This window comes from Pristis pectinata, chromosome 3 (assembly GCF_009764475.1).
Source record: "Pristis pectinata isolate sPriPec2 chromosome 3, sPriPec2.1.pri, whole genome shotgun sequence".
In the NCBI taxonomy this organism is placed as follows: Eukaryota; Metazoa; Chordata; class Chondrichthyes; order Rhinopristiformes; family Pristidae; genus Pristis; species Pristis pectinata.
In genome coordinates this window covers 9315277-9539939 of record NC_067407.1, presented here as the reverse complement: position 1 = coordinate 9539939, position 224663 = coordinate 9315277, and the positions used below count along the sequence as shown (strand labels likewise).

Genomic DNA, 224663 nt, shown 5'->3' with positions numbered 1-224663 from the left:
TTTTGGATCCATCATTCATATCAATCTGACCCTTGAATGTACTCAGTGACTGAGTGTCCACAGTTCCCTCCAAAGGATTTATAACAATTTGCATGAATAAATTCTCCTAATCTCGGACCTAGGTGACTGAATCCTTTTTTAATGCTGTCAGCCCAAGTGCTGGGATCTCCAGCCTGAGAAAATGGTCTCCTGCCATCTACTCTGCCAACTCCTCGCAAAACCGTGAATGTCTCAATAAGGGCACAGATGAAGCTCACTCAAAATCCACATATGTTTGAAATAGAAAGGTGAGGATTTAAAGGTGCTGGTGTTCAGATGGACCTGGGTGTCCTTGTACTCGATAAGATAAGATAAGATAAGATATCTTTATTAGTCACATGTACATGGAAACACACAGTGAAATGCATCTTTTGCGTAGAGTGTTCTGGGGGCAGCCCACAAGTGTTGCCACGCTTCTGGCACCAACATAGCATGCCCACAACTTCCTAACGAATCACTGACATGTAGCAAGCACTCAGAAAGGCAAACAACATGTTGGCCTTTATTGCAAGAGAAGTTGAGCTCAAGAACAGAGCCATCATTCTGGAATTTTACGTTCTCCCTGTGACCGCGTGGGTTTCCTCCGGGTGCTCTGGTTTCCTCCCACATTCCAAAGACGTACATGAGTGTAATTGGGCGGCGCAGCCTCATTGGACTGGAAGGACCTGTTACCCCTGTTACCGTGCTGTATAAATAAAGTTATAAAGTTAAAGTTATAGAGCCCTGGTGAGACTATACCGAGAATATTGCCGACAACCCTGGTTTCCTTATCTGAGGAAGGATATACTTACAATAAGAGCAGTACAGCAAAGGTTCACCAGATTAATTCCTGGGATGGCAGACTTAGAACATAGAACATTGCAGGATAGTACGATGTTGTGCCGACATTTTATCCTGCTCTAAGATCTATCTAAATCTTCCCTCCCACATAGCCCTCCATTTTTCCATCATTCATGTGCCTATCTAAGAGTGTCTTAAATGTTCCTAATGTATCTCCCTCCACCACCTCTGCCGGCAGTGCGTTCCACACACCCACCACTCTCTGTGTAAAAAATTTAACTCTGACATCCCCCCATACCTTCCTCCAATCACCTTAAAATTATGCCCCCTCATGTTAGCCATTTTTGCCCTGGGAAAAAGTCTCTGGCTGTCCACTCGATCTATGCCTCTCATCATCTTGTGCACCTCTATCGTTACCTCTCATCCTCCTTCGCTCAGTCGTCATATGAGGACATATTAGAAGGACCAGGCCTGTATTCACTGGAGTTTAGAAGAATAAGAGGCAATCTCATTGAAATGTGTGAAATTCATACAGGGCCTGACAGAATTGTTATTTTCCCCTGGCTGTAATGAATAAAACTCCAGGATGGTGTGTTGCCCCCCTGGTACCGGGGTCAACAATGTCTCAGACTGGGTACAGAACATTCTGAAAAGGGAGGGTGAGCAGCCAGAGGTCATGGTCCATATTGGTATGACATAGACAGGAGGAGAGATGAGGTCCTGGAAAGGGAATATAAGGAGAGAGTTAGAAAGTTGAAATGCAGGACCTCTAGGGTTGGAACCTTAGGACTACCCCCTGTGAAACGTGCTAGGGAGTATAGGAATAGGAAGTTAGGACAGACGAATGTGTGGCTCAAGAGCTGGTGCAGTAGGGAGGGCTGCAGGTTTTCACAGGGATCTCTTCTGGGGCAGGGATGACATGCATAAGAAGGACAGGTTGCACCTGAACTGGAGGGGGAGCAATATCCTTGCAGGGGTGTTTGCTTAGCGCTACTTGGGAGAGGGTGAACCCAGAGTGACAGTGCAGCAAGTGAAGAGGCTGACTCATTTCAAAAACAGAACAGACAAGTTTATAGTGGGTAAAGTAGGCAAAGACAGGAAGGGGAGCATGAGATTTACTCTAAGGCAAGGAGCCCTACGGGTAGGATGGAGCAGCACATGGGATCATGATATTGTGATAATCACGGAAACATAGTTGAGGGAAGGGCAAGGCTGGCATCTCAACGTTCCGGGATATAAAAGTTTCAGGCGTGACAGGGCGGGGTGCAAAAGAGGACGGGGGTGTTGCATTGTTGATCAGGAGAGCATTATGGCAGTACTTAGGGAGGATATCCTAGAGGGGTTGGCCAACGAATTTTAGTTTATTTAGTAAATAGTTAGAATTTAGGAATAAGGAAAAATTTTTAATTTTTTTTTTAATCGAAGAAATATCAGTCAGTTTTTTTTTTCTTTGAAGTTTTTGGTTTGCTTTTGTTTAATATTATATTGTTTTTGATTTGGGGGGTTTCTCTTCATATAATTAAATTTCTTTTCAATTTTTTCCCCATCATGTACACTTAGCAAGAGTGCGGGAGATCTAGATTATATATTTTACTCCTTGTGAGTATAAATATTAACAGTCATTATTGTTATCCCGATCTCTTTGTATCATATGTATAATTATTAATATTAACGGAGCTGATGACATAATATTGCTCTGTTTCTACTGAGAAATTTTAGTCCAGTTTTTTTTTGTTTGTTTTTATTTGAAATTTTTCTGTTTAGCTTAGTTTGGTTCGATATACTGTTCATAATTTTTCTTATTGATTTGAGGTTTTTTTTCTCTTTCTTTTTTTATTTATATAATAAATCTTTTTCTTTCCTTTCTTTTATATTATATTCATTTACTAAGAGATCGTTGGATCTTCAGATTTTTTATATTTTATTCTTTATGATTATCTATGCCATGATTGTTCTCCTGATCTCTTTGTATTACATGTACGAACATTGATGTTATATATTAATCTGTATTAATTTGAAAACTAATAAAATGATTGAAAAAAGAATTATTAATATTATGTACAATTTGAATTAATTTGAAATTCAATAAAAAGATTGAAAGAAAAGGAATAAGGAAGGGGCTATCACTTTGAATGGGTTATACTACAGGCCTCCCAATAGACAGTGGGAATTAGAAGATACGTGGACAGATTGCAGATGGATGTAAAAGCAATAGGGTTGCAGTAGTGGGGGATTTTAACTTTCCCGATATTGACTAGAATTGCCTTAGTGCAAACGACTTAGATGGGGAGGAATTCATTGAATGTATTCAAGAGGGTTTTCTGAAGCAGTGCACAGAGACTCCTATGAGAGAGGGGGCTATACTACACCTTATCTTCAGGAATAAGGACAGGCAAGTGATTTAAGTATCTGTGGAGGAACCCTTTGGGAACAGTGATCATAGCTCGGTGAGCTTCAAGGTAGTCATAGAAAAAAGTTGGTCCTCGAGTTAGAGCCTAAACTTGGGCAAGGTGGATTTTGATAGTGTAAGACAGGACTCAGGAAAGGTAGATTGGAAACAGAGGGGAAAACAGCACCTGATAAATGGAAGACAGTTAAAAACAAGATAATAAGAGTTCAGAGTCAGCACGTAGCTGCAAGGGTAAAGATGGTAAGTTTAGGGAACCCTCGTTAACAAAGGATATTGAAGATTTGATCAGGCAAAAGAAGGAAGCATATGTCAGGTATAGGAAATTGGGTATTCAAGAGCCACTTGAAGTTTCTTGGAGAAAACCTACGAAAGAAATGAGCAGGACATGAAGGGGACGTGAAATGAAGACGCAAGAGACTGAAGCAACAAACAATCAGCTGGAGGAACTCAGCGGGTCGAGCAGCATCTCTGGGGCGGAATGGAATTGTCGACATTTCAGGACAAAATCCTGCATCAGGACATGACATGACTTTGGGAAACAGGATTAAGGAGAACTGTTATGGACTCAGTGAAAGTCCCTTTAAGATAGAGAGTGTGTGTGTATGTGTGTGTGGGGCGTGCTTACGTCAATAGAAGATAAAGGACGTAATGACGTTGTTGAAGAAGTCAGAAGAAGAAGAAGGAGAGAGAGAGAGAGAGAGAAGGGAGAGAGACACCAGCCTGCTAGTTTTCTCTATCGATGGAAGAGAAACTATAACTGTGTCTGCCACTGAAATCCATGTATGGAAGTTGGAAGTAATCCAGTGGAGTTCACTTTGTTGTTGACCTGTAGAAGGAAACAGGTATTTGTGTGTGTGGACGACCACGATTCGGATGCTTTTCGGGGTGAGGAAGTCACTACCGAGTAAACATTGGAGTGTCGTTTGGGTTCCATCGTGGAACATTTGGATTTCGTATGTACTCTCTCTCTGTTTTTCTACATCTACGTCTTATCTTCTGACAACGGTGGTTGTTGAAGAAGCCCTTGCTCATGTTTCACCTTATGGCTTGCGGAACTGAACTTTAAGAACCATTCCTGAACTGGGAGTTTTGGACTTTGCCACACACACACACACACACACACGAAGAATTTAGTTTTGGGGGTTAACGTTCAAGGTTTAACATTTTTGAATTCTAACATACTAACATTTTTACTTTTATTTTGCGTATTATCATAAGTAGTGATTAATAAAATAGTTTTTAACACTGAATCATGCTCAGTGTGTTTCTTTTGTTGCTGGTTCGTGACAAGAACCCTAAAACTTTTTTGAAGTATATCATAAGCAAGAGGGTAGTTAAGGAAGGAACTACTCAGGGATCAGAGGGAGCCAGAGTACATGAGCAAGATCCTAAATGAATACTTCTCATTGGTATTAAACAGGGAGAAGGATGTGGACTCTGGAGAGTTAAGGGAGGGGTACACTAATATTCTGGACCACATCTGTATCAGAAAGGAGGAAGTACTAGAAATATTGCAGCACATGAAGGTAAATAAGTTCCCAGGGCCAGACAGCATCTATCCCAGGATACCTAGGGAGGACCATCTTTGTTAACCACTGGTGAGGTACCAGAAGACTGATGCTGTCCCTTTGTTCAAAAAGGGCAGTAGGGAGTAGGCCTGGAAACTGCAGGCCGGTGAGCCTTACATTAATTATAGGGAAGTTGGTGAAGAAAATTCTGACGGACGGGATTTATGTTCACGTGGAAATGCAGGGACTGATTAGGGGGAGTCAGCGCAGGTTTATGCAGGGGACAGCACATCTCACAAGTCCACCCAGCATCATCAAAGACCCCACCCACCCGGGTCATTCTCTCTCTTCCATCGGGTAGAAGATACAGGAGCCTGAGGGCACGTACCACCAGGCTCAAGGACAGCTTCTACCCCACTGTGATAAGGCTATTGAATGGTTCCTTTATACGATGAGATGGACTCTGACCTCACAATCTATCTTGTGACCTTGCACCTTATTGCACTGCACTTTCTCTGTAGCTGTGACGCTTTAATCTGTACTATTATTGTTTAAATCTGTACTACCTCAATGCACTCTGTACTAACTCACTGTGTAATGAATTGACCTGTACGATCAGTATGCAAGACAAGTTTTTCACTGTACCTTGGTACAAGTGACAATAATAAACCAATACCAATACCAGTACCAAGTGGCCTCACAGAGGATAAGAGTTGAGGTGTCATGTTGCAGCTGTACAAAACATTGGTTAGACTGCACTTGGAGTAATGTGTACAGTTCTGGTTGCTACACTTCAGGAAGGTGTGGCAGCAATAGCGAGAGATTGAAGCGATTCATCAGGATGTTGCCTGGAATGGAGGGGTGTATTTATAAGGACAGATTGGAGAGGCTGGCTTTATTCTCACTGGAACAAAGGAGTGACCTTTCAGAGGTTTATAAAATTATGAGGGGCAAAGATAGGATAGATAGTCTGAGTCTTTTCCCAGAGTAGGGGAGTCTAGAACTAGAAGGCACAAGTTTAAGGTGAGAGAGGAAAAACTTAAAGGAGATCTGAGGGGTGCGGTTTTCACACAGAGGGTGGTGAATATTTGGAATGAACTGCCAGAGGAAGAAGTGGAGGCAGATACTGTTACAACATTTAAAAAGCATTTGTACAAGTACTTAGATAAGAAAAGAGTAGAGAGATATGGGCCTAATGTGGGCAAGTGGGATTAGCACAGATAGGCATGATGGCTGACGTGGATGAGGCAGGGCAAAGTGCTTTTATGAGAACCAAGGATCACAGTCACAAAACATGGGGCTAGCCAGTCAGGGCAGAGGTGAGGAAAATTTATTTGTCGAGAGGGTGGTGAAGCTTTGCATTTCTCTATCCATTAAGGTTGCAGAGGCTCAGTCATTGGGTGCATTCATTGAAGAGGTTTACAAGCTAAGGGAATCAAGGAATGTGGGGTTAGTGCCCGAATGTGGCACAGAGGTCAAAGACCAGCTGATATTGAATGGCAGAGCAGGCATAACAGTCCTGGTGACCCTCTGCTGCTTCTGGTTGTCATGTTCTCGTGCTCTTATATTAGATATGTTAAAGGCCAGTCAGAAATCCTTCAGAAACACAACATCCTTTAAAAGTTAACAAGCATGAACAAGGCAGCATTTAATATTATGCTGTAGAACTGTTGAATAAAAATAAGTCTCTTATTAGTCAGTGTCTCCTAAGAATTGTAATTTAAAACCACTTTGACCTGAATCATGGACTGGTTATTACTGCAGAATTAACAACCCTCTGTTACAACTGCTCACCATCAACAGTGACCTGAGTGGTAGGAGGAAGGTGCAGCTCCTCCGTGTAAAAAAAAACTTCAATTTCTTTCAATCTTCTTAAAGATTACTGTGGGGCTGATCATGTCCAGAAATTCTGGTTCCTCTTTACGATTTCCAGCATCCATACTGTTCAGTTTTTGTTTTAGTGTTGAATGGCACCTTTGGCATGTGGGACATTGGCAGAGGAGTGCGGAGCTGATGGAAGTGAAGGTAGTTGGTGCAGAGTAATGCAGCAGGAAGTGGGGAGACACAAGAGACTGCAGATGCTGGAATCTGGAGCAGCATACAAAAAGCTGGAGGAACTCAGCGGGTCAGGCAGCATCTGTGGAGGGAAATGGACAGTCAATGTTTCAGGTCGAGACCCTTCGTCTGGACTGAAAGATCGAGGGGAGATGGTCAGTGTAAAAAGGTGAGGGGAAGGGGTGGAGCAAGAGCTGGTAGGTGATAGTTGGATCCAAGTGAGGGTGGTGGATAGGCAGACGGGGAGAGGGGAGAGTGGGAGAGTAGGGAGTGGGGTGAGGTGTATTTATTACCTGTGACTGGAGGGAAGTGTTGGCAGCCGAGGATTTTTTTATTATCATTTACTTGTCACAGGATGGGGATATCATGGGTGATGCCAGCATTTATTGTCCTTCTCCAAGTGCCTCAGAAATGAGAAGTTAGTTAAAAATCAACGAGGTAAGTGGTCTGCAGTCACAAATAGGCCAAACGGGTTAAGAATGGCAAATTTCCTTCCCTGGAGTACATGAATGACCCAGGCTGGTTTTTACAATTATCCAGGTTTCATGATTATGGTTACAGTGATTAGCTCTTTATTCAATTCTTATTAATCAGAATCAGGTTTATTATCTTGACATATGTCGTGAAATTTGTTGTTTTGCTGCAGCAGTACAGTTCAAGACAGAAAAGTTGCTATAAGTTGCAAAAATAAATAGATGGTGCAAAAGAGGAATAATGAGGTAGTGTTCATGGTTTCATGGACCGTTCAGAAATCTGATGGCAGAGGACAAGAAGCTGTTCCTGAAACATTGAGTGTGGGTCTTCAGAATCCTGTACCTCCTCCCCAGAGGTAGTAACCTGAAGAGGGCATGTCCCGGATGGTGAAGGTCCTTAATGATGGATGCCACCTTCTTGAGGCGCCGCCTCTTGAAGATGTCCTCGATGGTGGGGGGGGGGGTTGTGCCCATGACGGAGCTGGCTGAGTCTACACCCCTCTGCAGCCTCTTGCAATCCTGCACATTGGAGCCTCCATACCAGGCAGTGATGCAACCAGTCAGAATGCTCTCCACTGCACATCTGTAGAAATTTGCAAGAGTCTTTGATGACATACCAAATCTCCTCAAACTCCTAATGAAGTAGAGCTGCTGGCGTGCCTTCCTCGTGATTGCATCAGTGTGTTGGGTCCAGTATAGATTCTCTAAGATGTTGACACTCAGGAACTTGAAGCTGCTCACCCTTTCCACCACTGACCTCTCAATGAGGACTGGGGTGTGTTCTCCTGACTTCCCCTTCCTGAAGTCCACAATCAATTCCTTGGCCTTGCTGACATTGAGTTCGAGGTTGTTGTTGCAACACCACTCAACCAGCCGATCCACTTCACTCCTGTACGCCTCCTCATCGCCATCTGAGATTCTGCAAAGAACAGAGGTGTCATTGGTGAATTTATAGATGGAGTTTGAGTTGTGGACAACCACACAGTCATGAGTGTAGAGAGAGTAGAACAGTGGGCTAAGCCCGCATCCTTGAGCTGCGTCTGTGGTGATTGTCACTGAGGAGGAGATGTTATTACCAGTCACTTCTGGTCATTTTTGCTGTAGGTTTTCCACCTGTAATATTAGCTCAATTTCTTTCTCCCTGCACTGACACGGTTTGATCTATTGTGAATTTTCTACAGCTCCAATCTGCAGTTCACAGCTTTTACAAGTTAATTTTTGGTTTTCTCTCTCTCTGTAACTGGCTTCATTTGCCTATTCATCTGCAGCTTATCCCCACAGCAATCCTAGCCTCACCCTAACAGAGATATTCCCTTTGTCCTGTCCATTCCCCCTTCCACTCTTTCTGCAACTAAAATCTAACATTTTTTTTCTCTTTCTCAGTTCTCTCAAAGGGTCTTTGAAGTGATATGTTAATCTGTTTCTCTTTCTCCAGCTGTTGCCTCTCCCATTGAGTGTTTCCAATATGTTTTGATTTTATTTCAGATTTCAAGCATTGATTTTCAAGAGTTAATGTTTCTGGTCAATGATCTATCATTGGAGCAGACCAATAACTCATGTCTATTGTTTTTCTCTGAGCTTTGAATAGTTTGCTTCTCCTACCCTCACAACCTATCACATGGTAACATACTGGTTACATTATAGGACATTATTGTACAGGTCCTCCCCAAGTTACAACGGGGTTCTGTCACTGAGAACTGTTCGTAACCCGGACAATTCACAAGTTGGAAATGCAGCCGTGAACTGAATTCCCACCTAGTAGAAGATGCCTGCAGCCCTGCAGCAGCTGGGAAATCCATCCCACCGATCTCCCAAACACTTGATCACATGTACAAGCTGTATATAAGTCGGGCATTTGTAAGCTGGGGAGGAACTGTATACAAAATTATGAGAAGCATAGATCAGATAGACAGTAAGAAACCTTTCCCCATGGCAGAGCTGTCTATAACCAGAGGGCAGAGGTTTAAGATGAGGAGTAAGAGGTTTAGAGGGGATCTAAGGAAGAATCTTTTCACCCAGAGGGTGGTTGCAATTTGGAACGCACTGCCTGAGAAAGTGGTGGAGGCGGAGATTCTCACAACATTTTATAATCGATTTGATGACCACTTGAATTGCCAAGGCATAATTGACTCTGGACCAAGTGCTAGCAAATGGGGTTAGTATAGAGAGGTGGTTGGCATGGACACGATGGGCCAAAGGGCCTGTTTCTGTCCTGTACCAATATATGACTCTAAGTGTCTGCAGGACTGAGTCAGAGTTTGAATCCTACCACAGCAATCTAGGAATTTCAATTCAAGGATTTAACGCCATCTATAAAAGGAGTGATCTTATTTCTATCAGTGCTTACCTCTGACACCAGTATCTATCTTACACTAACAGATAAGCATCAGATTGAGAAAAGTCCTGCTGCTGAGTTAGAAAGGGGCAACTTCATCAATTTCCCACCCCCTCTCCTTCCAAAAGAGCAAGAAATTTTAAGGCAATTGGAGGAAAATATAAGGGGGATGTCAGGGTAAGCTTTTTACACAGAGAGTGGTGGGTGTGTGGAACGCACTGCCGGCAGAAGTTGTAGAGGCAGATACATTAGGGACATTTAAGAGACTCTTGGATAGACATATGAAAGATAGAGAAATGGAGGGCTATGTGGGAGGGAAGGGTTAGATAGATCTTAGAGCAGGATAAAATGTTGGCACAACATTGTGGGCTGAAGGGCCTGTACTGTGCTGTAATGTTCTATGTTCTAAAAGAGTTCTCCTGGTCCTCAGTTTCCACCCCAGTGATCATTACAGCCAAAGGATCAGTCTCAGAAAGCAGCAGCCAGTCTAAGCCATAAGGTTCAGTGTAGCGGTTAGCGCCAGTGACCCAGGTTCAATTCCAGCCACTGTCTGTAAGGAGTTTGTATGCTCTCCCTGTGACTGCGTGGGTTTCCTCCGGGTGCTCCATTTTCCTCCCACATTGCAAAGACGTACAGGTTAGGAAGTTGTGGGCATGCTATGTTGGTGCCGGAAGCGTGGCAACACTTGCGGGCTGCCCCTCAGAACACTCTACGCAAAAGATGTATTTCATTGTGTGTTTCAATGTACATGTGACTAATAAAGAAATCTTATCTTATCTTCTGCACTGCTGCAGGTGAATTCTGTTCAACTAAGGTCATGAAAAATGGATGTAACGTATCCCAAAGCATCTGGAAGATGAACAGGCATTGCCTGGTCTACTGTACTACCAACTACCTTATTATGTGATGTTTGTCTGATCTTAAAGACCACAAACTATCAGTTGTGTTTACTCTGTAGAGTAATAGCAACCACTGCAGATCATAGAACGCCTCAAGACATACCTTGGTGCAGGAAGGTACTACATCGAAGTGTTTTTGGATAGAGAGAGGGACTTACAACTTCTGGAGGACAAAGACAAAGAAATCTCCCCTCCGAGCATAAAACTGTTCTTTCTCATTTTATTCTCAGAATGTCAATGGTGCAGGCGAGGTTACCGTTGGGTGTCCACACCTACTCGCCCTACAAAAGTAGTGATGACCACTCTAGTCAGCAGGTAGGGATGGTACGTGTCTTCAAGAGAAGTTCATAACCAACAGTGTTCCCGCCACTGTGTAGTGGCAGTGTCGTGAATTCTTGTGTGCAAGCTGCAAATTATGCATGATTCTCTCTTCTCTCCTCCTCCATCGGGTAGAAGATACAGGAGCCTGAAGGCACATACCACCAGATTTAAGGACAGCTTCTACCCCACTGTGATAAGACTATTGAAAAGTTCCCTTATACAATGAGATGGACTCTGACCTCACGATCTACCTTGTTGTGACCTTGCACTTTCTCTGTAGCTGTGACACTTTATTCTATACTGTTATTGTTTTTACCTGTACTACATCAATGCACTCTGTACTAACTCAATGTAACTGCACTGTGTAATGAATTGACCTGTACGATCGGTTTGTAAGACAAGCTTTTCACTGTACCTCAGTACAAGTGACAGTAATAAACCAATACCAATACCAATTGATGTGGCTGTGGTTGTGGGGGTGAATAATTAAGTCAGAGGTGTAAATCAAGCTGGCTGCTCTGTTTCTGAAGCTGCCAAGCTCCCAGCAAGTTGTTGGTATTGGTTTATTATGGTCACTAGTACCGAGGTACAGTGAAAAACTTGTCTTACAAACCGATCGTACAGGTCAATTCATTACACCATGCAGTTACATTTACTGTTGCATTTATATTCATTCAGGTAAACTGGATGGCATGGGTTCAAGGTGAGAGGGAGAAACTTTAAAGGAGATTTACAAGGTAAGTTCCTTTCCCACAGAAGGTGGTAGGTGTCTGGAATGGACTGCCAGGGGAGGCGGTGCAAGCAGATGTGATAGCAATGCTTAGACGGGCATGCGCACAGGCAGGGAATGGAGGGAGATGGACCATGTGCAAGGCAGATGGGATTAGTATGGACTGGCATCATGGTTGGCGCAGACATTGTGGGCTGAAGGGCCCGTTCCTGTGCTGTACTGTGTTCTATGTTCCATTCACCCTTCAGAGTCAAGCCCCTTGGGTTCAAGCTGTTCGACGAGGATTTGAGAGGTAGATCTAGGTTAGGCAGTTCAGTGCAGTACAAAAGGAGTGCTCCACATCTGGAGATCCTGCCTTTACCGTGAGGTGTTAAACTGATTTCAACCACCAACTATCTCACGGACCAGAGGAGTTCTCAATACCCTGCCCAATGTTTATTCCCCCTATAAACTGATCAAGTGTCCAGGGCGAGGGTCGATGACGGGGAAGCTGATTAAAGACCAAATAACACTGTTAGTTTGGTTTTAATGTGGACACTTTGGGGAATTATTCAGAGGTGGGATCTCCAGTCGTTAAACGGGAGCAACGTTGCACTCGTTATCTGCGAGCCTGTAACGGGGGGGAGGGGGGAGAATAAAATGTAATGCAGAACGGTGACGAAGGTAGTTCCTCCTTCACACTGTTCTGCCGAAGGGGGTGTGCCCTGTATAAAGCGATGTGCAGACACACACGGCGGAGCAAATCAGTGGAGAGCGGGCTGCAGTTCCGAGAGAAGGGGCCGCCCTCAGGTTGGACACTGCCCGGCACCTGCGCCCGTCTCCTGCATCCAGCAGCCCAGGTAGAGAGAGCAACCGGCGCCCGGAGCCATGAACACAACCGAGGCGAAGGACTATCTCTCCAAGCGCCAGATCCCCCAGCTCTTTGAGGTGAGCCACCAACAATAACCCGTGCCTATTCCCATAGCTGAAGTTCGGATCTGGAACAAGCGTCCTGGTGACTCGCAGCTCCGGGAGCATGGGGTCCTGGTTCAAACCATTCTGTCTGAAATTGGTCTGGTTTGCCTATTGGGGTGGAGCAGGTTCCTCCAAACAACCGGTGCCATTGATGCTGCATCGGGTCATTGTAGCGTGGATGGTGGGACAGGGGTCAGAGAAATTCGGTGCACAGTGGACTGCAGGGTCCTGATTCGAAACATCGACTGTCTCCACGGATGCTGCTCGACCCGCTGAGTTCCTCCAGCAGTTTGGTTGCTTGCTGGGGATTTGGATGGTGTCCCCGCTCTTTTATGTGGGGGTGTGGCGGGGAAGGGTTGGCTGAAAGTGATATGGATGGGGACTGGTGTTGAACACCCATTCCTAGAGGAAAGCCAAATCCTGGACCTTCCTATCCAACAGCATCTTCACTAGTGGTTCAAGAGGAGAGACCACCATCAGCTTCTGAAGGGCAATTAGTGATAGGCGTGTCAGCTGATCTTGTGGGTGAGGCCCTCCTGTGAATGACTCTGCAAAGATGGGTTGGTTCTGTGTCTGGGTCTGCGGCCGGTGTTGGTGATTAGCAATGAAAGAAAGAACTAGCATTTATATAGCAACTTCTGTGTCCCCTGGGCATCACACTCTGCTGTCATTATAATGTATGAGACACAGATGGTGCGGTTGGTTGAGAGGTAAGTAAGAGGCCTTGGGGCAAAACACCACCTATTCACCCACCTTTGCCAGATGGTAAAATCTCCCATGACTATGCTTTGAAGAAGAACGGGGAACTTCTCCCCGATGAGTTGTCCCAAATACCAATCCCTACCTGTACTACCTTAATGCACTCTGTACTAACTCAATGTAACTGCACTGTGTAATGAATTGACCTGTATGATCGGTTCGTAAGACAAGCTTTTCACTGTACCTTGGTACAAGTGACAATAATAAACCAATACCAATATCAATACATCACTAAAACTAATCATTACCACATTGCTTGTTGGAACTTGCTGTCTGCAGATTGGCCACAGCATTTCCTACATTACAAATGTGGCTAAAGTACTGTCTTTACCTCTAGCTGCCTTGGTGTAGCAGCTAGCACAAATCAAAGACCCACCCAACCAGGTCATTCTCTCTTCTCCTCTTCCATCAGGCAGAAGATGCAGGAGCCTGAGGGCACATACCACCAGGCTCAAGGACAGCTTCTATCCCACTGTCATAAGACTATTGAACGGTTCCCTTATATGATGAGATGGACTATGACCTCGTGATCTACCTTGTTGTGACCTTGCACCTTATTGCACTGCACTTTCTCTGTAGCTGTGACACTTTACTCTGTACTGTTATTGTTTTTACCTGTACTACCTCAATGCACTCTGTACTAACTCAATGTAACTGCACTGTGTAATGAATTGACCTGTATGATCGGTTTGCAAGACAAGTTTTCACGGTACCTCAGTACAAGTGACAATAATAAACCAATACCAAAACCAATACCAACATTAACAGTAAAGAGCCTTGGGACACTCTAACCTTGTGAAAAGCTTTGTATTAATTTCTTTTCTTTTGCTGAAGAGTGATGGTTTCTTCAACATGACTCCTGGTGCCTAATTATAAATGAACAGAACATTGAACTGTCAGATCCAGGTTGGCCCACAGTGTACTCGCTGTGTTTCTAGTTATCCTTCACATCTTTATCATTCTTGACATTTACTGTAAAATGCTGTCAAGTCTCAGACTGAATCCTTTCATGTTTCTATTTCCCAAGAAGTACAATTATATATCCTGCTAGACATCTCTTTCTGAGTTCATTACAATGAGTGATGTTGGTACTGTGATTGGTACTGTGTAAAATATTTCTCCTCCTTTGCTTTCTTTAGTATTTCTGTGTTTCTCCCTCTTTGGTTTCAGTGGGAATTTGTAAGAGTTTGCAATGGGAGCCAAGAGTATTTTCAGGGGATTCTAGGAGTGCATCGATTTGTGAATGGGATCCTCAGGAGAGTGTTAGTATTTGCAAGTGGTCTCCAGTCTTGTTGGGGTCTCCGTGTGTGTGGCAATATTTGTGCATGGGGAGTACATCACTTTCCATTACTGGATATGTCCTGGAGTATCCAAGGGTGCATCGATCTACTCAGCTTCTGTCCAGGGGCATGTCGTCAATATATTCAGCTTGTGTCCAGGGGTATGTTAGTGTATGCAATTTATGCCCAGGGATATGTCAGTATATGCAGCGTGTGTGTAGGGTTCTATCAGTATATACATATGGATTGAATCATGGAGTCATAGAGACATACAGCACAGAAACAGGACCTTTGGCCCAACTGGTCCATGCAGACCAAGATTCCCATCTGAGTCAGTTCCATTTGCCTGCATTTAGCCCATATCCCTCTAAAACTTTCCTATCCGTGTACCTGTCCGAGTACCTTCTAAATGTTGTTAGTGTACCTGCCTCAAGCACTTCCTCTGGCCGCTCATTCCATGTACTGACCACTCTGGGTGAAAAAGTTGCCCCTCGGGTTTCTACTAAATCTCTCCCCTCTCACCTTAAACCTATTCCAGGAATCCTGGAATTTCTCAATATATTCAGGGATGTGTTGCCAGAGAACAAAGTTCAAGAACCTCTACAGTACCACGGTTTTTGTTTTATTTCAGTTCATGCTCAGAATGTGGGCAACACTGGCAAAACCTGCGTTTATTGCTATGCTCAGGAAGGTGGCAGCCAACTCCCTTCGTGAACCGTTGCTCTCTTTCCAGTGAGACTACCCCCACAGTGCTGCTGGGCGCTGAGCTTTAGAGGTTAACCATGCCAGGAGGAAGGAACATCAGTACATTTGCAGATCACCATGGTGTGTGACACAGATGAAACTTGCAGGCTGTGAGCTCCTGTTAGCCTCCTGTCTCATCTCTCTTGCGCGGGAGGTGCTGGGCACGTTATTGGTGACTTGTTGTAGAACGTTTCACGTATGTTAACATTGCAACCATGTGTCTCAATGTTGGAAGGAGTAATTGGTTTGGACAGTGGATTGGAGTGTCAATCAACGTTGCTTTTTAAGCAATTTGACTTTTATAATTGGGTTTAAATGATCTGGGTGATGTTGCACCTCTCAAATACTGTGGCAACTGTACTTATCCAGGAAAGGAGAGGTTTCCACCAATTCCACCAAGAATCCACCACAAGACACATATTTCCCTCCCCTTTCGGCATTTCAAAGGGATCAATCCATTCGCAATTCCCTAGTCCGCTCTTCCATCCCCACCAACTACACCCATCTGATGGCACTTTCCCGTGCAATCTCAGCATTTGCAACATCTGTCCTTTTCACCTCTTCCCTTCCAAGTATCCAAGGACCCAACAGTACATCCAGGTGAAGTGATGATTCACTTGTTCTTTATGCAATCTAGTGTGCTACATTCAGTGTTCACGTTGTTTGGAGAAACCAAATGCAGATTGAGTGATTGCACTGTGAAACGCCTGTGTTCAGCCTGCAGGAGTGACCCTGAGCTTCTTGTTGTCTGCTACTTAAATTCAGCATCCCATTCCCACTCCGACCTTTCTGTCTGTGGCCTCCTGGACTGTTAAAACCAGGCTACACAAAAGCTTCACGAACAACACGTCATCTTCTGTTGGAGTACGTTGTAGCCTTCCCAAGCCAGTATGGAATTTTAGGTAAGTTTAGGTAACTTGCTCTTTCTGTCTGTACCAGAGCTGCCCACTTCTGCCAGTCATCTGTGCGGGTTCAGTTTTTCTCTCTCTATTAGTATAGCCTGGCCATAAAAGAGACAAAGGAGCTTCAAACAAGATGCTGGAGGAACTCAGCGGGTCCGGCAGCATCTGTGGAGGGAGATGGACAGTCGATGTTTTTGGTCGAGACCCTTCATCTGGACGGAAAGGTAGAGTGGAGGTAGTCAGTATAGAGGTGGAGGGAAAGAGTGGAGCAAGTGATAGGTGGATCCAGGTGAGGAGGAGTGATAGGCAAAGGAGCTTGGTTTGCTTCTAACTGCCATGTTAAACCATGTGGTCTCTCCCATCAGAGATATTTCCCTTCTTTCTACCCGTCCCTCCTTCCCCGCCTTCTTTGCAACTGAAAACTGACTTATTTTCTTTCTTTCCCAGTTCTGATGAAGGGTCTCAGACCTACAGTGTTAACTCTGTTTCTTTCTCCACAGATGCTGCCTGACCTGCTGTGTGTTTCCTGCTTTTTCTGCTTTACTTTACATAGAGGTGGTTTTCTAAGGCAGTTACTAGTGTTACTGGCATGAATTCAGCTCTCTCTTCTGATTCCTTCCGCACAGAGCATGCTCACTGGGCTGATGTATCACAGGCCTGAAGACCCTGTTGACTACTTGGAAAGTTGCTTGAAGAAGGTGAAGGAACTTGGTGGACCAGACCGAGTGCGATGGGACACCTTCGTTGCCCAGGAGAAGAGGACCTTGCCCCCTCTCAATGGTTGTCAGACCAGGAAATCGCTATTCAGGAATGGTAAATGATTTGGTTTAAAGCGCACTCTAACTGCATGAAACTGTCCAAAATTCTCTGGATTTACTGAGAGGGGAAGAAGCAGGTAATTGTCCAAGATCAGAAATACAGATCGAGTCCTGTTTCCCACTCTGTGAATGAGTCACACTCTAGTAGGCCAGCTCGGCTGTCTAAGGCTGCCACTCTAGTGCGATATTGTGGGTGGGCTGTTCTGTGTGAGGACCCTTCATATGCATGTTATTAAAACATGTCATCCTCCTCCTACTCCAGTGAACTGCAATCCCATTCAGTCCAGATGAAGGGCATTGACCTGAAATGTCGACTGTCCATTTCCCTCCACAGATGCTGCCTGACCCACTGTTCCTTCAGCAGCTTGTTTTTTGCTCTAGGTTCCAGCATCTGCAGTCTCTTGTGTCTTGCATTCTTCTCTCCTGGATTCTGAGTAAGTGCTCGCAGTGTGAGCCCAGATTATGTAACTCTTGACCCATCCAAGCCCAGCCCAAGCCAGCATCGGATGTTCTTGGCCAAGCCAAGCTGGTGCTTCACATTTGCAACTTCATCACAAAAAATTCAGTAATGTAACAGTTAGCGTAACACTATTACAGCGCTAGCGACCCGGGTTCAATTCCAGCCACTGTCTGGAAGGAGTTTGTACGTTCTCCCTGTGTCTGCATGGGTTTCCTCCGGGTGCTCCGGTTTCCTCCCACATTCCAAAGGCATACAGGTTAGGGAAGTTGTGGGCGTGCTATTGTTGGCACCAGAAGTGCAGTGACATTTGCGGGCTGCCCCCCAGAACACTCTACGCAAAAGATGCATTTCACTGTGTGTTTTGATGTACACGTGACTAATAAATTTATCTTAAACAAAATAACAGGAGAGCGTCCTGAATGTGAGATTATTTTTCTTCTAGCGGGAAACTGTTTGAAAGGGGGAGGAAAGAAAGGTCAGAGAGTTGAAAGAGTTGTTAAATGTCAAGCACTTTTGGCAAAGCAATTGGCCGTCAGTGATGCACACAGTGTTCCCGCTCACGCGTCCTTTCCTGTTCTGCCTGTAGTTCTGCCTGACAGCCCCAATTTTGCGTATCAGCGCTACGATCGACTGCCGCCCATTCACCAGTTCTCCATCGAGAGCGACACAGATCTCTCCGAAACTGCAGAGCTTATCGAGGAATACACAGTGTTCGACCCAGCCAAAGCTCGCCCATGGATTATACTGCTCATAGGTAACATTTCAGCTCCACCCTTTCACCAGGATCATTCCTTATGTGGATCAATATCATACGCCAGACGTTTCTCTTATGTCAGTCTTAATTGCCTTCTCCTTTAGTTTACACTAAGAACTTTGCTATGTCCCACTTAACCCTCACCAATTTTTATCGATGCACCATGGAAAGCGTCCTATCCAGATGCACCATGGCTTGGTTCGATAACTGCTCTGCCCGTGACTGCAAGAAACTGCAGAGAGTTGTGGACACAGCTCAGCACATTATGGAAACCAGCCTTCCCTCCATGGACTCTGTCTACATTTCTCGCTGCCTCGGTAAAGCAGCCAGCATAATCAAAGACCCCTCCCACCCGGGACATTCTCTCTTCTCCCCCCTCCCATCGGGAAAGAGATACAGAAGCCTGAAAGCACGTACCACCAGGCTCAAGGACAGCTTCTATCCCACTGTTATAAGACTATTGAACATTCCCTAGTACGATAAGTTGGTCTCTTGACCTCACAATCTACCTTGTTATGACCTTGCACCTTATTGTCTACCTGCACTGCACTTTCTCTGTAACTGTAACACTTTATTCTGCATTCTGTTATTGTTTTCCCTCCTACTATCTCAACACACTGTGTAATGAATTGATCCATATGGATGGTATGCAAGACAAGTTTTTCACTGTACCTCGGTACAAGTGACAATAATAAACCAATTTACCAACTTAATTGCATTCACAAAAATAAAAGTCCTCTGGGAGTCTGGAACTCAGAAATCAAAACAGGTATTTACAGAAGGACGTGAACAGGCAGGGAATGGAGGGATATAGAGCACATGCAGGCAGATGGGATTAGTTTAAGTTGGCATCATGGTCAGCACTGACATCGTGGGCTGAAGGGCCTGTTCTTGTGCTGTACTGTTCTATGTTCTAAGGGCATGGAATTCTCCCTGTTTCTCCCAGTGTTTATCCCTCAACCAACATTTCTAAGGTAGATCATCTGGTCATTACCAGCTTGCAGTTTGTATGAACTTGCTATGCACAAAGACTCTGCCATATTTCCTATATCATTACACCTCTATAAAGTGCACTGGGACATCCTAAAGTCAGGAAAGCTGCTCCAGGATGCATGTTTTCCTTTCTGACACCATATCATGTTGTTCTCACAGGTGGTCCCGGCAGTGGGAAGGGCACACAGAGCCTAAAAATCGCCCAGCGATATGGATTTGAGTACATTTCAGTGGGAGAGCTCCTCAGAAAGAAAATGATCCACAATGCAACCTGTAACAGGAAGTGGAGACTGATAGCTAAAATTATCACCAATGGGGAATTGGCACCTCAGGTACAAACCTAAATCTGAACAACGTTTATAATTGCATTCTGGCTTTTGTGTCAAAGTACCAATTATACTTGAGTGCAGAGATTGTTAAATATAAGCATTGTCCTCCTTATGGTTTCAGAAAATGTAGACGACACTGGCAAGGCTGGTATTTATTATCCATCCCTAATTGCCTCCTGACGTGACTGCCTTGATAAGCAATTTCAAAGGCCAGTTAAGAGTCAGCCGCATTGTAGGGTCTGAGTCACATACAGGCCAGGGCAGGGAAGATATGGAAGGCTTCCTTCTCCGAAGGACGTGAGTGAGCCGAACACACTTTTTACAACAATTAAGCAGTGTCACATCACCGCTAGCTTTCTAATTCCGGCTTTGTTCAATGACTTGAACTTATCGTGTGCAGTTCTGGTCGCCCCTTTACAGGAAGGATGTAGAGGCTTTGGAAAGGGTGCAGAGAAGGTTTATCAACATGTTGCTTGAATTAGAGGGTATCAGCTATAAGGAGAGGTTGGAAAAACTTGGCTTGTATTCTCTGGAGCATTGGAGGCTGAGGGGAGACCTGATAGAAGTTTGTAAAATTATGAGAGGCGCAGACAGAGTGGACAGTCAGAATCTTTTTTCCAGGGTAGGCATGTCAAATACTAGAGGACATGCATTTAAGGCGAGAGGGGGGGAAAGTTTAAAGGAGATGCCCGGGGCAAGTGTTTTACATAGAGAATGGTAGGTTGCCAGCGCTAGTGGTGGGAGCAGATATGATAGTGGTGTTTTAGATAGACACATGAATATGCAGGAAATGGGAAGAAATGAATCATCTACAGGCAGAAGGAATTTAGTTTAATTCAGCATCATGTTTAGCACAAACATTATGGGCCGAAGAGTCTGTTCCTGTGCTGTTCTGTACTTTGTTCTATGTTAAACTCCCCAGCTTCCATTCTGGGATTTGAACCACTGTCCCTGGACATCCAGAGTTAAGGTCTCTGGATATGCTCTGCACCAGCAACAACCCACCAAGCAAACCAATGCATTTAAAGAAAGAAATTGCATTTATATAGTGCTTCCCCTAATCATAGGGAGATCAAAAGCAGCTTACAGCTATTAAAGTACTTCTGAAGAGTAGTTACTGTTGTAGAGCAATTGGCAGAAATTTGTACTCAGCAATGCTATTAATGAAGAAATGTGTCTTGTTATTGTGCTGGCTTTGAACATTTCATTGTCCAGATGAGCACATTAGTGGGCTGTACTCTCATGTATCTATCTCCTTATTGCAGGAGACCACGATCACTGAGATAAAGCAGCGTTTAATGCAGCTCCCAGATGCCCGAGGTATTGTCATTGATGGGTTCCCAAGAGATGTGGCCCAGGCGTTATCCTTTGAGGATCAGGTATGGAGACGTGAGCGGATCTCCTTTCTGGAGTCGGGCTTGGGATTGTCGAGCACAGAGCACCGACATTGACTTGTGTGAAATATTTAATGTGACACTGCTTACCTCTCCTTCAAATCTGATTCAAATCCCTTGTGATGAACTGTATAGATTTACAAACTGAGAGGCTGAATTCTTCCACTGAAATCTAGAATCCATTTAAATAGATTCTCCAACTCTTCAACTACCCGGCAATAAGCACTATGGATCAGGGCACAAGTTAATCATTTCTCATCACAGTTTTGAGAGTTAGGCAAACTCTAGTGTATTTAATTATTCCTTGCTCCGTGTATTAATCATTCAGAATTAAAGAGTACAGGAAGAAGATAGAGAGCCTAGTGGCATGGTGTCAAGACAACATCCTTCCCCTCAATGTGAGTGAAACAAAAGAGCTGGTCATTGACTTCGGGAAGCGGGGCAGAGTACACGCCCCTGTCTGGATCAATGGTGCTGAGGCGCAAATGTTTGAGAGCTTCAAGCTCCTGGGTGTAACTACCACCAACAATCTGTCCTGGCCTAGCCTTGTGGACGTTATGGCCAAGAAAGCACCTCTACTTCCTCAGAAGGCTGAAATTTGGCATGTCCCCAATGACTCTCACCAAGTTTTTACAGATGCACTATAGAAAGCGTCCCCTCCAGATGCATCACAGCTTGGTATGGCAATGGCTGTGCCTAAGACCACAAGAAATTGCAGAGAGTTGTGAACATGCTCAGTCTATCACCTTACCAGTCTCTGTTCCATTCACTATCTACACTTCCTGCTGCCTCGGGAAAGCAGCCAACATAATCAAAGACCCCTCCCACCCCAGACATTCTCTCTTCTCCCCCTCACCCCACCCCCCCCATCAGGCAGAAGATACAAAAGCTTGAGAGCACGTACCACCAGGCTCAAGGACAGCTTCTATCCTGCTGTTACCAGACTCTTGAATGGACCTCTCATATGTTAAAAATGAACTCAATCTCTCAATCCACCTGTCACAAATGTTACGGACTCAGTGAAAGTCCCTTTAAGATAGAGAGTGTGTGTGTATGTGTGTGTGGGGCGTGCTTACGTCAATAGAAGATAAAGGACGTAATGACGTTGAAGAAGTCAGAAGAAGAAGAAGGAGAGAGAGAGAAGGGAGAGAGACACCAGCCTGCTTGTTTTCTCTATCGATGGATGAGAAACAATAACTGTGTTTGCCACTGAAATCCATGTATGGAAGTTGGAAGTAATCCGGTGGAGTTCACTTTGTTGCTGACCTGTAGAAGGAAACAGGTATTTGTGTGTGGACGACCACGGTTCGGATGCTTTTCGGGGTGAGGAAGTCACTACCGAGTAAACACTGAAGTGTCGTTTGGGTTCCATCGTGGAACATTTGGATTTCGTATGTACTCTCTCTCTATGTTTTTCTACATCTACATCTTATCTTCAGACAACGGTGGTTGTTGAAGAAGCCCTTGCCCATGTTTCACCTTATGGCTTGCGGAACTGAACTTTAAGAACCATTCAGGAACTGGGAGTTTTGGACTTTGTCACACACACACACACGAAGAGTTTAGTTTTGGGGTTAACGTTCGAGGTTTAACATTCTTGAATTCTAACATACTAACATTTTTACTTTTATTTTACGTATTATCATAAGTAGTGATTAATAAAATAGTTTTTAAACACTAAATCATGCTCAGTGTGTTTCTTTTGTTGCTGGTTCGTGACAAAATTGGGGGCTCGTCCGGGATAGTTCCCAAGGTTAACGAGTGTCGTCTGGGATTGTACCCCAGATTGACGAGATTTGTTCGGGATTCAATCCAAAGATTTTTGAGGGAGGTCTGATAAATTCTTTTTAATTGGCTTGTGTGTGTGGAAACCAGCAGCAATGGATATTAAGGCATTTTTGGAGTCACCAACCCAAAAGGGATTGGAGGTGGCGAAAAAGGATGATTTGATAAAGATTGCTACAAGGCTAAACCTTACAGAAGTAAAGCAGTCTATGAGAAAGGCAGATATTCAGAGACTGATAGCTGGCCATTATGTGGAAAAGAAGGTGTTTGAGAAGGAAGTGTTAAAACAGTTTCCTGGCAGTGAAATAGCAATTTCTGAGGCACAGGTGCAGCTGGCAAAGATAGAGGCTGAACGAGAACAAAATAAATTAGAAGCTGAACGAGAGCAAAAGAGATTAGAGGCCGAACGAGAGCAAACCCAGTTAAAGATAGAAGCTGAACGAGAGCAAACCCAGTTAAAGATAGAAGCTGAACGAGAGGAAAAGAGATTAGAGGCTGAACAAAAGCTAACTCAGATGAAGATAGAGGCTGATCTAGCAATGAAGCAGATGGAATTGAAGAGGATGGAGCTGGATAACGAGGAAAAACAGAGGCAGCATGAGTTACAAATGAAGCGTAGGAGTTCGGAATCTGATTCTGATGATGGTTTTTCAGCCAGCAGGGAGGTTCGATTAGTCCCTCCGTTTGAAGAAGATCAGGTTGATCAGTATTTCCAACATTTTGAAAAGGTTGCTGTGAGTTCAAACTGGCCAAGGAAAGGATGGGCTCTTATGGTACAGAGTGTGATTAAAGGTAAAGCTCAAAAAGCTTATTCTGCTTTGTCTGTTGAGGATGCAGCTGATTATACCAAGGTAAAACAAGCTATATTGAAGGCCTATGAATTGGTCCCTGAGGCTTATAGACAAAAATTCAGAGACTTGAGGAAATCTGCAGATCAGACTTATATGGAATTTGCCAATGGAAAGAGAATATGTTTTGAACGATGGTACATGGCTAAAAATGTAGATGGGGATTTTGATAAATTGAAAGAATTGATACTAGTGGAAGACTTTAAAAGATGTGTTCCAGCTGAATTAACAACATATTTAAATGAAAAGGCAGTGGAAACTTTACAAGAAACTGCTAGGTTGGCAGATGATTATGCTTTAACCCATAAATCCAAATGGGGACAACCTAAAACCTTTCAAAAGAGTTACAAAGACAATCCAGGTAAACCGGAGATTAAATTGGGAGGTAATCAAAAAGGAAAAGATGAAAAGAAGCCAGGGCTGGAGAAACCTGTTGAGCGTACTTGTTATTACTGTAGGAAACCTGGCCACGTGATATCTAATTGTGCCCTTTTGAAGAAAAAGAAGGAAGCTGGGCCCAATGCTTGCTTTCAGGCAATTAAAAATCAAGAAGGTTTAGGACATGCTGTTAAAGATCAGTCCTTGCAAGAGGGAAAAGCGGAAAAGTTGGAGGAGGTGAGAAAAGAATTCCGTTCGTATGTATCAGAGGGTTTTGTTTCACTGAATGATGAGTCACCCCAGGTGCCAGTGAAAATTCTTAGAGATACTGGGGCTAGTCAATCTCTCTTGCTGGACAGTGTTTTAAATTTTGGTGAAGAAAGTGACACTGGTGAAGTAAATCTAGTACGAGGTGTTACAGGTGAGACCATGTCTGTCCCTTTTCACAGGGTGATTTTAAAGTCAAAGTTCGTAGAAGGACCAGTCGAGATAGGGATAAGACCTAGTTTGCCAGTGGAAGGAGTTTCTTTGTTATTGGGAAATGACCTTGCAAATGGAGAAAGTGATCCTGTGGTACGGTTAACAACCAAACCAAGGATTGATGAGTCTGAGGATGATTCAGATGTTTACCCATCATGTGCGGTGACTCGAGCTAGAGCTAAAGAATTAGCCAAGACAGACAGTCCGGTGCAGTCTGATGTAGTTCCTTGTGACAGGCCTAAACAGGAAGAAAATTTTGATGCCTTATCTGAGACTTTTCTGTCTTCACTGGAGGATCAACATCCTTACAGTGAGCCTGAATTTAAAGATTTGTCTTTGTCGAGGAAGGATTTTATGGTGGAACAGACAAAGGACCCTGAGTTGACAGAATTGAAAGAAAAAGCTCTCTCATGTGAGGAGATTGAAAAGGTGCCAACTGGATACTATGTCAAAAATGGAGTGTTAATGAGGAAATGGAGACCTCCTCATGTCTCTGTTACTGAGGAATGGGAAGTTATTCATCAGGTTGTTGTTCCAAAAGTTTATAGGGATGAGATTTTAAACCTGGCCCATAGTATGCCTTTGGGTGGTCATTTTGGTGTGAATAAAACTGTAGGGAAGATCTTGAAACAATTCTATTGGCCTGGTTTGAGAAAAGATGTGGTGATGTTTTGTCGAACCTGCCACACATGTCAGATGGTAGGTAAACCAAATCAAAAACCCCCTGTGGCTCCTTTGAAACCAATTCCTGCTTTGGTGAACCCTTTTCGAAGGTGATTGTGGACTGTGTTGGCCCCTTACCAAAGTCTAAGACTGGAAATCAGTATTTGTTAACCATCATGTGTGCCACTTCTAGATTTCCAGAGGCAATACCCCTTAGAAATATTAAGGCCAAGACGGTGTCAAAGGCTCTTGTAAAATTTTTTACCTTGTTTGGTTTGCCAAAAGAAATCCAATCTGATCAAGGTAGTAATTTTATGTCAAAAATTTTTTCAACAAATAGTCTATGAGCTGGGAGCAAAGCAGATTGTATCATCTGCATATCACCCAGAATCTCAAGGAGCTCTGGAGAGATTTCATTCTACTCTCAAAAATATGCTGAAGACTTATTGCTTTGAAAACACCAAGGATTGGGACGAAGGTATCCATTTACTTTTGTTTGCCGTTAGAGAATCGATCCAGGAGTCAATCGGATTTAGTCCGTTTGAGCTTGTGTTTGGACATAGGGTGAGAGGACCTTGGAGTTGTTGAGAGAGCAATGGGTTAATGAGGAAGTTCACTTGAGTCTGTTGGACTATGTCCAAAAATTTAAAACTCGGTTGGAGAGAGTCTGCCAGCTAGCGAGAGAGAATTTGAAAACAAGCCAGATAAGAATGAAGACATATTTTGATAGACGTGCTCGGCCTAGGACATTCGCAGTGGGGCAAAAGGTGTTGGTATTTTTCCCTAGCCAAAATAATCCCTTGCAAGCTCGTTTTTCTGGACCCTATGTTATTGAATCTCGAGTGACTGATCTAACATATATAATCAAAACACCAGATAGACGCAAGAAAAACACAACTCTGTCACGTAAACATGCTAAAACCTTATTATGAGAGGGATTCAGTTGTGGCCTTGGTGGATGGTGTAAAGGTTGTTTCTAGAATGCCTGATGTTGATGTTGAGGAAGGCCAATTTAGACCAAATATTGTTCCATCGAAACTAAAAAACCAAAATATCCTGGAGAACCTTGAAACGAAGTTGGACCATTTACAAGTTTCACAAAAACAACAGATGAGAGAATTAATTTTAAAATTTAAAAATCTGTTCCCAGATGTTCCAAACAGAACATCGATAATTACCCATGATGTTGATGTTGGGGATGCAAAACCAATCAAACAACACCCATATCGAATGAATGTGGAAAAAAGTAAACTTGTTGATCAGGAAATAAAATACATGTTGGAAAATGATATTATTAGACATTCTAGTTCAAATTGGAGTTCGCCCTGTGTTATTGTACCTAAACCTGATGGAACTGTTAGATTTTGCACAGATTACAGGAAAGTGAATGCTGTAACAAAGTCAGATGCTTACCCTATTCCTAGGGTGGATGATTGCATAGACAGAGTGGGAAAGGCAAAATTTCTTACAAAGATTGACCTGTTAAAAGGGTACTGGTGTGTTCCATTAACAGATAGAGGAAGGGAGATTTCAGCCTTTGTAACCCCTTCTGGATTGTATGAATACAATGTTTTGCCATTTGGAATGAAAAATGCTCCGGCAACATTTCAAAGAATGATTAATTCAGTGATTCATGGGTTAAAACATACAGATGCCTACATTGACGACTTAGTGACTGGGAATGATACATGGGAGGATCACATCTCTGCGTTAGAAAGGTTGTTTGAAAGACTTTCCAAGGCTAACCTTACAGTTAACTTGGCTAAAAGTGAATTTGGCCATGCCACTGTGACGTATCTTGGTTATGTTGTAGGTCAAGGCAAGCAAGCTCCTGTTCAGGCAAAAGTTCAAGCAATATCTGAGTTCCCTATTCCCACAGGTACGAGGACTGTTAGAAGATTTTGGGAATGGTTGGATATTACCGAAAATTTTGTAAAAATTTTGCTGATATTGCTCTTCCCCTAACTAATCTTCAGAAGAAGGGAGTAAAGTTTGTTTGGACAGATTCTTGTCAAGAAGCATTTGAGAAGCTGAAAGCCATTTTATGCTACCATCCTGTGCTCAGAACACCTGACTTTGAAAAGCCATTTTCATTAGCAGTAGATGCCAGTGATGAAGCTGCAGGAGCTGTGTTGTTGCAGAAGGGTGACCTTGATGATATTGACCATCCTGTAGCTTACTTTTCAAAGAAATTTAATGAGCATCAAAAGAATTATTCCACCATAGAGAAAGAATTACTGTCGCTTGTTTTAGCCTTGCAACATTTCAGTGTATATGTTTGCACCGCTCAGAAACCATTGACTGTGTATACAGATCATAACCCATTGGTGTTTCTGAGCCGAGTCAAAAACAAGAACAGAAGGCTGTTAAACTGGAGTTTAATTTTGCAAGAGTTTGATCTCATGATAACTCACATTAAAGGCAAAGATAATGTGATTGCTGATTGTCTTTCCCGATGTTAAATGGGAAACATGTATCTGTACTAATCTGATAGTCTGTAGTTGTGTAGCATGATAATTATTAACATTATTAACTATGCGCGGTTAAAATTTTCTTGGGAAATTTTTTTTTTAGGTGGGAGGTGTTACGGACTCAGTGAAAGTCCCTTTAAGATAGAGAGTGTGTGTGTATGTGTGTGTGGGGCGTGCTTACGTCAATAGAAGATAAAGGACGTAATGACGTTGAAGAAGTCAGAAGAAGAAGAAGGAGAGAGAGAGAAGGGAGAGAGACACCAGCCTGCTTGTTTTCTCTATCGATGGATGAGAAACAATAACTGTGTTTGCCACTGAAATCCATGTATGGAAGTTGGAAGTAATCCGGTGGAGTTCACTTTGTTGCTGACCTGTAGAAGGAAACAGGTATTTGTGTGTGGACGACCACGGTTCGGATGCTTTTCGGGGTGAGGAAGTCACTACCGAGTAAACACTGAAGTGTCGTTTGGGTTCCATCCTGGAACATTTGGATTTCGTATGTACTCTCTCTCTATGTTTTTCTACATCTACATCTTATCTTCAGACAACGGTGGTTGTTGAAGAAGCCCTTGCCCATGTTTCACCTTATGGCTTGCGGAACTGAACTTTAAGAACCATTCAGGAACTGGGAGTTTTGGACTTTGTCACACACACACACACGAAGAGTTTAGTTTTGGGGTTAACGTTCGAGGTTTAACATTCTTGAATTCTAACATACTAACATTTTTACTTTTATTTTACGTATTATCATAAGTAGTGATTAATAAAATAGTTTTTAACACTAAATCATGCTCAGTGTGTTTCTTTTGTCACGAACCAGCAACAAAAGAAACACACTGAGCATGATTCAGTGTTAAAACTATTTTATTAATCACTACTATTGATAATACGTAAAATAAAAGTAAAAATGTTAGTATGTTAGAATTCAAGAATGTTAAACCTCGAACGTTAACCCCAAAACTAAACTCTTCGTGTGTGTGTGTGACAAAGTCCAAAACTCCCAGTTCCGGAATGGTTCTTAAAGTTCAGTTCCGCAAGCCATAAGGTGAAATATGAGCAAGGGCTTCTTCAACAACCACCGTTGTCTGAAGATAAGATGTAGATGTAGAAAAACATAGAGAGAGTACATACGAAATCCAAATGTTCCAGGATGGAACCCAAACGACACTTCAGTGTTTACTCGGTAGTGACTTCCTCACCCCGAAAAGCATCCGAACCGTGGTCGTCCACACACAAATACCTGTTTCCTTCTACAGGTCAGCAACAAAGTGAACTCCACCGGATTACTTCCAACTTCCATACATGGATTTCAGTGGCAAACACAGTTATTGTTTCTCATCCATCGATAGAGAAAACAAGCAGGCTGGTGTCTCTCTCCCTTCTCTCTCTCTCCTTCTTCTTCTTCTGACTTCTTCAACGTCATTACGTCCTTTATCTTCTATTGACGTAAGCACGCCCCACACACACATACACACACACTCTCTATCTTAAAGGGACTTTCACTGAGTCCATAACACCTCCCACCTAAAAAAAAATTTTCCCAAGAAAATTTTAACCGCGCATACAGTTAGGAATGTTAATAATTATCATGCTACACAACTACAGACTATCAGATTAGTACAGATACATGTTTCCCATTTAACATCGGGAAAGACAATCAGCAATTACATTATCTTTGCCTTTAATGTGAGTTATCATGAGATCAAACTCTTGCAAAATTAAACTCCAGTTTAACAGCCTTCTGTTCTTGTTTTTGACTCGGCTCAGAAACACCAATGGGTTATGATCTGTATACACAGTCAATGGTTTCTGAGCGGTGCAAACATATACACTGAAATGTTGCAAGGCTAAAACAAGCGACAGTAATTCTTTCTCTATGGTGGAATAATTCTTTTGATGCTCATTAAATTTCTTTGAAAAGTAAGCTACAGGATGGTCAATATCATCAAGGTCACCCTTCTGCAACAACACAGCTCCTGCAGCTTCATCACTGGCATCTACTGCTAATGAAAATGGCTTTTCAAAGTCAGGTGTTTTGAGCACAGGATGGTAGCATAAAATGGCTTTCAGCTTATCAAATGCTTCTTGACAAGAATCTGTCCAGACAAACTTTACTCCCTTCTTCAGAAGATTAGTTAGGGGAAGAGCAATATCAGCAAAATTTTTACAAAATTTTCGGTAATATCCAACCATTCCCAAAAATCTTCTAACAGTCCTCATACCTGTGGGAATAGGGAACTCAGATATTGATTGAACTTTTGCCTGAACAGGAGCTTGCTTGCCTTGACCTACAACATAACCAAGATACGTCACAGTGGCATGGCCAAATTCACTTTTAGCCAAGTTAACTGTAAAGTTAGCCTTGGAAAGTCTTTCAAACAACCTTTCTAATGCAGAGATGTGATCCTTCCATGTATCATTCCCAGTCACTAAGTCGTCAATGTAGGCATCTGTATGTTTTAACCCATGAATCACTGAATTAATCATTCTTTGAAATGTTGCCGGAGCATTTTTCATTCCAAATGGCAAAACATTGTATTCATACAATCCAGAAGGGGTTACAAAGGCTGAAATTTCCCTTCCTCTATCTGTTAATGGAACACCCTTTTAATAGGTCAATCTTTGTAAGAAATTTTGCCTTTCCCACTCTGTCTATGCAATCATCCACCCTAGGAATAGGGTAAGCATCTGACTTTGTTACAGCATTCACTTTCCTGTAATCTGTGCAAAATCTAACAGTTCCATCAGGTTTAGGTACAATATAACAGGGCGAACTCCAATTTGAAGTAGAATGTCTAATAATATCATTTTCCAACATGTACTTTATTTCCTGATCAACAAGTTTACTTTTTTCTACATTCATTCAATATGGGTGTTGTTTGATTGGTTTTGCATCCCCAACATCAACATCATGGGTAATTATCGATGTTCTGTTTGGAACATCTGGGAACAGATTTTTAAATTTTAAAATTAATTCTCTCATCTGTTGTTTTTGTGAAACTTGTAAATGGTCCAACTTCGTTTCAAGGTTCTCCAGGATATTTTGGTTTTTTAGTTTCGATGGAACAATATTTGGTCTAAATTGGCCTTCCTCAACATCAACATCAGGCATTCTAGAAACAACCTTTACATCATCCACCAAGGCCACAACTGAATCCCTCTCATAATAAGGTTTTAGCATGTTTACATGACAGAGTTGTGTTTTCTTGCGTCTATCTGGTGTTTTGATTATATATGTTAGATCAGTCACTCGAGATTCAATAACATAGGGTCCAGAAAAACGAGCTTGCAAGGGATTATTTTGGCTAGGGAAAAATACCAATACCTTTTGCCCCACTGCGAATGTCCTAGGCCGAGCACGTCTATCAAAATATGTCTTCATTCTTATCTGGCTTGTTTTCAAATTCTCTCTCGCTAGCTGGCAGACTCTCTCCAACCGAGTTTTAAATTTTTGGACATGGGGAGGTCTCCATTTCCTCCTTAACACTCCATTTTTGACATAATATCCAGTTGGCACTTTTTCAATCTCCTCACATGAGAGAGCTTTTTCTTTCAATTCTGTCAACTCAGGGTCCTTTGTCTGTTCCACCATAAAATCCTTCCTTGACAAAGACAAATCTTTAAATTCAGGCTCACTACAAGGATGTTGATCCTCCAGTGAAGACAGAAAAGTCTCAGATAAGGCATCATAATTTTCTTCCTGTTTAGGACTGTCACAAGGAACTACATCAGACTGCACCGGACTGTCTGTCTTGGCTAATTCTCTAGCTCTAGCTCGAGTCACCGCACATGATGGGTAAACATCTGGATCATCCTCAGACTCATCAATCCTTGGTTTGGTTGTTAACCGTACCACAGGATCACTTTCTCCATTTGCAAGGTCATTTCCCAATAACAAAGAAACTCCTTCCACTGGCAAACTAGGTCTTATCCCTATCTCGACTGGTCCTTCTACGAACTTTGACTTTAAAATCACCCTGTGAAAAGGGACAGACATGGTCTCACCTGTAACACCTCGTACTAGATTTACTTCACCAGTGTCACTTTCTTCACCAAAATTTAAAACACTGTCCAGCAAGAGAGATTGACTAGCCCCAGTATCTCTAAGAATTTTCACTGGCACCTGGGGTGACTCATCATTCAGTGAAACAAAACCCTCTGATACATAAGAACGGAATTCCTTTCTCTCCTCCTCCAACTTTTCCGCTTTTCCCTCTTGCAAGGACTGATCTTTAACAGCATCACCTAAACCTTTTCGATTTTTAATTGCCTGAAAGCAAGCATTGGGCCCAGCTTCCTTCTTTTTCTTCAAAAGGGCACAATTAGATATCACGTGGCCAGGTTTCCTACAGTAATAACAAGTACGCTCAACAGGTTTCTCCAGCCCTGGCTTCTTTTCATCTTTTCCTTTTTGATTACCTCCCAATTTAATCTCCGGTTTACCTGGATTGTCTTTGTAACTCTTTTGAAAGGTTTTAGGTTGTCCCCATTTGGATTTATGGGTTAAAGCATAATCATCTGCCAACCTAGCAGTTTCTTGTAAAGTTTCCACTGCCTTTTCATTTAAATATGTTGTTAATTCAGCTGGAACACATCTTTTAAAGTCTTCCACTAGTATCAATTCTGTCAATTTATCGTAATCCCCATCTACATTTTTAGCCAGGCACCATCGTTCAAAACATATTCTCTTTCCATTGGCAAATTCCATATAAGTCTGATCTGCAGATTTCCTCAAGTCTCTGAATTTTTGTCTATAAGCCTCAGGGACCAATTCATAGGCCTTCAAAATAGCTTGTTTTACCTTGGTATAATCAGCTGCATCCTCAACAGACAAAGCAGAATAAGCTTTTTGAGCTTTACCTTTAATCACACTCTGTACCATAAGAGCCCATCCTTTCCTTGGCCAGTTTGAACTCACAGCAACCTTTTCAAAATGTTGGAAATACTGATCAACCTGATCTTCTTCAAAAGGAGGGACTAATCAAACCTCCCTGCTGGCTGAAAAACCATCATCAGAATCAGATTCCAAACTCTCTCTTGCTTCATTTGTAACTCATGCTGCCTCTGTTTCTCCTTCTCCTCACTATCCAGCTCCATCCTCTTCAATTCCATCTGCTTCATTGCTAGATCAGCCTCTATCTTCATCTGAGTTAGCTTTTGTTCGGCCTCTATCTTTAACTGGGTCTGTTCTTGTTCGGCCTCTAATCTCTTTTGTTCTCGTTCAGCTTCTAATCTCTTTTGCTCTCGTTCAGCTTCTATCTTTAACTGGGTTTGTTCTCGTTCAGCTTCTATCTTTGCCAGCTGCACCTGTGCCTCAGAAATTGCTATTTCACTGCCAGGAAACTGTTTTAACACTTCCTTCTCAAACACCTTCTTTTCCACATAATGGCCAGCTATCAATCTCTGAATATCTGCCTTTCTCATAGACTGCTTTACTTCTGTAAGGTTTAGCCTTGTAGCAATCTTTATCAAATCATCCTTTTTCGCCACCTCCAATCCCTTTTGGGTTGGTGACTCCAAAAATGCCTTAATATCCATTGCTGCTGGTTTCCACACACACAAGCCAATTAAAAAGAATTTATCAGACCTCCCTCAAAAATCTTTGGATTGAATCTCGAACAAATCTCGTCAATCTGGGGAACAATCCCAGACGAATCTCGTTAACCTTGGGAACTATCCCGGACGAGCCCCCAATTTTGTCACAAACCAGCAACAAAAGAAACACACTGAGCATGATTCAGTGTTAAAAACTATTTTATTAATCACTACTATTGATAATACGTAAAATAAAAGTTAAAAAAAAAATGTTAGTATGTTAGAATTCAAGAATGTTAAACCTCGAACGTTAATCCCAAAACTAAACTCTTCGTGTGTGTGTGTGTGTGTGTGACAAAGTCCAAAACTCCCAGTTCCGGAATGGTTCTTAAAGTTCAGTTCCGCAAGCCATAAGGTGAAATATGAGCAAGGGCTTCTTCAACAACCACCGTTGTCTGAAGATAAGATGTAGATGTAGAAAAACATAGAGAGAGTACATACGAAATCCAAATGTTCCAGGATGGAACCCAAACGACACTTCAGTGTTTACTCGGTAGTGACTTCCTCACCCCGAAAAGCATCCGAACCGTGGTCGTCCACACACAAATACCTGTTTCCTTCTACAGGTCAGCAACAAAGTGAACTCCACCGGATTACTTCCAACTTCCATACATGGATTTCAGTGGCAAACACAGTTATTGTTTCTCATCCATCGATAGAGAAAACAAGCAGGCTGGTGTCTCTCTCCCTTCTCTCTCTCTCTTTCTTCTTCTAACTTCTTCAACAACGTCATTACGTCCTTTATCTTCTATTGACGTAAGCACGCCCCACACACACATACACACACACTCTCTATCTTAAAGGGACTTTCACTGAGTCCATAACACACCTCATCATGGCCCCTGCACTTTATTTGTCCACCTGCACTGCACCTCCTCTATAATTGTAACATGATATTCTGCATTCTGTTTTCCTTTTGTACTACCTTGATGTATACTTAGGTATGGACTGATCTGTCTGGATGTCATGCAAACAAAAGCTTTTCACTGTACCTCAGCATGTGTGACAATAATAAACCAATTAGCACATTTCAGTCTGTCCCAACGCTTTTACAGCCAATTGGTGCACAGCCAGATCCCACTATCCCACTATCATCCGGTATCACTATACCGGATTATCTGTTTTAGGTATTGATTGGGGTTTAATGTCAATACACATGTTCACATTCGGCTGTTTAACCTACGCTTGAGACCTTGGTCTTGCAGACTCTCGCTTCTCTGTATGCATCTGGTCCATTTCCTGCCAATTTCTTCAACAAATCCTTGTTCCTCATGCAAAGAAGAAGTCTCGAAAATTAATTCTCGTGTTTGAACAGGATCCATCGTTATACTCTGTGTGACACTGGGCAAGCAGATGCAGATCTCATTCCATACCAGGTCTTGCAGGTTGAGCCAATAGTAAAGAAGGCAAATGCAATGTTAGCATTCGTTTTGAGAGAACTACAACATAAAAGCAAGGAGGTACTGCTGAGGCTTTATAAGGCTTTGGTCAGACCGCATTTGGAATATTGTGAGCAATTTTGGGCCCCATATCTGAGGAAAGATGTGCTGGCCCTGGAGAGGGTCCAGAGAAGGTTCACAAGAATGATTCCAGGAATGAAAGGCTTAATGTATGAGGAGCGTTTGATATCTCTGGGCCTGTACTCGATGGAGTTCAGAAGGATGAGGGGGGATCTCATTGAAACCCATTGGATACTGAAAGGCCTGGATAGAGTGGACGTGGAGAGGATGTTTCCATTAGTAGGAGAGTCCAGGATCTGAGGGCACAGCCTCAGAATAAAGGGACGTCCCTTTAAAACTGAGATGCGGAGGAATTTCTTCAGCCAGAGGGTGATGAATCTGTGGAATTCATTGCCACAGAGGGTTGTGGAGGCCAAGTCATTGGGTGTATTTAAGGCAGAGGTTGATAGGTTCTTGATTGGTAAGGGGGTTAAGGTTACAGGGAGAAAGCGGGAGAATGGGATCGAAAACATCAGCCATGATTGAATGATGGAGCAGACTCGATGGGCCGAATGGCCTAATTCTGCTCCTATATCTTATGGTCATGAGGAATGTGCTGGGCTACCAGTTACAGGAGCACAATTTCTCAGTTGAGAAACCAGTCTCTTTAAAACCTCACCCATTAACCAACATAAAACCATCCAGTGGTTATAATGGGGCCTTGTTGATAATTAACCAGCAAAAGAACCAGTGGAGAGATGAGGGAATTCTTTTTAATCAGTAAGTTGTTATGATCTGTATTGTGCTGCATGAAAGAGCAGTAGAAGCAGAGTGAATAATAACTGAAAGAAAATTGGGAAAAGACTTGAAAAGGTAAAATGTTTACAGTGCAGGAGGGTGAAGAGTGAGGATAATTTTCTAGGGGCACCCCAATGGTCCCTGTTCTTGTTTCCACACATAGATGGTCTTTCAAAGAGACGACATAGGCCTGGTGAGGGAAATGGGCCCTTTCTGTGCAGTATGACAGTGAATGGAAATCAGAGATAGAGGTATGACCTGATCAATTCTTGAAAGGATTTGCTAGTGTGGACCAAGAGGAACTACTTCCTCAGCAGGGAATTGGGAAAGGTTTGTAGTCTTGAAATGAAAGTCGGATCCACTTCTCCAGAGAAATGGTGGTAGAACTAGCAATATCTTTTTCCCATTATTAAGCGATCCAATACCAGAGGGCATGCATTTAAGGTGAGAGGGGGTAGGTTCAGAACAGACGTGAGGGGTACGTTTTTCACTGAGGGGGTGTTGGATGCCTGGAATGCGTTGCCTGATAGGGTGGTGGAGGCAAATTCATTGGGGGCTTTTAAGAGGGGCTTGGATGGGCACGTGAATGAGAGGAAGATAGAGGGATATGGGCATTCTGTAGGTAGGAGGGATTAGCTATGTCAGCACAACATTGTGGGCCGAAGGGCCTGTTCTGTGCTGTACTGTTCTATGTTCTAGCTGTGAAATTGATGGTTGGAACTGCTAGGATAGTTGCTGTTGTGGTAATCAGTTTACCCAAAACGTTGACTGTTCACTTCACTCCATAGATGTTGCCTGACCTGCTGAATTCCTCCAGCACTTTGTGTGCGTTGCAAACAGCTTAAACAGACTTTTTTTTGACAAAGGCAGGTAGATGAAGTTGACATCCAGGTCAATAATGCTTGAGGAAGATACAAAAGCTTGAGAACAGGCTCAAGGACAGCTTCTATCCCGCTGTTATAAGACTCTTGAATGGACCTCCTATACAATAATGATAAACTCTTGAGCTCTCAATCTACCTCATCATGGCCCTTGCACTTTATTCGTCTCCCTGCACTGCACTTTCTCCGTAACTGTAACACTATATTCTGCATTCTGTTTATTTTTTCCATTTGTACTCCCTCGATGCACTTATGTATGGAATGATCTGTCTAGAAAGCTTTTCACTGTAAGAGACACTTTAGGAGACTCTTAGATCAGAGGTTTTCAAACTGGGTCCGCGGCGGGTTGCCAAGGGGGTCCGCGAGCAAGCCAAGAAAAAAATGGAAAAGCGAGCTGTTACAAAGACGTAGCTTACTTGCTTGCTCCAGTTTTCCACTATTCAGAAAATCGGCCATATCTATTCTATCTGTTATAGGTGACAATCTTAGAGACTTAGACTGTGTTCCCTTCTGGTAAGCTGCTGCTTAATATTTGATTTGTGTAGTCAGAGTAGTCAGTAGCGTTCACTACTCACTACTATTCTGTTGTGCACTGTAGTGTTAGCGAGACTGAGTGACGTTGTTGGTGTGCCTTAACAATATTGCTTACTTACCGTGTATTTACGCCACAGTGACATCACTGTTAAGCAAAAAGTGTGCAAGCGTGTAAATTTTAGATTAGTTTTGATAATTTTGTTTATCAATAATAGTAATTAAACTGTCCAGTGTGTATTGCTGAGTATGGAGAAATCTCTGAAGAGAAAAGCTGACCAGAAACCAGAAGATTCTGATGACGAAGGGGATAAGGGCGACCGAAAGAGAAAACAGTGCAAGTATGATCCAGAATACATTTCATATGGCTTCATCACAGTGGGGACAAATGTGGACCAACCTCTCTGTGTTGTGTGTTTGCAAACACTGTCCAATGATGCAATGAAACCAGCAAAGTTGAAGCGCCATTTAACAATGGTGCATCCAGATATTGCCAGTAAGCCGAAGGAATATTTTGTGCAGCAAAAGGAGCTGTACCTCAAGCAGAAAGGCAAGATAACAGCCTGCGGCACTGTAAGTGAGAAGGCTCTTCGCTCATCATATTTGGTAGCATTACGAATAGCATTACGCCTCACACAATTGGAGAAGAGCTTATACTGCCTGCAGCAGTAGATATGTGCAAAGTTGTACTGGGAAAAGAATCCAGTCAAAAACTGAAAGCCATTCCACTGTCTGATAACACAGTAAACAGAAGAATTGGCAATATGGCGGAAGATATACAGAGCCAACTGATAGCACGTCTTCAGCAAGTCAGCTTGATGAAAGTACTGATGTTTCCAGTGCTGCGCAGTTGTTGGTTTATGTTCAATTTTGCTGGGAAGGAGAGGTTTTGGAAGACTTTTTGTTTTGCAAAGCGCTCCCAGGGCGTACAACCGGTGAAGAACTCTTCTGTGTGCTTGACACTTTTTTTGTACAATCGGCATTGGCGTGGACACAGTGTATTTGTTCTTTTTCAATCTTTTTATTAATTTTCAAATTAATACAGATTGATATATAGCATCAATATTTATACATGTAATACAAAGAGATCAGGATAACAATCATAGCATAGATAATCATAAAGAACAACAAAATATTAAAAAAATCTGTAGATCCAACTATCTCTTAGTAAATGAATATAATATAAAAGAAAGGAAAGAAAAAGATTTATTATATAAATTTTAAAAAAACCAAATCAATAAAAAAAATTGTAAACAATATAAACTAAACTAAACAAAAAAAAATTTCAAAAAAAAAACAAACAACAAAAAAAAGAAAAAAAAGCTGGGCTAAAATTTCTCAGTAGAAACAGAGCAATATGTCGTCAACTCCGTTCCTCCAAGTTGGAAAGTTATTGAAAGGGTCGTTCTACATCATGTGAAAATACTGAATAAATGGACTTCAAATATCTTCAAATTTAAGCAAAGGATCGACAGTACCACTCCTAATTTTTTCCAAATTTAAACATGATATAGTTTGAGAGGACACAGTGTTTTGGAGTATGCACAGATGGTGCTGCCATAACGACAGGACGGAAGTTGGGTCTAGTTGCACGAGTGAAAGAAGTAGCTCCACATGTAGCAGCAACCCACTGCATGATTCACCATGAGGCTTTGGCTGCAAAGGATATGGATGAAAATCTTGCGGATGTGTTTTGCACGTGCATTAAAATCGTTAACTTTATCAAAGCCAGGCCGCTCAATCATCGTTTGTTTGAAAACATATGCCGTGAAATGGAAGCCGAGCATAAGCATTTGTTGCTACATACAAAAGTCAGATGGCTGTCACGAGGCCACGTTGTGCAGCGTGTATATGAATTGCGAGATGAACTGCTCATTTTTCTGAATGAGCATAACGGATCATTGGCACAGTTCTTGACAGATGAGATGTGGGTTGCCAGATTAGCTTATCTTGAAGATACTTTCAACATTTTGAACAGCTTAAGTCTATCATTGCAAGGACCTGGCACAAATGTTCTGAAAACACATGACAAAATCAATGCCTTCCAGAAAAAACTCCGTATCTGGAAGGAAAGATGCAAGCAAGGCATCTATGATATGTTTCTGTTGCTGGCTGACTTTCTGACAGTGAACGAGATAAGAGAGGCCATTGCGAGCACCGTTTTGAACCATATTCAACAGCTGTCACATTATTTCCATGAGTATTTCGGCGACAATGACACGAGCATGTTTGATTGGATTGGAAATCCGTTTGAATGCATGCTTACTGATTTAACTGGACGTGAACAAGAAGAATTGGCTGAATTGTCATCTGACAGGACTTTGCGCTTGCAGTTCAACAGAATGTCACTGTTGTCGTTCTGGATAGCATGTTCCCAGGAGTATCCACTGCTGTCTGGCAAAGCCGTCAATGTTCTTTTACCATTTGCAACCACTTACTTGTGCGAAATAGCATTTTCTTCAGTCACTGCCATGAAAACCAAATACAGATCAAGACTGAATATTGAGGATGACATAGGCGTATGTTTGTCGCACATACCACCACATTTGGACAAACTCTGCAGTGCAAAACAGGCACAACCTTCACATTGAACTGAACACTGAAAGACACCGCTGGTAATTATCGGTGATTGAAATAGTCACTATTTCAATAGGGCCTATGTGCAGTAATTTAAGTGTTGTATGCATGAATTATCAATTGTTTGATTTTGTGGGCTTTGGGGGTCCGCCATCTAACAAGGACATACTCTAGGGGGCCGCAGCATGAAAAAGGTTGAAGACCACTGTCTTAGATAGCCACGTGAATGATAGAAAAATGGAGGGCTATGTGGGAGGGAAGGGTTAGATAGATATTAGAGCAGGATAAAATGTTGGCACAACATCGTGGGCCAAAGGGCCTGTACTGTGCTGTAATGTTCTATGTATCTCAGTACATGTGACAATAATAAACCAATTACCGGTCGGTTTAAGGGGCTGAATAACCCAATGCTGGTCCTATTTCCATGATTCTTTATGCAAGCCCTTCATTCAGCACTATTGACCTCTTTGCTCTGAAATAAAAACAGAAAATGTTTGAAACACTGCTCACTCTCTCTTTCTATTTTTTTTCATCAGATCTGCACCCCAGATTTAGTAGTGTTCCTCGCATGCACCAATCACCAATTAAAGAAGAGGCTGGAAACGAGGGCAGCACAGCAAGGTCGCCCTGATGACAACCCGAAAGCCATTCAGAGGCGATTGACCACCTTCAAGCAAAACACCATTCCATTGGTCAAGTACTTTCAGGAAAGGGGTCTGATTGTTACAGTAAGTGAGACCATTTTTAATAGTTCTCTACCTTTTGTACAGAATAAGAAGTTTGAATTTCTGTGCCTAACCTAACATGATCTTGAGTTTTTGCATAAGTATACGGCCTCATTTTCTAGAGCACTCATGAAACTCCAGACACAGACTACAAAACTTTTATTCACTGAGCTTCTGGCCTTTCCTCTCTTCTAGCTTCTAAGCACCAATGATTCCCACCCTTCCCCTCATTGACTTGAATTTGTAACCCGTAGAATGTTAAAAGCCAAAAGTGGAAGTTCTTTCCTCCACAGTCTGTAGGCCTAAAACACAGCCTCGCACCTTGGCCTCGAAACTCAATCACATTGTTCAACACTTGCGTTTCTGTGAAAGTTTGAATCACAGAACCACATTGGGGGCTTCTAGCTTCACAGATCATTGATTCTGTGAGTTTCCTTCGTGGTTCTCTGACATGTTAACACACAGAGGTGCCTGGACAGTTGCAAAGGGGTCCAAAACTCATGTCTAGCTGATGATTCTATCATGTGTGGCCCATGTGAGAGAGCAGGGTCTTCACAGCATAGGTGAGGTCTCCACCAATTAGCTCTTTAATTGGCCACCACCATTCATTCCTAGATATGGCAGGACTGATGAGGTTTCATCTGATCCACTGGTATGAGGTTGTTTAGCTCTGTCTACGGCCAGGCTGATTTGATAGTCCTGCATGCAGTTTCACCAGTGGTGCCTCAGGGTACACCTGGTGCCATTCGCGATGCCCTCAGCCACCCTCGTCAAACTAGAGCTGATCCCGCAGCTTGGTGGTAACGATGGAGCGAGGGATATGCTGCATCACTTGGCAGAGATCAACACTGCTGCTTCTGATAACCTATGGAGGCCCAGTTTTGAGTTGCCAGATTGGTTCTAAATCTATCCCATTTGGACTATTGGGGTAATGCCTCATAACACAATGGAGGGCATCCTCATGTATGGTTTTTAAGTAACCAGAAAGAGTGTGTGTTGGTTACACCCCATCAATATTGTCATGGATGGGATGCATCTGCACAAGGTTAATTGGTGAGGATCCGGTCAAGTAAATTTGTCCCTCATGTTGGTGTCTTATTGCATGCTGCAGATTATTTTGGCACTGGTGTCCTTGGAAACAGTGGCAATGCTACCAAGATACATTGAGGTATCCCAACAGGAGTACATTCTGGGCCATTGCTACTTCCAGTGCTTCTTCCAAGTGCTGGCAAAATCAAAGTCAAGTTTATCGTCATCTGCACAAGTACATGTGTGCACAGGCACAATGAAAAACTTACTTGCAGCAGCATCACAGGCACTTGGCATTAGGGACACAACATTCACAAGAAAAAGATAAATAAAGCATAAATTATACACAGTTTTTACAAGAAAGAACAAAAAATTGTTCTAATTGTCATGCATTGTAGTGCAAAGTGGTCATAGTGTTGCTGTACTGAGGTAGTGAATAGGGTTGTGTAGGTTGGTTCAAGAACCGAATGGTTGAAGGGAAGTAGCTGTTCCTGAACCTGGTGGTGTGGGACTTCAGGCTTCTGTACCTCCTGCCTGATGGTAGCTGTGAGAAGATGGCATGGCCCGGATGGTGGGGATCTTTGTTGATAGATGTTGCCTTCTTGAGGCAGCGCCTCCTGTAGATACTTTCAATGGTGGGGAGGGATGTGCCCGTGATGTATCAGGCTGAGTCCACTACTCTCTACAGCTTCTTATGTTCTTGCGCATTTGCATTGCCGTACCAGACCGTGATCCAACCAGTCCGGATACATTCAACAGTACATCTGTAGAAGTTTGTTAGAGTGTTCAGAGACAAGCCGAACCTCCTTACCTTCTAAGAAAGCAAAGACTAGTGTGCCTTCCTTGTAATCGCATCTATGCGCTGGGCCCACGACAGGTCGTCCGATATGTTGACATGGAGGAGCACTGACTCATCAGCCGAGGGATGACAACAGATGGTAATCAGGAGGAGGTTTCCTTGCCCATCTTGATCTGATGCCACAAGACTTCATGGGGTCTGAAATCATTGTTGGGAGTACCAAGGGCTGCTTCCTCCCATCTGCATACTGTTGTCCTGCTGGTGGGACACAGTGGTACAGCACAGTGACATAGTTACTAGAGCTGCTGCCTCATGCTTCCGTGACCCAAGTTCAATCCCAACCTCGGATGCTGTCTGTGTGGAGTTCACATGTTCTCCCTGTGACCATGTGGGTTTCCCCTGGATGTTCTGGTTTCCTCCCACATCCCAAAGACATGCAGTTTAGTTGGTTAATTGACTGCTGTAAATTGTCCCCAGTGTGTATGTGCGTGGTAGAATCACAGGTTGATGGAACGGTAGGGTGAATAAAATGGGATTAGTGTAAATGGCTGGTTGATCATTAGCATGGACTCAGTGGGCTGAAGGGTCTTTTTCTGTGCTGTATGACTCTACGATGACTCTATAACATATTGAAGGATTGTTATGACTCTATGACTTTATGACTCTATAACATGTTCAAGGATTGTGCTGAAGGAGTCTGGCATAACGTCTGTAAGGTGTGATTCTGTAAGTATAACTACATCTGGCTAGTACTTGGCTTAAGTCATGGAGCAGGTCATAAACACACAGTTGAAGGGAGAGACATGGTGACAAACCATGAATTGCCCTGATATGGGAAAAAGGAGCAGGGAAGGGAACTGGGAAGGGAAAAGTAATATGAAGAAGATATTCAGAGCTCTTGCCAGAATTAGACACGTGGATTAGAGAAAGCAATAAGTTCCAATGATGGGCCCTTTAAGTAACTTTGCAATATTCTGCGGACTTTGGTGGCTCCTAGTAATAAAGTTTTGTTGAAGGTCATTAAATATTCATTTAGTAATCAGTAGGAGAGAGTAATTAAACTAGAAAGAAGTCATCAAGAACGAGACAGCTGACCTTTTGAGAGAGACAGCACTATCTGATGCCAATCCCTGACTAATGAGACTTTAAGGGAATAGGAAACAAAGATTGTGGGTTACAATGGGGAAGTTAAATAAATGCCTCGACATTCATCATTGTTGGTGTTACCAGAAAAAGGTGTCTTGTATGAATTCATTAAACCCTTGCAGCATCTGATCAAGGCAGTCAGGACGATGCTAGTTTTGCCGTGCATTCGGATGGATGCTGAAGGTTTATTCAAAGGTCATCAGAATCCTGACTGACTTGCCCCCCTCAATCAGTGAAGCAAAACCGACCTTGTTTCCTGTTTAGAATAGAACAGAGTGTCACATGGTGCAGCTGAGAGAGCGGCTGCCACACAGTACCAGAGAACCTGGGTTCAATCCTGACCCCGGGCACTGTCTGTGCACCTGTTCTCGTTATGACCGTGTGCGTTTCCCCCGGGTGCTCCGGTTTCCTCCCACATCCGAAAGGTGGGTCGGTTAATTAGCCACTGTAAATTGTGTAGGTGGGTGGTGGAATCTGGGGGAAGTTGATGGGAATGTGGGGAAAATAGCAGCAGAAAATAGTGGGGAATGGAATTGTCCTGTGATGGCCTAGACTCAATGGGCCGAATGGAAGAGAATGAAAGAGAGGATTAGTGTAAATGGATGATGGATGGTTGATGGTTGGCATGGACTCAATGGGCCAAAGAACCTCCTTCCATTCTGTATCTCTCTCTGACTCTGTGATTAAATCTGGCAAATACAGTCACCTTAATGTTGGGTAAATGTTAGACACGATATCTGGAACAGAATGATTTGGCATTTGGAAACGTATGGGTTAACTGATGAAAGACAACATGGATTTGTTGAAGGGATCTTGTGTTTGATGAGCTTGACTGAGCTCTTTGATAAAGAAGCTGAGAGATTTAATGAGGGCAATCCAGCCCTAATGTTGTATTCGGACTTTCAAGACACGTTTGGTAAAGAACTATGTGACAGAATTTGTTAACAAAATTAAAGTCTGTAAGATTAAAGGGACAATGTTAAACTGGATACAAAACTGGCTGATGGAAGATAAATGATAGCAGTTAACGTTTTCAGACTTGACTAGGTGCACACTGTAGTGTTTCACCAAGGATGGGTTTGGGGTCACTGATGTCTGATATAGATCAGTCATCTGGAGTTGGTTCCAGAAGACATCATTTCAGAATATGCAGGTGTATGAAGTTCAGCTCATGATGGTGAATAGGTCTGCAATAGACTGCAGAAAGTCATAGATGAACTGGTGAACTGGACAGTCATGTGAGATTTAATGCAGAGATATATTTTCATTAGAAGAAGAGGACCAACCATAAACTAAACAGGACACACAAGAGACTGCAGACGCTGGAATTTGGAGCAACACACAATCTGCTGGAGGAACTCAGCTGGTCAAGCAGCATCTGTGGGGGAAAGGAATTATCGACATGTCGGGTCAAAACCCTGCATCAGGACTGAATGACTGACTAAATTAAACAGCACAATTTTACAGGCTGCCCCCTGGTTACGACCTGGACACCCATACATATGATCGCGCTCCCTTAATATTAAATTCAAAAGTCCAATGTATGCACATACGTTTGTTCCTACGAACAACAGAACTAGTTTCCTCTCTTTCTCCACTGTATGTAATTGTTCTTTCTTATCAGTCTTATGTGCTTTTGATGCCATTCAATACAATACTGTGGAGGGATGGTTACCAGAGCAGGTGTACTTTCCAACTTGCAGATAAAATCAACTTATGGACATAGGTAAAAACTGAACCCATTCGTAACCCGGAGATGGCCTGTATTAAAGTGGATTTTTTAGGACTATTTCTATTTTTGGGACCATGCAATTAGTGTGCCAATTGATTGCCACACTTCCCACACTGCAGTAGTATCTAACTTCAAAAGTACTTTGAAAGTGCATCAGAAATGACCTGCTGAGTGTGTTCCAGCATTTTCTGCCTTTTCTTTCAGATTTCCAGCATCTGCAGTATTTTGCTTTCCAGTCAGTGGCCTTTTATCTCTTTGATTTCCGTGAAGAAATGCATCCCATCCTGAAATGCACACCTTTGAAGGTGGTAAGGCAAGCTGAGAAGGGTGTTAGGAAGCTTAAGATCCTTGGCTTTATAAACACAGGCACGCAGCACAAAGGCGAGAAATTTAAGCTGAACCTTTACAAATCCTGGGCGCAGAATGAATTGATTGGAATGATCGCTGGACTGAGGGAATCCAGTTACATGGTGAGACTTGAGAATCTGAGGTTGTTGTCAGAGAAAGCTGAGGAGGTTTGAAAGTCATGAACGGTTTTTATAGAGTAAGGAAAAAAGCTATTCCTAGTGTGGATGTATCAGCATCAGATTTATTGTCACTGACTTATATGATGTGAAATTTGTTGTTTTGCAGCAGCAGTACAGTGCAAAGACATAAAATTACTATAAATTGAAAAATAACTAAATAGTGCAAAAAAAGGGAATAATGAGGTAGTGTTCATGGGTTCATGGACCGTTCAGAAATCTGATGGTGGAGGGGAAGAAGCTGTTCCTAAATCGCTGAGTGTGGGTCTTCAGGCTCCTGTACCTCCTCCCCGTCAGTAACAAAATTTAAAGTCTTCAATAGAAGCAGAGGCAAATTGAGACAAATTATTTTCAGAGACACAGGAGACTCTGCGGATGCTGGAATCTGGAGCAACACACAAGGTGCTGGAGGAACTCAGCGGGTCGGGCAGCATCTGTGGAGGGAAATGGACAGTTGACGTTTCAAGTTGAGACCCTTCATCTGGACTGGAAGGTAGATGGGAGGGAGCCAGTATAAAAAGTTGGAGGGAATTTTTCTTTAGGGAGCTTGCTGTTGTGTATGGGATCACTCAGTTTGAAAGGTGCCGGAAGCCAGTTTGTAAACAGGAATCAATTCCAGGGCTATGGTTGGGAATGAGTGGTGCACTGGTAATAATGGAGATCCAGCACTCTCTTGCTCTATCACCTTTTCTCCCCACATTCCATCCCACCTACACTTGGGGCAGTGTACAGTGGTCCATTAACCCACCAAACTACATGTCTTTGGGATGTAGGAGGAAACCGGAGCACCCGGAGGAAACCCACAAGGAGAACGTGCAGACTCCACACAGACAGCACCCAAGGTTGGGATCGAACCTGGGTCTCTGAAGCTGAGGCAGCGACTCTGCCGGTTGCGCCACTGTGTCACCATGGCTGGTGGCAGGTCAATGGCACAATGAAGGGGGTGGGTGGGGGAAAAGGCAGGGCACTGGAAAACTCTCATACACCACAGAACAACACAAGCAGGAAAGGAGTGTCTAATAGTGTGGGCAGGAGGTGGGGGCAGAGAGAGCGTCAGGACATCAGAGGGGATTTAATCAAGATCTCGGGGCTCTGGAAGATGAGGCAAGTGCAAGTGTCGGCTACTGATGGGGAAGGCATCAGGTTTACGATCAGGTGTGAGGGTCCAGGGTAGGTGAGGGGTAGGATTGGGAGACTGAGGGAGAGCTGCCATGAGGGATGAATATGTAACTCTAAAGAGGTTTACCAAAAATGGGTTCCCATGTCATGGCTCTGGGCCTGTACTCGATGGAGTTCAGAAGGATGAGGGGGGATCTCATTGAAAGCCACCGGATACAGGAAGGCCTGGATAGAGTGGACGTGGAGTGGATGTTTCCATTAGTAGGAGAGTCCAGGATGCGAGGGCACAGCCTCAGAATAAAGGGACATCCCTTTAGAGGATGAGGGAGAGGCAGAGGAATTTCTTCAATCAGAAGGTGGTGAATCTGTGGAATTTGTTGCCACTGGGAGTTGTGGAGGCCAAGTCATTGGGAGCATTTAAGGCAGAGGTTCTTGATCGGTAAGGGGGTTAAGGGTTATGGGGAGAAGGTGGGAGAGTAGGGTTGACAAGAAAATCAACCATGATTGAATGGCGGAGCAGACTCGATGGTCCGAATGGCCTAATTCTGCTCCTATATCTTATGGTCTTATGGAGTAATACAGCATGGAAACAGGCCCTTCTGCCCAACTTGTCTATCCCAACCATGGCACCCACCAAGCTAGTCCCATTTGCCCACATTTGGCCCATATCCCTCTATACCTCTCCTATCCACGTACTTACCGTTGTTATTGTACCTGCCTCAACTACTTCCTCTGGTAGCTCGTTCCACATACGCACCACACTCTGCGTGAAGAAGTTGCCCCTCAGGTCCCTTTTAAATCTTTCCCCTCTCACCTTAAACCGATGCCCTCACCTAAACCTGAAAGCTATTTAGTTCCCCTTTCCCGGGAAAACGACTGCATTCAAAGGACTGTGTGTGTTCATAGTCTTACAGGTCTGCCTATAAAGGCAAGTATCCCATATGACTTACTGATGACTATATCTACCCTTCAGGGGTTTGTGGACATACACTCCAAGATGCCTCTGTGACTCTGCACTCTATCAAACCCTACCATTTATAATGATTTCCCTTGACTTGCTGGCAATACCTCACCTTTCTCCAGACTGATATCCATTCACCACTTCTGTGCCCACCACCCAATCCAGTCATACTTTCTGGTAGATTGCAGCTTTCTTCTTCCCTAACAACCAAACCACCAATTTTGGTGTCATTGGCTAATTGGTGGCCCCTGTATTCACATCCAAATCACTTAGATAAGCCAGTAATAGGTGGGTCCCAGTACAGAGTATGTGGAACCCACAGTCCATCTTGTTGCTCAACTCCCCATCGACCATTACCCTTTACATTCTGCCACTGAGCCAACTCTTACTCCCACTTGCCACTTTCCCTTGGATGTCATGAAGTTTTGCTTTCTTGATCAATCTGCCATAAAGACTCTGTTAAAAGCCATGCTCAATTCCATGTAAACTACCTCAAATACTCTAACCCACAGACACTTTGTTACCTCCTGTCTGACACAACCTTCCCTTAAAAACATCCACACTGACAGACTTCGATTAGCCTGTGCGTCTCTACATTGCTGATTTACGTCACTCCTTAGAACTTTTTCCAACTCTCTGGCCAGTACCAACATCAATCTATCAAACCGATCTTTCTCCTTTTTCGAACACTGGTTCCACATCAGTAACGTTCAGTTCTCCAGCACCACACCTAGAGCCAAAGAACACTGGACAACTATAGCCTTGTGGTATTTCTACCCTCGTCACTTTCATCAGCCCGGGATACATTGTATCTGGGCCTGGTGATTTATCCACCTTTCAAGATGCTAAACCTCTGAATATATTCTCTCTGTCTGTCTCATTTCCACTATTTCTCATTCTTACCCCTTAGTGTCAATGCCTTTATCAACTCCTCTTCCAAGAAAACAAATGCAAAGTATTCAGTAAGACCTTTACGTGCCTTCCACCTCCACACTCAAGCTGCTGTTTTGATCTCTAATAGGTCCTACTCTTTGTAATCCTCTTTTTCTTCACACAAAATATCTTAGGGTTTTCCTTGACTTTATCTACCAATATTTTGTTTTCACTCCCTTTCCCTTCCTAACCGTTTTTAATTTCAGCCCTACACCTTTTATCCCGTCAATCTCTCGGCTGTGATGAGTTCTTGGTATCAGAAGCAAGCTTCCCCTTTTTGCTCTATCCCTGCTCTGTGTGTTCCTCAACATCCATGGAGAAGGAGAGGATGGAGCAGGGTTAGAATTGGGAGGAGTTCTTTCATTTCCTTTAATGAACACACATGTGCTTTAAACCTCTCCTATCAGCCCTTGAACGCCTCCCTTTGCTCTGACATTAACTTACCTTCAAGCAGTTCAGTCAGCTTTTGCTCAATTGTAGCTCAAATCATAGTAGGTCTGGAATATTTCTGCAGAGTATCTAAGGGAAGAGAAGGGTTAACTGCTTTGACGTGGGACTGGAGTTACATATAGGTCATAAAGACAGAAAATGTAAGCACTCAGCAGGTCAGGCAGCATCTGTGAAGAGAGAAACAGAGTTAATCTTTCAGGACCTGAAGGGAAGCTCTGTTTCTCTCTCCACAGACCCAATGAGTGCTGCCTGACCCAATGAGTGTTCCCAGCATTTTCTGATTTAATTTTGATTCACAGCATCTGCATTTTTAAAATTTTCATTCATATACAGGCCCTACTAGGTTATACCAGCACTTTTCCTTCCCAGAAGCACATCAATGAACCACTTAGGTTTAAGCAACAATCTAGGCCCTGATTACTTCTACAGTTTCTTTTTTTAAAATCTCAGTTCAAATTGCCATGGGTACAGGAGTTGGGATGTCAAGTTATAACTGTACAAGTCGTTGGTGAGATCACACTTGGAGTACTATGTGCAGATATGATTGCCTGCTTTAGGAAGGATGTTATTAAGCTGGAAAGGCCGTAGAAACGATTCACGGGGATGTTACCAGGACTGGAGGCCTTGAGTTATAGGGAGAAGCAACACAAAAAATTCTGCAGGTGCTGGAATCTGGAGCAATACACACAAAGTGCTGGAGGAACTCGGCAGGTCAGGCAGCATCCATGGAGGGAAATAAACAGTCGATGTTTTGGGCCAAGACCCTTCACCAGGATTGGAAAGGAAGAGGGCAGAAGCCAGAATAAGAAGGTGGGGGGAGGCAGAGGAGCACACGCAGGCAGGGGATAGGTGAAGGTGATAGGTGAGTCCAGGTGAGAGGGGGAAGGTAGGTGGGTGGGGGAGGGGGGAGAAGTAAGAAGCTGAGAGGTGAGAGGTAGAAGAGGCAAAGGGCTGAAGAAGGAGGAATCCGGTAGGAGAGGGCCGTGGACCATGGAATCGATGGGGGAGGGGAGGAGAGGAGATGGACAGGTCATCAGGGTGGGGGAAGGGAGCCACAGGAATAAGGGAAGACAAAGGAGTGGGGTGCGGCGGGGGGGAGAAAAAGATGGGGTGGGGTTACCAGAAGTCAGAGAAATCGATGCTGAGGCCTTGGGGTTGGAGATGCTCAATGGGCTGGGACTTTTTTCCCTGGAGCATAGGAGACTGAGGGGTGACTTTATAGAGGTTATAAAGTCATGAGGGGTCTAGATAAGGTGGATGATCACAGTCTTTTTCCCAGGGTAGGGGAGTCTAAAACCAGAGGGCATTGGTTTAAGGTGAGAGGGGAAAAATTTAAAAAGGACCCGAGGAACAGCTTTTTCCTGAGGCATGGTGGGTATATAGAACCAGCTACCAGAGGAAGCCGTAGGGGCGGCTACAACCACAATGTTTAACAGACATTTGGACAGGTATATAGATAGGAAAGGTTTAGAGGGATATGGGTGAAACTCAGGCAAATGGGACTAGCTCAGATAGACATCTTGGTTGGCATGGACGAGTTGGAACAAAGGGCCTGTTTCTGTGCTGTGTAACTACAAATCAATGATTCCATGGTGCTATCTGAAGTCATTTTCCCTGTGACATAACCCTTATACACAGGCACTACACACAAACTGCTGGAGGAACTCAGCAGGTCAGGTAGCATCCGTGGAGGGAAATAAACAGTCAACGGTTCGGGCCGAGACCCTTCATCAGGACTGGAATGGAAGAGGGCAGAGGCCAGAATAAGAATATCACCCCTCACCCCTCAGCTTCTTACATCTCCCCCCCCCACCCACTACCTTCCCTCTCTCACCTGGACTCACCTATCACCTGAACTCACCTCTCCCCTGCCTACGTGTGCTCCTCCCCCTCCCCCTCCCCCTACCTTCTTATTCTGTCTTCTGCCCTCTTCCTTTCCAGTCCTGATGAAGGGTCTCAGCCCGAAACGTCGACTGTTTATTTCCCTCCATGGATGCTGCCTGACCTGCTGAGTTCCTCCAGCACTTTTTGTGTATTGCTCCAGATTCCAGCATCCACAGAATTTCTTGTGTCTCCCTTACACAAAGGCAATGTGCTGGAGCTAAACCAAGAGACCTTTGCTATTGTTTAACTGTAATTTGTAACAATAGAAAAGTTAGTTGGGAAGGATTAATCCCTGATTTATCAATGATTAATGCTGAACAATAGTTGTTTTGTCTCCCAGAACTGATTCTTAATGAGCCATGAAATCCATTCTCATTTTATTGCACTTAAAATAGCATAAAATATCCTGTTGGTGGTTCCAGTTAGTTTCCCATTGATAAGAGATGTATTGTTCAGCTGACCTCATTACTAATCACCAGAACACCAAGCCTGCCCACTCAATTGTGCCAGCATCTCCCAACATCCGGTCTACAACTGATCCTTGGAGGCCTGTGGGAGATCCAGGGGTCCCGGAACACTTGAAGCTGCCTGCTCTGCATTGAGACACAAGAGACTACAGATGCTGGAAATCTGGAGCAACACACAAAGCACTGGAGGAACTCAACGGGTCAGGCAGCATCTATGGAGGGAAATGGACAGTCAACATCTTGGGTTGTTGAGATAGACCCAGTCAGTATTGTTGGGCAGGCCATGTTGTTTGCAAGGTTTTTTGACCTGAAACTTTGACAGTTCCTTTCCCACCACAAATGCTGCTCGACCTGCTGAGTTTCTCCAGCTCTAGTTTCCAGCATCTGCAGTTTCTTGTGCCTCTGTGTTGCTTGATGCCAGACTCCTGAAATAGACTCTCTATTCTGAGCTCTGTCATGGAAAGAGGTTACCATTGGACACAGGAAAAGATGTTCTCAAAGCCTCTTCGGAAAAGGTGCAACATCCTCATTGACTCCTGGGGGTATGTGGCCCAGGACCACTCGAAGTGGAGATGGAGCATTCTGGGTGACACCAAGTGCTTCGAGTCCATGTCCGGGACCACACAGAGACCCAGTGTAAACAACAGAAGGACTGCACCACCTCCCAGACTATCAACCCACCTGCCCTGCCAAACACTCCTGGCTACACCCTTGTCAGAGTCTCCATGTCCTACATTGGCTTCATAACCACCTCCAAACCCACAGAAGTGGACAGGATGCAAGTCATCCTCAATCCTGAGGGCTGGCCTGAGAAGAAGAAGACTCCAATTAGAAAATAGAACATTACGGCACAGGAACAGGCCCTTCGGCCCACAATGTTGTGCCAAACCAATTACATTAGTAATAAAGTGTCCAACTAAACTAATCCCTTCTGCCTACCCTTCTGTCCATATCCTACCATTTCGCTCACATTCATGTGCCTGTCTAAGAGCTTCTTGATTGCCCCATCGTATCTGCCTCCACCACCACCCCTGGCAGTGCATTCCAGGCACCCACCACTCTCTGTGTCAAAAAAACTTGCCCCACACATCTTCTTTGAAATTACCCCCATCACCTTAAATGCATGCCCTCTGGTATTAGACATTTCAACCCTGGGGAGAAGATACTGGCTGTCTATCTGTGCCTCTCATCATTTTACGTGTCTATCAGATCTCCCCTCAGCCTCCAGCACTCCAGAGAGAACAACCCAAGTTTGTCCAATCTCTCCTCATATCACGTGTCCTCTAATCCAGGCAGCATCCTGGTAAACCTCTTCTGCACCTCTCCAAAGCCTCCACATCCTTCCTATAATGGGGCGACCAGAACTGAATGCAATACTCCAGATGTGGCCTAACTAAAGCTTTATAAAGCTGAAACATATCTTCCTGACCCTTGAACTCAGTGCCTCAACTAATGAAGGCAAGCATGCTGTACGCCTTCTTTACTGCCCTATCAACCTGTGTAGCCACTTTCGGGGAGCTATGAACTTGGACCCCAAGATCCCTCTGCTCATCAGCACTGTTAAGGGTCCTGCCATTAACAGTGTACTGTCTCTTTACATTTGATCTGCCAAGGTGCAACACTTCACATTTGACTGGGTTAAACTCCATCTGCCATTTCTCTGCCCACATCTGCAACTGATCTACATCCCGCTGTATCCGTCGCCAGTCTTCTACACTATCCACAACATCACCAACCTTCGTATTGTCTGCAAATTTATTAACCCACCCATGTATATTTTCATCCAGGTCATTTATACACATCACAAACAGCAGATCCCTGAGGAACACCACTAGTCACAGACCTCCAGACCTCACAGACCTCAACCACTATCCTCTGTCTTCTACAGGCAAGCCAGTTCTGAATCAAAACAGCCAATTCACCATGAATCCCGTGCATCTTAATCTTCTGGATGAGCCTCCCATGAGGGACCTTGTCAAACGCCTTACTAAAATATGCTCAGAGCCCATGGGCTGTGAAGGTGAAAGGAGGACACGTGTGGATACAGATTCAGACAGGTCTTTGATACCTTAAATGGCCAACTGGTCATAAGACCATAAAATATAAGAGCAGAATTAGGCCATTCAGCCCATTGAGTCTGCTCCACTATTCAATCATGGCTGATTTTTTTTAACTTCATTCTCCTGCCTTCTCCTCATAACCCTTAACACCCTTACCAATCAAGAACCTATCAACCTCTGTCTTAAATACACCCTCTGTAGCAATAAATTCCACAGATTCACCACCCCCTCTGGCTGAAGAGATTTCTCCTCATCTCAGTTTTAAAGGGACGTCCCTTTATTCTGAGGCTGTGTCCTCGGATCCTGGACTCTCCTACTAATGGAAACATCCTCTCCACATCCACTCTATCCAGGCCTTTCAGTATCCAGTAGGTTTCAATGAGATCCACCCTCATCCCTCTGAACTCCGCTGAGTACAGGCCCAGAGACATCAAATGCTCCTCACATGTTAAGCCTTTCATTCCCGGGATCATTCTAGTGAACCTCCTAAGGACCCTCTCTGGGGCCAGCACATCTTTTCTTAGATATGGGCCCCAAAATTGCTCACAGTACTCCAAATGTGGTCTGACCAACACCTTATAAAGCCTCAGCTGTACATCCTTGCTTTAAATTCTAGTCCTCTCAAAATAAATGCTAACATCGCATTTGCCTTCCTTACTACTGACTCAACCAGCAAGTTAACCTTAAGGAAATCCTGCACTAGGACTCCCAAGTCACTTTGCACCTCCAATTTCTGAATTCTCTCCCCATTTAGAAAATAGTCTACACCTTTATTCTTCCTGTCGAAGTGCATAACCTTGCACTTCCCTATGCTGTATTCCATCTGCCTCTTCTTTGCCCACTGCCCTAACCTGTCAAGTCCTTCTGCAGACTCCCTGCCTCCGCAACACTACCTGTCCCTCCACCATCTGCAGACTTGGCCACAATGCCATCAGTTCCTTCATCCAGGTCATGAACGTATAAAATAAAAAGTTGTGGTCCTCGGTGTTTCAGGGAATTGGTGATACTGACAACAATAAGAACATTGCGTCCAAAGGAACTTTGGACAGTTACAGCTACTTTCTCTGTAGCTGTGACACTTTACTCTGCATTCTGTATTGTTTTACCCTGTACTACCTCAATGCACTGTGTAATGAATTGATCTGTACGAACAGTACGCAAGACAAGTTTTTCACTGTACCTCAGTACAACTGACAATATTAAACCAATTCCATTTCCAATTTTACTAGCCAAGGAACTAGATGGATAATAGAACATAGAACAATTACAGCACAATTCAGGCCCTTTGGCCCACAAAGCTGTGCCGAACATGTCCCTACCCTAGAAATTACTAGGCTTACCCATAGCCCTCTATTTTACTCAGCTCCATATACTGATCTAACAGTCTCTTGAAAGACCCTATCGTATCCGCCTCCACCACCGTTTCCAGCAGCCCATTCCACACACTCACCACTCTCTGAGTAAAGAACTTACCCCTGACATCTCCTCTATATCTACTGCCCAGCACCTTAAACCTATGTCCTCTTGTGGCCACCAATCCAGCCCTGGGGAAAAGCCTCTGACTATCTACCCTATCAATACCTCTCATCATCTTATACACCTCTATCAGGTCCCCCCTCATCCTCCGTCTCTCCAAGGAGAAAAGGCCGAGTTCCCTCAACCTGCTTTCATAAGGCATGCTCTGCATCCCAGGCAGCATCCTTGTAAATCTCCTCTGCACCCTCTCTATGGCTTCTACATCTTTCCTGTAGCAAGGTGACCAGAACTGAGCACAGTACTCCAAGTGGGGTCTGACCAGGGACCTATATAGCTGCAACAATACCTCCCGGCTCCTAAATTCAATTCCCCGATTGATGAAGGACAATACACCATATGCCTTCTTAACCACAGAGTCAACCTGCGCCGCCAGCTAAAACACATGCTCAGCTAAAACACATGGACGGAGTTGAGAACAGTCATGAAATCGAGTAGACTCATTGAGACCAAATGGCCCATTCCTGTCCCTGAGCTCATGTTATCGTTGTACAAATACTTCAGACACTTTTGTGAGTTTCCTCAGGGAGTGAATCCATTTATAGCTTGCAGTATCTGATCCAATGTCAGTATAGCATTAGCAAGGACTTATCCCACCCCTCTACACAGCTCAATAACAGATGCTACTCCTATTAGTTGGGGTATTGAGTTCGAGAGCTGCGAGGTAATGTTGCAGCTCTGTAGAACTCTGGTTAGACCACACGTGGAGTATTGTGTTCAGTTCTGGTCGCCTCATTACAGGAAGGATGTGAAAGCTTTAGATAGGGTGCAGAGGAGATTTACCAGGATGTTGCCTGGATTGGAGAGCATGTCTTATGAGGTTAGGTTGAGTGAGCTAGGGCTTTTCTCTTTGGAGAGGAGGAGGATGAGGGGTGACTGATGAAGGGTCTTGACCTGAGACGTCGACTGTCCATTTCCCTCCACGGATGTTGCCTGACCCGCTGAATTCCTCCAGCATCTGGTGCGTTGCTCCAGATTCCAGCATCTGCAGTCGCTAGATAGGGAGAAACTGTTTTCAGTGGCAAAAGGATATGGTTAAGTGATTCTTTTTCTCCAGCTTCTGATAATTTACGTCCTGCACAGACTGACCTTCTGTTTTGCAGCAGTGTTTTACCAGCTCCCTTCAGCCAGCACCCTCACCCCACCCTTCAATATCTCCTGTTCTCCACCCTAGCATAGACCTTCGCCTTCTCTTCACTTCTCCCCATTTCGCTGCCTCTTAAAACTTGTATTATCTCTCCCCCCACTCTGATGAAAGGTCACCTGCCTGTTGCATTAATTCCGTTTCTCTCTGCACAGATGCCACCCACCCTGCTGAATGTTTCCAGCATTTTCCCTCGCATTTCAGACTCTCTGCCTCCGTAGATTTTTGTTAACTTTAGGATCACATTTGTTTATTTGCAAAAGAATAACAGGGAGGAGATGATGAGAAATTATTATAGGGACTTAATATGATCCTGAATGCACTTGAATGGAGATGGATTCAATAGTGGCTTTCAAGTGGGAAGTGGATAGATATTTAACAAGAATAGGGGAGTGGGACATTATGTGACAGCATAGGCATGATGGTTCAAATGGCCTCCTTCTGTGTTGTGTCATTCTATGAGTTGGGAGTGTGTAATGGGAGAGTATATCGGGAGCTTTTTTCTGTGTAGAACCCTCGCTGTTCCTGCCTTGGCAGTGCTTCACAGAATCACAGCATGGTTACAGCATGGAAGGAGGCTGTTCAGCCCATCGAGTCCCACGATGGCTCTATGAAAGAGCAATACAGCTAATTCAACTCCCCCCACCTTTGCCCCGTAGCACTGTAGATCTTTCACTTACCTCCGAATGCAACAGTTGAATGTGCCCCCAAGTGCTACTCCTGACAGTGCAATCCATATTCTAAACACCTGCGATGTGAAAACATCCCCGAGGCCAGTTATGGATAAACAAGATAGAGAAAGTTTTATTCCATCCCTAACCCATGCTGTGCCTGACCTAGAAATATTTGGGAATACTTGGGACTCGATGGGAGAGGGATCTTTACTCAGTACATGATCTGCCCAGTCCCTGAATTAGTAAGGCCACTACTGGGAATACTGCAAACAATTTTGGAACGTCCATTATGACATAGAAAATGAGACCAAGGAGACAAATAACATAGATTCACTCAAATGTAACTGTAGAGGATGTGGAGACCATGAGAATGTTGAAAACCATCCCTCTAATCATTGAGGTGAGCAGGTTAATGGAAGTATTCAAAGTTACTGGAAGGAATTGGGAAGGAGCTTTGGTCTATTTCTATATGTTGGTGATTCGGACATTTACTGCACATTAATGCATCTGGAAAAAGATTAGAAGGAACTGTTTGATGTGGTTGGTAATTATAATTCTGTGCTGAGCCTGTCACAGGATCAAGGAAATGAGACCACACTTAGAAAAAGAAAACACCAGAGGGTATGGATAAAGACCAGGGAAACAGGATGGAGAGTGGAGAGTGGAGAGCTCCAGTGGGGATCACACACCAACAGAGACATAATGAGGCAAATGGCCCCCTTCCTTGCTAATATTTCGATGATTTGATGTGTGTTATTCAGGATTGTGTCAGTGAATTAAGCTTATGTTAACAGGACACTGCTCACCAACCTGATATTAATTTATCCATTAAGCTGGATAACTCCTACACACAAGAGCAAGACTGTGACTACAACATCATTACTACAATTAGTCTCCCCTTGTCTGGAATCCTTCAGAGATGGATGCAGGTGCAGCGCAGTCACTCCTGGCTGATTCATTTAAACATCTGCACTTGGTTCAATAGTGCTGAGTGCTGTTTATGTTTCTATGGGATGGGGATGTAAGACCATAAGATATAGGAGCAGAATTAGGCCATTTGGTATTGGTGTTGGTTTACTATTGTCACTTGTACCGAGGTACAGTGAAAAACTTGCCTTGCATACCATTCATACAGGTCAATTCATTACACAGTGCAGTTACACTGAGTCAGTACAGAGTGCATTGATGTAGTACAGGTAAAAACAATAACAGTACAGAGTAAAGTGTCACAGCTACAGAGACAGTGCAGTGCAGGTAGACAATAAGGTGCATTTGGTCCATCGAGTCCACTCCGCCATTCAATCATGGCTGATATTTTTTCAACCCCATTCTCCTGCCTTCTCCCTATAACCCTTAACCCCCTTACCAATCAAGAACCTATCAACCTCCATCTTAAATACACCCAATGACTTGGCCTCCACAGCCTTCGGTGGCAATGAATTCCACAGATTCACCACCCTCTGACTGAAGAAATTCCTCCGCATCTCAGATTTAAAGGGACGTCCCTTTATTCTGAGGCTGTGCCCTCGGATCCCGGGCTCTCCTACTACTGGAAACATCCTCTCCACGTCCACTCTGTCCAGGCCTTTCAATGAGATACCCCCTCATCCTTCTGAACTCCATCATGTACAGACCCAGAGACATCAAACGCTCCTCACACGTAAAGCTTTTCATTCCCGGGATCATTCTTGTGAACCTCCTCTAGACCCTCTCCAGAGCCAGCACATCTTTAACAGCCAGATTGTATACCTGTGCTTCAAGGACTGCAACAGTTCAACAAGGCAAATATACTGGCATTTATTGTCCATCCCTTAACTGCTCCTGCACTTAAATAGCTGTTAAGTGTCATTGCAGTAGGTCTGCAGTTAAATATAGGACATCAGTGAACCAAATGGATTTTTTTATTCATTTGAGGGATGTGGACCGCGCAGGCTGAGCCAGCATTTGGTTGCCCATCCCTAGTTGTCCTTAAGAAAGTGGTGGTGAGCTGCCTTCTTGAACCACTACAGTCGTTAAGGTATAGGTATACGATCTGGCTGTTTCATGGTCACCATTGCTGTAACAATGCCACCCGGGATTGCTTTTCAAATCCCAGATGTGTTTAGTTACTTGAATTTAAATTCCCCAATTACCACAATGGAATTTTCCTCATATCACCAGATTAATGGTCTGAACCTCTGGATGCCAAGAAGTAACTTAATCGCTATGTTACTGTACCCACTGTCTAACTTTCCATCTTTTCTTATAGAGTCATTGAGTAATACAGCACGGACAACTTTTTCACACCGAGGGCGGTGGGTATGTGGAACGAACTGCCAGGGGAAATGGTAGAGGCGGGTACAATTACAATGCTTAAAAGACATTTGGACAGATTAATGGACAGAAAAGGCCTAGAGGGATATGGGCCAAATGCAGGCCAATGGGACTAGCTCAGAAAAACATCTTGGTCGGCATGGACGAGTTGGGCTGAAGGGCCTGATTCTGTGCTGTGTACTCAATGACTCTAACTTAACTCACAATATAAGATCACTGCTTATTTTAGACATGGAATTGAACTCTGAGCACAAGATAACTGATATCAGACATGGAAAGCTGCTGATAACATAACTTCCTTCCAATTTCTATCCAGCTAGATGCAGGCAGAGATGAAGAGGAGGTGTTCTATGATTTATCTGTAGCAGTGGATAACAAGCTGTTCCCTACCAAGGACCCAGTAGCAGGTAGGATTGAAGAGCTGGGAATCTATTAGTGTTCACCTTGGTTAATGGTGGGGGGAGGAGGAGGAGGAGGAGGAGGAAGGGGCAGCTGTTGAGAGACATACGGTGCTGTTTGACAATACTTAAGTGCGATAAGTTGACCCTGAGTCTAAAACAACACTTCCCACTACTCAGTTACAAGGTAAGACTTAACCATTCAGAAAAGGCTGCACAGTTTTCAATGGCTTACCTCTCAGGAATGTGGAGTCCTCCAGCTCTGAGAAGGGAGCTCTTGTTGGCTGAACTTTAAAGTTATGGAAGAGATAGACTCGTCCAGTGGCGCCTAGGTATCAGAGGGGGATCACAGATGGAAACCAGCAAGAACAGATGTAACAGTAAGGTGTTGACACATCAGCTGAAGCAGGGAATGGAAGTAATGGATGTGTCTCAGTGAGTGGACTATGAGGTAGGGTGGATGGGTGGATGTTGAGTGCTGTTTGGTTGGTGGAGCTGTGAGGTGTTGCTGGATGAGTGAACCTAAAATGGGCCTAATGACTTCCTGGTCTCTACTGACCTACTGATCTTCAGATGGTTCTCATGGGTTCCCTCTGCAGGGTCCCATTGCACAGGCTAAACACCATTATCTCTGGATGAGGCTACAATATAGTTAATGCATAATCAGCTTAACACATTTTGGACAATTATAGCATCTCAATTACTCTAGTGTCTCAACAACCCTATTATAACCATCAAGGAGAGCCCACTCAACTTCCATTGACACACTTCTAGGGGTTCAGAAGGAGAGCCCCAACCCCAGCCACATCCTCTCTGCAACTTTTTCCTCTTTCCCAGTTCTGATGAAGAGTCTTCCACCTGAAACCATAACTCTGTTTCTCTTTCCACAGATTCTGCCTGATCTGCTAAGCATTTCTGACATTTTTCATTTTAATTTCATAAACCTATTCTCATCCTCCGATTCTGTATGAGATCTCCCTGACCTTCTCTATAACAATGAGATAAGTCCAGTTTTTTTTCCAAGCACCATCTTATCTCTGGTGAAACATCTATTTCTATGATTTTTAACATCTCTATTGAATCTCATCTTAGTCTTTTCACCTTTGAACTGCCCATTTTCTCCATCTTTCCATGTGACCACCTCATCCTCATAAAGATCTAGTAAATCTTCTCTGCACACGCTCCATAACCTTGCCTTCCCAGAATTGGACTCTATATTCCAGCTGACACCAGGAGAATCCCTCTGTTCTTCTTCAGCTAGCACTGTGTCTCATTACGTCTACTCGAGAAGAAGGAATGTTTAGCCATTTATCCCCTTGAGCCTATTTTAGTGAGAACATGGATGACCTGTGATCTAACTACATGGTAACTTTCTCAACTTCCCTGAATTCCTCTGATTATCAATGATCTGACAAATTCCGTTTTAAAATTATTCATTGACTTTGCATCAATTGCCATTTGCAGAAAAGAGTTCCAAATTTCTGCCTGCGGAGGGCTGGTGACTTGAAGCACCAGGGTCTAACTTTCAAACTTGTCCTAAGCCCCCAGACCAGAGGAAATAGTTCCTCCTTATCTACCCCACCCCTTAATGGCTTGAACATTTCAGTCAAATCACCTCTTCAAGTTCCAGGGAAGACAACACACATTTCTATAACCTCTGCTTAGAACGTAGTGGAGCCTGAAGACCCACCCTCAACGTTTCAGGAACAGCTTCTTCCTCTCCGCCATCAGATTTCTGAACGGTCCATGAACCCATGAACACTACCTCGTTATTTCTCTTTTGCACTATATATTTTTGTAATTATAGTAATTTTTATGTCTTTATGCCTTGCACTGTACTGCTGCCGCAAAACAACACATTTCACGTCATAAACCTGATTCTGATTCTGACTACATTCCCAACAAGGTCAATATCTCCTTCCTAAAGCATTCCCAGCACGCCGGCTGCATCTAACCAAGGCTTGATAGCTGTAGTATAACTTCCATCCTCACATATTCCTATCCTTAGGATATAACAACACCATTCCTTGGTCTTTGATTTTTTTATAGCTGTCTATGACATTTTAATGATCTGTATACTTGAACCATATATTGGTTTATTATTGTCACGGGTACTGAGATACAGTGAAAAGCTTTGTTTTGCATGCCATCCAGACAGATCATGCCACATGTAATTACATCGAGGTAGAAAAAAGAAAACAGAATGCAGAATATAGTGTTACAGTCACAGATAAAGTGCAGTTCAGGTAGACAAATAAAGTGCAAGGGCCACGACAAGGTAGATTGGGAGATCAAGAGTTCAGCTTTTAGCGTATTGTATCTAGAACTCCACTGCTTGTAGATTTTTACCATTTAGCTCTGTCCTCTCTAGTCAGAAGTGGATGTCCTCACCTTAGGCTGCATTGAAATCCATTTGCCACAGATTTGCCCATTTTTTGTAATCTAACCACACTGCTTGCATTGTTGATGATTCTTGACATCACCTGAATCATTTATAAATATTTGTGACCCTCAACATAGATCTTTGTGTAATCACATCCTGCCCATTCTCTTGTCCCTCAGCTAATTTCCAACCACGTCAGTTTCATCAGCTTCAACACAAACTCACCATCTCCTTTGACATTCTTTTCAAGTCAGTTGTATTCTGGAAGTTCATTAAAATAACATTTGTCCCTGGAACTACTACTTTAATCAAAAGGAGGGCAGATGGTTAAGACCCCATCTGAGATGTCACCTCCAATAATTCCCGACACTTTTTGTGCCCAGTACCCAGAATGGGTCTTGAACCAACGTTTCTTGTTTAGAAGCAATAGCACTACCGAGCCCACGTGACCAGTTTGCGCTAAGGTCAATTGAGTTGGATCGCAGCGAGAAGCAGCTGTTCCTTTGGTTTTACATCTTCTCCTTATTTTCTTTCCTCTAATGTACCAGGCCCCAGTGAACTTGATCTCAGTTTATTGGTGGATTCCAGTGAATCTGTTGGTGATGAGTCAGAGTTTGAAGATCAGGTAATAACATTCAGTTATGTCTCTATTTCCTCCCCCATTTGTCCCCTCCCCCTGCTTCCCTATTTATTAATTATTACTGTATCTTATTCCTGGGAGGGAGCATAATAATGTTTGGAATTGGAATTGGTTTATTATTGTCACGTACAGTACACTGAGTTACAGTGAAAAACTTGTCTTGCATACCATTCACGCAGATCAATTCATTAAAACATTGCATTGAGGTAGAACAAGGTAAAGCAATACAGAATGCAGAATAAAGTGCAGTGCAGGTAGACAATAAGGTGCAAGGTCATAACAAGATAGATTGTGAGGTCAGGAATCCATCTTATCGTACTAGGAAACTTCAATAGTCTTATAACAGTGGGATAGAAGCTGTCCTTGAGCCAGGGGGTATGTGCTTTCAGGCTTTTATATCTTTCTCCCAATGGGAGAGGGGAGAAGATAGAATGTCTGGGGTGGGTGGGGTCTTTGATTATTTTGGCTGCTTTACCAAGGCAGCAAGAAGTATAGACCATGGAGGGGAGGCTGGTTTCCATGATGCGCTGGGCTGTGTCCACAATGCTCTGCAGTTTCTTGCAGTCATGGGCAGAGCAGTTGCCATACCAAGCCATGATGCATCCAGATAGGATGCCTTCAATGTGGTATTGATAAAAAGGAAGTAGAGGCTCTGGTGAGCTTTCTTGACCCTGGCATCCACATGGTTGCTTCAAAACAGGATATTCACTCCTCGGAACTTGAAGCTCTTAACCCTCTCGACATCAGCGCTGTTGATGCAGAAAGGAGCATGTGCACCACCCCCTTTCCTGAAGTCATTCTTGAAGAATGACCAGCTCTTCAAAATCTCATTCCTCCTATTGGTGAGATATGGGACTAAATTTCAGGATTATTGTCCAGAAGCATAGACTAAAGGTTAGCATCAGTACTGGTAACCGTGAAACCACAGGATTGTAATAAAATCCAGTTCATTATAACCCTTTCTGGGAGAAAATATGCAGTCCAGATTCAACAGGACCCAGGAGGTGGTTGAGGCAGGTACAATTACAACATTTAAAAGACATTTGACCACGTACATGGATAGGAAAGGTTTAGAGGGATATGGGCCAAACGCAGGCAAATGCATCCAGACAAACCAAGATGTAGAGGGCTACTGATCAAATGTGGGTAAATGGGACTAGCAAAAATGGTTGGCATGGACATGGTGGGGCAAGAACCTGTTTCAGTGCTGTGTGACTCTGTGGCTCAATGCCATAGCTAAAGAGGGAGCAGAAAAGATTCACAAGGATGTTACTGGGACTGGAGGGCGTGAGCTATAAGGACAGGCTGGATGGGCTGAGATTGTTTTCCCTGGAGCGAAGGAGGCTGAGGGGTGACATTAACTCTGGTTAGGCCACACTTGGAGTACTGTGTCCAGTTCTGGTCACCTCATTATAGGAAGGCTGTGGAAGCATTGGAGAGGGTGCAGAGGAGATTTACCAGGATGCTGCCTGGATTGGAGATTATGGATTATGAGGAGAGACTAAGGGAGCTAGGGCTTTACTCTTTGGAGAGGAGGAGGATGAGAGGAGACATGATAGAGGTGTACAAGATATTAAGAGGAATAGATAGAGTGGACACCCTGCGCCTCTTTCCCAGGGCACCACTGCTCAATACAAGAGGGCATGGCTTTAAAGTAATGGGTGGGAAGTTCAAGGGAGACGTCAGAGGAAGGTTTTTCACCCAGAGGGTGGTTGGGGCATGGAATGCGCTGCCTGGGGTGGCGGTGGAGGCAGGTACATTGGTCAAATTCAAGAGATTACTAGATAAGCATATGGAGGAATTTAAAATAGAGGGATATGTGGGAGGAAGAGGTTAGATAGTCTTAGGTGAGGTTTAAAGGTCAGCACAGCATTGTGGGTCGAAGGGCCTGTATTGTGCTGTACTGTTCTAATTACATTATAATGTAATATTATGCCAGTGTATTATGCCTAAACAAGGGAGACTACAACAGGATGAGGGAGGAGTTGGCTAGTGTAGACTGGAAACACAGGCTATAGGGTGGGACAGTGGAAGATTTTCAAAGAGATTTTTCATGGTGCTCAACAAAAGTCAAAAGCAAGGACAGTAAGGGTGGGGAGAGCCAGCCTTGGATAACTAAGGAAGTAAAAGAAGGCATCAAGCTAAAAGCGCGTGCATACAAAGTCGCCAAGTAGTGGGAAACTGGAAGATTGGGAGAACAACAAAGAACCACTAAGCAAGCAATAAGGAAAGGGAAGATAAGGTCATGAAAGAAAATTAGCACAACATATATAAAAACAGGTAGTAAAAGCTTTTATAATTATATATAGCGGAAAAGGGTGACTAAAGTGAACGTGGGTCCCTTGGAAGATATGAAGGGGGAATTATTATTGGGTAATGTGGAAATGGCCGAAGCCTTGAACGAATATTTTGTGTCGGTCTTCACGGTGGAGGACACGTCTAATGTGCCAAAGAGAGATGTTATGGATGCGATGGGAGGTGAGGACATCAATACAATCGCTGTCACTAAAGAGGTAGTGATGAGCAAACTAGTGGGCCTAAAGGTAGACAAATCCCCTGGTCCTGATGGAATGCATCCCAGGGTACTGAAAGAAATGGCGGAAGTTATAGTAGAGGCATTAGTAATAATTTACCAAAATTCTCTGGAGTCTGGGCAGGTCCCAGCAGATTAGAAGACAGCAAATGTCACGCCACTGTTTAAAAAAGGATGTAGGCCAGTCAGCTTAACGCCTGTAAATGCTTGAAGCTGTCATTAAGGAAGAAATAGCGAGACATCTGGATAGAAGTGGTTCCATCAGGCAGACACAGCATGGATTCAGGAAGGGCAGGTCCTGTTTGACAAACTTTTTGGAGTTTTTTGAGGATATAATGAACACAGTGGATAGAGGGGAACAGGTGGATGTTGTAAACTTGGATTTTCAGAAGGCATTCGATAAGGTGTCACATAAAAGACTTATCCATAAGATAAGGATGCATGGAGTTGGGGGTAATGTATTAGCAATGCATAGAGGATTGGTTAACCAGAGAGTTGGGATAAATGGGTGTTTCTTTGGTTGGCAGTCAGTGGTGAGTGGGGTGCTACAGGGGTTGGTGCTGGGCCTGCAACTGTTCACGATATACATTAACGACTTGAAAGTGGGGACAGAGTGTAGCGTATCTAGGTTTACTGATGACACTAAATATAGTGGAAAGGCAAATTGTGCAGAGGATTCAGTGAGTCTGCAGAGAGATATAGATAGGTTAAGTGAGTGGGCAAGGGTCTGGCAGATGGAGTACAATGTTGGTAAACGTGCCGTCATCCACATTGAAAGGAAAAATAGAAGATCAGATGATTATTTAAATGGGGAAAGATTGCAGCATGGTGTTGTGCAGAGGGACTTGGGAGTGCGTGTGCATGAATCACAAGAGGTTGGTTTGCAGGTGCAACAGGTTATCAAGAAGGCAAATGGAACGTTGGCCTTTATCGTTAGAGGGATTGAATTTAAGAGCAGGGAGGTTATGCTGCAACTGTACAGGCTACTGGTGAGGCCGCACCTGGAGTACTGCGTGCAGTTCTGGTCTCCTTACTTGAGGAAAGATATACTGGCTTTGGAAGCAGTGCAGAGGAGGGTCACCAGGTTGATTCCGGAGATGAGGGGGTTAGCCTATGAGGAGAGGTTGAGTCATCTGGGACTATACTTGCTGGAATTCAGAAGAATGTGAGGGGACCTTGAGGATCTCCTGAAAACATATAAAATTATGAAAAGGATAGATAAGATCGAGGCAGGAAGGTTGTTTCCACTGGTAGGTGAGACTTGAACTAGGGGACATGGCCTCAAGATTCAGGGGAGCAGATTTAAGACGGAGATGAGGAGAAACTCCTTTTCCCAGAGGGTAGTGAATCGGTGGAATTCCCTGCCCAGGGAAGCAGTGGAGGCTCCCTCATTAAATCTACTTAAGTCACAGTTAGACAGATTTTTGCGTAGTAGGGGAATTAAGCGTTATGGGGAAAAGGCAGGTAGGTGGATCTGAGTCCATGGCCAGATCAGCCATGATCTTATTGAATGGCAGAGCAGGCTCGACGGGCCAGATGGCCTCCTCCTGCTCCTATTTCTTATGTTCTTATTACAGAGGTTTATAAAATCATCAGGGGCACAGATAAGGTGAATGGTCACAGTCTTTTTCCCAGGGTAGGGGAGTCTAAAACTAGAGGGCATAGGTTTAAGGTGAGAGGGGAAAGGTTTAAAGGGGACCTGAGAGGCAAGTTTTTCCACACAGAGAGCAGTGGGTGTATGGAACGAGCTGCCAAAAGTACGGGCGGGGACAATTACGATGTTTGAAAGACATTGGAACAGGCCCATGGATAGGAATGTTTTGGAGGGATACGGGCCAAAAGCAGGCATTTGGGACTAACTTTGCTGGGCATCTTGGTCGGCATGGACCAGTTGGGCTGAAGGGCCTGTTTCCGTGCTATATAACTCTGTGACTCTTTGAGGTGTCACACCCCACTTTAAGCAGTTGGTGTTCAGCCTACCATCCTGTCATGGTTCCGAGTGCTGGTTCTCGATTCTGCCCCTTATCCCCGTTGATGGTGCCTTGTTGTGCAGTACATGGTTTCCATGCACTACTATTTGCCTAATGACACACACCTGAGTGCCATCAGGAGACTAGTATAAGAACCCTGGTTTCACAAACACTGGTGGCTAGATTATTGGTCTATCTCTGGGTATACTGTGTCTGCTGTCAACTCTAGAGCTGTCCTGGTTTTGCTGTTTCTCCTAGAAAACCCTGTCTCTGTGTTGGGGCTCTGCCTCAGAGTCCTGAGGCAAGACTCCTATTTGCTGTTCTGTGCTTGGTACTGAGGAAGCATCCTGACTCCAGTCTTGTTCTGGTGTTCTGCATTTGGGTTCTCCATGATCTTGCTCTTTGTGTGACATTGTGACACATCCCCTCTCCTCTTTAGTCCAAACAGAATGCTTCAACTTCTGCTGAATCACAATCTCTTAATGGATTTTGTGCCATTAGGAATAAATTGCTGTTATTGCCTTTTTTGCATGACAACAGTGTCTCCCTCTCCACCAAAGTGCCATGCAGTGACCCTATAAAAATTCACAGCATTGATTTTACTGCTCAATCTCAGGGCAAAGGGTATCTCATCTCAAGTTGCACATGTAACTATCAGCTTTCAGTAGCTCTGTGACCCAGACCTGTGCAATGCCTGAGTGCCTTTGATAAGATTTTTCCATTTACCTTTGTATTCACCAGATGAAGGAAGAGCCCACAGCATCAGAGGACAGCAAGACAGAAGGTTGGTATTGAAGCCTGCAATTCTGGGGGAAGGCTGGAGGGTATGTGGTGAGGGCACTGGTGGGTTGGAGGGAAGGGGACACACAGTTTGAGGAAGGCAGGGCAGAGGGAGGAGAGGAGCATCGCAGTCACTTGAATAGGATGAATGTGAGTTGTTACAGAGCAGAAACAGACCTTTCATGGTGAAATCTGCATTGATGTTCCCCTCATGAACTACAACAAACCCTGCTGTTCCTTACTTACGTAGAACAAGGCCATTCAGCCCAAAGTCTATGCTGGTTCCCAGCATAGCAATCCCATCAGTCCCATTCCTCTGCTCCTCTATAGCCCAACTCTCTCACATGCCCACCCACTCACTTCTGTTTTTAATTTAATATAAATTTAATTTGTCCAATTTATTCACCCCTTACGTGCCATCCGTTCCCTTTAGGATTTTGTTTTTGTCACTTATTTACAATGGCCCATTAACCAATCAGCACATCCTTTGGGATGTGGGAGGAAACCGGAGCACACGGGGAAACCCACGCAGTCACAGGGAGAACATACAAACCACACAGACAGTCCCCTGAGGTCAGGATCGAACTTGGGTCCCTGGAGCTTTGAGGCATGAATCACAAATTAATAGGTGCATGAATATGCAGAGAATGGAGGGAATATAGACTATGCCCAGGCAGAAGGGATTAATATAATTAGGTGTTATTAGCTTAATTAGTTCAACACAACATTGTTGGCTGAAGGCCCTGTTCCTGTGCTGTACTGTTCTATGTAATTGTTTCATTTTGAAAATATTTGGTGGATTCGTCCTCAGCAGTAGTTTGTGAGAGTGAACTTTGCCTAAAGGATGGACAAAACTTGCAGCTCTCCTCCCCCAAAAAGATTGTTGGTTGTTGGTCCATTAAGATTTTTAACTGGCAGATTTCCATGGGTTAGGGGTACCTAAGAACATGTTGCAATGGTGGCAAAATGGGAGTGAGTATCACATTAACCATTATCTGATTGAATGTTGAACTCAGGATGTCCAGACATGGTACCTGGTGCCCAGCAGCAGAATATTGTTAATGTGGGCCAACAAACATTAACATATGTTATGTGGTCTTCAGAACATTCATCTAACAAAAACATCTTCCACCTAGACTTTGAAACTTTCAGCTAACCCCCCTCTCTGTGTGGTGAGAGGGGCCCCTTGTGTGAAGAAGTGCTCCCCAGTATTACCCTGAATAGCCTCCCATTCATTTCAAAGGCTATTGTCACCTTGTTTTGGACTCCCAAACAGCCATCTGCTAAATCCCCATATCCATACTTATCAACCCTTAATCTTAAAGAAAACCCTTAAAGAAAACAAATGGCTTGTTGTCACCCCTTCAGAAGCTTGGCACTAAAATGGAACCTTGAACAGAGATGCAATGAATACAAAACTATTAAAATCAGGAAATTTAAGGTGAGAGGGGGAATGTTTAAAGGAGATGTGCAAGGCAGTTTTTTTTATGCAGTGAGTGGTGGGTGTCTGGAACAGTTTGCCAAGGCAGGAGGTGGAAGCAGATACAATAGCAATGTTTGAGAGGCATTTAGACAGGCACATGAACAGGCAGGGACTGAAGGCATATAGACCATGTGTAAGCAGATGGCATGGTTGACACAGACATAGTGGGCCGAAGGGCCTGTTCCTGTGCGGTACTGTTCTGTTCTATATTCTAACTCATCACTTGCTCTAATCTCAGTTTTTTTCAGTACAGCCACAAAGTTCATGAGAAATTATTTCCAGTCATTATGAATTGGCTTTTGTGGGATCATGCTATGCACAATTTGACTGCTACACTTACTTGCATTCCGGCAGCAACATAACAAATCAGTTTGGAAACGCAGCCTCTGTAACATGTTTGCCAGCCATCCCTTAAACGAGGTGTCTTTCTCTTGCAGAAGTCTTGAAGAACACATTGATCATCTTTGTTATAGGTAAGCAGCATTCAGAGCAGGGTGGTTGTTTGTCCCCTTCCGGTTCTTGTGTGACTCCTCACGTGCCAGTGTCCACCCACATAGTCTTAGAAATGGATGTTGTGCACTGCAGCTGGGGTCCAATCAACCATTACAACACCAGAAACACTTGCCTTTCTGATGCGCTTGGTCAAACCAAGGAAGGTTGGAGGGAACTCAGAAGAATTTCCCTTGCCCAGAATGTGGTGATAATATTGAACTCGTGGATTGGTTGTGATGTACAGTCTAGATCATATAAAGAGAAGCAAAGTACGTATATGAGGGGGAAAGGGAAAGAGTTATGCTGTTGAGTCGAATTGTCCTTATCTAGCCTGCCGCAGAAAAGATTTACAAGGATGCTGCCTTGACTTTGAGGGATTAAGTTATAGGGAGAGGTTGGACAGGCGAGGACTTTATTACTTGGAACATAGGAGACTGAGGGGTGACCTTATAGAGGTGTATAAAATCATGAGAGACGTAGATAGGGTGAATGCACAGTCCTTTTCCAAGTCAGGGAATCAAGAACTAGAGGGCAGAGGTTTAAGGTGAGAGGGGAAAGATTTAAGAGGAATTTGAGGGGCAACTTTTTTTTATACAAAGGGTGGTATGTATATGGAATGAGCTGCCAGAGGAAGTGGTTGAGGTAGGGACAATAACACTTGTATAAAAAAAACAATTGGACAGGCACATGGATAGGAAAGGTTTAGGTTATGGGCCAAGTGCTGGCAAATGGGACCAGCTTGGATGGGGCATCTTGGTCAGCATGGACCAGTTGGGCCAAAGGGCCTGTTTCCGTTCTGTGTGACTCGATGACTCTATGCTGCCTTGTCTCTATGACTGCAGTCCTTGATTTATTCATTTACTACTTTGTTCATATTTCAGGATTTGGCATCCCCTTCAAGGTCACCACTTATTGCCCTTCCCTAGTTGCGTCTGTCAAGGGTGGTGGTGAACTGAGTTGTTGAACTACTGCAGTCCTTCTGGTGGAGGTGCTCTCATGGTGTTGTTTGAGATGGCATTCCAGGATTTTCTGTGTATAAAATCATGTGGGGTATAGATAGGGTGAACGCACAGTCCTTCTCCCAGGGAAGGGGAACTTAAAAACTAGAGGGCATAGGTTTAAGCTGAGAGATGAAAGACTTAAAAGGGACGCTGAAGGTGATACGTATATGGAACGAGCTGGCAGAGGAAGTGGTTGAGGAAGATGGTGAGAAAATTTAAAAGACATTTGGACAGGTACATGGATAGGAGGGGTTTAGATATGGGCCAAATGTGGGCAAATGCGACTAGCTTGGTAGGCACCATGGTCAGCATGGATGAGTTGGGCAAAAGGGCCTGTTTCCGTGCTGTATTACTCTGACTCTATTCAGACCCAGCAATGATGAAGGAATATTTCCTTGTCATTGGTATTGGTTTATTATTGTCACTTGTACTGACGTACAGTGAAAAGCTTGTCTTACAAACCGATCGTACAGGTCAATTCATTACACAGTGCAGTTACATTGGGTTAGTACAGAGTGAATTGATGTAGTACAAGTAAAAACAATAACAGTACAGAGTAAAGTGTCACAGCTACAGAGAAAGTGCTGTGTAATAGGGTGCAAGGTCACAACAAGGTAGATCGTGAGGTCAGAGTCTATTTCATCATATAAGGGAACCAACTTCACTGCCCTTGTCCTTCTTGGTGACACGGGTTTGGGATGTGCTGCCAGAGTAGCCTGTGTGAGGAACTGAAGTAATTTTGTAGATGGTGCTCACTGCAGCTACAGTGCACTGGCTGTGAAGAGGACAAATGTTTTGAATGGTGGATGGGGTGCCAGTCTAGTGGACTACTTTGTCCTGGATTATGCTGAGTTGTCAGAGCTGCACTCATCCGGGCAAGTGTAGAATATCTCATTCACACTCTTGATTGTTTCTAGTCAGCAGGATTTAAAGGAGTAAATTTGTAGACAGATAGCAGACAGTTGCAGGAAATATAAAGTTGTGATAGTAGGTGATTTTAACTTTCCACATATTGACTGGGACTCCCATACTGTTAAAGGACTGGATGGGATAGAGTTTGTCAAATGTGTTCAGGAAAGTTTCCTTAATATGTAGAGGTCCCAACTAGAGAGAATGTGATATTGGATCTCCTTTTGGGGAATGAGACAGGGCGGGTGACAGAAGTGAGTGTAGGGGAACACTTTGGATCTAGTGATCATAATTCCATCAGTTTCAAGATAGTTATGGAGAAGGATAGCACTGGTCCTAAGGTTAAGATTCAAAACTGGAGGAAGACCAATTTTGAGGGCATCAGAAGGGATCTGGCAGGTGTGGATTGGGATAGGTTGTTTTCTGGCAAAGGAATGCTTGGTAAGTGGGAGGCCTTCAGAAGTGAAATATTGAGAGTACAGCATCAGTATGTTCCTGTTAGGATAAAAGGCAGGGCTAACAGGTTTAGGAAACCTTGGTTATCAAGGGATATTGAGGCCCTGGTAAAGAAAAAGGAAGTGCATAACAGGTATCGGCAGTTAGAATCAAATGAGATGCTTGAGTATTAGAAATGCAAGAGAAAACTTAAGAGAGAAATCAGGAGGGCTAAAAGAGGACATGAGGTTGCTCTGGCAGACAAGGTGAAAGAGAATCCAAAGGGTTTCTACAGCTATATTAAGAGCAAAAGGAAAGCAAGGGACACAATTGCTCCTCTTGAAGATCAGCATGGTCATCTATGCATGGAGCTGAAAGATGGGGGAGATTTTAAATGGATTTTTTGCATCTGTGTTTATTCAGGAGACAGACAGTCTATAGAACTGAGGAAAAAGCAGTGAGGTCATGAACCATATCCAGGTTACAGAAGAGGAGGTGCTTGCTGTCTTGAGGCAAATTAGGATGGATAAATCCACAGGGCCTGACGAGGTGTCCCCTCGGATCTTGTGGGAGGCTAGTGCAGAAATGGTAGGGGCCCTGGCAGAGATATTTAAAACATCCTTAGCCACGGGTGAGGTGCCAGAGGACTGGAGGATAGCTAATGTTGTTCCATTGTTTAAGAAAAGCTCTAAGAATAAGCCAGGAAATTATAGGCTGGTGAGCCTGACGACAGTTGTGGGTAAATTACTGGAAGGTATTCTGAGGGACAGAATGTATAAGTATTTGGATAGACAGGGCCTGATTAGGGATAGTCAACATGGCTTGGTGAGTGGCAGGTCACGTCTAACAATTTGATAGTTTGAGGAGGTTACCAGGAAGGTTGATGAAGGAAAGGCAGTGGACATTGTCTACATGGACTTTAGCAAGGCCTTTGACTAAGTCCTGCATGGGAGGCTGGTCCAGAAGGTTAAGTCACTTGGCATTCAAGATGAAGTAGTCAATTGGATTCAACATTGGCTTAGTGGGAGAAGCCAGAGAGTGGTAGCAGATGGTTGTCTCTCTGATTGGAGGCCTGTGACTAGTGGTGTACCACAGGGATTGGTGCTGGGTCCATTGTTTATCATCTACAGTATATTAATGATTTAGATGGTAATCTGGTAAACTGGATCAGCAAATTTGCAGATGACACCAAGATTGGGAGTGTAGTGGACAGTGAGGAAAGCTATCAAAGCTTGAAAAGTGATCTGGACAAACTGGAAAATGGGCTGAAAAATGGCAGATAGAATTTAATGCAGACAAGTGTGAGGTGATGCACTTTGGGAGTACAAACCAGGGTAAGACTTCCACAGTGAATGGTAGGGCACTGAGGTGTGCGGTAGAACAAAGGGAGCTGGGAATACAGATCCATAATTCCTTGAAAGTGGCATTGCAGGTAGATAAGGTTGTAAAGAGATCTTTTGGCACTTTGACCTTCAAAAAACAGGGCACTGAGTACAGGAGTTGGGATGTTATGTTGAAGTTATACAAGGTGTTGGAGAGGCCAAATTTAGAGTATTGTGTGCAGTTCTGGTCACCTACCTACAGGAAAGATATCAACAAGCTTGAAAGAGTACAGAGAAAATTTACACGGATGTTGCTGGGACTTGAGGGCCTGAGTTACAGGGAAAGGTTGAATAGGTTAGGACTTTATTCCTTGGAGCACAGAAAAATGAGGGGAGATCTTGTAGAGGTGTACAAAATTCTGAGGGGTATAGATAGGGTGAATGCATGCAAGTGTTTCCCCTCAGGTAGGGTGAGACTAGAACTAGAGGTCATAGGTTTAGGGTGAAATATTTAAGGGGAATCTGAGGGGGAACTACTTCACTCAGAGGGTGATGCGAGTGTGGAACGAGCTGCCAGCGGAAGTGGTGGATGTGGGTTCAATTCAAAAATTTAAGATAAGTTTGGATAGGTACACAAATGAGAGAGGTATGGAGGGCTATGGTCTGGGTGCAGGTAGATGGGACTTGGCAGAAAACCAGGCTGGCATGGACTAGATGGGCCGAAGAGCCTGTTTCTGTGCTGTAGTGCTCTATGACTCTAAGATAGATTCTCTGAGATGTTGATACCCAGGAACTTAAAGTTGCTCACCCTTTCCACCGCTGACCCCTCAAATGAAGACTGGTGTGTGTTCTCCTGACTCCCCTTCCTGAAGTCCACAATCAGTTCCTTGGTCTTGCTGATGTTGCTTTAAATGATGTTTAAGAGTTCATGACTTTTTCTGCCATTTTACATAAATTCCACAGGAATCATCCTCCACTTAACTCTACCACACCCCCCTCCTACCCCTTCAGTGAAAGTGTGAGGGCATTCATGAATACACATCTAGCACATCATCACTTGGATCCCAAGGCACTGATGTTTGTTACAGTTCCATCAGTAACACAGCAGGTTCTGCTTCAGACTACCTCAGTGGGAGCACAGACAGCAGGGAACATCCATCACTCTATCATTTTGTTCATGCAAAGAACAGCAACCATGCAGACCTTCAGTTAATAGTCCTGATGAACGAGATTATAGTACGTGCACCGACTGATTGCATTTTACTTTGATTTGTATTCCCTTCCTGAATTTCAAAAACAAATTGGCATTCCTTCAGGAAGAACTTCCACTTGTAGCAAGATACCAGGTAAATCCGAACAAGCAATGTTTACATAGAACCACTTATCTCCTGTGTGCTGTTGAGTGGCCGTTTCTACCTCTGTATTTGGAATACTCATACTCAAGGACATAAATAGGAAAGGTTGAGGTCCTTTTACTTCCACTCCCACCCATCCATTGTTCATATGTTAACACTGGAGTCAGAGAGAGATACAGCACAGATACAGACCCTTCAGCCCACTGAGTCCATGCTGACAATCAAGAACCCATTTTATACTAGCCCGAGCCTAATCCATTTTATTCTTCCCACATTCCCGTCAATTCCCCACTGATTCTACGACTCTCCTGCACTCTTGGGGAAATTTACAGTGTTCAGTTAACCTACCAACCTGCATGTCTCTGGGATGTGGGAGGAAACTGGAGCACCCGGAGGAAACCCATGCGGTCACAGGGAGAATGTGCAAACTCCATACAGCCAGCACCCAAGAATGGGATTGAACCCAGGTCACTGGAGCTGTGAGGCAGTGGCTCTGCAGCTATATCTCTCTCCCACCCTCCCAATTTGTTGACTATCCTGACAATCGACCTTGATACACAGAGAATTCTTTTGTTCATTTAGTTGTCATAGAACATAGAACACTACAGCACAGTACAGGCCCTTTGGCGCATAATGTTGTGCCGATATTTTATCCTGCTCTAAGATCTAACTAACCCTTCCCTCCCACATAGCCCCCTATTTTTCTATCATTCATGTGTCTAAGAGTCTCGTAAATGTCCCTAATGTATCTGCCCCCACAACCTCTGCCAGCAGTGCGTTCCACGCGCCCACCATTCTGTGTTTTTAAAAAAAAAACTTACCCCTGACATCCCCCTTGTACCTTCCTCCAATCACCTTAAAATTATGTCCCCTCGTGTTAGCCATTATCGCACTGGGAAAAAGTCTGACTGTCCACTCGATCTATGCCTCTTATCTTGTACACCTCTATCAAGTCACCTCTCATCCTCCTCCTCTCCAAAGAGAAAAGCCCTAGTTCACTCAACCTATCCTCATAAGACCTGCTCTCTAATCCAGGTAACATCCTGGTAAATCTCCTCGGCACCCTCTCTAAAGCTTCCACATCCTTCCTATAATGAGGCAACCAGAACTGAATACACTACTCCAAGTGTGGTCTGACCAGAGTTCTATAGAGCTGCAACATCACCTCGCGGCTCTAGAACTCAATACCCCGACTAATGAAGGCCAACACTCCATATGCCTTCTTAACAACCCTATTGACCTGCGTGGCAACCTTGAGGGATCTATATATGTGGACCCCAAGATCCCTCTGTTCCTCCACACTGCTAAGAGTCCTGCCATTAACCTTATGTATTCTGCCTTCAAAGTCGATTTCCAGAAGTGTACCACTTCACACTTATCTGGGTTGAACTCCATCTGTCCATTGCTGGCAAGACCAGCACTTTGTGCCTATTTATAAGCACAGCCTTAAACCACTGCACTCCTCCTTACAGGATTTGGACCAGCAATGATGAAGGAACAGCAGTTCTCAAGTCAGGTGTGTGACTTGGAGGGAACCTTCAGGTGGCGGTGTTCCCATTTACCTGAGGCCTTTGTCCTTCTCGGTGGTACAGGTCACAGCTTTGTATGTGTTGTTAGAGTGGCCTAGGTGTATCACTGCAGTGCATTTTGTAGAGGTCATGATTTCCCAGCGCTGGAGGGAATGATATTGGTATTGATTTATTCTTGATATAGTGGAAAAACCTAGTTTTGCAAGTCATCCAGACAGATTATTCCAAAATAAAAGTACTTTGAGATAGTACAAGGGAAAAGCAATAACAGAATGCAGAATATAGTGTTACAGTTACAGTTAGAGAAATTGCAGTGTAGGTAGACGATAAGGTGCAAGGGCCATGACGAGGTAGATTGATGAATGTTCAGGATGGTAGTTAGGGTGCCAATGAAGGGAGCTGCTTTGTCTTGGTCCTGTTCAAGTCAAGTTTGGGGAATGAGGTGAAGAAAGCTCAGACAGTAGATATCTTTGATAACTGGATGGTCAAAGCCTTCCAAACCTGGCTCACTTCATTGAATCAGGAAATTGTTGCTTTGAGTCTCACTTCAAACAGATATTTGATTTGAATAAAGGACGTTGATCCAAAACATTAACTTTGTTCTCCTCTCCACAGACGCTGCCTGACCTGCTGAGCATTCCAACACTTTATTTCAGATTTCCAGCATTGGCTATATTTTGATTTACCTTTTGCTGGGTGACATATCCATGCAGAACTGAGAACTGCACTGCATAGGTGTTGTCTTTTGATGGGACATTAGACCAGGTTCACATCTGGACTTGAGGATTCTCATGTCACTGTTCCCTATCATCCGAGATCAGTGATGAAATTACCTAGTAATTCATCATGTTGCTATTTTTGGGATTTTGCTGTGCAGAGTTTGTCTGCTTAACAAAGTTGTTGACACTTTGGAAGTAGTTAACCTGCTGTAAAATGCTTTAGCATATCCTGAGCTTATGAAAGACACTATACAAATGCAAGTTTTTTTTTGGTTTCTTCTTGTGACAACATCTCGTGGATTCTTGTCCTGGACCCTAAAATGTTCCGCCAAGGTGGTCCAGGGTCTGGGAAAGGAACTCTGTTTGAGAGAGTAGCAGCAGAATACGGCTTCACCCACCTGTCCGTGGAAGACCTCGTCCAGAGTGCGATGGGTTTTGGGGCAGAGAGAAGTGAAGAGATTGAGGAAAGCGGGGAGTGTGAGCAGCTAGTGCCTCAGGTAAGTACAACCTGACACTCCTGGGACGACAACACGGTACAAACCCAGACCTGAAGCCCTATATTTTGAATAATGGATGAACATCTGCCGTTAAATTACAGCATGACAATTCCTTTTGAAAATGTCATGGAGCATTCACGTTCTAACTTCAGTGATGCCTTGAAGCTGAGAAGATTAAATGGATTGTAAATTAGCTGTGAAGGTCGAATCGACTGAGAAACAAATTATGGTGAGGCTCTGCTTCAGGCTGTTTCATTCTAAATGGTTTCAAAATTACATTGCTGTGTCGCTTTGGATTCAAGCTGTGAGACCATTGAGCAATGGTGTTGAGAGAGATCCCCTGCAGAAAGTTGGCGTGCAGGTACATCAAGTAATTAGGAAGACCTCTGGCCTTTATTGGAAGAGGAATGCAGTACAAAAGCAGCGAGGTGGCAAATGGAGTTAAATTTGGATAAGTGCGAGGTGTTGCATTTTCGAAAGTCAAATCTAGGCAGGACTTTCACAGTGAACAGCAAGGCCCTGGGGAATGTTGTAGAACAGAAGGACCTTGGAGTACAAGTACATGGTCCCCTGAAAGTGGAGTCACAGGCAGACAGGATGGTGTAGAAGGCCTTTGGCACACTGGCCTTCATCAGCCAGGGCACTGAGTATAAAAGTTGGGAGGTCACGGTGCGGTTGTACAGGACGCGTGTGAGGCTGCATTTGGGAGTATTGTGTTCAGCTTTGGTCGCCCTGCTATAGGGAAGATGTAATTAAACTGGAAAAAGTGCAGAAAAGATTTGCAAGGATGTTGCCAGGACTTGAGGGACTGATTTATAGGGAAAGGTTCGACAGGCTAGGACTTTATTCCTTGGAACGTAGGAGACTGAGAGGTGGTTGTACAGAGGTGTATAAAATCATGAGGGGCATAGATTGGGTGAATGCACAGCCTTTATCTGAGTTGGGGAATCAAGAACTAGAGGGCACAGGTTTAGGGTGAGAAGGGAAAGATTTAATAGGAACTTGAGGGGCAACTTTTTCTTACACAAAGGGTGGTCCGTATGTGGAATGAGCTGCCAGAGGAAGTGGTTGAGGCAGGTACAATAACAGCTTTTAAGAGACAGTTGGACAGGTAGATGCATTGGAAAGGTTTAAGAACATAAGAAATAGGAGCAGGAGGAGGCCATTTGGCCCATCGAGCCTGCTCTGCCATTCAATATGATCTGGCCATGGACTCAGATCCACTGACCTGCTTTTTCCTCCATAATCCTTAATTCCCCTACTATGCAAAAATCTATCTGTGTCTTAAATATATTTAATGAGAGAGCCTCCACTGCTTCCCTGGCAGAGAATTCCACAGATTCACTACTCTCCGGGAAAAGCAGTTTCTCCTCATCTCCACCTATTCCCCTAAACCTTGAGGCTATGTCGCCTAGTTCTAGTCTCACCTACCAGCGGAAACAACCTTCCTGCCGCTATCTTATCTATCCCTTTCATAATTTTGTTTCTATAAGATCCCCTCGCATTCTTCTGAATTCCAGCGAGTCCCAGATGACTCAATCTCTCCTCACAGACTAACCTCCTCATCTCCGGAATCAACCTGGTGAACTCCTCTGCACCACCTCCAAAGCCAGTATATCTTTCCTCAAGTAAGGAGACCAGAACTGCACACAGTCCTCCAGGTGTGGCCTCACCAGTAGCCTGTACAGTTGCAGCATAACCTCCCTGCTCTTAAATTCAATCCCTCTTGCAATGAAGGCCAACATTCCATTTGCCTTCTTGATAACCTGTTGCACCTGCCAACCAACCTTTTACAATTCATGCACACGCACTCCCAAGTCCTTCTGCACAACAGCATGCTGCAATCTTTCACCATTTAAATAATAATCTGATCTTCTATTCTTCCTTCCAAGGTGGATGACCTCGCATTTACTGACGTCGTACTCCATCTACCAGACCCTTGCCCACTCACTTAACCTATCTATATCTCTCTGCAGACACTCCCCATCCTATGTACAATTTGCTTTTCCACTCAATTTAGTGTCATCAGTAAACTTGGATATGCTACACTCTGTCCCCTCTTCCAAATTGTTAATGTATATTGTGGACAGTTGTGGGCCCAGCACCGACCCCTGCGGCACCTGCTCACCACTGATTCCCAACCCATTTATCCCAACTCTCTGCCTTCTATTAGTTAACCAATCCTCTACCCATTGCTAATACATTACCCTCAACTCCTTGTATCCTTATCTTATGGAGTCTTCTGGAGATTGGAGATTGAATTTTGGAGATTTTGAGTCTTGGAGACTTTATATTTTGTGCTAGTTTACTTTCATAATCCATCTTCCCTTTCCTTATTGCTTGCTTAGTGGTTCTTTGTTGCTTTTTAGTTTTCACAATCTTCCAGATTCCCCTACTCTTGACGACTTTGTATGCATGAGCTTTTAGCCTGATGCCTTTTATTTCCTTGGGTATCCAAGGCTGGATCTCCCCACCCTTACTGTCCTTGCTTTTATACTTTTGAGCACCATGAAAAATCTCTTTGAAAGTCTTCCACTGTTCCACATATAGCCTGTGTTTCCGGTCTATGCTAGCCAACTCCTCATCCAGTTGTAGTCACCCCTGTTTAGGCATAATACACTGGTTTTAGATCAAACTATTGCACCCTCCATTTGTATGAGAAATTTAATCACACTATGATCACTCTTTCCAAGGGGATCGCTAACTACAAGATCGTTTGTTTTATTGTCTCATTGCACAGGACCAGATCAAAGATAGCATCTTCCCTTGTAGGTTCACTAACATGCTGTTCAAGAAAGCTATCACGGATACATTCTATGGTCTTCCTCAAGACTGCCTCGACCAGCTTGATTCTCCCAATCTATGCAGAAGTTAAAGTCCCCCATGACAACTGCCATTCCATTCTTACATGCATCAAACATTTCTCTGTTTATTGCCTGTGCCACTGTAATGTTATTATTCGGTGGCCTATAGACAACTGTCACCAGTGATTTTCTTCTTCCCCTTTTTACTATTCCTGATCTGTACCCAGATGGACTCAACAGGCTGCTCCCTAGATCTTATATTGTCTCTCACTATTGCCCTGATCTCATTCTTAATTAAGAGCACTGCCCTACCTCCCTTACCTTCCTGCCTATCCTTCTGTATTACCTGATACCCTTGGATATTTAATTCCCAATCATCACTACCCTGAAACCACATTTCTGTAATGGCCACTAAATATTACCCATTTGTGTTGATTTGTGCCACAAGTTCACTGACCTTGTTTCGAATACTACAGACATTCAGATAAAGTGCCCTTACACTCATCGTCCTTTTAGAATCTAACCTTTGTGTCCTTTGCGTTTGACTTTTCTGTACTCTACCCTCACTTTTCTAACTTTTGCTCTGGTCTCTGCTTCCCTCTTTCTTTTGCATGGATTCCCATCCCCCTGCCATATTAGTTTTAAACCCTCCCCAACAGCACCAGCAAACAATCCCCTGAGGACATTGATCCCTGTCCTGTGCAGGTGTGGACTGTCCAGTTTGTACTGGTCCCACCTCCCCCAGAACCGGTTCCAATACCCCAGGAATCTGAAACCCTCCCTCCTGCACCACTGCTGAAGCCACATATTCATCCTAACTGTGCTGCTATTCCTACTCTGACTGGCACGTGGCACAGGTAGTAATCCTGAGATTATTACCTCTTGAGGTCCTACTTTTTAATCTATCTCCTAGCTCTCTAAATTTGGCTTGTAGGACCTCATCCAGCTTTTTTCCTATATCGTTGGTACCTACATGCACCATGACAACTGGCTGTTCACCCTTCCCTTCCAGGATGCCCTGCAGCTGCTCTGAGATATCCCTGAACCTTGCACCTGGGAGACAACGCACCAACTGGGAGTCCCGTTTGCAGCTACAGAATCTCCTGTTTATTCCCCTTACCATGGAATCCCCTACCACTATAGCTCTGCCACTCTTTTTCCTGCCCTCCTGTGCGGCAGAGCCACTCATGGTTCCCTGATGTTGGTTACTGCTGCCTTCTCCTGATGAGTCATCTCCCCCAACAGTGTCCAAAGCAGTATATCTGTTTTGGAGGGAAAGACCACAGGGGACTCCTGCACTACCTTCCCGTTACTGCTCTGCCTTCTGGTCACCCATTTCCTAGCTTTCCTCTGGGCCCTTAAACTGCAGTGTGACCAACTCATGAAACATGCTGTCCACAACATTCTCAGCATCACAGGTGCTCCAAAGTGAATCCATGCACCGCTCTGGTGCCATCATGCGGTCTGTATGGTAAATACAGATGGTAAATCAGAAGTTTTTCCCCAGGGTAAGGGAGTCTAAAACTAGAGGACATAAGTTTTTCCCCTCTCACCTTAAACCTGACAGGGAACTGCGGGGCAAGTTTTTCAGAGGGTGGTGGCAGATGGAACGAGCTGCCAGAGGAGTTGGTAGAGGCAGGTAAAATTACAATGTTTAAAAAAACATTTGGATGGGTACCTGGATAGGAAAGGTTTTCAAGGTAAGATTTCTTCATTAGTCACATGTACATCAAAACACACAGTGAAATGCATCTTTTGCGTGGAGTGTTCTGGGGGCAGCCCGCAAGTGTCGCCACACTTCCGGCGCCAACATAGCATGCCCACAACTTCCTAACACGACTTCCTAACGGCTTTGGAAAGTGGGAGGAAACTTGAGCACCCGAAGGAAATCCACGCAGACACGGGGAGAACGTACAAACTCCTTACAGACAGCGGCTGGAATTGAACCTGGGTCGCTGGCGCTGTAATAGCGTTGTGCTAACTACCACACTACTGTGCCTGCCCATAGAGGGATATTGGCCAAATTTGGGCAAATGAGAAGGGCATATTGGTTGACATGTATAACTCTATGAATCTATGAATATCCCCTTGCACTTGAGGCCATCCTGTGAAATGCTTCAATTCTCTTGGACAACTCACAAGATCACTGTTTTATCGATACTCTAGGGAGTACAAGCGTTGTCTATGCAGTAAGCTACCATTTAACATTAAACTTTGAAAAGCCATCCACCTAATCATGTTGAACTGTTTGAAGAGGTCATGAATATGTTGGATGAAGGAATATCTATAGATTTCATCCATATTGACTTCTGGGAGATATCTATTGTTGCTTTGGTGCAACAAACAAGTAAATTTGGTCTTAACATTTCTAAACCATGGAGGGCATAAATCAAACTCCCTTGTGGATACTGGTTTAGAGCAAGGTCAGGCCTGGCCACCTGTGGCAATACATACATGCTGAGAAGGCAGCACCCTTGGAGCCAAGTCGAAGAGAAGCCAGAAACCACAGAGGACTGAAGAGGGTCAATGACGGGAATTACTTTACTCCAGAGAAAACATTCCATCAGATATTAAACTTTATACAGCACAGTAACACACCCTTCCAGCCCAACGAGCCCGCGCAGTCCAATTACACCCATGTTGACCTACTAACCTGTAAGTCTTTGGAATGTGGGAGGAAACCGGAGCACCTGGAGGAAACCCACGCAGTCATGGGGAGAACATACAAACTCCTTACAGACAGTGGCGGGAATTGAACCCGGGTCGCTGGCGCTGTAATAGCATTATGCTAACCACTACACTACTGTGCTGCCCTTGAATTGCTGTGACATTGTTGCTGCGACCATAATAACTGATTCTTTTCATTTATCTTTCTCTTGGCCTGGAGATGCTCAAAGATGCCATCATTTCTGGTACGGATACTAAAGGGTTCGTGATCGATGGCTATCCTTGGAAAGTGGAGCAGGCGGATGAATTTGAGAGGAAGGTGAGTTGGTATAACTGTCCCATTCTCACCAGAAGGGGATGGGTGGTGGAGACACTCAACAACAAGTTAGGGTCATAGAGAGTCATACAGCGCAGAAACAGGCTCTTTGGCCCAACCCGTCCATGCCGACGTTTGACATATCCCTCTGAACCTTTCCTATCCATGTACCTGTCCAAGTACCTTTTAAATGCTGTTAATATATCTGCCTGAACCACTTCCTCTGGCAGCTCATTCCATATACTGACCACCCTCTGGGTGAAAAAGTTGTCCTTTGGGTTCTTATTAAATCCCTCCCCTCTCACCTTAAACCTACGCCCTCTCGTTCTTGATTCCCCAACCCTGGGAAAAAGACTGTGCACGTTGACCCTATCTATGCCCCTCATGATTTTGTACATCTCCTGCCATTCTCCTTCACTCTGTTCCAACCTGCTCAACCTCTCTCCATAACTCAGTCCCTCGACTCCCGGCAACATCCTCATGTATCTCCTCTGCACTCTTTCCAGCTTAATGCCATCTTTCCAAGAGCAGGATGACCAAAACTGAACACAATATTCCAAATGTAGCCTCACCAACGTCTCGTACAACTGCAGCATAAGATATCTTTATTAGTCACATGTACATCGAAACACACAGTGAAATGCATCTTTTGTGTAGCGTGTTCTGGGGGCAGCCCGCAAGTGTTGCCAGGTTTCCGGCACCAACATAGCATGCCCACAACTTGCTAACCTGTGCATCTTTGGAATGTGGGAGGAAACCGGAGCACCCGGAGGAAACCCACACAAACACAGGGAGAACGTACAAACTCCTTACAGACAGTGGCGGGAATTGAACCCGGGTCGCTGGCGCTGTGATAGCGTTACACTAACTGCTACACTAATAACATCCCAACTTCAATACTCAGTGCCCTGACTAATGAAGGCCAGTGTGCCAAAAGCCTTCTTCACCACCCTGTCTACCTGCGTCACCACTTTCAGGGAACCATGTACCAGTACTCCAAGGTCCCTCTGAGCTACAACACTCCCCTCAGCCCTACTGTTCACTGTGAAAGTCCTCCCCTCATTTGTCTTCCTGAAATCAAACACCTCGCACTTCTCTGAATTAAATTCCAATATATGTACCTAGAGCTTTGCACAGAGGGATATATCTCAAGGCACTTACCTAGAATACACTCAAACAGAATTTGGCAGAGCAGGATAAGGAGATATCAGATGACTGAAAGCTTAGATAATGACATAGGATCCAGGCTACATCTCAAAGAGCCAGAGAAGCTCAGAGGGGGAAGTTGGTTGCTGAAGGTGGATTGTTGCATGATGCAGCTGTGCACAGTGCAAGTTCTCTTCAGGGAGACCACCCCCCCACCATCCCCATCCCCATCCCCATCCCCACCCCACTCTGGTTAGTGTTCATACCAAAATCACGCGAACTCTTGCTGTTCTTCAAGCAGTGGAAAAGCTGCAACTACTCTGCCTACAGTGGTCACAAGTTCAATGATAGTTGAGTGGGACCAGAGTCGCAATAGATTCCAGTCAATGAAAATTAGTTAAAATAGAAGGTAACTTTACCTGAATTAAAAGGCTACAGGTGTAAATTCCACTCCAGACATAATAAAACAGAAAATGCTGGAAATACATAGAACATAGAACAGTACAGCACAGGAACAGGCCCTTCGGCCCACAATGTTGTGCCAAAATAATTAAATTAATAATTGGAAAAACCTACTAACTAATCCCTTCTGCCTACACAAGGTCCGTATCCCTCCATTCTCTGCACATTCATGTGCCTATCTAAGAGCCTTTAAATTCCTCCATTGTATCTGCCTCCATCACTACCCCTGGCAGCACATTCCAGGCACCCATCACTCTGTGCTTTTCAAAAAAAAACTTGCCCCGCACATCTCCTTTAAACTTACCCCCTCTCGCCTTAAATGCATGACCTCTAATATTAGACATTTCGACCCTGGGAAAAAGCTACCGGCTCTCTATCTATGCCCCTCATAACCTTATAAACTTCTATCAGGTTTCCCCTCAGCCTCTGGCCCTCCAGAGAAACTGGATACTCAGCAGGTCAGGCAGCATCTGTGTAGAGAGTGAGAGAATTAATGTTTCAGGTACTGGATCGTTCGTGAGAATTAAAGAATTCTGATGGAGGGTCTAGTACCTGAAGCGTAAACTATCTCCCCTTTCCACAGGTGCTGCCTGACCTGCTGAGTGTTTTGAAGCATTTTGCTTTTATTTCAGATTCCCAGCATCTGCAGTTCATTTATGTTCAGTCAGATTGCAGTCAGACACTTTATATAGTACCGAGGGAGGTCCGCACAGTGGGATGTGTAGTCTTCTGCGTGAGATGTTAAAGCAAAGTCCTGTCTGCCCTCTCGGGACAGACAGCATTGATTGAAGTACTGCAGGGGAGGTCTGACCAGACTCCAGCCAACCTTTATACCTCAACCATCATTATGATTACATTTCTATCCTGAGGTGGCTACAAGATTGGCCACACTTCAAATGTGTTTCAGAAGCTGTAAAATGCTTTGAGATAGACTGTGGCTGTGAAGGATGCTTTGTTTGCCAAAATGTTCAGGCTTCTGCTTCCTCCTTGAAATAAGTTTACCATAATTCTTCTCAGTTAGGTCGGCCCGGTCTTGTGCTTCACATGAACTGCACCATGGACACAATGCATCAACAGCTACTCAAACCAACTCAAACAAGTGACCGCATCGAGGAGAATGAGCAGCGCAATGCCAAACACATTGAGACCTACCAGAAGGTGGCTCAGCCAGTTATTGAGAAATACCAAAGGGAAAACCTTATACACACGGTATGCTTAGAAAGACTTGTTTTTATATAACGTATGATGTCTTGTGCAAGCTCCAAGATTTTTCCAAACCTTATTTTGTACTGTTTTTGAAGTGTAGCCCCTGTTGTAATGACAGAAAAAGGCTGGCCAATGTGCACAGCAAGATCCCACTAACAGCGATGTGGTAATAACCAGAAAATCTTATCTTGGGTGTGAAACTGAAGCTTTAAAATTTGTGGCTGCAGAACAATGTGAGACGGACAATACAGGTGGTCCCCACTGTGGCTAGTTCTCCACTGCAGCCTCCCCACTGTCACTTTGCTCTCACCAGCACCACCTTAGGGTTCAATAAAGAATGGCAGTCTCACACACAAACATAGAGGAACATAGAACATTACAGAACAGTACAGGCCCTTCAGCCCACAATGTTGTGCCGACATTTTATCCTGCTCTAAGATCTATCTAACCCTTCCCTCCCACATAGCCTCCCATTTCTCTATCATTCATGTGTCTATCTAAGAGTCTCTTAAATGTCCCTAATGTATCTGCCCCCACAACCTCTGTTGGCAGTGCGTTCCACACACCCACCACTCTGTATTAAAAAAAAACTTACTCCTGACATCCCCCTTATACCTTCCTCCAATCACCTTAAAATGATGTCCTCTCGTGTTAGCCATTTTCACCCTGGGAAAAAGTCTCTGACTGTCCACTCGATCTATGCCTCTTATCATCTTGTACACCTCTATCAAGTCACCTCTCATCCTCCTCCTCTCCAAAGAGAAAAGCCCTAGTTCACTCAACCTATCCTCACAAGACATGCTCTCCAATCCAGGCAACATCCTGGTAAATCTCCTCTGCACCCTCTCTAAAGCTTCCACATGCTTTCTATAATGAGGCAACCAGAACTGAACACAATACTCCAAGTGTGGTCTAACCAGAGTTCTATAGAGCTGCAACATCACCTCGTGGCTCTTGAACTCAATACCCCGACTAACGAAGGCCAACACACATACGCCGCCTTAACAACCCTATCGACCTGTGCAGCAACCTTGAGGGATCTATGGACGTGGACCCTGAGATCCCTCTGTTCCTTCACACTGCTAAGAGTCCTGCTATTAACCTTGTATTCTGCCTTCAAATTCGATCTCTCGAAGTGTATCACTTCATACTTATCCAGGTTGAACTCCATCTGCCACTTCTCAGCCCAGGTCTGCATTCTGTCAATATCCTGTTGTAATCTACAGTAACAGGCATACAGAACATTCAAGTACATATCAGAAACAATCCAATTTTTTCTCCATTAATACCTAGCAAAGAATGATGATACTTTTCAGCACAGATGAACTAAGGCCTGCAAGTAGGAGTTGGCCACGGGATTCAGCACAAACTATAAATGCTAAATATAATGTGGCACATATAGCATTTAGCAAAAATTAGGAATAGATCCCTTCTCAGGAAACTTTCAATTCACTTCCTTGATAAAAGCATGAGAACACTGTTTTTAAGCAAATTACTTGCATCTTTATTTCTCCTCTGGATGTGTCTGAAGAAAGACAAATCAGTCATTAACTTGCGTCCAAGCAACGGCCTGGGTTTTTGTTCTGCGGAGAAGGAAGATCAGTGATAAATAGATGAAGTGAGACACAGGAGAATTTGGAATGATGCATGAACAGGAGCCATTAGACTTATTTCAGAAATTATGCTTCTTAAAAAAGATGCTTGCCAAGAATTGTGATTTAGAAACTCAGCCTTGAAAGGAAGATGATAGCAATGGTTGTTGGGAAGAGAGTCAGGACAGGACAGTAGCAATGATTGAAGCAATCAGAGGATGATTGAAACCAAGGTTATCAATGAGTGTCCAGGTGATGAAGTGGGAGAACATGTGGGCCATTTCCATTTATTGTGGGGCAAGGACAAACATTTCTGCTGCTCCTGGCTCCAATTCGGTTGAGTGTATTATGATATCTCACCTCAACAGTTCAAATCTTGAACAGTACACATACTGATCATAACCATATAAAACTGGTAATACTGAATCCATACTGCCAAACAAATCTTCATGGAAGCTTCAAATGGGAATTAAACTGCTTACTGTGTATGCAAAGGGTTCAAAGTCTACGTTTATTGGACTCTATAATGAGGGGCACAGATAGGCGTTTCTGTGGCCACGAGCAGGATTCCATTGTGGTGGTTTGCCTCCTGACCAGAGGTTGTGGTCCATCTTGGTATTAACAACACAGGCAAGAAGTGAGATGAGGACAAGGAAGGTTGTCAAAGGATACAGCAGGACATAGAAATGGCAGATGGAGTTTAATCTAGACAGGTGTGAGGTGATTCCTTTTTGGAGGTCAATTGCAAGAGGAAAGTATACAGTAAATGGCAGAACCCTTAGGGGCATTGATGTGCAGAGGAATCTTAGGGTGCAAATCCATAACTTCCTGAAAGTGGCAACACCATTGGACAGGGTGGTAAAGAAGATATATAAAGACAGAACGTATTATTTTAGCACCTAGTGACAACCTGAAGCCTTTGACAACCGATGAAGTATTTTCAAGAGTACTCACTGTTGTAGGAATCAAGGCTGCCAAACTGTTCTTGGTAAGATCCACAGACTACACAGGTAAAAAGCAAAATAATCCAAATCCTGGAACTCTGAAATAAAAATTAAAAAAAACAAAATGCTGCAAATACTCAGCTGGCCAGGCAGCATCTTGAGGTTCTGAAATGTCAGTGGCCTGAAATGTTAATGTTGTTTCTCTCTCCACAGGTGCTGCCTGTCCTGCTGAGTATTTTAAGGATTTTTTTTACATTTTAATAGCTGCATTTGAAGGTAAAACTTTGGCCAGGATGCTGGGGAGAACTATCTCTTAGGGGTTTCTACATCCACCCAATGGGTTTTGAATTCAATATAATAAAAGTATGGACCACACTCCCCATTCCCCCTCCCTCACTCTTAACACATCACTGCAATGGTATTTTGAATCATGCAAACTCTTTCTGTTTCAATAGATAAATGCAGAAGAAACACCTGACAAAATCTTTCATCAGATCTGCAAAGCCATCAACTCTGTTCAGGGGAGTAGCAGAATCAATGTGCCTTTGGATAGATCCCTGTGCAGAGAAAAGTAAGAGTTCCAGGACACCTTTGGGCATCAAGGATCTTAGAGTCATTGAATGTTACAGCAATTTAAGAGGCCATTCAGCCCACTGGTACTATGCACTCTCTGAAAAAAGCCATCTACTTACGATAGCAGCTTACATTCACGTTGTGGTGTTAATTCAGAAAAGTATCCTAATGTGCTTCATGATGGTGTTTTTCAATCGGCATGGATGTATTGAGAATTGGCCCAAATCTTAATCCAAAATACTATGGCACTGATTAAAATGAAAATCTGCAAAACAAGTTCACTGTAGTTCTGAATTTATTACATTTCTTTTTGTTTCAATCTATAGTGATCTATTAGAAGGTTATACATTTCTCCCCACAACCTTTTACTAGACTCTATCTGTATCCAACACTTGTACCAAAGTGGGCACCTGCTGAGATAGGTACAATTAAACATATCTCAGTAATGTATCCCTAGAACACTTCAAGTCTATTAGTTTCTTAAGGGCACTGTACACAACATCGACGCAATCCCTTGTTTATCACAATGCCCAACTGACAGTGTGCAATTTCCAGAGAGTGAAGATAATCGAGGGATAAGTGTCACGAACCAGCAACAAAAGAAACACACTGAGCATGATTCAGTGTTAAAAACTATTTTATTAATCACTACTTATGATAATACATAAAATAAAAGTAAAAATGTTAGTATGTTAGAATTCAAAAATGTTAAACCTCGAACGTTAACCCCAAAACTAAACTCTTCGTGTGTGTGTGGCAAAGTCCAAAACTCCAAGTTCCGGAATGGTTCTTAAAGTTCAGTTCCGCAAGCCATAAGGTGAAACATGAGCAAGGGCTTCTTCAACAACCACCGTCGTCTGAAGATAAGACGTAGATGTAGAAAAACAGAGAGAGAGTACATACGAAATCCAAATGTTCCATGATGGAACCCAAACAACACTCCAGTGTTTACACGGTAGTGACTTCCTCACCCCGAAAAGCCTCCGAATCGTGGTCGTCCACACAAATACCTGTTTCCTTCTACAGGTCAGCAACAAAGTGAACTCCACCGGATTACTTCCAACTTCCATACATGGATTTCAGTGGCAGACACAGTTATTGTTTCTCATCCATCGATAGAGAAAACTAGCAGGCTGGTGTCTCTCTCCCTTCTCTCTCCCTCTCCTTCTTCTTACTTCTTCAACAACGTCATTATGTCCTTTATCTTCTATTGACGTAAGCACGCCCCACACACACATACACACACACTCTCTATCTTAAAGGGACTTTCACTGAGTCCGTAACATAAGGGATCACTATGATTAATGTCAAAGCTCAACTGATGCTGGGGGAGTCTGCATGAATTCATTTTTATGGGAAAAACAAAAGGACATTTCAATACCTCTGAGGTTGCTTCCAAGGTATTTACAGCCAATGAAGTGCTACGTGAATTATAGTTGTAATGTAGGAAATGCAGCAATTTTCTTTATAGCAAGTTCTCACAAGTAACAATGACCAAATCAGTTTTAATATTAGCATTGAAGCATTTTTCAGGGCCTTAATACAGGACAAAACTAACTCAGGACCAGAATATTGCAAGTCCCATTTTCTGGAATTTCAATCCCAGTTAAATGTGCTTTGTGTATGAAACACCACAGGTGTCTTAAAGAGCAAAACACTTATCTATTGCTGGTTAAGGAACAAAAGATTATTGAATCTCAATAGGAGGTCTGATGGCAGCAGAAGTTTAATGGCTAAAGAATTACATATAATGTGCTAATATTGCATGACCAACACATTTATTTTATAAAGGGGAAGACTTGCATTTATAATATGCCATCACCATGTCAGGACGCCCTAGAGCATTTGACAGCCAATCAGGCTCTTCTGCAGCAGTCAGTACTATAATACAAAGGAGCACAGCGTTCAGTCTGCACACAGCAAGCTCTCACAAACAATAAATATTCAGATAATGTTCCACTTGTTGATTGAATGAAATAAAAATGGAAACATTGATCTAACTGCCCAAGAAGATCCAAAGTACTTTATAGCCAATTGGGGTACCTTTGAGGTGCAGTCACTATTATAATTTGGGCTCAGCAAGCTTTCACAGCAGCAATGACATAATGACCAAATAGTAATTATTTATTTAGCGGCCGAAAGCAGAGATTGGAATCTATCCCTTAATCATATGAAGAAGGATAAATCAAGCGGGTCCAATGGGCAGAGCAGACAGAGGCAGTTTAGGGATTATGAGAGGCTGGCAGGTTCATCTGCATTTACATTAATGCAAGAAGCCTCAAGTGCAAGTCAGATGAGCTTAGAGCATGGATCAGTACCAGGAATTACAATGTTATTGCGGTCACAGTAACACAGTTGAGGGAGGGGTGGAACTGGCAGGTTAATGTTCTGGAGTATGAAAGTTTCAGAAGCAATGCAGAGGGGCATAAAAGATGAGGGCGAGTTGCGCTACTGATTAGGGAGAATACCCTAGAGGTATCATCCAATGAGGCCATATAGATAGAATTTAGGAATAAGGGAGGGTTGATCATTTTGCTGGGGTTATACTATACGCCTCCCAATAGTCAATCGGAATTAGAGGAACAGACGTGAGCAAATCACAGAATGAAAAGTGCAAGAGCAATAGGGCTATAACAGTGAGGGATTTTAACTTTCCCAACATTGACGGGGATTGCCTTAGTGCAAGGAACTTGGATGTGGCGAAATTTGTTAAGTTGATCCAAGAAAGTTTTTTTTAAGATAATATCTAGACAGGGCAGTACTCGACCTTATCTTAGGAAATCAAACTGGGCAGATGGGGGAGCACTTTGGGAACAGTGATCATAATTCTGTAAGTTTCAAGGTTGTTATGGAAAGAGATAAGATTGGTCTTCAGGTTGAGGAACTGGGGGAAGGCTGATTTCAATAGTGCAAGAAAGGATCTGGCGAAAGTAGATATTACAATTGTACAAAACTTTGGTTAGGGTACACTAGGAACATTGTGTTCAGTTCTAGGAAAGATGTGGTTAAGCTAGAGAGGGTGCAGATGTTGCCTGGATTGGAAGGCTTGAGTTATAAGGAGATACAGGATAGGCTTGGTCTGTTTTCCCTGGAGTGAAGGAGGCTGAGAGATGACATTATAGAGGTATATAAAATTATGAGAGGCATAGATCTGGTAGATATCCCTGCCATGGGAAAGAGACACTGGCTATCTAAAACTAGTGGGCATAGGTTTAAGGTGATATAGGGAGGAGGTTTATAAGGGATCTGAGGGGTAAATCTTTCACAAAAAGAGCAGTTGGTATCTAGAACAAGCTTCCAGAGGTGGGAACAGTAACAATATTTATTAGGCACCTGGGCAGCTACTGAATAGAAGGATACGGAATTAATACAAGCAAGTGGGGTTAGCATAGATAGGCAATGATGGTCAGCATAGATGTGGTGGGCCAAAGGGCGTCTTCCCATGCTGTACAACTCTGACTCTAGATTGGGAGCAGACACTTGTGGGTAAAACAAGAGCTGACGAGAGGGAGTTAACAGTTGTTCAGCGCCAGTTATGTTCCTAAGGCAAAGGTGGCAATATTAGGGAACCTTTGATGACAAAGGTTACTGAAAGTTTGATTGGGGGCAAAAAGGAAACATATGTAAGGTATAGGCAACTGGGATTCTCTTGACAAATAAGAGCGTAGAAGTTACAAATTAGGAGGGCAAAAAGGGGCCTGAAATATCCTCGGCAAAGAAGTTTAAAGAGAATCCCAGGATATTCCATGAAGATATCAGAAGAGGGTAACCAGGGAGAGAGTGGGTCCCTTTAAGGACCAGAGGGGGTAATCTGTGTGTGGAGCCAGGCAATGTGGGCAAGGTTTGTATTCATCAAGGAGAAGGACATGGAAGATACTGAGTTCATTGAAGGGTATTGGATAATCTGGAACCGCTCTGTATTAAGGAAGAGGAGTTATTAAATGTCATGGGACACACAAGGGTTGCTAAATCCCCAGGGCTGGATGAGATCTATCCCTAGTTTCAATGGGAAGCAAGGGAAGAGAGAACTGGGCCCCGAGAGGTTTCTGCATCTCCGTTAGCCACAGGTGAGGTTTCAGAAGATGAAAGGATAGCTAATGTGGTTCCTTAAGGGCGGCAGGGATAAGCCAGGTAACCACAGGTCAGTGATCCTTATGTCAGTGGTCAGGAAATTATTGGAGAACATTCTAAGAGATAAGATTTAGGAACATTTAGCAAGGTAGGGGCTGATCAGGGATGGTCATCATGGCTTTGTCTGGAGGAAGTCCTGCCTCACCAACGTGACTGATCGTTTTTAAGGAGGTGACTAGGAAGATTGATGAGGGCAGGATGGTAGATATTGTCGATATAGACGTTAGTAAGGCATTTGATAAGGTGTCATTTGCTGGTTCAGAAGTTAAGGCACATTGGATCCAAGACAACCTGGCTAATTGGATCCAAATGGCTCAGTGACAGGAAGCAGAGGGTGGGGGTGGAGGGATGCTTTCCTGATTGGAAGTCTGTAACCAGTGGTCCTGCAGGGATCAGTGCTGAGATCCTTCTTGTTTGTGATGTATGTTCATGATTTGGATGTGAATGCAGGAGGTATGATTAAGTTTGCAGTGGACACGAAAGTCGGTGCTGATGTCAACAGCGAGAAAGGTTGCCTAAGACTACAGCAAGATATAGATCAGATGGGAAGTTGGGTGGAGCATTGGCAGATGGAACTTAATCCCAACAAGTAGGAGACAATGCATTTTTGGGAAGTTGAATAGGGGCAGGATAAATACCGTAAATGATACGGCACCAAGGAATGTTGGTGAACGGAGGGACCTTGGGGTTCAAGCCCACAGTTCCCTGAAAGTGGCAACATAGGTCAATAGAGTGGTGAAGAAGGCATTTGGCATGTTTGTCTTCGTAGGACAAGGTCCAGAATATAAAAGTAGGGGCGTTGTTACAACTTAACAAAACACTATTTAGACTGCATTTGGATTATTGTGTGCAGTTCTGGTTACCACACCATAGGAAGGATATAGTTGTACTGGAGAGAGTGCACAGATTCACCAGGATGGTGCTTGGATTAAAGGACTTTAGTTTTGGGGAGAGGTTGAATAGGTTGGGTTTGTTTTCCCTGAAAGGAGGCTGAAGGGTGACCTGATAGATGTACATAAAATTCTAAGAGGCATAGATGGGGTAGTCAATCTTTTTCCCCATGGTGGGGGGGGGGGGAGTATCAAAAACAGGAGGCTGTATGCTTAAGGTGAAAGGAAGGAGTTTTAAAGGGGATTTGAAGGAAAGTTTTTTTTTACACAGAGAGTGCTTGGTATCTGGAACTTGCTGACAGAGGAAGTGGTGGAATCAGATATAATCACTATATTTTAAGAGGTATTTAGACAGGTACCTAAATAGGTAAGGCTCAGAAGGATATGGTACAGACCTCAAGAGGGCAAATGGTAGTAGTACAGATGAGCAAAAACATCGGCATGGACATGGTGGACTGAAGGGCCCGTTTCTATGCTGATCTCTCACTCTATGAGACCACCCCAGTTTAACGCTTTATGAAAAATGACAGGATCTCCAAAGGTGCAGCACTCCCTCAGTACCAACACGAACATCAGCCTGGATTATGTGGTCAAGTCTCTGGAAAGCTACTTCTGACTCAGGTGAGAATGTGTTTTCCTTCAAACAGACAAAGGGGAACATTTTGTGGCCCCAAATGCCTGTCCCATTTACCCTCAGAGAAACAGCCCCTGCACTTGAGATGACATTGTGATATTATGTGATGTGCCACAATATTGGATGCTCTTTTCAAATTGGTCAAATAGAAATTTCCATTCAATTAAAACTACAAAAGAAACTTATGGTACCAGACACCCAGCCAATGTAAATCTGATGGTCCACAAAAGGAGAGCGGATTGTGTGTTAAGCTGTGAACTGAAGCAGGAACTGTAATGTAAGGAGACTAGTTCCACATGGCTTTTATTTCTCACAGTTCTCCTGACAGTTGTACAGATCTGTATAAGAACATGTTGCATACACACAGATGAGGCCAGAAACTGAAACCGTACAAAAATGTTCTATTCAATGCACAACTACTAGTAAAAACATTTGCAGCTGAAGCCCGTGCTCACTGCTGACTAGTTTCGATCAATCATTTAAATACATAGTAAAAATACAATCTTTCAGCAAACAGAGCTTTTGTGCAGACTACAAAAAAGGGAATTTATTATAATACTTGATTATCTTTTATAGGCAGTTTTGTTAATGAGTTGTGGGGCCAACTCTCATTTTACGGGATTCAGGGAGGGGCTCTATTGAAATTGAAGTGAGTGAATGTGTGTGAGAGAGTGTGCATATACACACAGGCGCACACACACGCACGTGGATATATATTGTATAAAGTGATGTACACTGTTGCTACCACTGTACTTTATTCACCATATTTTTGTACACATTACATAGTCGTTTTATATCACATTACATCTAAAAACACTTTCACTGACGACTGACTTGTATTCAAACTTCATCTGTGCAGCTTTGTTTGTGGGGAGGGAGCAGGTGGGGGGGGGGGGGGGGGGTTGCAAAGGAAAATACGGCCAGGTTTTATTGTTGTTGTCCCCGAGATTCTTTGCCTCACGTAGTGCTTTGCGCTGTTGCTCAGTGGAGGGACTGAGAGATGGAAGGTGAGAGACCTACTTGGGAGGAAGCAGCTGGTTAGGCAGACCCAGTGCACTGGGTCATAACCACATTCAGCACCTCTACCGTCAACTTTACTAGTTTATAAAACTCAGCACACTCTTTCTCTTATGTAAAACATAACAAAACTTCCTTTCCAACACCAAAAGGCAGCCCACTTTCGTGCAGATAGGACTATACACTACACGACATAATAGCAAATCTAATGTATCATGTGGTTCCATAAATACTCGTCTACATAGACATTTATCTACATCATATTATGGTTTAAGAGAACAGTCATTGTCACAGAAACCGATCTCGCCTTTGGAATTAAATGACTGGGCCTGTGCTTTTTGTACCCATCTCGCCTTCCCTTCCTCCTTCATCTCCATCGGCAGATAGCAACTGAACTTTGTGAGTGTGGGAGGGAGGGAGGGAGGGAGGGAGGGAGGGAGGGAGGGAGAGAGAGAGAGAGAGAGAGAGAGAGAGAGAGAGAGAGAGAGAGAGAGAGAGAGAGAGAGAGAGAGAGAGAGAGAGAGTGTGGAAGGCATCTCGAGGAAACCTGTTGTATGTTAGGAATGTTCAGCTGCCGTTGAATGATTTATAAAGGACCACAGGGAGCATAGGGCCACAGTTGAGGGTGCCCAGTGAAGCCATCAGTTGTGGGCACATATGAAACAGCAGCAGGACCCTTCTGATTTGTGCATGGAATCAACAAATGGAGCCTTTTTACTGTAATGCACTGAAGAGCATAAACCAATCCCCATTAGGAGTTTCTTTTTTTCCTCCCCAACCATGCCCTCTTTGTCATCTGTTTGCTGGGAAGTAATTTGGGTCAAGGTAATTGTAACTAGTGTCCTGAGACATGCAGTAATCTCTGTCCAGAAATGTCTCAACTCTGTAGATAGGGTCCAACTGATGGTCGACCTTGTGAATCTCTGTTTCATACAGGCTGCAGGAAAAGAGAATAAAGAGAAGCCAGTAACCAACTTAGTACAATTTGAAATTGTATTTTAAACACAAGGCACATCCAATTTCTCTGTAAATCTAACAGTATATTCTACATTCTGTTACTGCTTTTCCTTTGTAACTACCTTGATGTACTGGTGTGATGAAATGATCTGTATGGATGGCATGCAAAACAAAGCTTTTCACTGTACATGTGACAACAATAAACCAATTTACCAGTTTAACTTGTAGCATACATAAGAGACAAAAGCTGCTATTGTAAAGGATGAACTCAGGCTCTAAGACCAATTATTCTTTTGGGTTGAGTGTTCCAGATCCAATCTTCCATGTGAACAGAAATTCTGACTTTGTTTGCCAGAGGAAACATTCTGCCCTAGTTTATCATAAATCCCTCATAACTTGCTCAGCCACCATGGTAGCATCAAATGCTGGAATGTATGACGAAGGATTTATTAACAGAACAGCTTGAAAATAGTAGGACTGATTCCTTACTCTGTTCCTATTTACATGCCCATTATAGCTCTTACTGTTCATTTAAGGCTGCATGTGGAATACTTTGTAAATGGGGCATTGAATACAAAAACAAGGATATTGTGCTTGACCCTTATGAACATTTGTCTTCAGACTTCACTGGAATAAGATAAGACATCTTTATGTACATCAAAACACACAGTGAAATGCATCTTTTGCGTAGAGTGCTCTGGGGGCAGCCCGCAAGTGTCACCACGCTTCCGGCGCCAACATAGCATGCCCACAACTTCTGGAATGTGGGAGGAAACTGGAGCACCCGGAGGAAACCCACACAGTCACGGGGAGAACATACAAACTCCATACAGACAGTGGCCGGAATTGAACCCAGGTCACTGGCGCTGTAATAGCATTACGCTAACCACTACACTACTGAACCTACTGGATACTGAAAGGCCTGGATAGAGTGGAGAGGATTTTTCCATTAGTAGGAGAGTCCAGGATCCGAGGGCACAGCTTCAGAATAAAGGGACGTCCCTTTAAAACTGAGATGAAGAGGAATTTCTTCAGCCAGAGGGTGGTGAATCAGTGGAATTCGTTGTCACAGGGGCGATGGAGGCCAAGTCAGACAGAGATTGATAGGTTCTTGATTGGTAAGGAAGGGGTTTAAGGGTTACGGGGAGAAGGCATGAGAATGGGGTTGAAATAAAATCAGCCATAACTGAATAGTGGAGCAGACTTGATGGACCAAATGGCCTAATTCTGCTCCTATATCTTATGGTTGTTGTGTTCATTCACAACTGAGATTGATAGATTTATGGACATTCAGGGGACCAAGGGATATGGGGATAATGCTGGAAAAGGCACTGAGGTAGAAGAACAGCCATGATGAATGGTGGAGCAGATCTGAAGGGCTGGATTGCCCACACCTACTCTTCTTTCTCATGTTCCTATGCGACAACCAGCTCTTTTGCAAAGGTTTATAAATATGTACCCCACTACCAAAACCCATCACTCCCAAACCCCAGTCACTCTGCATTTGAAACCCCCTTAAAATGATACTGTGTAAAGTATTCTCTTTGATCACAAGGTTTCTGCCAAAGTGCATCACCTTGAACATACTAGCAATATGTTACAAGTGCCGAGTACCTGCCCATTTTATGGTCCAGGCTCAGATCAGTTTACTAGCAGAAATTGTTAACAGGACCCCTGGTAGCATGTGAAGGGATCATAAAAAGCACGTAGCAAAGGCAGATGGCTCCAATGGAGGATTTTAATCTTCGTGTAGACTTGGAAGTTATCAAGTCTAGCTTATGCGTGAAAACTAGTGACCTTTTGAAGAGTACTCAGAATAGTTTACTGCAACAGCGTGTCCCAGAAATAACAAGGGGACAGCCCTTGATAGACTTAGTGATGAATAAGGGACCAGGTTTAGTTAACGCCCTAACAATGCATGAACATTAAGTGAAAACCAAAAAGCTGTAGAAATCTCAAGTAAAAATAGAAAATCGTAGAAGTATTTAGCAGAGGATCTGTGGAGCGAGAAACAGCATTAACATTTCAGGCCAATGACCATCCACCAGAACTTGGAAAAGTTAGAAATCAAACATGTTTTAACTTGCAAAGAAAGGGGAGGATAGAGGGAACGTCTAGGTCAGGGGCCATTAAGGACAAAAGGAATAATGATATCAGCTGAGAGAGGGTGGATAAGGCTTGTTAATTACCTTAATTAAATCGAATTTCCTTACATAAACATTATCTAAAAGTGCGTGTAGCCAAGGGAGGCACATAAAGCAGGAGCTAGTATTCTAGAGACACAAGAGACTGTAGATGCTGGAATCTGGAGCAACACACAAGATGCTGGAGGAACCCAGTGGGTCAGGCAGCATCTGTGGAGGGAAATGGACAGTCGACGTTTCAGGTCGAGACTCTTCATGTGGAAGAGCCTGTAGTCATTTACACTGATGTTACACTAATCCCAATAGCAAGAATTCTAGGTCTGGGCAAGGCCAACCTCCAAACAATGGAAAAGAATAAATTAGGCAAATGTGTTGGCACAATACTTGGAGGGGCTGTCAAAATGAGTGTTCAGCTCACGGCCTCCTGTGTATGTCCAGCAACTTTCCATACAGATTGCAATGTGCCTTTCTGTGACAAGATATGTGCGAACACTCACTGGACTGAGTGGCAGTTTAGGTTACGCAATTGCAATGACTTACCAGTCAGAACAACTATCACAGAAATCTACCGAGCTGTCCTGTGGGCAGTCTTGGCAATGCCACCGTAATCCAAGAATTGGCTCCGTGCCACAGTTATCGCACTGACAATTAAAATCAGATTTAAAATTATGTGAGAAAAGGTAACCAGTTATTGCAGTACAACAGTTGCATGTGCTCACTGCAAGAACACTAACTATATAAAAAAAACAATTACCAGCAATCAAAACTGGAACAAAAAAATACCTGGAACAGACAAGTCAGCATTACGTAGAATCATACAGCACAGGAAAATGCTCTTTGGCCCACTGAGTCTGCACCAAAGAGCCTGTTACACTATTCCCATTTTATTTTCTGCATATTTCCATCAACTTCCCCAGGACTTTACCACTCACCTACACACCTGGTAATTTACACCGATCAATTAACCTACCAGCCTGCACACCTTTGGGATCTGGGAGGAAACTAGAGCACCAAAAGGAAACCCACCTGCTTCCAGAAAGAACATGCACTACAGACAGACAGCCCCTGAGGTCAGGATTGAACCCAGGTCACTGGAGCTGAGAGGTAGCAGCTTTACTAGCTGTGCCACTGTGCCTACTTTATCTCTGAAAAGGGAAAATATGTGCTCACATTCCATAAATTCAACAAAACTTTCACCAAAACGTAAATCTCTTTGCAAATACTTTCTAGTTGTCACAATACTTGGAGGGGTTGTCAAAAGAATAAATAGATTATACGTTTTAGGACTCTGAAAGACAGTAGATAGTCTTGTAATATCTATGGTGGCTTTTACAACCAAATACTTCAGAGTTAATAAAGTACTTTTGAAGAGTAGCCAGTATTGCTATGTCGGAAACATGGTAGTCAATTTGTGCACAACATTACCGCACTAACAGCAGTAGGCTGATAATCTAAAAATTAGCTTTTCTTCTGCAATGCTGTATACAGATAAATATTGCCTAGGACAGGGGAAGAATTCCACAGCCTGACTTCAAAATAATGTCACCTCAGAAAGCGTGCAGAGCCTCAGTTTAATGATTAATCTAAAGGACTGCACATCTAACAGAGCAACTGGAGTGCCAGCTTAGAATATGCACTCAGTTTTGAAATATATTTGGTGAGTGAATGTTTCTGTATTAACTTTTCAACATGACTCAAAATGGATAGGTGGCTCCCTGAAATTGCCAGCCATCACATAATCTTATGTGTGACATACCAGCAGATTATTTCTGTTCTTCTGTGATCGTTATAAACTTCTCTTTGTAATTGATCCTGTCTTTCAGAAGCTGGGATGCAGGTCATTGAGAGTGTGTCTATAACCTGTAGTGAATTGTTATATATGCAACATCTAAAGCAACGGCTATGACCTTGTATTCAGTGTTTCCTATTTTTACTGAATTCACTGATAATGATGCAGAAGACCATTTGGCCCATCAAGTCCATGCCAGCTACCAGCAGAGCAATTCCATTAGTCACATTCCCCCTATCCTTCTTTCTGTTTATCTCTGCAACTTAGTCTCTCTCAAACATGGCCATCAACTACTCCTTTGATTCTTTCTGTCATTACCTACACTAAAGAATAATTTACAGTAGGGAATTAATCTACCAGAACATCTTTTGGATATGGAAGAAACTGAAGCATCGGGAAGGAACCCACACAATCACAGAGAATACATCATCACATGGAAATCACTTGGACAGCACCCGAGCTCAGGACTGAACCTGTGTCCCTGGAGCCGTGAGGCAGCAGCATTAACCGCTGCCTCACCACTCTGCTCAAATGGTGGAGACATAAGAGCTTAGTCTGCATTTGGGATTCATCCAACAGCATAATTAAAACACCAGTATAAACTGAATTTGGCTTAAGTGGTCACCATACACCAACTGATTCAAAACTCACCAAGACCACTTACGTACCACCAGGCTCAAGGCAGCTTCTATCCCGCTGTTATAAGACTACTGAATGGTCCCCTAGTATGATAAGATGGACTCTTGACCTCACAATCTACCTCGTTATGGCCTTGCACCTTATTGTCTACTTGCACTACAGTGTCTCTGTAACTGTAACACTTTATTCTGCATGGTTATTGTTTTCCCTTGTACTACCTCAATGCACTGATGTGATGAAATGATCTGTATGGATGGCTTGCAAAACAAAGTTTTTCACTGTACCTCGGTACATGAGAATAATATAAAACCATTTCATCAGACAGGAGACACAAGAGACTGCAGATACTAGAAATCTGGAGTAACATACAAAATGCTGGAGGGAGGGAAATGGCCGATGTTTCGGAATGAGACCCTTCATCAGGATTGGGGACCTTCATCAGGACCAATATGTCAGGTTCATTATTCAAAATCAAAATTACCTTTTCACTTTACCAAATTATTTGAAGAGATTACCCTTAGAACTGTTTAAAGGCAGTTTTGTTGGAAAGGCAGGAGAACATACTGCTTAACAGGGAGTGCTTTCATGACACGAACGTGCGTTTGTTTTCTCAAGTCGGACAGTTAATAATGATATTATTAATATCTAAATATTAAGAATCTGTAACTGATAATGCATCAACTGGGCTACAGTGTGATGGTAAGTGCATACTTTTTTTAGTTCCTCCAGAGGATGCCACAGGTCTGTCTAGATATAATCGCCTGGAAATTCAATTGCATAGTTCTATTTGTTTCCAACATCCAGAATTGGCTTGCCTGTAGAAAGCAGAGGGTTGTGGTGGAGGGAGTGCATTCAGATTGGAGGGCTGTGACTAGCGGTGTCCCACAAGGATCGGTTCTGGGACATCTGCTTTTCATGATTTTTATTAATGACTTGGATGAAGGGGTAGAAGGGTGGGTTGGCAAGTTTGCAGATGACACAAAGGTTGGTGGTTTTGTGGATAGTGTGGAGGATTGTCGAAGATTGCAGAGGGAGATTGATAAGATGCAGAGCTGGGCTGAGAAGTGGCAGATGGAGTTCAATCTGGAGAAGTGTGAGGTGGTACACTTTGGAAGGACAAACTCCAAGGCAGAGTACAAAGTTAATGGCAGGATTCTTGGTAGTGTGGAGGAGCAGAGGGATCTGGGGGTCCATATCCACAGATCCCTGAAAGTTGCCTCACAGGTGGATAGGGCAGTTAAGAAAGTTTATGGGGTGTTAGCATTCATAAGTCAAGGGATCGAGTTTAAGAGCCGCGAGGTAATGAGGCAGCTCTATAAAACTCTGGTTAGACCACACTTAGTGTCCAGTTCTGGTCGCCTCATTATAGGAAGGATGTGGAAGCGTTGGAAAGGGTGCAGAGGAGATTTACCAGGATGCTGCCTGGTTTAGAGAGTATGCAATATGAGGAGAGACTAAGGGAGCTAGGGCTTTACTCTTTGGAGGGAAGGAGGATGAGAGGAGACATGCTAGAGGTGTACAAAATATTAAGAGGAATAGATAGAGTGGACAGCCAGCGCCTCTTTCCCAGGGCACCAATGCTCAATACAAGAGGGCATGGTTTTAAAGTAATGGGTGGGAAGTTCAAGGGAGATATCAGAGGAAGGTTTTTTACCTAGAGAGTGGTTGGGGCATGGAATGCGCTGCCTGGGGTGGTGGTGGAGGCAGGTACATTGGTCAAATTCAAGAAATTGTTAGATAGACATAAGGAGGAATTTAAAATAGAGGGATATGTGGGAGGAAGGGGTTAGATAGTCTTAGGCGAGGTTTAAAGGTCGGCACAACATTGTGGGCCAAAGGGCCTGTATTGTGCTGTACTGTTCTATGTTCTATAATGCAATTGTAAATCTATTTTTTCCCCAGAATGCAACATGATTTCTGGTCAATCAAAATTCAACAGGGCAATTCACGTTCACAGTCACCCTTGTGCAACCAGATTTTCACGTGATGATGTCACTTCCTCTGCAAAGTTCCTTTTGGAGTGGTGCAGGGAACTTGGGCCATGATGCCCTTGTGGCACTGGTCATTGGGCATGTCTGGGACAACATATAAGGAGGGCGTGATTGCACTGGATAGGACATGGAGGAGATTTACCAGGGTGTCACCTTGGATGGAGTGTTTCAGTTAGGAGAGAGACTGGATAGGCTGGGTTTGTTTTCCTTGGAGTTGAGAAGATTATGGGGAGACCCGATGGCGGTATACCAAGTCCTGAGATTGACAGATAGGGTACACAGCAGGAAACCTTTCCCCAAAGCAGAGATTTCTACAACTAAAGGGCATAGGTTTGGGGTAAGAGGTAACATGGGATCCGAGGGAGAATTTTTTCACCCAGAGAATGGTTGGAATCTGGAATGTAGTGTCTCAGGGAATTGGAGACAAGACTCTCACCACAACTAAGAAGCATCAGGATGAGCACTTGAATTGCCAAGACACAGAAGGCTACAGAACAAGTGCACAGATGGGTGCTTGACAGTCAGCATGGATACGGTGTGCCGAAGGTTCTACTTCTGTGCTGTATGACCCTACGACTCCAATAGCCTTAAAGCTGCAGTGCCAAACAGGGAGGTTACAAGGTAAGAAAATAATTACCTAATTTTAACCTTCAGAACCCATAATACAATAATTTCCACAACAAATCCCAAAGTGTAGTCGTGGGCCTTGGTAGCAACTGAAAATTGGCATAGTGAGGCATCAACCTAAACAGCCGTTGGTGCCTGTATCCAGCTATATATGACATTATTATTGCTTGCTCCAGAGGTGACACTATAACCTCTTTCATTGTGTCACAACAAAGCAAAGAAAAACAATAAACTCTCTATTAGCAAAGCCATTTGCCAGTATTATAAATGCAGCACATCTGATATTTGTATTTCATCAAAAGTGCTTCTGATCATGCTTTGTGGTTCTTTTTTTATCCATTCATGGGATATGGGTGTTGCTGGCAAGGCCAGGATTTATTACCCTAATTCTAACTGCCTTTGAATTGAGTGATTTGCTGGACATTTCAGAGAGAAGTCATCAACATTTCTACGAGTCTGCAGTGACAAATGTGCCGGACTGCATAAGGACAGTGGATTCCCTTCTCTGCAGGAAATAAGTGAACAGATGAATTTTTATAGTCACCATTACCGATTTTATTCAGTCTTTTATATAATATCTGAATAAATTGAGTGTTTTCTGTTGAATTCAGTGTTAATTTAACACAATTGGGCATTGCAGCCCCAAACAGATACTGTATGTCCACACTGCATTAGTTCCCATTCATACAATATAACGCACCTTCTGGCTTACAATGAACACCACTCAGTGTGGTTAGCCTTCAATATATTAAAAGCCTCAGCACTTCAGACTTCACTCTCAATTACAGATACAAAACAAAGAGATAAAGGCACTGGCTACAGCAGTTCCGTTCTAGCCTGCATTTGAAACTTCCTATCACTGTAATCAATAACTACAATTGTGATTATTTCACTGTCAATTTATTTAATGGCTTTAAATAAAACCATTATTTTTGTGGCTTTATACAGGAATTATCATTTTGGCAAATTTGCCTTGTGGTCATAAGGTGTCATTCACCTGGACAGCAATGGACTCCGATGTGCAGCACATCCTTCAGCACTGCAGCACCCACCAAGGAACACTCCTTCCAGCTTGTGGCCAACAGCTCTACCTCCATTCCTCATTTGTTGAGGACATTCAGAGGCTTCCTAACCTAGGCTTTAACCCAGTGGTCAAAGAGTGGGGGTCAACATATACAATATTTCAACCCACCTTGTACCCGATGTGCTGTACAAAACTGCTCTCCGCCTGTATTAGCTCAAGTTTCTGCTTTTTCAGTTTCTTCAAGCATAGTAACTCTTTGTATTCTGCCATGTGTCGACACGAAGGTGGAATGCTTTCATCATCCTGAAAAACAGAAATGCAAAATATGATGAAAATGAAAAAATAACTCAGTAGGTCGGGCAGCATCTGTGGAGAGGGAAACAGAGTTAACTTTTCAAGTGGATGACCTTTCATCAGAGTAGAAAGGGAAAGCACCTGCAGTTTGCCCTGGGTATCAAGAAAGGTCAAACTTGCTCTTTACTCTACAAGGAGGGTGGGGAAGAGCTGTGTTGCATATTGAGGTTCTGTACAGGCAGCTATAGGCAGCATTCAATTGTGTCAAATGTGACCTGTGAACAACTAACACTGGTCCACAACTAGAAGAGCATTCTACTGTCCAACATTGATTATATTCAGCTTCAGAAGCACACTTTTAATAAGAAGGTCCTAAACAAGAAATTCCAGCCTTTCCATTATCTATAAGTCTCACTTCAGATTGTGAACAACATCCAGACAGGTGCAACCAAAATAATATTTAAGAAGCGCAGTGCTATTCACGACACTTTACCTGATCTGCCTTACCACCTCGGACTCAATATCCACCCACTCTATCATTGGCAGAGCACAACTACACTTATGCAAGATCAACAGGTCACTCTGGAGTGTTTCATTAAGGTCACTTTGTCATCACCTCCTACCTTGGCAATTTTTAAGATACCCTTATATTTATATAATCCCTTTTCATGACTGCAACAGGTATCAGTGCAGTAGCCAATGTGGTAATAACAAACATCATGATAATATCCAGGTAACTGGCTGCCAGAGCATTAAGAGTCCCCTTTTAGTCTTTGAAATAATGCCAAGGGGCCAATGTCCATCTGAGAGCCAAAAATGGAACTTCTGATAATGGAGCACCTCCCCAATACTGCAGTACCGTGACAGGGAGTTATATGCTCTGGATTTGGACTTAAACCTACACTTTCTATCCCAGAGACTACTACCTAGTGTGCCATGACTACAGGGGCAACATGATGGGAATGTGGAATCACTAAGAATGTTCAGAATATATAGGAACATAGAACAGTACAGCAATGGAACTTGGTCCTTCGGGCCACGATGTTGTGCCGAAGTAATTGAACTAGTAATTAAATGCAAAACTATACTAATCCCTTCTGCCTACACAATGTCCATATCCCTTCATTCTCTGCACATTCAAGTGCTTATCTAAGAGCTCGTATCTGCCTTCACCACCACCCCTGGCAACACATTCCAGGCACCCACCACTCTCTGCGTAAAAAGCTTGCCTCGCCCATCTCCTTTGAACATACCCCCTCTCACCTTAAATGCATGCCCTTTGGTATTAGACATTTCAACCCTGGGAAAAAGGTACCTGCTGTCTACTCTATCTATGCCTCTCATAATCTTATAAACTTCTATAAGGTCTCCCCTCAGCCTCTGCCACTCTAGAGAAAACAATCCAAATTTGTCCAACCTCTCCTTATAGCACATGCCCTCTAATCCAGGCAGCATCTTGGTAAACCTCTTCTGCACCCTCTCCAAACCCTCCACATCCTTCCTATAATGGGGTGACCAGAATTGAATGCAATATATGTGTCAACATTTGCAGAAAAGTATATCAGCACTTTTCAGGGGAAGCAAGACTATGTCAATATTTGCATACCGTTTATAGTTACTGCTGCAAAACTTTGGACATTGCCAAAACATTCAAATATATCTCTGCAAGTATTTTATGTATTTCTAATTTGATTGCCAAAATGAAGAAACATAAAGAAACAGTAAAACAAAATCATTCACAGAGGACCAACATATGAAGTAGCAAGCTACGTGCAGCATTCAAAGCCTGGTTTGTCCAGAGGAGGCTCACCCCAGCTAGGGTAGCACATATGGCTGAGGAAGGAAAAGACAGACAGGGTGCAATAACCCCAAATTGAGAGTGCACAGGAATGGAACTCAGATGAGGTGAATAGCAGAGGTCAGTAGTGACATTTGAGCAGTTTAATAGCCTGCACTGTCCTGACACGTGCAGGAAGAATGTCATTTGGATGAGGTCATCGTTGGCCACAGATACAAATAGATCTTTATCTCAAATGGACAGACACCGTTCTCTGGGAGAAGACACAGAAAATCAGACAGAAAGGGAAGAAAAAAAATAGTTTTAAGTTCTTGGTGACAAGCTGCTAGGATATACGACTTGACTCTAGTGCCTGTCTAAATTTAAGGCTTTCATCCTTCAAAGGATAATATCAAAGTGCAGTGTGTTACTAAGTACAGTCAGTATGACTGTTTTGCAATAATATCTAACAATTTATCATTTCTCTTTTTTTTGTATAAAGGACTTGAGTGAAGAATTAAGGTTGTGGCAGTTCATATTCACTATACCCTGATGCACAGCAGGAGACATGTACTGGACTGCCAAAGAGATTGGACCTCAGAGAATGAAACAGTTTCCTACTTGGCACTGATGACAGTCTCAGGAAGTTCAATAAACAGAAGAAGCTTTGATATCAACATGTCACTTTAGTGTTGTGGAAGGTTTTCTGGAACATTTGTCCAAGAAGTGGAAGAAAAATATCAAAGAGAGATTGCATCTTCACTTGAAGAATTGAAGACTTTGTATATAGTACAAACATTCTATTTTCTCTTTAATAATTTTGGGCAGAAAAGGTTTGAAAAGGAAAAGACAGGATTTAATGAATAGGAACACAGTGTAAAAACAAAATATAAATGATAAAATTACAAAACACATCAGTTAGGTCACAGAGAGAACACTGTCTGACTACAGACAGGATAAACCATGAAGTATACATTATGCAGATTCAGGGTTGAAATACAGCAGCTTTGAAGAAAGGCTTCTGTTAAAGGGAATATTTCAACAGGAACTAACAAAAACTAAATTAAAAATTAATATTCTTTAAAACTGTGGGTTTCAGTCGGGTGTCTAAGGAAACGTTCACACCCACACCTCAAGGTTCAACAACAGCTTCTTCCCCAATGCCATCAGCTTCTTGAACCGACCTAAAACACCCTATCACAACCTCAGACTATCCTTCTTTTGCTCTCTCTCAACTTGCACTGGTGTTGTCGTGTTTATTTTGTTGTTCATTTTTGTACACGTGTAAGTTATGTATAACTTATAGAACCATAGAACCATACAGCACAAAACAGGCCCTTTGGCCCACTGTGTCGTGCCGTCCATCAGACCACCCTCACACTACCTAACCCCTTCCTCCCGCATATCCCTCTATCTCACGTTCCTCCATATGCCTATCCAACAAGCTCTTGAACCTGTTCAATGTATCTGCCTCCACCACCACCCCAGGCAGTGCATTCCATGCACCAACCACTCTTTGGGTGAAAAACCTCCCTCTGACATCTCCCCTGAACCTCCCACCCATAACCTTAAAGCCATGCCCTCTCGTCTTGAGCATTGGTGCCCTGGGAAGGAGGCGCTGACTGTCTACTCTATCTATTCCTCTCAATATTTTATATACCTCTATCATGTCTCCTCTCATCCTCCTCCTTTCCAGTGAATAAAGCCAGAGCACCTTAAGCCTCTCCTCATATTCAATACCCTCCAATCCAGGCAGCATCCTGGTAAATCTCCTCTGCACCCTCTCCAATGCCTCCACATCCTTCCTATAATGAGGCGACCAGAACTGAACACAGTACTCTAAATGTGGCCTAACTAGAGTTTTGTAAAGCTGCATCATAACCTCGCGGCTCTTAAACTCAATCTCACGACTTATGAAAGCCAACATCCCATTGGCCTTCTTAACTGCTCTTTCCACCTGTGAGGCAACTTTCAACGAACTGTGAATATGAACCCCCAGATCCCTCTGCTCCTCCACACTGCCAAGTACCTTGCCGTTTACCCTGTACTCTGCCCTGGAGTTTGTCCTTCCAAAGTGTACCACCTCACACTTCTCCGGATTGAACTCCATCTGCCACTTGTCAGCCCAGCTCTGCATCCTATCAATATCCCTCTGTAAGCTCCGACAGCCCTCCACACTATCCACAACACCGCCTATCTTAGTGTCGTCCGCAAACTTACTAACCCAGCCCTCCACCCCCTCATCTAAGTCATCTATAAATATCACAAAAAGTAGAGGTCCCAGAACCGATTCCTGCGGGACACCACTAGTCACTGCCTTCCAATCCGAGGGCACTCCTTCCACCACAACCCTCTGCTTTCTACATGCAAGCCAATTCCTAATCCACACAGTTAATTTAAGTTTATGTTAACTCATGTTTGTAATTTCCTGTGCTGCAAAAAGTTAATTTTCATGGCCTATGTATGTATGCCTATGACAATAAACGTGAGTTTGAAGACTTATTTCATTTATCAGCAAAAGGACTTACCAATGTATAAAATATTAAAATTAAGGATCAGGTTTAGATGAAAAACCTTATGCTGCAAGGATTGTCGAAGTATAATGTGCATTCTATTCGAACACACACACAAAATTCATCATATACAGTGGCATGCAAAAGTTTGGGCACCCCTTGTCAAAATTGCTGTTACTGTGAATAGTTAAGTGAGTAAAAGATGACCTGATTTCTAAAAGGCATGAAGTTAAAGATGACACATTTCTTTAATATTTTAAGCAAAATTACTTTTTTATTTCCATCTTTTACAGTTTCAAAATAACAATAAAGGAAAAGGGCCCGAAGCAAAAGTTTGAGCACCCTGCATGGTCAGTACTTAGTAACACCCCCTTTGGCAAGTATCACAGCTTGTAAGCGCTTTCTGTAGCTAGCTAAGAGTCTTTCAGTTCTTGTTTGGGGGATTTTCACCCATTCTTCCTTGCAGAAGGCTTCTAGTTCTGTGAGATTCTTGGGCTGTCTTGCATGCACTGCTCATTTGAGGTCAATCCACAGATTTTCGATGAAGTTTAGGTCGGGGGACAGTGAGGGCCATGGCAAAACCTTCAGCTTGTGCTTATTGAGGTAGTCCATTGTGGACTTTGAGGTGAGTTTAGGATTGTTATCCTGTTGTAGAAGCCATCCTCCTTTCAGCTTCAGCTTTTTTTTTCAGACGGTGTGATGTTTGCTTCCAGAATTTGCTGGTATTTAATTGAATTTATTCTTCCCTCTACCAGTGAAATGTTCCCCGTGCCAATGGCTGCAACACAAGCCCAAAGCATGATCGATCCACCCCCGTGTTTAACAGTTGGAGAGGTGTTCTTTTCATAAAATTCTGCACCCTTTTTTCTCCAAACCTGCCTTTGCTCATTGCGGCCGAAAAGTTCTATTTTAACTTCATCAGTCAACAGGACTTGTTTCCAAAATGCATCAGGCTTGTTTAGATGTTCCTTTGCAAACTTCTAACGCTGAATTTTGTGGTGAGGACACAGGAAAGTTTGGGATGGCTTCCCAACAGGATAATGATGCTAAACACACCTCAAGATCCACAATGGACTACCTCAAGAGACACAAGCTGAAGGTTTTGCCATGGCCCTCACAGTCCAGCGACCTAAACATCATTGAAAATCTGTAGATAGACCTCAAAAGAGCAGTGCATGCAAGACGACCCAAGAATCTCACAGAACTAGAAGCCTTTTGCAAGGAAGAATGGGCAAAAATCCCCCAAACAAGAACTGAAAGACTCTTGGCTAGCTACAGAAAGCGCTTACAAGCTGTGATACTTGCCAAAGGGGGTGTTACTAAGTACTGACCGTGCAGAGTGCCCAAACTTTTGCTTTGGGCTCTTTTCCTTTTTTGTTATTTTGAAACTGTAAAAGATGGAAATAAAAAAGTAATCTTGCTTAAAATATTAAAGAAATGTGTCATCTTTAACTTTATGCCTTTTGGAAGTCAGGTCGTCTTTTACTCACTTAGCTATTCACAGTAACAGAAATTTTGACCAGGGGTGCCCAAACCTTTGCATGCCACTGTACATAAACACAAGGATATGTATACACACAGCCATATATAGATACTAACACAAAACATGAGCACACAGGATCATACAAACATACTGAACAAAAAGGGGTAATTTGGTTCATTGTGCTTGTGCTGACTCTTTAAACCTCCCATCTGCTCAGTTCATATTCACATGTTAGACATCCCAACTGGTGTCAATATTTCAGTAGTTGTACAGTAGTCACCAATCTGAAATTTACTGTATTGCTAAACCTTCCTAACTCATTCATCACAAGCTCCAAGTACACTGTTCTATGTAAATCTCTTCCTTTATTCATTTTTGTTGACTGTACAAAATTCACCCTTTCAAGGGATTTCAAAACTGATTGATAATGATCAGATAATTTATCCAATTTATTTATGACAGGAGGAAGAAAGAAAGAGGAACCATCATATTTCTCACAAAGCATTTTGTTCAAGGTATACTATCATCAGAAACCTTGAAAAGGTCAAATATTTGCCTTTGAAGTTCACGCTCACAATTTAAATGTCAATCATTACGTAGAATTGAAAGGCAGGATATCTAAGGGACTTTGAATAGCTTCCTTTCTCAATATTAACTGAGTCTCAGAGAAATCTGTCAGTCAATGAGCCTAGATATTGAAAGTGAAACATGAAGCACCATGCCCTATATAATACAACCTTTAGTAATTTAAATTTGCGGGGTTGTTGAGAATCACTTTCTTAAAATATATACAGTATATGTAGAGGGTCCTACTTGGGAGGGTGCAATACAGGACCTCCTCTTAGGGAACGAGGCAGGGCAAGTCAGGGAACACTTTGGCTCTAGTGATCATAATTCTATTAGTTTTAAGATTGCGATGGAAAAGGATAGGACAGGTCCACAGATTAGGGTCCTAAACTGGAGCAGGGCTAGTTTTGGGGGAATTAGGCAGGATCTAGCAGAGGTAGATTGAATAAACCTGTTTGAAGGGAAAGGAACGAATGGCAAGTGGGAGGCTTTTAAGAGTGTGAAGTCAAGTGTCCAGGGGCAGCATGCTCCTGTTAGGGTGAAGGGTAAACCTGGCAAACTTTGGGAACCTTGGCTGACGAGAGATATTGAGGCTCTGGTCAGGAAAAAGAAGGAAGCATACATTGGATATCGGAGGTCGGGAACAAGTGAATCCCTTGATGACTATAAAAAGAATACACTGAGAGGTATAGATAAGCTGGAATGGTAGCAGTCTTTTTCCCAGCGTATGGGAGTCCAGTGGTGGGTATATGGAACGAGCTGCCAGAGGAAGTGGTTGAGACAGGTACAGTAGTATTATTTATGAAGCACTTGGATAGGTACATGGAGGGACGGGGTTTAGAGGGGTATGGGCCGAACACAGGACTAGTTGGGTGGGCACCGTGGTCAGTATGGACTCGGGCTGAAGAGCTAGTATCAGTGCTGCATTGCTCTATGACTAAATGAATTTGCCTATTGGAAATAAATCAAAGGCACTTGATGACCCTGCATCCCTGATCTGGTAAATCTATTTACAAACATGCAAATCATTCAGTAATTTACAATGTGGAAGAGATATGCCTGAACTACAATTCAGTCCAAGTTGCTGGATAATTTGCGCCTCTGTCTTTAGCCTGGTGAAAGCAGCTGCTTGCCCTCAACCTTCCGATGAGTTCCACAAAGTCACTGAATTAACTGAAAGATAATCTGCAGGAAGGATGAATCTCTCTCTATTGAGGAGATTCATGTCCTTGTAATACCAACCAACTTCTCCAGCCCATAAATAACAACCAAACCCGTGGACTCTTACTCCCACAATTTTAAAGTATAAAATTAAAAGAAAGAAAATCTCTTCTTGCACTCTCTCAGAATCCAATATTCCTTTATCTTGCAATGATGTCTCTTTTGAAATGGATTTGACTCTAATACACTCTTTCTTATCAATCACTGCTTCCTTCCCTTCCCTTAAATCGCTTTGGTTAAGGAGAGGCATGGTTAACCCTGACATTCACTCAGGTTTTTACCATTATTATTTCACTGTTTCTGCAATTTATAACTGCAGGTTGAAAGGAAAAGTGTAGTGAACAGGACAGACTGTGAGATGCCTTGCCCCAGTAGTTTCTGGGCCATTAACTCTGTATGGGGACTTACCGAAATCTCATCATCAGCGGCTGCATCAAGCTGACTGCTATAAAAGCTGCCCCGGTCATCTTCATCGTCCATGTAGACTGGAGGTTCATGCGATGTCATGAAGGTGGATGGCCGGAAGAGGTGCTTATTGAGAGGGTGTTGGCGCCTGTTTGAAGTCTGAAGTTTTGAAGGGAGGAAGAAAAGCCAACAAATTTAGACTCATTTATTCACATCTGCCATGTTGTTTCTACAGAATAACACAAGAGGCAAGGTACCACAAACATAGAACAGAAAATGTCGGAGGCTGACATGTTATTTTTCAGGTACAGGCCCTTTTGATCCTCCCAAAACAATATTCCACAAAATGCCAACTAACCTGCTCAGCATTTCCTGCACTTTCAGCTTGTTACTTTACATCACTCATCTCTAAATAGCAACCTCAGTAACTAATGTAGAACAGCATAGGAACAGGCCCTTTGGCCCACAACGTCTGTGCCGAGCATGATGCCAAATTAAACTAATCCCTTGCCTGCACATGATCCATATGCCACCATTCCCTGCATTTATGTGTACATCTAAAAGCCTCTTGAACGTCACTATTGTATCTGCTTCCACCATCACCCCAAGCAGCGTGTTCCTGGCACCAGCCACTCCCTGTAAAAATACTTGCCCCACACATCTCCTTTAAACTTCCCCCCCTCACCTTAAAGCTATGCCCTCTAGTATTTGACATCACTACTATGGGAAGAAGACTCCTGCACTCTACCCTATCTATGCCTCTCATAACTTTATATATTTCTATCAGGTCTTCTCTCAGCCTCTGATGCTCCAGAGAAAACAATTCAAGTTTGTCCAACCTCTCCCTATAGCTAGTGCCTTCTAATCCAGGCAGCATCCTGGATCATTTCTTCTGAACCCTCTTCAAAGCCTTCACATACTTCCTGTAATGGGGTGACGAGAATTGCATGCATAATGGATGCAAAGACAACAATGTTGTCTGCTTAAAAAGTACCATTAACGTAGCAACAACATCCCAAAGCACTTCACTGGAATGTTACGAAACAAAAAAAAGATTCCCAACTACAAACAAGGTAAAATGCCAGATAACAAATGGTTTGGTCAAGGAGCTAGGTAGGTTAAAAGAGGAAAGAATTTTAACGAGAGAATCCCTTAGCTGAGGGGTTGAGTAACTGAAGGAACATTGCCAATGATGCAAAAAACAAACTGCTGAAGGACTCCATGGGTCGAGCAGCACATGTAGAGGCAAAGCCTCCTCAAAACGTAATCTTGAATTTATATTTTTCTTTATCACTACCTCTAAGTATCTCAATGCACTGTACAACATTTGAAGTGCAGTCACTGTTGTCATAGTCTGCAATGAATTGGAACCTTCATAATCTTCTTATAGGCGGTTATATGTTGAGGGAGTTAACTAGGAGAATGCTCTGCTGTTCTTTGAATTGTGTCATGGTATTTCTTCAGATCTATCTATCTTAAAGGCAGGAAACATTAACTGAGACACAACCTCTCCAACATCCTATCACTCCCACAGTACAACTCTGGAGTATTAGATTAACATGTTCAATTCCTAACATGGTTCTTGCATTCTCAATCCCCTGACAAGGCAAGAGTGATGCACTTGAACTAAGGGAATAACAATGTGATTGTAGATGTGTTAGTAACGAGAAAGCATCCCTGAGGGGAAACACTGCTGTTATAATGCACTCTAGTGCAGCCAAAGCCAGAGTAAACCAATCAAAATGATTGCATGCAGACTGCCTTTGGATTGAAACAACCTTTAAGAATACATTAATCTTCATCATTTTAGTGATCCATATCACATTTTGCTCCTTAACAGCTCGAGCTATAATATGAAAACAGCAGGGCTGGCTACCACAGGCAGTGTGTGGGCCAAGTACATTAATGATGAGGAAAATACAAAGAGATTGACAGACTGTGTGAAGAGAGCAACAGAGGAGAGAAATGAATAAAAAAAACAAAGAAGAACAGATGTTGAATTAGGCAAAGGAAGGATGAGCAAGTGTTTTGAAAATGGGTGATGAAATCATAAAATGGTTTCACCTAATATGCAGATGGGCTCATACAGGTAATTTATTCTTAGATAGAGAAACCAGGGGGCTGGGTGAGGGTGGGCAAGGGGGGCAAATTGCACAAACCATAGCCAAATTCCCTCTTGTGTGTATGCAACCTTCTAGAAATGGGATACTGAAAGGCATCAGGAGCAGGATGCCTGGCTGATATGACCCTCTCTTACACAGAGGTGCTGTGCTCTGATGCAGGAACTAGCTAAGATTGAAATCAGCTCTGACCTTGTGTAATTCTCACATTAAACAACCTGTTTCAGAAGATAATCAAGACTATACCATGTATGACATCACTCCCTGAAACACCCTTCACATTTCTCAGGAGCACAATAATTAGAGTCATAGAGCACTACAGCACAGAAACAGGCCCTTTGGCCCATCTAGTCCATGCTGCCTGATCTTCTGCCTAATCCCATCTACCTGCACCCGAACCACAGCCCTCCAAACCCATCCCATTCATGTACTATCCAAACTTTTCTTATATGTTACAGTTTCCCCTTAAATATTTCACCTTTCACCCTAAACCTATGTCCTCTAGTCTCACCCAACCTTAGGGGAAAATACCTGCATGCATTCACCCTATCTATACCCCTCAGAATTTTGTATACCTCTATAAGATCTCCCCTCATTCTCCTGCGCTCCAGGGAATAAAGTCCTAACCTATTCAACCTTTCCTTCGAACTCAGCTCCTCAAGTCTCAGCAACATACTTGTAAATTTTCTCTGCACTCTTAAGGGTAGGCTGTACAGCTCCATTAAATGTAACTAATTTGGGGCAGTTTATTTCTATTTATGTTTTTGTTGAAACTTATCTGAAGTACACAATAAATAAATAACCAATATTATGCAAAACCCAGAATGATGCAGCTCTATAAAACTCTGGTTAGACCACACTTAGAGTACTGTGTCCAGTTCTGGTCGCCTTATTATAGGAAGGATGTGGAAACGTTGGAAAGGGTGCAGAGGAGATTTACCAGGATGCTGCCTGGTTTAGAAAGTATGCACTATGAGGAGAGACTAAGGGAGCTAGGGCTTTACTCATTGGAGAGATGGAGGATGAGAGGAGACATGATGGAGGTCTACAGGGCACCAATGCTCAATACAAGAGGGCATGGCTTTAAAGTAATGGGTGGAAAGTTCAAGGGAGATATCAGTGGAAGGTTTTTTACCCAGAGAGTGGTTGGGGCATGGAATGTGCTGCCTGGGGCGGTGGTGGAGGCAAGAACATTGGGCAAATTCAAGAGATTAGCAGATAGGCATATGGAGGAATTTAAAATAGAGGGATATGTGGGAGGAAGGGGTTAGATAGTCTTAGGTGAGGTTTAAAGGTCAGCACCTCATCGTGGGCTGAAGGGCCTGTATTGTGCTGTACTGTTCTATAAGTACGTAACATTCCCAAGTCAATAGTGGTCTGGAATAGTGAGGGAATTCTGCAGGAATTGATGTATACCGAATTTACACTGCAACATCAGTATATGGGATTTTCCTCAATCATTTACACTATTCTGGCACTGTACTTTGCACATTAACAAAGATCTGACACCACGTAAAAGATCAGCAAATCCTAGTTTCCTGTATTTACATCCATTCTGAATCGTGTCCAAAATTTTAGATGTATCAGTATTCCCTAGCAATTTCTAAACTTTTCTTCTTTGTGAGACCTGCACTTCATCTTTTATACATCTTCGGAGCCCGTCACATTAAAGATCACAACATTCCACAACAACTCTTATTGTCATAAATAAAGGTTTGATGACTTTATACTTTAAACTTCACAACATCCATAAAATTAAAATTGCAATACAATTATTAGTGTTGATTATATTTGCTTTACACCAGTTTTTACAGCACATCTGCAGGAAATACTCATGAAATTTGACCACAAACCATCAGCAATATCCCTGCATTGAGTATAGCTTGGGAGATTTCAGGTTATTGAGGCATCCGGCTCACCATGTCCAATGGCAAATTTTTCTAAGAGTTATCCATTAGTCTCACTCTCCTGATCTCTCCTACTGTACGTAAAACAGTACCAGCACAGGAAAAGGCTCTTCAGCCTATGATGCCAAATTAAACTAAACTTGCCTATCTGTCTGCACACAATCCATATCCCTCCATTCCTTGCACATTCATGCGTCTGTCTAAATGCCTCTTAAATGCCACTATTGTGTCTGCTTTCACCACTTACCCAGGCAGCGCGTTCCAGGCACCTACCACTCTCTGTGTAAAAGACATACCCTGCACAAATCCTTTCAACTTTCCCCCTCTCACCTTAAAGCTATGTCCTCTAGTATTTGACATTTCTACCCTGGGATAAAGACTCTGACTGTCTACTCTATCTGTGCCTCTCATAATTTTATAATTTTCTATCAGGTCTCCCCTCAGCCTCCGACGCTCCAGAGAAAACAATTCAAGTCTGTCCAACCTCTCCTTAGGCTGTGTATTTCCAAGCAACAATCCCTTTGAAAACTGCTATCAACTCTGCTTCCATCATCTTCTGGTTAGTGCTTGCCAGAACCACAAATAAGTCAATCATTAAAAAAAACAAAAAGATCTCATCTCATTTCCAGCTCTTTTTGTCAATTATAGTAAAGTTGTGTTACTTCCCTATGTTACCCTGAGTAGATGAACACTTAATCAAACTTTACATTGACAGGATAGTTCCAAGGTAATGAGTTTGCCACCATCAATCCTGGTGACTATAGCATTTTATTTGGTTCCCAGTACCCACAAAGTCAGCAGTACCCCCCCAGTTATGTTACAACAATCATAGTCAACATTGTAACATGAAGGACCCATTAAGTATCAAACAATACTTAAATAGAGAATTATCGGATTATTACATCAGCCAGAAACAGATCTTAAATCTTTTATCATCTAGAGTAAGGTTTCCATAAATAAAATGCCAAATCTTGAACAGCATCTCTGAGATTGAGCTGCTACATAAATCAGTTTCTACAGTTCAGTTTGGGACAATGTTACCATTCAGTTCATCTGTCACAGTAACCAGCTCTACCTAATCTGTTTTTATTTTCAAATACTTCCCAACAAAAGAAAAGTTTATACGGTTTTTATTTCCATTTGATTAAATTCTTCATTAAATATGTTAAGAGATTAATGCAAGTAGATTTATTTCAAAACACAAATGATTCCATATTCTGTTACAACATTATAGTTGGGCAGGCTAGGGCTTTATTCCTTGGAATGTAGGAGACTTTATAGAGGTGTATAAAATCATGAGGGGTATAGATAGAGTGAACTGTTACGGATTAGGTTACTATTTGGTGAATGTCCCATTAAGACATAGTACAGTTGTGTGTGTGTGTGTGTGTGTGTGTGTGTGTGTGTGTGTGTGTGTGTGTGTGTGTGTGTGTGTGTGTGTGTGTGTGTGTGTGTGGCATTATTACAACAACAACAGGAGATAACAATGTGCTGACATTTTGGTTCAGTCAGAGTCAGAGAGAAGGAGAGAGAGGAGAAAGAGAGACACTGTCTGCTGGTCTCTGTATCGATGGATGAAAAACAATAACTGTGTCTGTCACTACAATCCACGGATGGATTTTTGGAATAATCCAGTGGAGTCCACTTTGTCATTGACCTGTAGAAGGAAATAGGTATTTGTATGGATGGCCATGTCTCGAATGCCTTTCGGGGTGGCAGATACTTCGGAACAAAGCAGTGAAGATCATCAGTGACTGAGGTGTCGTATGGGTTCCATCGTGGAACATTTGGATTTCGTAATTTCTCTCTATTCTCTCTCTACATTTTCTCTTCAGTCAACGGTAGTTTTGCAAAAGCCTTTGCTCACGTTTCACCTCATGGCTTGCTGAACTGAACTTTGAGAACTATTGCTGGACTTGGATTTTGGGAATTTGCCACACACACACTTTGAGTTTAGTTTTTGGGGTTAATGGTTAACATCTAACATTTTTATTTTTCTTATTATCATAAGTAGTTATTAATAAATTAGTTTCTAACACTTTACATGACTCGGTGTGTTTCTTTTGTTGCTGGTACATAACAGAACCCACATAGTCTTTTTCCCAGGGAAGGGGAACCGAAAGCTCGAGGGCATAAGTTGAAAGTGAGAGGTGAAAGATTTAAAAGGGGCCTGAGGGGCAACTTCTTCATGCATAGGGTGGCGCGTATATGGAATGAGATACCGGGGAAGGTACAACAACAACGTTTGTATAAGTATATGGACAAGAGGGGTTTAAAGAGATATGGGCCAAATGGGACTAGGTTAGTGGGCACCATGGTCAGCATGGACGAGTTGTGCCGAAAGGCGTTTCCATGCTCTATGACTCTATAATATAAAAGGTGGCCAGTCTGGCCAATCGGGTCTATGCTGGCTCACAGAGCAACCCAACCCCCCCATGGACTTTCCCTGTAACCTGTTCTTCCTGCTTTCCCATCAACTCCCACCAGATTCTAATGTGAGAAGGGCAAAATTTAAAAGGGATCTGATGGGCAACTTCATATAGAGGGTGATACATGGAACAAGCTGCCAGAAGAGTGGTAGAGGCAGGTGGAGTAACAACATTTAAAAAGACATTTGGACAGGTACATGGATAGTAAAGGTTTTGAGGGATATGGGCCAAATGTGGGCAAATGGGAGTAGCTTAGATGGGCATCTTGGTCGGCATGGACCAGTTGGGCCAAAGGGCCTGTTTCCGTGCTGTAGTACTCTATGACTCCCTGTGATTGTATTCTACTGCTCACCTACACTAGGGGCTATTTGTAGAAGCCATATAGAACTCACAGTTTTGGGATGTGGGAGGAAACCAAAGCACCTGGTGGTTGGGGAGGTGGGGGGGGTGGGGGGTTAGGGTGGTGGAGGGGGGTTGGGGGGAAGGGGAACCCACCCGACTGCAGGGAGACTGTGCAGACTTCACACCAGCAGCGGAGGTCAGAATCGGACACAGGTTGCTGGAACTGTGAGGCACCAGCTCTACTAGTTGCTCCACAGTGAAATCTCATAACTACTGAAGTATCAGACATGAGAGAGAGGGGTTACTGGTTACTGGATATTCCACTTGGTTTGCTATTAGACAATTGTCAGTTCACCTACAGAATAGAACACCACCAAACAGTTCTTCAAATCAGAATTGCACATTTACCAGCCCACTCCCCCACCGAACGGATTAAACGAGAAATGACGACGACAGCATCTCTGGAGGCTCCTATTGCCCAGTCAACCTCAGGCACACGGAGCTAAGCTCATACAAGCTAGGAAAGGACAAATTAACCTTTTTCAAAAAGGAAAAAAGCATAAATGGGAAGAGAAAAATGTCTTTGTGCTTTATCTGTTTAATATTATGCACACAACCACAATACCTTTTTTGAATGCAGGTACACGTTTGGAGTTCTGCCTGGAATAGGGATCCCCGCTTTAGCCAACTTAATAAAATATTTCTGCACCCTGCTGGCAACCTGGATGATAAGAAAAACAGAGAGAATAGCTAGTTTGATATAGTGCAGAAAGCCTGGGATTGTTGGAAGTAAACATTAGGTCACTGTGTCAGGCATGGTTATTCATTAAACTCTGCATTCACACTTTTCTGTTTGCCCTTATATCACATAATGAAAAGCTCACACTCACTCCTCCACGTATAAAAATATCACCTTAATGCAAGATTCATAGGGAATGAATTACATTTTCATAGCACCTTTCACCACTTTTACAGCCAATTAAGTTCTTATGAAATAATCCGTGGAATGCGGAAGAATGAAATTTAAGCACAATAAAGTTGCACTACATAGATAATGAACAGATAATTCAGTTAGTGGTGATAGTTAAGGGATAGACATTGGCCAGGATATGGGGAGGATTCCCTAGCTCCTCCCTGAAACACAACTATCCATCCAAAGTATTTGTTGTCCAAAGATCTATAGTTATTACTTTAATAGAAAAGGATTCCTTTTGTATCAGTAACCAAGGTGGTCCCAGCAGGAATGGGCGGGGAGTGGAGACATAGAGGTGGAGAGGACTGTTTCACAAAGCACTGAAAAGCAATGTTATTGTGGAGTGAAATGAAAGCAGAGGGATGGCAGCCATTCCTTGAAGGACTGTGAGCCCACTAGGGTTCTCCAGAAATCCAGCATTTTCTCAGCCTTTTGTCTGTAGTTCTATATCCCACACATATCATTTACCAAATTCAATATCATGGTGGCATTTGAACTCACAATCTCCAGGCTATTAATCTAGTACTTTAACTATTATATTGATTCACTACATCTAGATTAGTTAGTAACTTGAAATAGAGGCTGCAGGACTGTATTGTCTATACCTCTGCAACCAGTGAAGGTAAAATAAAAAGCTGGACACTCTGTGATAAACTATTTAATGTATGTGATAATGAACATTTATAAACACATGTAATAAATCATTATGACATATTTAATAAATCATTGTGCACAATATACAACCATGCTGCAAGTTCAATTAAGCTTATACTGGAGACCCGTAACACTTGCAGTTACCTGCTTGGCAGTCCGGTTACCCAATTTGTCTGCTATCTTCTGCCAGCGTCGTGTTTCCACTTCTTCCGGGGGATATTTAAGAAGCAGTTCCTCTAACCTTTTCTATAAAAAATAAAAAGGTGCTTTACTGCATGAATACTCCCTTTTCTCTTGCACTGTCAGAGAGGGGAAATCACATCTAGACCTCCTAATAGTCTCAATGAGATAGAAGAGCAAATCTGTAAGCAAAAGATGCTGAGTAGATTTAAAAGGATATTGCTAGGGTTGGAAAACTGTAGCTACTGGGAAGGATTAGTTGAGCTGGGGAGGCTACTCTTTGGAACAGAGGCAACTTAGGGAAGACTTAATTGAGGTGTATAAAATTAAAAGTGGGGCAAGTTGGAAGGGCATATATCCTTTAGCAAACTGGGCTTAAAGTAATCGGTAGAAAGATAGTAGGAGAGAAGAGAAAACCTTTTACCCGGAGGGTGGTATGGATTTGGAATGCTCTGCGTGAAAGAATGATGATGGCAGAAATTCTTGTCACATTTAAATTGTACTTGGATGTGTACTTGAAGAACCATAACCTGATGGGCTCTAGTGATGAGACTGAGTTGCTCTTTCTAGATCAGCAAGGATAGGAGGACAAACTGCCTCCACCTCTCTCGTAAATTTTCTATAATTTTTTTTTATTCAGTTTTCAGAATCTGTTTTCACTGGCCAGCATTTATTGCCCATCCCTTATTGCCCTTGGGAAGTGGTGGTGTGCTGCCTTCTCAAACTGCAAGTCTTTGGGTGCAGGTACTCCCACGGTGCTGTAAAGTTGGGAATTGCAGGATTTAGATTCAACCTTGGCACTGGCAAGCAGATTGTTGGTGAGTAAGTTTGACAGCACTATCAATGACACCTTCCATCACTTTTCTGATGACTGAGGGTTGAGTGACTAAGCAGTGATTAGCTGGGTTGGATTTGTCATGATTTTTGTCAATAGTTCATTCCTGCGCAATTTACCAAAGTACAGGATAGATGCTGCTCTTGTAACTGATCTGGAGTTCAAGTCTTTAGTTCTCCAGCTGTGATGTTGTCTGGTCCCATAGCCTTTGGTCTATCCAGCGCTCTCAGCCATTTCTTGATAGCACAGGAGATGAATCAAACTGGCTGAAGACTAACTTCTATAATGAAGATGCTGAGGTGAATCATCTATTTGTCACTTCTGCTCGAACACAGCTGTGATTGCTTCAGCCTTGTCTCCAGTGTCTCTTTATCTCAAACATCCTGATGTAATTTACTCTCTCGTCTTCCACACCATCAGATTATCAGCTTCAAGCCCCCCTTCATACTAGCCTAATTTAAACATTGCCATATTGTCTTCATTGCTACACTGAAACACAGAATTCCCTACATAAATGAACAGTAGATTATCTTCACTACATTGCAATGCTTTAAGAAAATAACACATCACTTCTTCCATGGGGTTCCATGACTGCATCCCATGAAAGAATCGTTAAAAAATATTTTTAATTTCCCCTTCCTCTGTGTTTGTTTAAAATAATTTATATCTCTGAACTTTTCCCACTTGTGATGAAAGGGCATCAGGCTGAAATGTGGTTTCTCTCTCTCCAACAGATACTGTCTTGCCTGAATATTCTGCTGTTAGTTCAAAAGATGCTGGGCACATAACAGACTTAGTCAATAGCCATTAATGTAGTGGTTCAGAATCAGTTAACAAGTTGATCTGCTGAATCTCCTCAAACTTTTTGTGAAAACAGACAAAACAAGTAAGGTGAAGAAAAGTGTAGTGCTGGTGATGGATTAAATTCACATAGACAGAGAGGCACAAATATGGGCAGTTACATTAGCCTAAGCAACACTGGCCTAAGTTTGTCAAAGCCAGTGAAGAAAACAGAATCAATCTCACAGAGGAAGGTGGCAGGTAGGAGCTAAATCTTGAATGCATCTCACAAAAGTTGTCAAAAGAGATTGAAGTCTATTTTCTAAAAGCACAGAATAAAAGGAGATATTTGAATAAAACTGACTTTCCCAATGTCTTTTTGGGAATACCCTAATGCCAGAAAATTTAGGGAATAGGCCCACCATTGACTAGAGTACATCCACAATGGAACTGATTCAGAGAGTATAAGCTACTGGATGAGACAAAATCTAGATAAAGTCTTGAAACAAGATTTGGATGACACAGCCAATTCAGATGAGTTGATGGTTGGATCTTTTTCAACGCGCTTAGCTTCATGTGCATTCTGCTTCATAGCAATACAGTGCATCCTGTGAACAGGAAGTTTACCTGTTCTTCTACACTCCATAGCTGGTTAAATGTTTCTGACTTGGAGTCATCACAAATTCTTCCTCGTATTATCTAGAAATGATAACACCAGAAAAAAAACTTTAAATATTATCTTCCAAATAAAGTGTTCAAAATAATCAGTTCATTTTCTAGGTCTGCTTTATAAACTCACAATATTTCACTTGACATGCAGCATTGATCTCATGTAGCTCTGTACAAATTATTGTTAAGCACACGGGGCCATGTCCCAATGCTTCACCACCCACTCAACCCACTAACTTAATTGTTGCAAGATGCAACCTTTCACAAACAAATTACTTGAAGCTGGTTTAAACAATATTTTCCAAATTTTTAAACAAACCAATGTTGCTATTTTTCTGTCCAAAGTGGATGACTTCACACTGAGATCAATTTGGCAAAATTCTGTCGAATGCATACCCTTGTTTACAGAAAATTATTCCTATCTACCTTAACACTGCCCTTCACACTTCAGTTAGAAGCTTGCTTGTAAAGATCATCTTAGCTCCTAGCCCACCATATCAGCTTAAGGGAAAAAAGTGAAGAAAATGTATTACTTTCCTCACAATTTTGAGATTTTTTTTTGTAAAGGTATCATGTTGGCAGGAAGAAGCATTGTGAGGAGCCAAGAACTGTATCACTGTAGTGCTACTACATAGCAATATTGCTTTTCATTGGTATAATAGTATAAATAAGCTGAAATCCAAAGGCAAAATGGTCAACATGACCCCAATATGTTTGAGTCTTCCCATTTACGCTATGAGTTTATTGATGGTTCGAGGCCAAACTTTGTACCAGTGTTAAATTTGTATTTTCTTTCATGATAGCATTGAATTAAAACATTGCAAGTAATTGATTTTCACAACTGCTTTTGAAGTATGTTACTCACCTGCGCACGACTGTTTGATATCATTACTTCAGGAGCATCACTTGAAGGCAACACTGAAGAGTAAAAAGAAGAGGATGATGACTCTGCATCTTTCTTGGAATCCATGGGACTTTTTGGTCTCAGAGGCAATCCTAACCCAGATAAGAAGACATCGAGATGTTAAACAGAACTTGAGGAAAAAGACTAAACCAAACACAGTTTTCAAAAGACAATGGATAACTTAAATTAGAAAGGACATAATAATTTTTTATTAAGCTACAGGGAGAAGGCAAAGGAGTCGCACCAATTGGGTATCTCTTTGAAAGAGTCACACAAGCTTTATGAGCCAAATAACCTCCTTCTCTGTTGTAAGATTCTATGATCAAACATAAAATAATTCTACAAAGACAGATGACCTCCAGAAAGAAAAATTCAGAAATTTAGCAGGATTTGAATCTACATTTTAATAAGGGCTCACGATGAAGTGGATTATAAAGAAAAGTGAACGTGAACATACTGTACCTTTGTCAAAGATGAGTTTTAACCTCCGTGTGTTGTGTTTCTTATTTCTGTATTCTTTATCAAAATGTCCAATTCCAGATGTATAATGGTCCCACGGAATCTGAGGCAGCTGAACGACTCTTTGGGGACACGGGAGCCCCATGTCAACCTACGTTAATGGTAAGTTTTCATTAGTTAAAAATCTGTCCTCATCAGGTGCACATTCTCAGAAATACCCAAGGTAAATGTCAAGGATTCTGATAATTGGGGGAGATGTGAAGAAATATTTCGAGAAAATAGATATGATCCAAAACACCTGAAAGGCTGATGGAAGTACATTCAACAGTAGCTTATTACAAAGGAATTTGATGCACTTTACATATAAATTCCAGGATTATAACAAGAAAGCGGGTCTCACTAGAGGTGAACACAGAGTTAACCAGCCTCTTACTGTGCCAAAAGATTCTATGAAATTTAAACTTATACTTTATTTCAGTGTGCTTGTTACAGGTCTGTTAAACTTTTCTTAACACGCTGCAAGTTTCCCTGGCTCTCAGCCACTTATTTGACATTGCATTGTAGCTCGTACAATGGCACACTACAAAACGAAATTCAGTAAATCTGTACCAGAAAATGCCATATTGGTGCAAAAACTGAGGTTGCTCAATCACATCCTTCAAGTAGGGTCCGCATTATATGGTTAATTCTTAATGTCTTTATATTAACTAGATATGAAATACTGCCTGTGTTGTCGTCTATCTCAAAAACTCTCATTGGATCTCATCCTGTCAATCTATTACCATGCCATTACAGAGATACAAGAGACTGCAGACGTTGGAATCTGGAGTAAAAATCAAACTGGTTGAGCAGTATATTGAAAGGGGGGGGGGGGGGTGGGTGGGGGTGCGGGAGGCGGCATCCATAAGAATTGTCCTGAGGCAGGGTCTCAACCAGAAATGTAGACAATTTCCCCCACCCCCCCACCCCAGCAAATGCTGCTCGACCCACTGGGTTCCTCCAGCACTTCGTTTTTTGCACTTTCTTGTTACAGCTCTGACTTCTGGTATTTCTCAGCCACAATTCATTTGCACCCCAAAACTGCTACAATAGAGCTTTCCTTCAATTTATGCATTCAGTCTGGATCCATCATCCTCTGACAGATCACACCTTCCATTGCACCCCAAATCCCTTGTGTGCAATTAAACACCTATAAGGAACTTTTGCTTTCTTCTATGCTACTTATTTTCAAATAGCCTGTATACAATGGAATAAAACAAAAACAAGTTAGCGTTTGCTTTTTGTATATGTAGTTATCCAAGTAGTTGATCTGTCTTCCAAAATTGACAAGCTTAGTAAAAATGAAGAGAAAATTGTACAGACAAAAAAACATTGAGATAAGAAGATCCTCGCCACTTCTCCAATGAATATTAAAGCCTCTCTACATTTTTATTTAGGGCCTGGTAACGATCTACCTTCTTTTGCAGATTTTCTACAAATGTTATGGGTTCCTTCAGTCCTTCCTTCTGATATTTGCTTAAACATTCCAGATCTTGAATAGCTTGGGCCCGCTGGGCTTCTAATACAGCAATAGTCTGTAGCAGCCTCTGGTAACTGGATAAAGGATAACACAAAACAGAGTATTACAATATTATTCTGAATGAGACAACAGTTAAACATAGAGAAGCATGAGAAATATGACCAGAGCTTTAAATGAAGCTCTCCAGTACCCCTTTTTAAAAAAAAACAGTAACTTTTAATGTAATTTATTTAAAAAGTAGAAGTAACTTTTATTTTAAGTTATTTAAAAGGACAAGACAGGGAACTGCACGCCAGTGAACCTATCATCGGTGGTGGGAAAGTTACTGGAGGGGATCCTTAAGGACAGGATGTACCTGCATTTGGAAAGGCAAGGACTGATAGAGATAGTCAGCATGGCTTTGTGTGTGGGAAATTGTGCCTCATGAATTTAATTGAGATTTTTGAAGACATCACCACGACGACTGACGACAGGGCTTCATCAAGGCCTTTGACAAGGTCCTGCATGGCAGGCTGGTCCAGAAGGTTGGATCACACGGGATCCAGGGTGAGCCGGCCAATTGGATGCAAAATTGGCTTGGTGGGTGGTACTGGAGGGTTGTTTTTCAGATTGGAGGCCTGTGAACAGTGATGTGCCGTAGGGATTGGTGCTGGATCCACTGTTGTTTGTCATATATATTAACAATTTGATGAGAACATAGGTGGTATGGTTAGTAAGTATGCAGATGACACCAAAGTTGGTGGTACAGTGGACAGTGAAGAAGGTTGTCCAAGATTACAACAGGATCTTGATCAACTTGGAAAGTGGGCCAAGGAATGGCAGATAGAATTTAAGTGCAAAGTGATGCATTTTGGGAAGGACATACACAGTGAATGACAGGGCCAAGGGGAGTGTCGGAGAACAGAGAGATCTAGGGGTACAAGTACATAGTTCCCTGAAAGTGGCGACACAGGTAGACAAGGTGGCACGCAGCAAGCTTGTCTTCATCGGACGTGGCATTGAATACAAGAGTTGAGATGTCACGTTACAGCTTTACTAGACATTGGTGAGACCACATCTGGAATATTATGTGCAGTTTTGTTTGCCATACTATAGGAAGGATGTGATTAAGCTGGAAAGGATGCAGAATGGTTTCACAAGGACAATGCCAGGACTGCTTTTCATGGAGTGAAAGAAGTTGAGGGGTAACCTCACAGAAGTTTATAAAATCCTGAGGGGCATAGATAAGATAGATTGTCACAGTTTTTCTCCCAGGGCAGGAGAGTCTAAAAACCAGACCGGTACTATATTGCCGTTCCTTCATCGTTGCTGGGTCGAAATCCTGGATCTCTCTCCCTAACAGCATTGTGGGTATACATACACCTCAAGGACCACAGCAGTTCAAGGCAGCAGCTCATCACCACCTTCTCAAGGGAAACGAGGGATGGGCAATTAAATGCTGTTAAAGACAATTAAACACCAAAGCCCATATCCCTTGAATGAATATAGAGGGTATAGTTTGTTAGACAGGAAAGATTTAAAGGGGTCCTGAGAGACAATTTTTTCCACACAGTGAGTGGTGGGTATATGGAACAAGCTGTCAGAAGAAGTGGTAGAGGCTGGTACAATTATAACGTTTAAAAACTATTTGGACAGGATTAGAGGGATATGGGCCAAATGCAGGCAAATGGGACTGGTTCAGGAAGATACCTTGGTTGGCATGGACGAATTGGGCTGAGAGGCCTGTTTCTGTGCTGTATAACTCTATGACTCTATGTAGCAAACCTTGTTTTCAATTTATGGTACAGCATGAAAAATCACATTAAAATTTACACTGCTTAGAAGTCTTTAATTTGCCAATTACTCCAACATTGCAGGCAACATTCAGTTCCACTTGAAGAAAGAACAGAGGCCCAAGTTTACTGCTAGAAACAGATCACCAGAACAAACACCAAGTAGTTCAAGAGGATTGCTCACCACCACCACCACCACCATTACCTTCTTGTGGGCAATTAGTCCTGGCCTTGGCAGTGATGTCAGATTCCAATGAAAGGATTTAATTTACACTATTTGATTCACATTACACTTCCTCCAAGACTAATAAATCCTTCCTATTATGTTGAGAAGGATGATCTGTTGGATTGGCGAAATGAGAGGCTTGTCTTTCCTGGAGCTATAAATCACTGTATTCTAACCAAAATGCAAGATTTTAACATCATAAATTAAGACCTTGCATTCCTGGTAAGAGCTAAGGTATGTAAACTCTAATGGCAAAAACATTGGTTGGCTTTGGATTAATCTGCGGAGGTTACATCCCCAGGAGACTAGATTGGTGCACACAATTTTTCAAAACTCCTAATAACGATAAATAATACTTGGCACTTCCTTCTATGGCTTATTATCTGGAAAACGTCTCAACTTCATTACAGTTCCTGAATATCTGTCTAGATAACATACATGTAAAAGTCTTACCCAAATGCCAGCCCCAATCAATGATAATCTCCCATGCAAATTCCACTGCTTGAATAGAAAGAAGACTTTCCCCTGATCACATCTGTAGTCTAGAGGATTTGAAACCTCATGTCTCAATTAAATAATGCCCTCTAAATATTTTAAAGGCAGCCACGACAATTTCAGTTCATTTTGTCTTCAAGTTTCTCTGAACTCTAATGGCACAGCTCAAAGATGCTCTTCGGAAAGCATCCAAGTTAATAATTATAGTATTTTTGAAAAGAACCAAGAAAACATGAAGGATCAAGGCACACACTGCAGGACAGTACCAGGGTTTTAAATGAAAAGTAAATGTTGGCAAGGTTACAGTGAAGAGTTAGGGGTGAGACTAGTTAGATGGCTCTTTCAAAGAGCAAACATAAGCACATTGGGCTGACTGGCCTCCATCCATGCTGCACAATGTGTAATTCAAAAGATATATAAACCATTTAATTATGGTTAGGGACTGAACATGTTGTGCTTGAAATTTACAGTGGAAGATAGTCTAAAGACTGAAGGATAGAAGAAGTTCTATTGCTTTAAGGATCAGGGAGAAAATGAGCTAGGGACAAAAGATTAATGGGGATGTGGGAAAGAAGGTGGATGTATAAGGACTCTCTGGCGATCAGAAGGAATTAAGAGAGATGACTAGTTAATTTGGTATTACACAAGTAAAAACACGATTGAATTCAAGGAGTGGAAGGCAGCAGAGAAGTGCTTCCTCATTACAGTAATAAGGGGACACAAGAAAAATAGGTATATACTTATACAGAGTAAAGGTTGGGCTTTGTATACCTCGTCACATCAAACAGTGCTCTTGAAAGGATAATTATGGTGTTATACTGCCCAAGAATTTGTCTTTATTGGATAATAAGCGACTATACAATAACTAGAACTACAACGATCATCCCCAAAGATAAAACACAGTGGTAGAAGACAGCAATGAAAGCTTCCACTTTACTTTCTCTGGATGAAATAATGATTTGTTGACAAAAACATGATGTATAAAAATAACTATGATGATGCTTTTCAAGAATTTATTAGAGCTGCAAAAATACAATTTGTCTGTTGTTTTCGACTTGCGGAAGAGTCAGGAAGTCACCTTGCAGCTGTATAAAACTTGGGTTGGGCCACACTTGGAGTACCGTGTGCAGTTCTGGTTGCCCCAACATAGGAAGGATGTGGAGGCTTTGGAGAAGGTGCAGAAGAGGTTTACCAAGATGCTGCCTGGATTAGAGGGTGTTAACTATAAGGACAGATTGAACAAATTTAGATTGTTTTCTCTGGGGTGTTGGAAGCTGAGGGAAGACCTGATAGAAGTTTATAAAATGATGAGAGGCATAGATAGGGTAGACACTCAGTTTTTTTCCCCCAGGGTGGAACCGTCTAATACTAGAGGGCATAATTTTAAGGTGAGAGGGGGAAAGTTTACAGAGAAAGGTTTGTTTTTATATAGAAAGTGGTAGGTGCCTAGAATGTGCTGCTGGGAGTGGTGATGGAAGCAGATACAATAGTAGCATTTAATAAGCATGTAGATAGCCAAATGAACATGCAGGGATATGGATCATGTGAAAGTAGGTGGGATTAGTTTAATTTGGCATCATGGTTAGCACAGGCATCATCGGCCAAAGGGCACGTTCCTGTGCTGTGCTGTTCTATGTACTATGCTCTAGTTTCAGGGGTCTGTGCATTTTCAGGAGAATGTGGTCCATTGTTTTGGCTCCAAAGCCTAAAACATTTCCACAAAGAAAGTTGTCTTTCAACTTTAATGCTATCAGAAGTCCAGCAACGCCATTAACTCACCACCTAACAATCTTCCCATTGCATTTAGCAGAGTCTTGCAAACATATATAAACATAATGGCAAATGATGGGAGGGGAGAAGAACATTATTTATTTTAGAATAACACATCAGAGCCCAGGTACCAATCAAAGCCTGGTGTAACCAGAATATGTGCATCAGGTTGGGTCATGTAAAAATTAAGCTCGAGGCTTCAGGTTGAATTTGGTTCAAATCTCTGTTTTATATCCAAGCACGTCTCTGTTTTACCTTACACTGGCTGAAAGGGTGGTGGAAGTAGAGTGGTAACTAAATAGAAAAAGGGAATTGAATATATGCCTGGATATGGAATAATTTATGGGGCTATAAGGAAAGAGTAGGGTGCCATAGTTAATTGAATAAATTTTAACAAACCCAAGTCAGGGCCTCAAGCACCAGCATCCTGCAACTTGAGTACAAAAAAAAGAAAAAGACATTTGTGTCACTCTCCAAATAGTTCTGATTCATTGTTTGCCAGCAATAGCAAAACAAAAAGCATTACTTATAATCTCTCATTTTGGAATCTTCCCAATAACAGTTTTAACAGCATCAGCCCAGTTTCCAAATGGCATTCATCCGCAGCACACACAAAAAAAAATCCTGTGATTCAACACACTTGGCACCAATTCAGAAAACTCATTTGGACAGGGCATAAGAAGACAGTGTGGGAAATTGAAATCTCCATCTCAGCAAGAGGTATGGCAATCATTTACGAGGAGGCTGGATTAAGCAACTCAGGTCAGCTTTTGCATTCTGCCACTGAATGTTGGGCAGGAAAATATTCCACTCCCCTGCATTTTCAAAATACTAGGGGACTGGAAAATGGAGTATTAAGAGACTCAGCAGTTACTGCAATGGTTCTGGTTCTGGTTCTAGGTAACGAGGTAGGACAAATTAAACGAGTGTCAATGGGGGAAGATGGGGAACAATGATCCTAGTATCGTACATTTAAATTAGTGAAAAGACAAGAAGCATTCTTTCCTTTCACAGAACACAAGAGCAGGGATGTTGTGCTATAACTGTATACAACGCTAGTTAGTCCACAGCTTATGTACAGAATACAGTTCTGGTCACAATACAGAAAAAATGTGATTGCACTAGAGAGGAGATCTTTGAGGACATTGCCAGGACAGGAAAATTGCAGCAATGAGGCTGGGGTTGTTTTATATGGAAAAGAGACATACAGGATATTTAAGGTATGTAAGACCATAAGACATAGGAGCAGAATTAGGCCCATCGACACTGCTCCACCATTCAATCATGGCTGATTTACATTTCCCTCTCAACCCCATTCTCCGGCTTTCTCCCCGTAACCATTGACACTCTTACGAATTAAGAACCTATCAACCTCCGCTTTAAATATACCCAATGATTTGGCGTCTGTGGCAATGAATTCTACAGACTCACTACCCCTGACGAAAGAAATTCCTCCTCATCTCAGTTCTAAAGGGACGTCCTTTTATTCTGAAGCTGTGTCCTCTGGTCCTAAACTCTCCCACTACTGGAAACATCCTCTCCACGTCCACTCTATCCAGGCCTTTCAATATTCGGTAGTCATAATATATATGACTACCTGAGGTAAAATAAATAGCAAGAAGCTTGGCAAATGAGTTGAAGATTTATAGTAATTGCAGAAAAGTTGAAGGGAGATGAGGAAATAATTATGGGTGTTAGGACATGGAACTTGTTCCATGAGAGGAGTGGTAGAGGCAGAAACTCTCTTTTTCAATCTTTTTATTGAATTTCAAATTAATTCAAATTAATATACATAACATTAATAATTATACATATGGTGCAAAGAGATCGGGATAACAATAATGAGAGTTAATATTTATACTCACAAGGAGTAAAATATATAATCTGGACCTCCCGCTCTCTTGCTAAGTGAACATGATACCAAAAAAAAGAAATTGAAAAGAAATTTGATTATATGAAAAGAAAACCCCTAAATCAAAAAAAAAGTATAATAATAAATAAAAGCAAACCAAAAACTTCAAAAAAAAAACTGGACTGATATTTCTTGGGTTAAAAAAAACATTATTATGTCGTCAGCTCCACTCCTCTACATTCAAAGATTATTGAAAGGGATTCGAAAAAGGTCTGCTTATATCATATGGAAATACTGAATAAATGGACTCCAAACTTCCTCAAATTTAAGCGAAGGATCAACAGTACCACTCCTAATTTTTTCTAAGTTTAAACATGTTATAGTTTGAGAAGAGGCAGAAACTCTCATCACATTTTGAAGCCTTTTTATGATGGCTCAATATCTAATATTTATGGTAGGTTATCAGGAACAAGTAAGGTTCCCTTAGACAAAATTAAAAATGCTTGGAAACAAGATTTGCAGATTTCAATTTCTGAGGAAACTTGGAATGAAATTTTTAAATTGATTAATACTTTATCATTATGCATATGTCACTCCCTCCTTCAATTTAAAGTGGTTTATAAAGCTCACCTGTCCAAAGACAAACTATCTCATTTTTAGTTGGACATATCTCCTTATTGTGATAAATGTAATAATGGAGAGGCTTCTTTAATCCACATGTTTTGGACACGTCCAAGTCTTAAAAAATATTGGATAGAGGTATTTCAAACATTTTCTGTGCTTTTTAAAATAAATTTTAAGCCTAATCCTCTGACTGCATTATTTGGGATTGTAGGAGAAAAAGATATAATTTTGGAGACTTCTGATTTACACGTATTGGCCTTTATTTCTCTTATAGCCAGGAGGGCTGTGTTTCTTAAATGGAAGGAAGTTACTCCTCCTACTCATGTCCAATGGCTACGGGATGTTATGTCATACCTAAATTTAGAGAAGATCCGTTGTTCAATTTCTGAATCTAATTTAGACTTTCAAACATCGTGGGGACCTTTTTTGAACTATTTTTAAAACCTTTGATTTGGTGGTTAAAGTACAGATATTGGCTAATACTATTATCTGTTTAGGGTGTTTCTTTGTTCTTTTTTTTAAACCAAACAGCTTCGGTCTTGGTAGTGGGTTTAGATTTTTTTATAATAAAATTATTCCAATTTAATTGTTATTAATTAACTATCTTTTTTGTTTATCAATATGGGGTATTCTGATTTCAAGTATGATTTCACACAATGTATTTTGTAGTACTTTGTCTTTTTTCTGATTCATGTACTCTGTATTTTCTATGTGGAATTAATAAAATATTGTAAAAAGAAAAGAAACTCTCATCACATTTAAAATGTACTTGGATGTGCACTCAAAACCACATGACCTGAATAGTGCAAGGCCTACCAACCACCAGGAGCCACAGTGTCCACACTGTATGGATTGCTCTAAAATCCACTATACTTAGCACTTGTGATGAGACTCTTAGCCCCTCGGTAGGCCTTGCACTCAACATCCGTAAGAAAAAGGTCCCCTATCTACTTCTCCCTGCTATACAACACTGCCACCTGACAATAAAAGTTCAAAGCAAGATCTGGAAAACATAAACCACTCGTCACGTCAACGTCACCTTCTATACATTAGCACAGCTTTTACCAACTGAGATATAGGTGTTTAAAGATCAAGCCCTCAAACCCAGCACTAAACTCATGGTCTACTGCACACCAGTGATTCCTGCCTTGGACTATCTACAGCAGACACCTCTAAGCACTGGACCTAGAACAACCAATACTGGTTTGGTGAGAATGATCAAGAGATCCAGGAGCTAATTAGCCATAATACAAGGCATTCCTGGATTGGAATTTCCAGGGAATGGAAACAGTTGTACAGGGATGTAAAGTCCAAGTTTCCAGTGGCAAACCTCTGACGTCAAGAACAGATGAGAAAGAACTCAGGAGGCCCAGCAAGTCACTGACAGCCATGACATGAATGGGTTCTTCAGCATTGTCAAGATCACCAAAACCCCACCCCAATGAGAGCCAAGAATGTAGGTGAATTTATCAACAACAAACATACAATACACACCAGAAGGACTTTGAAGACATCCTCAAATACCACTCTGCCCTTGACAAGAGCACCTCAGATCCTATCTCACAGCAACCTATTCAGTCCAGGATGTCACCATTCCTGATCAGTAAGCAGAAAAGGTCATATGCCAAACAAAAAAAAAGCAGACAGCAGCCCTGTTTAAGTTCCGAAGCTCAGTGGTGAGGAACATCAGTCACAAATTCACATTCTCACTGGGAAGCGGAGGATATGCAAATCTCAGTAAGTGTATGAGGTACAACTTGAGAAGGTGGCAGTAAAAGAAAAGTTGGCTATGCCTAATGGAGGCTGGATGAAATGCACCCGAGATTGCTGAGGGAAATCAAGGCAAAGATTGCAAAAGGGTTTCCAATTCTCCCTAGATACAGGAGTGGTGCCAGAAAACTGGAAAATGGCAAATATGGCATGCTTCAAAATAATGGATTGTAAGAACAATCTCATCGACTACAGGACAATCAGTTTAACCTCAGTGATGGGAAAGTTTCAGAAATGAAAACAATGGGAAAAAATTATTGTTTGGCAACTGCACAAACTGTGCACAAAGGACCTGGCTGCATTCAGAGACAAGGGTTTAGATTGAATTCCACATGCCATACATTACAACTAATCTTCTAAATTACTCAGTTTACTGTGAAGTGCACTCCACCTTTGGGTTCAAGTCTAGGCCATATGTGGCTAAGTGAATAGCATTCTCATCTCTGAGTTAGAAGGTCCATTGCAGAGACTTGAGTACTGCTCACAATTTTGTGCTAAGGCAGAGAAGGAATGCAAGAGGTGACATCCTCTTGATAAGGTGTGAATCAGAGGATCCAGGTATCCTCTCAAGTGATGTGAGAGATTCTATGGCCTTATATGAGACGCAAGGGAGCTCGCACCTACATGATAATTATATTTATTCTTACAAAATCACAACATTAAATGATGATCATTAGTGTTATGGCATTGTACTGCACAGAAAGGGGCCTCTCAGCTCACCATGTCCATGCCAATCTTTTTGCCTACCTACACTAATCCTGCATGAGAAGCGTATCCCTCTATACCTTGCCTATTTATGTGTTTGTCTAAATCTCTCTCAAATATAGTAATTGTATCTGATTCCACCATCTCCTCTGGCAGCACATTCCAGATATAAACCACACTCTGGGTAAAAAAAACTTATCCCTGAAATCCCCTTTAAATCTCCTAGCTCTCTCTTTAAAACGACTCACTCTTGTTTTTTTTGTGGGAACTTGTAGTGTATAAACTGGTTGGTGCACTTCCCACACAAAAACACCATACTCCATAACTATTTATAAAAAAAAACTTTGAGACATCCATGAAAGTAACTCTTACTTTTGATTGGCATATTTTAGTTATTAACTCTTCTGAAGTGCCTTGGGATATTTTGAATGTTAAAGGTTGGACTGAAGTCGTCGCTAAACCGACAACTTCAGCCATCCAAATACAGGAGAAAGTCACCGGGTGACAACATGCAGGAAATCACACAGTCAAGAGAAAGGGTGGAGAGGCAGCTGACACCAGTCCTGACAATGACAACTGCAGGGACAGATGAGAGAAAGATAACGGAGGAGCTCTCTATCAAAGAGCATTCTAAACAGAACTACATAATTGAACTTTTCAGCAGGTATTACAACAACTTCATTAACCGAGTGTCTTTTATATGGTGAGACATCCCAAAAGGCTTCATGAAAGAATAATTTGATAAAATATTGGAAGCTTGTACTGATGCAGTTAAGCAGATAGCATGCAAAATGTAGTTTTGCTGCCGCCTAGTGGCAAGGTAGAACAATTTTAAGCCAGAAAGGAAAAGCTTTGAAAGTTATCAGAAATATACTTCTAAAACTGAATGTAAGCACCGCCAGGTTATGGATTTGCTTAATTTCTTCGCAGTGGTACCGGCTTGTAGATGCTTGCCATCATTTGTTCATAGTCTTGATGTGAAGCAAACGGTTTATTATGAGGTTCACCACAGCCAATCCCAATCTTATATTTTCTGGGATTTACTATTTCATTTATACAGCAGGTGGTAAGTGCAAGTGGGTTTGAAGAGGGGGGAGGAAATCAGGTGTCCTTAGACATATGTGCCTAAAAAATCAATTGCAAAATGTTATTTATTTTCACAATTTCTTGGTAATAGTTCCCAAAGTTCTCCTCTATAGTGAGTTACCTCAACTCTTGTACGGGCCTGCGATAAACCAACTTTGAGAAAAGAATGCTATGATTGCTGTGATTCTCACAGCATAACATGATTCTAGGATGGTAGATGATGATCAAGATCACATACACACACACGCAGGGTTTACCAGAGAGCATAAGGACTAGAAATTCTAGATAATTTCTTCTATTGTACCACCAACCCCAATGCCACCACCTTCTTCCCCCCCCCCCAAAGGTGAAGAGAAAAAATTGTCACTCTACCCATGCAAAGATCAATCCACTTCAACTCAGCAAAGACTGGAGATTGAATCTCAGATGTGACTGATGAGCATGGCTCAATTGCTTTGCAAGCATTTAAACTAAGCGCTTGTCTTCTCAAAAGAGAACACAAATAACTTCCAGAAATGTTAGGGTCAAGAGAGGGGGAGAAAGTGAAGGAAAACGGTATTAGGAGGGCAACAGTGTTAAGGACATTTAAAGGATTGAAGGCCCAGGGCCCTAGTACTTAAGAAAGAGACCCAAAAATAATGGATGCATTGATAGTAATTTTCCAACATTCTTTAGACACCGAATCAATCCCTGCAGATGGGAGGACAGCTGATATAATCCCCCTACTTAAAAAAAGAGGTAAAAAGAAAACAAAATTATAAATCAATTAGCCTGACATCCAGAGTATGGAAAATGCTGGAATCCATTATTGAAGCAGGAGAGCATCTGGAAAACAGTGACATGATCCTAGAAAGAAAGCAGCGTGGATTTACGAAAAGGAGATCATACTTGACAAACTTACTGGAAATTTTTGAGAATGTAGCCCATAAAGTGGAGAGGGTGAGAATAGTAGAGTCTCATTTGGATTTACAGAAGGCTTTCAATAAGGTCCAACGTCAAAGATTAGCATGCAAATTTAAAACATGTGGGATTGGGAGTGATATACTGTCAGAGGTAGAGCTGGTTGGGAGGCAGGAAACAAAAATTAAGAAATAATGGGCCCTTTCCCAAGTGCAGGCAGTGAATTGTGGTGTACTGCAGGGTTAATTCAGTGCTTGGACCACAGTTATTCACAATATATATTAAATGAGGGAATTAAATGCAATATCTCCAGGTTGCAGATGACAAAAAGCTGGGCAGGAGTGTGACCCATAGGGAGAATGCAGAGGCCCCAGAATGATTTGGAGAGATTGACTGAATAGGCAAATGCATAATAGATCATTATGCAATTTACCTCATTGAATATATTTAAGGCACCATTAGATAGATTTTTGCATAGTAGGGGAATTAAGGGTTATAGGGAAAAGGCAGGTAGGTGAAGCTGAGTCCACGGCCAGATCAGCCATGATCTTACGAAATGGCAGAGCAGGCTCGATGGGTCAGATGGCCTACTTCTGCTCCTATTTCTTATGTAGATACAGTACAATGTGAATAAATGTGAGGTTATTCACTTTAGTAGCATAAAAAAGGGAAGGCAGAGTATTATCTGAAAGGCAAAAGAAGTATGGACTTGCAGCAAGACTTGTGTGTCCTTGTGCACCAGTTGTTGAAAGCATTCAGATAGTTAAGATGACAACTGGTATGTTGTCCTTCACGGAGAAAAGTTGCGTACAAGGGCAGGGATGGATTACTGCAAGCGCCCAGGGCCTCAGTGAGACCACACCTCGGGTATAGTGTGCAGTTCTGATCACCTTGTCTGAGCAAAATGCTCTTGATATAGATGGATTGCATTAAAAGATCACCAGACTGATTCCTGGGATGGCAGGACTGATGTATAAAGAGAGATTGGGACAACTGGGACTGTATTTGCTAGAGTTTAAAAGAATGAGAGGGATACTCATTGAAACTTAGAAAATCCTGATGGAACTGTGCAGAGTAATGCAGGAAAATGTTCCCATTGATGGGGGAATCCAGAACCGAGAGTCAGAGCCCAATGATACAAAGTAGGCCATTTGAGACTGCAATGGGGAGAAATTTCTTCACCCAAAGAGTGATGAACCTGTGGAATTCTACACTACAGAAGTCAGTTGAGGTCAAATCATTAAATATATTTAAGAAGTTAGATATAGTACAAATGGATAACAGGATATGAGAAGAAAGCGGGGACAAGATATGAAATTGAATGATGAGCAATGATTATATTGAATGGACGTAAGGGAGGGGGAGGGGGAAGGCTTGATGTTTCTTTGAAGTTTATACGGGGATATTTGGGACTTTTGGAAAGCAATCAAAGATTGTTAGAAATACTTACATCAAAGGTGAGATAACAATAATGGATATTTATACTGTCCTCACTTCAGTTTTGACGTGGCTCCTTTTAACACTAGAATTTATTATTCTGATATCTAGTTTAGAATGTATTACCATTACAACTTTGCCAAATCAAACATCTGTTTGAAATATTAAACTCTGAAAATAACAAATGAATTCCAAGTAGGACAAGGCGCCCCTGAAAACTTGGGCCCCGAGACCTAAAGCGATTCAGAAATCTGCTATGTTTCAGTGCATTAAACAACTTATAGCTCCAATTCTGAATCGTATATATCAGGAAGAACCAGGTTAGTGGGTCTTCTGTCAACCCACCTTAACATGCAGTTAGGCTACAACCCTATGTGGAAATGTCAAACAAAAGTCTGCCCTGCATGCATATACAAAGAAATGCATTGGCATATACACAGTCCCAAAGGCATTGTTGCTTTTCTCATCTGGCAATCAAGTTTCCCTCACACAGCTGAAATAGGGAACATCTCTGTGAGAATGTAATTCAACAAGGGTAAGGGCAGGAGAGCAGTTAGGTGGAAGTGCCTGAGTTATCCAACCCAGCAGAACTATTACTTTCAAATTAAATAAGCTGATATTGAGATACAAGGGAAAAATTACTTAATAAAGTATGTTAACAGACTGTTTGGCACACCTTGTCCACACCAACCAGTGGGCACCCATCCATATTAATCCCATTTTCCAGCAGTTGGCCTGTAGCCTTCTACGCTTCGGCAATCCAAGTGCTCATTTGGACGCGTCTTAAATGCTGTCGGTGACTCTGCTTCCACCACTCTCTCCTGCAGTGCATTCCAGCTAGTCACCACTCGCTGGGTGAAAAAGGTCCCCCACAAAATCTGTTACCCTTACCCTAAATCTATGCCTTCTAGTTTTATTCACCTCTGATAAGGGGAATAGTTTCCTGCGGTCTATCAATACCCCTCATAAATTTATATACCTCCAGTCACGTCCTCTTTTAATCTCCTCCACTTGAGGGAAAACAGACCCACGCTTCTCCTCATAATTGAACTGCTCCATCCCAGGTAACATCCTGGTGAATCTCCTCTGCACCCTCTCCAACAGTATCTCACCCTTCCTATAGTGTGGTGGCCAAAACCGCAGCAGGCAGTACTCACAAGATCACAAGACAAGGGAGCAGAAGTAGGCCATTCGGCCCATCAAGTCTGCTCCAAAGAAAAGGGGAAAAAGAAATGAGAAATGAGGGGAGAAGAGAGTCTGCTCCATGAGCAAAAAAAACTATTCTAACCCCCAATTTCCGGCCTTATCCCCATATCCCTTGATACCTTGACTAATTAGATATCTATCTCTCTCCTCCTTAAACGCCTCCAATGATCTGGCCTCCACTGCTGTACGTGGCAAGGAACTCCAGCAGAGGTCTGACCAATGTTTTACAAAGTTGAAGCACAGTCTCCCTGCTCTTGTATTCAACTTCTTGCAGGGCTCCCTTCCCACTTCCCGACTCATCAGAAGAGACTTAAATGGAATTTCTCTGAGATTTTCCTGTTTTAAAGTGGAACTGCCACTTCCTGGCACACTCTAAAACCTCTCCAACTTCTCAAGCTTGACAGATAATGAAAAGAGGCCAATGGTCCTCATGCTGAGCAAATGGTACTGTGTGCAGTGCAATGGAAATATGCAGAACACAGAAAACAAAACAAACGTTTTATTCAGCTTTATGCATCAGGGAGTTATTGATGCAAAAAGCAGATACTTTAATATTGTTTATTGCCACCACAGTCCTACCAGTTCCAAATGTGCTGATCATGTAACTACATTGACAGAAACCAGCACAATGTGCTACAACCAACAACTAGGAAATCTGTTTCTTTTTAAACTGGATCTTCCATTCCTTAGTGAATCTGGCAAGTTGTAATAAAAACATAATGCAACAATAGGGCACAGAAGTGGACTATTTTACCTAGTGACCCCACACTGATTCTTTGATACAGCCAGCCATTTAAACCCATGCAATCCATATCATTTGAGTTCTCTTTTTAAAGTTACAATTGAATTTGCTTCTACCACCTTTACAGGCGTTGCATCCCAAACTGCAAATTCATCTTCTCGTGGTTCTCTGCCAGCATCTGCACAACACCCCCAATGTAGAAGGAGCTGGCAACCTGAACAATGGGGCACCAAGAGGTTTCCAAAAGTAATTTAACCCAAGCAGTGCATTAATATGCCTCACCTTCTGCTACTGTGACAGGTTTCTAATTTCATTTTATTTTCCCAAATCTTGCTGTCAAAGCTGCAAGCAAAACAATGCAATTTCACTTTGGTTGATTAGTTTCAATAATCACCCATTTTTTAGTTTCAGAGAACTTTACAGCACAGTACAGGCCCTTCAGCCCACAATGTTGTGCTGACATTTTATCTGACTCTAAGATCCTCTGTGCCTTTTCTGTTCTATTATATTAAGTTCTCTAATTACACCCTATAACCAGATTCCTGATTCCCTTTTGTTCCCATACACCTCTGCAATACTTCCTGCTTATTTTTAAGTACTGTAAATATTTGGAGAAGCTATAAAAAATTGGTCTAAATGCAAGATTACCCAGAGCTGATTTTATTTGAAAGGAGGTCTGGGTTCGCTCACTTTCTATATACAGAGTGGCTGAAATTGTCACTGTGCTGTTAGTAGGCTTGCTCTTAATATTGTTACCAACAAATTAAAGGAAGAATATGTTAACCCTTATTTTGTGCAAATTCTAAATTGGATTTGGCACCAGTAACAGTACAGTAACCAGTAGTAATTTGTCACATATAGTTCAAATGCACACACCAGATTCATGCCAACTCTATAAGGGTTAGATTTACAACCGTACTTTTGCATTGTTAAATGAAAAGAACTACTAAAATTTCACACTCCTGCATTATGTTGTAACCCCGGTGACAAAGTTACATTAGAATCTGATTCTCACGAGCTTCTAATATTTGAGACCTATCCTCTTGAGTTGCAGCAAACTGTGCTGATATTTAAGACCAAACTTTGTGCATGTTCCAGAATTTATGGCTGATATCTCAGATCCCATGACAAAACTTACAGCCATGTATACACACACACAGACACACAGTGAGCTACTGTTGACCCATTCCTGGAATTCATTACATGAAGTTAATAAATCAAGATTAAAGGACACCTGCTTAAGTGCTGAGTGGCAAAATTGAGAAACTAGATGGACTTCACTGGCATAAGCAGACCCCACACCTGTTGTATAAAGCAAATCAGCATTTACTTTATCCACAGAATCTTCAGCTTCTGTTAAACTGAAAAAGTTTTTAACCTCTAGTCCTTCCCAAATGGAGAGTCTGTTACAATGCTGGAAAGACAATCCTTCAGGTGAGATGTTAAAATGTCTATCCTAATTTATTAGGCTAATCTTAAAGATACTTGAAGAAAAACAATTTTTTTCAGATTAAGTCCAGCATTCCTTCCTCATCCGAAAGCAGCCTAAGTAAACAGTCATTTAGCTCACTGTAGTTTGAGGGATATTGGTTTGTACCGAGCATCAGTCATTGTTGCTTAGTGAACAGTCTGTGAACTGCAAAGCAATTCATGATACATGATCAACTGACAGATTGGTGTGCAGTTTATATCATGGAAAGTTTTCCTTTTCAGTTAACATCTTGATTTCTTTTATACCAATAAGCTAGCAGAGAGAATAAACAGCCAAGCCGATATTCTCTAATGCACAGATCTAATTCATCTGTTTAATGCAATGGATCTGTTGTTGTTAACTTCAGAAAGGGGAAGGAGCGAACATGCGCCAGTCTACATTGGGGGAAATCGGTGGTGGAGAGAGTCAGCAGCTTTAAGTTCCTGGGTGTTAATATATTGGATGACCTGTGTGGGCCCAACACATAGGTGCAATCGTAAGGAAGGCCTACCAGCGTCTTTACTTTCTTAGGAGGTTAAGGAGATTTGGCTTGTCACTGAACACTCTAACAAACTTCTAGAGATGTACTGTTGAAAGTATCCTGACTGGTTGCATCATGGTCTGGTATGGTAATTCGAATGCACAGGAACGTAAGAAGCTGCAGAGAGTAGTGGACTCAGCCCAATATATCACAGGCACATCCCTCCCCACCATCGGTAGTATCTGCAGGAGGTGCTACCTCATGAAGGCAACATCGATCATCAAAGATCCCCACCATCTGGGCTATGCCATCTTCTTGCAGCTACCATCCGGCAGGAGGTACAGAAGCCTGAAGTCCCCCGTCACTAAGTTCAAGAACAGCTACTTCCCTGGCACAACCCTACTCACTACAGTTACCCTACTCACTACAGTTACCCTACTCACTACAGTTAAGCAACACCATGACCACTTTGATTACTTTGTACTAAAATGGACTTTTTAAAATTCTAATTGTATTCTTTCTTGTAAAATTTGTGTATAATTTAAGTTTAATTTATGTTTTTCTTGTGAATGCTGATGTGCCTGAGATACTGGTGCAGATGACAATAAACTCAACTTTGACTTCTGTTTATGTTAAGTATTTAACATAAAGGTACTACTGGCTTTTCCATTGTGTTCCTTCCACCTCACAGTGCAAATTTCTGCATGGAATTTCCTTATTGATGAAGGGCAGGTCTAGTTTGTGAAGCACAAATAAATTCAGAAAATTTACATATTGTGCTCATCATCATTTCCAAGACCACTTACATTTTTGTCGTTTTTCACCTCTTATGCGACTCCCCTTCTGCTTTTGTGATATTGTTTTCGTAAATGTTTTGACAAGTTCATTGCCATGATTCTTTCCTGACCTCTCCCTCTCTAATTTCAGTGTCAGCCATACTTTAGGAGTGAGAAAGTTCAAGACCCTTCCAGAGATCTGAGCACATAATGCTTGGCTGCCATCTCAGTGCAGTTTTGAGGGACTGCTGCACTGTTGGAAGCATGGTCTTTCAGATGGGATGATAAAACAAAGTCTTGACTGCCCTTTCAATTGTAAAGATCACAAGGGTGCTATTTTAAAGAGATAAGTAGTCTTCTTCCAGTGCCCTGGCCAAAATTTTCAATTAAATCAATACATGAAACAAGTCACCAGAGCATCTGTTGCATTGGTGTTTCGATGAGCTTGAAGTATGCAAATTGGTTGCTGTTTCTTCTACACTACCACAGTGACAATACTTCAAAAGTACTTAATCGGGGCATTCATTTTTTCCCCCATTTGGAATGGGAGGTACTGCCAAGGCCAACATTATTGCCCATCCTTAACTGCCCTTGAGAATGTGGCACGAGTCACCCTGAAATGTGGAAAATAACCGAGTGGCTTGCAAGGTCACTTAGGAGTCAAACACTTGGGATGGGTCTGGAGTCACACACAGGCCAGACCAGGACAGGTCAACAGATTTCCTCCTCTACAGGACACTGGCGAGCCACATAGTAGTTTCAGAATCTAGTAGTCTTCGTGGTCATCATTACTTAAACTTCTTTTTCCAAATTCCAGATTATTAACTGAATTTAAATTCCACAGCTGCCATGGTAGGATTTGAATTCAGGACTCTGGATTGTTAGTCCAGACCTCTGGATTATTAATCCAATAATTTAACTATTACACCACTGCCAAGGTAATGAAAGGTGCTATACAGCCATGCCATTTCCTTAAATAACACATCTAGCAAGTTTCTTACAGTCTTTCTCAGGGAGCATTTTCTTCCAATTTCCTGTCAGACTGTTTTGATTACAGGCTATTTTTCTTCTTTATCCCACTTTTTGTATGATGCTGATCCATTTACGGTCATGCTTATTTAATCAAGGTCGTTACAGTTGCCAAAATTAATAAAAGTGTGAAAGCATTGGCCCTGTGGTGCATTGTTATCTGTGATAAACTCTTACAATTTACTTGCAATACATTTTTAATGTTCACATTATAATCATTATAGGCAATTAGAATGTTACAGGAAATAACCCCTTGATCAAGATCTTTAAGTATGATTTAATCAATTGCAATTACAGATGAAAAGGGTAATTCAACACTATCCAAGAGAAGCTAAAATTTTATTATGACATTATTAAAGAAGCTAGAATAATGACTCAAAAATAACTGTGATCTTCTAATCAAGTTTTTTCCCCAACACTTAAATAATATTCATCCAATAAAATACTGTAACACCTTTCTGTGATATTCTGTTAGCCAAGTTAAGCCACTCTTACGAGTGATGGCCCATAAATGTAAGTAAATAACATTCCTTTAAATCTGAGTTTACCTGAAAAATGTAGCAAAAATAGAAACATAAATTTTAGAATTGCAGAAGAGATCAGGTGGTTCAATCGTTCCTAATTTCGGAGTACATTTCCTTGATCTTTCTCTCACACCACCTTTTTTTTTAAAAGAAGGCATTTTAAAACTGTATTTCCAAATTTATAGCAGCACAATAAACACTAGGGTTAAACACACATTTAGGAAAAACACCCAGTCTCTTGCACGCAGTGATCAACTACCACATAATTAAATTCACCAGTCAAAAACACAGACATCAGTGTTGAAGCCCACAATTCAGCCGTCATTCACACTGGAAAAGACTTTTCACACAGAAGTTTCATTTAAATTGTTGTCTAAATCCTACACTAAGCAACCATTTTAAAAACAACCATGACTGAACCATCCATACATTCAAGCCAGGATAGGATTTTAAAAATATGTTTAAGTCAATACTTCTAAATCTATAGTTTGAGTCATACCAAGAAATTGACCACACTTAAGTGCTTGGTTCTGTTGCCAACCATTTGAGCTCCAATCTTCATTTTGAGGCAGAGAGAATTAGGGGAATAGTAAACATATTCCATACAATTAAAATATTTTTGTTTCTTGAAATACTTTGGTATGTAGAAAAAAAATACTTAAGGAGAAGAATATTTTCTGCACAGGTATGGCTATCCTGACTTGGTGGAAACAGTAGGTTAAGGCGAGTTGTAAAAGTGTAAATCTTCATCTTCTTGCAGCCGGTTTGCTTTTGTATGTCTTTAAAGGGCACAGGAAGAACCCAGGGAACATGAGACACCACCCTTCCTTATTATTCAAAAGCATCACAAGTGTTCCCATGATTGACTGATAAAGAGGGAAAGGACCCCCAAAATAATTACCATACACTGACTCCAATGAACTTGGAAGCAGGGGAGATAGGCTTCAACACACTGTCTTCATGGATTGGCTATGGTCAATACTTGCAAGTCTATAGTTTGGGGTATACTAAGAAATTGATCATACTTAGTGCTCAGTTATAACAGGATAACTACCTTCGCAAGGAAAGAGCCTGAAAAGTATTAGCACCTGTTAAGGCAGGCATGGTAGTGTAGTAGTTAGCATAACACTATTACAGTGCCAGTGACCTGGGTTCAATTCCGGCCACTGTCTTTAAGGACAGTGTACGTTCTCCCGGTGTCTGCGCGGGTTTCCTCTGGGTGCTCCAGTTTCCTCCCACATTCCAAAGGCGTATGGGTTAGGAAGTTGTGGGCATGCTATGTTGGCGCTGGAAGCGTGGTGACACTTGCGGGCTGCCCCCAGAACACTCTACGCAAAAGATGTATTTCACTGTGTGTTTCAATGTACATGTGACTAATAGAGATATCTTATCTTACCAGTAAATACTTGTACAGGTGTTACCCCAGTGTTACCGCTGTTTGGGTAACGGAAATTCGTCCTAACAGAATTCACAAAATCACTACCCAAGAATTTGCAATACCGATAAAATTCATTCTCACAGAATTCATATGAGAAAAAAATTATTTTTTTTTGCATTACAGACTGTTTTCTAGAAATGCAACGCCCACCCCCCGCCATAACACAGGGGTCAGCTGTATTTATGTAGTGCCATCAGAGTGGTAAAATGTCCCAACCCATAAAAAGATACAGTTGGCACCAAACTACACAAGGAGCCAACGTCCACCTCCTAAAGCATTAAATTTGTGCCCTTCCCCCCTCCCCAATCCCCCACCCAAATGCTGCCGAAGATGTGAAGTGTTTCCAGCATTTTATATTTTTAGTGCTATCAAAGAATGTACCATTATAGGAGACCAGTGGTTGGTAAAGTAGTTTGGTTTAAAGGGATGCCTTGAATGAAGAGAGAGAGGAGAGAGGTAGAGAGGTTGAGAATTCCACAGCTCTGGGCAAAACAGCTTAAAGAAAAAGGTAGCTAAGAAGCACCGAAGGGCAAGAGTCTGGAATTAGAGAAATCTAAAGATTTAGAAGGTGTGGAGGTTACAAGGATGATGCCAGGACTAGAAATCTGTAGCTATGAGAAAAGATGAGCTATGTAGCTATGAGGAGGCTGAGGGGGAAACGTATATAAATTTATGAGAGACCTAGATAAATTAGGAAGAACCAGTTTCTCTTAAAGAAGGGTTATAGATCTAAAGTAAATGGAAGGATAAGAGGGAAGATGGGGGGGAAAAAAATCACCCAGAGGATGGTACAGATCTGGAACCCTGCCTAAAATTGTTAAAGAGGCAGATACCCCCACATTTAAAAGGACTTGGAAATATAATTGAACAGCCATGGCCTGGAGGGCTGTGGATTACAAACTAGAAAGTGGGATTAGGTTGGTTAGCTCTTTTGCGACTGGCATAGATTCAATGGGCCAAAAGGCCACCTTGTATAGCATGGATTTTCTATGATCCTTGGATAGTGGTAGACCCGGAGGATATAGTAATCAGGAGTGGTGGTGCCATGGAGGAATGCAAAAACAAGGAATAGGATAATGAAATTGAAGTTGTGGTGGACTGGGAGCCAACGTAAGTCGGTAGTGCGTGAACAGAACTTAAGTTAGGAAACTGGCAGCAGGGATTGGGATGAAATCAAGTCTATAGAGAGTGGAAGATGGAAGGTCAGCCAAAACAAGATTAGAACAGTGGAGACTAGAGGCAAGAATGGCATGGTCGAGGATTTCAATAGACGAGCTGTGACAGGTTGGGACGTTACAATGGTGGAATTAAGCAGCTGTGGTGAAAAAGAATACAGGGCAGGAAGTTCAATTCACGGCTGCAAACAGTTTAGTTCAGAGAGCAATGGAATCTGCAGTTGGGGAATGGAATTTGTTTGAGGTTCCAAGGAAAAAGGATTAGGCCTTGCCAGGAAAATTCTTCTTATCCAATACACTGCACAAAAATGTAGTAGTTGTGGATTAACAAACCAGAATTTGGAAGATGAAGTCACACCATGGAAGATAGTAAAATGAATTGAATAAATTGTTAATTTGTTCTCTGGCACTAGGAAAATGACAGTGAAAAAGTTGTTGAATTACAGTGAACACATAGCTGATTGTACTTTAGGGAGGAAATGGCTTCAGTGGAAGGAACAGATAAATTACAAAAGAATTCCATCTGAAGCTTTATCTTAGTGCACCAGGACAAAGCCAAGTTATATTAAATGTTTTTTTTGGGGGGGATGTGGGTCCCACTGGGAAAGTCACTATCTATTGTTCATCCCTAAATACCCTCAAGAAGATAATAGAACATAGAACAGTACAGCACAGGACAGGGCCTTCGGCCCATGATGCTGTGCTGAACTAATTAAACCAATGACTCCTAATTAATCTAATCCCTCTTCCCCACACATTGACCATATCCCTCCATCCTCTGTGTATTCATGTATCTTAAATGCTCCTATGGCATCTGCCTCTACTAACACCCCTGGCAGTGCATTCCATGCCCCCACCATTCTCTGTGTAAAAAAACTTGCCTCACATATCTCCTTTGTACTTTCCCTCTCTCACCTTAAATACATGCCCTCTAGTACTAATACATTTCAATCCTGGAAAAAAGATACTGGCTCTATACCTTGCATAAATTTATAAACTTCTATCAAATCTCTCCTCAGCCTCCACCACTCTACAGAAAACAGTCCCAGCTTGTCCAACCTCTCCTCATAGCACCTGTCCTCCAAACCAAGCAGCATCCTGGTAAACCTCCTCTGCACTCTCTCCAAAGCCTCCACATGCTTCCTATAATGAGGCGACCAGAATTGAACGCAATGCACTTAATGTGGCCTAACCTGAGTTTTATAAAGGTAATGGTGAACTACCTTGACCTGCTGCAATCCTACAGTGAAATTACTCCCACAGTGCTGCTGAGGATGGAGGCCCAAGACGATGAAGAAAGGATGATATATTTCATTGCAAGAATATTCTGCAACTTGGAGATCATGCAGGTGGTGGTGTTTCCTTACACCTGCTGCCCTTACCATCGGGAGCTGTTGCCAGTGCAGCCTAAGTATATAACTGCAGCACATTTCATAGATGGTACACATTACAACCACAGTGCACACTAGCAGAAAGAGTAAATGTTTATGGTAGTGAATGGTTGCTATTCAAGCAGGTCGCTTTGTCCTGCAACTTTTAAACTTCCTAAGCATCACTGGTGCTGTTCTCAGCCAGGCAACTGAACGTTATTCCATCATGGTCCTGACTTGTGACTTATATAGTGGAAAGATTTTGGGATATCAGAACCACAGGATATCTAACCTCTGACCTACTCTTATGGTCATAGTATTTATAGGGCTGGCTCATTTGAGTTTCCAGTGAATAATGATCCCCATGATGTTATTGGCAGGGATTTTGCAATGGTAAAACTATTAAATATCAAGGGTGAGTAGTCAGACTCTCTCCCTCTTTGGAGATGGTTAATACCTGGGCCTTCTGTGGTATAAGTGCTACTTGCCACATATCAGCCCATGCTCTAAATGTTGTCCAGGTCTTGCTGCTTCATGCACAGAGTGCTTCATTTGCTGAGGAAATGCTAAATATTGTGCTACATCAGTGACTATCACCACCTCTGACCTTAATATGGAGGGAAGGTCACTAAGACACTGATCCATCTGTAGTGATGTTGTGGAGTTGGGATGATTGAGTCTGAACAACCTTTATCATGCGTTTTTATTTACATGCCCATCAACTTCACTTTTACAGCGGTTCCTTGATGTCCCATTTGGTCAAATATTGCCTTGACAGTAAATGTAGTCACGCTCACTTCTGTAATTCTGCTTTTTATTCTGCGTTTGCACTAAGGTTATGATGATGTCTGGAGCTGAATGGTCATGGCAAAATCCAAAGTGGCCAATTATGATCAGGGAGGGGAAGTGCCTCTTGATAGTAATATTAACAATACCTTCAGCGGGTCAGGCATCATCTGTGGAAAGAGAAAGAGTCAATAATCAGATGATGAATGGTCCGAGACCTTAAACATTGACTGGCTCTCCTTCCAAAGATGCTGCTCGATCTGCTGAGTATCTCCAGCATTTTCTGCTTTCATTTCATATTTCCCGCATTCTGCAGTTTTTTGATTTTCATTGACAATATGTTCCATCACTTTGCTGAGATTAAAAGTAAACTTACTGGACAGAGAATCCTGCCTTTTGTGAACAGGACATACCTGGTCAACTTTCCAAGTTATTGGATATTTGTCTTTGTTGCAACTGTACAAGAATATGTTGGCTAGAAGTGTAGCTAGTACTGGAGTGATCTTCAATGCCTACCATTGGGATGTTGTCTTGTCCCATTGATCTACGGGATCTAGAGACCTTAACTGTTTCTTGATATCACGTGGAATGAATCAAATTGAATGAATCACCTGACTTTTGTGATGGTGGGAATATCAGGAGGAAGCCAAAATGGATTGTCCACTTGGCCCTTCTGTATGAATGGGTTTACAAGTGTTTGGCCTTTTTCTTCAGCAATCACATGCAGGTTGCAGCAGTGCAGAGGGGGAAGTTGTGGGCTCAAAGGTTACAGATGATGGTGGGTTACACTTCTGCTGCTCCTAAAGGATGCCCAGTTATGAATTGCCAGATCCATCTGAGGATAACCCTTTGAGCAGGTCTGTAGAGCCATACAACAGGATGGAAAGCATCCTTGGTGTGAAGTCGGGACATTTGTTCCGCAAGGCCGTATTATCCCGTGTGGATCTGCATCAGGACATGTAGAATCTCAAGCCTGACATTCCATCACCTCCGTGCCCATTTCTTTGGCTAGGAGTCTTCATCTGGCCCTTTCACCTCTCTCCAGAATTCCTGATTTTACCTCTTATCCTCTCTAGATCTATTCATTGCTAATGGCCAAAGCAACATAGACCACCTTGATTTTTTTCACTCCCCTGACTCCCTAATCTACCCTCTTCAAACTTGAAGCATTCCATTAAGAATCAACCCTGACAGTGTCATCAAACCCAGCAACAAGGATAGTGCTGCAGGGTCTAGTGAACTGATGTCTATCCCACAGAAACCAAATGTCAGCTCTCAGACACGACCTCATAGCTCCCTCTGGATCATGACCCCACCAGTGAACATCAAGCCAATATTGCCCAGGAAATGAAGGACCCCATTTCATTGGGAGATCTTCCCTCCTTTCTGTCTTGGAGTTCCCCATTCGACACAGCCCACCTCCTGCCCAAGATCCACAAGCAGGACTGCCCCAACTGAACTGCTATCTCAGGCTGCTCTTGCTCCACTCAACTTACTTCCATCCCACTCTGCCCTATTTGAATCTGGCCTTCTGCACTGTTATGATGAGGTCTAATATAAACTTGAGGAAGAGCACCTCAGCTTCTGTCAGGGAACTTTGCAGCCTACTAGACTCAAAATTGATTTCAATATAGAATGTCCCTCTGTATCAGGATGGGCCATGTCATCCACCTGTAATAATTGGCTCTCCATTAGCACAGCCTGCTGCTGGGCAGGTCCTGATGCTCTGCATACTGCAACTCTTACATTCCTGTGTTCTCACTCTCTAACTGCCTTTATTTTATAGTTTTTGGGACCAAGTTCTCTCTCCAACTGCCCCCTTTAACTCAATGACCAGATGACCTTGTTTCAAACTTATCCCCAGGGAAACCCTGGCCTCACCCTATCAGAGATATTCCTTTTGTCCCATCTCTCCTTCCCCCACCCTCACTGCAGATTGATACTGACTTGTTTTTTCTCCAGTCCGGTTATGATACAATGGAGGGGTGTTTATTGCTAGACATTTCAAAGAGGAACTGTGAGTTAACCACACAGCAGCAGATCTGGAGTCACATCAAAGTCAGGAAGGCAGATTTTCTCCCCTGAAGAACATTAGTGAACTCTGTTTTTACAACAATCAGAAAGATTTGCAGTCATTATTACTAAGGCTTCCTTTTTAGAAATCCAGATTATTAACCAAATTTTCACAATTCCACGGCAGGATTTGAATTTGCACCTTTGGATTATTGGTCTGGGTTACTGGTCTGTACCACCAGCACCATAACAAGAAGTACTTTCAAAAGAAACCTAACCTGGTATATGAGAGGAAACAACAAATCAGAAATTCATTTAGGCTTGAATTTCTGATTTAAAAAAAATTGATTCAGTTTCGGGAGTCTTTTTGGTTATTGTCAAAGTTTAACAAAATCAGCTATTTGCAGTTATTAAGAAAAAGCTTTGGCAAATACAATACCTTTTGATTTCTACAATAAATTGCAATTAAATTTTTTGTGACAATAAGTAAACCTGCATGTCATCTGTGTCACCTGTATTTTTACTAATCTAAGTTAGTAACATGTTCACAAACAGGTGAGATTAGCCAGTTGTCTGTGCAAAATCTACAGTTTAAGAGCTTCATTCTTAAAGCAAAATGCATGGTTAACATTACAAATATTGCCAACACAGAAGTTTATGAGTGTAAAAATATTTTATTAAGTAGGCCTTCGGGCGAATTTTCTCAGCCATCAGTGAAAACTGAAAAGTTCAAAGCTGGATAAATTGAAGGTTGAGAAAAGATTGGTGGAATCAGGAGACCCACTTGGAGTATAAACACTAGTGTATAGAATTAAACTCCAGCTGTACAAAATTCTGATTAGATCACAGTCTGGACATCACCAGGAACATTGGCCTTTGGAGGGTATATGTTTAGCTGAATGATATCTAAATTCCAAGGGTTAAATTACAAGGAGAATGCAGATATCAGGTTTGTATCTCCTGGAATTTAGGTGGTTAAGTGGTGATTTCACTGATATTGCAATATATTAAGGGGAACCAATAGACAGAAAATGCTTCCACTGGTTAGGGGGTACAGGAATAAAACTGGATCTAAGATTTTCAGAAATGGGGAACACTTCTACTTTAGAGTATAGTATAAATGTGGAATTATTTTCCTATATGGCAACTGGTGCTCCAATTGTCAATTTTAAGTAGAAGATTGATGAGGTATTAGTAATCTAGGATACAAGTAGCTATGTGCAGATAAGTCACTGATTAGCCAAAATCAGGCTAAATAGGGAAAAAATGGCCTAAATTATGCTCATGTTTGTTTTTTTTCCTTTTTAAGCAAGTTTTGAGGAAATAATCATCCATCTCTTTCTGGTCAAGTACAATGAGCAAGCCCTCACAGAGCCAACCCTCATTAGTAGCATTTCCAAATGGATCAAGGATTTAAGAGATTCATGTTCACTCCAAAGACTTGAGTACGTAACCTTGCTGACATTTCAGTGTAAGCACATCACCGTCGCGAATGCCTTCTTTCATGTGGGATAATAAACAGAGATTGTGCCTGCTTTCTGAGATAGACATAAAAGATTCTGCAAAGTTATTTAAAACAAGCAGCAAAGTGGTTCATCCTGCTAGCCCAGCCAATATTTATCCCTCAAAGTCAAAAAACTGATTACCTGGTCATTAAATTGAGGGGGTTTGTAAGATCTTGCTGTGCACAAAGTGACTCCTGCACTTCCTAAACTACAATATTGTATAAATTCAAAAATATTTCAAAAGCTGTGGAGTGCTTTGGGGTCATGAATAGTGCTTTCCATATACAAGATTTCCTTTCGAGACAACTGCTCGTATTAATGCCAACTGTGAACAAAGTATCAATGAATACGCAAGTCCAAGGCTACCAAGGCAAGATGGCTTTATATATAAAAAAAATGATTTCAAGTCACCCACTCTAAAGGTGTTAGAACTTCAAAACTTGGCTATGAATTTATCAATCCGTTTTCTCAAAGAAACACTTTTTTGCCAACAAACTCACAAATTCGCTAAGCAAATGTCTTATTATGCAGGAGAGCTTAGGGAATTGAATCTGGCTCATGAAAAAATGGGAAATAAGACTGCAATACTGCAAAAACTGAAGTCCATACTAACTAATCTGGGCATGTTAATTATCCAAACTAAGAATATACCAGTGACAAAGGACATTAGATACACAATCACTGAGTCAAACTAAAACAAAGGATTCAAACTATTTTTCAGTGGGCTTCACATCCATAAATTCATCCCAACGTCTGCAGTCATAGTCAAGGTTATAGTCTCACCAGAAGTACATTCCATAAGAAAGCTGGTAATATTAGATCACTGTAAAAGCATGTTCTGCACTACATCCTTGCAAGTAACATATAGCTGCACATAGTATTCCTGTCAATAACGCTTCTATGTTCATCGGACTATGACCTCACGACCTACCTTGTTGTGACCTCGCACCTTATTGCACTGCACTTTCTCTGTAGCTGTGACACTTTACTCTGTACTGGTACTGTTTTAACCTGTACTACGTCAATGGACTCCGTACTGACTCAATGTAACTGCACTATGTAATGAATTGACCTGTACGATCGGTCTGTAAGACAAGCTTTTCACTGTGCCTCGGTACAAGTGACAATAATAAACCAATATGTCACGATTCCCCCAGCCTCCAAAACGTCTGCTATCAGGTTATACCAAGTCACAGCAAGAAAATTACCTTCATGCCAATGTGCCCTATGCTATGTGCACGAGAAGTCAGCAACATTTTAAGTACTCCCAACAACTCTTTTTTCCTATGCATGTACAAAGGACACTCATAATCTGTGAGGTATCAGGGAGACAAGTAATTCTGTTTTCATTCAACACGCTTTGTGAAAGCCTCCAAAACGTCTGCTATCAGGTTATACCAAGTCACAGCAAGAAAATTACCTTCATGCCAATGTGCCCTATGCTATGTGCACGAGAAGTCAGCAACATTTTAAGTACTCCCAACAACTCTTTTTTCCTATGCATGTACAAAGGACACTCATAATCTGAGAGGTATCAGGGAGACAAGTAATTCTGTTTTCATTCAACACGCTTTGTGAAAATAGGCAAAAACTGACATCGTTTAAAAAAAGGGAACAAAGAAAAACTGATGTCATGGTTACCATGGTTACACATACTCTTTGTTGTGTTTCAGTGCCACATGGTCTGATTCAAAGTAGTATACATCAGGCTCTTCCTCCTCCTCCTCTTCTCTAGACTGCTGGCTGCTATTCTCCCTGCTTGTGGGCAAATGCCCTCTGTCCAGCCCCAGGTGTGCAGGCGAGTTGGGTACATTACCACTGCAACTGTCTCCAGCCCCATCTAGAGGCAGCTCCCTTTTAGCTCGAGAGTCATCGTCCAATTTCGCACAATGTTCCCTGTCTGCAGCCATTACTGCTCCGATGGCCAGTTCACATTCATTAAGACTGGGAAATTTATCTTCCACCTGCCCATTGTCCCTGGGGGGTGAACATATCTTTTGAGGACTGCTCTTGTTAACTGCAGCCCTTCTGGGCGAAGTTCTCAGTGCATATCTGTGTTCTTGGGATTCAAACAAGGACCCTAATCCAGAGTCTGGCACTGCAGAAGAATCAGCCACCCCTGAGATCTGTTCAACATCCTGAGCAGCATCTATACTGCAACTGGCATTTTCAAAACACTGTTCTTTCAACAGGGATGAGCTATACCCCACAACATCGACTTCTTCCTCTGATTCCCTGATTTGCGATGGGTTTTCAGTTGCTAGAAATGCGGTAGATTGTTGTGACTGACTGGTTTGCGACACAGAGTGGCAGTCACTTACTGTCTTGTAGTCTTCCCACTCCGAATCTCTAGAAGGCACATCAGGCTCTGAAATGGTGGCCACCTTACTGCCATTTAGCAGCAGCAGCGAATGGCCAACTGAGTTAACATTTTCAGTTTCTGTTGGTAAAATGGGTGCACGCATATCAACACGTTTTGGTTTATTGTTCAAATGAAGAGGTTCACACTCACTGCACTCTGGAGCAGCAGCAACATCTTTCTCATTGATCCCATTGGCAGCTTGGTGAGCAGACACCTCTTTCAGCAGCAATGAGTCCTCACGTCCACCATCCAAGTCCTTCATTTTTTTGATCTCCCTTTTGTCACAATCATCCAGTAAAAGAAACCGTCGAGCGCGTTTGAGCTGCGATGAGTCCCCATCATTGTTTGCGGCTGAGCCCTTCCGCTCGAGTGAAGTCTTTTCATTCTTAACAGGCGGCGATGCATCCTCCAGGCCATCCGCAGGCTCTGAGCGGGAGCATCGCTTTACCCGTTTGAAGACGGGCAACACTGGTTCACAAATGTCCAAAGGCTTTTTCTCGTGATTATCCTTCTCAGAACACAACAGTCCCCTTTTTCTAGGGCTGGCCCAGGACTCTCGGGCGTTGTGCTGTTTACATTCGTTAACTTTCCCGCTGTTTGTGCCCTTCTGTTGCGGCGTGGCTTCTTGCTTCTTTTTCGGTGATCGCGATCTTAACTGAGGAAGAGGGGATGAATCATCAGGGTGAACTATGCTCCGATTCCTCAAGGTCCGTCCGCAGAAGTTTTCATCCAAACCGTTCGTCCCAACTGACGACCTTGTAACACGCTGGGATCGAAAAGCAGCCATACTATGGCAAATTCCTAAAATATCACCATCATGATTCTCTCATGAGCACCAAATGAAGAAAACCTTGAGAATACAAAAGAAAAGAGCAAGTTAAGCTTGATGCAATAAACAAAACATATTGTATACAAATACCATCTAAATGCAATTTGACTTTGCCATGTATAACATTGTATTTAAACATTTTGTTTTCAGCATTTATCTCCTCCTTCCCCAAGTACCCGAAGCAGAGAAAGAGTGCAAAATAATGGGGAAACAGCAAGGCAGTGGAATTGCTTTTTTGACTGATCTCGGAAAAAGCTGTCAGCAACATAGACTGAATGGACCTCTTCTGTTCTATAAACGTCTATCATGACATGAAAGTAGTTTTTTTTGAATCAACAGTACTGTACAAATATGAAAGCTAGATCTCAAGTACGGAAGAAAGAACAAGGGAGTTATAACTGTTTCCACAGACATATCCAACTAACATTCAACAAGAAGAATGACTGGCCATATTTCATATGAACAGTGTAAGCAAAAGCAGTAAAAAGATTTATGGGTTTCTCCAGACACATTCCTTATTCCAAAGTTGCTGAAATTATTAGGTAAAAGATGAGGAATAACATGATTTGAAGTAGTGGGAATGACTGAAGAATAAATTGAAACAGAAGCAGGAGTAGGCCATAAGACCAGTTGTCCTCACAAACCCACTCACCATTCAATAAGATCACGGTCGATCCGATCTTGGCCTCAGCACTACTTTGCCACCTGCTCTTCATACTCCTCAACTCTCTTGTTTAAGTAACTGTCAATCATCATCCTGAATATTTTCAAGGAATCTGCCTTTATAACTCTCTGGTATAGAGAATGCTGAAGATTCACAACCCTCTGGGAGAAGAAGTTCTTCTTCACCTCTATCTTTAAGTGAGCAGCCCTTTATTCTGAAACTATGCCCCTCAGGGAAACATCCTTTCAACATTTACCTTCTCAATCCTCCTCAGGATCATACATGTCATTCTTCTGTCCAATGAATATAGTCCCAACCCGATCAACCTTTCTTCATAAACCAATCCCTTCATCCCAGGGTTCAATCAAGTGAACCTTCTCTATACTGCCTCCAATATAAGTACAATAAAACTCCAATGGCCCAGCACCCTCAGGACTTGTCTGACTGGTCTTACTGGAATGGCAGATTTTCTGGATTCTTGATATTACCCCTATTAACACCACAGCATACTTTTATATGACTTCTTGAAATTATAGAAACCTAGAACAGTACGGCACAGGAACAGGCCCTTCAGCCCACCATGTCTGCACTATGATGACACCAAATTAACCCAATCCCATCTGTCTGCACATGGTCCATTTCCCTCCATTCCCTGCCTGTTCAGGTGCCTGTCTAAATGCCCCCTAAATGTTGCTATTGTATCTGCTTCGACCACTTCCCTGGCAACGAGTTCTAGGTACCTGTGTAAAAAAAAACTTGCCTCGCATATCTCCTTTAAACTTTCCACCTCTCACCTTAAACCTATGCCTTCTAGTATTTCACATTTCCACTCTAGGAAAAAGACTATCCACGTCTCTCAAATTTTATGAACTTCTATCAATGTGGTCCCTCAGCTTCCAATGCTCGAGAGAAAACAATTCATTTATTCAACCTCACCTTATAGATAATACTCTTCAATCCAAGCAACATTCAGGTGAACCTTTCTGCACCCTCTCCAAAGCCTCCCTATCCTTACTGTAATGTGGTGACCAAAACTGCTCATAATACTCCAGATGTGGCCCAACCAAAGTTTTATACAGCTACAAGTCTTCCCAGCTTTAATACTCAAATGTCCCACCCTTCCCTCCTCCATCTGCCTATCACCACTCCTCACCTGAATCCACCAATCGCTTGCCAGCTCTTGCTTCACCCCTTCCCCTCACCTCTTTATATTGGCCGTCCCCTGCCTTTCTCTCAGTCCAGATGAAGGGTCTTGTGCTGAAATGTCGACTGTCCACATACCTTCTTTACCACCCTATCCACTTGTGTTGCCACTTTCAGGGAGATATGGACTTGTGTTACACATTGATATACTAAATTTTTCAGTACACCTGGTTTAAAGAGAGCAGGAAATTGAGCCTGAGGGAGTTTCTGCTTATCACAGTCCCTGCTTGTTCTCTAGGTCCACAGCTCGTACCATAGGGTAAGATGCCGAGCCATCAGGAAATCCAAACAACTGGATACCAGTTTATTGGAATTTTACAGAATATCCTTCCTCAAACATGAAAACTAAAAAAGTACTCCAGAAGCAGACCTATCGGCACCCTGTACAGCTTGATCAAAACTACTCTACTTTTATACTCCATACCTCTTGTAATGAAAACCAACATAAGACCATTAGACATAGGAGCAGATTTAGGCCATTCGGCCCATTGAGCCAGCTCCACCACTTGATCATGGCTGATTTAGTTTTCCCTCTCAACCCCATTCTCCTGCCTTTTCCCCGTAACCTTTGATGCCCTTACTAATCAAGAACCTATCAACCTCCGCTTTAAATATACCCAATGACTTGGCTTCCACAGCCACCTGTGGCAATGAATTCCACAGATTCACCACCCTCTGGCTAGAGAAATTCCTCCTCATCTCTGTTTTAAAGGGATGTTCTTCTATTCTGAAGCTGTGCCCTCTGGTCCTAGACTCTCCCACATCCACTCTGTCCAGGCCTTTCACTATTTGGTAGATTTCAATGAGATTCCCCCCCACCCCATTCTTCTGAACTCCAGCAAGTACAGGCCCAGAGTCATCAAACGCTCCTCATACATTAACCCTTTCATTACCGGGATCATTCTTGTAAACCTCCTCTGGACCCTTTCCAACGCCAGCACATCCTTCCTTAGATATGGGGCCCAAACCTGCTTGCAATACTCCAAATGTGGTCTGACCAACGCCGTATAAAGCCTCAGCATTACATCCTTGCTTTTATAGCCTAGTCCTCTCGAAATGAATGCTAAACATTCCATTAACCTTCCTAATTACTAGCTGTACTTCATGCTCACTTTTTGTGCTTCATGTACTGGGACATAAATTCCTTTGTACTACATCATTTTGTATCCCTTTTAAATAATAATTTGCTTTTTCATACTTCCTTCAAAAATGGATAACCTCACATTTTCCCACATTATATTCTACATGTCACCTTCTTACCCATTCACTTAACCTTACCCCTTTACAGGCCCTTTATGTTCTTGCTAATCCATCTATCTTTATATCAACAACAATACTGGCTTCAGGACACTAGGTCCCTTCATCCAAGTCATTAAAACTTCTTAATATAGTTGAGGTCCCAGAACTCCACTAATTCCTGACTGCTGATCTAAACATGACCCTTTTATTCCAGTTCCCAGGTTACTATTAATTAGCATGTCCCTATCCACGCCAACAATATACCCCCAAACCTTGCGCTCGTCTTGTGCAGTAACCTTATATGTGGCACTTTATCCAATGCCTTCTAGAAATCCAAAAACACTGCATCTAATGTTTCCCCTTTAAACACTCTGTTTGCTTTATCTTCAGAGAACTACAGCAAATTTGTCAGACATGATTTCTCTTTCATAAAATCATGATGCCCTGATTGATTGCCCTATGATTTTCCAAATGTACTATTACCCCCATAATAATGGATTCCAACATTTTCACAATGACAAATGTTCAGCTAACTGGCCTAAAGACTCCCACTTTCAATCTCCCTCCTGTCTTGAATAGAAGCATTACAAATAGTGGCTTTCCATTTCTCTGGGATGTCTCCAGAATCTTGGGAATTTTGGTAGATTACAACCTACGTATCCACTACCTCTGCAGCCACTTCCCTTAAGAATCCATGATCCAGGCAATCAGGTACAGGCAACTTACTGACCTTCAGCCACAGGTGACTTATTGACCTTCAACTGCATTAATTTGCCTAGTGCTTTTTACTAGTGATAGGGAATGATTTAAGTTCCTCCCTCCCTATATCCCTCTGATTGTTATTGGTATGCTTTAGTGTCTTCTACTATGAAGGCAGATCCAAAATAATTATTCAGAGTCTCTGCTATTTCCCATGATTGATTCCCCAGTCTCATCCTTTACCTACTTTCTTAATGATCTTGTTGAACTGTACCTTGGTGCTCTTACACCTTCTTAGCTAGACATCCTTTGATTCTGCAACCTTACATTTTTTTATCTTAATCTTGAAAGCTCCAGCTATCTCAGCACTTGGAGAGACAAGAAAACATTAGATATCCAAGAACAGTGCTCCCTCCTTAGAAAGTTGTCCCTGCCTCTACAAAGCAAAATGCTACAAGTGTAGGGATTATCCATAATTCACATTAATGGCAATAGATGTTCAATAATTTTGTTACATCTCGATCTTAAATACTCACTACCACCGAAGATGTTGACTCCTTTTTGTACTACAACTGCCAATCATTCTCCAAAACCTCACCAAGCTAACTATTATTCATGCATGCACTTTGAGAGTTCTCAGATTCCAGGACTGTCGGCGACTGAAGCTCAACCAACTTTCATTCGCAAACACATCCTTTGTAAGAGGTGTCAAAGGAACACATTTGGCCAATATTTTCCTCCTCCTGGTGTGAGTTTCTGCACAATGGGTAGCCCTCTTGCTTCAGAAGGTTCAGATTCAAGTCCCACTCCAGAAACACTGCTGCGGGTGCTGTCTTTCGGATGAAATCTTAAGGCCTTTTCAGCTCGGTATAAAAGGTCACACTACCATTGTTTGGAGAAGCGGGGGCTTTCCCCTGGTATCCTGGTCCCTCGGTCAATATCCCTACAACAGATAACGTAGTTATTTATATTTTGTAGGAACTTGCTGTGTGCAAAGCCACTTCATGGTATGACGCTTCATGGTATGACACTTCATGGTATGCTGCAGTAACTGCACTTCAAAAATACTTCATTGGCTATATAAAAAGATATTTCAGAACATTCTGAATCAAAAGAAATACCAGAAGCACATATAAAATACAGGAAAAATTTGAAGGAAAAAATGTTGGAAGTTTGCACACTGCTGAAATATTGAGCAGCAAAACTCAAAAACTCCAAAAACAACCTCACAAAGGAATGACCATTAACATGAAAGATATAGTTATTTAGTTTGTTCTCCTCCTTCCAGATAAAATGACTGCTGGTGGGTGGGAGCACTGATTGGGCTGAGGGGGTCATGATGTTAATTTGCAACATGATCGTGTAGGGTAGAAGCTTGCTAGAGGATCTAACCCTTTGCAGCGTAACTCCTTCATGTACATAATTCTTGTATGTTCCAATGTTAGTGGCAGTTTTAGAAATTTTAGAGACACAAGAGACTGCAGATGCTGGAATCTCGAGCAACAAACAATGTGCTGGAGGAACTCAGCAGGTCATGCAGCATCTGTGGGAAGAAAGGAATTGTCGATGTTTCAGGTCGAAACCCTGCATCAGGACTCAGATCCTGATCCTTGTTTGTTGCTTAGAGATTTCAAAGACATCCATCCACAACTTTTGAGTGATACAATTTACAAGTATCACAGACAAATACCTTTTATTCTACTTTGGACTTCCCTATTCATCCTTAAATGAAAAAAATTAGGTGGTACTCACAAAAGAACTAGGTTGCTTTTTAACTGATGGGTAATCGGATGAAATAACAGAGAGGCCACCATGGAATGGGGGCCCAAAGTACCTGCATCTAGCTTTTTAATGAGTGTTCTCCGATTTTTCTAATTCCTTACATGAAGGGGTTTATGAAAACATTTTTTTTTGAAAATTATTGAATCTGCTTCCATCAAACTTTCAGAAAATAAATATCAAATAAAAAAACTGGCTGCTTTAAAAAAAATCTTCTCCCAAGGTTCTTTTAACCATTAAATTTGTTCCCCATAGTTACCAAATCCTGTAACATTCAAATCAGTATTCACTATCAAGACTGTTCATGATTTTGAATCCCATTAAATTTTTTAACCTCCTCACCACCCCCTTTAAAATTGCACTATTTAGTTTATATTACCGCTGTCCATTCTTATTACAAATCTACATCTCTTCCTATTTCTGCACATTAAATTACATCAGCATGAATCTGTAATTTTAGTCAAAGTATTTCTCAAGTCAATTACTATCCTCCTGCTTGCAAATTTTCAAAATCTATTTCATCTACAACTTTGAAATACTGAAATAATCTAATCCAACCAAGACTTGTATTGGCTTGGGGACTTGATTAAAACACATCCTGAGGGATTTTGACAGGGTGAATGTGGAGAGCACGATTCCATTTGTGGGAGAATCTCAAACTAGGAGTTACTGTTTAAAAAATAAGGGATCACCCATCTTAGAAAGAAACATTTTTCTCTCAGGTTGTGGGCATCTCTGCAAGCCTCTTCCTTAAAGGGCAGTAGAAGCAGAATCCTTGAATACTTTTAAGGCAGTGTTGATGGATTCTTGATAAGCAAGGGGACAAAATTTTACTGAAGTTCAGCGGGAATGGGGAATAGAGGTTACAGTCAGACCAGCCATAATTTTATTACATGGCAGAGCAGGCTTGAGTGGCCCACTCCTCCTCGTGTATGTTCTTAAATTCTGGACCTAACCAAAGGAGTGTCCCTGCTATAGAAGGAGATCACGACATAGTTATATAATCTGAAAGATATTCAAAACAATTCTGTGCTTTGTCTCCCAACCAATGCTGCATACACGTTGTCACTACATAGTTTTTATCAACTGACTTCAATACTGATATTTCCTCTAAAATCTTAAATACACTAAATTAACAAGGGTCAAATTAGTCAAATACAATCTCCGTTTACTAAATTGATTCGGGTCACCACTTCTTAACCCTTTTTGTTCAGATAATTTTTTATGCCTTGAATTATAGTCTCTAAACACTTCCCCCTGACAATGTTACTCTAGCTCGCCCATGGTCAGTGGATTTATTCCTGAACCTCTTTTTGAGCAGAGTTGTAACAGTTGTAATTCTCCCATCCTATGCCATTATTCCTATTTTTAATGGAGGTGGAAAGATATCTATCACCACTTTTGTCTCCTTCAGCAACCTAGGATGCATTTTGACCAGGTGCCTTCCCTACTTTGAACACTGCTAACCTAGCTCTTTATCCTATCCAATCTTCCTATTATCTCTTCTTTTAATTTTGTCACCAGGCTCCACATCAAGCATACACTACGAGGATGTCTTGCTATACTCTCAAACAGACATGCATGGTATTGTAATCAATGGCCGCTAGTGAAAGTGGATGACAACAGAGCATTGTACAAGACTACTGTGTGCAAGTAAAATCTTCAAAAATCCTGAAAGATAGCCATTGACTCCTACAAAACAGACTACAAAGTCTTTCGTATACTCTGTATTGAACTAGAAACATATGAAAAGTATTAGCTTTTGTATCAAGCAGCAGCTGCTCACACACTTTAATGTTATTTCATTGTTGGACATTAAAAACCAAAGGCTGAGAACACCTTTTATCCCACAAGTGGCACCAGATTTTTTTTTTGCAACATATTACTGATTTTATTGCTGTAATCAATCAGTCTTTACATGACAAATAATTCCATTTGTTTGATTTTATAGAATGCAGACTGCGGTCATGATTACATGAGATGACACTTGGTTAAAACATCTTATCACCATATAGCTTTGATGCAATGGAAAACGTATTTGTATCTTGAAGTAATGAACATCACTGGAGTTATTACTGCTGATGTACTCATTATGTCATTATATGGGTTTCAAAGAGAACAATTTGGCAGCAGCAATATAACCAGTGAATTTAAGATTGCTTCCAGAGCCAAAGTGTATTCAAGCCAAGGGGTTAAGACAACCTCAAGTCAATAGTCTGACACACCAGATGCAGTATAATTACAGTCCTTGATGATGCAATTTTTTAAAATGTTTACTTACAAATGAGTGCCATTTGCAAAATTTGATAAAGAAAAAATAAATACTGGAAATGTATTCATATGTGCAATGCGAGTGACACAAGTTTCTTTTCTTCTTAGGTGGTCCTTGGGATCAAGGATGCCTTGCCTCCACTCCAGTTCTGAGAGTCCAGAGATGATTGACAAGGCCAATGTGGGAGCTCCAGGTTTTTTCTACAATTAGGACAGGATGTGGGTAGTTTGGGAGGTAGTGTACTCTTTCTGCTGGGTTTCTATGTGCTTCTGAAGCATGGACTCTAGGTTGTCAATGCCATCATGAATCTTCTTCCTCACTCTGAGAGGTCGTGGACCAGGGACTCCCAGAACTCAATAGAGATATTGCATTTTTTCCAAGGTTTTGAGAATATCCTAGAACTTTTTCCGCAACCCATCTGGTAATCTCTTCTTTTGACAGAACTTGGAATAGTTTCTGCTTCAGGAGCCTGTGAGGAACATGGCCTGTCCAATGAAGTTGAATGAAAGTAATTAGGGCCTCAGTGCTGGGGACAATGGTCTGAGAAAGGACACTACTGTTGGTTCACAAGATCACAAGACAAAGGAGCAGAAGTAGGCCATTCAGCCCATCGAGTCTGTTCCATGAGCTAAACTAATACTATTCCTATCTAGCCCCAATTTCCAGCCTTATCCCCATATCCCTTGATACCTTGACTAATTGGATACCTATCAATCTCCTCCATAAATGCCCCCAATGATCGGGCCTCCACAGCTGTACGTGGCAAAGAATTCCATAATTTCACTACCTCTGGCTAAAGAAATTTCTCCTCATTTGTGTTTTAAACCGGTACCCTCTAATTCTAAGATTGTGCCCTCTAGTCCTGGACTCACCCACCAGGGGAAACAGCTTAACCACATCTACTCTGTCCAGTCCTTTCAACATTCTAAATGTTTCTATGAGGTCCCCTCTCATTCTTCTGTACTCCAGTGAATACAGTCCAAGAGCCTACAAACACTCATCATAAGTAAGCCCTTTCATTCCGGGAATCATCCTCGTAAATCTTTTCTGAACCCTCTCCAACATCAGTACATCCTAAGATAAGGGGCCCAAAAACGCACACAGTACTCCAAATGAGGCCTCCCCAGTGCCCCATCAAGCCTCATCAACACTTCCTTACTTTTATATCTCTCAAAATGAATGCCAACATAGCATTCACTTTCTTTACCGCCGATCCGACCTGGTGGTTAACCTTTAGGGTATCCTGCACGAGTACCCCCAAGTCCCTTTGTACTTCTGTACTTTGAATTTTCTCCCCATCTAGATAATAATCTGCCTGTTTATTTCTTTTTCCAAAGTGTACAATGGCACATTTCTTAACATTGAATCTCATCTGCCATTTCTTTGCCCATTCTCCTAAACTATCTAGGTCTCTCTGCAACCTTCCTGTTTCTTCAATACTCCCTACTCCTCCACCTGTCTTAGTGTCATCTGCAAACTTAGCCACAAAACCATTTACTCCATCATCCAAATCATTAATGTACAAAGTAAAAAGAAGTGCCCCCATCACCGACCCCTGCAGAACACCACTAGTAACCGGTAGCCAGCTAGAACAGGATCCCTTTATTCCCATCCTTTACTTTCTACCTACCAGCCAATGTTCCACCCATTCCAATATCCTACCTGTAATTCCATGAGCTCTCATCTTATTAATCAGCCTCGTGTGGCACCTTGTCGAAGGCCTTTTGAAGGTCTAAATACACAACATCCACAGCCTCAGTTTTTCCATCAGTGCATTTAAAATATAAGATATCTTTATTAGTCACATGTGTATCGAAACACACAGTGAAATGCATCTTTTGTATAGAGTGTTCTGGGGGCAGCCCACAAGTGTCACCACGCTTCCGGCACCAACATAGCATGCCCACAACTTCCTAACCCATATGACTTTAGAATGTGAGAGGAAACCGGAGCACCTGGAGGACACGGGGAGAATGCACAAACTCCTTACAGACAGCGGCGGGAATTGAACCTGGGTCACTGGCGCTGTAAAGCATTACGCTAACCGTTACACTATCGTGCCTGCCCATTTGAAGGATTTTGCAGTGCCAGCACTGTGGCATCCCTCTGGTATCTGCAGAAGGTAGTCCAAGTCTTAGAAGCACTTAAGGAGGACAAGCATCATTGCTGCCGGGTAGACCATGAGGTTTGAGATCTTGATACTCAAACACCCTTTCCCTCAGACAGCCAAAGGCTGTCCTGACGCACTGAAAGTGGTGCTGAATTTCATCACTGACACTTGCCTACATTGAGAGGTGCTTCCAAGAGGTGGCCTACCCTTTTTCGAGTCACACAGCATTTACTGACTATTTCTAATTGCTGTGAAGTAGTAGTGGTAAGCCAATTTCTTGATTCTCTTCTGAAGGTACTCCACATGTTGTTGTTAGGATCTCTAGAATTTAAACCCAATTGATGATGAAAGAATGGCAACATATTCCAAGACAATGTAATCCATGAATTTGCAAGGAAATTCCAGGTGGATGCAATCCCACATGCATACTGTCCTGGACCTCCTTGGTGGTGCCGTTTATGCATTTTGGGAAGAGCTGTCGTTAAAGCCTTGGCACGTAGGTGCTGCATTTTTTGTATATGGTACACATTGCAGCCATGATGTGTTTGTGGTTGAGGGAGCAATTAAGTAAGATGGTGGACTGGGTGCCAACCAAACAGGCTTCTTTGTCCTGGATGGAATCAAGCTTCTTTCATGCTGCGAGATACACCCATCCAGTCAAGCAGAGAACATTCCGACACACCCTTGGGGAGTAGTTTGTAGATGGTGAAAAGATTCTGGGAAATTAGGAGGCAAGTACCGAGTGCAAGATACCTAGCTACTGATCTGCTCCAGTAGACACAGTATTTATGAAGCTAGTGTAGTTATTTTTCCAGTCACTGGTAACCTTAGGACACTGATGGTGGGGAGTCAGTGATAGTATTGTCATTAAAAACCAAAAGAAAGAAGCAAGACCTTCCCTTATTGGAGTCATTGCTTGGCAATTGTGTGGCATGAATTCTACTTGCATACCTGCATGTTCTCCAGGTACTACTGTAACCAGAAATGGGCTGCTTCATTTCAAGGAGTTGTGAATCGAAATGAATGTCCATTTTTTAAAAACTTATAATGAACTATTAATGAAACAGCTAAAGATGACTTGGCCTAAACATAATGACCTGCCCCAGTACTTGAAATGATTGATCCAACAACCACTATCATCTTCCTTTTTGCAAGGTATGACTCCAACAAGTACAGACTTTTCCACTTGATTCTCATTAATTTTTGTTTTGTCAAGGCTTGTTAATGCCTAACTTGGTCAAACGCTGTCTTGATGTCAAATACATTTTCTCTCACATTGCTTCTGGAATTCAGCTCTTTTGTCTATTGTCCAAAGTTTTAATGATCCTGGCAAAACCCAATCTGAACAGCAGTGAACTGTTTGTTACATATAAACAGCCTAATCTGTGCAATCTTTCCTCGTAAAACAAATTTAACCACCAGTTTAACCTGTCTACATCCCATTGTTGCCTCCTTACACCCTCTTCACAACCTTCTTATTTTTGTTATGGGTAAACTTAGCAACCACACTTTCAGTGCCTTCATCTAAGTCATTGTAAACTGTACAAAGTTGAGGCCCCAGTAGCAATCCCTGTGGCACATCACTTGTATTTACAAGCAGCAGCACCAAGATGCATTGGTAAGTGTATGATACAAGCTGCTTCACCACATTGTTGTTTGAAGATTTCTGTCACTTTGCCCACGATTGAGATTAAATTGATGGGATGCTAATTGTTTGGATTGGATTTGTCTGGCTTTCTGTAGGTGTGGCACACCCATGGGCAATTTTCCACCTTCATGAACAGATGCCAGTGGTGTCATTGTATTAGAACAATTTGGCTGCAGACATGACTAGCTCCAGCCTGCAAAAAGAAAGTATACAATAAATGGCAGGACCCGTAGGAGGGCAGAAGGATCTTGAGATGCAAGTCCATAACCCTGAAAGTGGCAATTTAAGAAAGTTGTAATGCCTTTCTTCATCAGTCCAGGTACTGAGTATAAAAGTTGGCACAGCATGTTGCAGCTGCATAAAACTTGCTCAGGCCACATTTGGAGTGCTGTGTGCCACACTATAGGAAGGATGGGGAAGGTTTGGAGAGGGTGCAGGAAAGGTTCACCAGGATGTTGGCTGGACTGGAGTGCATTAGCTACAAGGTGAAATTGGCCAAACTTTCATTGTCTTCTCTGGAGCATCAGAGGCTGAGGTGTGACCTGATAGAAGTATATAAGATTATGAGAGGCATGGATAGGATAGACAGGCAAGAGTCTTTTTCCCAGGGTGGAAATGTCAAATACTAAAGGACTTTTTTTTTTACACAGAGAACGGTAGGTGCCTGGCAAGGGGAAGTGGTAGAAGCAGATATGATGACAATGTTTAAGAGGTATTTAGACAGACATATGAACAGGCAGGGAATAGATGGACATGGACCACGTGCAGGCAGATGGAATTAGTTTAGATTGCCATCATAGTCAGCACAGATATGATGGCTGAAGGGCCTATTCATGTGCTGTACTGTTGTATGTTCTAGAATGCAATTCTGCTACTGCTGATGGCCACACTGGCTCATTAATGCCCAGTTTTGATCTGCAAGTTTTACTTTGAACCTATCCGATATAGCACAATCATAATATCACACACCATGATAGAGGGGGTATCACTGTGAAGAGGAGACACCCAGGTCTGCAAATGAAATATTAATTACTCTTTACAAGTTGGAGTATACAACAACTTATATTCATATAGCATCTGTAACTTATTAAAATATTCCGTGACAAAGTATGGCATGTGAACAGGCAAGGAATGGAGGGACATAGACCACATGCAAACAGGTGGTCAGCACAGACATTGTGGGCTGAAGGGACTGTTCCTGTGCTGTACTGTTCTATGGCATTGATTGACATAAGGAGATTAAAGGAACAATTGGCCAACAGCGTCAAACCTAAGTTTTAAGGAACATTTTAAAGGAACATAGAGCTTGACAGGATCAGAGCCTTAGGAAGGGTAGTTCAAAATATAGGGGCCAGAAGCTCTAGGTGTGACTGATAACAATGGGCTAAAGAAAAGCATGCACAGGAGACCAGAAGTAGATGAGCACAGCGACTGTGTATGTCCGTAGGGTTGATGGGAGGTTACAGAGATAGTGAGAGCACAGAGGTAGGGCCATGGAAGAGGTGAATGCTCTTGAAAAGGATGAGAAGTATTGCTTAAATTCATTCATGGGACATAGACATCATTGGCACAGACCGCATTTCTTCTAATTGCCTTCTTGGCTATTTCATACAAATTAGAGTCAACCACATAGATCAGTCTGGGGTCTGATAAAGGCCAGACTGGGAAAGTTAGGAACATTTCCTTCCCTGATTTTATTGAACTTTAAATTCCCCAGCTGCCTTAATCAGATTCCAATTTACATGGATGCAATAACAGTTCAGCATTCCAGATACTAGTCCAGTATTTGACCACCATACCTATATACTCCACAGTGCAACAGAATCTGACAAAAGGTCTTTGACCTGAAATGTATACTCTTTCCACAGATGTTGCCTGACCTGCTAAGTGTTTCCAGCATTTTCTGTTTTTATCTCTGGTCTGCTAACTATTCCTGAAATAACTGAAATTACCAGTGTGGTTATAAGAAACACACATCAAAAAATTAGAGCTGTGCCTGAATTCTCCAAAATATTCCTTCAACATTCTGCTCTTGGTAAAAACTTGGTAAAATTTTGAAACGCCTCTTACCAATTCATTTTAGTATGATTTGGTGCAACAGTTTCCTTCTTCCTGTACTACAAACAGAATTGAATGCAGGAACAAAAATTAACAAGATACAGCCAGAGAAACCATAAAATCAGTACAATTGAACAAGACTTGCGTGCATTGAATGAAAAGCTGTCAAATAAACTATTACTGGTAGCGCACAAACTAGAATTCCAAGTACCATACTCTCATACTTGCAAAATGGTATATTAAGGAAACCTTTACAGGCTAGAATGTGCCAAGATAATCACCTAGGAAGGTTCTGATGTGCCAGCAGGATCATCCAGGGAGAATATGACGCATCAGTAGGATTATTTAGGGGGTCTACAATACAGTGTCATTATTCATGAAGGCTATAATGTATCAGGGGGATCATCCAGAAAGGCCAGATTTGATTATCCTGTGGGGGGGGGAGTTGAGCTATTTGAGCTGGGAATATTTCAGTTTCAGCTGACTTGGAATAAATAAACCAATTCTAGCTGGAATAAGGAGGGGAAGAAACATTTTTAGAACAAGGCATCAAAGGATATAGAGCAAAAAGAGGTTAAGTGGAGGCAAGGTACTGATCAGCTATGATCTGACGGGATGGTTGTCACAGCTAGAGGGGCAGAATGACCTACTCTAATGGAGTTCTCTACCAGTCAATTACAGAGGCAAAAATGCAAACAATTTAACATTAGTACCTCTCAATTTACACAGATGCTAAGAGCTTTAACTGTAAGAACATGTCAGATATTGCCATTATTCTACTGCCTGGATTTTAGAACAGTGAGGTAATGGGCCCCTCAGTTTGTAGACTACTCAAGCTAGACTCCAATAATCTGAATTTACCCAAGATGGCCTGACCAGTAATGTTACACGTTTCACAATGTCAACCAAAACAAAGTGCCAGTGCAGCCCTGATAAAGCAGCCAGAAAGAAACAGTGACAAACGGGCTAACCAACTAAACAAATTCAGCATGTCTACCCCAAAAGGCTGCCCTTTGCAGCAGACCACAGTTGAAAACAGACAAGCAGCCAAACGACCCTACCAGGCTTCACTTCAGGGAAGTGCAGTAAAACCCCAATAATCTGCTATCTGACTATTCAGAGATCCCAATGATTGGGCATCTAGCTCACAGGGTGCTAATTCTCTGCTCCTATTAAATCCTGGGGCCCCGGTTCCCACCTCTCTTTCACTTACTGGGTCCCCTGTTCCTGCTCTCCCTTCTTACTGAGGCCCTGGTTCCCGTGGTCCCTCTAAACCTACCTAGGTCAGGTTTCCACACTTCCTTAAAACTTAACAGGTTCACTGGAAAATTTATGATTCAACTGTATAATCTCTTTAAAAGTGTATTAAAAGTATTTTGGAGTATTGACACAATAACATCCGATAAACCGGAAAATCTGCGTGTCTAGCACTACCAAATTCCCAAACTAAGTATAGGGATAAATCGGAGAGGATGGGCATATTTTCCCTAGAGCGAAGGAAGCCGAGGAGTGATCTGATAGATGTATGTAAGACAATGGGAGGCATAGATAGGATAGTCAGTCAAAATGTTTTACCCATGGTAGGGGTATCAATAACAAGAGGGCATAGGTTTGAGAGGAAGGAAGTTTAAAAGGGATCTGAGGGGCAAGTTTTTTTTAAAACACAGGAACACACTGCCAGAGGAGGTGGGAGAATCAAGTATAATTACTACATTTGAGGCATTTAGGCAGATACTCAAATAGGCACAGCATAATACAGGCAAATGAGGTTAGTGTGGTGGGCAAAAAGGTCAGCATGGAAGTTTAGGGCAGAAGGGCCTGCTTCTGTGCTGTATGACTGTATAAATCATAGTAGATCAGTGGTGTTTAACTTGACAACTAAACTGGTGCTGACCAGACCTCAATGGGTGTGTCAGGTCATGGATCCAAGTCACACCCAGAATCCTGAGCACAGGAACTAAGCTGACACTCCAGCAGAGGAACTCGTACACAGTGGGAGGTGCCTTTTGATGAGTCATTAAACAACAGCTCAGATAAAAGCAAAAGATCCAAAGGTGTTATTTTGAAGAGAAGCAGGCACTTCTTCCAGGTTACCATTTAAGTACTTATCCTTCAACAAAACAGATTATGTGGCATTAATTATTACGTCTTCCACAACAGTGACTACAGTTACATACCTACATTGCTCATAAGTTGTTCTGGGCATCCCAATAATGTAAGAAGTGCTATATAAATTACTATTTTCTTTTTTTCAAAACAACATTTTAAAAGGATGTTTTAAAAATAATCTCTTGGCTCCCAGTGAGCTGAACAGATAGGGACAGTTCTTTTTAAAATAGATTTTAATTTCAAAAATCAACAACAAAGAATTGTTATCAGAAGTCCTATTGTTGATAACTCTAGCTACCATTCTCAAGTGCAGAGAGCAGATACCCAGCCCTTACACTTCATTCTTCCTGTAGATCAGAGGGAGATCTCAGATTTACTATTTCTCTCTTCATCTTTTTCTACCCCCAGAGGTGAGTGTTGCATCTGTCACTCAAAAGAATCTCTGAGAGAAATTGTTGTGAGAATAATGTACTGCTCCTCCTAACAAATATAGAAAATAAAACAACAGACTGACTGGTTTACAGAGCTGCAACAAAGCTGCCCTTTTGTGTAGGGGGATTGGATTCCGGAGGAAATAAAGAAAATCTTTTATGACCAGATAATGTTAAGAACTAAATCACAACAATAATTTTGGGTGAGGTTTGGGAGTCATTACTTGGTTACCTCTCTGCTTATTTTTATTTATAAAACAATTATTTACATCAGAACTCCAAACCACAGCATCCTCTCCTATTTGTCAAAAATTCATAAACTAACAACTTTCCATAAAAATATTTAAATTAACATGCAGCAGCATCTAGTTCTGAACAAAGCAACACGATGGCATGCAAATTAAACCAAGATGAACTACACCAGTCTCTAAACATTTCTCGTGTTTGTGGAACATTGAGCAGGTAGGAGGGAAGGCAAGGTAAAATACCAAAGGCAAGTACGTATCTCCAGAGGTGGGCCCAGTGCAAATAAGCACCGTGACTGATTGAGTAACAAGTGATAGGGGAGTAGAGAAGGAGAAATAAGCCATTGTCTAAGAAGAGATCAGCATACAGTATGAGCACAATATAAGCATGTCTAACAGGCAAGATAGAGCTGTTTATCATAGTTATGATAGGCTCTGCTGCCTGACCCAAGAGGGTTTTTTTTAAAATTTTATTTACAGCGTGGTAACAGGCCCTTCCGGCCCAACAAGTCCGCACTGCCCATTTTAAACCCATATTAACCTACCCGTACGTCTTCGGAATGTGGGAGGAAACCGGAGCACCCGGAGGAAACCCACGCGGCCACGGGAGAATGTACAAACTCCTTACAGGCAGCGACAGGAATTGAACCCCGACCGCTGGCACTGTAATAGCGTCGCGCTAACTGCTATGCTACCAATTTGAAAGCTTCAAATTCCTAGGAGTGAAATCATCAGTGGCCTGTCCTGGTCCAATCACGTAGACGCCACGGCCAAGAAAGTGCACCAGCGCCTCTACTTCCTCAGGAGACTAAAGAAATTTGGCACGTCCCCTTTGACGCTCACCAATTTTGATTGATACACCATAGGAAGCATCCTATCCGGATGCATCATGGCTTGGTATGGCAACTGCTCTGCCCGAGACTGCAAGATACTGCAGAGAGTTGTGGACACAGCTCAGCACATCACTGAAATCAGCCTCCCCTCCATGGACTCTGTCTATGCTTGCTGCCTCTGCAAAGCAGCCAACATAATCAAAGACCCCATCCAGCCTGGACATTCTCTCTTCTCCGCCCTTGCATCGAGCAGAAGATACAAAAGCCTGAAAGCACATACCACCAGGCTCAAGGACAGCTTCTATCGCGCTGTTATAAGACTACTGAATGGTATCCTAGTACGAATAAAATGAACCCTTAACCTCACAAATCTACCTCATTATGGCCCTGCAACTTATTGCCTACCAGCACTGCACTTACTCTGTAACTGTAACACTTTATTCTACATTCTGTTATTGTTTTCCCTTGTACTACCTCAATGCACTGTTGTAACGAAATGATCTGTATGGTTGGCATGCAAAACAAGTTTTTCGCTGTACTTTGGTTTATGTGACAATAATCAACCAATTTACCTGCTGACTGTTTCCAGCAATTTCTAATTTGTTCCAGATTGGGTATCTGTTTTCAGAACACTTCAGTTCAATCTGCAAGAGTGATGACGAACTTTCAGTTGTGCATTTCTTTAACTTGCCATCCCCACTTGGAACTGTCGTTTGCCTATTACACTGTTCCTACAAACTCCAATGTAACCTCAAGAAAGAGAATCCCACCTGACAAGGTAAGTTATAGTCCTCAGGACTCAAAAATGAATTCGTATATTTCCGGTAACCAGCCTTTCCTGTTTTAGCAGAACGGGGCAATTCTAATGAAAGGTCATTAAACCATCAATGTTAACTATGTCTCTCTCTATCCACAGATGCTACCTGACCTGTTGAGTATTTTTAGCATTCTCTTTTTTTCCCAGATAAGCAGCAAGTTCTGTGTTTTGTATCACATGACTATTGTTTTAATTCCCATTTCCACTGCTCTCACTTTTCTGCATCTACTTACTCCTCTGGATAGGTCCGTTGCTATTAACAAGCCATCAGCTCAATCTCAGCTGGCACCAACATTTGATCTCTCTTGGTCTCAATTTTGTTCCTTAGCTCCCTCCATCTCACCCCTTCTCTGCTGCTTAAAACATGATTGGTTTCTAACTTTTCTTAATTCTCATGAAAGGTCGTCACCCTGAAGTGTTAATGTTGTTTCTCTCTCAATAGATGCTGCCGGAGCTGCTGAGTTTTTCCAGCCTTTTCTGTTTTTAATCCCCCATTTAAGACATTGTACATACATAAGAAACTGTGATTTGCTATAAAGCATGAAGGTGGTATGAGTTTTTTTTCCTTAAGTTATGAAATAAAATTGAATGAACAGCCAACAGCAATAGTTTCTTCAACAAACTATATTGTATTCTTTAAACAGGCATTTCAAAACAAAATCCATTAAATGGTTTTATCCAATATGTAAAGGGAAGTACCTTAATAAAAAACTTTAATAATTTATTTAAAAATTTAATTAATTATTAATTTTAAAGCATTATTTCTCTTGTATCACAATACTGTCAGTAGTCTTCTTTCAATTAACTACTGACTTTTTCAGTGAACTCCATGAATTTATCCATAGCCACGAGTATCTGCAAAATATTTTGCTACCTTAAAGCCACTTGCAACTTAATGATATCGATGTATTTCAGAGGGGAGGAATTATATTCCTCAGGAGGCTAGAGAAATTTGGCATGTCCTTGTTGACCCTCAGCAATTTTTATAGAAGCACCATAGAAAGCATCCTATCCAGATGCATCACGGCTTGGTATAGCAACTGCTCAGACTGAGACTGCAAGAAATTGCAGAGAGTTGTGGACACAACCCAGCAAATCACAGAAACCAGCCTCCCCTCCTATGTACTCTGTCTACACTTCTCACTGCCTTGGTAAAGCAGCCAACATAATCAAAGACCCGACCCAGCCCAGACATTCTCTCTTCTGCCCAATTTCACTGGGCAGAAGATACAAAAGGCTGAAAGCATGTACCACCAGACTCAAGGACAGCTTCTATTCCACTGTTATAACTATTGAATGATCTCCTAGTACAATAAGATGGACTCATGACCTCACAATCTACTTCATTATGGCCTTCCACCTCAGTATCTGCCTGCACTGCACTTTCTCTGTGACACTTTATTCCATGTTGTTATTATTTTTCCACTGTACCTCAGTACATATGACAATAATAAACCAACTTAACAATATTTTATTTCAACTAATGCTCCAAACTTGGTGCAATGTTCTTAACCAGTTGTTGAAATTGCTAATACAACCAGATTTGGTTGAACAAAATCTGTAATTGAATAGCTGGAGGATTTCAAGTGAATATGTACAAAAATCACTCATTTCTATTCATGTACAAAAATACTGGTGATCTGGCATACCACCCCCTTTTTAAAGCCTTTTGTCTGTGTTTATATTCAAGAGCAAAATTTCCAAGTTTTACATGCTAGGATCCCTTTGTGACCACTCACAATCAAACAAATCTAGTGACTGGTACAATCTGGAAGCAACCCAGATACAGCAACACGAATATAAAAGTGAACACCCTGACCATTTACAAAAAAGTTAGCTGCCCAAGAAAATGATTCTTTAAAATTTATATTAGTGTGTACTAATAGAAATAATAAAACCAAGTGCAGAGAAAAGAAAATTACTAACAGATGTAAGGGAAATCTGATGTCCTTTCCAATCTCCTTCTAACCAGGATCTCATCTGAAAACTTATGCTCTTATTGAGGGAATCAGGCTGTCCTGTTTAAGACTTCCAATTTTGTCACCTTTTCTCTCCACCATCAGATCACTTGCACTCCTCATTTTTAGTGCATGATTTTTTCTCTCATGAAATAGCTCCAATTGCTTATGAATCTACAGTCACAGAGTACTGACACACTAAATTTAAGCAAGCACTACAATTACTTCCCACATTTCTTCCCAAAAGAGTAATTCAGCTTGAAATACTATCACACATTCTGCAATCTCTTTAAGGGAATGAAATGCAATTATTGTTTTTCAAATCACCTAATTTTAATAGAACTAAAAGTACAATTGTGAAGGTGGGTGCTGTTACATTATAATGAGGACCAATAGATCTCCATGCTCCATTATATTCTGCCTCAGGATAGTGCATGTGCTCTTCTCTCTCTCTCTCCCGCCCCCCCCCCCCCCCCAACACCACTTCCAATTGAAATGGCTGATCTTCAGAAAGATTAATTCTGAAGAGATTTCATTTTTAAAAAAATGCTCAGAAACACTTCACCTAATTCCCTAGTAAAACCAGTGTTAACAAGGTTCAAAGAATTTAAAAATTCAGACTGGCATGAAAGACTTTGATACATGGGACACATGACCTTCCAAAGCAGAGTTACACACTGACCTTCTGAACAGAGTGAGTGTGTGCATAGAGTTATGCCTCTGTTCTCAGCCAGAATCAAGATTAATGTGTAAATCACACCTGGACACCATGGCTATGATTAACTTTAAGCAGTACATGTAACCATCACAAATCACTACATTTTGCTGGAGAAATTATTGTGCTTTTATCAGAATTGTTGTTAGATCTGCTGCACTTCATTCAGATTATTCTTAAATGGACTCTACAAACTGATTGTTTGCATTTGTTGGAAGTCATGTTTAAGTTCCACACCACCTACAACTTATTGGGTTTCTCACTGGTGTTCACTGACACTACAGGGAGACTCTGTGCCAAAGGGAACAAGATTTTGACAAGATCAGAATTTTACCCAAGAGTGCAGTTCTACTGACATCTTCAAACACTTTTCAACTAGTTTTTTTTTACTTGCAAGACACGAAGCTCCAAATGCAACTCCAAAATCAGATCCTAACCAGACTATTGTGGTGCAAGACCCTTAAAATTTCACATTGCTTGAGTTAGGCAACTGAGAGCAGAGCTCTGTGTACATACAGGTAAGCACATATGGATAACACTCTTGGGCATACAAGAGACTGCAGATGTGGGAATCTGGTGCAACAAAAAAAAGTTCTAGAAGAACTCAACAGATCAAGCAGCATCTGTGGATGTAAAGGGATAATCAACATTTTAGGTCCTGATGTAGGGTCTTGACCTGAAACATTGACTATCCCTTTGCCTCCACATATGTTGCTTGACCTGCTGAATTCTTCCAGCAGTGAATAACACACTCTCTTTGTTCAATGGAACATGATTTGATCTCAGGTACTGTAAATCAGATCCTGTCTGAGCTTAAGCCACTACATTAGTAGGTGGACCAACCTACTGCCTGCAAATCCTAGTAAACCAAACTACTGTGGTTATGTATCTTACTTGTTGCTTTGGGATTATCCAAGACTGGAGTGTTCCAGAGGGATGTTCCCTATGCTGGTCATGTAGTTAATGAGTTCTGTTTTATAATCTGTTTTATTGAGTTCAGGGATCTCTTGCAGGATGTTAGGGATAAATTTGTTCCAGAGAGGCAGAGAACGAATGGTAGGGTGAAGGAGCTATGGGTGACAAGGGAGGTGGAACAACTAGTTAGGAAGACGAAGGCAGCGTACTTAAGGTGTAAGCAGCAAGGATCAGACAGGGCTCGTGAGGAATATAGAGTAGCAAGGAAGGAACTTAAGAAGGGGCTGAGGAGAGCGAGAAGGGGACATGAAAAGGCTTTGGCGAGCAGGGTTAAGGAAAATCCCAAGGCTTGTTACTCATACGTGAAGGGCAGAAGGATGGCTAGAGTAAAGGTAGGTCCGATTAAAGACAAAGGTGGGAGGATGTGCCTGGAAGCTGTGGAAGTGGGTGAGGTTCTAAATGAATACTTCTCTTCAGTATTCACCAAGGAGAGGGGTCTTGATGATGCTGAGGACAGTGTTGGTAAGGGTAATGTTCTAGAGTATGTAGATATCAAGAGAGAGGATGTGTTGGAGCTGTTAGAAAATATCTGTCCTAATATCTGTTCTAAGTCCCCAGGGCCTGACGGAATATTCCCCAGGCTGCTTCGTGAGGCGAGGGAGGAAATCGCTGAACCATTGGCTAGGATCTTTGAGTCCTCGTTGCCCACGGGGATGGTACCGGAGGATTGGAGGGTGGCGAATGTTGTCCCCTTGTTCAAAAAAGGTAGTAGGGATAGTCCAGGGAAGTACAGACCAGTGAGCCTTACGTCTGTGGTGGGCAAGCTGTTGGAAAGGATTCTTAGAGATAGGATCTATGAGCATTTAGAGAATCATGGACTGATTAGGGACAGCCAGCATGGATTTGTGAAGGGAAGATCTTGCCTCACTAGCCTGATAGGGTTCTTTGAGGAGGTGACCAGGAAGATTGATGAGGGTAGTGCAGTGGATGTGGTCTACATGGATTTTAGTAAGGCGCTTGACAAGGTTCCACATGGTAGGCTTCTTCAGAAGGTCAGAGGCCAAGGGATCCATGGAGGCTTGGCCGTGTGGATTCAGAATTGGCTTGCCTGTAGAAAGCAGAGGGTTGTGGTGGAGGGAGTGCATTCAGATTGGAGGGCTGTGACTAGTGGTGTCCCACAGGGTTCAGTTCTGGGGCCTATCACAATAAGTATAGTTATTAATGACTTAGATGAGGGGAAGGGTGGGTTAGCAAGTTTGCAGATGACACAAAGATCGGTGGTGCTATGGATAGTGTGGAGGGCTGTCGAAGTTTACAGAGGGATATTGATAGAATGCAGAGCTGGGCTGACAAGTGGCAGATGGAGTTCAATCCAGAGAAGTGTGAGGTGGTACACTTTGGAAGGACAAACTCCAAGGCAGAATACAAGGTAAATGGCAGGATTCTGGGCAGTGTAGAGGAGCAGAGGGATCTGGGGGTTCATATCCACAGATTACTGAAGGTTGCCACACAGGTGGATAGGGTAGTTAAGAAGGCTTATGGGATGTTAGCTTTCATAAATCATGGGATCGAGCTTAAGAGCCGCGAAGTAATGATGCAGCTTTACAAAACTCTGGTTAGACCACACTTAGAGTACTGTGTCCAGTTCTGGTTGCCTCATTATAGGAAGGATGTGGAGGTGTTGGAAAGGGTGCAGAGGAGATTTACCAGGATGCTGCCTGGATTAGAGAGTATGGATTATGAGGAGAGACTAAGGGAGCTAGGGCTTTACTCATTGGAGAGGAGAAGGATGAGGGGAGACATGTTAGAAGTATACAAAATGTTAAGAGGAATAGAGCAGACAGCCAGCACCTCTTTCCCAGGGCACCAATGCTCAATACAAGAGGGCATGGCTTTAAGGTAATGGGTGGGAAGTTCAAGGGAGACATCAGAGGGAGGTATTTCACCCAGAGAGTGGTTGGTGCATGGAATGCGCTGCTGGGGGTAGTGGTGGAGGCAGGTACATTGGTCAAATTCAAGAGATTGCTAGATAAGCATATGGAGGAATTTAAGATAGAGGGATATGTGGAAGGAAGGGGTTAGATAGTCTAAGGAGTGGTTTGAAGATCGGCACAACATGGTGGGCCAACTCATATTGTGCTGTATTGTTCTAAAATCTATCAGCAAAGATGAGTGTACTTTCAACAAGAATTGAGAGAAGAAGCTAACTCTGCTTTCTGGCTAATGCTTATTCAATTACTAAGGTTGAAAAAAATTATGTACAACTGGTGGCAAAGTAATAAAAATAGGAAAATAACTAATTGTACCAAATAATTAAGTAGTTAATTAGTACTTAAGGATGCCAGGACAGGTGATATGTCACAGCCGCAGATTTGGGAGCTCCAGGATGCCAGGGCAAACACGTCTGCAGAAAAGCTTCAGCTTCGGAGCCTTTGAGCTGGACCCAAACTGCAGACACTGCAACATATCAGGGAGGGATAAAGTTACTTGGATGCTTTGTACCAGGAGGAGGTCACATCCTGTAACATAGGGTCTCATGATTTGACCAGACCAGATCATGATTTGATCTTCTAATGAAGATGATGTACATATTGGAAATATGTAAATAAACCTTTAAACAAAAACAGCTGGTGGCTTTGCTGCCTCACACTGGGTAGCACAGTGGCACAGCTACTACAGCTACTGCCCCACCGACCGGGTCAATCCTGACTTCTGGTGTCATCTGTGCAGAATTTGCACATTCTCCCCATGATCACATTGGTTTCCTGTAGATGCTCCAGCTTCCTTCCACATCTCGAAGTAGTTCAGGTTCGTCAGTTAACTGGCCACTGTAAACTGCCCCTGGCGTGTGGGTGAGTGGTGGAATCTGGGAACAGTTGAAGGGAATGTGGGGAGAATAAAATGGAAATAGTGTAAATGGGTCCTGACTTGATGGTTGGCACAGACTCAATGAGCTGAAGGGCCTGTTTCCATGCTGTATGATTCTTTGACTCTAGAGAGGATTACAAACGAAATATGGGGAGGCAATGGATCAAATTGCAAAGGTATGCTAAATTGAAGGGCAGAAGCAAGGCTAGAGAGAAAGGCATTAATATGCAAAATAATAAACAGATGGTGACAAAGAAGAATACAGAGTACAAATCCAAGAATAAATCAGTAAAAATGGCCAGAGGTTACAAAAATAATAAAAAGACAAAACTAAAGGCTCTAAGATCTGGATGCAAGAAGCATTTGAAATCAGATGGATGAACTGAGAGTGTAAACAGTGAATGTGTATGATCTGACAGCCATTACAGAGACTGGGACCTGAATATTGAAGGTTACATAACATTTAGGAAGTACAAAAGGCTTGGAAAAGGTGGTGGGGTGACTTAATTAATTATGGTTACTCCAACAGGAAGGAACAACCCAAGTTCAGGAAACCAGTATGTAGAAGTGGCTTGGGTGGAGCTAAAGAACTAGTAAAGGAAAGAAGTCACTTGTTGGTATTGTGCACAGGCCTCCTAACAGTAACCACATGGCAGGACAGAATTTAAGGAAGAAATAATGGGAGCTGGTCCAAAGGTTACAGTGAGAATCTTGGAGAATGTTAATCTACAAATTAACTGGAAAAATCAGATGGGCAAGGGTTGCCTTGATGAGTTTGTAGAATGTTTTCAGGATAGTTTCCTAGAACAGCATGTTCTGGAGCCAACCAGACAGCAAGCTATACAATTGTGCAATGAACTAGGATTAATGAATAACCTAATCATGAAGGCATCTCAGGACAGCAGTGATCATTCAGTCTGAGAGAGAGAACAATGGGTCCAAGACTAGTGTTTTAAAATTTAATAAGAGTAATTACGAAGGCAGAAGAGCAGGGTTGCAAATTAGGTTAACATATTGGGTGATCAGGATGCAGGGCAATCATTTAAGGGGATCTTTCAGAATGCATAGGATATATTCCAACAAAAAAGAAAAAAAATCATCCATGGTTAACTAAAAAGGCAAATATAGTATCAAATCTAAAGGAAAAGCATATCATTGCACAAAACAGGTGGCAGATCAAAAGATGGGAAAGGACATAAAAAGCTGCAAAGATTAAGGAAGAAATACAAGATAAAGCCACACAGAAATATGAAAACACTGGTTTTTATAGATATCTTCCTAAAATCACAAGATCACAAGACAAGGGAGCAGAAGCAGGCCATTCGGCCCATCAAGTCTGCTCTAAGGAAAGGGAAATAGAAATGAGAAATGGGGAATGGGGGAAGAAGAAGAAGAAAAAAAAACTATTCTAATCCTAATTACCGGCCTTATCCCCATATCCCTTGATATCCCGACTATTTAGATATCTATCTATCTCCTCCTTGAACGCCCCCACTGATCTGGCCTCCACTGCTGTACGTGGCAAGGAGTTCCACAAATTCACCACCCTCTGGCTAAAGAAATTTTTCCTCATCTCTGTTTTGAAACTGTACCCTCTAATTCTAAGATTGTGCCCTCTGGTCCTGGACTCACCCACCAAGGGAAACAGCCTAGCCACATTTACTCTGTCCTTTCCTATCAATATTTTAAATGTCGCTATGAGGTCCCCTCTCATTCTTCTGTACTCCAGTGAGTACAGTCCAAGAGCCGACAAACGCTCCTCATACTTAAGCCCTTTCATTCCTGGAATCATCCTCGTAAATCTCCTCTGAACCCTCTCCAACATCAACACATCCTTCCTAAGATGTGGGGCCTAAAACGGCACACAATATTCCAAATGAGGCCTCACTAGTGCCCCATAGAGCCTCATCAACACTTCCTTACTTTTATACACTATACCTCTCGAAATGAATGCCAACATAGCATTCGCTTTCTTTACCACCGATCCGACCTGGTGGTTAACCTTTAAGGTATTCTGCACGAGTACCCCCAAGTCCCTTTGTACTTCTGTGCTTTGGATTTTCTCTCCTCCTAGATAATAATCTGCCCGCTTATTTCTGCTTCCAAAGTGTACAACTGCACATTTCTCTACATTGAATCTCATCTGCCATTTCCTTGCCCATTCTCCTAAACTGTCTAGGTCCCTCTGCAACCTTCCTATCTCTTCAATACTCCCTACTCCTCCCCCTATCTTGGTGTCATCCGCAAACTTAGCCACGAAACCATTTATTCCATCATCCAAATCATTAATGTACAAGGTAAAAAGGAGCGGTCCCAACACCGACCCCTGCGGCACACCACTAGTAACCGGTAACCGGTAACCAACCAGAACGAGATCTTTTTATTTCCACTCTTTGCTTCCTGTCAACCAGCCAATGCTCCACCCATTCTGTTATCCTACCCGTAATTCCATGACCTCTCATCTTATTAATCAGTCTCTTGTGAGGCACCTTATCAAAGGCCTTTTGAAAGTCTAAATACACAACATCTACCGCCTCTCCCTTATCCACCTTACCTGTGATTTCTTCAAAAAACTCCAATAGGTTGGTCAGGCAGGATCTTCCCTTCACAAAACCATGTTGGCTAGGACCTATCCTGCCCTGCGCCTCTAGGTATTCCGTAACCCCGTCTTTGAGGATAGATTCCAATAACTTTCCCACCACTGACGTCAGACTAATAGGTCTGTAATTTCCTTTATGCTGCCTCCCACCTTTCTTATACAACAGAACTACATTTGCGACCCTCCAGTCCTCCGGAACCACGCCGGAATCTATCGATTTCTGGAAAATTATCGCCAATGCCTCCGCTATCTCTAAAGCCACCTCCTTCAGAACCCGGGGATGCACCTCATCCGGTCCGGGAGACTTATCAGTCTTTAGTCCATTTAGTTTTCCTAGCACCTTCTCCCTAGTAATCTTAACTGAACTCAATTCCATTTCGTGAGACTCCTAACTAACCGGCACATTGCTGATGTCCTCCACGGTGAAGACCGATGCAAAATATTCATTCAATTCCTCTGCCATCTCTCTATCGTCCATTATAATAGCTCCCGCACCGTTATCAATTGGTCCTATATCAACCCGTGTCTCTCTTTTACACCTTATGTATTTAAAAAAAAACTTAGTATCCTTTCAAATGTTATCCGCCAACTTCCTTTTATAATTCATCTTTTCTTTCCTAATGACCTTCTTAGTTTCTCTCTGCAGGTTTTTAAAAGCTTCCCAGTCTTCTGTTTTCCCACTAATTTTTGCTTCTTTGTACGCCGCCCCTTTTGCTTTTATTTTAGCCTTCACCTCTCTCGTTATCCACATTTGTGCCTTTTTTCCATTAAAAACCTTTTTTCTTGGAATATATCTATCCTGCAATTTCCTTATTTCCTGTAGAAATTCCTTCCATTTCTCCTCTGCCGTCCCTCCAGCCAGCTTACTCTTCCAATCAATTAGGGCCAACTCCTCTCTCATACCATTGTAATTTCCTTTGTTCCACTGAAATATCGATACACCAGTTATCAGTTTCTCCTTCTCAAACTTGAAACTGAACTCAATCATATTGTGATCACTGGTTCCCAGTGGTTCCTTTACCTTTAGTTCCCTAATCACCTCCGGTTCATTACACAGCACCCAATCCAAAACAGCCAATCCCCTGGTGGGCTCTTCAACAAGTTGCTCTAGAAAAACGTCCCTTAGACATTCCATAAACTCCCTCTCCTGAGTACTACCGCCATTCTGGATTTCCCAGTCCACCTTCATGTTAAAATCCCCCATAATTATCTTCACATTGTCACTCTGGCATGCTTTTTCTATCTCAAACTGCAACTTATCGTCCACTTGCTGACTGCTATTAGGGGGCCTATATATGACTGCTACTATTGTCCTTTTACCCTTGCTATGTTAGCAAACCGACTGTTAGTTCCATAGAAAAAGTTTGGGGAACTAATAATGAAAAACAAAGGTTAGCGTAACGCTTTACAGCGCCAGTGACCCGGGTTCAATTCCGGCCGTTGTGTGTAAGGAGTTTGTACGTTCCCCCCATGTCTGCGTGTGTTTCCTCCAGGTGCTCTGGTTTCCTCCCACATTCCAAAGACATACAGGTTAGGAAGGTGTGGGCATGCTATGTTGGCGCCGGAAGCGTGGTGACACTTGCGGGCTGCCCCCAGAACATTCTACGCAAAAGACACATTTCACTGTGTGTTTCGATGTACATGTAACTAATAAAGATATCTTATCAATGAATTAACGGGTAATTTGCATCACTTCACTATAGAGAATACAAGCAACGTAAGCGAAGTAGCTGTAAATTGGAAATTAGAAGAGAAAGAGGGGCTCATAATATTTACAGTCAGGGTCATTGCGCTGTGTAAATTGTGGAGCCATGGGCCGACAAGTCTCCAGGTCCTGATGGACTTCACCCCAGGTTCTTTATAGAAGTGGCTAGTGAGAGAGTTGATGCATCAGTTCTAATTTTCCAAAATTTTTAGGTTCCAGAATGGTTCCAATAGATTGGAAAATAACAAATGTAATGCCTTTATTCAAAAAGGGAGGGTGATGGAAAGGAGGAAACAATCGGAGAGTTAGCTTAACATTTGACATAGGGAAATGTTCATTATGGAAGGGTACTTAAAATAAAATGCAAGGTAATCAGTCAAAGTCAACAATGGTATAAAATATTAAATGCTGGGAACACTCAGCAGGTCAGACAGTGTCTGTGAAAAGGGAAACAGAGTTAACATTTCAGGTTGAAGACTGTAGTTAGGATGGTCAGATGGCAAGTCTTTGACCTGTAATGTTAATTGTTTCTACAAATGCTACCCGACCTGCTGTGTGTTTCCTGCATTTTTTGGTTTTACTTCAGATTTCTAGCATCTGCAGCTTTTTTAAAATTTTGAAATCAATACAGTTTTGTGAAAGGGATATCATATTTGACGAATTCTTTCAAGAAGCAACACATGCTGTGGATAAAAGGGAACCAGAGGATGTACTTAACAGGCATGGGATGTACTTAATAGGGGGTGTGGGAATGCATTCCCAGAAAATGGTCCATATCGCGATTTTCTGTACCACGTCATCTGCTCATGCATCAAGAAACGAGAGTTGAGAGAAAATACATTTTGTATTCATTGTTTCTCCCCTCAAATTCATGAGGGGGAGTTTTACTTTGTATCTCAAATTTTTGGGTCGTGATCTGTGAATTCTGTAAAGGTGAATTTCCATTACCTGAACAGCCGTAACACGGGATTTATATTTCAGAAGGCATTTGATAAAGTGCCTTATCAAAGATTATTAAGGAAAATAAAAACATTGTGAAAGAGATAATATATTGGCTTGGATTGAAGAATGGCTAACATAAAACAAGGAACAGGCATAAATGAGTCTTTTTTTCAGTTAGCAAGATATACCCATTAGTGTGCCACAGGGACCTCAACTCATACATACTGATGGGACCTCAACTTTTTACACTTACATAAATGATCGGTTGAAGGCACCAAAGGTACGGCTGCTAAATTATATGATGACACAAAAGATGTTTATTTATTAATCACATGTACATCGAAACACAGTGAAGTGCATCTTTTTGCGTTACTGAGAACGTGCTGGGGGCAGCCTGCAAGTGTCGCCATTCTTCCAGCGCCAACATAGGATGCCCAACTTCTAACCTGTAGGTCTTTTTGGAATGTGGGAGAAAACCGGAGCACCCTGAGGAAATCCACGCAGACACGGGGGGAACATACAAACTCCTTAAGGACAGCAGCGGGAATTGAACCCGGGTTCCTTGTGCTGTAATAGTGTTACAGCAACCGCCACACTACCATGCCATAGGTAGGAAAGTACGTTACAAAGACAGTTATCAAGAGGCAACAAAGGGATAAGTTGAGTGACTGGGAAAAGATCTGGCAAATGAAGTATAATATGAAATTATCCACTTTGATAGGAAAATAAAAACATTTCATCTAACTGGTGAGAGATTGCAGAGCTTTGAATTGCAGTGCCATGATTCACAAAAGGCTAGATTGCAGGTACAGGGCATCGGTGAGACCACATTGAAGTATAGTGTACTGTCATAGTCTCCTTATCTAATGGGAGGATGCAAATGTGTTGGGAACAGTCGAAGGTTTACTAGGTACATACCTGAACGGGCAGGTTGTTTCATGTGGAAAGTTTGGACAGGCCAGCAGCCGCAGGAGGTTGAGCAGAGTGAGGGGAGGGAGACCTTGAGTAAAACACGCAAGATTCTGAGAGGTCTTGACAGGATGGATATTGAGAGGAGAATGTGCAAGAATCTAGAATTAGGGGTCACTGTTTAAAAATAAAGAGCACCTATTTAAGACAGAGATGAGACAATTTTTTTCTGCTCTGAATGCCCTAAGTTTTGGACTTTTCTTCCTCAAACAGCAATAGAAGCAGAATATTTTTAAGACAGTTCACAATTTTTGATAAGGAAGATTGGGGTGTGGGGGGGGGGGGGGGGGGGGAAGGAGTGGATTTGCTGATAGCTTACAATAGGTGGACAGGAATCCACAATTGAAGTTACAGTTAGATCTACAATGATCTTATGCTATTGGGGGATATAGGGAGCTAGGTAGGAAGCTGAAAAGCAGGACCTCAAAGGAGGTCCCACTATGTGGCACCTCCTTTGTGCGACGTGTGACGTGGTGGCCATTACAGAAACTGTTGCAAGGGTAGGAATGGCTGTTGGATATTCCGGGCTTTGGCCTGTGCCATGCGCCAATGAGAGTAGGAAAAGGTTGATTTGGCAGATGAATGCATGGCTGAGGAATTGGTGCAGGGGGCAGGGTTTCAGATTTGTTGATCATTGGGATCTCTTCTGGAGAAGATATGACTTGTACAAAATGGGCGAGTTACACCTGAACTGGAGGTTCAGGTGAACTGGATATTCTTGTGGGCAGGTTTGCTAGAACTGTTGGGGAGGGTTTAAACTAGTTTGGCAGGGATTTGGGAACCCAAGTGATAGGTTAGAGGTTGGTGCATTTAGTAAACAAGTAGATGCAACATGTAGAAAGACTGTGAAGAACGATAGGCAGTTGAAAGGGCAAAATTGCAGTCATTTGGATGAAGTATGTCTACTTTAATGTGAGAAGTATCAGGAACAAGGGATGAACTTGGAGCATGGGTAAGTACGTGGAACTGTGACGTGGTGGCCATTACAGAGATTTGGCTGTCGCAAGGGTAGGAATGGCTGTTGGATATTCCGGGGTTTAGATGTTTCAGAAGGAACAGGGACGGAGGTAAAAGAGGTGGGGGAGTGGCTTTGCTGATCAGGGACAGTGTCACAGCTATAGAAAGGGAGGACATCCACTGAGTCAGTGTGGGTGGAAGTCAGAAACAGGAAGGGAGTGATCACTCTGTTGGGAGTATTCTGCAGACCCCTCAGTAGCAGCAGAGACACTGAGGAGCATATCGGGAGGCAGACTTTGGAAAGGTGCAAAAACAACAGGGTTGTTGTCATGAGTGATTGCAACTTCCCTAATATTGACTGGCACTTCCTTAGTGTAAAGGGGATAGATGGGGCAGTGTTTCTTAGGCATGTCCAAGAAGGATTCCTGACACAGTAGGTGACAGGCCGACTAGAAGACAGGCCATACTGGACGTGGTGGGAGAGAATTATTGGTGACCATAACTCCTTGACCTTTACTATAGCCTTGGAGATGGATGAGCAGACGATATGGGAAAGTATTTAATTGAGAGAGGGGGAAATTACAACACTATTAGGCAGGAACTTGGGAGTGTAAATTGGGAACATGTTCTTGGGGGAGTGCACAGTGGAAATGTAGAGATTGTTTAGGGAGTACTTGCATGGGGTTCTCGATAGGTTTGTCGCATTGAGGCAGGGTAAGGATGGTAGAGTGAAGGAACTGTGGTTAACAAGAGACATAGAATATCTTGTTAAGAGGAAGAAAGAAGCTTACTTAAGGATTAGAAAGAATGGATCAGATAGGGCTCTGGAGAATTACAAGGTATCCAGGAGGGAGAAGGGGGCATGACAAAGCCTTGGTGAGTAGGATCAAGGAAAACCCCAAGGTGTTCTACACGTATGTGAAGAATAGGAGGATGCCTAGAGTGAGGGTAGGACCGATCAGGGATAAAAAAGGAAACGTGCCTGGAGTCAGAAGAGCAAGGGGAGGTCCTTAATTAATACATATTTTGCTTCAGTATTCACCAGTGAAAAAGACCTTGACGTTTGTGAGGATGGCGTACAATAGGCTGACACGCCAGAGCATGTTGATGTGAAGAAAGAGGATGTGCTGGAGCCTTTGAAAAACATTAGAATTGATAAATCACTGGGGCCAGAAGGGATATATCCAAGGTTTTTACGGGAAGCGACGGAAAAGAAAGCTGCTCCTTTAGCGATGATACTTGCTTCCTCACTGGCCACAGGGGTAGTGCCAGATGATTGGAGGGTGGCAAATGTAGTTCCTTTGTTCAAGAAAGGGAGTAGGGATAACCCTGGGAATTACCGGCCAGTGAGTCTTACTTCAGTGGTGGGTAAATTACTGGAGAAGATGCTTAAAGACAGGATTTATGGGTATTTGGAGAAGCATAGGCTGATCAGGGACGGTCAGCATGGCTTTGTGAGGGGCAGGTCGTGCCTCACGAGCCTGATTGAATTCTTTGAGGATGTGACAAAGCACATTGATGAAAGTAGAGCAGTGGATGTGGTGTACATGGATGAAAGTAAGGCATTTAATAAGGTTCCTCGTGGAAGGCTCATTCAGAAAGTCAGGAGGCATGGGATCCAAGGAAACTTGGCTGTATGAGTTGTCCCACTCTGGCCTATCCCATTCCTGAGGGAGTGCTGCTTAGGAACAGCTGGGGACAGCAGTATGAATGGGCACTGAAGACAATGATGAATTTTGTCATTGATGTCTGCCTTTGCTGAGAGATGGCTCCTGAGATGTGGGAGGTGGATCTCATTCTCCAAGATCTTGTCATGGACCTTTTTTGTTAAAAAGCAGCATTGCACAGTAAAGGCAAGTTAGTTGAGGGGCTTTGTTTTGTAGTTGTTAAGTGCAAGGACCATTTTCTGCTATGCTATCGCATGTTGGATGCATGGTCAAATGATGTTCATGAAAAAAATTACCACATGAAAGTGACCTTAAAGAACAAAGCCCACTACAAGGCTCAGTAGTCCACTGATTATTGCATTAATTTGTAATTCAAAGGTCACGAGACCAAATCCCATTGTGGTAAAAGGAATGGAAGAAATTTGATGATTTATGAGTTAGCTGTCGCATTGGCTTTAAAAATCCTAACAATTTATGTAGCCTTCAGGAAATGGAATGTCACTCTGGTCAGTTCTGCTTTGTGTGAATTTAAAGGCAGCAAGGGAGTGAAAGGTCTCTTGAGTTTAGGGACAGTGCAAGAGACAGCGGCCCCATGAGTAGTTTAAAGGCAGTGTAGGAGACAAGAGGGTATTTAGGGTATTGTGTGAGCAGTGATAATGGTGGCAGAGTGAGACGTTCCCATTCCTACAGGATGAATCCACCTCCTTCAGCTGAGGAATTGGCATTGGAACCTGCCAAGCTATGCAGAGTAGTCCACAAACTACCAACATCAGGCAGCACCAACCTGGTGGCTGATTATTCCCTAGAGGATCTGTAGGAGAGGTTCAGGAAGTCTGGGCCAGTCCATAAGCTTCAGGCAACATGGCTGCTGGATCCTGGAGGAAGGTCAATCAGCTATTGAAAAGGATGAGTCTTCAAAAGGATGAGTGTAACCAACCGTAGGGGGGGGGGGGGGGGGTGGTGGGTTAGGAGAGAGCAAGTAGCCGGTGAATGGAGATGGGGGTGGGCTGGGAATTGGGAGAGGTGGTGGAAGGACCTTAGTGAGAGGGATACTGAAGGATGCAATTAGAGGAAGCGTAACAGAATAGGGAGACAGAGAGGGGATCAGGATGGTGGTGGGGGATGGGGGGGAAGGGCTGCAAGAGAGGGGAAGCCATAGAGGGAGGGATTGAGCAAGATCACATATACCTGTATGCATATGTATGAGTATGCGATCAGTGCATTTGTGTGTGTGTGCATGCGTGCACACATACAGGTGTGCACTGAGTCTATGCAGCAGAGCCTGGTCTCCGATTGTCTTTGACCTCTTTGCCACTGGACCAAGACTGTACTTTGTCCGGTCCATGTAGTAACTTGTGCACGACAGCCAGCTCACGTTAAAAGGATTTTATACACAGGTGTTTTCCACTCCTCAGAAATAAAGTGAGAGTCACCATCAATCCCAAAGCAGTGTCTAAGAAGAAGGAACTTACAGCTGTGCTCCAACTGCAGCTACACCTCATGAGCATCAGTCGGTCAGAAAGGGCACATTTGAAATCCTTTGTTTTGGTTATATGCAAATCCAGTTCCAGACTACGTAACTGAATCTTAATACAATGCAAGTTGGGAGGGACAGTAAACACTGTTTTGTCAATGTCACCCAACATCGAGAAGCCAATGCCTTTGAAACGGAAGAGAACACTTAAAGAACAAAAAGGCAGTTTAAAGGGAAACCTTTTTTTACTGCTTTGAAACAGATGTCGTAATCCTGGAAATAGAAGGTACCAGATTCTCACCTAAAAAGGTCAGAAACACACTTTCTTTTAAATTAAGAGATTTCAGAAGGTGGGTGTGGGGGGAGGTGGACAGTTAGATCAAGAACGGTTTTGTCAGAAAACAGGAATTTTCAGTTTTAATGGTAATTGTCAAATCCACCGTAGAAGGGAGGAGGAGGAAATGCAGGACTCCAACTTTAACAAGGAAAGCAGCCGTGGATTCACATGCACTCATTGTCAGTCAGCAATTAGGAAACATTACAATCTGCTAATGAAAGACTTCTAAGTAGCTCCCCAAAACAATCAATACCAACACTCAGAAATACTTACTGAAAGATCCAACAGAGACATGGGCTGAATGCCAAGCAAATCAAAGTACTACACAACAGGGTGATGTGGGATAGACTGCATAGTTTATCCTCTCCCACCTTCTAATGAGGCCCCAGTTAGCTGCCTGACTTTAAGCGATTAGAAGAGGTTTAAAAGATTCTTTCATTAACAAATTAGTAGAATAAGTAAAAATTGATTTTAAATTGCGATTTTTCCCCAGTATGAATCTAAATTGAAAGAAATAATGTAAAGAAAAATACTTGGGACTTCCTCACTGCATAGATGTGGGGACATAAAGGATATCCACACAACTATGGAATGTTTCACTATGCACTTCCCTGACAGAAGTGGACACTGGAATCTTAGTCGTCTCCAAAAAGAGCAGGGTAAGCAGAGAGCTCACAGCCAAGGCACAACCAAGAGAAACAGTATAACCTTGTAACTGCAGAGTGAATGTTCGGAATTATTCTTTAAATCCATTCATAATACCCTTAAGATTGAATTATAGCAGGCTCCCATGTTGGAAGATGGACAGACTGTTTACTTCAGTTGGTGACCAGTGTCTTCCACCATTTCCCCCACTTACCTCACAAAGTACGAGCAAGCTGCAGTCTCTGAAAAAATGGGTGTTTTACTACATAATTTAAAAATCCCAAAAATGTCATCATAGAGTTGTTATAGATCCTGTTAGCACTCGTTAATCGTTATGCTGATCTACCCCTTAAGCAACGAAAAGGGTCTGTCAAACAACCCATAACGAGCATTCATCTGGTGGTAACTTTTACATATAAATAAGCTTGTATAGCTTACAATGCTGACAATAAATTGTAGACAATTTGCTCATTTCTTACAGTTTTTCATTTTTCTTGCCCATCAACTTCAACAAGCTTTTCACTGTACCTCAGTACAAGTGACAATAATAAACCAATACCAATAAAACTTTGATTCTTTTTCAAGCATTCCCTATTTTTTCCATGCCTGGTTCATGAGTTTCTACTGCATCACCATTTTGTTCTTTCTTCCCCCAACATTGTAAAAACCCATAATCTCTCCTGTATTTACTTCAAAACAAAAGCTGTTGCAAAATTGGTAGTTCTCTCACCTCTAGGAAGCTGGAGTTTAAAGTCCCATTTCAGAGACTTGTGCACAAAAACAAGGCTGACACTCTAGTGCACTCATGAAGAATCATTTTTTTGTGTGAGGACTTGACTGGTAGCCCTGCTGGTCCATTTACAAAACCAACGTTTGTCAGAATCCTGGAGGATTCCAGCTCCTTCTGCCTCTTCCGCCCATCCTGCAGGATGGAGACCCACATCAATCACTGGGAGTGCTAACTCTGCATTCATTGTTCTGGCATTGTCAAGCAGAATTGTAATGCTGAATTTGTTTTTAAACTAAGTTCTTAAAAGTGTTTGTAAATGTTATGAAGCCATTTTCATTATCTAATGCTTGCAGGTAGACTGCATTGCTATATCAGGTCTCTGGGCATTGGAGTGTTTGCAATGCAAGTCAAGGGGTGGATTAAGCTCATTCAGTCTTGATTAATGGAGATTAGTTAGACCTAGGCAATGGAGGATGACGGGGAGAAGTCCTGCATACTGTCACTTAGGTCACTGCTCTTTTGAGCTAGTCATGCTTAAGAGGGGAAGAACGCACGGAGTGAATGAATCTCAGACTGCTCCAATCTCATCAGTTCCCACCACTGTGCAAAGACAAACATCATTCAAATCAGAATGCTTGTTGGGGAGACTGATAATGACCTGATTGCTCTCTGTGCTAGGAATCATGTGAAACAGCAAAAGTACTTCATCTCATCCCCTTCCCGTTACCCAAAGATTGCAACGTCTGAGTTTACAGAATGAAATTATTAAGTGAACATCATATAACCAATGCATTGCACTGTAGCAAGAAGAAACTAGAACTAATCCTAAAAAGCAGTTCATGGACCTGATCTCCGTGGCTCCATAGATGGACATTTGATGGTCCACATGGACAGGATGGGCTGAAGGGACTGTTTCTGTACTATATGGATCTATGAATCTCTATCATCACCCTCTATGTTCCCTCAACTACATCCAAGAAACGTAGATGCTCTTTTAGGATCATGATCCATACACAGCCCATTTAATTATGTTACTCATATATTTTCATATTACTTCTTGGTAAAATATCCCTAATTTGCATTTTCCAAGGAGCGAGCTTTCTGCCTATGTAAATGTGCATGAAAATTCAGAAGTATTTAGGTAAAAGACTTTTTAACTGAAACAACTGTCAACGTAAGGGCACCGAAAGTTCAGAAATCAATAGTGCGCTAGTCATAAAAATGTGCATTTTTAAAAATCAGGTCATCAGAAAATTTGTTTTTTCAAATGATATTTGCATTTTAAAATACATCGATTTAGTTAATTCCAGTTACATGTAAATTGTTCAATCAGTTTTTCAGTCATCAAATGTGAAGCCAAGTTTTAGCTGCATTCCCTTGAATGAGAACAGTCATACTCTATTTTGATCTGAGCTCATCACAGTGTGAGCCGTGCCCAAAGTGACAACGCATGCACAGCCAGGAGAAATCACTACTTTGTAATCTGGGAGAATTTTCTTCACATCCCTAATCTAGAGGTAATATTGTACTTTTGCAGTCATCCCAGCCCCACTGATTGAGGTGGGTTAAGCAAATATAGGTGATACATAACTCAGTGCATGCAGCTATTGAACCATAAAGCCAACTGGAAATGACTTACACAAGGAGGGCAGCGTTTAATAAGTTAAAATTAGCTGAACTCTGGGTAGGGGTAGTATTGCTTTGAGATTGTGGTTTAGACCGGCAATACAGCGTGGCCCAGTATCAGTCCCACTCACAGGGCTGGATCACTGCAGTCCCAGATGCCCTAAAAGGAGGTTTGATAGTGGCAAAATAGATCCCATTCTACCTGCATTTGTGGTCTGTAATTAGATTTTATAAATTTATATATGTACACACGCGTGTGTGTGTTTGTATTTTCACACACATACAATATATATATGTAAAAACAGAGTTCTAGCAACATTTCCATCACATTTAAACACCAAATTCTGCATGAATCTGACCTCTGGAAAGAGATACTTGCATTGATGCAGCATTTTTCATGACTTCAGAATATCCCAAAGCAACATCCTTAAACTTAAATACTTCTAATGCAGTAAGGAGACAATTTGAGGACAGCAAGGTTTCAAAATCAAAAATATTATACCAAGATAATCTGCCTTAGTTGTCGGAAGAATTCTCTGCTCTTCAAAGCTGTGCCACGGGGTCTTTGGCCATACAAGAAAACAGATGGGACTTTGGTACATCACGTTAGAAAGATGGCAGCATGCCCTCAACATTGTATTAAACATGAAGCAGAGAGCTTAAATCCACAACTTTCTGTTTCATAGCGGGAATGTTACCACTTAGCCATAGCCAACAGAGAAACAAGGTCACCTTCTTCCATACTCCAAATGTTTTCTGGATTAATCACTACCTTTGCAATTCAGCTAATATCTCTGTGGATATCAACAGAAAATATTTCTGTACAATAGATTGCGTTAACATAGAACATTACAGCACTGTTAAAGTCGTGTAGCCAAAGCCAACAATAATGTCAAAGGATGGCTCATACAGAGACAAGAAAAGTTACTTATCCAGAAGACACAAATGGACCAAAACTATAGCATGTGGATATTATGTGGACATGACCTCACTTAGCTCTACCTCTGCCATTTAATAGCCCACTGACTCACACTATCCAAGCATAAAACGTCAAGGCCCTCCAGGATGCCAGTGGAACTGCATCCCAGCAAGGAAGCAATGCTGTCAGGTGTAGAGGAATTTTTTTTTAAATGACATGGGATAATAAAGATATGACCATCAGATAGACCTCCCAGAAGTTCCACAACCATCAGTTTAATCTGCTTTAAAAAAAAATGCCTCTGGGACCCACCTGAACAATTTCCAGGCATCCCAGGAGAAACGTAGGTATCTCTGGACCCAGGTTAACGAAAGCTCTTGCAAAATCCAGCTTTCCTGTCACATGGTGCAAAAAGAGAGAAACTTGCATTTATATAGCACCTTGCACAACTTCAGGATCCCCAAAGAGCCTGCAGAGTCAATGAAGCACTCTTGAAGCAAAGTTACTGTGGTAATGTAGGAGGCACAATAGCCGATTTATACAGTGACTGGTCATGCAAACAATAATGTGCTGATGGCCAAATAATCTGATTTTACAGCTCTAGGGACCAACGTGGGTTAGGACATCAAGATGATTCCCTTGCTCTTCTTCAAAACAATGCCATGGAATCTTTCACATCTACCTTTGGGAGGGGATACGGTCTCAGTTGACTGGCTCATCTTCTGGAGTGGAAATTGGCCACCTTCTGACTCTAAGGAAATAGTGCTACCTGAACCAGAGGTACACACCTTAAATAAAAATAGCACAGAGCTGACATAATGGGCCAGGACACCCGACCCACTACCTGCCAGTTTCTTCACTTACAGTGATGATCAGACAGGCATCACTTGGCAAATCCTCACTAATTCTGCTAAACTTCTGATGGAGTCCAGCCAGGAAAGCCCTACTGTCTCACCATAACCCGTGGGAGGTGATGTAACCAGCCCATGTGCTGATGATGTCAGCCTTAAAAGGCACACACCCTCAAAAGCAAGTTTTCCAAGTTTCTCTTCGCTTGGGTCAGACAACTCCAAGAGAGTCATGTGTCTTTTTAGTTACCAGCATACATTTTATGTATCATAGTGCCACAAACAGGCTGGGAAAGTCAGGTCAGAAAAATGCAGGGACTGGAGCTTTCTGTCCTTAAGAGGTATAAGAATGAGAGGTTTGATTAGTCAGTTTTCAGCTGACACAAAAATTGGTGGTGTTGTTGATAGTAAGGAGGGGTAGTCTTAGGCTACAGAATGATTTGATCAGCTGGTAAATTGGGCAGGGTAATGGCAGATGGAATTTCATCCTAACGTGAGGTAATATATTTTCGGGGATCTAAAAAGGATGGGATATATACCATGAATGGCAGGGTGCTAGGGAGTATTGAAGAACAAGAGGAGAAGGAATATGGGATGCTTGCCATGCTTTCCTTCATTAGGCGGGGCATAGTGTATAAGAGCATGGAGCTCTTAGTAACGTTATTACAGCGCCAGCAACCCGGGTTCAAATCTGGCCACTGTCTGTAAGGAGTTTGCACATTCTCCCCGTGTGTCTGTGTGGGTTTCCTCAGGGTGCTCCGGTTTCCTCCCGCATTCCAAAGACGTACGAGTTAGGAAGTTGTGGGCATGTTATGTTGGCACCGGAAGTGTGGCGACACTTGCGGGCTACCCCCAGAACACTACGCAAAAGATGCATTTCATTGTGTGTTTCGATGTACATGTGATTAATAAAGATAAAGTTCTGGTCTCCACACAATAGCAAGAAAGTGATTGCGCTAGAGAGAGAGCAGAGGAGATTCACCAGGACGTTGCCTGGGATGGAGTGTTTTAGTTATGAGGATATACTGGATAGGCTGGGTTTGTTTTCCTTTACATAGAGGAGGCTGAGAGGCTACCTGACAGAGTCATAGAGCAATACAGCACGGATACAGGCCCTTCAGCCCAACCAGTCCATGCTGATCGTTTTGTCCACCCAGCTAGTCCCAATTTCCTACGTTTGGCCCATATCCCTCCAAGCCCCACCCCTCCATGTACCTATCCAAGTGCTTCTTAAATCAGAATTAGGTTTATTATCATTGACACACGTCATCAAATTTGTTGTTTTGTGGTAGCAGTACAGTGCAATACATAGACATAAAAATTATTATAAGTTACAAAAATAAATAAATAGTGCAAAAGAGGAATAACGAAGTACTGTTCATGGACCATTCAGAAATCTGATGGCAGAGGGGAAGAAGCTGTTCCTGAAACACCTCAACCACTTCCTCTGGCAACTCTTTTGTTTTGCGTAAAAAAGTTGCCCCTCAGGTCCCTTTTCAATCTTTCCCCCTCCCCTAAACCTATGCTGCCTAGTTTTGGACTTCCCTTCCCTGGGGAAAAGACTGTTATCATCCAGCTTATCTATGCCTCTCATAATTTTAACATTTCTATAAGGTCGCCTCTCATTCTTCTACACTCCAAGGAAATAAAAGACCTAGCCTGGCCAACTTCTCCCTATAACTCAAGCCCTCTAGTCCTGGCAACATCCTCGTAAATCTCTTCTGCACTCTTTCCATTTTAACCATGTCCTTCCTGTAACAGGGCAACCAAAACTGTCCACAGTATTCAAAGTACGGCCTCACCAACGACTTATACAACTGCAACATGATGTCCTAACTTCTATACTCAATGCCCTGACTGATGAAGGCCAGCGTGCTGAATGCCTATTCCACCACCCTGTCTACCTGTGAAGCCACTTTCAATGAATTATAAATTTGTACTCCTAGATCCCTCTGTTCCATTACACTGCATAGTGCCCTACCATTCATAGTACAAGTCCAATGCGAGATTGACTTTCAAAATTGCATCACCTCACACTTATCTGTATTGAAATTCATTTGCCACTCCTTGGCCCACTTCCCCAAAGGTCAAAATCCCCCTGTAATCTACAATAACCTTCTTCACTATATCAACGACACCTCCTAGTTTTGTGTCAACTGCAAACTTACGATCAAGCCTTGCACATTCACGTCCAAATCATTTATAAATAACAAATAACAAGGGTCCCAACACAGACCTCTGCAGCATACCACTAGTCACCGGCCTCCACTCCATGGAACTTAACCTTCCAGACCAGCCTGCCATATGGGACCTTGTCGAAGGCCTTCCAAAATTATGGTACACAAAATTATGAGAGGCAATAGGTAGGGTAAATAGTAAGAAACTTTTCCCTATGACAGAGCTGTCTAAAAGTAGAGTACATAGCTTTAAAGTTAAGTTCAGAGGGGATTGAGGAAGAAATATTTCACCCAAAGGATGGTTACAACCAGGAACAACTACCTGAGAGAGCAGAGACTCTCACAACACCTTAAGCAGCATCTGGACAAGCATTGAATCGTCAAGGCATAATAGGCTACAGACCAAGCACTGTCTGTAAGGAGTCTGTACATTCTCCCAGTGTCTGCGTGGGTTTTCTCTGGGTGGTCCGGTTTCCTCCCACATTCCAAAGACGTACAGGTTGGGAAGTTGTGGGTGTGCTATGTTGGCGCCGGAAGCGTGGCGACACTTGCGGGCTGCCCCAGAACACTATGCAAAAAGATGTATTTCACTGTGTGTTTCAATGTACATGTGACTAATAAAGAGATCTTATCTTGAGAGACTGCAGATGCTGGAATCCAGAGCAGCAAACAATCTGCTGGAGGAACTCAGCGAGTTGACTGCATTTGTGGGGAGAGAAAGAAGCATTGACATTTCAGGTTGAAACCCTGCATCACGATTGGTAGATGGGATTAATATAGGTACTTGATGGTCAACATGAATGTGGTAGACTAAAGGCCTCTTTCTGCCCTGTATGACTAAAGATACAACAAGTAGGCTCCAACATTGTCATTTGCCTCTGACACCGAGATAAATATATCAGACAACAGGTAGTGATCTTTATGAACTGGGTCCTTCTTTACATAGCTAAGGGGTCAATTACTATTCACTCCTATGAACAACATATCATGGGATTGTGTGTAGAAAAATAATTTCAACATGCTTTTTTATTAGAACTCAGGACCACAATGGAATTTTATGGTGTCCGAGTTTTAGTGGTGTCTGTCAATACATATTTCAGTCAATAACTCCTACTTTGAGATCATATAAACCAAAATGCACTATCTCTAGGCAATGATGTGGTAATAAGGAGACAAGTGAAAATTCAACTCAATACCCCTTTACTTTTACCTCACTGCACAGGCGACCCCCATGTTAAGGAGGGGTTGCATTCCTAGAAAACTGTCTGTATCGCAATTTTCTCTAACCCAGCTTTATAAGTGGAGATGCTTTCCTATGGGATGCTTTTCACTTGTATTAAGCCATTTTATCAGTGATGACAAAGTGACCCACTGCCATTTAACAGCCGAGGCCAATATTAAACTTGGAGGGTAGACAAGACTCCGTGTGAAAGAAATAATACATTTTCCTAGTTTTTATTTTCAATCACTCAAATCTGTGGGGCAATAAGGTTTGGAACGTGACATCACGCATCGACAGGGTTGGCAGTCACAGCCAAGTTCCTCCTTTGCCATGCTTTCTCCAGTCGGTGGACATGTGAACAGAGTGTAGCGCTGCCGCACTCTTCATCTGCAACGTCACTTCTCTGTTGCAAGGTGCATGGATTAGGAAAGGGTTTAGGAAGTGAGGATATCAGGGAAAGGGATGGGGATGGATCAGGGTCCATGGGAGAAAGGTGCTATAGAAGGAATTCAGGAGGTTGTTCACATGTCCGCAGACTAGAGAGGGCATGGCAAAGGAGGGACTCTTCTCAGAGTGCCATGGTATTCATCTGCGAGGCATTTTCTCTAACCATTGCATCATGGGGAGCCATGACCAGCTCCTTAAAGTAATCCCTTGGCCTTTAATCCACTTCCACTAAGTCACTGTGCTTTAACCATTAGCCAACCACCCCCCTCCCCCCAAACTCCCTCTACACCACCTCTCTCCCATGAGGAATGCAATGGTGAAGCCATTAATATGCTCAAACTCCTGCCCAGAAAGCAAAGCTTTATAAGAAAGCAATCTTTACAACAGTGCAAATCACATTTAAACACCTCACCTTGCAAATCTCCTCAGCTCTAATGGGTAGCTCACTTTGCTACAAGTTACAGGTTCCTGGTGTAAAGTTCTTAGTGCTGCTGGCTAACTCCAGGTACCATTTGGCCAGTGAAGAAAGCTCAGCTTTCATGAAGTGTTTGAAGACCCATTTTGATGGTGGCAAATCCACAACCAAAGCAAAGCAATTAAATAAAGCTTTGTTGCAGATGGGTTCTGTGCAGGATATGGCATTTCTGCAATGTGTCCAGCACTACAATGGGAACTTAAGAAACAGAAGTAATCCATTCACCTACTCTGTCATTCAGTAATATCATGATTGAGAGCTAACACTTGATTCCCTTAATGTCAAGAAACACATTGCTCTGTCTGGAATATACTCAACCTCTGAGCCACAGCCTTTTGGGTAAAGAATTCCAAAGGTTCACTACTCTCTTTGTCCCAAATGGTGAACATTTTATTTTACAACTGTGACCATGACATCCAACTCCACATCATTCTGAAGAATTTTCAGTGAGGTCAACTTTCATTCTTAGGTTAAACAGTATAGACCCATTCTACTTAATTTTCCCTCATGTGACAAATTTGCTATCCCAGGAATCTTCAGTACACTTCCTGTTCTGCAGCTCTCTCCTTAAGGGGACCAGACTTGTGCACAACATTCCAGGTGTGGTCACACCTGGGCCCTTTATAATTGGAGTAAAATGCCTCTATTTATTGTAAGAGGATTTGAGTACAATAAAGTCAAAGGTATCATTTTATACAAACTTGCTCAAAACCAAGAACTTGCCTATCAGAATAAAAGGCAATGAATTGAAACTCTCTCTCTCTCTCTACAGATCATAGACAAAAGACAACTACTCAGCCATCATGTCCATGCTGCCTGACCTGCTGAGTGTTTCTTGCTGTTTCTATTTTTTTACACCTCAACTAATTTGATCACCACACACCAGCAACACTCCAGGCCATATAACAGACTCTGGCATGTAGCTGATCTTCAAAATTGACTCATTACAGCGACATGTCTGAAGTAACAAGCTGTCGGTGCTTGAAAATTCAATAGAGCCGAAAGGAGAGTTACTTACAATAAGGTTAAGAGGGAGCAATGTTTGCTGCCTTTGCCCAAGTTACTTGCATTATCATCTTAAATGACAATCACTTTTCATTCTGATGCAGTGAAAATTAATGGTGTTTTCCTTGTTCTGGGTGCCAGTTATAACCAAGAGTTTTTAAAATAACATTATATGGCAATTACATTTGGAAACAATGCTGTTCAAAATCAAATGTACAATCTATTGGAGTGTAACAATGTGTAATGGAGCTGGCCTTGTTTTTTTTATATATATTATCAAGTTATTGGTAGGTATAATGGAGGGAGACAGAACTGTGAATGTTTTCTGCACACTCTTGAGCTTAATCACATCCTTTGTAGAGCACGACAACCAAAACTGCACACAATACTCTTAACTGCGGGCTCACCAAAGTCCTTTACAGCTGTAATATGACATCCCAACCCCTGTATACTTAGGAAGGGAAATGGTACATTAGCCTTCATTTTGAGACAATTTAAAACACAGGAGTAAGAAAGTTTTATCACAATTGTATAGAACCTCAATGAGAACATAAGAACATAAGAAACAGGAGCAGGAGTAGGTCACCTGGCCCATTGAGCCTGCTCAGCCATTCAATAAGATCATGGCTGATCTGGCCATGGACTCAGATCCCCATAACCCTTAATTCCCCTACTATGCAAAAATCTAACTTGTGTCTTAAATATATTTAGTGAGGCAGCCTCCACAGCTACCCTGGGCAGAGAATTCCACAGATTCACTACTCTCTGGGAAAAGCAGTTCCTCCTCACCTCCATATTAAATCTAATCTCCTGAATTTTGAGACCATGTCTCCAAGGTCTAATTTCATCTACCAGTGGAAACAACTTTCCTGCCTCTATTTTGTCTATCCCTTTCATAATGTTTCTATGAAATCCCCTCTCATTCTTCTGAACTCCAGCAAGTATAGACCCGGGTGACTCAATCTCTTCTCACAGGCTAACCCCCTCATCTCCAGAATCAACCTGGTGACCCTCCTCTGCATCGCCTCCATAGCCAGTATATCTTTCCTCAAGTAAGGAGACCAGAACTGCACGCAGTATTCCAGGTGTGGTCTCACCAGTACCCTGTATGGTTGCAGCATAACCTCCCAGCTCTTAAATTCAATCTCTCTAGCAAAGAGATCACACATAGAGTATAGTGTATAGTTTTGGTCTCCTTACCTAGGAAAGGAGTGCAGCAAAGATTCACTAGGTTAGTTCCAGGGAAAACTGTTTGCCATACAAGGAAAGATTGAACAGACTGGACTGTATTCCCTAGAGTTTAGAAGAATGAGAGGATGTCTCATCAAAACATACAAACATATAGGCTAGATGCATGGAAAATGTTTCTCCTGGCTAAGGAGTCCAGAAGCAAGGAGCAGAGTTTAATAGAACACTACAATACAGGAACAGGCCCTTCAGCCCATAATGTGGTGCCAAACTAGTTAAGCTAATGACACCTAAATCCTGCACAATGTCCATATCCCTCTATTCCCTGCACATTCATGTGCCTATCCAAGAGCCTCTTAAACACCTCTATCGTATCTGCCTCTACCATCACCCCTAGAAGCGCATTCCAGGCACCCAGCACAGTGGTTAAAAAAAAACTTGCCTCACACATCTCCTTTGAACTCCCCACCCTCCCACCTTAAATGCAGGCCCTCTAGTATTAGCTTAGGGATAAGTAGGCCAGTTAGTACCAAGATAAAGATAAATTTCTTCACTTGGAGGGTGGTAAACCTTTGGAATTCTCTATTCTGGAGGATTGTAGGCTGAGGCTTAGTGTTCATTCAAAACAGATGGATAAAATTCTGGACTTTAAGTGAATCAAGGGTTATGTGGACAGTGCTAGAAAATGGGGCTGAAGATCAATCATGACCTTGATGAATGGCAGAACAGGCTCAAAGGGCCAGGTGGCCTATATCCAGTTCCCATTTATGTTTAGTACATCTCAAGGCACGTTACAGCCGAGGAAGTACTATTAGTGTGGGGTGACTACAAAGCAGGATATGCAGCAGCCAAATTACACTCAATGGACTCCCACAAACATCAATAAATCAATAACTTTTTTTTTAATGATAATGATTGAGGGATAAATACCAACTAGGATACTGGGAATAACTCACAAGCGGTCCTTCAATATAGTGCCACAGGATCTTATACATCCACCTGCAAGTGAAAACCAGGCTTAAATTTAGCATCTCATCCAAAAGCATCATTTCCGTGACCACAAGAAACTGCAGAGAGTTGTGGACACAGCTCAGCACATCATGGAAATCAGCCTCCCCTCAATGGACTCGGTCTATATTTCTCACTGCCTCATGAAGGCAGCCAACATAATCAAAGATCCCACCCATCCCAGACATTTTCTCTTCTCCCCCCTCCCATCGGGCAGGAGATACTAAAGCCTGAAAGCACGTACCACCAGGCTCAAGGACAGCTTCTATTCCACTGTTATAACACTATTGAACAGTTCCCTAGTATGATAAGATGGATTCTTGACCTCACAATCTACCTCGTTATGACCTCGCACCTTACTGCCTACCTACACTGTGCTTTCTCTGTAGCTGTGACACTTTACTCCGCATTCTGTATTGTTTTACCTTGTGCTACCTCAATGCACTGTGTAATGAATTGATCTGTATGAATGGCATGAAAGACAAGTTTTTCACTATAGCTCAGTACAAGTGACAATAATAAACCAATTCCAATACCAACAAAGTAGACTCCCTCACTACTTCACTTGTCCAAATTTTTGTGCTCATATCTCTGGATTGGGCCTTGAACCCATAATTAATTGCTCTCATCATTATTATAATATACTACATATTATGATATTTTCTTCAAATATAGTCCAGGTTCAGGAGGATAGAATTCACAATGGCACTGCTGGTGTACAGTTTGTTAGCACAAACTAATGCGAAAGAACTTCACCCAAAACACCAACATCCCCATAAGAGCAAAGTTGAATTAGAGTTCCATGATTAATTTCTATAAAAATGCTGTTACTCTTCAAAGCAGTATATGATATCACACAGGTGCCATTAATAATATTATAAATCCAGTCAAAATCAAGAGTCAAGACTCCAACCTAGCCTGAGACCAAAAGAAAGTGAGAATCCCTGGAAAATAAGCTTAAGCATTGCAAATACTTAAGTAATGTAAAATTCAGCCCAATGTTTGGTTGCTTCATCTGGGTATCTAAATTGGTTTAATTTATTCTTGGAACATTTCAATGATTTATTTAAACAAAGCAGAACCATAGTTCAAGTTTGAGTGCATCGTTTTTTTTAAGAACTTTCAAAAAGATGCTCAGATTTATAACAGGATTTTAAAAGAAACAACAAAAACTTAAGTTCTTTCAGCTGTTGGTATAATTTGCTCTCTGTAATAAGGTCTCCAGCATGTTGCTCCAAATCTCCCACTCCCCAACTGTACGAAGTCCAATCTCAGTTCACTGTGAACAGAGAATTTGATTTTAACATGTGCTGACTGCCCTGCACAGCACAATGAGGAAATGGATGACAAACCAGGAACTGGCTGCTAATAGATAGAGAAAGCAATTGCAGACAGCTGCAGGATGGGAAGGAATAATAAAAGGCCCATAAACAGGATTTATCGGTCAAATTTACCAACAATAACAGAAATAAAGCACCTTTGTTTTCAAGTGAGGGTCTAAATTTGTCTTATTTAGTAATCCATACCATGGCATGAAAATTTCACACATAGCATTATCCATAATTGTTGGTGACACAACACATCATAACCAGCAGAGTTTTATATAGCACATATACCATGAATAAAAGATATAAGATATTTATTTGTCACATGTACATCAAAACACACAGTGAAATACATCTTTTTGAGTTGCTAAGAATGTTCTGGGGGCAGCCCGCAAGTGTCGCCACGCTTCCGGCGCCAACATAGCATGCCCACAGCTCCTAACCTGTACGTCTTTGGAATGTGGGAGGAAACTGGAGCACCCGGAGGAAACCCACGCAGACACGGGGAGAATGTACAAACTCCTTACAGGCAACAGCCTATCCAATCTCTCCTTCTAGCCACATCCCAGTGAATCTCTTTTGTACACTCTGTCTATTGCTACCACATCATTCCTGTAGTATGTCAACCAGAACTGTACACAATACTGCGGTCCAGCCAATGTTTTCTCCAGCTGCAATAACATCCCAACTCTTAAACGCAATGCCTCAGCCTAAGGAGGTAAGCACATCAAATGCCTTTTTCACTATTTTCAGGAAGCTATGAACCTGCAGCTCAAGGTCCCTCAGTATATCAACACTCCTTGATTGAGTTTTTTTGATGACGTGACCAAGAAAGTCAATGAGGGCAAGGTGGTAGATGTGGTTTCTATGGACTTTAGTAAACTTCACAAAACTTCATAAAACTTCACAGAGATGCGAAGATTGGTATTAATGATGCTGGCTAAGCATAAAATAGAATGGAGCACAAAGTCTAAGCTGACAATCCCTGGCCCGCTCTTCTGTCCCCACCCACCACTCCACGCCCCATGGCACCTTCCCATGCAAGCGGAGGAGATGCAATACCTCCCTATTGACCTCTTCCCTTCCCACCATCCAGGGCCCAAACAATCAGTCCAGGTAAAACAGCAACTCACTTGCACTTCCTACAATCTAGTCAATTGCATTCAGTGTTCACAATGTGGCCTCCACTACAATGGAGAAACCAAAGGCAGAGAGGATGACTGCTTTGCAGAGCACCTGCACTCAGTCCACAAGGGTGATCCTGAGCTTCCTGTTGTGTGCCACTTCAATTTTTAGTTCCATTCCCATTCTGACGTGTCTGCAGCCTCCTTCACTGCCATAGTGAGGCCCAACATGAACTAGAAGAGAAACGTCCCATGGCTATGCACTTTATAACTTTAAATGAATATTCCATCTTCCAACTTCAGTTAAGCTGCTCTCTCAGGTCTTCCAATTTCATGCTCATGTCTATCTCTCACCCAGTTTCTATAAAATGCCATGTTAACAGTCAGTACTCAAGCTCCTTCTCACCTGACCTGTATTAACCTAACACCTCTCTCCACACCCCAGCTCTGCTTTGAAAACTGTAAACACTCCACTCTTCCCCCAACCCCTCCCCCCCCCCCCGCCCCCAATTCAGAGGAAGGATCACTGACCCAAAATGTTGGCTAGTTTCTGGTTTCAACTGGCTGTTTTTCCAGCATTTCTGTTTTTGTTGCAATATTTGTCATTGTCAGAAATTGTTGTTCAAATGCCACTTAAACTGGGCTGTCATCTGTTCTCTCGGATGTATACAAAAGATCACATAATACTATTCAAAGAGCAGAGAAGCACTCCACTAATACTTACCTCTTCTTTCTTTTTCAATCTTTTTATTAATTTTCAAATTAATACAGATTAATACATATAACGTCTGTGATTATACACGTAATACAAAGAGATCGGGAGGACAATCATGACGTATATAATCATAAAGAATAAAAAATATATTCTAGGCCCCACGGTCTCTTAGTAAGCGAATATATTTTTAAAAAATCAAAAAGGGAAAGAAAAAGATTTATTGTATAAAAAAACCCAAATCAAAAAAAATTATGTTATAAAACGAAACAAACTAAAAAAAATTTCAAAGGAAAAAAAACTGGACTGATATTTCATGATGAACAAAGAGCGTTATTATGTCATCAACTCTGCTCCTCTAATACTTATCTCTTTACCAAAATTATGAGTAACAGATTAACTGGTCATTACCACTTTGCTGTTTTTAGAACCTTGCTGTGCACAAAATTGCTTTATTCATTTCACATTACATCATCAATATACTTATTCCATTGGCTGTTAAGTGCTTTGAAACATCTTGGGGACATAAAAAATTTCTATATAAATGCAATGTTTTAAACCCCTGTTCAAAGAGCACTCTTCCATCTTGAAGTGACTAAGTGTCAAATTGCTTTTGTAATCTGATAACAGATGGAACAATTTCTGAAGAATTTACATCCTCTTTTTTGGGGCTCTTTGAATGAACAGTCCAGCATAATACTTCATGACATACTGCACCGATTATAATTCTCCCACTTCTGAAGAAGACAATAATACATTACCTGAAACTACAGACTTTCTGACATAGAACAATATTCAAAGTGCACCAAGACAATGCAGATAAATAACCAATTTAAAAGCAATGGGTCAATCTTGCTGAATTGCTATGATTAGAGCCAAAGTATTCTTAGTTCCTTACACTGCACCATTTCTGTTAATCCAGCGAGTCCAAACAACAATGGTTGGCTTACATCAATGAAAATGATTCAGACACCATATTTAGAGAGGAGGAAACCTTCAATGAACCAGGGTCCTTTTCATAACCCATAAGTGACAAATAAAAGGATATTTTTAAATTATAGCTACCACAGACTCAAAATATTCTTTCAACTTTTCCCCAAACTATTTCCTGTTATTGGACAATACACCCAGCATCAGTATCTTTTTAAATTTAAAATGCTGATTCAATCATGGAATTTAAATATTGCACCTTTATCAAAATTCCAATAGATTTAGCAATGTACTGACACTATTACACATAACTGTAAATCAGCTGATGATATCTAATTGTTCACAAAACTAAAATTTAGTGATAGTCCTTCAAATTAAAAAATATTGCTGTACAAGTAAAGCCAAGCTGGAATCCAACTACAATTATACAGCAGGATAGCAGGATATATTACCAAGATTAGCATTGGATTTACTGTCTTCAGTACCAAACATCTCTCATAACTATAGTCTCCATATAAAATATAAACTTTTGTTGGTAAAATCTCAGATGGTAACGAGAAGGCGTATAGGAGTGAGACAGATCAGCTGGTTGAGTGGTGTCACAACAACAACCTCGAACTCAACATCAGCAAAACCAAGGAATTGATTGTGGTCTTCAGGAAGGGGAAGTCAGGAGAACACACACCAGTCCTCATTGAGGGGTCAGCGGTGGAAAGGGTGAGCAGCTTCAAGTTCCTGGGCATCAACATCTCAGAGGATCGATCCTGGGCCTAACACATTGATGCAATCATGAAGAAGGTACGCCGGCAGCTCTACTTGGATAGGAGTTTGAGGAGACTCGGTATGTCACCAAAGACTCTTGCAAATTTCCATAGATGTACGGTGGAGAGCATTCTGACTGGTTGCATCACAACGTGGTATGGAGGCTCCAATGCATAGGATCACTAGAGGCTGCAGAGGGGTGTAAACTCAGCCAGCTCCATCATGGGCACAACCCTCCCCACCATCAAGGACATCTTCAAGAGGCAGTGCCTCAAGAAGGCAGCATCCATCACCAAGGACCCTCACCATCCGGGACATGCCCTCTTCTCGTTACTACCATCAGGGAGGAGGTACAGGAGCCTGAGGACCCTCACTCTACAATTAAGGAACAGCTTCTTCCCCTGCGCCATCAGATTTCTGAACAGTTCATGAACCCATATAAACACTACCTTATTCCTTATTTTTGCACTATTTATTTATTTTTTAATTTCTAGTAATTTTATGTCTTGCACTATACCGCTGTCGCAAAACAACAAATTTCACGTCATATAAAACAGTGATAATAAATCTGATTCTGAAATCCCAAGAATTACTGAAAAACACGATGATGCTGGAGGAACTCAGCAGGCCAGGCAGCATCCATCAACGTTTCAGGGCAGGACCCTTCCTCAGGACTAAAGATAGGAAAAGGGGAAGCCCAATATGAGGGAAAAGCAGAGCAGTGATAGGTGGACAAAAGAGGGGAGGCAGGGTGGGCACAACGTGGTGATAGGTAGATGCAAGCAAGATAGGCAGGTGCGGGGGAGGAGGGGAGAGCAGATCCACTGGGGGATGAGTCAAAGGTAAGGAGAGAAAGGAAAAAGAGGTAAAAAAAAGAGACTAGGAAAGGGAAAAAGAGAAGAAGCATGGTGGAGGTTGTGGGGAAGAGGGGTGGGGATTATCTAAAGTGGGAGAATTCAATTTTCATGCCATTAGGCTGCAGGGTTCCAAGACGGAAAATGAGGTGCTGTTCCTCCAGTTTGTGCTTGGAATTCTCCTGGCAGTGGAGGAGGCGAGGACTGACATATCAGTGATAGTGTGGGAGGGGGAGTTGAAATGACTGGTAACGGGGAGATGCAGATCGTGGTTACGGACGGAGCGCAGGTGTTCGGCGAAACTGTCACCTAGTCTGCGTTTGGTCTCACCAATGTAGAGGAGGCCACACTTGGAGGACCGAATGCAGTTGATGATATGAAGGGAGTTGCAGGTGAATCTCTGTCTCACCTCAAAGGACTGTTTGGGTCCCTGGATGGAGGTGGTGTAGGGGCAGGTGTTGCACCTATGCTGGGGGCAGTGGAAAGTTCCCGGGGTGGGAGTGGTGGGAGAAGTGAACTAGGGAGTCACAGAGAGAGCGGTCCCTGCAAAAGGCAGAAAGGGGTGGGGAGGGGAGGATATGCTTGGTGGTGGGGTCCCGTTGGAGATGGCGGAAGTGGCGGAATATGATGTGTTGGATGATGGGATGAAATGTGAGGATGAGGGGTACCCCATCCCTGTTGGGTCTGGGAGGGGTGGGGGTGAGAGTGGAGTTGCGGGAAATGGCAGAAATACAGGTGTGAGCTCTCTCGACCACAGTCGGGGGGAAGCCCCGGTTAGTAAAGAAGTTGGACATCTCGGATGTCCTGGAGTGGAAAGCTTCACAATGGGAGCAGATTTGGCGAAGGCGGAGAAATTGAGAGAAAGGGATAGCGTCCTTGCAAGAGACAGGATGGGAGGAGTTGTAATCGAGGTAGCTGTGGGCGTCAGCGGGTTTGTAAGGAATCTCCTGAGTTGGAGATGGAAAGATCGAGGAAGGAGAGAGAGGTGTCAGAGATAGTCCAAGTGAATTGGAGAGCAGGGTGAAAATTAGTGGCGAAATTTATGAAACTGTTGAGTTCCGCATGGGTACAAGAGGTGGCACCAATGCAGTCATCGATATAGTGGAGAAAGAGTTGAGGAATGGGGACAGAGTCGGCTTAGAACAGAGACTGTTCAACATAGCCAATGAAGAGGCAGACGTAGCTGGGGCCCATGTGAGTGCCCATAGCTACACTCTTGGTCTGTAGAAAGTGGGCTCGCCTTACCTTTGACCCATCCCCTGGTGGATCTGCTCTCCCCTCCTCCCCTGCACCTGCCTATCACTATCTCTTACCTGCATCTACCTATCACCACCTTGTGCCCACCCCACCTCCCCTCTTTTGTCCACTTATCATTGTTCTGCTTTTCCCTCCTACATATTGGGCTTCCAACTTTTCCTATCTTCAGTCCGGAGGAAGGGTTCTGACCTGAAACGTTGACTGCCTGCTTTTCTCCACAGATGCTGCCTGGCCTGCTGAGTTCCTCCAGCATCATCATGTTTTTCATCTAGATTCCAGCATCTGCAGTCCTTTGCTTCCCAAGAATTACTAACTGCAACCAAAAGCAGCAATTCTGGTATTATTGGTATCAAATCTATTCACCAATAGTGAAAGGAAAAATTTATGACACGATCCAATAACGCTTCTTAGAAAGTGCACATTTTCAACCTGGCAAAGCAATAGTCTATCCTTTTCAACAAAGCAGACAACACAAAAATGTGTGGGATTGAGAGAAAGGAAGTCAAAGGATACAGCAGCACATAGATCAGTTGGAAATTTGGGCAGGAGTTTAATCTGGACATGTATAAGGTGGTGTATTTTGACAGGTCAAAATGCAGGAAGATAGTGTACAGAAAATAGCAGGTCCATCAGGAGAATTGACGTACAGAGGAATCTTGAGATGCAAGTCCATGGCTCCCTGGAAGTGGCAACACAAATGGGTAGGGTAATAATTAAGGCATACGGCATGCTCACCTTCATCGGTCAAGGGCATTGAGTATAAAAGTTGGAAAGTTTCATTGCAGCTGTATAAAACTTTGGTTAGACCACATTTGGAGTATTGTTTCCAGTTCTGGTTGCCAGATTACAGGAAAGAGTATATGGAGAGGGTGCAGAAGAGGTTCACAAGGACATTCCCTGGATTGGAGAGTATTAGCTATAAGGAGATGTTGGACAAACTTGGATTTTCTTTTTCGCTGGAGCATAGGAGACTGAGGGATGACCTGATAGAAGTTTATAAAATTATATGGATATATGGTCAAAGATTTTTTTTCCCCCCAGGATGGAAATGTCAAATACTAGAGAGCAGAGGTTTAAGGTGAGAAGGGAGGAAGTTTAAAGGAGATTTGAGGTAAGCTTTTTATTTTACACAGGTGGTAGGTGCCTGGAATGCACTGCCAGAGCAAGTGGTTGAAGCAGATACAATAGCAAGGTTTAAGCAGCATTTAAACAGACATATGAACAGGCAGGCAATAGAGGGATATGAGCCTTGTGCAGGGAGTTGGGATTAGTTTAAGTCATCATTATGGTCAGCACAGACATTGTGGGCTAAAGGGCCTGTTCCAGGGCTGTACTATACTCTACGTTCTAATGCAATATACAAATAGCACAAAATAACACATGCTGAATCACCACCTCAGTGAGATGCTTGAGATTAGACGGTACACTTGGACTGCCTTCGAGAGGAAGGAGTAATTTTTCAAAAGTTATTGTGTTCAGTTCTCGTCGCCTCATTATAGAAAGGATGTGGAAGCTTTAGAGAGGGTGCAGAGGAGATTTATTGGTATTGGTTTAATATTGTCACTTGTGCCGAGGTACAGTGAAAAACTTGTCTTGCATCTTGAGTTAGTACAGAGTGCATTACCAGGATGTTGCCTGGATTGGAGAGCACGTCTTATGAGGATAGGTTGAGCAAGCAAGGACTTTTCTCTTTGGAGAGGAGAATGAGAGGTGACTTGATAGAGGTGTACAAGATGATAAGAGGCATAGATCGAGTGGACAGTCAGAGACTTTTTCCTAGGGCGACGATGACTAACATGAGGGGAGATAATTTTAAGGTGATTGGAGGAAGCTATGGGGGGATCTCAGGGGATATTTTTATTTTTACAAAGAGAGTGGTGGGTGCATGGAACGCACTGCCGGCAGAGATTGTGGGGGCAGATACATTAGGGACATTTAAGAGACTCTTAGATAGACACACAATTGATAGCAAAATAGGGGGCTATATGGGAGGTAAGGGTTAGATAGATCTTAGAGCAGGATAAAATGTCGGCACAACATTGTGGGCTGAAGGGCCTGTACTGTGCTGCAGTGTTCTATGTCTATGTTCCAGCAGGATTGATAAACCAAATTGTATTTTCACAGCTAATAAAATCTCTCAAAACACTTCATTGGAATGTTGTCCAACAAAATCTGATGCCAATCTATTCAAGGAAATGTTAGAACTTGGTTAACAGAGTACTGAGCCTCGGTAGCCAAAAATTTCTCCTATATCGGAACAACTTCACTTGCACATCCAAAGAGAGCAAAAAGAGAAATTATCAAAGCAGTTTTCTTAAATCTTTAACTTTTTTTTGCCAGCATGTGTCAAGTGATCAGATCTCAGCTAGTAGTGGTATGCTTGCTACAATTCACCACTTCATCTCTGCATTAGGTTGGGGAAGAAAGAAAACTCAGCCAAGATCTCCACTTTCAACCATTAGAGACTTAGGCAGCAACTTAACCAAGCAAAAATATCAAGGCACTTCACTGGTGCAGTTACAAATAACATTGGAGATGTTGGAGTACGTAAACAAAAACTCAGTCATAAGAGGGAGGTTTTAAGGGGAACTTAAAGAGAGAAAGGAAGGAAAGTGGTTTAGGGAAGGAATGCGAGAGCTCAAGGCCATGGCAACAGAAGGCACGGCAACCAATGGCAAAGCAATTAAATCTGGGGATGATCAACAGACTCAAGTTAAGAAGACTGCAGATATTGCAGAAAGGTCCATGACTGAAGTAGATTGGAAACACAGGGAAAAGAAAGGCTGTAGAGGCATCTGACACCAAATAATTGGTAAATTAGTTTATTATGTCACATGTACCAAGGTACTGCAGAATGATTTGTCCTGCATATCATTCATACAGGTCAATCCATTACAACAGGTCATTGAGGTAGTACAAGGGGAAACAATAACAGAATGCACAAAGTGTTACAGTTACAGAGAAAGTGCAATGCAGGTTGACAATAAGGTGCAAGGCCATAACAACATAGACTATGAGATCAAGAGTCTATCTTATCGTACTAGGGAACTGTTCAATAGTCTTATAACAGCGGGATAGAAGCTGTCCTTGAGCCTGGTGGTACGTGCTTTCAGGCTTTTGTATCTTCTGCCCGATGTGAGGGGGGAGAAGAATGAATGTCTGGGGTGGGTGGGATCTTTGATTATGTTATCTGCTTTACCGAGGCAGTGAGACGTGTAGACAGATTCCATGGAGGGGAGGCTGGTTTCTGTTACATGCTGAGTTGTGTCCACAGCTCTCTGCAGTTTCTTGCAATCATGGGCAGGCCAGTTGCCATATCAAGCCATGAAGCATCTGGAAAGGATGCTTTCTACGGTGCATCAATAAAAATTGGATAAAAATTAACTGCTGGAATTATATGTTCTGACATGGGAATATCGTCTGTGTTCCCCAAATACCATGCACTGTCCACTCCCCCCTTAACTACTCCTCCCACCCCACATAAACAGAGATACTGCCATAGAACAGTACAGCACGGTACAGGCCCTTCAGCCCACAATGTTGTGCCGACCTATATAAACCTACTCTATGATCAATCTAACCCTTCCTTCCTACACAGCCCATAACCCTCCATTTTGTTACTTCTATGTGCCAATCTAAGAGTCTTTTAAATGTCCCTATTTTATCAGCCTCTGCCACCATCCCCAGCTGTGTGTTCCAGGTACCCACCACTCTCTGTGTAAAAAAACCTATATCTGAAATCTCCCCGAAACTTTCTTCCTCTGACCTTAAACTGATGTCCACTGGTATTGGCCATTGACACCCTGGGGGAAAGGTGCTGGCTGTCCATTCTATCTATGCCCCTCATAACCTTATACACCTCTATCAGGTCACCTCTCATCCTGCATCGCTGCAAAGAGAAAAGCCATAGTTCGCTCAACCTTTCCTCATAAGACATGTTCTTTAAGCCAGGCAGCATCCTGGTTAAATCTCCTCTGCAGCCTCTCTAAAGCTTCCACATCCTTCCTATAATGAGGCGATCAGAACTGAACACAATACTCCAAAAGTGGTCTAAACAGAGTTTTATAGAGCTGCAACATTACCTTGCGGCTCCTGAACTCAATCCCCCGACTAATGAAGGCCCGCACACCTTATGCCTTCTTATCCACCCATCAACCTGCATGGCAACTTTGAGGGATCTATGGACTTGGACCCCAAGATCCCTCTGTTCCTCCACACTGCTAAGAATCCTTCCATTAACCTTGAACTCCGCGTTCAAGTTCAATCTTCCAAAGTGTATCACTTCACACTTGTCCAGATTGAACTCTATCTGCCACTTCTCCGTCCAACTCTGCATCCTGTCTGTATCCCATTGTAACCTACGACAACCTTCTACACTATCCAAAATACCTCCAACCTTCGTGTCATCGGCAAACTTACCAAACCATCCCTGCACTTCCTCATCCAAATCATTTATAAAAATCACAAAAAGCAGGGGTCCCAGAACAGATCCCTGCAGAACACCACTCGTCACTGACCTCCTGGCAGAATACGCTCCTTCTACAACCACCCTCTGTCTTCTGTGGGCAAGCCACTTCTGAATCCATGCAGCCAAGTCTTCATGGATTCCATGCCTCATAACTTTCTGGATGAGCCCACCATGGGGAACCTTGTCATACTAAATTCCAGATACACCACATCCACTGCTCTACCTTCATCAATTTGTTTTGTCAACTCCTCGAAAAACACAGTTAGGCTTGTGAGGCACGACCTGCCCCTCAGAAAGCCACGCTGACTATCCCTAATAAGACTATGCTTTTCCAAATGCTTGTAAATCCTGTCCTTAACAATCCTCTCCAATAGTTTGCCTACCACTCCACTAACACAAGACTCACAGGCCTATAATTCCCAGAATTATCCCAAATACCTTTCTTGCACAGGGAACAACATTTGCCATCCTCCAAACCTTTCCCGTACCACTCCTGTGGCCAGGAAGGACATATATCATCATCAACACCCCAGCAATCTCTTCCCTCGCATCCCGTAGTAACTTGAGGTTTATCCCGTCCAGCCTCTGGGACTTATCTATCCTAATGTTTTTCAGAAACTCCAACACTGCCTCTTTCTTAACCTCAACATGATCCAGCACATTAGCCTGTTCTACACTGACCTCACATTCGTCAAAGTCTCTCTCCCTAGTGAGCACTGAAGCAAGGTATTCGTTAACGTCCTCCCCTACCTCCTCTGCCTCCAGGCACGTTTCCCCCTTTATCCCTGAGCGGTCCTACCCTCACACTAGTTATCCTCCTGTTCTTCAGGTAGGTGTAGAATGCCTTGGGGTTTTCCTTAACCCTACTCGCCAAGACCTTCTCATATCCCCTTCTAGCTCTCCTGAGTCCCTTTTTAAGCTCCTTCCTGGCTACCTTGTAATTTTCAAGAGCCCTGCCTGATTTTTGCTTCCTAAACCTAAGTATGCTACCTTCTTCCTCTTGACTAAATGTTCCACCTCTTGTCAACCATAGTTCCTTCACCCTACCATCCTTTTCCTGTCTCAGAGGGACAAACCTATCCAGAACCCCATGCAAGTGTTCCCAAAACAGCCTCAACATTTCTGCTGTGCATTTCACTGACAGCATCTGTTCCCAATTTACACTCCCAAATTCCTGCCTAATACCGTCATAATTAGCCCTCCCCAATTAAAAGTTTTCCCACATCATCTGCTCCTGTCCTTGTCCATGGCTATGCTAAAGGTCAGGGAGTTGTGGTCATCATCTCAAAAATGCTCGCCCACGAAGCGGTCTGTCACCTGACCAGGTTCATTGCCTAGTACCAGATCCTCCTCTAGTACTCTCCTCTTGTCAGCCTGTCCACATACTGTGTCAGGAATCCTTCCTGGACACACCCAACAAACTCTGCCCCATCTAAACCTTTTGCACTAAGGAGGTGTCATCCTGAATGTATTTCAGAATATATTCTAGCAAAATGCGGAGAGAGGTGGAGAGAACCTTGATCATCTCCCACCATGCGTGGCAAATCACAGCAGATGCTGCCCATGATATGTCAAATAAAAACCACTGGTAACAGGCAAGACCCCAGGTGAACTGGAAATTTATCCCATCTATCCGAAGTGGCTACTGGAATAAAGCCACTATTAAACAGCGAGCCAGAGAGAAATCCAGGAGAAGAAAGAAAAGTCACATTGTTTGACAATCTGCAGAAACAATGGAATTTTTGAGGATTCATTTTCAGCTGGTGTCCCACGAATCATTATTAGAAAAAAAGTGAATACTTTGCCACATATGGTACAGTAATATCAGCCCCCACTCTACCAACTCCTCCCATGCTTTTTAATAAAACACAGGCACAAAATATTTCACATGAGATTTGAAACCTACAGAATCTAAGAATCAAAATTAACAGCATTTCTCTTCAATACTTTGATGGTCCTGAACCATTCCAGCCAAAATTCAGTATTACAGAATGAAATTACTGAATTAGAGTCTGGCAAGTAAGACTGCTCTAAATAATCCATCACAAATATGAAATTTAAATTACTGGTTAACAATAAAGACAAAATAGCACAGTGTGTACACCAACTTGATTTGTTCATCCATATCCTATCCCAGAGAAAATGTATGAAGCCTTTTATTCTGCACAATAAGTATAAGAGTGGGTGTATATAATCTTAAAACTACGCTCATCTGAATTGTAGAGAAAATAAAAATCAGGCAATTATAGGTTTTCTCTTTTGAAACTCTGGCTGTGTTTTAGTGACCATTCTGACTCCAATAACACCAAGATGAAGTTTAGATGGTCATAATATAAAACACTCAATACCAATGGGAACTATTTGAGTTGATTACATAATATTTCAACATTAAAATGCAACTGCTTGGTGTAAAATTCCCCCAAGGATAGATCCTTGCCTTTCCCTAACAACTCCTCCAACTTCTCATTTACATGCCGTCTCTTTGGAAACATCGTACAAAAACAAATCAGATTCCACATGCAAATTGAAGATAGCTGGACCTATTTCACCACACACTCTGGTAGTTCTTCTATTGCCTCTGATTTGTCACAGTAGATGGCCAACACCCAATATTGGATGAATGAAAATTTCTTCCGAGTAAATAGCAAAAAGGCAGAAGTTTATTCTCCTTTCCCCTCTTGAACTTTTTCCGAACCACTGACAACATCCCTCATAAGCACGGCATCCCATTTTATCCTGAATCAAATTTATGACTACGTACCCTGTCCTTTGACAATTCACTTCCTACCGTTACAGTTCCATGCTCCCTGCTTCAATGTATTAGATGCTCTAATGCACATTTAAACTCTTTGTTATCTCAAGACTCAACCATTCCAATAGTATCTTGGCCAATTCCCCATTTTTCATCCTCCAGAAACTCATGGTTATTTTACTGCCTATATTCTAACTCACACAAATCCTGTTTGCTTCTGCGCTCACTTACTAGTATTACCTCCATGTCAGAAGAAGCATCAACTTTAAAATACTCACTCTTATTTAAAAATCCCTCAAGTACCTGTACTACTGATCACGTCCAACTTTACACCTCTCCAAGATCACAGAACTCCTCCAGTTCAGGCCACTTGCACATGCCCAACTTTGCCATTCTGTAACTGGTACCATGCCTTCATTTCGATTCCATGGAATCCTCTCCCTCTGTGACTCATATTCTTATATTCTACTGAGAAGGTTCAGCATTCAAAATCCTAAGCTAACATTTGAGTGCAATGCTAGAAGGTGCTGCACTGTCAGAGGTGCTGTCTTCTGAATGAAATTTTAAACCAAGACCACATTTCCTCTCTGGGGAGAGTGCAAAGGATCTCATGGTGCCGTTTCAAAAGCAGTGAAGTTAAGTTGGTCATTATCATGTTACTTTTTTTTGAAAAGCCTTTCTGCACAAATTGTCTACCACACTTCCTACATTACAGTGACTATGCTTCAAGGAAAACTTTATTGTCTGTCCTGAGAAACTTGCTGGACAAATACAAATCTTAAGATGCTTAAAACCAATCTCTGTGACCAAGTTTTTGGGCATCTGTTTTTATATCCCCTTATTGGCTTCAAATTTAGTTTGTCAATTGGTGCTTTGAAACACCTTGGGATGTTTTATTCCCTTCCAGTCGCTCCAGATATGAAAGCTGATTTTAAATGCAGATTTAATTACATGTTTGCAGAGCAAGACATGAATGAAAAATTACAGTGACACAAGAGATTCTGCAGATGCTGGTATCTGAAGCAATACACAAGAAGTGTGGAGAAACTCCGCAGGTCAGGCAGCATCTATGGAGGGAAATAAACAATAAACCTCAATACTACCATATGGATGTAAAAACCAATGAAGGAAACTGACAGCTTTACCTAGTCTAGCCTACAGGCGACTCCAGACACACTAATGTGGTTAACTCTTTAATACATTGATTATATCAAATCCCCCCAAACCCCATCAAATTATTCTGTCAAACTGCATTTAGGGAGGGACAATATATGTGGAGCTAGCTAGTATTGCCGATGCCTGAAAAAGAATTTTAAGAAGAGAGCAACAGATGTAGACAGGTTAAAAGCATGGGCAAGAACATGGTTTGCGTGGAAAATGGAGAATTTATTCACTTTGACAGAAACAGAAAATAGTATTTTTTAAACAAACCTAACTACATGTCTACAGAGGAGACTTGATATATCAGTTCACAATACATCGAAAGTTGCTTGATCATTGAGTGTAATTGATATTTAGATCAATAGATTTTAGACAATAAAGGGATATATGGGTTGGGATGAGCCATGTGAATGGCAGAGTAGGCTTGTTTCTGCACCTCCTCCAGTTAGTTTTATCCCAGCGTGCTGTAAATGCAATGAACTACTTTAAAGGTGTACTCACAGTTATAACGCCAGAACTGCAGCAGCCAATTTACACACAAGTTGCCACAAACAATTTTAATATGAGGAGACAATGCTATCAGTAATGCTGATTGAGGAATATTGCCCAGGACATTAAAGATATACACTGCTGCCCTCATTCAAAATATTACCACATGAAAAAGAAGATAGGGCCACTGTGTAGCATCCCAAAAGACTACACCTTCAACAGGGCAGCACTCAGCAGTGGCGCATTAACCCACATTTTTGAACAAGTCACTGGTTTGGGACCTTATATCAAATCTTCTGACTCTGAAAGCCAAATGTCTGGAAGGTTATAGCTTTGTTCTTCATATTCCCCCCCCAACACAAACCTCCTAAACAACAAAACACTTCAGTTCTAAAATGTAGTACTAACATGAAAACTATGTCAGTGCAGCTTTTGCAGATAAATACTTTTAAACTCTAAAGTTGTGACAATTTCATATTCTTGGACAGAATAAAACTAATCATCCACAATGCAATAATGCCAATTTTTATAAAGTTTTTTTTGCAATGCACAGCTGTGCACCATAGAGCCAGAAGCCACATATATAGTTTGTATCCTCTATCCCACAATTCATACAGATCACAAGTTTCCGCTACCATGAGATCTTGAAGTTCTTGCTTGGAGTCTATCATCCCATGATGAAAGCAGAACTAACAGTCCAGTCCTTTTCCAACCAACAGATCTAAAAATTCAAAATAACAAGCCACCACAATAAAAAAAACTAAATTGACTGTAATTCGGGTTTCACTAGCCTGCCAAGACACAGGAGCCCGAGTTTTGGCACCTTTGATCGAGACGTTTACAGAGGCAGGAACAGAAGGGTATTAATCAAAGCAGCAGGGACAAAAACAATCAGTTTTACCCAGATGGTTGCATTATTTTTTTGGATACATATGTATCAGCACGAAAATGAAGTCGTAACAAGTGATATGTCCATGGAATAATAGAGAAAGTAACGATACAATTAGATGTAAATCTATTACAATAACAATATAAACAGAAAACGATTTGATCGCGCTGCTCGGTATTTTAAGACGCGACTAAACACATGGCCCAACCGGGTGGCTCGTACACACACGTGGAAACTTCCACCTGTCTCAGACACACAAAAAAAAACTAATGCTCAGAGATGTTTCCGATTGCAAACTGACCTTAAAATGACTATTCTCCGAACATGTGCGAAGGACTGCGTTCAGCCGCACAACGCGCTACACACACATGCACAAAAAGTGCCTGAGACTTCGAAAGCCGAAAAAAAACAAACATAACCTTCGCTGGGAGCCACGGCTACATCTGCCGAAACTGCACTAAGCACACGTGTTCCGCATATTTATCACCAAATAAAACGGCTTGCTTCACCATAAAGTGCACACAAAGCCGAGCTGCGAGACACACTGGCCACTAGGTCTACTGCAAGTGAAATTAATGCACCAGTTGGATTCTCCGAGTGGAAAAGGCAGCCCCCCCCCCCCCACACACACACAAAACATATACCTTATAGAGGCATATAAGCACACAAGTGTGTATGCATAAAAATCAATGATTCACTTGATGGAGTGTGAGCAGTAAATGCTACTATATATACACAACACACACACATATATATATACATATACACACATTAATATATATAGTCTTGTGTATTAACCAATTGCATAACAGATTTCTGATTTACAATATACACAGATAATATCATTTCACATTCACGCTATTTCATAATGTGATCTTTAAACTCCCCAGTGAAGAGAGCATTTTAATGTGCAGAACAGCCCCAGTAAAAGCAGATTAGAGCACCAGAGGGAACTTTGTTTCTCCCTCAAGGTTTTTTTTTGGGAAGACACACTTGATTCTTTCTTGCAATTGTGGGAGTTGAGAGAGGGTGTTGGGTGGAAATTTCTCCTGGAGAGTGGCCGGGGAAAAGTTGGGAGAATAATGGGGGGGGGGGGGGGGGCTGTTGAAGAGGGTAAAGGGGGATGTCGGGGCGGGGCTAGGGAAGCAGGGTGGACGTGAAGGCGGGGTAAGGGATGGAGGTGCAGAGAGAGGGGAGGTTGATGCAGAGTGGAGGGGAGGGAGATGTGTGGGGGAGGGAGGTGCAGAGTGGAGGGGAGGGAGATGTGGAGGGGAGGGAGATGTGTGGGGGAGGGAGATGTGTGGGGGAGGGAGGTGCAGAGTGGAGGGGAGGGAGATGTGGAGGGGAGGGAGATGTGTGGGGGAGGGAGATGTGTGGGGGAGGGAGATGTGTGGGGGAGGGAGGTGCAGAGTGGAGGGGAGGGAGATGTGGAGGGGAGGGAGATGTGTGGGGGAGGGAGATGTGTGGGGGAGGGAGGTGCAGAGTGGAGGGGAGGGAGATGTGGAGGGGAGGGAGATGTGTGGGGGAGGGAGATGTGTGGGGGAGGGAGGTGCAGAGTGGAGGGGAGGGAGATGTGGAGGGGAGGGAGATGTGTGGGGGAGGGAGATGTGTGGGGGAGGGAGGTGCAGAGTGGAGGGGAGGGAGATGTGGAGGGGAGGGAGATGTGTGGGGGAGGGAGGTGCAGAGTGGAGGGGAGGGAGATGTGGGGGAGGGAGGTGCAGAGTGGAGGGGAGGGAGATGTGTGGGGGAGGGTGAAACCCCTCTGGAAAAAGTTTGGAGGGGGTGGGGGCTGCAGACCATCATCTTGCAGGCTTTACATCGTCTATTCTCCCCCCAGAGGGTCCCAACCCAGGTTTCCACCCCCCCCCCCTACTCGGGGCAAATTTAAAGGGAAGGGGGGAAGAAGTGAAAACAAATTGCGAGAGGATGGAGGCCAAGTGAGGGGTAAAATGGAGGAGGAGCGGCAGAGGCATCCAAGCAACAATGAGCGGCCTCCCGAGGGGAGCCCGGGGGGCAGGGGAGGAGGGGGTGGGGGGTAGGGGTTGATTTCAGCCGCCCCCCGGTGGTAAATAACGGAGCCGGGTTTATTCCGGCGCCCGACCGCACGGAGCGGGAGGAGGGCCCGCCCGCACCGCGTCCGCCGCTTCCTCTCCCGACCGCCCCGGGCTCCCGTCCGCCTCGGCCTTCCCCCGCTGCACTTCCCTCCCCCCTGCCCGCCCGCCCGCCTCGGGTTTACACTGGCGGCCGTTCGCGCACACACACACACACTCCGTCTCCCTCCCTCTCGCCGCCGGTGGCGGGGGGGAGACGCGGCCATGGGGGCCCCCGCTCCACTTACCTCACTTCCGCAATGGCTTGCAGCGCGCCCGCCCGCCATCTTGGCCCTGGCCATGCCGCCTCCCAGAATCCATTGGGGCGGCCTGGCCAGGCTCAGCTCAGCTCAGCCCCTGCACAGTCTGGGCAGAGCACCCAGTGCAGGGGCATTCCCCCTGCTCACCATTCCTGACAACATCTGCAATGTTAGGTCTCCCTTAAATGCACGCTTTTCTCACCTACTTTACCTTTCCTTAAAAAAAAAGTGCATTTTTTTCTACATTAATTGTTAATAAACAAAGTATAGGTGTTGAATGGTGTGAGATGAAGGCATGTGTTTAACAATGCAGTATTACAAAAGATGTATCTCACTGTGTGTTTGATGTGCATGTGACTATAAAGATATCTTAATCATAATCACAAATAATAGAGCAGTACAGCACAGAAACAGGCCCTTCGGCACACGATGGACACACAAGAGATGGCACATGCTGGAACCTGGAGGAACAAACAATCTGTTGGACCCATTGGGGCGGCCTGGCTAGGCTCAGCTCCTTCACAGTCTGCTCACCATTCCTGCCAGTATCAGCAATATTATGTCTCTTTTTCTTTAAATGCATGCTTTTCTCACCTACTTCATTTAAAAAAGTGTATTTTTTTTTCTAAATTAATTATTTTGTTAAACAAAGTATAGGTGTTTGTTGAATGGTGTGTGATGAATGCATGCATTTAACAATGCAAAACAATACAAGGATGTTGCCTGGATTGGGGAGCATGCCTTATGAAAACGGGTTGAATGAACTCGGCCTTTTCTCCTTGGAGCGACAGAGGATGAGGGGGGACCTGATAGCAGTGTATAAGATGATGAGAGGCA

General features: G+C 42.5%; 2 protein-coding genes across 5 annotated transcripts; one reads left to right on the top strand and one right to left on the bottom strand.

Annotated features, from left to right (window-relative positions):
- Positions 1 to 12334: 12334 nt before the first annotated feature.
- Positions 12335 to 89308, top strand: ak5 (adenylate kinase 5). The gene is made up of 14 exons (XM_052010695.1): positions 12335 to 12477; positions 16816 to 17002; positions 18054 to 18221; positions 19374 to 19546; positions 20809 to 20922; positions 39920 to 40111; positions 59193 to 59283; positions 62206 to 62282; positions 67542 to 67584; positions 69501 to 69536; positions 77159 to 77322; positions 83014 to 83112; positions 85735 to 85926; positions 88915 to 89308. Exons 1-14 carry the CDS (start codon positions 12418 to 12420, stop codon positions 89032 to 89034), a joined length of 1716 nt encoding a protein of 571 aa, XP_051866655.1. The 5' UTR covers positions 12335 to 12417; the 3' UTR covers positions 89035 to 89308.
- A 5659-nt stretch (positions 89309 to 94967) lies between these two features.
- Positions 94968 to 223885, bottom strand: zzz3 (zinc finger, ZZ-type containing 3). 4 transcript variants are annotated; one of them, XM_052012436.1, is made up of 12 exons: positions 223815 to 223885; positions 155716 to 157271; positions 126842 to 126980; positions 125391 to 125538; positions 124890 to 125020; positions 123983 to 124054; positions 121705 to 121806; positions 120559 to 120654; positions 113139 to 113294; positions 105044 to 105178; positions 99346 to 99446; positions 94968 to 96641 (listed from the first exon to the last, which is right to left on the bottom strand). In XM_052012436.1, the coding sequence occupies exons 2-12, from the start codon at positions 157206 to 157208 to the stop codon at positions 96497 to 96499; spliced, it is 2718 nt and encodes a 905-aa protein (XP_051868396.1). In that variant the 5' UTR covers positions 157209 to 157271; positions 223815 to 223885; the 3' UTR covers positions 94968 to 96496. The 4 variants fall into 4 exon arrangements, with proteins under 4 accessions (XP_051868396.1, XP_051868397.1, XP_051868394.1 ...); XM_052012437.1 differs by having other exon boundaries at positions 94981 to 96641; positions 124890 to 124942; positions 223815 to 223865; XM_052012434.1 differs by lacking the exon at positions 223815 to 223885 and adding an exon at positions 221778 to 221946 and having other exon boundaries at positions 94981 to 96641.
- Positions 223886 to 224663: the final 778 nt, after the last annotated feature.

Excerpts from the sequence above, each read along its gene's own strand:
- ak5 (XM_052010695.1), top strand. The coding sequence starts at position 12,418 with ATGAACACAACCGAGGCGAAGGACTATCTCTCCAAGCGCCAGATCCCC. Across the intron at positions 17,003-18,053 it reads GAAATCGCTATTCAGGAATG|TTCTGCCTGACAGCCCCAAT; the intron begins GTAAATGATTTG and ends TTCTGCCTGTAG. Across the intron at positions 83,113-85,734 it reads CGGATGAATTTGAGAGGAAG|TTAGGTCGGCCCGGTCTTGT; the intron begins GTGAGTTGGTAT and ends AATTCTTCTCAG.
- zzz3 (XM_052012436.1), bottom strand. The coding sequence starts at position 157,208 with ATGGCTGCTTTTCGATCCCAGCGTGTTACAAGGTCGTCAGTTGGGACG. Across the intron at positions 126,981-155,715 it reads GCACTGAAACACAACAAAGA|TTACCAGAGGCTGCTACAGA; the intron begins GTATGTGTAACC and ends TCCTTTATCCAG. Across the intron at positions 120,655-121,704 it reads GTAACCGGACTGCCAAGCAG|GTTGCCAGCAGGGTGCAGAA; the intron begins GTAACTGCAAGT and ends CTTATCATCCAG.